Below are 288,358 nucleotides of genomic sequence, written 5' to 3'. Positions count from 1 at the left end.
GTCCACACCTACAGTGAAGAGTTCTGAATTATCTGATAACATGGGATTTTCTTCCTTGTGTTTTCCTGACATGTTCTTGTAAGTGAGTGCCATGCTGCCCCACAAATATCAACGGCATTGTCAGGAGAGTGACCCAGATTTATTTATAGACTGTGATATATCTTATTATTCATTGACTTGCTTTGATATATGATTATCAGGGATGATATTATTTCTTTTGCCTTATTGTTAAGCAAATGGTTATGTTTAAGATCTAAAAAATCTTATTATTGTGAATGTCTGGTTATATAAATTGAAATAATAGTAATGATAGCTAGCTTTGATGTAGTACTTATAAATATAATCTCATTTTATCCTCAGAAGAATCCTTGGAGACAGGTGATATTTGTATCCACCTTTCGCAGATGAGGAAACTGAAGCAGTCATACATTAATGACTTAGGTTTACAAAGTTGGCCAGAATTTGAATCCAAGCGTTTCCAGATTCAGTGTTGCTTCCTCTGTGCCACCGAACTGCCTCTTGCATTGGGGTGGGGGGCTAAAAATAGAGTGGTGAATAAAGGCAGTGTATTTCTCCTATACAGGATTACCCCTAGCACCCTGAGATATTTTAAGTGTAACTACGTGGTAGTAGTCTATCTCTAGGCATCTAGCTATATCAGCATGAGGGGAGGTTAGAGTGAGCAAGTCACCCAGAGAGTGGCTAGGAGTTCACACAATAAAATAAGTGGTATGAGGTACTGTGGGTGGCTACACTCCACTTGTGCTACACATGTGATCTTTTTTCCTGTCTAAGAGGCTGATGCTGCTCATTTTGTACCCCAAAATTTGTTTGCCCGAGTTCTTGAACTTGGGATTGCTAGAAAGACAATTTCGAGGTGGTACTCCCCATGAAATCCCTAGATTCTGGGACCATTTAACTCATGGAAATTCTTTCTCTTTTAGCCATCAGTCTGGGGTTCAAGTGCTCTTTCCTCTTGGACTGCATGGTTCCCTTCAGGCTGAGGAGGTTATGTCACTGACCCTCAGAGGGTAGGACTGGGAAATTGAGACCTGGATCTGTCCTCTTAGGTTGCATCTTGGGCAAGAATATAAGTATCATCTCTTTCTCTTTCCTGAGTTAGTCATTGATGGCTACTCCCTTTTATACTCCACCCCCACCAGAAACAAGTTTTTCTTTCCTGTGTGCTGATAATGTTCACTGAAAAAGTGAAAAGAGAGGGGGTAACCCCCAAAGGGAAGAAGTCTCCAATCTTTAATGAAGACTCTTTCATAGGACAGCGGAAAAAAGTGCCTCCCATCCACAATAACCAAGCCAAACAAAACATGCATTATCATTGAGACCCAACCTTCAATGGGAGCCATATCCATAATCTCCCCAGGCGAATATCAAGCAGAACAGATAAAGGCTCACCAAGTTTAATTGTCAACAACATACAAACTCATCAAGTTGCTCAAGGAATTTTCCTGATCAACTTCCATTCCTCTGCCTCCCACCAAAAGTTGTCTTTACTCTTCTCAGCAAGATATCAATGTACACGTCATATAGTGAAATGCTCTCAAAATCCCCAATATACCACTCTGTAGTACATTAAATTGATCAGGGAACTTTCTGAATCTGTTCCCTACACTGTTATTTATGAAACATCAAAGAAAGTAAGGAACTCCCTTCTTTCCCCTCTCCCCATATCTGAGTAACATGTTCTCTCAGGAGGAGAATTTATGGGAGGATATAGATGAGATTTATCCAGTACAAGAAGGAATGTATAGCTTTTGACCAGTATCAATGGAAGGGATACTATTCCATTTGTTTATCACCGGGACACCAAGATTTAGCCAGAATATTTTGCCATCAGACATTTTGCCATTGGACCTCCTGCCAAATAATACCACTGCCCATCACTGGCCCTCTGCATTCCACTCTTCTTTACCCCTCTTCCTCATGAAGTCATTAAATAAATATTACTTTTGAAAGAGAAGGTATGATTATATACTGATCAATGCCTGTAGTCACAATCCCTATGACTTTCTAGATTAAAATTTCATTTCCTGATTACCTCTTTCCAATATGTGTTGTATCACTCTACTTAAAAGTAAGCTTCTTGAGGACAAGGGCTGCCTTATTCTTTGTTATATCTCTAGGACCTAGTTTAGAGAATGGGATATGGTGGATGTTTGATAAATATTTATTGATTGATTAAGTATTAGAGGGAATAATTATCAACAGGATCCTTTATCTACTGCAGTTGAAGGCTAAACATTTTAAAACCTCTTAGAAATAGTGACATTAATATGTCATTATTTGGGCTATGTCATTATGTGGATAACTGCATAGTCCAAACCTAAAGCCTTCATCTTTCCATTCCTCTCCCACATACACTCAATCCCTGTTACTTCAGAAAACTAACAAAAGTCTTCATCACTTTATATCAAGGAATAAATTTTCTAGGATGAAAGGTTCTTACCATCTAATGGATGTTTGGTGCTCAATGATAAATCCCCAACCGAATTCCATTCTTAAAATCTGTATCAAAAATCTCATTGATAAACTCGACCCAGATGTTATGGGTAAATGGACAATGAGACTGAGCTGCTCATTTACCTTAACATTCCTTATGGATTGGGAGCTAAGCACATGGTATGGAATGAAAGGAATACATATTGTGTGAATTTACAAAAGATTTTAGTTTCTTTCCCAGGCCTGTCAATCTGGGACTTTGATCACGAGCACTAAAAATAGTTTAAAAGGGCACATTTCTGAAATCAGCAGGAACTCGTAGTTGAAGCATAGCTCTGGATTCAATACTCTGCATTTGACTAGAGGAAGGGAATCCGGCAATATTGAGGATTTCATGAACAAAGACAGCTTAGATCATGAATAAATCAATTTCATGTCACAACATCTTTACATCATGGCCAGTCCCTACCACCCCAAGCAGTGTAGCTTGTTTGCATTATGGGCCTTTGTGAGTTTGTAATTCTAATGCAAGATGGTTCAGGTATTGGAGATAATTAATTTTATGCACCAGAAAGTGGCTGGTGTTTCATAAGTGCAAACGAGAAGGTGGAAAAAAGTAGGAATGGAATTTGCTGTAATCAGAGGATAAGTTGCTAGCTGCAGTGGAATTATAATAGAAATGTCCTAATAATAACAGAAACAACATTTGTAAGATGAACCAGGTATGAGAATAAATAATGCTCCTCTCCAATCCTCTGTCAAATAGCTCTCTCTTCCCCATACTTAAATCTGGACCAGAAGATTCTTCTCATTCTTTTTATCCTTCATGCCAATATGAACCTTTTGTTCCTATCTAGTTCCCCAAGGCCCGTGAATCAGAGCAGCCACATAAAAGCACCATTATTCTAGGCTACAGTTCATTCCCTTCGCTGGTTACCTAAAGCAACTTCTCTTTCCCGTTTCCCTCTAACCTGCTGTCTAGACCATCTTGCATTAAAAAACCCAAAGTGACACTGTTGTTTCAATTTTTCTGCAATCTGTCTCTTAGGCAATTTCTTTAAGGAGAAATGCAAAGATAAAGCTTTGTTTTAACATTTTGTCTTTGAGAACAAAGTAAGAGTGCGTTTCATACTTGAAAACAGATCAGGAGAAGAGAGTCATAGAAAATCTGTGCGTTGAACACGCAGCTTAGAAAATAAACGTATGCTCCCAAAGGGGCACTTTCCAAAGATATTAGGTGGCTTATTACTTCCTCATATATAAAAACAGCTAGCATTTATATAGCACTTTAAGGTTTACAAAATAGCTTTACAAATATTATCTCATTTAATCCTCACAACCCTGGGAGGTGGAGACTTATTCTCTGTTATCTGCTTTTGTTGATAAGGAAACTGAGGAAAACAGAGGTTTAAGTGACTTGTCCAGGGTCACACACCTACTAAGTTTTTGAGGGTGGATTTAAACTCTGATTTTCCTGATTCTAGGTAGAACATTCTATCCATTGCGTAATACGCACACAGGCACACAAACACGAATATATATGTGTATGCATACATGTGGTGTGTATACATGCATGTGCATATACTAATTTGTGAATGAAACAAAACAGTTAAGGTCAAGCATCTTTGACGTTGATGATATTAAGATTTGAGGCACATATTGATGAGACCCTTTGAGCTCTGGATTTCCTCAACCTTCAGCCTAGCTCTCTGGTTTATGTTGGACAAAGCCTTGCCCATTAACACTCGCGATGTTTACCTTGGTTGTAAATAAATGCATATTTAAAATAGAAATCTAGACTCCATTTTCTAGAACCTTTAGAAAAATGTGGAGACAAAAACAGAGAGAACAAAATTGGAAAGGCTTTTGGTAGAATTGTTAGCTAACGTGAAATAAATGACCGCAACTACATTTCATCTTGTTCTTTAACATATGCTTATCTATCTAGCTATCTATTTATCTATCTAATGTGTGTGTTTAAACATAATACATAAATGTTATGCAAAAAGTATATAGTAGCAGATGCCTTGCACAGATTAAATGCTATTTTTTATATGTCTCTAAAGTCTGTGTCTCATATTAATACAATGGATTGTCAGATTTTTCCATTGTTCCACTTCAAAGCATGCAATTATATTGCCTTAATTGGAAGCACTGATGTGTTTTCACCAAGGATGTTTATTTGTATTCTGACTACTGAGATATAAATATGGGACTATTTGCTAATTTTAGTTTCCAACTTACATGGATCTTTGATGTGTATGTGTGTGTGTTTTTCCATTTCCATTTTCTAAATAGTCATACTGGGGTTTATTGCCACAGGAAACCTCAGAATTTATGGTTACATCATCTACAGTCTTATTTTTGTTGTAAGTTACAAGACAATGACCCTTTTCGTCTATTTGAGGGTCACAGTCTTACTCTGGGCCATGTAGCTCAGACCAATACTGGGACTCAGGGATATGTGCATTGTCATAGAACCTGTAATCCATGGTTTTCTCTAAAGAAAGTGATGCCATCCAGTTATCCAGCAAATATTCATCTGTCCAGCTGGGATTGGTTTGGTCAGCAGTGACATGTTATTAGTGAAAATGTAGTCTCATCCACAACTTTTTGAGGACTGAATCACCTTAAGAATTTTGACCTGAAAGACATTTTCATCCCATCTGGCATTATCGACATCAAAGAACATTAATTCTTACCTAAACTGGAAATAAATACTTTGCCTTAAACTTTGCCAGAGGAACTTTCACCTTTGTTGCATTTGATGTCCACTAAAAGACAGGAGATGTTATGGGCAGCCTCAGATTATAGACTCTTCCTCCAACTTTTCATGTCAAGACTGGGTGGCTGCTCATCTGTTCTGTTAGAGACAGAATTAGGGATAGAAACCAAACCTCTAATGCCATTGGTATAGGGAAGTTCCAGAGGAGGAAATTCCCTCTACCAATGCAGATAGGCACCTTTTATGCAACTGGCATGGTTTTAGAGAGTTGTCCAGAATACTGAGAAGTGGTTTGCCCATGGTCACCTATCTCATCTGGGTTCTGAGGTCAGTTCTCTGTCCTCTACTGAGGCCCATGGTGTTCTGGCCAAACTAGATTAAAATGCAATTAGAAAGTATTTAAGAAAATGAAAAAAATACAATAGAACATAGAGAATGTTAACATGTGGTTTTCTAAGCCAGTATGTGGTCTGCGGTGATCCTTCTGCCTGGGTTAGCGGCCCTGGTTTTTATCTGAGTTATATACCTCTGCTGTCCACCATGCTGCCCCTTCTTTAGCTATAAAAGAGCTTCTCACTCAGGTATCATTTACACTAATGGGCCACTGAGCTGTCCCAACTAAAAATTAGATGATTTTGAGCTTCAAGAAACATCAGGGCTTAGGCTTTCAGAGGTAATGGGAAAAAAGCAGGGAAGAATACTTAGTAAATGAATTAAAGAAAGTCGACAAATCTGTTAACATCCTATTGTAGTTCTGTTGTCAAGTTAAAAATCTGAGAGAGGGTTAGAGAGGGTGTTTACAGAGTCACTTTTCCCTTGTTATTAATGTGTGGCAGCCTATGAGAAGTGTGACACCAACACTTAGGCTCAGTTAACTATTTTCCTGCACTAACGTGTAGTTAAGGGTCAAAGTCTTTCTGAAGCTATAGAATGACAAAATCTCAAAGTGGAAGGGATATCAGTGGCCAAATAGTTCAATTCATACCTGACTAAGAATTGCTTCTTTATCAGTTGGGGATTGAGTGGATAGCGTGCTGGATTTGGAGTAAGAAAGAACTGAGATCCTGTCTCAAACCCCTATGACCTTGAACAGTCTCTTTGGTTTCCAAGGGAGATAGTAATTGCAGCCGCCCCACAGGGTTGTGGGAAAGATCGCATGAAATTACAGGGAAAGTAGCTTGCAAACCTAAGAGCAACTTATAAATGTTGGTTATTATTATAACCGACCAGTGGTCATTCAGTCTTTGCCTAAAGACCTTCAGCAAGGGTGGTTACTACCTGCTTAGGCAACTCATTCCACATTCGGATTGCTCTAATTCTTATAAAGTATTTTCTTACATCAAACCTATGGTTTTGTCTCTGTACGTCCTTGCCATTGGTCCTGTTTCTGACCTCTCTGACCCAGCAGGATTTATCTAACTCCTCTTTTGTGTGACAGTCCTTCAGATATTTAAAGATAGCTGTTGTGATCCCTGTCCCCATCCCAAACCAATTAATTAGGCTTGTCTTCTCCAGGCTATACTAAATTCCCAGAACCTTCAATAATTCTCAAAGAGCATGCCCTCAATGACCTTTAACCTGATGGCCGCCTTCCTCAGGCTGGGTTATGGGGTCCAGATTTGTTTCCAATCCTCCTGACTTGGCTTGGCCATCCCCTTCTTGTTCCTCAATGCTCTGCTTTGCCTAAATCACTTTAACATCAGAAGAGAAAATAGAGCTCTGACACATGAATTTGCTTTGTTTTTCTTTTTTCTCTCCTTCATTGGCATAACAGTTATTACTGTGTGCATTTAGGTACAGTGTTTAGTTAGACAGTTTGTCTTTTCCCACCACACTTGCAAGTGTGAAAGTGAATATTCAATAGAGACAGCATGAAACAATGGATGGGAGGTTGACGTAGGAGTCAGAAAGACCTAGGTTGGAGGCCAACCATTATAAAAAACTGGCTGTACAATTCCAAGTAAAAGATTTACTTTCTCATTGTCTCCAAACAATTCTCTATAGTTTACAGAGCATCTGCTGATTTGTGTTGGTAGAGAGAGTTTTCTTATTGGAAGTTCCCTGCACAAAGAAAATTCTAAATCTGATCTGTTCTCCCCAAATCATCCCCTCTATTGCCTATGCTCACTAAGGGGATACACAAAACAAAACAGAAAAAGGAATATGAGGACATTTTAGCAGATTATCAACTTGCTCCTCCTTAATTCTGCTTGGCTACTGGCTATTGTAAATTCCTTTAATAGATTGTAAAATGGGTAGCTAAATTCAAATCAGTGCATTTTGCTCTTTATTTGGTAACTCTGGTAATAAGAATAATAAGGACAATAATAAACTAATTCACTTTTTTGTAGTGCATTAAACTTTGCAAAGTGCTTTCTTTGCAAAAGCCTTATGTGGGAAGTAGTGCAAACACTATTATGTTTATTTGACAGATGGGAAAACTGAGGCATGAATAAGTCACATGATTTGCCCAAAGTCCATCATCTAAGTATTTAGATGATTTTTTTTATTTACAACAACATAAGAGTTTGAGAGAAATATATCGATAATATAGTTCAACCTCAGCTACCACCCAGAAATCTCCTGTTATAGCATTCTTGACAAGCAGATTTTGGCTCCATAGAAAATTTAGTCACCATTCCCTTTCCTGCAATGGAACTGGCTTCTTTAAGAGGTAGGGAGTGGGTTAAAAGACATAGTAGCGGAATAAAACTCATAGAGGTAAGTGACCATTTGCCTAGAGCTTCCACTCCAGGAAGCTGATTTGGTTCTGGCTCTCTCCTGCTGTTTGGTGCAGACCTTGTGCAGTTTCTCTGAAAGTTTCCCCAGGTAAGGTCAGAAGAAATTCTTAACATTTACAGCATTCCTTAAGGGTCAAGGCATCACATTATCTCAAATGTATAACACATTAAAGAAAAAAACTAACACATTATAAGGGGGAGGGGTGAGCTGATCTAATTAAATTCTCACTTAATATAATAGCGAAAAACCTTCTTAAAAGAATAGCAGGTAAATTTTGACTCCACAGTGGGGAAAAAGGACGATGAGAATATAAAGCCAGTCTAACCTCAGGGAGGGGCTCTGAGCAGCCAGGAGGCAGATTTAGGATGCTGAGACTGAATGGAACTTGAATCCCAGAATTATGGGCTCTGAGAGTTGGAAGGGACCTCTGTAGATATCTGAGCCAAGCCAAGACTGAAAAAAAGAATCCTCCCTACAACATACTTCATGAGCCTTTGCTTATTGTCCGACAGTAAAGGGAGCTCACCACCTGTCTACCTGTGGATAGCTTTAATTATTTCCATGGTTTTTCCTTGCCTCCAAGTCTGAATCTGCCTTTTTGCAATGTCCACGCTTCGCTTTTAATTTTACTTCCTCCTGCCCAAACAGACCAAGACCATTCCTTCTTGATCAAGATAGCCTTTCAGGTATTTAAAGATAGAGATTAGATAATCAATGTTTAAATCTTAGCTCTGACACAAACTACTTATATGACTTTTGATAATTCACCTTACGTCTCCCGGTCTCAGTTTTATCGTCTGTAAGATGGGGGAGTTGGATGAGATGATCACTTAGCACCCTCCCTTCCATCCTTATGGGTGTACAAGTTTGTGATTAGGGAAGCTTTAAATCACAGACCATTCAAATAATGACAAAGACTGTTCTGCACAGACTATAAGAAAGTCCTGGATGTGAAGTCAGAAAACATGGGTTCAACTAGACCTCTGATCTTTATTGACTATAAAATTTTGGACAAGTCTCTTTAACTCTTTGGACCTCGGTCAAAAACAAGTAACATGTGAGGACTGGACTCTCACTGAATTTATTTGCAGTTCTAAAGACTGTGCCCTAGATGAGCTGAATCCACTCTTTCCTACATTTTGAAAATTGGAGTTTTTTTCCTAGCCTACTAGCCTCTCTCTTGTCCTCCTCCATTCCTCAACAATTAACAGTGCTAGTAATCTCATTTACAAAGTCTGTGAGGATCTTGGGACGGGATTCATTTGGGCCTGGAGTCATAGCCTTATTTATTGCAGATAGTTCCTCTCTTCACATCTCCTCATCCAATGGATGCATCAATTTCCCGTTTGCTTTGCTTGTTTTGTCATTTGCAGATCAAAGATTATAATCCATGATAGAATAGATGGAAGCAAGGCAGTATGTGAGTAGCTCTGTTCTCTCTCCTTTGGAGTCTATCAACAGATAATGAATTATCTAATATAGGCAGATACTGAGTGACCATGAGGATCTCATGGAGCCATCAAACAACTGTATGTTTGGAAAGTGACTTAGAAGCCATCTAATCTAGTCCTTTTGCTTTATAGATCAGAAAATTAGGTCCTATAGAATCAGAGTGTATTGTCTGGGTTCACATGGATAGAAACTAATATATTAATTAGTTGAAATCAGGTCTTTTGATGCCAAATCTACTATACTTTCAAATTCACCACACAACCTCAAGCAGACTAGGATTTTTACTAAAGTACAAGTTGGATTCAAAGACTTCTGAGGTGTCGTGGAACCATGGGAGTCTATGATTCAAAGATCGTAACATTTGTCCCAAGCAGTGGATCTATCCATTCATCATCACTATTATCACCACCACCACCACCACCATCACCACTGCCACCACCACCGCCACCACTTTTATCATCATCATCATCAATCATCATAAGGGGTGGAAGTTCTAATATGACCTCGATTAATATAACCACAAAAAGCCCAGGCTTTTCAATGGAGGTAGTCATAGAAACAATCCATTGATTGAAGCATACTATTTTCTCTTTTGTTTTCTCATGATTTTTTTCCTTTTTGTTGGGATTCTTCCTCTTGATGACATGACTAATGTAGAAATATGTCTAATAGGATTGTACATGTGTAGCTTATATCAGGTTGCTTGCCATCTTGGGGAGGGGAATGGGAAGGGAGGGAGGAAAGAAGTTGGAACTCAAAATCTTGTAAAGTGAATGCTAAAAACTATTTTTACATGTAATAGGAAAAAAAATAAAATACTATTAAGTGGAAAAACAAACAAAAAGCCCAACAAACAACAAACAAAAAAGAAACAATTAATCAGTGGTCAAAATGAGAATAGAGGATACAGAATTGGAGCCAAGCACCTGATATACAATTGCAATTTTAGAGAAGAGATTGATCATGTCATCTCGGAGACTGGACCAGCGGTCGACAAGACAATAACTGAAGGAAGGAGACATTTTCTAGGATCATGACATCTTGTATCAGAGAAGAATGTGAGATTTGAATTCAAGAAAGGACCTCTAGGCTGGGAGTTGTGATTTACTTTTTTGACACACATGTTTTTTTTTCCCTTTTCTTCTCACTACCATTGCGCTAAAAGTGTGACATTGTGTGCATTTTTGGGAGAGTGGGCCCCAGGATTTTGAGGATGTTTGTACTAACTATTTTTACTATGTCAACTTGGTAAATGCCTTTACCAAAACTTAGGTGCTGCTCCTGGCAGTTTATTTATGGGGGACATGAGTGGGAGCTTATCAATGACAGGGTCAGAAGCGTAACTCCTCAAGGTTACCCGTAGAACTCAGAGTAGGAGTCAGCTCCTCTCTGGGGACCCAACCCTTGAGTGTGAGTAGGATGTGGGGAGCAAACAAGAGGGGAAACTACTTCATTGTGGACCAGACCTAAAATTTCATTGGCTTAAGGAACTACGGAGGGAGGAAACTCCCTCTATCAATGCACCTCGGAGCATATTCTTCAACTGACTGTCTATGAGAGTTTTTTGGGGGCACTGAAAGGTTAAGTGATTTCTGTAGGTTCCCACGACCAGGGAGCACCACAGACATAACTTGAATCCAGGGCCTTATAACTTTGAAGCCAGTTTTCTATCTACTACTCCACAGTTTTCCTTTGTTGTTGCCTTAAAAACACATATTTCAAAAAGCCTTCTTCGTTGTCCTGAGTATTTTTCCGTAACCTTATTCAGCTCATTCTGAGATTCAGCTTTTCTGATAGTTTTTTTTGCAATGGATCTGGCCACTACTGTTTGTTTTTCCTTGAATATAAACAAAACGACTCATTTTACTGCCTACAAGTGTTTTCCTTAAGCACACACACGCACATACACACACACACACACATGCACACGTGCACACACACATACACACACATATAACCCCACAAAGATGGTAATAAAATAATAATAACTCACATGTACCTCTCCATTGCCCTTTAGGTGACCTGAAATTTCCAATCTTTGGAGACTGTGATATTTCACGATTTGCAGCCAAGAGACATCACTGAAAGAATTTTGTTGGTAAAAATATTTCCTTTTTAAGCAAGGAGCTTGGGAGTCATTAAAAGCACCAAGAAATCTCCCAAAGATCCGTCGGCTCGTTCTCTTGTTGAGTTTTGAGCCTGGATGAGTATATGGTGCTATCTGATACACACACTAGCATATATACGTACATATGTACACACACGTAGCAACATAGATAGATGCACACAAGTGTGATTAGTATGTGGCATATGTGTGTGCATTATGCATATATGAAGCAAACTTAGACATAGAAACATGTATTTGCACAGGTACATGCATATAACCATGTGTGTACATACATACAACACAGCGAATTTTACACACATACATACATGTGTACATATATGTGTTTGTGTGTATGCATGTGTATCTATCTACCCCACTCTCTTTCTCTCCTCTCTTTCTCTCTCTCTGCTCTCACTCTTCTCTCTCTCTCCCCTCACCCTCTCTCTCTGTCTCTTCTCCCCCTTCTTTCTCTCTCTCTGCTTTCTCTCTTTCTCTCTGTCTCTCTCTCTCTGTTTCTCTCTCTGTCTCTCTCTGTGTCTCTGTCTCTGTTTCTCTCTGTGTGTCTCTCTGTCTCTCTCTGTGTCTCTCTTTGTGTTTCTGTTTCTCTCTGTCTATCTCTGTCTCTGTCGCTGTCTCTCTGTCTCTCTCATTCTCACTCTGTTCTCTCTCTGTCTCTATGTCTCTCTCTCTTTCTCTGTCTCTCTCTGTCTCTCTTTTATGAGCCAGCCCTAAAAGCAACAGAGAAACTCCTGATAAGTGTGAATGGCTGGAATACATTACCAATTAAGGGCTGTGTTAGAAAGGAGGAATATGTCATATTATAAAAACATGTCATCATGTTATATGTAGCTTTCTAAGCTTTTGGTGTCATGTAGTTCCCTCCTTTCCCCCATTTTACCAATGAAGAAATCATTCAATCAATTATCATGCATTTATTAAGTTACTACTAATTGCCAAACAATGTTTTGGGCATTGGGGATACACAAACAAAAGTGAAAGCAGTGCCTGTCTTCAAGGAGGTTACCATCTATACAGGGGAGACAACATATATAGATACTGAGGGAGTTAGATAGTGCAGTGTATAAAATGTTAGATTTGGAATCACAAAAACCTAATTCAGATCCTACCTTAGATCCTTACTAGCTGTGTGACCCTAGCCAAGTCACTTCCTCAGCCTCAGTTCACCCATCTATAAGACAGAGATAATCCTAGCACCTACCACATAGGGTTGTTGTGTGGGCCACATGAGAGTGCATATAGAAAATACTTTTCAAATCTTGAAGTGCCAAATAAATGCTGGTCATTCCAGGTATAAACAAAATAGGTTGATTTGGGGGATAACTAGTAACTATGGGATTCAGGAAAGTTTCATATATGGAAGTCGTATATGAGTCAAGCCTCGTAGGAAGTGAGGGATTTTGTAGGATGAAGTTGAGGAGTTAGTAATTTGGATTATGGGTAATGACTGGTTGAAAGGCCTAGTGGTGGGAAATGGGAGAGTGTTGTGAATGAGGAGTTTCCCATGACTGAAATTCCATCCCTCCTCACGTCAGGATCTGCAGTTTCCTACAAGACCCAGCTCATTTGCCAACTTTGACACATGAGATCTTTCCTAAACCAATCCAGATTTGGTTTGTTGCTAGAGCTAGACTCAGGGCCTATCAGGTCTCTCAGATTTGTGCCTTTTGAACGTGGCAAGTATTTCCATGACCATCATCTATACACAAGTTCCACTCCATTAGGGCCATTTCATGGTTCCTTTTGACAAAATTTTAAATTCATTTTTAAACCTTTATTCTATCTATCTATCTGTCTATCTATCATCTATATCTATCTGTCTATCTGTCTCTATCTATCTATCTATCTATCTATCTATCTATCTATCTATTTTTATTTATATTATTTTAACCTGCATCTTGGTTAGTAGGCACCTGCTAGCTTGAGTTTGCTTGCTGATTTGGTGGGTATTTCCCATCCTAACTATTGTTCTTAATTCTGTCGCACTTGGCATTTTCTAACTCTAAAGTTTTATCCCCATATTCTTATCTTTCCCCTTGTGTTGTTTTTCTTTGAAAACAGAAGGGTAAATTCTTAAATTTTTGAACCAAACTACACATTGATCTTCTAGGTCAATTTTAGCTTGAAAACAAATACGTAAATCATCCTTCAACAATGGTTAATTAGCTCATACAGATGACTATTTTCTATGAGGAAATTATTGTTAACACCTTTTGAATATAGCTCACATAGTGTAGTCAGAGGGAGGAGACATATGGACATATAGGCCAGAGAGAAGACAAACAAGGAGAAGGAGGGGAAGAGAATAAGCATTGATTAAGTACCTACTCTATGCCAGGCCCTGTGCTAAGGGCATCACAAATATAGTCTCATTTGATCTTTGCAACAACCCTGGGAAGTAGGTAATGTTATTATCCCATTTTATAGTTGAGGGAACTGAGGCTGAGGAAGGTTGAATGATATCATTACTAGGTATCTGAGGCTGGATTTGCACTCAAGTATTCCCCACTCAAGGCCTAGAACTCAATTCACCTAGCAGCCCATGTAGCTAGGGCAAAATTTTGTGAAGGAATAGATGAAAAAGCAAACACAGAAGTGGGAGGGGGTGTCAACTTGTGGATAAAATTATCTTAGGAAGAGAAGAGAGTAAGTCATCAGTCAATAAGCATTTATTAAGCACTTACTGTATGCTAGTCACTGTACTAAATACTGGCATACATAAAAAGGCAGAAATACAGTCCCTGCCCTCAGAGCATACATTCAAATGAGGATATGACATTCGAAAACCTAGGCACACAGAAGAGATACACCGATCAGATGAAAGGTAATTTGAAAAGGGAAGGCATTAGCAGTTGGGGCCTGGGAAAGGGCTCTGCAAGAGGTCAGATTTCAGGTGATCTTTGAAGGAAGAGAAAGACATTAAGATAGGGAGGTGAGGAATGGAGTATCAGAGGAGTGCAGGGGCTGCCAAGGCTGAGGGACAGGGAGGGGACATAGAGAGTAGTCAGGATTGATTTCCTGAGTCACTTTTCCTGCTCTGGCTCGTATGGGTTGAAACTTCTAGTTAAGCAGAAAAATGGAAGGAAGGAGGGGAAGAGAAAGAGAGAGAAAGAGAGACAGAGAGAGAGAGAGAGAGAGAGACACAGAGAGAGAGAGAGAGAGAGAGAGAGAGAGAGAGAGAGAGAGAGAGAGACAGAGACAGAGAGACAGAGAGAGGGAGACAGAGAGACAGAGAGAGACAAACAGACAGAAAGAGACACAGAGACAGACAGAGAGACAGACAGGGACAGAGAGACAGAAACAGATACAGAAGGAGACAGAGACAAACAGAGACAGAAAGATACAGAGAGACACAGAGATGGAGACAGAGACAGAGAGAGGAAAGACAGAGACAGAGAAACAGAGAGAGGAGAAAGTATGGAGAAAGAAAGAAAGGCAGAGAAGTGAAAAGAAAGGGAGATGGAAATCTTTCCCCTTCATTTTTCATTTGAAGTCCTATTTACTGGATTGATAAATTTCTGACTAAACACATTCTTCCCCATCCATGTGAAATATACTTTCTCACCAGGCAAGAGCCCATCATTGCAATATCTGAAATGAGGGTTCAAAAAGTCCTGTCATTCGATTAATCATCTAGATGTTTTTTTTTCATTCTTATATTGGAAGAAGCAATGATAACCATCCTTCTGTATCCATGCCCTTAATTTTCTGGCTAGAATTTCAAAGTCGCTTAAGGAACTTTGCAGATTTTTTCTGGTGCTATCATTGATCCCTCTGTGAATTGGGATTGTTCAGTCATTTTTCAGTTGTGTCCAACTGTTGATGACATCATTTGGGATTTTCTTGGAAAAGACACTGGAGTGGTTTGCCATTTCCTTCTCCAGGCCATTTGACAGATGAGGAAACTTGAGGCAAACAGGGTTAAGAGACTTGCCCAGGGTCACACAGTCAGTAAGTATCCGAGGCCCCATTTGAACTCAGATCCTCCTGACTCCAGGACCTGTGCTCCATCTATTTACTGCACCACCTCTCTGTAGCAGCAGGTAAAACTTGATGGATTTGATCAATCACACTGGTTCTCCATCACAATGGACACATGCTCCAAAAAGCCAACACAGCTATCCTTTGGTCTTGTCAGAACACAACCAGTGGTAGATACGATACAGGATGCAATCCTCTGAAGAGCTCTTTTTTTGTATTTCTAATTTGATGCTTTTCATTTACTGTCTTATACTCTGATTTTTTCCCTTCATTTTACTTACCTTCTGGTATTTTACATTCTGGCTGCGCACACACCACCTTTCTAGTTCTATCTATATCTAAGCACCTTTCAGAAATTTCCTGAAGTAAAGATTTTGGGGAAACTACTAATTGCAGAAAAAAAATAATTTATTCCTTGGATCCCTTTAATATGTCTTGTACTCTCCTGCTACTCAGACAATTCCACATAGCTGGAACATTCTCCTTTCTCTCCTCCTACACCACTGGTATTCTACTCAGACTTTGAAATTCAGCTCAGATCTCACCTCCTCTCTAAAACCTTGGCATCTACTCTAAGTGAGCTCACCCATTCTCTGACTCTTATGGTAATTTTCACCTGCATAATAATTAATCATGTATTGTATGTATCATAAATGTATGGTATGTATTGTAAATAATGGTATACTTCTGTATACCATAATGTTACTTCTGTTATATTTTGGGCTGTTATTTAAATTCTTTATAGTCGTTTAACTTTTCATGTTTATGATGTCTCCCTGGGTATCTTCCTTATAACCAAAGACTTCTTCTTCTTTGTATCACCCTTAGCATCTAGAACTATGCTTTGAACAATATACTTATTGATTAAATGATTGCATTATGGTAGGTAATGAAAAGGAATTAAATCCTTATTTCTTCAATTTTAAGGAGACTTATTTGACCTTATGCTTCTTGCCTTAGATGTTTCTAGCTATATTCAAAAATTTATGACTGCTTTTCTGATTCTGACATAAACAGGTTAATTTTCAACTAGTTTATCATCAAAACAGAATTATACCAAATGGGAATTAAAGCAGAATCCAATTATTAAACACTTCTCTAGTTTAAATTGCAGGATTATTCCAAGAGATGTGACAAAGTCCTATCTTATCACTTAGATGTGCATCACACATTTCATAGAGATAGCCTTTCACAATGTTCCATAGTTAAATAATCTGAAAAAATTATAGAAATCAGTGATGTCAAGATAATGTTTGGAGAATAAATGAGAATCTTTGGTCATACGTTTAATGGCAGAAAGGCAGTAAATGCTTTAAATGGGAACTATATTAATACATTCTTAATGGTATTCAACATTGTACATATGTGGCATTATGAAACTGATCAGACTGAGTTCCTACGATAATACGTTTTACATACTTTTATTAAATTACATTCAAATTCAGTGCTTTGTAAGCATTTGGAATGGAATTGTCATTTTTAATTTTACAATCTGTTAAATAGCTAAATAATTTAATGCAAAAAAATTAATGCAGTATTTTTAAAATGTGTCAGGATTTATATAAAATTAAATTCCTTTGTCTTTTATCCCTGAATTGCAAAGATAATATGGTCTACTATGGCACTCAAATTTTATTTTCTCATGTAAAGATCTGTCTTCATTGGGCTTAGGATATAATAATATTAGAGGTTTAATCAAACTGATATGGTAATAATCATAGATATAGAGTCAAAAGTGACCTTGAGGGCCATCAGGCCCAATCTTCTCATTTTACAGGTGAGGAAACTGAGGCACAGAGAAGTTACGTGATACACTCAAGTTCACATAGCTATTAATATTCTGTAGCCGGACAGACTCATACATTTGGGATGCCACATCCAACACTCTATTCTTAGGCATCTAAGTGTCTAAGAGTGGAATCAGGAAGATCTGAGTTCAAATTCATTCTTAAAAACTTACTAGCTATGTGACACTGGGCATGTAACTCACTCTCCGTTTGCTCCGGTTTCCTCGTTTGTAAAATGGAGACAGTCATAGTACTTACCTCTCCCAGGGTTGCTGTGAGGATTGAATGAGGGAATATTTGTAAAACACAGCACAGTGCCTGGCACGTAGTAGGTGCTATATACATGATTATTATTATGGTGCCAAGATGATGCTGAAAATTTAAATTGACAAATGGAATCATGTGCTGCTAATCCATGTTGGCGCTTATAGTTCCATCTGTTCCCATTTGGGAGAGTTCTTTCATCCTCCCTTCAGGCCAGTCAGCATGAAAGAACTACACACTGGTGTTAGCCATGAGGCCAGATGTTGTTGTTTCTTCTGGATTTCAATTAAGAACTCTCCCTCTCTGTGCTTATATACATACATACATACATACATACATACATACATACATACATACATACATATATATGCACACACATACATACATATACATATATATGTATATATATGTGTGTGTATGTACGTATATATTTGTTCCTGCCTCTGTATATGGCTACATAGTAAGATGCATTTATTTTGATATCTATATCTATACATAAGGAGATAAACATATAGATATAATTGATACAGACATATAGATAGGCAGCACTGTGTAGTGAAGAGAACATCTTGGAGACAAGAAGATGGGTTCAAGCTCAGACTCTTAACCATGTGACCTACATCAAATTATTTAACCTCTCAATGCACAAGACAACTCTCTAAATCCATAGGTTATCGTACAGAGTGTGCTGACTAGCATTGGTTAGGGGAAGCTCTTTACTAGGGAGCTCTTGACACTGAAGAAATCATAGATTCAGTAAAAAAAAATTATAGCATATGTATGCTTGCATTTGTGTGTGTTGTACGGGTATATGTTTGTGTATGTGTGTGTTGTATGAGTGTGTGAGTCCATGGTTTGGTTTCTTCAGTGTAGAGAGTGCCAAGAGAATTTCCTTCCACTGATGCAACTACTGTGGTCTTTGAGATCATAGGGGCAATGAGAGAATGAGTGACTTATGACCAGGATCATAATGCCAAGAAGTTCCAGAGACAAAATTTGGAACCCAAGTTCTGGCCATCTCTCAACAACTATACCACACTGTTTACCTGCTTCTCTCTCCACATGTAGATGTACATAGCTTGAGACTGGCTATTAACTCCCTCTTCATTAGAATTTCCTTTCTCCCAGTCCTTGGGCACATAAACCCATTCTAATACTTTTTCAGACTTTTTCTCTCCTTTCCATGCCCCTACTCTGCCACATTTTCAGTTTTCTTCTGTCCTGTCTGCCTAATAATTAAGTAGCTTCTTCTCTGCACACCTGCACACCATAGGGCATATAGACACTCAAGTTATTTGTTGGTGATTGTGGGCTCTCTAAGGGTTTTACAGGGTTAATTGTTAGATGACTTTCTGAGCCTTGCACGATCAGCTTCTTCAAAAACTTTCATATGCTAGGCATTCTATCTCTCCTGGGCCACTGCATAACAATTTTCTTTCTCTAGCTGTATTTATCATTCAGGCATATTCGACATGATCACCAGCCATTTGGCTTCTTGGCTTTTACCAAAATCTTTTAAATCACTCTTGAATGAAATAAGATGGACAGGGTGACTTCCAAGATCTCCTCAAATGCTAAATTTCCATGATTCTCTCTTTACCACCATGTTCTGTCTTCAGTTCAATTAAAGAAATATTTAATAAATTTCTACTCTGTACAAGACACTGCACTGTGCACTGGGGAAGCAAAGACAGAAGCAATATAATTCCTGCCCCCAAGGAGTTTACTTTCCACTGGGAGACAACGAGTAAGTTAACAGAAAATATATACAAAATAGATACAGGGTAATTAGAAGACAAGGCAAGATGTGGATCACTATCAACCAGGGGAATGTTCAAAGCCTCCTATAGAAGGCAGCACTTTGGTTTTTCAGTCGTGTCCAACACTTCATGACCCCATTTGGGATTTTCTTGGCAGAGACACTGAAGTGGTTTGCCATTTCCTTCTGCAGCTTATCTGCGAGCTCTAGCTTACAGGTGAGGAAACTGAGGCAAACAAGGATTGGTAACTTCCTTAGGACCACGCAGATGCTAAGTGGCTGAGGCTATATTTGACTTCAGGAAGATGTCTTCCTGACTCCAGGCCCAGCTCACATTCCACTGAACTACCTCACTGCCCCAGGACCTTGGCTGAATTTTGGAAAAAAAAAATAGGGGTTCTAAGAGGTGAGGAGTCATGTGAGATGGTCTGTGCAAAGTCATGAAGACGAGAGATGGAAAATCGTGTACGGGGAAGAGCAAGTAGCCCAGTTTGGCTGGAATGGAGAGCGTGTGACAGAGAGTAATGTATAATCAACCTGGAAAGAGAGATTGGAGCCAGACTGGGAAGGTTTGAAATGCCAAACAAAGGACTTTATATTTTATGCTAGAGGCAATAGAGAACCAGGGAAGCGTCTTTATGGGCTTTTGACAGCTGCTTCTTTATCTCTGAGAGTTTACAAATCAAATGGTTCTTGTTCATCATTGCTGCGTAATGCTTTATCCAAACACTGTTTTATATCATGGGACAGGCAGCTTGGCACAGTGGAGAGAGCAGAGCTTCTTCCTCTTTTTTTATATCGGGCACTTGGCAAACCTACAGACTCCTCTCAGAATCATGTTTTAAAAACACAAAATATGTAGGATTACAGAGATTGATTTTACTGAAAAATACTTAATATAAAAAAAAAGTCTACCGACCCCATTGTTAAAAACCACTGAGAGAGAGTGTTGTATCGGGAATCAGGGAGCTTTGAGTTTGAATTCTGCTTCTGGTACATACTAGGTGCATCCCGAAGAAAGTCACTTAACCTCCCTCAGTCTGAGTTTCATCACCTGTAAAACGGGAATAAGATTAGCACGTGCGGAACAGGATGGTTGGGAGTGCTTTGCAAACCTTTAAGCACTATGCAAATGTTGGTGGATAAGGATAGGAACTAGGCTTGCGATTTCCTTGGTCCAGGGAACCCTCAGGTGAGGAAACTCCTATTCCCAGTTTAAGCCTGCAGTAGAGTTTTAGGGAGACAGCTAGGTAGAGCCCTGGGCCATGTAGCTACTATATGTCAGAAGCAGCATTTGGACCCAGGTCTTCCTGGCTTCGAGGCCTACTCTGTATCCACTACACCACATTGTCTCTGCAGAAATGTTAGCGCTTGTTATTGTCATTATTATCTTTAAAACTGCTCACTCTCCTTCCTGGAAGATTTTAAACCACTAGGCCTGAAGAATATTCTGAACATTTGCAGCTAAAATAATTGTTTATGTCACTCGGCTAATTACAACCTCCCATGGCTTTCCCTTCTTGATAATTGCTATTTAAGTTTCCTTTATATTTATCTCACTCTCCCTTGCACCCTAGTTATTTGAGTGGGCATTGTCCCCTTTTGCTGCTGTGTTATGAACTCCATAAAGGCAGAGTCTCTGATGTCTTTTTGAAATCTCAGTGCCTAGTAGACGCTTAAGTGCTTCTCTTTCCTTTTCCTTTTCCCTTTTCCTTTCTCTTCCCCTTTCCCTTTCCCCTTCCCCTTCCCCTTCCCTTTCTCCTTTCCTTTTCCTTTTCCCTTTCCCTTTCCCTTCTCCTCGCCTTCCCTTCCCTTCCCTTCCCCTTTATTTTGTTTCTTTTTAAAAAGAGAAACGGTCCTATAAGTACAGTGGGGAAAATGGTATATGTCTGAAAAGACTGTTGGGGATGCGCAGGAAATTCACCAACCAACCAACTGAAAAAAGAAATGTGGGGAAGATGAATGTTAGGCCAGGTAACAGAGAATGAATGTGAGAGCATAGCAATGCCCTGCCAAAATGGAGTCTGGAGGGCTAAAGCTCAGAATGAGTCAAGACTGGTGAGAGAAGCAAAGGAGATTAGCAATTTTAGCTAAATCGGGAGAAAAAGGAAGATCAGTGAACGGATAGGGCTTTTCTTTGGGGGTGAACAGGATAATAACTGGTAACAGTAAAGACAATGCTGCTCTCATCATATTTTCTAACCCTTCTATTTTTTCAGGATAGGAGAATGACTTTTGCATTGGAAAAGACAATATAAAATGGCAAACTGGGAAGCTCCTGGGATTATCTGTACTATATGCTAAAACTGTATGCTGTACTATAGGCTCAAAGAACTGCCCAACATGATTCCTGAGCTGGTAGTAGTGATATTTGAAAAACCACACAAAAGGTGGTAGATTCAGAGGGCAGATGGAGGAAATTTGTTTTGCTTGACAATACATTTGTTGTGATTGGGGTTTTGTTTCTCTTTCTTTCTCAATGAGGGTTTAAAAAAATAAGAGAGTAGCTTAAGATTAGAGAAGGGAAAGTGCCATCCTGACTTTCAAAACAGGGAAGAGAAAAGAATCTACCAAATAAAGGCCAGTAAGCTTGACTGTGGTTCCCGAGAAAATCCTAGAATGGATCATTAATGAATTGATTGGGGAAGATCAAGAAAGGTCAGTGGTGATTGCAAAACTAGCATAGCTTCATCAAGAACAGGAAATGCCAGATTAACCTCATATCCTTTTTTGAAAGCATTAAACTAGTAAATGAGATAAATATTGTGGATCTAATTTGTCCAGATTTTAGCAAAGCTTTTGACAAAGAATCTTGTGCTATTCTTGGAAAGATGGAAATACAGATGCAGACTAGACTGTGAATTTGGAATTGATTGGATGGCCCCGCTCTGATTCATTGAATATTTTATTGTTGTTCAGTTGTTTCAGTTGTGTTTGACTCTTTGTGACACCATTTGGGGTTTTCTTGACAAAGATACTGGAGTGGTTTGCCATTTCCATCTCCAGATCATTTTATAGATGAGGAAACTGAGGCCAACAGGGTTAAGTGACTTTCCCAGGGTCACACAGCTAGTAAGTGTCTGAGGCTGGATTTAACCTCAGGAAGATGAGTCTTCTTGATGCCAGGCCTGGCACTTTATCCACTGAGCCACTTAGCTGCCCATAAAATAGCTATATGTGTTAGAAAAATTCTATTTGTGCACGAGTTGTACTAGATGGTCACTGAAATTCCTTCCAGTTCTCTTTAGAACCAGAAGGGACCTTAGACATTATGTAGTCCAACCCTGTCAATTTGCAGGTGATGAAACTGAGCCCCAGAAAAATGAAATGACTTTCTCAAGGTGACTCAACTAGTAATGATTTGAACTTGGGTCATCTTTCAGGCTTTCTGACTGGTGCTCTTTATTCTCTCTAAACCAGAAGTCTTAGGCTATATAGTATTCTTGCTTCTTACCATTTAAAAAAATCCTTTGGGAATAATCAGTTTTCAAAATTTCACATAGTAAGAGACCATTGACATACCAATTTAAGTCTTACAAAGCACTTTTTATACATTATCGCAATGGATCCTCACAGTGGCCGTGAGAGAAAACAAATAAGATAGGCATTATTATCCCCATTTTAAAGATGAGGAAGATTAAATCACTTGTTCATAGCCACACAGCTAGTAAGCATTGGAGGAAGTGGATGAAAGTGAATCCTTCCTGATTCTGGGTCCAGTGTCATTTCCAGTGATACACGAGAGCTAACTCCATTAAATTCTGCCATAAGGGATTATACAAAATTAAGGTATAAAATATAAGAAATTGTTTTGCTATCACTAAAGTACACAATATAATATCTGTATACCTGTTTATAGGTGTGTAAGCTAAGACTTCCAATGGATCTGTGATCTTAATTTTTGGGGGGTACTCTATACAATGATGCAAGTTCATGTCTGATCTAGACTTTATCCACTTGAGTGACTACAATCCATTCTTTCCTGTAAATTCTCCATGGCTACACTACATGTAGATGGCCTTCATTTTGATATCTTGATGATGTATATGCATGGAATATTTAAAAGTATCTGTTTGATCCAACCCCCTCCATAAAGAAAACCCCTATGATTCCAGTGTCAGCTTAAGTTGTATTGAGTGAGTTGTAAAGGAATGCCTCTTTTGTCCTCTTGATTTAAATCAGAAAAACTTGGTCAATGTGTTGATTTTTAAAACTTGTACCTTTTTCTGAATGGAACAGACTGAATAGCTATTACTGGACTAGGTAGGGTCTGGATGGGGACCTGAGACAACTTGATTTCCCCTTATTCAATGGGTGTTTCCATCTAAAGCTCCCAGGAAACACATAAATTAAGGCAGAATGATTAGTTATTAGACGCAGTCAAGGGCAAAGGAGAAGGAGCAATTTAAGGATGTTTATTCCTTAGGCAGCCAAAGGTATCAGAGGGAAATTAAAGTAGGCTTAACCTATGAATGTTCTTAATGAGGACTCTCAAATAAGGACTATCATCTGGCTACATGACCACCAGAATCAATGCCTTACGTCTATTTCATAATATATTTTATGCCACTTTGTGCATGTAATTCTTAAAAAATATTCTAAAGAAACAATAAATATGGACACATAATCAACACAAAGCAAATATATTTATATAGAAAGCAAAATATTTTCCATAATAGCTTCTCTAAAGAATATTTTTGAGCCTAGAGACTATGAGAAGTTTTTGATATTAGCAACTAAAGAAAAAAAAGAAACACAAATATACTGTCTACATTATATAGTTTCAGAAGGAAATTTGTGAATCATAAGTTTATTAGCCAACATTGTCTTATTTCTTAAATTACCATCAAATTACATATGTTTGGTAACTCTCTTTGAAGTAAATGAGCAACATTTATTCTCAATAAAGATTCCCATCTTAACTAGACACATTAGATATCATTAGCACAAATTCATTATAAATTACACTCCAGATTTCATACAGGGCTTATTTACCCAGCATTTTTATATATGAAAAGTTAACTAAGATAATATTAATATTAGTTTTAGTAAATGCCCTAAAGTTAACTAGGATCTACTTAATATGAGAAGAATTTCTCACATTCCCATTTAATATTCACCATGGATAAATAGATAATCCAGGTTTGGTTTGTACCTATTAATCTAACTGTTCTACATTTATTTTCATTCTAATGATATATGTAAATTTATAAGCATAATTTAAAATGATGGATTGTAATTTTCCAACGACAGTATTATGTACCATTAATTATGCTAAAAGGTACATAAATTCTTAATAATTGCCCAATTTTAAATCAGCTTATCACTGTTTTAATGTGAAATCTTCTTTTGACAATGTAATTTTGGGTGTCCGGCACCAATTCCCACTTTATATTTTAATCTGGAGAACATTCTTGTGGATGTCCCTTACTGAGGATGAATCTATTTCAAAGAAGGAGTATATTTTTTAATGGGACTTGGCGATGGTTCTAATACCAAAGTGTCTTTTTAGGCTATAGTTTTTCCAGGCAGAAGAGTGCTCCCTGATCCTTTTTAAGCCCTTGTTTAAATGGAAATTAGAGACCAATTTACATTACTTATCTTGAGCATCCATATGTAACACCAGATTGGAAAAAAGAAATATTTGTAAAAAAGAATCTATCCCTGTATTTATCTTATTCCTCTCATTGCTCAGATGTATAGTCTAATCAGAATATTTAGAAGTATCTATTTGATCCTACCCCCTCCATAAAGGAAACCCCTATGGATTCCAGTATCATCTTAAGTTGTGTTGAGTGAGTCCTAAAGGAATGCCTCTTTTGTCCTCTTGATCTAATTCAGGAAAACTTGGTCATGTGTTGATTTTTGAAAATGTGTACCTTTTTCTGAATGGAACAGACTTAACAGCTATTACTGGACTGTGGAAGGTCTGGATGGGGACCTGATGCAACTTGATTTCCCCTCATCCAATGGGTGTTTCCATCTAAAGCTCCCCGGAGACACGTAAATTAAGGCAGAATGATTAGTTATTAGATGCAATCAAGGGCAAAGGAGAAGGAGCAATATAAGAATTATTATTTCTTAGGTAGCTAGAGGTATCAGAGGAAAGTTAAGTAGGCTTAACCTATGGATGTTCTTAATAAGGACTTTCCTAAATCCCTGGAATAGGAAATATTTTGCTTAAGAGATCTTTTTCTTCTTAATTTAAAATTTGATTGTGGGAAATATATTTTTGTTGGCATAAAGTCATAGTACACTAATATTCTTTGGAAATCAAAGTGATTGGAGAATTTAATTGCATGTTAATAATTAGGAAAAGGCTATCTTATTTGATTTCTATTTGGCAATGAGTCATACTATGTTCAAACTCAGAATTGTTCTCGTTCAGTTGTGTCTCACACTGGAGTGGTTTGCCATTTCCTTCTTCAGTGGATTAAGACAAACAGAGGTTAAGTGATTTGCCCAGGATCATACAGATACTAAATATTTGAGGCCAGATTTCAACTCAGATCTTCCTGATTCCAGGCCCAGTGCTTTATCCAATGAGCCATCTAGCTGCCATTCAAGCACACAGTACCTAGGTTTAAATCCTGGCTCTGAAACTTAGTACTGCTAGAAAGGGAAAGTCACTTACATTTTCTAGATCTCAGTTTCCTAACCAGTGAAGAAGTAACTTCTGATGTTTCTTCCAGTTCTAGAGCTATAGATACTGTGCCATCCATTCAAAACCAGGTATTGAGTTTCTACATATGACACCATGCTAAAACTGAAAGAGATTAAAAAAAATGAGAGAGAAGGTGAGTATGACAGGGTCCTTGCCCTCAAGGAGTGTACCATCTAGTCAAGAGAATAAAGGGTGGGGTCAACAATAGTTCAAGGTAGAATGTGACAGCTAAAGAATAGACCCTCTGAGATTTTAGAGGAAGAAATAAATATTTTAGGTGAGGGAGAAGGTGGAGGTCTTGGAAAACTTCATAGAAGAGGTGGCATTTCAGCTGGACCTGACGGGTGTGTAGGATTCTGACATGTGGCATTGAGAGAGAAGGGCATTTCAGCAGGGAGGAAACCACATGAGCAAATGTATAGATTCACTGAAGCTTAAAAGCACAGGCATTTTGTGTCAGTAGAATATAGATCAGTTTGCTGCATAGGGCATTTGTAGAGAGCAGGAGAAGCTGATGCTAGAAAGATAGTTTGAGGGCCTGTGGTGTAGGGTACTGAAGATGAAGATGAGGTATTTGAACTAGATTCAGTAGTTAATGTACCATTATAGAATCATGGTTCTGGAACTGGAAGTGATACTAGAGGCCCCTATCCTAATACTCTCATTTTGCCCGTGAGTAAACAGGCCTGGTGAGATTGGGTGGTCTGTCCAAGGTCATGCAGGTTGAAGTGTTAGAGGGTGATTTTTGAATGGAGGACGGAAAACGTTGTAGGTTTCCCTACTGAAACAAACAAACAAACAAAAAAAAAAACAAAAACCAAACCAAAAAAACCCCTAAAAAACTCTCAGAACTCTGCTTAAGGAAAATTCATCTGGTGGCAATGTGTAGGATGGATCTAAAGGAGACAAGCCTAGCCATAAAGAGACTGACTGTAAATAATTTGGCAATGGCGACATGTAACGAAGGCCTGCATTAAGGTCATACAATTAGTGTGCAATGAAATGGTATAAGATACAGTCTGAGTCCCTAGGCTGAAATCCTGACTCTGCCATTTAATTCCTGTATGGTCTTGGGAAAGTCATAAACTTTCTGAGGCTTCAGTTTCTGTATCTCCAAAATGAGGGAATTGGACTGGAGGGTCTCTAACATGGCTCCCAACTCTAAATTTTATTAAGTTCTGTTAATGGTAAATAGGACATATGCATCAACATCATTGTAGGACTAGAATCAACAACTTGGCACAGGCTGGGTGTGAGAAGCTTGAGAGAGTCACAGATGCAAATTCAACATTTATTGAATATGTAATATGGACATTATGTGATTTTGAGCCTGAATGGATGTGCAAATGAGGAATAATCAACCTCAAAATTACTCAACTCTCCTTTCTTACTCTTGATTTTAAATTCAACTTTCCCCAAACATAACATTATATTTCCTACCAAACTCTCCCCCTCTTCCTAACTTCCCTGTGCTGGTGAGGGCATGACTATCCTTTTTCAACCTTGTCATCATCTTCCATTCTTCACACTCCACCTTCTACCTTCATCCATTCAGTTGTCTCATTGATTTCCTCTCCAAAACATCTTTCCATCCCATTGTCTCTCCTCATGTGGACTCTTCCCTAGTTCAGGCTTCATCACCTCTCCCCTAGCCTAGTGCAATAGCCTGCTGATTGGTCTTTCTGCTTCAAGTCTCTCTGAACTCCACCCACTCCATTCCACTCTACTCAGTTACCAAAAGGATATTTTGAAAGTATAGGTCAAATCTTATCACACCGTTACTCAAAAAGGTATAGTAGTTTCCAAATACTTATAGGATAAAATGAATATTCCTCCATTTTTCACTTAAAACCTTTCATAATTTTCTTATCTGTTCTCATATTGTCTCCCCTTAATTAGAACGTAAGCTATGGTAAGTATTACTGGGATTTTTTTGGTAACCCTAATCCTTGACACACAGTAGGTGATTTATAAATGCTTGTTGAATGAATAGAGACATTATCAAAAATAAGGAAATTATGAGAAAGAACAGATCTGGGAAAGCATGATTATTTCAGTTTTGAAGATCTAAGTTAAAGGCATCCAGATACAGATATCCACAGACAGTTGGAAAGACAGGATTGTAATCCAGGAGAATAGTTGGGATTTTGGGTGAAGATTTGTTTAGAGACAAGAGTCAAAACCATGAGCCAGGCAGCGGAGTGCAGATTCTTCAGTTAGAATCTTTGCACTGACATATCCAAGATATGTAAGACTCTCAACTTCTCTTTGCCTCAGTTTCTTCATCTGCAATATGAGGATAATGGAATTCACAGTTATTATGATTAAAGTACTTTGTAGATTTTAGGTATGTTTGTTAACATGCTATCATTAAAACTAGCCTTATATATAGAAATATTAACATAAATATAATTAATTTGATATTTTTTCTGCCCCTCTCAATATATTGGCCAGTACTAGGTCTTTGGGTTTAAGAAGACCACCAGAAAAGGTGACTGAAATTAGAGTATTCATGAAGTATCTTAAAACCAGAGGGTGGCTCATATCTGGCTTTAATCCCTTCTAGAAGGTCAAAAGGTAGGGATGTATAGTTCCAGCAAAAGCATTGGACTTTATACTACTTAGTCAATGGATTATTTAGTATTTATTAAGTGCATTTCACATGGCAGGCACTACACTAGACAAAGGGAATAAAAGTAAGGAGTGAAAAAATAATCCCCCTTTGCAATGAGTTTATATTATAATTCTAATTAGGGAAAATGAGGAAGTGCTTAGAACATAGGGGCTTAACAAATGTTTGATGATTGATTGATTGAAGAGTGAGGAAAATATCATTGACTATGAATCAAGATTGCCATGAATTCCTATGCTTTTTTCAGTGTCGGTTCTATGCTTTACATGTATTTCTGCACTGACCTCTCTTTCCCTCTCTTCACTATTCCCCTTCCATTCCTAAATCTTTTTTTTCTGTTTTTGAAAAAGCAGGTTTCCAAAGCTCTTGACATTGAGCTCTGGGTTTGTACATTCCTACTTAGGGGCCTGGTTTGAATCAGTTGGGCAGGGAGACAACTATGCTCATGTAAATGTCTTTGTTCACCCCATTCCATTTCAATGTGCAGCTGGGAAAATATGTTATGAGGAAAATAGCATGACACAGAGCCTGAAGCTGTTTCTGGATGTTGATAGAAACCCAAACTGGTAGTGAAAAATTTAGTCAGCTTTGCTTTCTGAGGCTTTTCTCTGTGTTCTAGGTCTGGAAGTATACATTTGTCCATGTGGAAGTGGCTCAGCAAGGCTGGGGTTCATTTTGTAAGTTTATGTACACTACGGTAGAGATAATAAGATCTCACTTTTATCTTGGGAAAAGAATATATTTCTTTTGAATGCCTCCCCCAAATTATAGAGAGTAATCCTCCCTCTGAAAGGAAAAATATGTAGAAGTATAGGATGCTCTGAGGAACGACATTCTTATGATAAAGTTCCGATGGACGAGACAAGGGAGGAGGCTTCTAAAGAGACCGATGTGGCTACACAGGTACCTCTCTGATAAATTTAAATTTTAGAACAAGTAAAAATGACTGAAGCAGCATTAAATAACTGAGAAAGGGAGAAAAAGAAGTGAAGAGAATCCAAAAGTGATGCCAGGAAAGACAAAACCCATAAATGAATAAAATTGAATTATTTTCAATTCAGTTCAGTTCTTTTCAATAAAGATTTATTATAAACTAAGGATTATATATACATTATATGCATGTTCACAGATATGCATAAATGCACATGTCTATATATGTGTATGTGTGTATATGTACATATACATATATGTATATACACGTGCATACACACATACTATATACTATATATACATTATATATATATATATTTGTATATACTAGAGGACTCTAGTAAGTAAATTCTTTTTTATAGCTGACTACCTCTTATTTAGAGGGAAGGAGGGAAATCATCTTGGAAGAAAGTAGGGATGAGCTTACATGGATGAGTTGCAAGTGGCTATCACTGAGCTAACAGAGCTATTTCGAGTCTTTGAGTGTAGCTGTAATTCTCATTAAATTTGTAGGTGATACTAATAACATTGCAAAGATGTTGACCCAACTGGTTTGTGGCAGCAGGGAGAAGAGAAGTACATGGGTCACACCAGTATGGAACATAGTAGGCATTTAATATTCTTGCTGATGACTATGATGCTGATAGCTAGAATTTGAACAATACTTAGAGGTTTGCAAAGCACTTTACATGTGTTATCTCATTTATTCGGATGGCGGATCTGTAAGTTAAGTGGTATTATTATCATTCCCATTTTTACGGATGAGGAAACTGAGACTAGCAAAAGATAAGTGACTGGCCCAGGGTCACACAGTTAGGAAGAATCTGAGGCAGAAATAGAACTCAGGTCTTCCTGACTTCAAATCCTACTGTTCCACCTAGTCCACCTAGTTTTTAAATTGAATTAATGGCATCTATGCTTATGTTAGGCTATAGTGCATTGTAGGGGATCAGCCAACATTACTGATGTTCCTTGTTTTACAAGCCCTTCTGATACTACAGATGCAGAACTGTAGGGAGCAAGGAGAGTGAGGAAAAAGGCCAAATGGAGCTTTGCAGCAGGCAAATGGTGCAGTGGTTAACAAGGAGTCTCTTGGGGTTTTTGTACTTGTGTATATTCTTGTGTTTTGCTTGGGATCCCATTCTCCAGGATGGAAAGCCCCTAGGGTATGTCCCATCTGTGCACCTTAGAAGTCTGTTGTTTCTACAGCTGCATTTGCAGTTTCTTGACCATTCTAGAAGGGCAAAAATAATAGCAAAGAAGCAGAAGATGAAGTAAGAGCTCTTGTTGTTTTGTGTGTGAACTGATATTTCTGAAGCCCTTCTCTCTCCCTGAAGGTATGTCCCAAGGATTGGAGAACTCCGACAAATGTGAAAATGAAAATGATGGCTGTTATGTTGGATGACAGAATTAAGATCCTAAAAGATCTTGACAAGCTGGAATGATGGGCCGATTTTAACAAGATGAAATTTAATACGAATAAATGTAAACTCTGACAAATTGAAAATATCAACTATTCAAGTGGAAAACATCATGATAGAGACAAAACAATGAATTGTGAGTCAGGAGACTTGAGTTCAAGTACTGGCTTTCCCCTTAACTGGCTGCATGTCTTTAGATAGCTTCTCTGGGACTCTATATCTTCATTTAGAAAATGAGGCAATTGGACTACACAATCTCTAAGGTCCTTCCAAATTCTATGATTCCATGAAAAGAAGACATCATTATTTAGCCATTCAGGTGAGAAATACCTGGGGGTTTGAGTGGAGTGGCAAGCTCGGTAATATTTAGCAGTGTGAGATGACTTCCCAAAGCCCTCATGAATTAACAGAAGTATAAAGCTGAGAACTGGCCGGGTGGTACGGGGTGGGGGAATAGCACTGCTCTAATCTATCTTAGTCTGTCCACATTTTAGAAATGTTTCTGATTCTATGTAAAGCTATATTTCAGAAGGGGTGTTGATGAACTGGCTATGTCCATAGTAAGATTACTATAGTGATGAGATGTTGAGGGGCTTAGAAACTGGCATACAAATAGTGAATAAGGGAATGATCATAATCAATTCCAGAGAGAAGAAAAGGGAGATTGAAAGAGAGAGACAGACAGAGAGAGAGAGAGAGAGAGAGAGAGAGAGAGAGAGAGAGAGAGAGAGAGGGAGACATAGAGAGCAAGAGAGAGAGAGCATGTATGTGTATGTGTTCACGGACATTTCTCTGTGTGTGTATTTTGTAGCTATCATATATCTTAATTGTCATTAGGTGAAAGAGATATTAGTCCTATTTTGCCAGCATTCAGTGGAAAAACCTGGACCAATTAATGAAAGCCTTAAGGGAAGTTGAATTCAGTGTCATATAAGTAAGGGCTTTCTAAATATTGGAAGTGTTCAAAGATAGAATGTAATGCCATTGGAGGTAATGAGTTCTTCATTATTGTTGTTGCTGAGGTAGAGCTTGTATGACCAGTTAGAGATGTAATTATAATGATTCATGTATTAATCAGAGGACTGAACCTAGATGGACAGTTTGGTGTCATGGGGCCCAAGATCTGCCATTTTCTACCTTGTTGACCTTAAACAAATCACCTTATGTCCCAGGGCTTTGGTTTCCTCACCTATCAAATGAAGGGGTTGGGTTAGATGACCTCTAAAATCTCCTCTCCTTCTGAATCTATCATCCTATGATCTTTTGACTTGCAAAGTCTCTGATGAATCTGAGATTCTGTAATTCCATGATTCCATGGTCCCCAAGGGGATCTTATTTTTGATGAGCTGGGAGACAACTAAGTTACCAGGCTACTCCTCATCTTGTAAAATGGAGTAAATAAAAAACACTTACATCACAGGGTGGTGAGGTGAAGTGATGGATATAAAACAATTTGCAAACCTTAAGGCACCATGTAAATGCAAACTACTACTGTTATCATGAATCTACTCTGCGTATCTGTAACAGTCTAGAAACTGCAAAATATGAAACTGATTGATGAAAACCCTTTCTGTGGGTCTTTCAGAGTGACTTCTAGGAAAGCTTTTGTTTTTTTCCCTTTGAAAAACTAAACCTTACATAAATATTCACACCCATATATTTTCAAATAAATGTCAGAGAAATCCAGGATTTCTGAAAAAAATTTCACTGCAAATAAACCCAGCAAATCTTTTGGGATGAAATAACATGCAAATGTCTTGACTTGACTAACACGACACCAGGATGGACTAAACTGCTTTTTCTGACTTGTGTGATGTATGGGCTTCAAGTCATACAGTTCTTTCAGTTGGACCTACCCAACATGCCTTCTTTATGGTGAATTTCACCTCACAGTTGTGGCACATTTATGGGGCACTGCGGTGCCCTAGGGCCTCTTTGTTCAGTGGATAACCAGAGAACTTCAGTCTCTGGGCCTGTGAATCCACCTCCTTTCATCACTCTGAAATGCATTTAGAATCAATGTAAGGCTTGCTGCTCCATCGACAAGCGAGCTTTTTCATAACTCAAGATGTGCCATAGACCAATATCTCCTTCAACTTACGGGAATCAATGAACTATAGCTATAAATGAATAGAGAAAATTATTTTAATGTCATTAAGTTTGAAAAAGTAAATGAAAGAAAGAGAAACCAAAATAGCAAACATAAAAATCTTAGCTAGGTCTTTAAAGCAGATGCTTATTGATTATATTATTACTCATTTTAGTCTGAATTTTTGATTTCACTGGGGCACGGGGAACTTGCAATGTTGATACTACCCCCTATGAATTTAAATTAGCAAATTGTCAATAATTTGGGTCTTTTAGAATTTCTTATGGAGCTAACTACTTAAGTGATTTGTCCATGGTCAAACTAAGATGTGCTAGAGACTTTTGATCAATCAGTCATTAATTAAGTGCTTGGTATGTTTCAGGCACTGTGCTAAGGATACAAATAAAGGCAAAAATATTTTCCTTGTCCTAAAGGAATTCACATTCTAATGGGGAGACACCATGGAAACAACTATGTACCATCATATGTGTAGATGTTAGTGCACACACATATATACACATACACACATACATATATGTGTGTGTATACACACATACATATATAAAGTGAATGGGAGGTAATCTCAGAGAAGGCACTTGTAGTATGTGTGTGAGGAAGGAGGGGAGGAAGCAACAAGAAACAGTTTCTTGCAGAAGGTGGAATTTGGGTTGAGTCTTGAAAAAAATCAGAGACTCAAATCACTTTTTTTCCTGGCTCTGAGAACAGTCTTCTACAATGGGTACAATATTTTGATTCTGAAAATTTGTAATATTTTGATTTGGAAAAAAAGCCAGGAATTAGAAATGGACGGGACTTTATAGATGATTGAGTCCAACATCCTCATTTTACATGGGAAGAAATTGACATCTATACAAATTAAGTGAGTTTCCTAAGGTCAGACAGACAGCAAGTGGCAGGACATGGACCCATTTTCTCTAATCCTAAATCCAGTCAATCAGTCAATCAGTTCACGCTGACTCAAGAGGCATTTTTTAAAGTGCTTACTATGTGCCAGGCACTGTGCTAAACACTGGAGATACAAAGAAAGGGCAAAAAGTACCTAAATCAAAGAACTCACAGTCTACTACTGGGGGCAATAACACACAAATAATTGTGTGCAAACAAGCTGTATACAGGACTAATTGGAGATAAACAATAGTGGAAAGCACTAGCATTAAGGGAAATCAGGAAAGACTTCTTGTAGAAGGTGGGATTTTATCTGAGACTGTGTTTTCACTACTGCCAAGCTATATCAAAACAACTTAATGAGCTTTGGGATCATCTCTTGGGAGGTAGTGTGCTGTAGAACACAATGAATAACCATAAAATGTGGCTTCTAGTACTAGTTCAAACATCTACTAGAAGGGTGACTGGGGAAATTCACTTACCTTTCCTTGTCTATAAAATGGAAGGAGTGGATTAACAATATTTCTGAATTCCCTCTCATCTCTAAAATTCTCTAATATTGAAAATTTCTATTGTTTTCCTTTATTTCTTTTTCAGGACTTCCCCCACTAAATATTAATAATATTGCAAATCTCATATGGGGGTAATATGGTATAATGATAATGAACTTGAAATTAGAAAGCACTGGTTTCAAATCCCGCACTTATTGTTTGACCATAGGCAAGCCACTTGACTTCTCTGAGACTTGAACCATTCTGTAGGATGTATCTCCTGAGCTATGATGGAGTCTTGGATTACTTTCATGCACCATGATGAAATTACAAATAAAAGTAACATTTGATAATAGTGTAGTATAATAGCAAAATTTACGTAGCACATTTATTTTCTTCTGATGAAATTTTAGCATCTTTTGCCATTTGGAAACACAGCCTGAGAAAAGCACCATGTAGGGCAAAGTGTGATAGCTTTGGACCTTGGATAATCTCTTAGGGCTTCAGTTTTCCTGTGTGTAAAATGAGGGGATTGGGAAATCACCTCATAGCGGTTTTGTTAAGTGACATAGTGTATGGAAAGCTCTTTGCTTTTGAAGCTCAAGTGTAAATTCTATTTGTTATTATTATAATTATTTCACTTTCATCTTTTTATTCAATACAGTTTATTAATATTATGATAATTATCATTACCATTACTATTATTATTGTAGTGGATACAATGCTAGTCCTGGAGTCAGATGGAAAACCTGAATTCAAATTTAGCCTCAAACACTTACTAGTTATGTGAGTTACTTCTGTTTGCCTCAGTTTCCCCAATTGTAAAATGGTAGAATGGGCCATAAAATACCACCTACTACTCAGAATTGTTGAGAGGATTAAATGCAATAAAATGTGTGAAGAACTCAGCATATGAACCTGGCACATAGTAGAAGCTTCGTACATTCTTCTTTCCTTCCCTCCTTTTCCTCCCTCCTTTCTTTCATAAATTATCCAAATTCTCAAATGGCACCGTGATCTCAATCTATTGAGGAATTCCTTCCAATGAAGCAGATCACAAACCATCCATGCTTTCCCATTTGGAAGACGCTCACCTCTCTCTCCCAAAAGGGACTGACACATTCCTTGCTTTCTCCCAACATAAAGGCATTTGGATATATCCTGAGTAAGAGTAGTTCTTGTTATGTTGTCCTCTAACGCATTCTCCAAGGACTGCCCCGCATCCTCCATTGGTCCGTCTACTCTCATGACAATAAATTTCTTTAAATTCCTTGTTACTTCTCTGATTGTATCCCTTTTTCTCATCCTGTGTGCTTGCCTACATAATTGATTTGATGACACAACTAAGTAACATGATGGAGTTTTGAATCATAAACTATACATCGTTGAAAAACACTACAATCCTAATTCGTGCTACTCAGTTAGCTTTGCATAACTCATCCTTTGCAGCCCCTCTCCATCTTCACTGCTCTTTAGCCTGAAGAATAGTCTATATGATCATGATCCTTCAGGCTAGTACTCTCTATTTTCAGCAACTGTTTCTAAGTCAAACTTTTATTTCTAGCCTCTGCACTTTGGTTCCTGGTGCAAACATGGGATGGTGGTGTGGCACAACTAAAATATTAGAAATCCCCTTGTTCACTGCCATCACAGAACAGTTGAGGTTCAGATGGAGAAAGTAGCTTGCTTGATATCATTCAGAAATGGGACTAGAAACGATGTCTTCTGTGTTCTTTCCATTAGTCTATGGTTCTTTAGGTTCTTTCTGATTTAGGTCCTTAGTTTCACCTCTATGTAGCTTCCTCCCCATTGAAATCATGCTGAATCTTCTAGTCTTGTTGTTTCTTCTAAAAACCCTTTCTTTTCCATATGTCTTCACTCCAACTCTTCTGGGATAATACTGGAATAACAATGGAAGAGAAAACTACTGCAGCATTTAAAATCATAACCTCACTAACTAGTTTGATGTGGTTTACTATATTCTTATAAGCTAAAACAATACGTGTTTCTTTTCTTATAAAAGACAATGAAATGTCTTTTAAAACCTGTCCTTTTTTTAAAAAAAAGTTCCTTCCTATACTTCTTTTTGCTTTCTTCATTAATATTGATTTTTGGTACAATTCTAGAGTACATGACTATCCCATTTGGTTTTCAAAACTTAACGAGTCTGAATCTTGATCCACTCCATTGAATTAATCAAACCTTTGTTATGCTTCTAATGTATTGAGTAACTTAACAATCTAGTAAGAGAATAAGATGGCAAAATAGACAACTACGATACATAAAAATAATATTAAGAAATGGTGAGATCGAATATGTGCCCAGGTTACCGTCTGGTTAAAGCAGAGTAGAGAACAATGTTCTTAGAATTAAGAAGGTTGAGGAATTATGTAGTTTAGTTATTAAAGGAACATCAACATGAATATTAGTGTCATCAACAGTGACAAAGTATAAAGAGAAGGAGGTAGACAAGGCACTAAAGTCATTCAGAAATTTTGTAGAGTGACTTGAGTGGCTGAAAACAAGGACAAAAAACAGAGAGAGACAAGTATAGTCAGATTAGATGGACTTCCAGTGAAGAAAAACGTTATTGAAGGATGGTGGTAAAGGAATGATTTGGATGGGACAGTGAGAAACAAAGAATATGTCAATATCTGCTCCTTAACCCATGAATCCAGAAGACTGAGATGGTGAATGGGAAAAATCTGGTTATAATAGCTTTGACAATGGATCAGAATTTGATTTTTAAAAAGGGATGTCCTCTCCATCTCCTTACATGGTAATAGCTACTGAAATAGGAAAAGAACTTATTACAAGATTTATAGCTAGAAAGTACTGCAGAAGTGAAGGAGTCCAGCTACATCATTTTACAGAAAGATTGTGGTAAAGAGCACTAAAAAAGGACTAATTCCTTATGAGTTAAATAATCTTAGTCAAGTCACCTTATGTCTCTGCGCCTCAGTTCCCTGAGGGGAATTTGATGGGTTTGAACTAGATGACTACTACAATCCTTTAAGCCCTAAATCTATGTTTTCTTTTTTAAAAAAATGTTTATTTTTAACATAGTTTTCTATTCCAAATTTGAGTTCCAGATTCCCTTTCTCCCTTCCATCCCTCCTCCATCCACTGAGAAAGCAAGAAAAATATCAATTACACATGTGAAGTTGTGCAAATATATTTCCATATTAGCCATGTTGCAAAATACAAAGCAAAATAATAAAAATAAAGAAAGTAAAAGAAAAAAATATGCTTAAATTATCATTCAGTGTTTATCAGTTCTTTCTCTAGAGGCAGATAGGAATTTTCATCATGGATCCTTTGGAATTGTCATGGATCTTTGTCTTGGTCATAGTAACAAAGTCGTTCACACTTGATCATCCTTGCAATATGGTTGTTACTGTGTGCAGTGTTCTTCTGGTTTTTCTCACTTCATTCTGGATGAGTTCATGTAAGTCTTCCCAGGTTTTTCTGAAATCATCCTTATCATCTTTTCTTATAGCACAGTAGTATTCCATCACAATCATACACTACAATTTTTTTTAGCCATTCCCCAATTGATGGCTATTCTCTCCGTTTTCAATTTGTTGTCACCACAAAAAGAGCTGCTTTAAATATTTTTGTACAAATAGGTTCTTTCCCCTTTTCCTTGATATTTTTGAGATATAGACCTAGCAGTGGCATTTCTGGGTCAAATGGGTATGCACAGGTTTTCAGTATTTTGGGCATAGTTCCAAATTGTTCTCCAGAATGGTTGGACTAGTTTACAACTCCAGGAGCAGTTCATTAATGTCCCAATTTTTCCATGCCCCCTCTAGCATTTGTCATTTTCCTTTTCTTTCATGTTAGCCAATATAATAGATGTGAAGTGGTATCTCTGAGTTGTTTTAATTTACATTTCTCTAATCTGTAATGATTTAGAGCACTTTTTCATTAATTTAGAGCTTTGATTTCTTGTTCTGAAAACTGTTCATATCCTTTGACCATTTATCAATTGGGAAATGACCCTTATTTGTGTGAATTTTGCTCAGCTCCCTATTTATATGAGAAATGAGGCCTTTATCAGAGAAACTTGCTTTAACACCCCCCCCCCAATTTCCTGTCTTCCTTCTAATTTTGGTTGTATTCGTTCTGTTTGTGCAAAAGCTTTATAATTTCATGTAATTGAAGTTATTTATTTTACTTCCATGACCCTTACTATAACTTATTTGGTCATAAACTCTTCCCTTATCCATAGATCTTAAAAGTACATTTTTCCATGCTTTCCTAATTAGGGGATATTTTTTATGATATCACCCTTTATGTCTAAATCATTATCTATTTTGTCCTTATCTTGGTATATAGTAGGAGATTTTGGTCTATAACTAATTTCTGCTAAACTGCTTTCCAATTTTCACAGCAATTTTGCAAAATAGACATTTCTTGTCTCAAAAACTTGGGTGGTGGGAGAGCTCAGCTAAATGCTACCCCATCATATTGCCTCTACCCCCAAAAGTTCTGGGTTTTTTTGATGTCTCATTGAGTTATTAACTTTCACAATTCAATTTTTAAGGCATTATTTTTTTCATTGATCTTTTGTATCTCTTTTTTTTCCATCCAGCAAATTCTCTTTTTAAGGAGTTTTTTTCTTCAGTGAATTTTTCTGCCTTTTTGTAATATCAATTAAGTTGGGGCTTTCTTACTGTTTTAAAATGATTAATTCAGTGTCTTTGAGTCCTACTAGGTGCTAAGCCCCAGGCCCAAACCCCATTAAGTGCTAAACCTATATGGGTGTGGATTGGTAACTAAGGTGAGGCCCAAGATGGGGCTAACTAAAGGAGGCCTGATTAGATCTTTGCTCCTAAGTTTGCCCCAAACCCCTAAGTACTAGGTGCTAAGCCTATGTGGGTGTGAAGCTTCCAGGGTCCTAAGGGGAGGTGCTAACTCCAGAGCCAATCATAGGAGCCTAAGTTCTGGTCATTCAGATGATGGTTGATGATGTCTGAAACGGGATAAAAAGAGAAGACAGAGCTATTTGCTCGGGGCTCTCACTCTCGGTGATGCTGATGCGGACACTCTGGGCAGCTGTAGCTAAGAGCCCTCCAGCTGGTCACCCGGATATTGGGACTTTGTTAAATTCTGGTAGCTATGTATTGGGATTTGAATCAGACAAGGTCTGTGTCAATGTTTGTAATTTGTTTCTATTTTGCTCTGAAGTTCAGGGTGCTGGTTTTTTCCCCTGAACTAAGTGAGTGATATTTGTATGCCGGATTAAAATAAGCTTGTTAACCCCTTAACATTGCTTTCCTTAGTAAAGCAGATCAAAAGAACCTGGGCTTTTGCAGTGTTTTGGCAGCATGCTTGTTGTTGGGCTTGTGTTGGTCTTTTACCCCCACAACAGCTGCTAGCAGGATTGTTAAAACACTCTTCCACATTAGTTCAATTCTGTTTTTTAGGTGCTATTTTCTTCAGCATTTTTATACCTCTTTTATTAAGCTGTTAATTCTCTTTTCATAATTTTATTGCATCACTCTCATTTCATTTCCCAACTTTCTGTATGCCACTCTTATCACTCATTTTATTTTTGTTTTGTTATTTGCTCATTTTTCAGCCTATTTCTTGACTTTGAACTTCATGTTAAAGTTGGGGTCTGTTCACTTGGGAGTGGGGACACACTGTTCCAAGATTTAGCTGTTGTTTTCAGAGCTACTTCTTGGGGTTTAGACGTTTTCCATGCTTCCAAGACTGTGTGATCTGGACCCAGAAAGGACACCTGCTATCTTGCAGCAACAAGCAAGTACTCCTTTTGGCTCTGAAATTGTGAGCAGGGCCATGTTCTCCTACAGCCACAAGTGGTAATGTTCCTCTCTGTCTTGCAACTGAGACTATGTGACAGACCAAAAGCACTCTTCTCTGCCCTGGAATCACCACCCAGAACTGCTTATGGATAGTTGAGATGCCAATCAACATCAGCCTCACCCAGTGCTAGCAAAGGGTTCCCTGTAATGTCTTTCTGATCAGTTGTCTGACTCTCTTACTGTCTCTGGGCTGAGAGCTCCTGATGCTGCTGCCACTGCTGCAACCACCTCCAAAGTCCACAGCTAGTGCTACCACTGCATGCACTCTGGCCTGGCTCCCACCCTGGTGTCACAGATCTCTCTTGCCAACCTCCTAATCTTTGTCTTAGGCTGAAACATCTCACTGGCCTTTTGTTGATTTGAGGAATTATTTTAAAGTTGTCTGGAGGGGAATGTTTGGACAATTCAGCCAGGTTACTGCCTATACTCTGCCATCATGGCTCCTAAGCCACTTCCTAAATCTATGTTTCTTAACCAATATTCTAAATCTGAGATATTCCACTCATAAAATCTCACTCCATTATCAACAATCAATAATCAGGTTTGACCTAAGCCTTAATGTTCCTGATATAATGGTGTCATTGATGGGGATCAAGGTACAAAGTAACAAAGGCAAAATTCAAACCCAGTTCTTATCCCTCCAGATCCAAAACTCTCTCCATTGCATTACTCACAGAACTTCCATGGCCTTCATCATAAACTAAAATGTTTCTAGGCATGAAAAACAAGGAGAAAATGAAACTGAGATTTCTACAGGCTGTATATATTTCAGAGGTATATGTTTTGTGAAAAGTTCTGGCCATCCTAAGTAACCAAACCTGATATTGAAATTGTTTATAAATATTTAATTCACTTTGCTGTAGTATAGTGGATAGAGAATTGTCTTAGAGTCAGGAAGAACTGGTTTAAATTCTGTGACATATTTGCTGTGTGATTTTTGGGCAAGTAATTTAGTCCCTCAGTGGTCTAGGCAACTCTCTAAGCCTGGAAGTTCAAGAAAACATACTGATCTGTGTTGGTAGAGGGAGTTTTTTCATCTAGAAGATTCCTATGCTAATGAATTTACAAGCTTATCCATCTCCCTATTCCTATATTTTAAATATAATAGGTTTAAAAGGAACAATTGGGAGAAAACACATATCTGAGTTCATCACATATGCAAAAAAATATTTACTTGAAATTAAATGCCCCTTTTAATGAGGTATGGTGAGTTAGCTTTCATTTCTGCAGAAAAGAAAATGGCCTTTGGCAAATATTTTTAAAGGGTGTTTTATATATATATATATACATATATATATGTATATATATATATAATACGCAAGGTTAGATGACATAATGATCAATTATACTGGTGACATGCTATTTTCTTCCCTCTTCCTTTCTGTGTTAGCATCCACAAGTTATGTGCTCACTCACAGTATGTCAATTTAGTGGGCCCATTAGGTGTTTATTTTATTTGCTAATTAGTGACAGTGCTCAATTTGTGGCAGATAGGGCACCAGGCAGCGGGTCATAAAATAGCCGTCATGAACTAGCTAGTGATGAGAAATTTATGATGCTTCTATTTTTATAGACAGTTTGAACTATGATTATTTTAATTCCTATGTATTCTATGGAGATGAGTATTACACATCTATGTCATTTCAGAACATATTGCTGATAATTCAATATTAAAATAACATCTGCAAATTTTGTAATTTTGTGAAATTGCATAATGGAAGTCAAATTTGCATTAATGTTCTCCCCAAATATGGCATGTTTGAAAAAAAGACTGCCTGCCATAATGGATGGAAGTTTGAGCTTGAAGTCGGAAAGACCTGGGTTCAGATCCTGCCCCTGACACCTATTTGAAGTATTGTGAACTCTGGGCAAGTTTGCAAACTTCTCATTGCCCCACCAATTCACCAAGATTGTGTATTACATCATCTGTTTTTGTTCAGTTGTTTCAATGGTATCTGACTCTTCATGACCACATTTAGGCTTTTCTTGGCAAAGATACTCAAGTGGTTTATCATTTTCTTCTCCATCTCATTTGACAGATGAGGGAATTGAGGCAAACAAGGTTAAGTGACTTGCCCAGGGTCACACAGCTAGGAAGTATCTGAGGCCACATTTGAACTCAGGAAGATGACTCAGGAAGGTGATATTCATCCCATTGTGCCACCTAGCTGCCCCTTGTTGTCATAGGTGGATTGTAATTGAGTTAGTAGAGGGAGTTGCCACATTGAGGGGTTTCCCACATGGAAAAACCACAGATCCATTATGTATTTGCAGGTTGGTTGCATACCACCTTAATATACTTGTAAGAGTCTAATCCTGAAGGGACTTAGACATTTTATAGTTCCATTCCTTCATTTTATAGGTTAGGAAAATGAAGCCCAGAGAGCAGAAGTAACAAAATAAGTTTGTGGCAGAGCCAGTATGAGCACCCATCTCTTGACCCTTAGTCTTATGTTGATATATTTATAATTTATATAATATATGCACACATATGCACCTATGCATATAATTATGATAATTTAAAATTAAAACATACATTTTATTGATATATTTTGTTTTTATATCACCTATGTTTCCCAATTTATCACTCTTTAACACCATCGTAGAAAGCCATCCCTTATTTAAAAAGGAAAGAAGAAAAAAAAGGAAGAAAAACAGTTCAGTGATACTAGTCAACATAATGAAATATAACTTTGTATGCAATGTTCCACACCCATGGCTCCCCATACCTACAAAGCAAGTGGAAAAGGAGATTTCTCATATCTCTTCTTGGGGGACAAGGTTTTTTATTATTTTACAGATATTAATTTCAAATCTTTTATTGCTGTTATCTTCTCTCATATTATTGTAGTCATGTATATTGCTTTCCAAGTTCTGCTTCCTTCACTGTTAATCAATTTATATGTCTTTTCATGCTTTTCTGTAGTCTTTATTTTTTCCAGCATTGTAATTTTCGAATGCATTTATATACCCCAACTTGCTTAGCCTTCCTTCAACCAGTAGATATTTACTTTGGTTCCTATTATTTGCTACCAGGAAAAGCACTTTTTATAAATATTTCTATATATTTTTGTCATTGTTCTCTTTTGGGTATAGGCCTATCAATGGGATCTCAGGGTCAAGAGGCATGGACATTTTGATTGTTGCCTTTTCCTAATACCACGAGGCACCTAAAGAAAATACTTCTGTAAATCTAAGGAAGTTTCTCCAGAATATGAAATATTCAAGAAATTTGTGAATCTTTTTTTTAAATCAGTTTCTTAAGTAGTGACAGCTAAGTAGTGTCATACAGTTAGGTGGTGCTAGATAGACTGCTGAACCTCAGATACGTACTAGCTCTGTGACCCTGGGCAAGTCTCTGAACCTCTCTTCCTCAGTTTTCTCATCTGTAAAATGGGGTCAATAATACTACTTCCCTCCCAGGGTTGTTATGAACATCAAATGAGATAATAGCTGTAAAGCACTTTGCAAAACTTAAAATTAATATATAAATCTTCTTTTTCTTTGTCATTGTCATCATCTTTTTTGACTTCTTTTCACTAGGAAGCCAATCAAAATACTGATAGCAGTGATCTCATAAAAATGTTCTAGGTATGCTCGTATTTTTCATATTGATGTATGGCATCTGAGAGACAGCATGGTACAAGGGATGGAAGGCTGGCTTTGGAGTCAGAAAGGCCTGGGTTTAAGTCCTGCTTCTGATACATTAACTTCAAGGTCATGGGCAAGACACTTGACCCCTTACTAATGTACGCAAGTCTCTAGGAAAACATGCAGAGAAACTGTCAGTCTGCATCAGTGATGGGAGTTTCATATCAAAAATTTACCCCATGGGGGCAGCTAGGTGGTGCAGTGAGTAGAGCACTAGCCCTGAAGTTCAAATTCAGCCTCAGACACTTTACACACTTACTAGCTGTGTGACCTTGGGCAAGTCACTTAACCCTAATTGCTTTCCCTTCTCCCCTCCAAAAAGAAAATTCACCATATCAAAAGTTCACTATGCTAATGAAATCTAGTCTGGATTATTTTTTAATCTTAACTTGAATGAGTATGAACCAATTTCCTGAATAGCTTCTCGTCACCAATACCTCATTTACACAGTGACATTCACTGACAACTGTGGTGTTTTTCCCTCATGTAACTGTTTGCCTGCTCCATATGATCTTTGCTTATTTTTGGGTTAGGGAACTCTCAGATGAGGAAATTCTTTCTATCAATGCAAGTTGGGACTTCATATACAACTTAGGGTTTTAGAGTGTTTTCTAGAGAACTGAGAGTATATTTGACTGGCCCAGGGTCATATAGCCAGTGTGTGTCCAAGGTAGAACTTAAACCTAAGTCTTTCTGAAGTCAAAGCTGGCTTTCTAACCACTGTGCCATACTGTCTCTCATGCAGATGGGTTGGAAGGTAAAGATAGGAATGTATTTATCTTTATAGAATATTTAATTTACACAGCTATCTTTGTGACTAGCAACCTTCCATTTCAAAATAACAGCTTCATGTGTCCAAAAAACAAATCTTAATTTCCCACTTTCCTCCTCACATGTTTCCATTTATTATTCTTATATAGTCTATCCAAAAGTCTTACTGCAGCTTTAAGTACTAAAGTTTAAAGCTGCTCTAAGACTTTTGGGACACTGCAAGTTTTCTATGTATGTACATTTTTTTGTATATAATCTCTAAATTCATATATTATTTAAAATGTTTAAATTTTAAACTAATTAAATTAAAAATGTTTAAAAAATAACTTGATATAAGGATATAACCTTTTAAAAAATAATTAGCTTTCATGTCCATCTTTAGGTCTAGGAATACTCCATTTCAAAATGGCGAATTCCTGTGATCAGGATCTGAACTTTCATTTTTTCATTTATTCTGTTGTTCTTATAGAATATTTAGGTTCATAAATTATTTAGATCTCTATGTCTCTCTCTGTCTCTCTGTCTCTGTATCTCTCTGTCTCTCTCTTTCTCTCTCCCCCCTTTTCCTCTTCCCTCCCCTCCCTTCTCTCTCCCTCTCTCTCTCTCTCTCTCTCTTTCTCTCTCCCCCCCTTTTCCTCTTCCCTCCCTTCTCTCTCCCTCTCTCTCTCTCTCTCTCTCTCTCTGTCTCTCTCTCTCTCTCTCTCTCTCTCTCTCTCTCTCTCTCTCTCTCTCTCTCACCATGAGATAACATTTTGTGTGTGAATATAGAAAATGCCTGAATGGGAACTGTACACCAGCATTTATAATGACAAGTTGGCTAAAGTCAAACTCAGTGGCAACACTGGCCTCCTGAGACGGCGTTGAAAAATATTTATTAACTTTACAACCATTATAAAAAGCAAATAAGAAAACAATAATGGGAATATAACAATTAATATAATGTGATAATAAAAATAAGGATAATAAATAATTCATGCCACAATAAAATGAAAATACTGGGGAAACCCATAATAGAACTAAATACAGTGGAGCCCATAAACATACATAAGACAAAATGGCATTCCAGTTCTCCCGCTCTCAGCATGGTTACACAAGGAGAATTTCATGAAAAGGCTAATGGTTCACTTGATACTTCCTAAAGTTTGGAGAGCAGCAGGGGTAGAGAAATTCATTTGTCATTTGAGCTCTTAGAACTGAGTAAGAGAAACCCATTTGCATCCCTATCCACCAGGCAACTGCAGGAAGAGTAGGAGGCAAATGGCCGAGGACAGTGACATACATAACTGGTTATTGAAAGAAGTACAGCTGCCGGTGGGGTATGGGAAGGCTGCCATTCTGTGTGGGTGGAGAAACTGAATCTGTCTGAAGGAACAGAGTTCTGGTGATGGGGAGGAATTTCAGATCATTTAATACAAAATTCACTCACCCTGAACAACCCTCTTAAATTAGGGATGCATCTGTGGGTCTTATAAGTCTTCATGGTATATTGGGACACATGTAATGGTATTTTCCCCCTTTCCACTTCAATATATTTGCTCTATCACATTGATACAGAATACTAGCTGAATTACAATATATTCAGAAGAGTATAACTTAACCCAGATAAATCAGAAATGATTTCCATAAGGTTGAATTGTGAAGCACTAACCTGTTGATTGGCTTTGAAAAGTGTCAATTACAAAGAGGAGGAGGAGAAGGAGGAGGAGGAAGAGGATGAGGAGAAGAAGAAGAAGAAGAAGAAGAAGAAGAAGAAGAAGAAGAAGAAGAAGAAGAAGAAGAAGAAGAAGAAGAAGAAGAAGAAGAAGAAGAAGAAGAAAGAATACAAAGCAAATCTAATTTATTGAAACTTTCACAGATATTTGAGAACAGCCATTGGATGTTGGTACTGTCAGAGCTGAGAGTGAAAGTACAATAATGGATTAAAATACTAGTGAATGTAGAAGTAACAAATATGCACAAAGCATTTTCGTTGTGAAGAATGCACAATGGGTGCTGACTTGCTCAAAGTCATCAAGGTATTAAGGATTAGAGCCAAGATTTAAATGTGGATTTCATGACTTTAAATGAGCCTTCTTTTCCACTGCACCACATTTGTTGTAGTTCAACCCTTTGCCCAACGTAAAAATTTTGCCAATTATATCCCTAGCAACAGGCCATACATATTGTGCCTCCACAACACCAATGATGGACCACTTCCCATGGTGGCCTATTCCATCTTCAGACAATTCTAATTATTAGAAACATCTTTACGGCATACTGGAATTGACTTTGCTAGAAATTCCATTAATTGGTCTTTTTTTCTCCATCAGACATAGGCAAAATCAGACTAAAATTTCTTTCACTAACAACCCTTCAGATATTTGGAAACAGCTATTTTGTTCCATCTCCTTTCATATTTACACCTGTTTTTTATGTGACACTCACTAGATTGCTCACTACTATTGTCTTCCTCCTTGAGATATTATAGTCCTTGTAAAATATTGTGGTTTAATGTGATCAACGGTGATCCACAATCTATGTGATTTTAGACTAATTTCTCCCTCCCTCGTGGCTTTGTTTCCTGATCTGCAAAATGATTATGTCTATGAGATTCCTTCCACCTCCAGATCTGTGATCCTATGATTCTTGATGTCTTTTCCAAATCTGAGTTTTTAAATTATAAAGAATTCAGAAATAGGTAGCAAACTTAAAGAATCTGGAAATATTACTAAATCCTAAAATACATCAAGTTTTATTTTTTTGAGTTGGCTTGTATAGATAAAGGTTTTTTTAATTGTTTACATCATTAAACATTTAACTTCCATCTGTGATGGAAGTTTATGTCATTTATCAAATTTACATCATTATCCAAAAATAAAAATCCTATGAAATTTGTAAAGAATATTACAATGCTTAGCTCAACTTTATTGAGTGTTTTAAACATAAGATCTTAAAGCATTAGTAATGAGACATTATAAAAATATTAAATCTATAACCCTTTCTATTTCCAAATGAATTATATGTACCTTAAGTGCTGATAGTGTAAGTTAAAATTACTTAGGGACAACTTAAATATATGAGTGAGGCAGGCGATGAGAAACCCTCTTTTCTGTTTTATCTGGGCACTTTCAGCTATAATATAGATCAATTAACTTTCTAATCCATTAATAAGGATAATTTCTCACCTGACTATAGCCAAGAAGAAAGTCAGAGACAAGCCCCATTGAAGACCACTGTGGATAGTTTCTGAGCTACTCTCTTTCAACATATGTGGATTTATAGCTAAAATCTAGCCCCTCTGTGTCTGGAAACTACTTGCGTGTATTTTATTCGAGGTTGTAACATTTGGAGGCACTGCTGAGAAAAAAGCCATTTTCGTGATTATGTAGCTTGTAACATAAGTGCACTTATCCAGATAATCCATAAGAAACCCACATGAGGTACTGGGAGCACAAGGGAGAGCCTGTGAAACTGGATTGAGTGAGAATGTGATGGTCAGCAGAAAAGCCCATTGTTGGCTGCCCTCCGTTATCTCCCAAGCACCAGCGCTAATGTTGGAGGAAACACCTGCATTTATAGGAGTGAGGGGTGGGGGGTGGAGAATGGGCTATAATGAGTCCAAAGAATGGCAGTTTCAAGTCAAACTATGGTGACAGGAGCTAGCCATGGCTGGGGAGGCGGACAGTCTAATCTGTTACCACTTGGGCATTTCTGGCAGCAATTACAGTAAATTAGCACCCCCCCCAAAAGTCACCTGTTGCTCATTGAAAAGATGAATTCTCCTTTAAATTACCAGGGACCAGGACTAGTTGGAGGTTCAAGGTTTTTCAGGTGTTCTCTCTTTAAGGCATCAGCATCACGAACCTGATCTTTGTAATGGGACTGAGGAGCTAGTTGGCAAGTTCCTTCATTCACTCATCTATTTAAAATGCATTTATAAAGCACTTACTCTGTTTTGGGCATTGCACTGGGTGTTGGGATATGCATTTTTAAAAAATAGTCTCTGCTCTCAAGGAGTTTGCATTCTTTTGGGGGGAATAAAATGAACAAAGATAAATGTAAACTGTGTGCAAAGTAAACAAATTGACTCTGATTACGCAGAATACTAGCAAATGGTGTGTAGCGGGGAATCAGGATAGGTCTTTGATAACAGGTGTTACCTCTACTGAGTCTGCAAGGGATTCTAGGATGTGGAGGTCAGGCAGGTGAGACTTCCGGGCATTGGGGATGAGCCTGCACAAAGACATATGTGGGGAAAAGCAAATATTTCAGTTTGGCTAGAATAATGCCTGGAGACTAATGTAAAATAAAGCCTAGAGAGGTAAGAGGAGGGAATGACTAACAGAAGGGTATTTTATTCTAGAGGCAATCTTTTTTTTGGATGATGCATCCTTTTGGCAATCCTTTGAAATTTACAAACCCCTTCTGAGATAACAAAGAAAACTAAGTATATTGAAGAATAATCATCTCTCTCTCTCTCTCTCTCTCTCTCTCTCTCTCTCTCTCTCTCTCTCTCTATATATATATATATATATATATATACATATATATGTATATATATATATATATATATATACACACACACACATATGTGTGTGTGTGTGTGTGTGTGTGTAAAAGAAATTCATAGACCCCAAATAAAGAGCCCTTGTCCTTGAGGTGTTGGGGAAATACAGTTTCTTGGGTAGAACAGAAACATGATCAGATTTGTACTTCAGCAATAACAATACTGCTGTTGTATAGAGGATACATTAGAAGGAGCAGAGTCTAGTGGTAAAGCATCCTCAACCCCCACCCCCACCCCTTTTTACCTTTATATCCTCAGCACATCACAGTGCCTGAGACTTACGAGGTGGTTAATAACTGCTAGTTGACTGACTGACTTCTGAAATGAAGCTAGAAATCAATCAGTCATCCTCCCCCAAATTAAGGTAACTAACAAGATACTATGTATCCTGATGCCATCATTAGGTGAGAACACCTCCTTGACTCAATTACAGAATCCATCCATCAATCAAATTTGTAAACTTTGATATGAACCGTTCCGAGGCACTGCTATTGAATCAGTCAATCAAAAGCATAAACTAGGTAGGAATAGCCTGGTTAATCAAGTTGAGAAGAAGTGAAATGTTTCTAAGTACCGGATGAAATCAGTTGACAAAACGTATTGGAACTGGTTGACAGAATTAGACGTACCCCTGGGTTTAGATATCTAAGAGAAGGATATTCCTACAGAAGGATTCAAGCAGTTTTTTCTAAAGTAAAAACTTTGGAAGCTTGAGGAGGCAGAGCCATTGTGCCTGCGTCAGAAGGCAGTAACTATGGGGGAGAGTGAGGCCAAAGGCGATTGAACACTTTACTAGCTTCTACCGCTCACAATGTCATTAGAGCAACTGTACCAGCAGCAAACAATGCTTCCCATCAGGATCTAAAAGAGGACAAATGAGACTCTCAACGTGAAGTACAGACTCAGGACACACCTCAGGAGAACCTCTCAAGGACTCTACAAAAGAAATGGATATCCATCCACCCAGGAGTTATATTACCCGTTTGCCCATGCCTTGTCTAAATTTGGGTCTATCTCTCCCCAGACTCTGTATGTATTTGTGGGAGTTTGTGCCACAGAACTTTGGGGGATATTTTTGTCCTTTGCTCCTTGCTAAACCTTCTGGGGAGGGGGAGAAGGAAAAAAAGTTTACATGATAATTTTGTTGTATATTTGAAACAAATATCAAAGTTGTGCATGGTAGATTTACAGTTTCATGTGCAACCTTCTTTTCTTCTTGTACTGTATTATGGAAATACTTATTTTTTGTATAAATTAAAAATAAAATAAATTTTTAAAAAAGCTAGCTGGTGTTACTTGATATCGGGGAGCTGTTAACTGGTTAACATTGGGGTAGGCCAGATGGGGACTTGGGAATTATATTACTAGAAAACTACTTAAGCCCTCAGGGTCATTCCTAGAAACCTGAAGGGAGAAGAAGTCCGCCCTCCTCTGGGGACCCAACCTACTAGGAGAGTGGGGCTTGTGAAAATGAGTCCAGATCCTAAGCTATATCACATAGAAAAGAAAAAAGTAAACAGATGGATTCACAATATAGAATGAGACATAATTTTGGACATTTCCAGTGAGGGAGGTAGAAGGGAAAGAAAATAAATGCTTATTAATTGAATTTTTCTTAAAAAAGAAAAAAAAAGAGAAAAAAATAAAAGTTACAGAGATAATTTCTGGGAAATAGGTACTTACTCTCTGAGGGGAGAGGGAGGCAGAGAGGAGAGAAAAGATGGAGAGATCATTGCCTTGAGTCTGCAATTTGGAGTTGGGGAGGGGTGGGAATTTCAGGCATAGAGCATCCATCTTGACACTTCTCTTGAATATGACCCAACAACACAAGTCTTAGAGTCTGACACTGAGTATCTCATGACCTGCTTTGATTCTTCCATACTCTCCACTCTCCTATATCTAATTCCATTGCTTATCATAGAGATACACCTGACTAGCTATACTGTCCAGCTTTTTCATGCATACTATGCATAGAATCTCTTCTCTCCCTTGACTTACTGGCCCTAATTGAATGAGAGGGCTTTAGCAAAGTCTGCCCTTGTTAATCACAGTCAGGGCAAAAACTGGGGTGATTTCTGCCTAAACCAGTAGGCATCCACCTCTAGCATTCTGATCTCCAAAGGTGGCTTTTCAAAAAGCCTGAGGGGGAAAAACAGTCTTAGAGGTAGTGTAGTCTGATTGTCTTATTATGCAAATGAAGCAATCCAGTGGCTTTACATAGCTTGCCCAAAGTCACACAGGTAATAAATAGTAGAACTCTCTCTACCTGGTCTTCTGAATTCAAAACTAGTATTGTTTCTCTTTGGTATATGAGCCTAGTAGTGGTATCTGTAGTTCCAAAGGTATGTGTACAGTTCAATCACATTTTGGGAACAGTTCCAAATTGCTTTCCTGAATGACTTAACCAATTCACAGCTCCATCAACAGCCCATTATTAGTGTGTTTGTCATCCCATAGTCTCTGCAACAATTGTCATTTTCTATATTTGTTTTTGCCAAAGTGATGAGGAGTAGATAGAAAAAAAGTCATTTTAAATTAAAATTTTCTTATTATTTGTGATTGGGAACATTTTTTCATATAATTGTTTTTAGTTTAGGATTCATCCCTTGAGAACTGCCTGTTCCTATATGTTGAGCATTTATCTACTGGGGAATGGCAGAGCCAGTATGCTATCTCTAGTTATGCTGATTTGAACTCATTAGCAACAAGACCTTGTTTTAAATGTCCATGTACATGTACATCTGTTTACATGCCACATCTCCCAGGAGAACATAAGATTCTTGACCTTGAGGAATGTTTTCATTTTGTTGTGGTTGTTTGGTCTTTTCATCCTGACCGTCTAACACAGTGCCATGCTTTAATGAAAGCCTAATAAAGGCTTGTTGGATTGAATTGGATTGGATATTTTACCAATCCTAGTCATTTTCTTCTTGGTTGTGAAAATCATGAGCAAGTGAAGCTGGGCAAGATTGGACATTAGAATAATTTCTAATTATTGGACTTGATAAAATATAGACTTGATGAAATATGAATGTTTACACATATTGATGCTAGAGGCAAATGAGTATAGAAGGCATTTGATAACTTTGTTAAAGATTATCTTCTGTTAATCCCTCCCCAAAGCCTTATGGAAAGGGTCAGGGCCACTTGAGTATTTTTCCTAAATTAAACCTGTGATTGAATTTCATTGAGCCCCTAACTACCAACTAAACTTATCCCTCATATTCTACTTCTGTTTATAATAGAGACTAGTTGGGAGATTTGGCTGATGTCAGAAATTTGCATAGGTTTAAAGTCCTCCTGTAGGGAAATAAGAAAACAAAACAGTTGCTCACTAGAGATAGTGTATGTACGTGTGTGTGTGTATGTGTGTGTGTTTGTCTACGTGCACCTATGTATGTATGGGTGCTCCAAGGGGTTTTTTTAGCCTACCACTCTGCTGAGTTGTTAAAGGGTATAATTTTAGATTTGTTGCTGCTAGCCTCTCCAAAAGAGCAGTTATTTAGTTGTTCAGAATAACTGAATGCTCTGGGGTTGGCCATAGTCCTGTTTCAGGCACTAAAATGTCCTCTATAGAACTCAACGTGGGGAACAGGCATCTGAACACCTTTGTTTGGGTCATGAGATACCTAGATCACTTGCCTCTTAAATAAATGCTTCCTGCTTCATGTATGAAAGGAAGAAAGATTTAGGAAGTAAATGAAGTAAGGTAAACCATGCAAAGAAAAGTGGCTTCAAAAGAATATTGGCAAAGAAAAATGTACTGTAATAGCTAAAGTTGATTAAAACTGACCAACCTACATGTACCCTACCACGATTCCACCAGCAGCTCGTGTTCCTTTCCCCTTCCCCAAACTTACCTTGTACGTATTTTGTGGATGGTCATTTATGTACATGCTGTCTCTGCTTATCAAATGGAACCTTCTTGAGGTCAAAGACTACTTAATGTTTATTTTTGTACACAGGAAGCACTTAATAAGTGCTTGTTTACTGATTAGAAGCCGACATATACAGTATTGAACTTAGAATCACAGAATTTGATAGTAATTCAATTTAACTCAAGAAACAATTAGGATGTACCTACTGTGTACAGAGATCTATATTTGATTATGGAGCTACAAAGACAGAAATGAAACAGTTCCTACAAATAAATAACTTACATTCTTGTGAGGGTATATGCACAGATCAGCAAATATGCTGTTATGTATAAAGTTGATATAAAGCAATTTCCATGGGAGGAGAGCACTAAAAATTGAAGAGGCAAAACTGGGAAAAGACTCACTAGGAAGTGGCATTGGCATTGAGCCTTAAAGAGAGTTGAGAATACTAAAAGGCAAGAGGAAAAGGAAGAAGAAATATTGGAAAGTAATTAAAAGGCATCACAACATCCTGCAAAGATTTCTTTATAATAGAGGAGCCTGGAGTTTGGTTGATGGCAAAAAAAAAAATGCGAACTACTAGAGAGGGAGAGATGAAAAAATAATAGTAAATGATGGGGTGGGGGAGGGTGAAGGGAGTAGGATACTAGTAAAATTGGGATTGAGATTCCAGACGAGGTAAGAAGGGATTGGGGTCCAATGTAGAAGTAGAAATGTTAGTTTCAGAGAGGAAGAAGGAAACCTCTTACCCTGAAGCCAGAAGCTTCAATAATATGAATTAATCCTAACAAAACTAAGTTTCATGACATGCTTCAGGACAAGGAATTGGCAATGTTTGAAATGACACGAGATCTGATTGAACTTGGGAATAGATGAAAATATTCCATCATTCATTATGGATTTGAACTGAGATATGACAGGATCTGTGGAGGAATCAGGGTGATAGATGAAAGAAACAGACATACCTTGACATAAGCCTTGAAAGTTTCCAATTACAAAACAGAAATTCAAAAGAAAGGAAATAAGGAAAAATTTATAAATGCTGTAATACACTTTTGCTGGTGCCATTTTAAATGCATTCATTTCTCCCAATTCTAATTAGGGAACTAATTTGATTTGGGTAACTTCATGGGCAAGTAGAATGGTGGACAAAAAGAACAAAAGATATTTTTCTCTTTTGCTTTGTGAAATGTCCAATCAATGACAGTGATAAGAAAAGCAATTCTCTATGTTAACGCACCTCTTATTCAAACCAAAGGAGTAAATTAGAGAACAATAATTGACCGAGTTCATGGGTCATTGTTCTCCTTTTCTTCCTGGAAGATGTCTTTTATAGACTGCTAGTCAGATGAGGGAAAGGACCAGTTTGATAAGGAAACGTAGACTTAGTCACTTAACCACTTTGTTCCTCACTATGCTCTCATTTGGAAAGCAAAGGCGACAAAATATACATGATCACAGATATAGAGGGGGAAGGTACCTTTGAATCATGTAGTCCAAACTCCTAATTTTAAGAAGGAGAAAACTGAATCCTAGAGAGGTTGAATGACTAACCTAAAGTCACACAAGTTATATAAGTGCCAGAGTTAGGATTTCTACCCAGTTCTTCTGAGTGTAATATTAGGACCCTTCCCAGCATCACAATACTTCCCTCTGGTCTTTCCCCATTCCTGAGAATCTGTGATTTTAGGGGGTTGTCCCACAATGCCATATAGAAATACGCACAGGCATTTTGTTTCTCTGTGTCATCAAAGAACATGGGATGTAGTGATTTACCTTCTTATGACGTTGTCACAGTCTGATCCAGTTTCATACTCCCATCTTCCCCTGAGAAACTGAAAAAACAGACCTATTTACCTGCTTGATTCATCAGTTTATGGAAGATAATTCATGATCGGGGTCAAGGAAAGTCAGGGGACAGATTAAGCCATAACAGCAACTATGCTCCATAGGGAATCCACACCAGACATCAAGAAGCTAGTAGGAAAGTAACAAACCAGATGTGAAGCAGAGGATTGAAACAGAAAATTCCTCAACTTCCTAAATTCCCATGGCCTGCTCCTTCACTCCACCATAGCTACCCACAGAGATGCTCATACCTTGACATCCATGTTCGTCAACTCCGAAATTCTTTGATCTCATCACAGTTTGTTGTTGTTCTGCCTTTCCCTCTGCATTCCAATTCCAAACCTCACTTTTGTCCTCATCAGGACCTTCAATGCTTCCACCCCTCTGTTCTTCCCCAGGCCATAACTCCTGCACTGGCCACATTCTCTTCCCTTCCTCATTTTGACTTCTTGGGGAATCAGTTCATTTCTATACAATGTACTTTGCTCAAGTCCCTTTCCCTTTTATCCTATGGAAGATCTTACCTTGCCAAACCTCAACCTTAAATCACTCCTGCATCCACACCCTTTGCTCCTATGAATGAAATGCTGAACAAAGCTGGGGAAAATAATGAAACTGTGCTGACTGAGTCTTCTCCAAATTTATATTACATGATCTCACCTGGGTCCTCATTGTGACAAGGGACTTCTTTTACATCTTCCTAGTTAATTCACTATCCCACACACTACAACCACTTTTACAAACCTTTTCTTCCATCCCCATACTCTCCAAACCTCCCTGGTCCCTTCTACTCTCTCAACTGAGAACTTTGATTCCTATTTCACTCACAAAAACTGATGTTGTTTGCACAGAGGTTCTTCTTCTGACTTCCTCATTTCGCATTAGCCAAATACCATCTGCTTATATTTCTTCCTTCACCCCTACTTTGCAGGAAGAGGGCTCTTCTACTTGTCATGGCAAATCCCTCTGCCTGCATAAGTGATTCCATTCCATTCTGTCTTCTCCAGCAGATTGCCCTTCCTATCATCTATATTCAACCTGATTTGTAATTGATCCTCATCTATAGGTTGCTCCCCTGATGCCTACAAACATGCTCATGTCTCCCCTATCCCCAAAATTTCTCACTTTGATCCACTCCACTTATCCCAGCTAACTATGGTCCCATCTCTCCCCGGCCTTTTGTGGCTAAGTTTCTTAAGGAGGCAAACTACAAGCAGTGCCTATATTTCCTTTCCCTTAACTTTCTGCATTCTGGCTTCTGACTGAATTATTCAACTGACACTACTCTCTCCCAAGTTATCAAACATCTTTTTATTGCCAATTCTAACAGCCTTTTCTATATCCTCATCTTTCTTGACCTCCCTTCTTGCCCCCCTGAAGCCTTTAACACTATTGATCATCCTCTTCTGGACACTCTCCTCTCTCTCAGTTTTTGTCATGTTGCTCTCCTTTTATTCCCTTCTCTGGCCACTCCTCAGACTAATTTGCTGAATCTTCATCCAGTTAACACATGCTGACCATGGGTGTCCCCCAAGGCTCTGCCCTAGGCCCTCCTCTCTTCTTCTTCTCTAGTATTTTGCTTGATGATCTCATCTCATGTTTAAAATGATTGTCTCTGTGCAGATGATTCTGAGATCTATAAGTTCAACCCAGGCTACCAGTCTCGTATGACCAAATTCCAGTGGGACATCTCAAAATGGTCATACCCTAGACAGCTTAAGCTCAACATGAACAAAATGGGATTTTTTCATCCAAAATAATCCCATCTTCCTAACTAAACTATTACTGTCTAGGGTGCCGCCATCTTCCAAGTTACCTAGGATCACAATAAAGGTGTTCTTGCCCTCTCACTCTATCTCATCCCCTCCACAGCCAATCAGTAATTCTTATCATTTCTACCTCCATATGCTCCCTTCTCCTTCTACTTGCTGCCACCCTGGTATAGACCCTGACCACTTCATTCATGGACTACTGCAATAGTCTTCTGGTTGGTCTCCCTGCCTCAGCTCTCTCTCCCACTCTAGTTCATCTTCCACTCAGCTGCCAAATTAACTTTCCTTAAGCATAGGTCTGTGTCACCACTCTATTTAATAAACTCCAGTGTCTCACTGTTTCTCCAAGGATCAAATATAAAATCCTGTTTGGCTTTTAAAACCATTAATAACTTGACCCCTCTCTACCCTTCCACTTTTCTTAAACTTCACTCCCTTCTGCCTACTGTATGATTCAGTGGAACTAATCTCCTTGCTGTTCCTTGTACAGCCACTCCATCTCCCAGCTCCAGACTTTTTTATTGGCTATCCCTCATGCTGGGCAGTTGGGGAAAGTACCAGGCCTGGAATCAGGAAGACTCATCTTCTTGAGTTTAAATCTGGCCTAAGATACTTACTAGAACTGTGTAACCCTGGGCAAGTCTCTTAACCCTGTGTGCCTCAGTTTCCTCCTCTATAAAATGAACTAGAAAAGGAAATGGCAAGCCACTCCAGTACCTTTGCTAAGAAAACCGTAAATGGGGTCACAAAGAGTCAGACATGACTAAAACAACTGAACAACAGCAGCAAAAAATCCCTCATGCCTGGAATTATACCCCTTCTTATCTCTGCTTTCTGACATCTCTATGTCTCTTTGAGTCTCAGCTAAATGCTCCCTTCAGCAAGAAACCTTTCTTGGTCTTCCTTAATGCTAGTGCCTTCCTTCTGAGCTTACCCTTAAGAACTTATTCTGTACACCCCATTTGTGCGTAGTTGTTTGCATGTTGTCTTACTCCATTAAACTATAAGATCCTTGAGAGCAGTGACTGCATTATCCTCTCCCCCTTTATTTGTTTTCCTAGCATTTATTAGAGTGCTTGGCACATAGTAGGCACTTAATAAATGTTTGTTGACTGACTGCCAACACAAATCCAATCCTGTACAAAGAGAGAAGAACAGAGTCCAGGGCAGGCTACAATTAGTTTGTTATTTGCCTTAGGACTTTTCACTCAGTAATTTCCCCCATTGCAACACTGGCTTTTTAGACATATTTACTCATATTTCACCAAATAAATCTGTGCTGGTGATGGATGAAACAAGTCGGATCCCAGATCTTTTCCCACAGACTAAACACCTGAACCCTAAAGCAGCATCCTACTCCCCAGGGAACAAAGATTGAGAACTTGCAGTTGAGGCTCAGTTCTTGGGACTAAGACTGTGAAAAATTTTTGACCTTCGGAATGTCATTTCACCCTGATGAGCCTCAGTTTCTTCCTATGTAAAATGAAAGGGTTGGACTAGATGGTTTCCAAGCGCATTACAGATCTGCTTCTAGATCTCTCAATCTGTGACCCTATAAGCAGAGATGATGATAGACTCGTGGAGCTGAGAGGCCCCTTAGAGATGATCTAGTCCAGTGTGTTTCTGAATAAGATTTTTAAAATCCAACCAAAATGACCAACAATCTTTTATTGAAGACTTTTAGGGAGGGGAAACCATCACCTCCTAAGGACGTACCATTTAACTCTTGGATAGTTCAAATTGTTAGAAAGTCTCTCTTTAATTCAAACTTAAATTTGGAACTTTGACTTGATTTCCCCACTTCAGTCCTCTTTGCCTTAATAGGACAGGTCAAAATCTTCCATAGGCTCAAAGTCTTGACAGACTTTAAAGACTTAATGGTGGTAATCATGATCTTCTTCCAGTCTTGTTTTCTTTGTGTTAGACACCCCATTTTCTTCAACCTGTACTTTTATAGCATGAGTTGAAGGCTCTTTCTCATTCTGATCAACCTCTTCTAAATGGTGGTAATCTAGACAGAGCACTGGAGTTGAAATCAGGAGGGGAACATCATCCAAGCTACAGCTTAGCACCCACTAGCTCTATGACCATATGGTTAGCTTAAACACTCTCAACCTTGGTTTCCTCATCTGTAGTATGAGGATCATAATCATAACTCTAAGTCACTAACCTATAAGTCACTTAACTTCCTACTATCTCCAGAAATAGGTCCCTGCCCAAGCTCCACTTAATGGCTGTATTTTGGGCCCTCTTGGCTTAGAGTGAATGTTGATGGTAATTGTTTCTCTTTGGAAGTACAACCTTGAGGGTCTTCCACTCCCAGCTTGCTTTTTTTTTCCTAATTAAAGGGGCCAGCCCTTGACTCACTTTTTAAAGAGGCTGATTCACTGAATAAGCATCACCTCACTCTAAGTGAGTACCTGAAGAGGCCTTAGCTTAAAAGGGCCAGGGTCTCCCATTGCATCCTGGGTCATCTCCAGTCATCCTGATGAATCTGGTCATTGGATCCAGATAGCTCTGGAGGAGATGGTGAGGCTGGTGACTTTGTACAGCCCTCCCTCACTCAAATCAAAGTCAACTGCAAGTCATGTCATCATTTTCCTATTGCCATGGTCCTCTTTGAAAATGAAGGACAAACACAATTCCCAGGAAACTCTAAAGCTTCAAGTCTCTAAGTAGGTGCTGATTTGCATTGTAGGGTTTCCTCATTGAAATTTTCCTGAGCTAATCAATTCACCGGTCTACTCAATTAAAAAAAATCACTTACCTTATCATGAGTAATGTAGGTTAAATATTTTGTAAATCTTAACAATGCTATAGAAATGTGAGTTATTATTGTCAATGTTCTACCTAAAATATAGAACCCAGAACTGACTGCAACACTCCAGTTGTTCGCTAAATATGATGGGGATATTTCTTTTGTGTTCTGGATCCTAAGTCTTAATGAAATCTAAGTTCTCATGAGCCATTTTGAGTTCCTCATCACACAGCTGATTCATATTGACCACGTAGGACACTAAAACTTTTAGCTCTTTTCCACACGATCTGTTATATAGCCATGCCTTTCCCATTTTGTACATTAAAGTTAATTTTATGAACTCACATGTGAGACTTCATAATTAATCCCATAGAATTTCAACTAACCAGATTCACCTCATCATTTTAATCTGTCCAATTTTGATTGTCTCACTGTCATACAGCACATTGGCTATGTCCCTAAGCTTTGTGTCACCTATGTATTTGGCAAGTAAGGCACTATCCTTTTATCCCAATCAATGTTAAAAAATGCTAAATGACACAGGGCCAAGGGCAGATCCCTGGGATATTCACTAGAGATTTCTTTGCAAGTGAATATAAAATGTTTAATGATGTCTCTTTGGGTCTAGTAGTTCACCCAGCTCTGAATCAACCTAACTGTCCAAAGGTGTCAAATATGCATCCCACAAGACTCTTGAGTGAGGCCCAAAACAAATTAAAATGAAATTGAAAAATATATTAAACAAAATAAATAAAAATACATTAAGATATATATAATATTACTTTTTAAAAGTGAGTCAATATGTGCTCTGCAGGGATTCTTACAGATAGATTAGTGGCCCTGTTTTTATTTGATACCTAGTCCATATCTCTTCTCATCCACACAGAAAAAATGAGAAATTGACAAACACTCTACCAAAATAAAGGAAAACTGTATGTACTGTATTTTCCTGGCATACCAATTGATTATTGTCCAAGAAAGAAAAAAAGAAGGAAGGAAGGAAGAAGAGAGAAAGGAAGAAAGAAGGAAGGAAGGGAAGGGAAAAAAGGAAGGAAGGAAGGAAGAAGGAAGGAAGCAAGGGATGAAGGAAGGAGGGAGGGAAGGGAAGAGGAAGGGGGAAAGGAAGGAAGTAAGTGAAAGGGAATCAGATGAGTTTAGCATGACCTATCTGCTCTATATAAGGTTAAGTTTCATGGGCCATGCTTTATTTCTTAGAATTCACAATCCACTCCTTTGATGATAGGTTTTAGAATTTTTCCAAGTAATGGATGGATGGTTGGAACCAATCCTCTGCTTCTTATGCAGGTAGCCATTGGGTGAATAGGCAGGAACTGACCTCCTAGCCCAGATTTCTCAGACTTTTTTTGTGTCATTGCCTTTTTTGGCCGTTTGCTAAAACCTACGAATGTTTTCTGAAAATAATGCATTTAAATGAATAATCAAAAAACCCCACAATATTACAAAGGAAACCAATTATATTGAAATAAAGATGTAATTTTTTCCCCCAGACAAGTTCTTGAACCCCTTGAAATCTTTCAATGGACCTCTGGGATATTAAGACTAAAAATCCTTATCCTAGACTCTGCTCATAAATGAAGCTGCTCTTGCCACAGCTCTGCCTCTCAACGGTATGATTCCTTGGGTAACCTACTTCAATGGTGGTTAAGTGATCTTCCAACAGTGGTATTGTCCATGGAGTGCTAATGCTTATGGTAACAGAGAGGTAACAAAGAGAAGATATTAATGTGTAGACCTGGAAAATAATGAACAAATTGTGATATGCAGATAGAATGGAATACTATTATACTATAGGAAATGATGAAGAGGACAGCTACCGAGAAACCTGGGGCTAAAGAGTGTTTTAGCTAATGCTTTAGAAATGCATAACAGAAATCCAGACATAAACCCCTGATTCTGAGGATGGAATGCCACGATTCCTTGGGTGAGCTGTGAACAAAATGCCAAGCATCGAGTAGCTTTAAGAATGAATATACTGGTGGAAAGTCATCAGATCCTGAACTATAGATAAGGGCCAACTACACTAAATACTGGCATATTTATTTATAAAGGATCCCCTGTGGGGGCTTGAGTCATTATACAATTAAAATGCAAACATGAGAATTCATAAATAACATTAATTGGACTAGAAATACAGCATAGTGTCTCACTTGTACCCAGACAGGATTTCCCGTATATCACCACATGGCATGAGAAATGTTTCAGTTTCTGGTTTTTCTTCCCTGTGCGATGCTTGTTGCATTTATACCGAGGGCAGAGGAGCTGTGTCAACTGCAAGCCTCCTTCTGCGTGTTGATATAGGGCTAATAATAGCTAATACTTAGTGTAAACTGGAATCCTAATTGAAATCAGTTACAATAATTGTTGCGATGCATTTAAGGGGAAAAAACATTGTTTAACATAAAGAAAGGGGGTATTTTGTTGAGAAAATATGTAACAATTAACAGTAATAGTCTTGAGATTTATTCAATAGAGCCCTCATGAGATTTAGCATTTGCACAGAGAGTGTGTCATGGCAGGCAAGCCTGGAGAGATGGGGAGACTTCAGCCTTCATCCCCCTGTTTTATTCCTTTTGTGGTTTTCAGAAAATGAAATAAAGCCTAGTAGGAAGTAGATCAAAAGGTTGCGGGTGAGGAACAGCATTATGCTCTGGACTGATTAGTCCATAAGGGCAATTAAGTGAGAGCCATAAAGAGGAATTCTTTTTGGAAAAGAAAAAGTTATGGCATCTTACAGAATCACAAGCCTTTTGAATGTTACATTACATGTTGAGATGCCTAAGGTCCCTTATTAATTGCAATTTTTTTGCATGAACTCATGTTAAGATGACATGCCTTGCTGAGGGGACTGTGTGGGGTAGGAGACAAGAAATGAGACAGTTGCTTTTTTTTTTTTTACTTTTATAATTTCTCTGTGAATTTTAAGTGACTGCATAGGGTCAATTGACTCTCTCATCTGTTACTAAGGATTTGCTGGATCTTTATCTCTCTGTTGATTATGCTTGCTGTCTGCCATGAAGAATCTACAAAAATAAATGGTTACTTGCTCAGTGCGTGATTCTGCAGGCTGGCTTTTAGCTTGGGCATAGGGGTGAGGGTCCCAACTGAAGTAATGCTAAAGACCACAATATTCTTCAGAATTGTTCCATCATTCTGACCCTGGAAGGGATCAGAGGATTAAATTTTTATAATTAGGATTATAATTTTGGAATTAGAAGGGATCTTAGAAGCTATTAAGCATAATCCTACTCTTTTTTTTGCCAAATGAGGAATCTGAGTCCTAGAGAGATTAAGTAAGTGGGCCAAGGTCACACAGCTAGTAAGTGTCTGAGGAATTTGAACCCTGGTCTTCCGGACTCCGAATCCAGTGATCTATCAACTTTACCACACAGCCTCTCAGTCTTAGGGGATAGTCTTTGGAGTAGGGATTCCATGGACAAACTTTTGGCTTAGACTGAAGGATTCAGTCTTACTCTGAGGCAAGATTAACTTTCTCTGGGGAAAAGGCAATCTTTTGCTAAAGCAGACTTAAAACAATCAATCAATTAATAACTAAAATAATCAATTAATCAGCAAGTAGTGATGAAACACCTACCTGGTTTTGTAAGAATATGATGGTGGATTTTGAGATAGGGGATGCCTTTTGCCTTGGTTTCAAGTAGCTTTTGCTATATAGGCAGAGGATTGGTGTGTTTAGCCCTAGAAGATGTTGGCAACTATAGTAATTAATCAACCAAAAAACAAATAAACATTAACTAAATACCTATTATGGGACAGGCACCGTGTTAAGAGTGGGGAATAGAAGGACAAAAGTGAAATAATCCTTGTCCTCAAGGAACTTAGACTCTAACAAAAGAGATAAGAATGTGTATGTTTAGAAAGTATCCAAGATGGCGGCTGGAAAGCAGGGACTTGCTTAAGCTCTCCCCCAGATCCCTCCAAACAATTGTAAAAAATGGCTCTGAACAAATTCTAGAGCTGCAGAACCCACAAAATAGCAGAGGGAAACAGGTCTTCAGCCCAGGACAGCCCTGATGGTCGCTGGGAAGGGTCTACCACATAGTGCTGGGTGCTGAGCACAGTCCAGCCAGGGTCGAGCCAGGACAGACCAGACTGGGAGTCAGCCAGCTGGAACATATCTTAGGGCCATGAATCATTGAGCTGTGTCAAAAAGCAGGTTAGTGGGAAACTACAGGATCGAGGTGAGAACAGTCTGGCCCCATCCCTGGGGGTGGCAGAGGTGGTGAAGCAGTGGCAGTGGCAGAAGCAGGAAGCTCCTGAGGCTGCTTCCAGAGCTCCAGTATTAACTGCTTCCTAAGTACTTAGCTCACATGGTGGGAGGAATCTATCAGTGGATCAGAGCAGGGGTGCAAGGAGTGCTTTGTGGGTACAGAGGCAGGTTCTCTTGCTGTGCCCTGCTTGGATCTGGATTGCAGTCCTGGTTGGGGGTTCTTGGGGGCAGAGGAGTGCTGCAGTGATGATGGAGTAGAAGTGGTTCTGAGAATAGCAGTACTTGGATGCTAAAGCTTGGGACAAAGTACTCTCTACTCTACAAGCAGTCATACCCTGACATAAAGCTCAAGGGTCAAGTAGTTGGCTGGAAACATGAACAGGCAGCAAAAACAAACTCAGACTCAAACTCAGACTTAAACTCAAACTCTAGATTCCTTTTTTGGTGACTAAGAAGATCAAAACATATAGCAAGAAGAAGTCGACAAAGTCAAAGAGCCTACATCAAATGCCTCCAAGAAAAATATGAATTGGTCTCAGGCCATGGAAGAGCTCAAAATGGATTTGGAAAAGAAAGTAAGAGAAGTAGAGGAAAAATTGGGATGAGAAATGAGAATGATGCAAGAAAAAGATGAAAAACAAGTCAATGACTTGCTAAAGGAGACCCAAAAAGTACTGAAGAAAATAACACCTTAAAAAATAGACTAACTCAAATGTCAAAAGAGCTCAAAAAAGCCAATGAGGTGAATGCCCTGAAAGGCAGAATTAGTCAAATGGAAAAGGAAGTCCAAAAAACCACTGAAGAAAATACTGCCTTAAAAATTAGATTGGAGCAAATGGAAGCTAGTGACTTTATGAGAAATCAATATATTATAAAACAGAACCAACGGAATGAAAAAGTGGAAGACAATGTGAGATATCTCATTGGAAAAGCCACTGACCTGGAGAATAGATCCAGGAGAGATAATTTAAAAATTATTGGCCTCCCTGAAAGCCATGATCAAATAAAGAGCCTAGACATCATCTTTCAAGAAATTATCAAGGAAAACTGCCCTGATATTCTAGAACCAGAGGGTAAAATAGAAATTGAAAGAATGTACCAATGACCTCTTGAAAAAAATCCCCAAAAGAAAACTCCTAGGAATATTGTCACCAAATTCCAGAGTTTCCAGGTCAAGGAGAAAATATTGTAAGCAGCCAGAAAGAAACAATTTGAATATTGTGGAAACACAATCAGGATAACACAAGATCTAGCAGCTACACTAAGGGATCAAAGGGCTTGGAATATGATATTCTGGAGGTCAAAGGAGGTAGGATTAAAACCAAGAATCACCTACCCAGAAAAACTGAGTATCATGCTCCAAGGCAAAATATGGATTTTCAATAAAATAGAGTACTTTCAAGCCTTCTCAATGAACAGACCAGAGCTGAATAGAAAATTTGACTTTCAAATACAAGAATCAAGAGAAGCATGAAAAGGTAAACAAAAAGAGAATTCATAATGGACGTATTAAAGTTGAACTGTGAACTGTTTTGTTTACATTCCTACATGGAACAATGATATGTGTAATTCATGAGACCTTTCTCAGTTTTAGGGTAGTTGAAGGGAATATACATATATATATATATATATATATATATATATATATATATATATATATATATATACATATATATATATATAGACAGAGGGCACAGGGTGAGTTGAATATGAAGGGATGATATCTAAAAAAAATAAAATTAAGGGATGAGAGAGGAATATATTGAGAGAAGGAGAAAGGGAGAGATAGAATGGAGTAAATTATTTCACATAAAAGTGTCAAGAAAAAGCAGTTCTGTTGGAAGGGAAGAGGTGGAGCAGGTGAGGGGGAATGAGTGAATCTTGCTCTCATTGGATTTGACTTGAGGAGGGAATAACATAGACACTAAATTGGGTATTTTACTCCACAGGAAAGTAAGGGGAAGGGGATAAAAAGGGGGGATGACAGAAGGGAGGGCAGATAGGGGGAGAAGGGAATCAAAATCAAACACTTTTGAAAAGGGACAGGGTCAAGGGAGAAAATTGAATGAAGGGAGACAGGATAGGATGGAAGGAAATATAGTTAGCCTTTGACAACATGAGCATTGTGGAAGTGTTTTACATAATGAGTCATGTGTGACCTATGTTGAATTGCTTTCCTTCCTAGGGAGGGTCAGTGGGAAGGGAAGAGTGGAGAGAGTTTGGAGCTTAAAGTTTTGAAAGCAGATGCTCAAAAAAAAAGTTGTTTTTGCATGCAGCTGGGAAACAAGATATGTAGGGAATGAAGCATAGAAATCTATCCTGCCCTACAAGAAAGGGGAAAGGGGATGGGGAGGGGAGTGGGGTGAAAGAAGGGAGGGCTGACTGGGGAATAAGGCTATCAGAATATATGCCACCTTGGAATGGGGGGAGGGTAGAAATGGGGAGAAAATTTGTAACTCAAAATCTTGTGGAAATCAATGTTGAAAACTAAAATATTAAACAAAAATGATCAAATTCAAAAAAGAATGTGTATGCTTATGAGTGTACTCACACACACACAGACACACACACTGAATAAAAGGTAGTTTTGGAAGGGAGGATACTAAGAACTGGTAGGGGAGGAGGGTTATCAGTAGCTCAGCTAAGAGGTAATATCAGTTAACTTGGGGTTCTGTATTGTGGCTAAGACTTAATAACAGCGTGTACCTGCCAGGGTCCCTCTGGTTTAGGGTGGAGCTCCTCTTTCCAGAGTGTTCTCTGGTTTGGACTTGCATATTATATGGGGATTGGCATGCAGTGTTGGGTTTGAGCAGGATGAGGCCATTTTTTAGGAGATGAAGAAAATAGCATGGGGCAAATGGTCATTTACCTAGTTACAGTGACTCAGAGGGCTTGGCCCTAGAAGATAGAACTGAAAGCAATGGGCAGAGGTGAAGAGAGCCAGATTTTTGGCACCACATAGCACATTTTCAAATAATTATGACCCCTTGTGGACATAATAAAAAGAATTCTTAACTAGGTATGGGTTGAACTAAATTCTGTTGGTGGTCCCTTTCAACTCTGATTTTCAGTGATATTTTACCTAGGTATAGAAAAGTCTGATTTAGGAATTCTTTCACCATGAACAAAATCAATTGGGATGGAGGAAGGTAGAATGAACCAGCAGCCCAGAACACAGTGTGATTGTGGGTATGTAAGGTACAGTCTGTACTTTTGTGTTCCTTGGAGGTTGATGGGGTGGAAAACAAGTCTGAGGACACTACTCTGGGAATTAATTATTCCTCATGGTCCAACAGAGGTTCAAGAAATGGGGTCCAAAGATAGTGGTTGCTATGGGGAGACATTCCCTTCCCCCTCCCCAAGGAAACATGCACCCTTAATATTTCCTGGTGCAATGTCCTGGTTTTACTCTGCTAGTTATAATTCTGGGGTTAAGGAATATAAACATTCTGAAAGAAAATTCATAAGCAGAATTGGGTAGTTCCTCCTTTGACCAGCATTTACTTTATAGCACAGTGCTAAGGCTAGTGTGGTGCCTTATACTTAGTACATGCTTAATAAATGTCAATTTGTTTTATTTCTCAAATTAATAGAAATTGATTCAAAATTAAGTCATTCCCCAAATGTTAGTTTTCTAATAAAGAAATCCATATTATCAATAGCTTTGTGAAGACAAATAAACAAACTCCAAATCACTAATAACTCAAGGAATGCAAATTAAAGCAATTCTGAAGTTCAACCTTATATATATCAGGTTGTCGAAGTTGACAAAAAATGCATGACAAATGTTGAAGGGGCTGTGGAAAAACAGACATATTAACACACCATTGGTGGAACTGTGACTTGGCCTAGCTATTTTCTGGAAAACAATTTGAAACTGTGCCCCCAAAGTTATTAAGCTGTTCCTGACCTTTGACATAGCTATACCACTACTAAGCCTATACCATAAAGAAATCAAAGAAAGAAAAAAAAAGGCCACTATGTTAAAAAATATTTATCACAACTCCTTTTTGCATTTGAAAAGAACTGGAAACTATGGGGATATTTATTATTGGGGGAATGGCTGAACAAATTTTGGTATATGAATGTAATGAATATGATTGTGCTATAAAAATGCTGGAGGGTACAGACTTGAAGAAGCCTGGAAAGACTTATAGGAACTGATGGAGAGTTAAGTAAGAAGAAACAAGAGAACAGTTGATGTTACAGCAACATCTTAAGGACAAACAACTTTGAAAGACTTAAGGAATCTAATCATTGAATGTAATGACCAACCACAATTCCAAAGGACTGATAATGAAACAAGTTACCCACTTCTTGACAAAGAAATGATGGAATCATGGAGAATAAGACATATGTTTTGGATATAGCCAATGCAAAGATTAATTTTGCTTGAGAAAGGATGTTTGTCACAAGGTGTTTTTTTCCATTTTTTTTCTAGTGAGGGGAGGGTAAGAGAATGAATTTTTGTTAGTTGAAAAATATGAAATTAAATTTAAAAAGTCAATAATTGCTCATCGACTGATTCAGAGAAGCCCAACTTCATTCAATATGAAAAATATTTCCATTTACCCTCTGATAGTTATATACTGCACACATATCTAACATTATATATGTGATATATGTGTTACATATATATATATATATATAAAACATACATTAATTGAATATACCACATATATACACATATGTGTGTGTATATAATATATATGTATACATATATAGTATGTGTAATTGACACAGACACAATTGACATATGAAGAACTGAGTTATGCTTACATGTAACTAATTCTATGTATTCATATTTTGCTATACTATAGTATTATATAACAAATAAAATCATTGCCTAGTGATAATGATAACTACACAGACAACTTTTCATTTTTCTTTCTTCCTTCGTAACTTACTTAAATATTGCTATCACTATGTGCCAGCTAAGTTTCCCACTGGGCAAAGAGTAATCCTTGTGGATAACAGGACATATCATATAATCTGTTGGCTTATCACCCAGTGACAGCCACATACATCCCCTTCCCCTTCCTGTGGTGAACCAGCGATTGACTTATTCCAAGTTGATTAGCTGTCAAAAAGTGATTGCCAAGGACAACTGTCCCGAGCATGGGAGTAACTTCTGGCAAACCAACAACTGAAAGGAGTCTTTGCAATGTCTATGAAGGTCGGAGCCAGCATGAATGGTGGTCTAAGGAGCCTGGTCAACCTAAGAGCACAATTTTATGCTGGGACAAGTCAAAGAAAGCCAAGGGATTTCTGAGGGTGTAGGTTAATAATCATAATAGGAAAAATAATAAAAGGAGTTATTATAAATAGGTAATAATAATATGATAATATATAATACATTTCATATAATACATTATGTATTATATATAATGTACATAATATATTATATGTAACATAATAATAGCTACAATTTATATAGTACTTTAAGGTTTGCAAAGTATTTTAGCCTTGTTATCTCATTTTATCCTCAGCCCTTTGAGACAGGTGCTATTATTAACCCCATTTTATAGAGGAGAAAAGTGAGATTAAGAGGTTTGTCAACTTCCCCCATCACAAAGAAAGTTAGAGTTTAGAGTAGAATTTGAATTCAGGTCTTCTTGCCTCCAAGGCCTATTCTCAATTCACTCTGCCACCTAGACTCTGAGATCTCCTTCACTTAGTTTCAAGATCAGGATTTGAAGTGGGCGATTATAAGACAGCATGGAGGAGATAGGCACATACACAAATAAACATAATACAAATTTGAGTAGTTAAGGCATAAAGAGAACAGAGGACTAGGAAACCACATTGTAACCAGTGACACCACAGGCAAAGATGGCAGCTGGTGGCATTGTTTCACTCAATTCAACAGTGGTTCTTAAGCACCCACCAGGGCTAAATTATTTCATCAGGGCTTTCACCCAAGTCCTTCAAAAATTCTCCCCAACCCACCTTTCCAGGTTTATCAGCCATTCTGCCCACCAAGCATTTTATGTTCTGGTTAAACTGGACTGTTTGCTGTGGCTTATTTAGAGCATTCCATCTCTTGTCCACCCCTTTGCTTAGACGGGTCCTCTTAACTAGAATGCTGTTTCTTTCTTCTCCCCTTGGACCCTTAGAATCCTTACCATCCTTCAGACCTCAAGGCAGATCATCCCCTACATGAAACCCACCCTGATACCCTAGTTGCTAACATCTACTCCCTCAAGTAATTTGTATTTTCTTCTTTGTATTTTATTTTCTTATCTCTATAACCACTACTCCCCCCACCCCCACCCCACCCCCACCAAATACAATGTAAATGCATTTAGTGCAATGATCATTCAATTTATCTTTGTATTCCTAGCACATGGCACAATGCCTGGCATGTGGTAGGTACTTAAGTGCTGGTTAAATAACTGATGATTATGGGCTTGGTGAGTCATTGTGTTTTTGATATTTGAGGATCAGTCTAGCTGAGAGGTTCATCATTAGATAAATGGATTTTTTAGACTAAAGTTGTTATTTTAAAGAAATAGATGTATGTATGTATATACACATACACACGTACATATGTATACATATAATTATTTTGTAAAATATTTCCCAACTGTATTTTAAAATACGTTGGAAATTCATTTCTTAAAATTTTGAGTTCCAAATACTTCCCCTCTTTCATCTGCTCTCCCATTTATCAGGAATGCTTGAAAGTCCTCTATTTCTTTTTTTTTTCCACACTTGATGATTTATTTCTGGCCCTTTTCTTGGTTGCGCTCATAATACGTCAGGTCAAGGTGTCAGGGAACAAAAATCAAACTCTGTCTTCATTAGAATAAAAAAGATAACAATGGCGGCATAGACCCTAACACCCACGCATACTCTTTACACACTCGCATATCTTTCTCCTTTCTTTGGAATCAAACTGCTAAAAAATTACCTTGTCTTCAAGGGATCATTTAGTTTCTTTTTGTGCAAGATGAATTAAATAGATTATCTGTCTTTGCACTGAGTCACAGGAGACAGGACGTTCACAGTACAGTTCAGGGAGGAAGGGGGTAAGGGGTAGCCCCCAGGTCCTCTCTCTGGGGAAAAGCAACATAGGAGAAACATGGCTCAAGGGGGCTGGTCCTTTGGTGTAGCAGGGGGTTGGTGATGGGAATTCAGGGATGTGGAGGGTGGTTCTCAATACCCCATGTGGCACAGAGGTGGGATGACATAAAGTACGTCCCTGGAATTAAAGGTGCAGAGAATACACTTAGACTAGGGAAATGGGGTGGGGAAGAGGAGGATAGTGCATTCCTGGCACAAGGTCTATCTACCCCTTCTGAAAAAAGTGTTCCAAATTTAGGTTTCTCTGGGGGGAAAATAATTGGCCTCAGTGGTGTAATGGCAAGTGAAGTGGGACTTTTGTTGTCTTTTGTTTTGGAGTGCTTCTCAACAGTAAGGCAATCAAGTGCCTTTGATTGAGTCTTGCTTGGTGTGAAGTCCCAGGCCCACACCCTTTGCTGATTAGATGTGAAGCCCTCAGCAGAATATACTCAGAGGTTAGCATTTTGCTTTGGGGCTCACTCACTGTAATATCTTAGACAGACAGCTAGCAGCCTGTCTGCTGATTTGTGTTATATTGTTCTGTTTATAATTTCTGCTTATAATTTTTGTTTCTATTTGCTCTGAAGTGTGCTGACTTTTTCCTCTGAACTAAGTGAATGATATATGTATGTTAGATTAAGATGAGATTATAAACCCCTTAAAGTTGCTTTCCTTAGAAAAGCAGATCAAAGAACCTGTGCTAGCAGCCCTCCTGTGTACTGGTGGTGTTGGTCTTACACAGCCACAGTAGTGGCTTGTGGTTAGAAGTGACAGGAAGGTGTTGGAAGGAAGAGGCAGAACTCCTTCATAGAGACTAGGTCAGGGAAGGTTCTCTATTTCTTTAAATATCTATTCACCCTCGGTTTTGCTGAACAGATTATTTTTGGTTGTAATCCTGACTCCTTTGCCTTCTGGAATATTATATTCAAAGTCTTCAACTGCTTTACTGTGGAAGCTGCTAAGTCTCATGTGATTCTGAGCTTGACTCCACGATATCTGAATTGTTTCTTTCTGACTTCTTGATCTGGAAGCTCTGGAATTTAATTATAATATTACTAGAAGTTTTCATTTTGAAATCTCTTTCAGGAGATGGTTGGTAAATTCTTTCAATTTCTATTTTGTCTTCTGGACCTAAGATATTGAGGGCAGCTAGGTGGTACAGTGGATAGAGTAGCAGACTCAGAATCAGGAAGGCTCATCTTCCTAAGTTTAAATCTGGACTCAGATATTTACTAGCTGTGTTACCCTTGGTAGTTCCCTTAATCCTGTTTGTTCCAGTTTCTTCATCTGTAAAATGAACTGGAGAAGGAAATGGCAAAGCACTCCAGTATCTTTGCCCAGAAAACCCTAAATGGAGTCATGAAGAATTGGAGAAGACTGAAAAACCATTGAACAACAACAACCACCTGAAACATCAGTTCAGTTTTCCTTAATAATTTTTGAAATATGATTTCTAGCCTCTTTCTTTGATCATAGCTTTCAGGTATATTTTCTTCAATTATCTCTATTCTTTTCTCTACTATTATCTCTACTATATTCTAGGCCAATTGTTTTTCCAAGGAGATATTTCACATTTTCTTCTATTTTCTATACTTCTGAATTTGTTTTATTTTTCCTTGATGTTTTATGTAGCTATTAGCTTCCTCTTGCCCAATTTTAATTTTTAAGGAATTATTTTCTTTAGTCAATATTTGTACTTTTTTCCATTTGACAAATTATGGTTTTTAAGGAGTTATAATAATCAGCAAATGATTTTTCCCACAATTCTTTTTCCATTTGCCCAATTATGTCTTCTTAATATTATTTTCTTCAATAATTTTTGATACTTCTTTTACCCAGCTGTTGTCTCTTTGTAATTTTCTTCCTTTGCTGTCATCAATTTAACCAATCTTTCCCCTTTACCAGTCTGACTTTGAAAATCATTTTTAGCTCTTCCAGGAATTCTTGCTGGGCTAGTATCCAATTCACATTTTTTTCTTTGAGGCTTTGCTTATAGCTGTTTTGACATCATTTACATCATTTTCTTCTGAGCTTGTATCTTGATTTTCACTATCACCATAGAAACTTTTTATGGTAAGGTTTTTTTTCTCTATTGTTTGCTCATTTTTCTACCTATTTCTTGCTTTTGGAATTTATTTTAAAGTTGGGGTCTGCTCTTGGCTTGGAGGTTTGAGAGGGACACTTTCTCAAGCTTCAGGCTTTTTTGTGAGTAGAGGACCATCTTGGAAGTCAGGAAGACCTTAGTTCAAGTCTTTCCTCTGGTTATATGATCCTGAGGAAGTCACTTATCTCCTCAGTGCTTTGGGCCAGGAGTGTCAATCTCAAATATAAATGGATCAGAAAATCACAAATGAACATTATCAACCTTGTATTTGTATTAAAACTTTTCCTAATTACATTTTAATCTGTTTTGTGGCTTGTATGCTGACCAGTTTGACACCTCTGCTTTAGACAACTCTCTAAGACTAAAGCTTTCAGAGAAGGTGCTGAACAGCATTGCTAGGAGAAGTTTGATTAGCTAGAAATGGACCCTTCTTGAAACCACAGGTCTAGTCTCTAGCTAATTCTACCTCCAGTGTCTGACAAGACTCAGTTCTAGGCTCAACCAGGAAAGGCATCACCCTCTACAGCTGTTTCAGCCACAGAACAGCCCTGTCCACCACCTTACATACCAGCAAAATGTCAAGCATCATAATTTCCAATCACATAACAAAACAGTCTCCTACAAAACAAAACACAATAAATGCTTTATACAAAAGGTAGTTGGTGCTGAGGGCTGTACTGTATTCCAGATCAGAGCCACTAGGAATGATGCTGATGATCCTAATTTTTAGGATCACATTCCAAGAAGCTCAGCATGCCTGTTCCACAATTGAAGGGGGACAAAGAAGTGCTCTTACACTCTGTGTTCTAGCACCAATACCCTCAGGCTCCAATCAGTCAGGAGAAGAAAACAAGATTTTGCCTGCTGTGATGTTAAAAACTGACTCTGCAGGGTCAACTGCTGCAGTATCTAAACAGGACTGTTTGAGGCAATCAAGTAACCTTTCAGACAAACCCTGAGGAAAGGCAAACTTACTGCTAGTCACACAGTCTTTCAGCTAAAGAAAATAATAGTTATAATAAGCAGCATTAATATAGTGTTTTAGGTTTAGAAAGCACTTTAAAATATATCGTTTGATCTTCACAACAATCCTGGGAGGTAGGTGCTGTTACTATCCTTATTTTACAGATGAAGCAAAGGAGGCAGGCAGAGGTTAAGTGACTTGCCCAGGGTCATACAGTAAGGAAGTATCTGAGGTTGGTTTTGAACTCAGATCTTCCTGACTCCAGGCCAGGTACTTTGTATACTAAGCCACCTAGATAACAAGATATATCCATTCCCAGGGTGTTGTAGTATCTAGAATCCCTTAAATGTGTTAATATTTTGAATCAAGATAGTTTTTCTGCTTGAAAGAACCAAACCACCACCTAACAACAGATGTTGAGACTAGGAGAGGCAATGTGGAATCCTGGATGGCAGGCTTGACTTTGTATTAAGAAGACATGGGTTTAAACCTGGCCTCTGGCACTTATCCGCTGTGTAACCACGGGGAAGTTTCTTGACCTCTCTGAGCCTGGATGGAGGAAGATGGAGGAAGTTCCTAAACTGATAGAATGAAAGGTCTTTGATGAATTGATTGAGAAACTATGTGAAGTGAGTTCTTGATAAAGTTAAAGGAAATAATAACCATTTTAGATGATCTTCATCCTCATCAAAGACATTCATGTAGCATTTTAAAACTGGAAAAGTACTTTCCATTTATTTTATCATTAAGGCCATGCAATAATCCTGTGAAGTGGGGACTGCAAATATGATTATCCTGGTTTCAAAGGTGGGGAAACTGAGGTTCAGAGAGGCTAAAAAAAATCTTCCCATGACCAGAAATCAACCTGAATGCATCAATGAAGACAAGATACTGAGTATCTCTTCATTTATTCTGGGTGTCCACCTTCTTGGAAGTCATTTTTGATCTATCATGTCCAGTGTTCAAAGCTCTCTCTCCTTGGCTTACAAAATAGGAGCAGATAAAAAATTCAAAAGCTGTTACTCCTCTCTGTTGTTAGTTAGCGTTGCCCCACTCAGTCAACTAAGTAGCTATGTCCCTCCTTTGGTACTCCTCATTCATCAGGCTTTTTTGAGGGTAAAGATTGGGTGACGGACCTGTGATTTCCTTTATGTTTACATGTGCCTTGTGATGAAACTGTCAATCAATGAGCATCAACAACTTAGTCTTAAAAAGTTACTTGGGGCTCCAAGAGGTCAGATGACTTGACCAGGGTCACTCAATCATTATGTGTCAGAGGTGAGGCATGAACCAGTCAGTCAGTCAGTAAGCATTTCCTAAGCCCTTATTATGTGCCAGGCATTGTGCTAAATGCTTGGGATGCAAAGAAAGACAAAAGACAGCCCATGCCCTCAAGGAGCTCCCCTTCTAATGAGGGAGAACAAGGTCATCCTGGCTCTGAATGGTCAATCCACTACACAGAGTTGCTTCTCTTTCCCCAATATAGTTAAGAGCAAAAACACCACCGACAAAGCAGCAAAACCCATGTTTGTTGCTTTTAGATTCCCACAGCAACCTCAGATCAGTGTGAACCTCAGCACTCATTGCACTATTTTTACAGTGGTGATCTATGATAATATAGTCATCCTCTTTATTGTCCTTGCTTTCATCCTCTGGAACAATCTCTCAGTTGTTTGCGCATCCTCACCAATCGCTTTGAACAAGTCCCATTTTGGAATTGTTTCTCTTCCTGTCTTCAGAATTTCATTCTTGAGAGCTTTCCATACCTGGGCCTGACTTCTCCAGTGGAATTTTAGTGTATGCGATCTTACCTGTTTTCCCTCTGTACCCTTTTAAATTTACTTTCTCAAAATTTCTAGCCCATGCCAGACTATCTTTGGCTTTCCTCTCCTATTCTCTTACAGACAGTAGGAGGGAAAGATTGCTTCCCTGCAATGTTGCCATCACTTCTGCTGTAGCAAAAAAAACAAAAAAAAAAAAAAAAAACGCCTACCTGTTAGTGAGAATCAGATCTGCTATAGAAATCTCCTTGTTGGCTTTTCTGCCTTTTGAAAGATGAAGTTATTATTAAAGAAACTCAAGAAGTCATTATTTTCTTTCTTTTGCGGGGGGGTTGAGAGAAAGAGAGCGCTTCAACAGATGATTGGATAATTGAAGTCTCTCATTACTACCCTATCATGGCTTTTTTATGTCCATTTGGTGTGTGGGATCTTGATGGCAAAATTGCTTCTGTTCCTGAGTCATAAAGTCATGAGGCCCTGATGAACCACATCCTGAGTACCGAAAAAACTGGCAGATGTCACTGCCCAGCCACTGCTAGGGGCATTTGAATGGTTTTGAAGAACGGCAGAAGCATTGCAGGACTGGAGAAGGATGGATGTTGTGTCAATGTTTAGAAAAAGAACAGGGACTGAAAACTATGATCAAGGGAACTTACCTTCAATCCCTGGGGAAATTCTGTGACAAACTATTAGCAAGATGGTTAGTGAATACATAAAAAAGGAAGCAGTAATCACAAAGAACCAGCATGAGTTCATGAAGGACAGGTTAGCACAGTGCCTGGCACATAGTAGGCATTTAATATATATTCATTAATTGATTGACTGTCAATCTAAATACAGTGACTTTTTTGTACTAAATTAATCAGGACTAAACTAGTTTAAATATTATTTCCCTAGAGTAGACCTTAATGAAGTATTTGATAAAATGGCAAACCACTTTGGTATCTTTGAAAAGAAAACCCTGAATGGGGTTATGAAGAGGTGGACATGACTGAAAAGACCGAACAAAAACAACAAATCATATATTTATAGTTGTAAAGATTCAGAGATGAGGTTTAGGTGGTAATGGTCTAGTTGCAAGAGGTCTCCAGTGCAATGCCCCAGGGATCTGTGCTTGACCCTGTGCTGTTTAACGTTTTTATTAATGATCGTATAAAGTAAAAAAATTGGGCCTGCTTGTGAATTTTGCAGAATGCAGAAAGCTGAGAATGATAGCTGTTAGATGAAAAAGTTAGGATCAAATAGAATCTTGAATGGGTAGAACATTGGACTGAATTGAGGGATACTCTGGTAAATGTTTAAGACCTGGCTTTACTGGAAAAAATGTATGCATGAATCATTTAAGTTTATTCTGCATTATTAACATTTTCTCCATTCCTTTCTAAGTCCAGATCAGGGCTGTCCAACCTTAGGTTTTTATTGAAAAAATAGACAATATATTTTTATTTGCCATTTTAGTGAGAGCTCTGCAGTAGCTCTGCTTCATTTACTAAAGCATTTATGTAAATTTCTATGCTTGTAGGTGGCTGCATAAATCACACTAGGGGGCTGCATTCGGCCCATGGGCTGCATTTTGGACAGCCCTGATCTAGATAATCAATAAAACATTGTCATGCCAGGATTTGTCACATATGTTTATCTCTGAGGTGCAAATACTTATACTGAAAATTTAACAATTGGCTTTCAGGTGCTTCTTTGAGCTGTCTCCAGAATGCCCCAATGTAATCTAAACACATATTTCAATTGGGATGAATGCAAAATCTTACACTTGGGTTTAGAAAACCACCTTCAGACCTACAGCACTAGGGAGTGGTGATTAGAAAACAGTTTGTCAAGAAAAAAATAAGATTCAGGGACTTTATTGTCCTGCAAACTTAGTATGAGGCAGCAGTGGGAGTGTGGCTGTCAAACAAAAGCTGACATGTACTTGGGTTGCGTTGAGAGAGGAATACCTTCCATATGGAGGGAAGTGATATCTCCTTTGTAGCTTTTCTCAGTTAGACTACTGCTGGGATATTGCACTCAGTTCTTGGAGTCATAGTAAGAATGACATTGGGAAGTCAGAGAATGCACAGAAGAGGACAGGCAAGATGACGAAGGGCCTCCAGTCCATGCTACTACATAGGACAAGGGCAAAGGCAACAGAAGTGCATGTTTAGCTTGAGCAAGAGAAGACTGGCTAGGGAGGTGGGGGAAGACAGATATGCTAATTCTTTTGGGGGGCAAAGAGAGGGGGAGACGAGGCAACCAGAGTTAAGTGACTTGACCAAGCTCACATAGCTAATATGTGTCAAGTGTCTGAGGTCAGATTTGAACTCAGTTCCTCCTGACTCCAGGACTGGTGTTCTATCCACTGCCCCATATAGCTGCCCCTCATAATTCTTTCCAAGTATTTAAAAGGATTTTATGTCAAGGAGGGATTAGATTTGTTCCATTTGCTGCTAGTGAGCAGAATCAAGAGTAATTTATGTGGTTTCAAAAGTAATATTCAGGCTTGATTTCAGGAAATTTTTCTGAACAATTAAAGTCATACAAAACTGCAACAGGTAGAACAAGAGGTGGTGGCTTCTTACTCACTGGAGGTCTTCACACAAAGGCTGGACCATCACTAGTCAAATAGTGGAATCTGTCAGAGTAGCAATTCCTTTCTGAATATGGGTTGGACCAAATGGTTACCAGATTTTTAATAAATTACGTATCAGTTGCCAGGCTGAGAAATCATCTCATTTACAGACAAGAAGCCAGCCTGCATAGGTAGAAGGAATTGTCTCTCCTTGGAGTTCACATCTAGTCACTATCCTCCTGCTTTTTTATTTCAAGGATGAGGAAACTGAGAAGTAAAGTGATTAGGAGACTTGACTATGCTCTCAAAACTACAGAAATGTCAGGGATACAATTTGAATCTAATATTCTCCTACCTGTAAATCTAGGATGCTTTCCACCATGGAACAGCTTTTCTTTGACGTGAATCTATTTGATTTCAAAATACTAATGAAAGAGGTTTTGTCCAAACAACTTAAGCCTCTTTCTGAATTTGCAGATATAACAGGGGGTGAAATGTGGTTAAGCAGATCTTTTCAAACCTGGAAAAAATGTTTTGTTTGGGAACTGTTTTCATTTGCACATATTTATGTAAATTTTGTGGCATAGGCTCTGTAGGAGAGCCTCAACATATGAATTCTTGGAATATTATTTACGCAAAAAGTACGTAGTCAACAGAGGACACTCAAGTGTGTATGTGTGCGCTGTCTGCAGCTGTTTGAGAACAAGGCCCTGCCCTGATCCACTAGCTGAAAATGGCCTGAACAGTATGGAACATGGAGTAGACGCTAAATAAATACATGTGGATTCATTGAGCGATTGGAAAACACAGCTGGAATCAAGACAGTTCTAAAAGGTGTTTGACAAAGTAGTAAATAAAAACAAGGAGTGATGAACAAGATGGGATGATGAAGTGGAATCGCAGTGGAGATTTGAAGCAATGTCCCCTGGAAATGTTCAGGGATGGTGTAGGTTGTTGGGAGGCACAATGGCACAGTAGTCAAGAGACCTGGTTCTTTTTCATATCCATTGAATGACCCTAGGCAAGTCATCTAGCTTCTACACCCCTTAATTGATTTATTTTTAAAATGGAAGTCAGAGTGCCTGTTTTATTGTGGGGAAGTGAGGGGCACTGTGTGCTCAAAAGCTTTATAAAGTTCTATCCAATCTCTTTGTTTTGGTCAAATTTAAACCTGTGATTACAATGGTAACGGGATGTCCTGGTGTAGAAAACTCTTCCACTGATGCTGATCAGCAATTTCAATATATTTTCCTGCTTCAGAGAATTCCCTGAAGGAACAGAGAAGTTAAATGACTTATCCATAGAGATACAACCAGAACTCATCAGAAGCAAGACTTGAACCCAGGCCTTTCTGAATCCAAGGCCAGCCCTCCATCCATGATGCCATAGTGTCTTTCTCTCTTTGTGTATACATGTTTTTGGATGTATGAAAGCAGGGGGGCAGTGAACTTTAGGAGTTAATAGAAAACTCACTGCAGAGAGCCATAACGCATTTTTTCCAACAATTAAACATGTACATGTGGTATGTTTATGAAAGTGAATTTTTTTCCTGTTTCACGGTGCATGACATCAAATAGCATATTAAAACTCAGGATATCCCTGTTAGGTAGTTTACAGGTGATATTATATTCACTGTGTAGTTGGAGAAATGAAGTCACCCAATGATCCTTGGATGGCTAGGATCCCACAATGAATCAGTGGTGAAGAGGAGAGTACATTCACATCTCTTACTTTCTGGCTAGTTTTCCATGCAAATGACTCAGTTGACTACATTGAAATTAAGATTTTATTCTGTCATTTCCCCCAATTAAGTGGTCAATAGCTGGTTGGCTAGCTTTAACTAGTTCATTCATTCATTCCTGAAGGAAGTCTTGAGCTGCCTTTGAGAGGCACAGCTTTGAAGAGCAAGGAGGTGTACTCTCCATACTATACTGCACTATATTGTATTGTACTGTGCCCTGGTCCCTATATCTAGGGTACTGTACTCATTTTTGGGCACTACAGTTCAGGAAGTATATTGATCATCTAACAAGCATAGAGAGGTGGGCAACCAGAAGTGTGAAGGGTCTTCAGTCCATATCACATGAGGTTCAATTGAAGGAACTGAAGATATTTTGCCTTAAGAAGAAAAAACTTGGAGGAGGGGTATGAAACCTGAATTCATATATTTGAAGGACTCTTATGTGGAAGAGAGATTAGAAACATTCATCTATTCCCAGAGCTGGATTTGATGCAAGGAAGATCTTCAAAATTATGAACTACCCATAAAAATATGGTCTGTCTCCAGGAGATAGTGGCCTTACCATCATGGGAAATTTGCCAACAGAAGGTGGATAACCACTTATTTCTCAGATGTATTCTGGCAGAGATCCCTTATCTGGTATTAGTTTTTCTAGATGGCCACTGAGCTCCTTTCCCACTTTAAAATTCTGTGATTCTGTGAAATACTCTAAATGATGGAAATATCTGTGCATGTTTATGTATCTAGCTTTAGTTAAAAAATATGTGTATTGGGTGGAATATGATAGTTGCTATGTAATAAAAGCCACGTCCCCTAAATTTGGAGTTCCATTTTTAATCAGGATAGAAATGATGACTTTCTGCTCATTTGTACACCTGAACTTCCATTCTCACACCCAAATTTCACGGCTTATACTGATGTGAATAGCCAGACTGTTCTAACTCCAAGTAACAGATATTTGGATCATACGTTGAGAGTTTGAGGAACATTAGAAGTCACGTGGTTTGGCCAACTCATTTTACATTTCGCAAAACTGAGGCCCAGAGAGGAATGATTTGCCTGAGCTCATATACGAGCCCGAGTCAGGTTTTCAGCAGAGGATCTCTGACTTCAAACTTAAATCTGTTCCCACAACACCATGCAGTCTCCGATATTTGGTCAACAGCTTAAAATATAGAAATGACAGTCTCTTGGCTGGGATTGGAATGCACCTAACAAGGGCTAATGAGAGTATATTTGCCTAGAGATTTACAAATGAAATCAAAAGGGCTTTAAATGAAAATGGAAGGCAAAGCGAGGAAACCGCCTATGTACCTGCATAAAGCTAGATCCCATAGAGATTCCCATGAATGTGGGAAGAAGTAGAACAGCCGATACTTTCAGAAGTTCACAAGAGACAAAATTCATGAAAGGCACCTGTAATAAAACCCACTATGCCAGTTGCCTATAGTGAAATACTTAGAGTATGAATAATAAGCAAGATGGAGAAGAGATCATAAGGCCAGGAGGCATATTTTACATAAAAAGAATCACTGAAGTTTGGTGAGATGAGCCCCATGACTGAAATACGGGAGCTCCCTCGGCCTCTGTAAGTTAGAATATGGAATTGTTAGTTCAATGCACTTGTTATCTCCATCACTAGAATGTATGTTCCTCATGAGTAGGGATTTTTTCATTCTTTGGATCCCTAAAGGCTAGCACAGTGAAGCTGATACCTGAAAAATAATGATTGAATTTTAGGCAGCCATATCGTGTACTTCTTTTGCATCATGCACCCTGTGTAAGATTATTTTCACTCTATTTTCTGTCATCTATGTCTATCTATCTATCTATCTATCTATCTATCTATCCATCTATCTATCTGTCTGTCTGTCTGTCCGTCCATCCATCTGTCTGTCTGTCTCTGTCTGTCTGTGTCTATGTCTATCTATATATCTGTCTGTCTGTCTATCTGTCTGTCTGTCTGTATCTATCTATATCTATCTGTCTATCTATCTATCTATCTGTCTGTCTCACTCTGTCTCTCATGTGTACTGATTGATGTATTTACATGTTCTAAAGCTTTTTGAGGGTAGGAAGTTTTTTTGCCTTTGTATTCTCAATGTTTACTACAGTACCTGACACACAATAGGCTCTTAATAAGTGCTTCTTGATTGATACATTAATAGCTAACACAATTTAGAGTATGCATTAAATACTTGGTGAACTTAATTGAATAGAATGAAAACATATTAACCACTGTTATTGTATCCCTGATGGGTAACTGCTACAAACTGAGAGGTGTTAAATGATTTAAGTATTGCATTACATGCAGTGTTTTATGGAGCACTGGGGCGGCTAAGTGGTCCAGTGGATACAGTGCCAGGTCTGGAGTCAGGAAGACTCATCTTTGTGAGTTCAAATCTGGACTCAGACACTTGTGTGACCATGGGCAAGTCACTTCACCCTGCTGGCCTCAGTTTCCTCCTCCGTAAAATGAGCTGGACAAGGAAATGGCAAACCACTCCAGTAGCTTTGTCAAGGAAACACCAAATGGAGTCATGAAGCATCAAACACAACTAAACAAAAACAACAATAATGATGTCATTTTATAATACATGGGTTTCAATGTCGATTGCTACATTAGCAGAGCCTTTGAGGAACTTAGAAGCAGCTTCTATTGTATCAATCTTTGAGTCCTTAAGTCTGGCACAACCTGATTGAGCATCAGTTCTATCTACGACATAATACATAGTTTGGACTCTTTATTTACTAGCATATTTGTTCAGCATCCTTTTAAAAAATGCTCAGACTAACTTGGGAGAAAGCCAGAAAAAATTAATGGAGAGGATTACTTACATACAATGTTTTAAAAGAAACAAAATTTATTATTTTAAGAAGGTTAAAAAACTGACTTGTTAGTAGGACCTAAAGACTATTAGTTGTTGGAATAATATAAAATGGTCTTAGTGGTAGAGGTTGTCTCTAGCTAAAGTCTCAATTTTATTAATGGTTTGGATAAAGACAAATGCCATGTGAATCAGATTTTGAAATTACATGAAGCTGGAAGGAAAACAAATCCTTGTATTACAGAATTGGGATCCAAAATATAATTTGATAGGCTGGATCCATGGGCTGAAGCAAAAGAGAAATTTATTAGGGATAAATGTAAAATCTTACATCTAGGTTCAAAAAAACAACTGAAGAAGTACAAGATATTAGGGAGGAAAACATATCTATAAAGGAGATCTTGAGAAAAAAGAGTCTCTGGGGTTTTAGCAAACTGCAAAATTTAACATGACTTTGCAGACCAAAGGCATGATTTGATGTACAGTAGAGGCCATGAGCCGCTATGCTTAATTGGAAAGCTAACAAAAGTTAGGAGAACACCCCAGGGTGAGATCAATCTTTTTACTGATTCATCTGGTGCTTATTCTCTTAAGGGCTGGGCCTCAGCTTTCTCATCTATAACATGAGGGGATTGTACTAGATGACCTCTAAGATCTATTCCAGCTCTAAATAGCTAACCTCTGACTAGCATCTTAGGCTGTCTTAATTGAACAAGAATTTATTAATTGATCGTTGTATGCATGGAAGAATAGGGAGATACCAATCCTACTGGTTTGTTGACAAACTAATAGGGATAGGGGAAAATACGTACATAAATGATAATGATTAAAAGTTGAGTGACATCTGAAATGGAGAAAGCTAGGCAGTGCAATGAGAAATCTGAAGAGAGATTGGCTACGTTTGTCTTAGGAGCTCAGGGAAGGCTTCATGCATCAAGAGGAAGTGGGGTTTCATAGAATGGAGTGACTTCAAGAAAATAGAATTGGTAGAGAGGCCATTTCAGGAATGGCGACAGCGTGGAGATGGTAGCATGAACAAATGCATAGAGGACAAAATGAGAACAAGAGATGGAGAGTTTCGCAAGATTATTGCACAGTGCTCTAAATGCTTGGAATTTATACTTATTTTGGCTGGATGTTGAGAATCATCGAAGATTATTAAGTAGAGGAGAAACATGGTCCAGCGAATTAAAAATGCTATTCAGGCAACTGTATAGAGGATAGATTGAAGAAGGGGTATAAAATGATGACTTTGAAGAGTACTACAATACTCAAGGGAGGAGAAACAAGGGCTTGACTAGGGGAAGTTAAAGTGAATATAGAAAAGGGGACTCTGGAGGTAGAATCAAAAATATTTAGCAATCAGTAAAGATATCAGGTGAGGGAGAAGATAGAATCAAAGACTACATAAAGGTTATGAGCCTGGGTGACTGAGGGGATGGTGGTGGTATTGGTAGACATAGGGAAGAAATGAGAAGGCTCAATGGATGTGGGTCAGGGAGGTGGGAACAAAAGAAATTCAAAATTGAAAATAAAATTGATTTCAAAAAAAAATGAAAAACAGCTAGTGTTTGTATTTTACTTTTAAGGCTTACAAAGTGTTTTATGAATATTATCTCATTGAATCCTCAGTTTATTCTTGTAAGGAAGGTTCTGTAGTTTCCCCTAATTTATAGATGATGAAACTGACAGAGACAGATTAAGAGACTTGTTCAGGGTCACACAGCTAGTAAGAGTCTGGGGGCAGAATTTGAACTCAGGGCTTCCTGACTCCAAATCTTAGCTACCTTGAAAAAAATAATAGCTAGGATTTTCATATTGCTTCTTAAAAATTTGCAAAGAATTTTACTTGCATTCTTATTTGATGAAAGAAAACAAAATCATGTCTTTCTATTAATCTTATCTTCAATTTAAACAATACTTGCTGTGGACTTGAAAACAGACATACCCAAAGAAGGTGAAAAGGTTGACCAAGTAAACAAGTCATTGAGAATGTATCAAGTGCCTACTACGTGCTAGGCACTGTGCTGCTAACCACTCAAGGATTTAAAAGGCTAGTTAGTGCGATAGCTTGCACTGGGACCCAATTTTTTTTTGCCTCTTAGTACAGTAGGTTTAGATTCTTAAGTAGGAATGGAAAACATCTAGGAAATAATAGAGGCATAATACTAGAAGGCAGCCATAGAAATATCACAGTATAAAAACATGAGGAAGATGAAGTAAAATTCCTTTCTTTCTTCCTCAACTATCACTTCTGTTGCAATCTCACAAAAGGAAAAAAAAAGATTTGTAATTAACTTTTATCGGGATTGAAAGGATAGGACTTGTGATTTTACTGGTAAATCCAGCTTTTGGTGAGGTGACTTCCTCTATATTCTTTGATGCAAACTCTTAGAAATTGTGGGGATCTATGAGGTTGAATGACTTGTCCAGAATCACAAAGTCAGTATGTGTTAAAAGTTAGACTTGACCAGAGGTCTTTCTGATTCTGAGACCAGTTCTTTATCTACAATGCCAGGAAGCCTCTTATTTAGCCATGATAAAATGTAATCAAAAGCATTGCCTCAGTTTTCTCTTCTGTAAATGGGGGTGACTGGACTCAATCACCTTGATAATCTCGTTTAGCTCTAAATCTGTGTTCTTTTGAACTAATGGCAGGATATTATATGTATTTATCTCAAGCAGCATTGTGAGCTCCTAGGGATTGGGCAGTCAGAAACCATCTCTAAGATGCTTCTTTATAAATGCTTTTGATGGTGATCCTGGCTTTTCATAAAACATTTTGTAGTCCCATGTAATTTTCTTTGTCAACTTAAAGCCAGTAGACTGTGAGCTGGCTCAATTATTGTAAACGAAGTATCACCACATTGAAAATGGCAATGTATCGATCTCGTCGGAGAGGTGTTCAGTGGCGTGGAGCTGATGCTTGTCTTAATTCTGACAGTAAAGAAGAAAGAAAATATTCTTGTTAATGATCTACAGAAAGCAGTAAGTAGTCATTTAATGAAATTTGAATACAATGTTAATATTAACAATGTCCAGGGAATCATAAAAATGGACTATCGTAGACCTGGAACAAGATTGGGGTCTATGGCCAAATGAGATTTAAGTGCAAAATGAAGGAAATTGATCGGAAACATAGACATTACATTTCCTGAAGTAGCTGCCTAAGGTTGAGAAGAGAAGATCCACCAGCCTCTAGAAAGACCTCTCCAGACTTAGGGAAGATGTATGGCAAGGCAGCTAGATGGGAGGAGAGCCCCTGGAATGATCCTGAATGCCATGTTTTTAAGGATGTCATTTCTGATGATGCAGCAAATTTTAAACAGGTGGTCCTTGGAGGTTTTGCTTCTTGTGGATAGCAAAGGAATATCTTGCCCTCTCACATGAGAAGGGGACCAATGAATTTGCCTAGGTTGGACAGCACTATAGGGTAAAAAGAACTAAAACTAATCAACTTAACCCAGAGTCACTGAAACTGAACTCAAACACTAACTCTGCCACATACTACCTCGGTGACCTTGGATAAGTCCCCTTATCACTTTGGGCCTCCAAGTGCTTATAGAATTAAGAGTTGGAGTAGATGTCCCTGGAGGGCTTTTCCAGTTTTTTTTGAATAATAGTTCATTCTTTACCAATAATGTGTAAAAACAATTTTAACATTCATCTTTTTAAAAATTTTGAGTCCCAAATTCTCTCCCTTCCTCTCCACTCTCTTTCCTGAGAAAGCAAGGAATTTTATATAGGTCGTACATGTGTAATCATGACAAAAATATTTCCATATTAGACATGTTGTGAAGAAAAACACAGACCAAGAAAAAAAAAGTGAAAAATGGTATGCTTTTGTCTGCATTCAGACTCCATCAATTCTTTCTCTGGAGGTGGATCGCAATTTTCATCATAAGTCCTTTGGAATTGTCTTGGATCATTGTATTGCTGAGTAGAGTTAATTCACTCACGATTGATCATTATATAATATTGCTGTTACTGTGTATAGTGTTCTAGTTTTGCTCATTTAACTTCATATTGATTCATTTAAATCTTTCCAGGTTTTTAAAACAACCACCCTGCTCATCATTTGTTACAGCACAATAGTATTCCATGACAATCATATACTACAACTTGATATCCATAGATCTTATAACTATTCCACACTTTCCTGATTTTCTTATGATATCGCCCTTTATGTCTAAATCATGTACTTGTTTTGGCCTTATTTTGTTATACAGTGAAAGGTGTTGGTCTACACCTAGTTTCTGCCATGCTGTTTTCTAGTTTTCCTAGCAATTTTTGTCAAATACTGAGTTTTTGTCCCCAGAACTTGGGACTTCAGGTTTATCAAACATGAGATTACTATGGACATTTAGTACTGTGTCTTGTATACCTAATCTATCCCACCGATCCACCTCTCTGTTTATTAGCCTGTACCAGATTGTTTTGATGATTATTGCTTTATAGTATAGTTTGAGATCTGGTACAACTAGGCCACCTTCAAATTTTCTTTCGTTAATTCCTTTGATATTCTTGACCTTTTTGTTATTGTTTTTTCTAGCTATATAAAGTAAATCTTTGGTAGTTTGATTGGTATGGCACTGAATAAGTAAATTACTTTAGGTAGAATTGTCATTCTTATTATATTGGCCTTCTGTAGCTCTTAAATCTGTGATCTCTGATTCTGTCAGCAAAGCGAAATCCTAGAAAGTGGGGAATTTTCCTTCTTCTCCTTCCCTTTTCGCTCTCTTCCCACCCTTTGTCAAGATTTTGGACTTAGAAGATAAGTCCAAGGTGTGACTTGGGGCTCCCAAAAGTCAAGCGATATAGCCTTGGTCATCCAGCTAGTAGAGGTTGAAGATAAGTTTTGAACCCAGGTTTTCTTGGTCCCAAGCCCAACCTCTAGCCCCTCCTGAATTCTGCCCCTTTAGTTTCTATAGGAGATAGAAAATGAGATCTATAGTCCGACGGTGTGAAAATTTGAAAAGCATATACATTTAGCCAGCATTTGCATTAGTAGGCATGGTAAAGGAAGTTGAGGAGGAGAATGGGGAAAATAAAAACAAAACAACAGGAATAATCATTTACTTTGATAGAGAGCTTTTAATTTTGCAATGCACTTTACCTGACTACTAGTTCCTTTCCTGCTGCTTAAAAACTTTTCCTTATCTTCCTCCATCCTCAAGAAGCAATCAATTGATCCATAGATGTCCTTTCACTATCATCCCACTTGTCTCTTTCCTTTTGTGGTTATCTAGCTGGAGATGGCAAGCTAAAGAGGTGCCTCCATTTCCTTTCCCCCCATTCTCTTAATTTTCCACAGCCTGGCTTCTGACCTCATCCTTCAGCTGCTCTCTCCAGAGTTGCCAGTGATCTCATAATTGCCAAATCCAGTGGACCTTTGTTCAGTCCTTATCCTTCAGCACAACGGTTCGACCTCTTCTTTTTGATATTCTCTTTTCTCTAGGTTTTCATGACCTGGCTCTCCTGGTTCTCCTCTTATTTGTCTGACTGCTTGCCCTTTTACTGTCCCCTTTGCTGGATGTTAATTGCAGTCATATCCACTAACTGTGGGTCTACCCAAAGGCCCTGAACCCTCTTCTCTTCCCCCTATATACTATTGTGCTTGGTGATCTCATCAATTCTCATGGTTCCAATTATCATCACTATGAAGATGATTTTCCTTTCTTTTCTTTTTTTTTTTTACTTAACAGCATTTTCCCCCAATTACATGTAGAGATAGTTTTCAACATTCATTTTTGTAAGATATTGAGGCCCAAATGCTTCTCCCTTCCTACCTTCTCCATCCTCTCCCCGAGACAGCAAGCAATCTGATATAGGTTATACATGTACAATTATGTTAAACATATTTCCGAATTAGTCATATTGTGAAAGAAGAATCAGAACAAAAAAGAAAAACCATGAGAAAGAAACAAAAAACAAAAACAGTGAAAATATTATGCTTTGATCTACCTTCAGACTCCATAGTTCTTTCTCTGGATGGGGATAGCATTTTCCATCCCAAGTCTTGCAGAATTATCTTGGATCATTGTATTGCTGAGAAGAACTAAGTCTATCACAGTTAATCATTGCATAATGTTGCTTTTACTTGTACAATATTCTCCTGGTTCTGCTCACTTCGCTCAGCACCAGTTCATGTAAGTCTTTCCAGGTTTTCTGAAATTCACCTGTTCATCATTTCTTAGAGAATAATAGTATTCCCTTACATTCTTATACCACAACTTGTCCAGCCTTTCCCCAATTGATAGGCATCCCCTCAGTTTCCAATTCTTTGCCACTACAAAAAGAGCTGCTATAAATATATTTATACATGTGCATCCTTTTCCCTTTTTTATGATCTCTTTGGGATACAGATCTAATGGTGGCATCGCAGGATCAGAGTGTATGCATAGTTTTATAGCCCTTTGGGCACAGTTCCAAATGGCTCTCCAGAATGGTTGGAGCAGTTCACAACTCCACCAACAATGCAAAGTGTTCCAATTTTCCTATATGTTGTCCAACATTTATCATTTCCTTCTTCTGTCATATTAGTCAATCTGGTACCTCAGAGTTATTTTAATTTGCATTTCTCTAATCAACAGTGATTTAGAGCATTTTTCATGTGAATAATGATACCTTTAATTTTGAAGATGATTTTCTGATCTTTAACTGCATTTCTAAACCTGCTTCTGACCTCTAGGCTCATATCTCCAACTGACTATCGAACATCTCCCATGGATATACCATAGACATCTTAAACTCAACAAGTTAAAAATCAAATTCATTATCTCCTCCCCACCCCCAGCTTTTCTCCTCTCTTCCTCATTTTCCTATTACTCTGTCAAGTGCACCACAGTCTTCCCAGTCACCTTGGCTTATATCCTAGATTATCTTCCTCTACTCCTCACTGTCTTGTTACTCATTTCCAATCTGTGGACAAGTCCTGTCAATTCTATCTTTGTACCTCTTGTACATTCCCCATTTTCTCTTCTGATGCTATCTTTATCCTTATGCAAACCCTCATCACCTCATGACTGGACTACTGAAATAGCTTTCTGGTTGGTCACCCATTGTCAAGTCTCCACTACAATCCATCCTTAATTCAGATGCCAAAGTGATCTTCTAAAAGTATAGATCTATTTATATTAAACTTCTAGTCAATGAACTCCAGTAGCTCCCTATTGTATTTTAGGATAAAATTTAAAATTCTTTACTTGGTATTCAAAGTCCTACCTAACCTGCCTCCCCTCCCTCTCTTCCCACCTATGATGAAGCGACTCTTTGCTGCCCTCCTTATTAAGCCTCTCTCAATTTGAGTAATTTTCACTAGCTTTCTCCATAAGTGGAACTTTCTCCTTCCTCACCTCTGCCTCCTGATCTCCATGGCTTCCTACAAATCAAAGATAAAAATCACATTTTCTACAAGAAACCTTTGCTGATTTCCCTTGACTCTAGTGCTTTCCTACTGTTAATTATTCACAAATTTATACATTATGTACCTTGTTTGCACATAGCTATTTGCATTGTGTCCCCCATTAGACTTTGATCTCCTTCAGAACAGGGACTGTTTTCTTCTTTTGCTTTTATTTATATCCCCAGCACCTAACACAGTCCTTAGCAAATAGTGGGTGCTTAACAAATGCTTCTTGATTTACTTTACCTACAATATCTCCTGTGATCCTCATAGTAACCCTGTGAGGGAGGGATTGTTATTGTCTGCATTTTAATATTTAAAGAAACTGAGGTCCAAAGCAGTTAAACGACTCATCAGGGTCAAAAGTCAGTAAAGGTCAAAAGCAGGATATAAACTGAGGAATTCCTGCCCAGAACTCCAGTCCCCACATCACACTACCTTTCATTAAGATAAGTCAAATTTTAGTTGGACTACAAGGGGGAATGACCTGAGAGTGAGATGAATATGAAGACAAATAAATGAATTCTCTAGAGAAGTGGCTGGGAACCAGGACTCTGGGGATACATTCATTTCCAGGTGACAAAAAACTAGCTGTATTGTGTAGAACGAATCCATGTTAGAACAAGACTGATCGGATAACCTCTTCAGTCCTCTCTGTTTCTAGGCTTTTTTTTCAGTCCTGGTTCTATTATTCCATCAGTATACAAGAAAGGGAAATATCCCATTACCAGAGCTCAGGTATGATTTACGGATGCTCTGTATCTTTAAGATAACACATGTATATTGTGTTGTTATACTGGATAGTGTATTTTTCCATGAATAGAGTAAACAGACTCATAAAGCCTGCTTAGAGTGTCAGTACATAAGTTACTGCCAGTGGTGTCTTGGGGCTGTATTAACTTCAATGCCTAATTTTTCTTCCTGACTCCCTCCTCCCTCCCCCCACCTTTTTAATTAATAGATTTTCTCCCTCACAAACATTTAGCATTGCCTTGTTTGGCTGAGGCAGACCCCTTTTGGGGTTTCCCCTGTGGATATGGCATCGGGAACGGGGATGGAAGAGTGATGGATCACAATTTGATGAAGGCACTTACTGGAGCAGCGATAGAGAAATAGAATATTTGCAAAATACCAGAGGTGAAGGAATAGGACACACATGATTAAAGTTGCCATAAAATCAAAGCTGTCAAAGCAACACACGCAGTAAAAGAGAAATATTCCGGCAATGTCAGTCTCCCCAAACATCCAGAGGTGCCATGAAGCATATTACTGGAGAAAGTCCATTAGGAGTTGAGGGTTTTTTTTTCCTTTTTTTCCTTCTTCTTCTCTTCCCATTGACTATGAAAACATGTGCTGAACTATAAATGCTCCCTGCCCCAGGAACTGCAGCAGAGATACCTGGGGACTCCCAACCTTAAAACACCATTCAGAGAGGCAACATTCACAGCCCCGACTAAAAGGAGTGAGAGAAAGGAAGGTGGAAGGCCAAGAGAATGGGGGTGAGGGGGTGATGTGTAAAGGGGGAAATCGAAGGAGATTAAAAGACTCAGACTGACTTTGAGTAGCAGTCACGGAGAATTAGAAATCTTCCTGTCAGAAGTGACTATGTGCTAACTTTATTTTTTTTCCCCGGCTAATGTAGAGAACTCTTAGTGAGATATTCTTTCTACCAATGAAGGTAAGAAATTGACTTACAATCTATACCTGTTACCTGTGTTGTCATGGGCAAGTCATTTTCCTCATCTGTAAAATGAAGGGGTTTCACTAAATAATATTTGAATTCTCTGTGATTCATTTCATCTACTAGGTTCTTTATAACCTAACATCAGGTAACTAAACCTTTTTTTGTGTCATGGATCTCTTTGGCACTCTGATGAAACTTATGGGACTCTGCTCAGAATGTTTTTTTTAAATAATATATATGTATATATATATATACATGTATATACATATATATATACATAAAATACAATTCATAGGATTTCAAAGGAAACCAATTATATTGAATTCCAGTTACCAAAATTAAAAAAAAAGTTTATGAACTTCCAGGTTAAGAACCCCTCTCTTTGCTTGACTATACATGTTTTAACAAAGTTTTATTTTTTGGCTTTCTCAGTTGGGAGGGTGTGACAGAGGCAAGAAGGAGAAAATATGTATTTGAAAATAAAATTAAAATAAATTTTAAAAAATCTTATCTTAACACTGCTTGAACTTGTAGACATGACAAACAAGGCAAATTTCAAATGTTGGAGGGGCTTACAGGAACGCAGGTAGAGTAACATTGTTGGTCGAAGTATGAATTGGTTCAGTCATTCTAGGAAACAATTTGGAACTATACTAGGAATATCCTTTGATCCAGGTATATGACAACTAAGTCTGGACCCCAAATAAAAATGCACAGAAATATTTTAAAGTTTTTTAATTAAAATATTTATAAAGCTCAGGTGAGAGCTATGTAAGGCTGGGAGGGCTGTAGAGTAATAATCATGATTCCATCAAAGACTGTAGACCCCAATTCAGACACAATTCAGTTTAGTTCAATTAAATTTAGCTAGCTTTTTATTAAGCAGTCACCATGTTCAAGGCATTGTGCTAGGTGCTTGTGATGGAAAGACAAAAACTGAACAATCCCTACTCTCTAGGGCCTTTTATGCTACTAAGGGAAAATAGATATCTATACAGATGAGTAAATACAAGGCATTTATTTATGGTCCCGTGACATTCTTGAAGCAAACCAAGGCTATGGAGAAGTTACCAGGAAGGGGTTCATTGGTCATAGAAGAGCTTTCCTGGCATGACAAATCTAAGAGTTAGGAGGTAGATTTGTAGGATTAGAGAGATGTGAAGGGTCAGTGCAAGTTTAGAGAGAAGGGGATTGGAAAAGTCTGATACAAAGAAAAGGTAAGAATTAAATATTGAATCCAGTTAGAAATATCTCATGCTATACTACAGAATTCCAGTAGAAGACAAGTTTCTGCAGGGCAAAGGTTAAATTGATTTTGCCTGTTTCCCCAACAAATAATATAGTGTCTGGCTCACAGTAGGTGTTCAATAAATGCTGGATTGAAATAAACTCAATTAGTTAAATTTGCATTAAGAATGTTCTAGAAATAATGGGTTTTTTTGGGAGGTGGGGCGGGAAGCTTAGGCAGGTTGAACTTAAGAAAAGATACTCTAGTGACAATATTAGGAATTTACGCTTTTGCTTTTCCACCAAATCAATTCAGAAAGTCCTATTATTCCAGGGGTCATCAACAATTTTTCATTTCTGTACAATCTTGATACCTTCCTGATGGAAATGAGAGGGATATGATGGTGAATTTCCTAAGTGGCAATTTTGGTGATAGACTGTCTTCCCTGCTGGAAACATTAAACTATTCTATGGAGGAAACCATGGCAACTAATTCTGAGATCCTAGTAAGTAACCAAATATGGTATAAACATCGCAGAATCTGAGAGTTGGAAGAGACTTACGAAGCTATCTATGCCCACCCATAGGGGCAAAGATGATGGGGACTCAGGCTGTGATTTCATTGGCAATAGGGAACTCCATATTCATCTCAAAATGAAGGACCCCCCTCCCCACCCCCCACTCCCACCCCTACATACCTTTCCCTCCATTATTGCCACTGGTCTGATGCAGGACTACCTTTGGTGGTTTCTATAGCTGTAGCTAATAGATGGAAATTGTTAATGCACTTTCCATCAGGTTTCATGTTCCTCCCTGGGGAATATGGACATCAGAAGAACTTAGCTTACCAACATTTTTTTAAACCAAACCTATGATTTTTATCAATGTAATGGCTTCCCAGGGAGATGTTTCTTCTGCCAATGGATATCAGCAACCACTGAATAGCTGTAATTATAGTCTTAGAATGTGGTTTAGTTGAGAGCTTAAATGACTTGTTCAGAGTTATACCGCTTGTATGTATCAGAGTCAAGACTTGAACCCAGGTCTTCCTTACTCCAAGACCAGCTCTTTATTTGTTGTTATGGCACTTTTCATCATTGACATAATTTTCCTTATCACTACTTCTGTTACTAATTATTATCATTATTTTTTACACCAAATATTGTAAATATTAAAAACTCCCCTTGGGGAATACATTTGTTTTCCTTTCAGAACTTTTTTTTAATAAAAAAGTTTTCCTATGGCATTTGGTAAGAGTTTTCTCAAAAAAGACAACACATTCTGACTTTATCCTACAATAAAATCAAAATGCTGAATTTGGATGATTATAATCATTTCCATGGCAGCAGATTGGAAGGTCATAAACAGAGGTCTGGGATTTGACTGCAGGTTTGAGCAGTAGGAGAGACAGGGCTGGCACCAATAAGCTCTTATTCAAGGAAAACTGTCTAAAAAACACTGCCAAGGGAATACAGAAAATAACTGGGGAAGGAAATTGCTTTTGGAATAAACGTTCTGTTCTTTCAAGTTTCCTTTGGTAGAAAAATGCCCCTTTGAAGAGACTTAATAGAACCATTAGAGAGACCAAACATGAAATTTCTCATGAAATCTTAAAAGGTTTATTTTATAACCATTTTTTGTAAAGGTGTATGTGGAGGAAAAAGAAACCAAGGAGATGAGATTTTTTTTTCTAACTCTTGTACAGCAAACATACCAGGCCAACTAATGTAAAACAATTATTTATGTCTTCCTCTGCTGTAAATGGGCCATCAGCTCCAGGCTTCTTCTTACTTCTTGTCATTGTTTCTGTATCCAGGGCTATAGACTATGTCTGGGTACCAACCTGCAGTGTGAAGGACTTGAGAAGTCATTTTTTTTTAGCGTGGTGTGTCTTTGAGGAGTTCAGCAAATGGGCAACTGCTTTGATGCTGGGAAATTAAGGTATATCTTGAGTTCAAATACTGCTATATATTTTGATGTTGCCTGTTTTTTTTTTAATGGAATGCTACAAGTCTACTGAAATAAGGTTCTGATTTAATGACCAAAGGGAAAATCAGAAGTATAGTTATGCATAAATGTTTACATTCAATCCACCTTTATGCTATGGAACCTCAGACTATGAAACAAGTGCAATCCACATTTGTGCCATGGAACTTCACCATTTTCAGGCAGTCAATTCATCAATTAGGAAGCATTTATTAATGTACTTACTACCCAGGCATTCTCTAGATTCTTATTTGAAATACTTCAGGCCCTAAATAGACAGATCAGTTAAACATGTACATCTATATTTTGTCATTGGAGTTGAGGATTTTTCTATTCATGTCTTTTGTGTTTGTATTATACATAAATATAAAAATATATTAATGTATATGTGTATGTATCTAATCATACATATGTATACATTGGGGTAATTTATTCTAAATACTATCATAGAGATCAAAGTAAATGGAATGAAAGTAAAAGTAAAACAAAACAGAAAATGTCACCTGCCTACTGAAGTAGGCATTCGATTTAATATCTAAAGGAAAACCAGAAGCCTCAATATGCGTAAATATTTATATTCAATCTATTTTCATGCTATGGAACCTTAATTTTTGGACTGATTGTAATCCACATTCATGCAATGGAACCTTACCATTTTTAGGCAGTCGATCAATCCATCAGTAAGCATTAATTATGCACTTACTTTCTACGCATTCTCTAGATTATGATTTGAGGTACTTCAGGCCCTCATAGTCAGTGTTAATTACATGTACATCATTTTGTAGTTGGAGATTTTCTGTTTATATCTGTTGTATGCATATCTACATAGGTGTGTTTATAAATACAAATGTGTATTATGTTTATGAGTGTATACATACATACATACATACATATATATATATAATATAATACATGTATATATTGTGGTGATTTATTTTAAATACTTTTATATAAATCAAGATGAATAAGATGAAATTAAAAACAAAACAAAACATGAAATGTTCCTTGCCTACTGAAGCAGGCATTGATATGTATAAGTGTTAGCATTCAATCCATGCTCTTGGACTTTATGCTATGAACTTAACTAGGTTCAGTCCACATGCTTGCAATGGAGTCTCACCATTGGCAGATAGTTAATCAATCAATCAGTTACCAAGCATTTATTTTGCACCTACTGCATGCCAGGGGTTATACTGAGTGTTGGGGATCCTGAGTGTTTATTATTTATTCTGCCCTGAGCTAGACATAATTGAGCATATAAAAATAAGAAACAGATTTTCCTGTTCTCCAGGCTCTTACAGCTTGATGGGAATTTTTAAAGAATATGCAAAATGTTTATGATACAAGGCCAAGTGTGGTAAGTGTAAAGGAAAAATCCAGACAAAATGTTATGAGATATTTGAAGAGTGTGAGATAACTTTAAGCTGAAGAGATCAGAGAAACCTTCCTGGAGGAAGTATCTTCTGAATTAGGATTTGATACAAGGATATTTTGTTTTCCTTTGTCCTTGGCCAATCATGGCCAGATGACCCAAACAGGTCCCATCAAGTGGGTAATTTAACAAATGAACAAGCTGTATAGAGTTAGCAAAACAAGATTGGGCTAGTTGTCCATATTAAAAACCAGAAAGAAGGAGAGAGTCAATAGACTCAAGTTGTAACCAGCACCAAAGTCTAAGAAGACCCAAGTATAGTAAGGTATTATTACATCCAGGTACTAACTGCTTCTAAGGGTCAGGTAAACCAAAAAGTCCCCAGAGCAGCAATGACTCTCTCTCCTCTAACCTCCCTCCACACCTCCACCATATATCTTATTTCCAGCCCAGTCCCTGTAGTCATTATCACAGGAAGTAATCATTTTGGAGGTGGAGGCTGGTAGTTACTTCCTCAAAGTCTTCCTCATTAGGCAACTGCTACTGCACAATAGAAAAAAGAAAATTCTTGCCACTGAAGCCACCTTAGCATTGTCAAATTTCTCAAAATCAGAGAATAAAATGGAATTTTATTGACATAAAAGAAGATTCATTACAATCTCTTTTGGCTCCACACCCAAAGAATTGTGGGACCTTTCCATTTAACATACAGTTTGAATGTGAGCTCCTTGAGATCACGGGCTACCTTTTCTTCTTTGTATCTCTCAGTAATTTTCAAATAGTAAGCACCTAATAAATGATTTTTCATTCAAATTCACTCATTCAGAAAAATATGATCAAAATCATAAGCCTAGGACCAAAAATATTTTGCAAACATAGGATTAATTTTTTAATGATGATTTGAATTTTAAGCTTAGGTGAGTGGGTTAGAGATTTTTGAGTTATTTAAACAGAAGAAACACTGAGATAAGATTGCCAAGGTAGAAATTAAAGAAAGAGATGAGATCAGGAGGAAGAACATCCACTAAAGGGGACCAAAGAAATAATTTATGAGTGAATGAATGGGGAAAATGGAATTGGAAACAGGATAGGGTTTTTATTTTTAGTATATGCCTTGCTCAATATGATTTAATAATGTGATATGGTAGGCAAAAAAAAAGCTACTGCAAAATTAGGAAGCATTAAGAGATGAATAGTTGTTAGCATGAAGGATATGGTAATCCTATTACAGTCTGTCCAGAGGAGAGCACACTTCTAGTATTTTATTTTGTTCTATGCACCACAATTTGGGAAGGGCATAAATGAGTTGGAGACTAGAAGAGTATAACCAGAAAGACGAAGGGCCTCAAGGTCATGTTATATGAGGTTTGGTTGGAGGAAATGAGAATGTTTAGCTTGGATCGAAGATTCAGAAGGAATATGATAGCTCTTGTCAAGTATTGGAATGACTATACCATCGAAGAAAATTTACACTTGTTCCATATGTCTCTTGGGTAACCAAATTAAGCAAGATAGGCAAGTTACAAAGAGGTAAATAGAGATTTTGATATAAGGGGGAAAATCAAAATAAACAAAATGTTCAAAAATTATATTGCACTGCTTTGGGAAGTAATGAGAGCCTACTCATCAGAGATATTCGAGCAATGGCTAGACTTAACTGTCTGATGTAAGCCATGCATTGTGTATTTGTGTAGGGGGTTACAGTTATACACAGGACCTGGTCTCTGACCAGAAGGAGTTTACAAGCTAGAAGATGATCTGATTATAGACTCAGGACAGGTATGAACCTTGGAAGTCATCTAATCTAATCCTTTCACTTTATAGATAAGAAAACTGAGATCTAGAGAGATTAAAGTTTATTGTTTTTGTTTGTCCTTCATTCTTAAAAAGCACTAATGATATCAGGAAGGTGATGTCTTGACTTGCAAGTGAACTGGATTTAAATAAGGCAGGACTGTGCAAAGTCACCAGCCTCATTTTCTCCTCCAGGGCCATCTGGTTCCAGTGTCAAGACATAGATCAGGAGGATTGGAGATGGCCCTGGATGCAGTGAGAGACCTTGGCCTTTATAAGCTAAGGTCTTTCCCAGGTCTCAGTTTGTCTGAACCAGTGATTAAGGCTACAGAAGAAATGAGGGCAAAGATGGCTTCTTTTACCTAGTCAAAAAAAAAAAAAATAAACTGGGAGGGGAATACCCTCAGGGTTTCTGGTCATTACAGAAACAATTGCTATTTAACTCACTCTGAGCCATCAGAACCCAACAATGATCAACTGAGGTTTGGGCTGGGACTCATGGTTGGCTCTAGTGATTTGCATTTAAAGCACACTCAAGTAGCTCCATTTGAATCCCTGAGATAAGATTGCCCTTACTACAGTCTGTATTTTTTTTTCAGAGCTCCATTTCACAAAGTCCATTTTCCTTTGGGCAGATCACCCACACATAAGTGCATGATTTCCCATGTGGACAGAGGGAGGGAGAGAGGGATAAAGGAAGTTAGAAAGGAAGGAAGGAAGGATGGAAGGAGCATTGCCCAGTTAGAACTGGTTGGTTGCCCCCAGTGTGGCAGATACTACTACTCACATATTGTTGCTTCTCCTTCAGTCTTGAAGAGGACCAATGACATCACCAAACAACTTATCTCAAGTTACCAAGGTAGAAAATAGACTTCAAGACTTGAACCATGGTTCTCTGGTTCCAGTTCCAATGCCTTCCCACTGTACCACGTTGCTTCCATTTAGGGAGATAGTAGACATAAATATCCATAATCCAAAGTATTAGGTTATGAATGCCCTATGAATGATACAAACTGAGAATGGAGGAGTCTATCAAGCTACACAGATGACGATAGAGGAAAGTTGGTCCAAATTACCAACTAAAGCAGGATTCTCCACTAAAATGAACTTAATAGCTAGTCATCCAGGAAGCAGCAAGGTAGAATGAAAATTGTATTAAGTGAAAGAATGAATGGATAGATGGATGGATGAATAAATGAATGAATGAAAAAGCATTTTTGAAACACTTATGTGCAAAATATTATGCTGGGAATAAAAATATAAAAGAAAGATGGCCAATAGCCTCAAGTAGCTTACATTCTAATAGAGGGAGAAGACACAGATAGGGGATGGTTGTCGGGAGAGGGAAGTTTTGGTTGGGAAAATCACAGGGATGATAAGTGGAGCCATATTAGAATAGACTGACATTCCCTTTCAGTGGCAGTATAATTCCAGCTGTCAGAGCTGGAAGGTTGGAGACTGTTAAAGCGGAGGTGGCATGGCACATGATGAAGAAGATAACCTAGGCAAAGTATGTCTGGAGTCTGCCTAGATAGAGTGGGGTGCAAGCTTCAAGAAGGGGATTCTAGAATTGAGAAGGCTATGACCACTGGTTTGGAGAGATCATTAAGGGCAGGATGGATAGTGAGAAGATAGTATGTGATTAGAGTGAAATGTGGTCAGAGCTAATCTAGATATAGTCTAGGAATTCCTTACTTCATGACCATGGACCAGTCATTATCTTTCTCTCGTCCTCAGTCAATCACTATGTATTTCAACCATGGTAAAACACATAATGAATTGTTAAAAATTTACGAGGGTAATGCAGCTTCAGAATGGATCAATGGTGAATGAATCTAATAGATAATATCGAAGTTAGATGAGTCTGGGATCTATTCTCCAATGTAGTAGCTATCCATTCACGTACCAAATTATGGTCCCATTGATTCTGATTCAGAGGAATACATAGAAATCCAATGTTACCAAAGATTCTGCGTGTTCTTTAACAATGGGACTAACTGAAAGTAAACCACATTGTCATATATCACCTCTAATAGATAAATGCCTTTAAAAAAACTTAATAGGGCTGACAGATGAACTGAAAAGTTTTTTTTGTTTTTTTTGTTTTGTTTTCATTGTTTTCGTTGTGCTGTTCAAAAAAAGTTTTATAGGCCTTTCATTTAGTATATTTGAAGAGAAACTAGCTTATAAAATTTTTCAAATTAGCTTTCTTTTGTTAAAATACTGGAAGAAAGAACTGTTAAATAAACATATAGCAGCATTTGTCTTCAATATTTCAAAGTTTAAAAAGAATAGATGCTCTCACTGTCGGTTATTTTCAGTATGTGTCATGCAGCTGATTCAAAAAACAATTAGTGAGAGGGTTTGGAAAGGATGGAAATGCTTGGCAATGGAAATACATATTGTTATTATCCTGACCTGAAGATGTCATGATTTTTCCTCTGGGGCTCAGAATTACACTTTAGTAGTACCTTGATAGATCATAGATGTTAGGTTATTATAAAATGCTGACAGATAAGGCTGTGATTTGTGAAGGCTTCCTAGGAATTCTATCTTTAATTTCTGTTAACGTTTGACAGAGTTTCCTGACACTGGAACCATTGAGTTCATTGAAATTCAACATCGCCTGAGTTTCTTGCATACATTCCTCATTTATAGATAACACGTCTACATCTCTTGACATGGAGATTCAAAATGAACATCTCAGGGAAAAAAAAAAGAGAGAGACCAAGAAGAAGAAAAAAAAACATGACAGGAAAAGTACAATTGTTCGTTTCAAAACAGAACTGAGTGGGCTAGAAATACAGCAATAGTGGGAAACAACAGTTATTTCTGTGGGGGCAGAAGGAGAGGATTTTGTTGATGGGGATTTGATTTTGTTAATCAAATGAAAACTCCACCTTTATTATGACAAGACTGGGCTAAAGAAATTTTAAAAAGTAAATATTAATCATGTAAACTGCCCCTGGGGGTAGTTCGGTCACCAGTTAGGAATTTGGATAGTATCATTACTGTTTTTACTATTCCACAAATATCAGGATTAGTCTTATAGGATCATAGACAGAATTAAAAAGGACCCTATAGGCCAGCCAGTCCAGCCCCTTCTCTTTCCAGAAGAAGACTGAGACCCAGGGCGGTCAAGACTTAGCCATAGTCTGACAGTTTGTAAGGACCAGGGATGGGTTTGAACTGGAGACTCAGGGGGCCATTTCGACTGTACTGTACCACATTCCTTCTTTTGAACTTTTATTTTTTAAAGAATAAAATATGCAGACAAATTTACCTATTGATCAAAACTAATGCAAGATATCTTCTGACATTTCTATTTCCTGCTTGTTTACTTATTTGCCTTACATATGAAGATATTTTTTAAGAAGAATGGAACAAACTGGTTCAAATTGACATTACCAAATTTATCCTTATGTATGCTGGGAAGCATTGTGGAATACTGGTCATAGGAGGCAAGTCTTGTCAGGACCATGGGAAACACAGGAAAAAGTGACTGGCTAGGTAATTTCTTTGTAAAGTTTAATGACAAAGAATTCATGATTCCCTCAGCTAGCATCATAAGACCTCAGAATTACTGAACAGGGGCAGGTGAATCAATCAATAATAAACCTATGAGCATTTATTAAGGGTTTTTTTTTTACGAGTCATGAAGTAATTCTAGGCCCTGGGTGGAGATACAAAGACAAAAATGAAAGAAATTTCTGTCCTGAAGGAGCTTATGTTCTATTATGGGAAATAATAGCTCCATGTATAATTTATACAAAACATATGGTATTTTGGGTGGTGGTAGTGGTAATACTGGAAGGAAGGAGGTGGATAGCTAAAGGCCTCATACAAAACGTAGCATATGACCTGAAATTAAAAGGATGTTTAAAATTCTAAAAGGTAAAAGAGGTGCTGGTGAGTAAGAAATGCAATCTACAAATGAGTACAGGCTATTCAAAGACATGGAGAGTGGAGATGGAGTCTCTTGTGTGAGGAGCAAGAAAAGGCCTGCTTGACTAAACCAAAGAGGGTGTTAAGAGGAATAATGTTTAAGGCAGAAGAGGTGAGTGGGAGCCAGGTTGTGAAGAGCTTTAAAAAACCAAATAAATTAGTCTCATCTTAGAGATTTGCATTCTAAAGGATGTAAAAACAGAAATCAAAGATATTTGATTGGTTTTAAATTACAGAGTTGTCTGAAAGATGAGGAAAATACAAGGTCCCACCATGCTAATTGTTCGCTAACTATATTCAGTAGGATGAATGGTACTTTAAAAATTCCCTGGCAAGATATCTCCCATGTATATTTGTAGATAATACAGCATTCCTTTAAAAAATGCAGCAATGGGGATAATATTAGTAATTGACTGTTTGATGGTCACTCTCAGGATGACACGTGGTCACCAAAAGTGCATGTCTCTGATATGCAATCTTCTAACACTGGGAATTTTCACCAACCTTCCTCCAGTCCTGGAGTAGGGTAAGCATGCTTCTTAAAATAGTTCTTTTTCACATCTCTCATGCACAATTTTATGTTGTAGTTATTGCAAATAAGTGTCCTTTTATCCCAGTAGACTATAAGGTCCATAAGAAGAGGGCTGATTTTTTTTATCTAAACTCTTATCAGTTCCATTACCTAACATGGTGCTAGGCATACAGTCAGCACTTTAAAATATTGTACTGAATTGGCTTAAGTTAACAGATTTTGGTTTTCAAAGATTAATTTCTGCTTACCTGTCTAGTCTAATCTTTTTTATATATCATCTATGTTTTAGTTAAGTGGCGGCACTCACAATCTGGTGATTTTCTACTTTTTTTTACCTTTGCCCATTAATACGTACACCCACAATTCTTCCTTTGATAGCTCAACCTGTTCACAAAAGCCCCATATTTGAAGTGAGATAATATAGGTTGGAATTCAGATTTTGCCAGTTACTAACTGTGTGATCTTAGCTAAGTCACTTTGATTTTGTACTTTATTTACTTCCTCTGAGTGTGTGTGTGTGTGTGTGTGTGTGTGTGTGTGAGAGAGAGAGAGAGAGAGAGAGAGAGAGAGAGAGAGAGAGAGAGAGAGAGAAGGAAGAGAGAAGGGAGAGAGACAGAGAGAGACAGAGAGAGATTGGATTAAATGACCTTTCAGGCCTACTCTTCCTCTAAATCTATTATCCCAATTTCCTGTAGGATTATAGGACCTTCAGTAATACTTTTTTTATACTAAAAACATTTTTTTATGATTGAAAATATTGCAATATTGGCTGATTGTATAAGACTTTGCATTTTCCTTCTGTACAAGGTATAGTGGAAAGCACATGGAGTTTGGTGTCAGAGGACCTTGGTTTACCCCATAAAGCCCTGTCACTTACTACCTCTGTGGGCTTGGGAAAGTCAATTAACTTCTCTAGGGCCAGTTTCCTTATTTACAAATTTAGGAAGCTGGACCAAATGGTCCTTAAGATTCCAAATATAAAGCCCTATCTCTTAAGTAGCAGTATATTCATTTTTTTGTATTTGTCTGACCTTTGGGGAAAGAAAATATTTTATTTTTCTAGCCCTTAGTTTGGCACATTTAAATTGTATTTAATAAACATTGAATTAATAGTGCCTCAGATTATCCTCAAACACTTACAAGCTCTGGACCCCCAAGTGACTGATTTTATGTGCCTGAGCCTCAGTTTTCCCATCTACGAAATTAGAAGTATTAACATCCCATCCACCTCACGGATAAAATACATAGAGGTAATAATAGAACACTCTATAGACTTATCATAAGAAAGCTCAGGCCCAGAGGAGAGCTGTGACTTGTCCATACTAATGTATTACAGAAATGGAATTAGAACCTAAGCCTACCATTTGGCAACACTGCTTTCCATTGGATTAACTTGATCCTTTAAAAACAATACACAGACCTCTCTTTTAATTATAAAAATTATAATGTACAATAAAAGTTGCCTATAAATAGTGTTTGATGGTCCCCTCCATTGCCTTGACTTTCCTTGTCTTGCCTATCCTTCCCTTCCCTTCTCTTCCTTTCCTTCCCCTTTTCAGAATTTTCAAAGACATCTTCCAATGCATTTTGAAAGCAGTTTCCAGTAGTGGCAGGGTTATTTTTTCCAGCTTCATTTATAATTCCTTGTCACCTTGTTGGAGATGAAAGTACCTTTTGCACCTTGAAATCTGGTGTGAGCTTAATGAAAATATGTGATAGCAATGTAAGATTTTTTAGTTAAGCAAATAAAGGGCAATTTCTGTTAACCCTGGGCTTCTCAAAATTGTTCTTCTCAATTAAACTTAAAATTCTCTATTAATAAGTTTCTTTCTGCTTAATCACAGACTTTCAGATTTGGAAGTGACCTCAGAGGCCCCCTACTATGAATAAGAACTCTCCCTACAATTGAGCAATCAACAAGTCAACAAGCATTTATTTGTCCTTTGCACTGGGCACTGTGCTTGGCACTGGACATACAAATACAGAGAATGAAATAATACCTACTTGCAGTATGTTTTCATTTTAATGGGGAATCAATAAGTACATGTAAAATAAACAACATAAAAAGAAAGGGACTAAACACAATATATCCGGAGGATTTAAATGCAAGTAGTTTGGGAGAGGGCACTCTCCCGAGCCAGGCTATGAAGGGCATTAAACGTCAACCAGAGGATTTGAGAGTTTATCCTGGAGGCAAATATGGCGCCGCTTGATTTTACTGACTAGGAGGATGACATGATCAGAAGTATACTTTAGGGAAGATCAATTTAACAGCAGAATGAAACATGAAGATGGGGAGAGATTTGAGGAAAGGAGGCCAATCAGCAGGCTATTGTGATAGTGTGTGAGTGAAGTGATGAGAGTTTGCAACAGGGTGGTCCCAATATCAGAGGAGAGAAAGGGGCTGCAGACCACCATTGGAGGATAGCTAGGTTGTACAGTAGATAGAGCACTTGACTTGGAATCAGGAAGAAGGATCTTCAAGAGTCCAAATCTGGTCTCACTAGGTTTTCTAGTGAGTTATCTAGCTGTGTGACCCTGGGCAAGTCACTTAACTCTGCCTCAGTGTCCTCATCTATAAAATGGGCTAGAGAAGGAAATGGCAAGACAATTCAGTGTCTTCACCAAGAAAACCCCAAATTGAGTCATGAAGAGTCAGACATGACTGAATGATTGAACAACAACAAAACATAGCACAGATGGAAGTTGCTAGTGTGGAGGATAGTGCTGGACCTTGAGTCTGGAAGTCCAGGGACTCAGACACTTATTGGCTGTGTGACTCATGGCAAGTCACTTAACTTCTGTCTGCCTCAGTTTCAGCATCTATAAAAGGGGAATGATAATGAATCTAATTCCCAGGTTTACTATGAGAATAAAATGGGATAATATTTGTAAAATTCTTTGAAAATCTCAAGGTGTTATGTATTATATTGTGTTATATTATATACATATATATATTATATGTTATATTACATGTATATGTTATATAACTAGTATTATTATGAAGGGAGAAAGAAGAGGACTTAGATGCATGAAGGTAGGAAGAAGAGGATTTATTAACTGATTAGATATGGAGGATTGCAAAGGTTGAGGAGATAAAGAGGATACCTAGATTGTTAGCCTGGGGCAAATGGAAGGATTGTGGTATCCTCAACAGTAATAAGAATGTTAGGAAGAGGGAAGGGCTTCTGACAAGACGTAATGAGTTCAGGTTTGCACATAATGAATTTAAGATATGTATGAGACATCCAAGATATTAAATAGGCAATTGGAAATGTGAGTGTTAATGTTAGGAGAGAGGATGAAATTGAATAAGTAGATTTGAGAATAATCAGCATAGAGATGATAATTTAATCCCTGGGAACTGATGAGATTACCAAGCAAAATATAGGACAGAAGGAGAAGAGAAACTGATGTAGAACAAAACATTCAGGACACTCACTATTATTAGGCATGACATTGGTGAGGATATAGTAAAGGAGTCTGAGAAGGATTAGTCAGACTAGTAGGAAGAGAATGAAGAGAAAGGTGTCCTGAAAACCTGGAGAGAACAGAATATGGAAGAGAAGAGGGTGATTGATAGTGTCAAAGGATATATGGAGGTCAAGAAGGATGAAGATTAAAAAAATGCCCTTAGATTTGGTCACATTTAAGAGATCGTTAGTAGTTTTGGAAAGTCTTCCTATGGTCCATTTAATTTCATCCAGCTAAGTGTCCCATTTTTTCTTCCCCTTTTTCAGTTAAACTTTTTGAGAAAGTTGTCTACATTCAGCACTATACCTCCATGTTGTCATTATCCTCATGCTTCTTGGCCATTTGCAGTTGGATTTATTTGCCTGACACTTCAATGAAAATCCTTGCTCCACAGTGACCAATAATCTTCTAAATGCAAAATCTAAAGATTTCTTTTCAACTGCTCAATCTCCTTGATCTTTCTACAGCATTTTTACATTATTTACTTCCTTCTTTTGGATTCTCTTTCCTCTTATGACTTTTGAGATTACTATCTTCCGACTCATCCCTCTAAGCTCTTCATCTTTGTTGCCTACATTAACTCCTCATCTTGTCCTGATCCTTTAATGTATATCTTCTGTCCTTGCTCTTCATTTATTCTCTGTCTTGAATCTCTCCATTGGCAATCTCTTAACCTAAAGTTTCAACCAGCTGTATTCAGATGACTCCCAAGTTAGAATCTCTAGCCCTGACATCATTTGAGAGCTTCAAGATTAAACTGACTATAGGTTGTCTCTACCTAAACTAGATAATGATACCTCAAGCCAATATGAATCGGCCCCACAGGGCCTCAAAGTTTGAAGGGACGTCCGAGAACGTTCATTCCAACCATTGTCTGAACAACACAGTGCCCTAAATCTAACATGCATGCATTCCAACCTTTATTTAAAGATCTATAGTCAGAAAGACTCCACTAACTCCTAAGAGAACACATTTCACTTTTGTGTAGCTCCAACGTTTAGGAAGGTTTAAAGTCTACATCTAAAGCTTTGCTAATTCTCCGCCATTGTTCTGAGTCTTTTCCTCTACCACCCTTCGGGGGTGAAGGAGAATGCTCTTACAAATGACAAAGCTTCAGATACTTGAACAAAACTATTATGTGCCTTCTGAGTCTTCCCCTTTCTGACCTAAATATCCCAGGGTTGTTTTTAACAAATACAACTCAATTCAATCAATCATAATATATGATCTAGTCTTTTGCCATCCTAGTTACCTTTCATTGGATGCTTGGCAACTTGTCAATGTCCTTTTAAATGGTGACATACAGAATTGAACACAATACTGCAAATGAAGACTAATATGGTCAGAGTATAATGAAACTCTCACCTCTTTATCTGGATATTAAGGATTTTTTGGCTGCCAAAGCACACTGCTGACTCAAATTGAATTATTGACTCATTCAACCAATTTTGAACCCACCTTTGGCTAGCTAATCAGTCAGTCAACAAATATTTATTAAGTGCTTGCCATATGTTAGACACTGTACTAAGTGCTGGGAATATGAAGAAAGGCAAAATATTCACTGCCCCCATGAGCTCACATTCTAATCAAGTGAGACAACATGCAAATAACTACACATATATAACATATGTACAGGATAGGTGAAGGAAAGGGATTACAAGCTGTCAGGAGAGAGGGAGGAACAGGAAAGGCTTTCAGCAGAGAAGGGGATTTCAGCTGAGTCTTGAAAGAAGACTGGGAAAATAATGAGCCAGAGGTGAGGGGACAGAAGATTCAAAGCATTGGGGATAGCCAGTGCAAAAGAAATAAACAAGAGATGGAGTGACACATTGGAGGAATTGCAAATGAGTCAGCTTAGCTAGATTTTTGATTTTGTGAAGTGAAAGAAACTCAGAAATGTAGGAAAGGACAAGATTATGAAGAGATTTAACTATCAAACAGAGGATTTTATATTTGATCCTGGAGGTCATAGGGAGACACTGGAGCTCATTGAGCTCATGGACCTACACTTAATTCATCTTTAAAGCTGAATGGAAGATGTAGTAGAATAGAGAGAGACTTGAGGCAGGGAGACTGTTGCAGTCATAGCGAATGGAGGTGATGAGTGCCTGAACTAAGGTTATGACTATGCAAATGGTCAGAAAGTGACACATTAGAGAAATGTTAGGGAGACAGAAACAAGATTTAACAATAGATTGATTATGTGGGATGAGTGAGACTGAGGAGCTGATGACAGCAAGTTTGCAAGCCTAGGTGACTGGGACTATAACAGGTGCCTTGAGAGTGACAGGAAAAGTTTGGGAGGGCAGACAGTTTTGGTGAAGAGATAATAAAGTATGTTTTGGACATGTTGAGTTCTCTGTCTTACCAAGAAGAATATCATTAGAGTCTCAAATTCTTGGCTAAATTCAAATAAACTAACATTATAGCATTTTCCTGATCTACCTTTCCAGCAATGATTGACCTACGTTGCCATGAATTATTTATTTTAAAATGAATGAAAAAGCATTTTACTTACTGCTTGTTAAGCACCATAGATACCAATGGAAATTTGATAGTCCCTGTCCTCAAGGAGTTTATATTCTTTTGGGCCATGGTCAAAAGGTATATTCTCAGTCCGTACTTAAGAGTCCATCACCTTTCTGGGAATGAGCTATTCTTGGTGAAGCTATAGTACTGATACATCTTTATTAGAATTTTTTTAGAATTTTTAGAGGGGAGTGGAGCCAAGATGGCAGCTGGAAAAGAGGGATTCGCTTAAACTCTACCCCAAATCCCTCCAAAAACCTGTAATAAATATCTCTGAAAAAATTCTAGAGCTACAGAGCCCGTGAAAAACAGAGGGAAGCAGGTATCCAGCCCAGGACATCCTGGATGGTCACTGGGAAGGGTCTATCACACTATACTGGGAGCGGAGTGCAGCCTAATGTGGGCTCCACCAAGACAGGCCTGGCTGGGAGTAGATCAGATGGAGCAGGCCTCAGGGCCATGAATCACTGAGCTGCGGCAGTTACCAGACTTCTCAACCTGCAAATGCCAAAGACAATGGAGCAGGTCAGTGGGAAAACTGCTGGATCTGGGTGAGAGAAGTCCATAGTCCAGCCCCAGCTGTGGGGACGGGGAAGGGGTGGCAGCAGCAGGAAGCTCAGGTGGCTGCTTCCAGAGTCTTTGGGCCACACGGTGGGAGGAATCTAGTAGAAGATCAGAGTGGGAAGAATCTAGCAGAAGATTAGAGTGGGAGTGCAGGCAGAGCTTTGCTGGTGCAGCGGCAGGGATCTCTTGCTTTGCCCTGCTTGGATCTGGGTCGTGGTCCTGGTTGACGGTTCTTGGGGGAGGAGGAGCACTGGTGTGGCAGAGCTTGTGGTGACTGTGGAGAGGGAGTCCTCCCGGTAGTTATAGGGCAGAAAGGAGCGCTTGCACTCACAGACCAGTGCGCAGGAGAGGAGTATCATACCACCTCAGAATAGAAGTAGCTCTGAAACCAGCAATACAAGGCCCCTGAAGCTTGGGACAAAGCACTCTCCACTCTGGAAGCAGTCATACTCTGACAAAAAGCTCAAAAGTCAGGTAGTTGGCTGGGAACATGAGAAAGCAGCATAAAAGGACTCCAACTACAGAATCATTTTCTGGTGACAAAGAAGATCAAAATATACAGCCAGAAGTCAACAAAGTCAAAGAGCCTACATCAAAAGCCGCCAAGAAAAATATGAATTAGTCTCAGGCCATGGAAGAGCTCAAAATGGATTTGGGAAATCCAGTAAAGGAAGTAGAGGAAAAATTGGGAAGAGAAATGAGAGTGATGCAAGAAAACAAGGAAAAACAAGTCACTGACTTACTAAAGGAGACCCAAAAAAATACTGAAGAAAAGAACACCTTAAAAATAGGCTAACCCAAATGTCAAAAGAGCTCCAAAAATCCAATGAGGAGAAGAATGCCTTAAAAGGCAGAATTAGCCAAATGGAAAAGGAGATCCAAAAGACCATTGAAGAAAATACCACCTTAAAAATGAGATTGGAGCAAGTGGAAGCTAGTGACTTTATGAGAAATCAAGATATTATAAAACAGAACCAAAAGAATGAAAAAATGGAAGACAATGTTAAATATCTCATTGGAAAAGCCACTGACCTGGAGAATAAATCCAGAAGAGATAATTTAAAAATTATTGGACTCCCTGAAAGCCACGATCAAAAAAAGCCTAGACATCATCTTTCAAGAAATTATCAAGGAAAACTGCCCTGATGTTCTAGAACCAGAGGGTAAAATAGAAATTGAAAGGATCCACAGGTCACCTCCTGTAAAAGATCCCAAAAAGAAAACTCCTAGGAATATTGTCACCAAATTCCAGAGTTCCCAGGTCAAGGAGAAAATACTGCAAGCAGCCAGAAAGAAACAATTTGAGTATTGTGGAAACACAATCCAGATAACACAAGATCTAGCAGCTTCTACATTAAGGAACTGAAGGGCTTGGAGTATGATATTCCAGAGGTCAAAGGAGCTAGGATTAAAACCAAGAATCATATACCCAGCAAAACTGAGTATAATACTCCAGGGCAAAATATAGATTTTCAACAAAATAGAGAACTCTCAAACTTTCTCGATGAAAAGACTAGAGCTGAATAGAAAATTTGACTTTCAAATACAAGAATCAAGAGAAGCATGAAAAGGTAAACAGGAAAGAGAAATCATAAGAGACTTACTAAGTTGAACCATTTTGTTTATATTTCTCCATGGAAAGGTGATATTTGTAACTCAGAAGACCTTTCTCAGTATTAGGGTGGTTGAAGGGACTATACATATATATAGACATAGAGCACAGGGTGAATTGAATATGAAGGGTTGATATCTAAAAAAAAATAAAATTAAGGGGTGAGAGAGGAATATATTGGGAGAAGGAGAAAGGGAAAGATAGAAAGGGGTAAATTATCTCGCATAAAAGTGGCAAGAAAAAGCAGTTCTGTTGGAAGGGAAGAGGGGGCAGGTGAGGGGGAATGAGTGAATATTGCTCTCATTGGATTTGACTTAAGGAGGAATAACATACACATCAAATAATTAAAAATACATTAAAAAAACTCAAAAAATAATTTTTAAAGCATAAAAGTCAAGCTCAATGGCTTATAATTCAAAAGACTCTAATCTCACCCCCCCCACTTTGGGAAAATTAACACAATATTTGCCCTGTTCTAATTTGACGGATCCTCTTTCATTCTCCACAATATAGTCTTAATAATCCTAAAGGCAGAGGAAGAGATCAAATGGCTTTTGTCAACTCATCTTCTAGAGTTCTTGGCAATCATTTCTTCATTCCCCCTTCCAACCTTCTCCTCTGCCCAATTGAAAAGCATTCCTCTGAATTATTTTACCACTTGTAATATTGATTTAATAATGAGGATATTTGATTTTCCTTCCTGAAATATCACTTCATCTATTCTCCTGTCATTTTTCTGTTTTCTTTTCTTTTTTTTTAATTTTTTTTAATTTTTTTTTATTTTTAGTTTACAGCAGACGGTTCTACATAATTTTGAGTTCCAGATTTTCTCCCCTCCCTCCTCCCTCCCCAAGATGGCATGGAATCTCATATAACTACCATGTATAACTTCGTATTGAATTAATTTATACCCTAGTCAAGTTGCAGAGAAGAATTATGACCAATGGAATGAGTCGTGACAAATCAGAAACAGAACCAAAAAAAAAAAAAAAAACCAAAAACAAAAACAAAAGAGAAGAGAAAAAGGCGAGCATGAAGTATGCCTTAATCTGCATTCAAACTTCATAGTTCTTTCTCTGGATGTAGATAGCATTCTCCATTGTGAGTCCTTTGGAGTTGTCCTTGCACCTTGTGTTGCTGAGAAGAGCGAAGTCTGTCAGGGTTGGTCTTCATGGAATCCATATATCTGTGGTTGTGTACAATGTTCTCCTGGCTCTGCTCTGCTCACTCAGCATTATGTTGTGTAGGTTTTTCCAGGTTGTTATGAAGTCCGTATCTTCCCCATTTCTTACGGCACAATAGTATTCCATTACATTCATATCCCACAGCTTGTTCAGCCATTCCCCAATTGATGGGCATCCCTTTGATTTCCAATTCTTGGCTACCACAAAAAGAGCCGCTATAAACATTTTTGTACATATGGGTCCTTTTCCCGCTTGTGTGATTTCTTTGGGATACAACCCTAGAAGTGGTATTGCTGGATCAATTCCTGTGGCCCTTTGGGCGTAGTTCCAAATTACTTTCCAAAATGGCTGGATCATCTCACAACTCTACCAGCAATGTAACAATGTTCCAATTTTCCCACATCCTCTCCAGCATTTATCATTTTCCTGTTTTGTTATTTTAGCCAATCTGACAGGAGAGATGTGGTATCTAAGAGTTGTTTTGGTTTGCATTTCTCTAATCAGTAGTGATTTAGAGCATTTTTTCACATGCCTATAGATAGCTTTAATTTCTTCCTCTGAAAACTGCCTGTTCATATCCTTTGACCATTTCTCAATTGGGGAATGGCTTGTATTCTTATACATTTGGTTCAGTTCCCTGTATATTTTAGAAATGAGGCCTTTATCAGAGATACTAGTTGTAAAGATTTTCTCCCAATTTTCTGCTTCCCTCCTAATTTTTGTTGCATTGGCTTTTTTGTACAAAAACATTTCAATTTAACATAATCAAAATTATCCATTTTGCATTTTGTAATGCTCTCTATCTCTTATTGGGTGATGAATTCTTTTCTTTTCCATAAATCTGATAAGTAAACTATTCCTTGCTCTCCCAAATTACTTATAGTATCAGCCTTTACTCCTAAATCATGAACCCATTTTGACTTTGTTTTGGTATATGGTATAAGATATTGGTCTATGCCCAGTTTCTGCCCTACCATTTTCCAATTTTCCCAACAGTTTTTGTGAAATAGAGAATTATTAGCCCAGAAGCTGGCCTCTTTGGGTTTATCAAAGAGTAGATTGCTATAGTTGTTGCCTTCTCCATCTTGTATTCCTATCCTATTCCACTGATCCACACCTCTGTTTCTTAGCCAGTACCAGGTAGTTTTGATGACTGCTGCTCTGTAGTACAGTTTAATATCTGGTATGGCTAGGTCACTTTCTCTAGCATTTCTTTTCATTAATACCCTACATATTCTAGACCTCTTGTTTTTCCAGATGAATTTTGTTATAATTTTGTCCAACTCAGCAAAAGAATTTTTTGGTAGTTCAATTGGTATGGCACTGAATAGATAGATTAATTTAGGTAAAACTGTCATTTTTATTATATTAGCTCGGCCTAACCATGAGCAACTGATATTTTTCCATTTATTTAGATCTGACTTTATTCGCGTGAAAAGTGTTTCATAGTTATGTTCATATAGGCCCTGGGTTTGTCTTGGCAAATAGACTCCCAAATATTTTATAGTGTCTACAGTAACTTTGGATGGAATTTCTCTTTCTATCTCTTGCTGTTGGGCTTTGTCAGTAATGTATAGGAATGCTGAGGATTTATGTGGGTTTATTTTATATCCTGCAACTTTGCTAAAATTGTTTATTATTTCAAGTAGTTTTTTACTTGATTCACTAGGATTCTCTAGATAAATCATCATATCATCTGCAAAAAGTGATAATTTAGTTTCTTCTTTTCCTAATCTAATTCCTTCAATTTCTTTTTCTTCTCTTTTTGCTACAGCTAATGTTTCTAGTACCAAATTGAATAATAGGGGTCATAATGGACATCCTTGTTTCACCCCTGATCTTATTGGGAATGCATCTAGCTTATCCCCATTACAAATAATGCTTGTAGATGGTTTTAGGTAGATGCTATTTATAATTTTAAGGAAGGTTCCATCTATTCCTATGCCTTCTAGTGTTTTTAATAGGAATGGGTGTTGTACTTTGTCAAAGGCTTTTTCTGTGTCTATTGAGATGATCATATGGTTTCTGCTAGTTTTGTTGTTGATATGGTCAATTATGCTAATAGTTTTCCTAATATTGAACCAGCCTTGCATTCCTGGAATAAATGCTACCTGGTCATAGTGTATTATTCTCGTGATGAGTAGCTGCAATCTTTTTGCTTATATTTTATTTAAAATTTTTGCATCAATATTCATTAGAGAAACTGGTCTATAATTTTCTTTCTCTGTTTTGACTCTACCTGGTTTGGGTATTAGTACCATATTTGTGTCATAAAAAGAATTTGGTAGGACTCCTTCTTCACCTATTTTCCCAAATAGTCTACAAAGTATTGGAATTAGTTGTTCTTTAAATGTTTGATAGAATTCACATGTAAAACCATCTGGCCCTGGAGATTTTTTCCTAGGGAGTTCATTGATGGCATGCTCAATTTCTTTTTCTGAGATGGGGTTATTTAGAAATTTTACTTCCTTTTCTGTTAACCTGGGCAATTTATGTTTTTGTAGATATTCATCCATATCTCTAAGGTTGTCAAATTTTGGGGCATACAATTGGGCAAAATAATTCCTAATTATTGTTTTGATTTCCTCTTCATTAGAGGTGAACTCACCCTTTTCATTTTTGATACTGGTAATTTGATTTTCTTCTTTTTTTTAATCAAATTGACCACAGGTTTATCAATTTTATTGGTTTTTTCATAAAACCAGCTCTTTCTTTTATTTATTAATTCAATAGTTTTCTTGGTTTCAATATTATTGATCTCTCCTTTGATTTTCAGTATTTCTAATTTGGTATTAAATTGGGGGTTTTCAATTTGCTCTTTTTCTAGCTTTTTCAGCTGTATGCCCAGATCATTGATCTCCTTTTTCCCTATTTTATTCATGTAAGCATTTAGGGATATAAAACTTCCCCTAACAACTACTTTTGCTGCATCCCATAAATTTTGGTATGTTGTTTCATTATTGTCATTCTCTTGAATGAAGTTGTTAATTGTTTCTCTGATTTGTTCTTTGGCCCACTCATTCTTTAGAATTAGATTATTTAGTTTCCAATTAATTTTTAGCTTATTTTTCCATGGTTCTGTTACAAATAATTCTTATTGCATCATGATCTGAAAAGTGTGCTTTGACTACTTCTGCCTTTCTGCACTGGATTGTGAGGTTTTTATGCCCTAGTACACGGTCAATTTTTGAGTATGTGCCATGTACCGCTGAGAAGAAAGTATATTCCTTTTTATCCCCATTCAGTTTTCTCCAGAGGTCTATCATACCTGCCTTTTCTAAAATTATGTTTACCTCCTTAACTTCTTTCTTATTTATTTTGAGGTTAGATTTATTCAGTTCAGAGAGGGGGAGGTTGAGGTCTCCCAGTATTATAGTTTTGCTGTCTATTTCTTCCTGTAACTCCCTTAACCTCTCCTCTAAGAATTTGTATGCCTTACCACTTGGTGCATATATGTTAAACAATGATATTGCTTCATTGTTTATGGTGCCTTTTAGCAGGATATAATGTCCTTCCTTATCTCTTTTAATTAAATCTATCTTTACTTTTGCTTTGTGTGAGATTAGGATTTCTACACCTGCTTTTTTTACTTTAGCTGAGGCACAATATATTTTACTCCAGCCTTTTACCTTTACCCTGTATGTATCCCCCTGTTTCAAATGTGTTTCTTGTAAACAGCATATTGTAGGATTATGGTTTTTAATCCATTCTGCTATCAGCTTCTGTTTTATGAGAATGTTCATCCCATTCACATTCAGAGTTATAATTTCTATCTGTGTCTTTTTCTCCATCCTATTTCCCCCTGTTTATGCTTTTATTTCTGCCTTTCCCCTTCTCCTCCTCAACAAAGTTTTGCTTTTGACCGCTGCCTTCCTCAGTTTACCCTCCCTCTTTATTCCCCTCCCTTATCTTACCATTTCCCACTTGCTACTTCTCCCCTCCCTTCTGACCACCCCCCCTCCCTTTTTCCCCCTTCGCCTCCTACTTCCTGTAGGACAAGTTAGATTTCTAAACTTATCAGGGTATGTTATTCCCTTCTTGAACCAGATCAGATGACAGTAAAGCTCAAATACTGCTCTTCTCCCTCCCTTCTTTCCCTCTACTATAATATGTTTTTGTGCCACTTCATTTGGTGTAATTTACCCTTTTCTACTACCTCCTTACCTCTTCCCTCATTGCCCTCCATTTACATTTCTTATGTTTTTTATCTTTACATCAGTTAATTTATACAGGCATTCACAATCTATGTGTATCCCTTTCAATTGTCATAATAGCTGTACCATTCTCAAGACTGACATATATATGTATATATATAAAACGTACATAAGATGATATAATCCCACATGAAGATGCAAACAACCTGCCCTTATTGGTTAATAAGGTTTGTGGGGTTTTACCCCGGTTACCTTTTTATGTCTCTCTTGAGGTTTGTATTTGGAGATCAAATTTTCCATTGAGTTCTGGCATTTTCATCAGGAAGGTCTGGAATTCCCTTATTTCATTGAATGTCCATCTCCTTGCCTGAAAAATTATGCTTAGTTTTGCTGGATAGTTGATCCTTGGTTGTAGTCCCAGCTCCTTTGCCCTCTGGAATATCATATTCTAATTTCTCCTGTCTTTTAATGTGGAAGCTGAGAGATCCTGCGTGATCCTGACTGTAGTTCCACAATATGTGAATTTCTTCTTTTTGGCTGCTTGCAGTATTTTCTCCTTGAGTTTTTAGTTCTGAAATTTAGCTATAATATTTCTTGGTGCTTTCAGTTTGGGATCTCTTTCAGGGGGTGATCGGTGAATTCTTTCAATGACTATTTTGCCCTCTGGTTCTAGGACCTTTGGGCAGTTGTCTTCGATAATTTCTTCGAAGATACTGTCAAGGCTCCTTTTTTCTTCGTGGATTTCCGGTAGACCAATAACTCTTAAATTGTCTCTCCTGGATCTATTTTCCAGGTCAGTTGTTTTCCCAATCAGATATTTCACATTTTTTTTTCTATTTTTTCATTCTTAACATTTTGCTTTACTACTTCTTGGTGCCTCATAGATTCATTAGCTTCCACTTGCTCAGCTCTAATTTTTAATGAGTTAGTGTTTTCATTTTGCTTTTGAGTCTCCTTTTCCAATTGGTTGATTTTATCTCTCAGGGTATCATTTTCTCTATTTAGATTCTGAATCTCCGTGGCCATTTCACCAATCTTATTCTTTAGGGACTTTTCCATTTTTTCCATGTTTTCTTTTACCTCCCTAATTTGGTTTTTAAAATCCTCCTTTACCTCTTCTAGCAATGCTTTTTGGGCTGGAGACCAGTCCACATTATCTTTTGAGGTATCAGATGGATCTATAGTGTCACTAATGTCCTCTTCCAAATTGGTATTTTGATCATTCCTGTCTTCATAAAAAGAATCTATTGTCCTTGGTTTTTTTGTGTGTTCTTCTTCATGTTGGTTTGCCTTTTGCTGGCTTTACAATGAATTTCTACCTTTGGGGTTCAGGGCTCTCTGTCCCAGCTTTCTTATTCTGGGGATTGTGAGTCTAGAATTATAGCCTTCAGTTTCCTGAGGTGTGGGGGAGGGGTCTGGCTGCCTGACTTCTCACTCCCTATGGGTGCTCTCCAGCACTGTTGCTTTTCAGCAACGGTCTCAGCTGTTTGTTGTTTGAGCTGATCTCTGGCACTTCCCCTGGGGGAGCATGATTACGTCTGGGCTCCTGGTGTTGACCCCTGCTGGCTCTGCCCCTCTGGGACTAATGAACTTCTCCTATTTGACCACTGAAGCCCCACTTCTTTGTCCTCTGTTCTAGCGTTCTTTTTTTTTCCCCTGAGGAATTCTCTGGGTGAGGGGGTAGGGATTAGAGCCATTTACCTGGCCATTATGTCTCCCGGAAGTTTGAGAAGCAGCGTTTCATCCCTTCGGGCTGCAAGCCTGAGGAGTAGATGTTTTCATGGTGGCGTTGCACTGCCTCTTGTCTCCTCCACAGACTGCCGACCTGTGTTGGGAGGCTTGGGGATCTCCGCTGGATCGCCCAGCTTTCTCCCAGCCCGTCTCCCACGTGGATTTCCCGGCCAGCTGCTTCCGCCTTGGTCTGGAGCAGCTCCGCACCAAGCACTCTCCCGGCCTACAGGTTCGTGCCTTCAGCCTTTCAGACTCTCCTGGCTTGGAAATTTGCCCCATGCAGACTGCTCGTGGTTTCTGACTCTCTCAAATCTGCTCAAATTCACTTTTTTATAGGAATCTGACAGACCTTGTGAGAGAGCTCTGGTAAGACAATGTTTTCATGTGGCCATCTTTGTCAGCTGTTCTTTCCTTTCTCTTTTTTGCTCAGGTAGTGCATGAGGTTTTTATTTTTTTTATAATTTTATGACAAAAATAAAACAAATAGAAACACTCAACCACCCCACATTCATTTCCTTTGCTAGCCCTAGTCATATAAAAATGAACATTTAAAACTAGTCATATAAAAATGGATGTTTAACTGTAGGTCTTTCAATATAATCACAGACTAATTTTTCTGCTTATGTGTTGAATACTCTTTTCCCATCTGGGTTCTTTTGAAAATGTGGTTACAATTCTTTCCTTTTAGAGAAAACTCATTTAAAAAAAAATGTTCAAAGTATCAAATAATATAATCTCTTCTCTGTAGTCTGATATTCCATTTTTCATATGGACATATGACATCATGGTTTAAGCCTGTGATATTTTAATTTGTACTACTTGAAATTTGAAAGTCCCCCCACCCTTTCTGTTTCCTATAAAATTTGTTGTTTCATATTTTGCTTCTGATATTTGATTATAACATTTCTTAGTGATTTAAACTTTGTGTTTCTGTTTCTGTTTTATGGATTCTCTTGATTTAAATTTTGTTTCCACCTTCTAATATTTCTGATACACACACAATATGTCTGATACACACACACACACACACACACATACACACACATGCACACTTCTTAGATTACAGTATTTAGGTTTTTGTTATGATGATAGTTTTTCTCCAATTTAGAACACTTATAGTCATTGGATTACTTCTTCATCTTTCATCTGTTATCTTCGAATTCAATTTTCTTGTTTTGTGGAGCTCTGTTATGTTCATTTAGTCCTTGTCAAGGGGTTCTACTACTTTTCCTTCTGCTGTGCGTTTGTGTGTGTGTGTGTGTGTGTGTGTGTGTGTGTGTGTGTGTATGTGTGTTCCCAATCTGTCACTGTTATTTTCAGAAGAACTTCTGTTATGAAAATTGTCTTGGTCTTTTCTGTAAATTAAATAGTCTCTGTTTAGACTTGATGATCTATTCCTTAAGAACTCTAATTTTGGGGCAGCTAGGTGGCACAGTGATTAGAGCCCTGGCCCTGGAGTCAGAAGGACTTGAGTTCAAATCTAGCATTAGACACTTGACACTAGATCTAGCTGTGTGACCTTGAGCAAGTCACTTAACCCCAAATTGCCTGGCCTTCTCCCCTGCAAAAATAGAACTCTAATTTCACTCCTAATTTATTTGATAATTTTCTTAATCTGTCATTCTTCTGAACCATTTCAGATGTTCTAAAAGTTTCTACATAGTTGGATCATTGTATTGTTGAGAACAGCCAAGTCCTTCACAGCTGATCATCTCACAATGTTTCTGTTACTTTGCACACTGTACATTTCACTTTCATTAGCCCATCCAAGTCTTTCCAGGTTTTTCTGAGAGCATCCTGCTCATCATTTCTCATAGTATAATAGTATTCCATCATAATCACATAGCACAACTTGTTCAGCCATTCCCCAACTGATAGGCATCCTCTCAATTTTCAGTTCTTTACTCCCAGGAAAGGACTGCTATAAATATTTTTGTACATAAAGTTTCTTTTTTTTTTCTTTTTTATCTCTTTTTGGATACAGACCAAGTAGCCATATTGCTTTTTCAAAGGGTATGCATGGTTTTGTAGCCCTTTGGCCATAGCTACAAATTGCTCTACAGAATGGTTGAATCAGTTCACAACTCCGCCAACTGTACATTAGTCTCATTTTCCCCACATTCCCCTAACTGGCTACTCTTGTAAGGCCTATTATCAACCTTTCTCAATCCTACTCTTCAGGGCCCAACAATTCTAAATCAAATGTTCTTCAGTTCCCTGGCTATCCTTTAGGGGCTGGTGATAAAAGAATCAAGGCAAGGTCCCCAAGAATACTTAAAAAGGGTTGCTCCAACAAGACTTTGCCATTGGTTCTCCTTTCCTGCCCCTTCTCTCACTACAGCAAATGATTATCAGTTTCATGCTATGTTGTTCTAAATAATTGTAATCAGTGGTCCTATTCTGATCTCCTCTTTCCTCCACATCTGTCTGTCCCTTCCAATCTGTATGGCTCTATACCTTCCCCCTTTTCTTCTGCTCAATCTTCAAGCCTAGTCTGAGCCTTGGGTCTCTACCCCAACAATAGTATTCCCCTCCCAAGGTCAAAGGGTTAACTACAAAAGTTGGGTGTGTAAAATAGAACCCAATCATGGTGGTCTTAAGGCCACCACAGGCTAGATTGCGGGAGTGAAGGCTTGCTTAGCTCAGAAGACATAATCTCCTGATGGGAGATTAGTGTGCTGGCTTTTAATGGTTTTTGTTACTTTTACTGTAAGAACTACATTATGGCAAGTTCCTTCACTTGCTTTCTTGTCACTGCTGACTCTTTTGCCTTTGGGAGATCTTGTGTTATTTGGTGTAGTGAGGGAAAATAATACCCTCCGGAAATAGCTGGTTCAGCTACACTTTCAGTATTCCTCATAGCTGTCAAATTAAATTAGATTTCCAAGTTAATTTAGATTTTGACCTTAATGGGCATATTCTTGTAGTAATAATAATAATAATAACATTGTTATCTTAATAATATTAACTAATATTTATGTAGTGCTTAAACATTTACAAACTTTAAGCATGTTATTTTATTTGATCCTTATACCGTGTGAGATGTGGACAATTATTATCCTGATTTTACAGAGGAAGAAACTGAGGCTGATGGTGTTTGAGTGACCTTCCCAGGGTCAAATACTCAATAAGTGTCAGAGGAAGGATTCAAATTCAGCTCTTCATGACTCCAAGTCTAACACTCTATCCACTATGCCACCTAAGTGACTCGCAGAAATACAGTTCCATCTAGTTACAAAGGAAGAACAGTACTTCTGATGCCTTTAATAGATATGAAACAAATGAAATCAGCTTTTACCTTATTGTGGATCAAAGATATGAAAGTGATATATTTTAGATGTAAAAGTAGGAAAGACTTTAGAGGGCCAACCCCATGTTTGAATGCTTTGCTGAAGGTCACACAGTGAGCCAGGAGCAGTGCCACGATTAGAACACACATAAGTTCTCTGACTCCAGATTCAATATTCTTTCCACTATTTTATGCTGACTGTTAATATGATTTTTGACACTTTCAATATTTGGATTAAAATGAAAATAGGATTGTTAGACTGAAAGTTAGATATATTTTCAGAGATATGTTTCCAAATTTTATATGTTTCATATGATTGTTTTGTTTTCTTTTGTCCATCTCCTAACTCCTCAGGCTATATAGATCTGTCATTACTTGTTAATGTAGATTTATGGACCCTATATTTCTACACTGGTTTTTGAGGTTCAACATGCCTCTAATTTGTAATTAGGCGCCATTTATGCCAATATGCACATTTGGAAAGCTCGAGCCATACTCATTAGTAATTATTGGCAAGAGTTGTTCTCATAATTCCAATAACTAATATCAGGTTTGGAAATATAGCATAGTGAATAGAAGGCCATCCTTGAGGTCAGAAAGATTTGGGCTACTGTCCCATCTCTGACACACATTGGCACAGAGACAAAATAAAACCCCAAATAGCCCTGCCCTCAAGGAAATGAGCATTCTAATAGGCAGACATAATATGAGATCAAGAAAGTACATACATGACTATTTCAAGGTTAGAAAGGCAGTTTAGAATAGTGAGTAGAGAGCTCCCCTCAAAGCCAAAAATACCTGGGCTCAGTTCTCACCTCTGATGAATACCACTCATGTCATCTTGTTTGAGTAAGTCATTCAACCCCTGAATGCTGTTGTCAATGCTCTTGGAATATGTTTCAGAGAAGGTGTCCAAGTCTGTTAGCAGAGTAAGTTTTCTCTCTCATGAGCTCCCTAAACCAATGAAATCACGTGTCTAGTCTCTATCCCTTTCATGATATAGGTCCGGAGTAATGGATAACAAAGGGTATTTAATATGAACTAAGGCCCTGTAACTCCTTGACTCTGCTGGCCATCATGACTAAGAACTCAGAAGGCAGAAAAGCCACCACATCACAAGAATGATATTTGGCATTGTAAATATGGCAAGTAGAAACAAGCAATTTAAAAACAAGTCCTTATAATAAGATATTCAGATATACATAGATTAGCTTGGATTTTTTTCCTCCAGACTCTGGATTGTGTACTGAAAACTAATCACCAACCTGTACTGAGAACTACTTGTCACAAGGGAAAAGAATAGCATCTCCTCAACTGGCAAATAAGTCAACCTTAAGCAGGCCTCGTGGCATGATTAGTATTTTGCCTTCAGTTTTCTTCTCCTCTCGGTCATATGTCACACTTAACACGAGGCGAGTGCTGTAAATGCCAGCCATAAACAGAATAACATCTTCAGTGGCAGAAAGTGCAGCTCTCAGAAAAGCCTCCTGCAGCATTGGGCAGAAAGCTTCCCTTTTGATCACCTTTATTACGAAGTGCTCCAGAGAGACAAGCATGCTACTTCTGGATCCTCTCAGTGGAGTCACAGAGTACTAGGTGCTCCACCTCACCCGGGAGGAACTGGCCAACGCTCTGGTCCAAGGGTAAGAAGGGAAAAGAATGCTTCTTCATCAGTGTTTATCTACGTAACATTTTACATGTCATGTTAATCATAATTGCACCTAAGAACAAAGGTAAAAAATATGGGCCAACTGCTTCTCACAACAACCCTGGGAGATGCTAGCGGTACTTTAGAATTGAGGTAGTATCTTTTTTTTCCCAATTGTGGAAACTAAGACCCAACAAATTTATTTTGGTTTTTCAATGAAACACTGACAAAGATGGCAACTTACTGCTTCTGAGGGAACTTTTAGCCCATGGGGTGCAGTCATTACATTAGAATTCTAGTTCTTAGGTTATTTGTTTGTTAATTCAATAACCAGCATTTATCAAGCTCCTACTATGTGAAGGACACTGTGCTAGGGCTACAGAAAAGACTATGGAGCACCGAGGGTACAGAGAAAAAACAAAAAGATGAAACTGTCCCTGGCCTTATGGAGCTTATCATCCATTGAAGAGACAACATAAGCTTAAAAAAATGATATTACTACTACTACTACTAAAGAGCATTTCTTTAGCACTGTGTGTATCTCATTTGATCCTCAAAACAACTCCAGAAGATAGATGCCATTATGAGACCCATTTTACAGATGAGAACACTGAGGAAAATAGAAGGTAACTGACTCGCCTAGGGGTCATGGAGCTAGTTCACAGCATATGGCACAGAGTTAGTGCTTAATAAATATTTATTGAACAAATGAATGAGGTTGAATTTGAACTCAGGTCTAATATTGGGTCTAGGGCTCTATATGCAAAGCATATATTAGGTAATTGACAGGGCACTAGCACTAGCAGTTGGACCTTATATAAGAAGTACCCAGACCAGCAAACACAATGCATATCAAAAGAATATCAGGTTTTGAAGAGTAGGTAATGCCTGGAAGAATAGTTGTTAAAGAAGCAGCTAGGTGGCACAAAACTCCTGAGTTCAAATCCAGCCTCAGATACTTATTACTTGTGTGACCCCAGGCAAGTTGATGAACCTCTGTTTCCTTATCAGTGAAATGTGTATGATAATAACATTTGTCTCCCAGGGTTGGTGTGTGTGTGTGTGTGTGTATGTGTGAGACAGAGAGAGAGATATTAAAAGTGCTTTGTAAACATTAAAGAGCTATATAAATACTAGCTATTTAGAAGATGTAGTTTCATAGTGTTCCACGTCAAGCTAACACACGTCCATATGTACTTTCTTATTATATAGTAAGCAGTATTTAGTCCTATTTAGGACAAAAGAGGCAGACAAAGTCTACAAACCCTATATTCACCTTCCTTCCCACCATGGTTAGACCCAAGACTCTTACTAAATGCTTGTTTGTTGCCTGGATCAATTCAACACCTGCCCAGAAATATATCAGAAATTCTCTGGCATGACCAGAATCACTCTGACCTCTTATGAGGCTATTTTAAGTTGTGAGTGATAAGGGGCCTAGAGTGGATCCTCTAATGGGATTGGAATGGAACTGAATTTCCTGCCTTTGTGGGAGGCCAAAATTCTGGTCACATTTATTTGCCTGGCTTATCCCTTATTCTAGGGAGTCATTTATATCTCATGCATATCCAGTTCGTAGAAGGATAAGGAAAACAGGGTCCAGATCTGAAAAGAATCCTCTTCTATGATCTCTGATTTTAATTGGATTCATTTTAAATTAATTTTTAATTCTAATTTATTTTAATTAATAGAGTGCTGAGCCTGCAGTCAGAATAACTCATCTTTGTTAGTTCAAATCTAGCCTCAGACAAGTACTAGCTGGGTGAGCCTGGCCAAGTCACAACCTCATTTGCCTCAGTTTTCTCGTCTGTAAAATGAACTGGAGAAGGAAATGGCAAACCACTGCCAAGAAAACTGGAAACGAGTTTGTAGAGTCAGACACAACTGAAACAACTGAACAGCAAGGACCATTTTGATTTGAGCATTCATTAGTTTTCTTTGTTAAAGAGACAGCTTGTAGGTGATTAAGAGAAACAAAACAAGGACAAAATGATTAGTCCTTAGCTAAATTCCCACCCTTCTTTTATTTGTCTGATTTTATTTGGAAGCTCATCTCCTATTTTTCAGTCATTGCAAAATGCTGAATCAATGTAATTCCCAAAAATACCATTAAACTCATGGCCTGCTCTTCATATTTCTATTAAATTTATACAATTTTATCATTTTTTAAATTGTATATGTTATAGAAAAAAAGTTATTTAGACCAGCACTATGTAAAATAGCATAATTATTAAAGATGCTTCCGTGGTCTAAATGGCTTATTTCTCTTTGTTGGTGAGGACTAGGTCATTTTTGAAGTCTTCCTTAATTAAAATAAGGAAGGTTTCTTCCATTAATTTTTTAGCACTTTTTCCATTTTAATTGTTCTGAGACAAATATTGACCCTCAATTGAGTTACTTTCACATTTTCCTCTATGGTATGAGAACAACAAATGAGTGGTCCATGAGCAAGTAATTTCTTTTACTGAACTTTTGGGTAAATGCAGGTATACCTTACTTTATGCACTGGTTTCTTTTCCGAAAATCAGTAAATGAAATGCCAAATGTATATTTCTCTGAAGACAAGTCAAGTTTCTCATTTGTTAACATTTTAATTTAAGGAGTACTTCTTCTCTTATAAGAGGTTGTGACACCCCTTCTCTCATCTCCTAGCCTCTTTGTTAGAGTGGCTATCTTTAATTTGCCCTATCTTGTTCTACCTATCAGTCAAGCTATTGAAATGTAGGAAAACATTTAAAGAGGAAACATCTCATTGGGTATATGCCCTGTCTTATCGATAGCAACAACAAAAATAGAAAAAAAAGAAATAACTATCGGTTTAAAGATTTCCACTGAAGCTTTGTTGGTAACTGCAGTAAAATGAAAAGAGTTTAAATATCTAATGATCGGGGAATGGTTAAAGAAATTGTGGTGCTTTGGTGCAGCTAAAGACTATCATATGATTAGGACTTTCATGTATATACAGAATATACAGAAATCTGGAAATGTTTAGATGAGGCAAGGGAATAAACAAATAAAAAAGCAGAAGGAGAAGACCAAAGTAGTGGTGAAAAGCGAAGGGGAATGAATATACCAAAACTCCTCAAGGAAATGTAGAGGTAGGCACTACAATATTGTTAACATATTATGTGCCTTAAAATTAATTTATTTAAATGTAATTAAAAGCCTGTTTCAACAGTTGTGTTAATGTTGAATGTTGGGTTTATAAGAAATTATTTTTAAAAGAGGAAATATATTCCTTTTATGTTTCGTTTCTTTATATTTTTTATATTGTGTTTAGTTGAGGGCACCACTGTTTGGTGAGCTGGAGAACAGCCAGATGAGAACAACCAGGGCTAGGAAAGGTCTTCATTCCTTGGAATCATGGATCAGCTGAAGGAATTAGGGATGTAAATTCTGGAGAATGGAATATTGGTGGGCCCTAATAACCCCCTTCATGTATTTGAAGGGTTGTCATGTGGTGGAAGAATTAGACATGCTCTGTTTGGCCAAGAAGAACAAGGGATTAGGAGCAATGGGTGGAGACTCTTTGGGTGATAGGGGGTCCTTCCTCCTTGAATGCTTTGAAACTGGATTACCACTTGCTATGAATTCAGCAAAGAAGAGTCCTGCTCCTTAACAGGTAGCACTGGAAGGCTTCCGAGGTCTCTCCTGACTCTGAAATTCTGGGATTGCCCTTTTTGATGCAATTAATCACAGTATCTGTTTCAATAAACATGGATTTTCATGCTATTATATTACTGTATTTTATGCTACTTCCTCTGTGCTCCAATTTCTTGGGAACAAACGTTATTTTTTTATGGATATGTCTTATTTTTGCTAGAATAAAATGCTACTCGGCATTAAACTGTATTTTTCTCCAGTGATTTAAACTATGTTTTCCCCCATGTGTGCCTTTAACTGGGCAAAAATTGATTTATTTTCTTTGTTAATCCCTGGGGCCAGGGTGAATGGGATATATGGCAGTGCCTGATTCAGCAACAGAAAGACAAAACCAATAATTTAAACTGAAACTATATTTTTTGGCATTAGTTGGTTTGTCGAAGGGAAGCAAACCTGTTTTCACTGGGTACTTCATGGAGTATTTTTAGACATGCAAAATCTTTTTGAAATGCAAAGATAAATGTCTCTCTTTGTCTGTCTCTTTCTGCGTGTCTGTCTATGTCTTTGTTTCTCAGTCTCTGTCAATGTCTCTGTCTCTCTGTCTCTGTTTCCCTCGGGGTCTGTCTTTCTTCTGTCTGATTTTAATTTATATGGCTACCGGGCCAAGTGAGTGACATAACTATGTCATCAGCTGAATCTCAAATTGAGTCAAAGTCATGGATTCAATCAGATAAGTGAATAATCATGGCATATTAAGCATCCCATATATTAGGCCAAAACTGACAGAAGCTTAGGTTCCTTCAAGGCTCAGCTTAGGTGTAATGAGGCCTATCTAGTTCTTATTATCTTCTGTCCCCACAAATTATTGTATGCATACTTTTTCTAATTTTGTTTTGTTTTCAATTGTTTGCATACATGTAAGTAGGTGGTGTTCAGTTGTGTCAGTTGTGTCTGACTCTCTGTGACCCCGTTTTGGATTTTCTTGGCAGAGATACTGAATTGGTTTGCTGTTTTCTTCTCTAGTTCATTTTATAGAAGGAGAAACTGAGGCAAACAAGGCTAAGTGACTTGTCCAGGGCCACACAGTTAGTAAGTGTCTGAGACTGGATCTGAACTTAGGCTTTCCTTACTCCAGGCCTGGCACTCTATTCACTGTGCCACCTAGCTTCCCTATGTAAGTAGGTAGAGATGTATAATGGACAGAGAATGGATTTGTAGTCAGTGGACATTGGTTCAATCCTGCCTCTGCTGCTGATTACCTCTCTGATCTTGGGCAAATCACTTAAACTCCTGAGGCCCAATTTCATCATCTGTAAAATGAGGGTTGGACTTGCTATCCTCTTAGGTTTCTTCCAGCTCTAAACCTACGTTCCTATGTTATTCCCCACCCTGAAGAGAATGTATGCTTCCCGAGAGAAGGACTTTGTTGTTGTTGTTTTTGTATCATCACTAAATAACCCAGGGTCTGGCATATAATAAATGCTTAATAAATGTTTGTGGAATGAATGAGTGAACATGTTTGAACTTCAAAGATAAAATATCTAGAATAGCTTAAGAGAATTGACTGTCAACCGGTTTTTCACTCTCAGAAGGTGGGAACCATTTCTTAGAATCTAATTATGGAAAAACCCAGTAGATGCTTGACAACATTAAAAAGAAAATGTTACAAAGAAAAACATTTATCATGTAGATCTGAATCTTTAAGGAATCTAGTATAAAGTATAGAGTCTGGACGGTAATTAAAAAATAACAAGTCATACCATCACAAGCACTATAAATAAATATTAATGATGACTTCTTCCTCAATTTGCCAAATCATGATCCAAAGTCTCCTTTATAGAAAAAGTAGCCAAGCATAATAAAAGGGTTAACATAAATTAATAAATGACACTATTCTCTGAAATTGGTCCTCCATTGGAAGAATTGGTAAGGAATATCTCTTTTCTTCCCTATCAGCATTGATCATAATTACAGATGAAAAAGACTTGCTTAGCCCTTTATTCCACAAGATCCTTGCTCAGGGAGAAACCCTGCACCAAATAACACAGAGCAAGGTTCTTTTGTGACCACGACAACTCATGGAGGTTTTGCTTTGAGTGATTGCTACCTTCCTGCATAATTGTCTATGATGTGAAATATTTTCCTAATTAGAATTACATTTTTTGTTGACTTACCTTTTAGCATTGGCATTACTTTGCCTTCATTTCAACCAATCAATCAGCAAGTTGTTATTAAGCACTGTTTATATGCCAGACACGGGCGATACAAGTACAAAAACTGCAACAATCCCCACTCACAAAGAATTTCATTGAATGAGAGACACGATGAGCACATATACAAGTATATAGCAAATAAATACCAAAAATATGAAATCGTTAAATGTAATAGAGAGGAATGGCACTAACCATTTTTTGGCATCAGTAAAGATTTCATGTAGAAGATAGGTCCTGAGCTGTGTCATGAAGGAGAAGAAGGAATCTATGGAATCTAGGAAGGAGTACATTCCAGTTTTGAGGGAGAGCCAGGGCAGAGAAAAAGGAGGTGAATTATCATGGGTGAGGAATGGAGAGAAGGCCAGTTTGACCACATTACGTTGTGATTAATCTTTGGTTGATACGGCTCCATGCATCCTACCCTTTTTACCCTGCCTTTGTTAAAGAGAAGAACCATTCTTGTACAGCAATTAGCAACAAATTAATTCATTTGTTTTATAAATTTGGATTCTTTGATGATGAAAGGCATCCATATGTTCCTTTGTATTGCAATTTCCAGAGTTATGTTTTCCCCTTGCAGCTTCATCTTAGCTTAACTAAGAAATGTAACATTCTAAGTATGACAAACATTAGGCAGTCACAAGAATCTGCCAAGCATTTATGATTTTTATCTTCCATAGGCAAGCTGTGTAGCTTATATTTCTGGTTATCAGAAGTGTGATACAATTCGGATCTATTGTCTAAGGGCCAACCTGATGAAGTGTGCATGGGTTCATTAATAAGTTGGCCTCTGAATGATGGCTTCAGGGGCCCAGAAACCCTCAAATATTTTCTTCCAAAATATAGAGAAGTTATAATCTATGTTGATGGAAAGAGTCCAATCCTGATGAAAATATATTGAAATATGTGGATATAGTTTATGATATAACATATACACACATGCATTTTCTTAAATAAATAAATCAGAGTTATGGCATAATGAAAGCTAGCCTAGATTTAAGGACACCTGTCAAGTTCTGCCTCTGACACATATCGACTGGTTGATCCTGGACAAGTCACTTAAACTCTGAGTAACTGCATAGTTACAAATCTCTAAGTCGTAGGAAAGGTATAAAGAATTCCTTATTAGAGTTGAATTTACAGGTCCAGAGAAAATAAATAAGTATAATATAGTATACATAGATTCATGGGTGTATGTTATTCTTGTCCCCAGCCAAATTATACCTATAAATTATCAAATTTTGGTATTTTAATTTACAAAGTGAGTTTTTTAGGGGGAAAACTTCATAGTAAAGAAATAAAATGGAGGAAACCATTCTTTCTCCAAAATAGGTTGTGATAATTAAAGCTATCTGAAAAAGATTCATTCAAACCACTCCAGTTCTACAGTGATTAAATGAAAGAAGATCCCGACTTTTTTTATTCGAAAAATTGTGAAGGAATGTTTTCTTTGTTTGTTTATTTTTATTCCTGAATAGAAAAATCCTGGTCTGGAGAAGACTTTGGCAGGTGCAGGCTATTAGCTATCCACCTTTGGGATTCAAGATTGTTGATGGATATGGGGGTGGGAGGGAGCAATGATAAGAACACCACCAACAACAAAGAACTTAAAATAGAAAAAGACTGGAATTGGAAATAGAAAAAGAAATAGACAAAATAAACTACAATATGGGTGATCCTGTCAGAATTTTGAGGTTCTCTTCAGAGTAGGAGGCAGACATTAGCCAATCCATTCAATCATGTCTTAATCCGCAACTGCTGGGTTGGACCTAGAGCAACATAGATTTCCCTGGTACCCCCTACTAAGAGTCTAATAATCCACATCCTTCCTTTTGAAGGGTAGAAATCTCAAAGGGATTGGAAACAAGTCACGGAAAAGGTGCCAGCAGGGGTTCATTTCATTATAATAACAAACCAGCTCCTGTTCAAAGACAAATCTCACTGAATTCCTGACTGTCTTGTCCTTCTTGATTCTTTTCTTATCCACAATATTTACCCTAATTCCTTTAAACTGTGATCCCCAGAGGAATAGTTGCACATCCTCCAGTGTCTGGAGAATTCTCTCATTTATGGGATTCCTTTGGTTGCTTGCTGTTGGTTTATTCTCTTTCAGAGAGGTTTGATTTTATTTCTCCACACACACCCTGATTGGAGTTTTATTTTCTCTGAGCTGCAGAATGGAATTTACTTTACTTTCTCACTTGTGTCTTTTGTAAAAGACTATAAAAAGTCACTCTGTGATATTATTTAATGCCTATGAGAAGGGTAGATCCAGTCCCACTGGATATTACAGAGTCACAGAATTTGAGAATTTGAAGGGACCTTACTCAGTGGTCACATAGTCCAACCAATAAACCAAAGGAATCCTCATAAGACACGCAACAAGTGGTCATCCAGCCTCTACTTGAAGACCTCAAAGGATGGGGAACCCATAAAATTTTGAGGTAGGTCATTTCACTTTAGAACAGCTCTGAATGTAAGGAAGTTGTACCCCTTCTTGACACCACCACTGCCAAGTCTTTACATAAACAAACCAGGCATGAAAAAAGTATTCATCCTTTAGGGCATTCCAATATATGAAATCTACAATTAGCTATATAACCTGAGTCATATTATCTAGTTTTCATCAAAGTAATGATCATTTCCTCAATAAATTACTACAGATGTTGCATCCGATATTTTATGAGGATAAAGTTTGGCCACTTGTTACATATGCTTTAAGTAAAAGTAGCACTATATGGCCACCGATTTAGGTGGAAGACATGCTATGAAGGCCTCTAAGGCACAAACAGAGGAGTCAAATTTATAAGTGCTTACTATGTTCCTGGTAGGAATTTGTCACATGAAGTTTGGTTGAACACACTGGGAAGGTTTAGCCTGGAGAATAGAAAACTCAGAGTGGACATAATAAAATTATTTCAAGGCTTGTTATATAGAGTAGAGATTAAACTTGTTCTGTTTCACCACAGATGGAATAACCTTGAACAATGGGGTGGAGTCTGAAAAAAGGCAAACAGGTTTGAGGCCAAGTGGGAAAATAACAACAAAAACCACAACAACAACCTCAACAACTTCCTAACAAGTAGAGCCACTATAAAGTATAATGTGGTGCTCTGAGAGGTGGTTAGTCCTTCCTTGGAAGTCTTCAAAGAAGGGTGATATGTACCATTTGCATGTTGCAGTGGGAATTTCTTTCAAGCAGTGATTAGACAAGATGGCCACTTGGAAGTCCCTTTCAACTCTCACATTCTGTGATTGTGTGGTTTTGTATTTTATCTCAGAGGAAATATGGTGTCACTGAGATTAGTAGACAAGAGAGTGATATAGAAGACCTGTGCTTTGGAATATCAGTCTGGCAGGTAAGGGTATGGAAAACTGGAGAGGGGGAGACTCTGTAAAAACATTTTGAGGACCAGAAGCTTCAAAAATCTCAAGTAATATAGACTTGATCACTCAGTCTTGGCAAGTTGGAAAGGACACCGATTTGAGATTCAGAAGACTTTGACTTTGTCCTGACTCTCCTATTAGCTACATCTGTGACCTTTGACATATCTAAAGATTTCTAGACCTTTCTAACTTTCAAAAATAGGGGGGTAGAGCAAGATGCCCTCAAGGCTCCTTCTACTTCTAATATAAAAAAAGGATATTTCCCTCTCCCTACGATTTTTAGCATAGCTCTGGAGATGCTAGCATAGAAATAAGATATAAGACATTAAAGGTATAAGCATAGGCAGAGAAGAAATAACATTATTCCTTTTTGCAGGTGATATGATGGTATACTTTGAAAATGACAGAAAATCAGTGAGGAAACTAATTGAGATAATTAGATACTTCAACAAGGCAGCAGTATGCATAATGAATTCAGATAATCATCAGCATTTCTATATATTCCCCAAAAAAGGCAAGAAACAATGAGTGGAATTCCATTCAAAATAAGATCAAACTATATAAATAACCAGTAGTTATTTTACAAAGGCTTCATCAAGATGAAAATTTAAAATATAACAATAAAACATTCCTTACAGAAATGAGTGAAGACAAATAATTAAACATCTAATTACTACTTATGGTTAGACCATGCCACAATAATAAAAACTGACCTTGTTACATAAATTAATTAATAGAATTACTGTCATACGAAGCAAATCACCTGGGAGGGGAGATACACTTTATACAGCCAGACCAAAAACAAACAAACCAAAACCAGAAACAGAATCCTTTTGATTTGGACAAATAGTTTTAGAAACTGAAGAAAAATTTTGAGAAAACATGAATGAGAGGTATATACTAACACCAGACCATAAATTATATTAAAATCAATAGTCATAAAAATTATTTGGTACTATTAAAAATGAATAAAGTAGATCAGTGGAACAGACTAGGTAAGAAACAATGAAAAACAGTAGCTAGGTGTTTGATTAAAGGAAGAACTGTTCTTTCCCTCCCACTTCCAGTCAATATCCATGAATCCTCAAAATGGATGTGAGACCCAAATTAAAAAAGACCATGCAATTTTTTTAAATAGAAAAACAAAACAAAAAGAGACTCCTTTTCGAACCATAGTTAGGAGGAGTTTCCTTAAAAATAAAAAGAAGTAGAAGAGACTATAAAAGGCAAAATAATTTTGACTTCATAACATCAAAAAGATGTTACATTGATAAAACAAAGGCAATGAAGTAAGAAGAGACAGTGTAATATAAGAACATATCTGCATGAAATACCACATTAAATATCACAAACAAAATTCACATATGCAATGAAAAGCACATGAATGTCAATACCAGAAACTTGGCCCCCTCAGGGTAACTCCCTGGAACTCTGAGAGTAATAGTAGCCCCTTCTACTATTACTATCCACCCACCCTGACCCAACTTGCCTATGTGACACAAGTTGAGGGGGAATAATCCCAGAAAGAGTACAACAACAAAGAAAGTCCTAGAAAAATTGGTACAGATGTAAAACACCAAGGGTGTGATATTAACAAAGTTAATACGTGACTTCACGGGGCTGTGAATTGCTAAAAATCATTTGGGAAGTTAATTTGGAATTGTACAGGGTGAGTGACTAAGCTGTCTATGCCCTTTAATTCGGTGATTCCATAACTGTTGGGAATTCAAAGATTGAAACAAAGGTCTCCTGCATATTAAACTATTGATCATACCACTCTTGTGGAAGCAAAGAACTGGAAATAAACTGAATATCTTTGCCTTGCAAGTGGATGAAGGAAATGATAGTGTATAAATCAATCAGCAAGAATTTATTAAACATCTCTGGTGAGTCAGGCATAGTGTCAAGAACAAAGACAACAATCACAATAATACCTGTCATTTAGATAGCGCTTTAAGGTTCACGAAGCACACATTACATATACTATTTCATTTGCTCTTCACGACCTGTAAGATAAGTGCTACTATTATTCCCATTCTACAGATGGGGAAACTAAGGCAAAGAGATATTAGGGGACTTGCTTAGGGTCACCCAGCTAGGAAATGTCTGAGGTTAGATTTGAATTCAGGTCTTCCTTATTCCAAGTCTAGTGTTCTATCCACTGCACTGTTTCACAAAAATGAGAAAGCTCTTGTCCTGAAGGAACTTATATCCTGTTGGGAGGATATGATGATATGATATGTTTACCCCTAAGAGAATGTGGAATGTTTACAAATAAATGCAAAGTGATTAGGAAAGCAGCAGCAGTTTGGAAAAAGGGAGAGTCAAAGCTCTCAATAGGTGATGATCCTTGAAAACACACACACACACACAAACACACACACAGAGTTTATATAATGCATTTTGCAGGTATATTATATATCTGTATCAAAGGTTTTTGTCCCTTATTGCATCATGGAACCCTTTGACAGTCTGGTGAAACTTACAGACCCTTCTCAGAATTACATTTTTAAATGCATAAAATACAGTGGATTATAAAGGAAACCAATTATATTGAGATATGTCTATCAAAATAGTAAAATTTAAAAAATGTTGTGGAACTCCAAATTAACTTCTGTTCCCTAGGAATACAATGAAATATAACTGTGCAATAAGAAGTTATAAACATGCAGATTTAAGAGAAACATAGAGTATTAATGAATGCAGAGTGAAGAGAGCAAGAGCCAAAAAGAACTCTCTCTCCCTCTCTCTCTCTGTCTCTCTCTGTCTGTCTCTCTCTCTCTCTCTCTCTCTCTCTCTCTCTCTCTCTCTCTATATATATATATATATATATATATATATATATGTATATATATATATATATGATACATACAGATGTACAAATAAAAGGATCAATAAAAGGAAACAAGTCTGAATTACTGAAAAATCAGTGAAGTTCCTGGAGGACTTCTGGACTTCTGATGAAATGGTAGCAATACCAGAACTGTCAAAACAGAATGATGGATATGATGTCAAATGTAGTCATTGTTTTAGATGTTTTGGCTTGATTGTCTCTCTTTGCCAAAAGCTGGGGCTCATTCTGGGCAAGGGAGTGATTCCTTTTCCAAAACAACTGATGGAAAGACAAAAAAACATCAATAAAGCGTTTAACAAAAAAGATGGAAAGATCAAGCCACTTGTTCTAGGATAGGGCGATCCCAATGGAGACTATTCCAATTTTGAAAAGAAAATGATGGAATTTTGGATTGATTTCTAATTTAACCAGAAAAGCAAAAAAGCACATTAGTTCATAGAGGATGAAGCTTTTTGCATTTTAAGTGCAGGAAAAGTTAGAAGTTAATGCAACATTGGCTTTTTGATTGACACTTTGAAAGGGAATGTCACATTCAGGATAGAGTTAAACGTGGGAATGTGATAATAAAATCTATTATTGGAATGTTAGATTTTCAAAATTCTGAACTTCTAAAGGTGAGGGAATGCATTGAAAAGGCAGCTGCAACCCTCCGATGCTGCGGCATCATCACAGTTCAGGTCACTACTTTCCCACCTTGAGATCATTCTGTGCTCACAGTCCTTGTTTGTATGTCATCTGTAAGTGAACTCTGAGTTTGTTCATCTGGCATAGGCATCTGACATTTTGCCTTCCTTTGTGCTAAAGAGGAGTGATATGTGAAAGTAGGGTAAAAAGGTGTGTTCTATTTCGCCAATGTCTTGTCAGTCAGTCAATATGAATATATTAGTGTTTCTTTTGTGTCCACCACTGAAAGAAGTGCTCAGTGCTCAAACAAAGTGGGGGGGGGGGAGAAGCTCAAGGAACTCATTTTCTAATAGGGGAGAAAACATTTAAACAACTATGTATATACAAGATCTATATAGAGTAGATGGAAGGCAATTTCAGATGGAAGGCATTAGCAATTGGAGAGGAGGATTGGGAGTTGAGTGTTAGGGGTAGAAATATTTTTCTTTGCTGAGTCCCTTGAGGGCCTCAGCACACAATAGATAATTGAATATTTCCCATGATTGCATTATTTTGACCTTTGAAGCCTATCTCAATTTAATTTCATTTCGAACTTGATCCATTTTCCTCTAGCTCCAAAATATTCCCATTCTTTTTTAATAATAAATTTCAAATCCAAATTGATGGGGTCTAATTTGGACATAAATATGAAGTTTGGGTTGGAAAAATGGATATAAAGTTAGAGCTGGAAGAGATCTTAGAGATCATGGAGTCCAACCAGCTCATTTTACATATGAGGAAATTGAGGTCCAAAGGGGTAAGAGAACTGGTCAGTCACATAGGTAGCATAGCTGAGTTAAATTTCAAATCCAGATCCTCTAACCCTAATCCAGTATAATTTATGTTGTGCCATAAAGTTATTTCCATTATAAATTCCAAAATGGAATTTTGAGATATTTAGATTCATAAGGCACCATAATATAATGAATAGATAGCTGGACTGGTAGTTAGGAAGATCTGAGTTGAAATCCTGCCTCAGACATTCACTCACTCTGTGACCCTGGGAAAATCACTCGACCTCTTGTGTCTCAGTTTGTTCAACTATAAAATACATTCATAGTAGCACCTACCTTACTGGGATGTTGTGAAATAAAACAAATGAAGTGATTCACAAATAGAGAAAGAGAGGGAGAGAGAGAGACTAAGAGAAGAGAGGGAGACAGAGAGAGACAGAGATAGACAAAGAAAGACTGACAGAGTTAGAGAGATGTAGATACCAAATATATTTTAATTATTTTATTTTATTTTTTAATCTTGTTCAGGCCCACTCAGGAGTGTCACTACCCAATGTCTGATACCTTTGATCCTACTTTCCATGCCTTAGAACAATTGATTGAGAGTTAATTTTATTTAATTTCAGAGGTATGGATTAAATTGTGGCTACTGCTCCAGCTCACCTGCCAATTCACGGGTGCCCAGAGGGCAGTTGACTATTTCTCCCCTCAGGGTTCTAAGGGTAGTTTTGAAGGGTCTGAGTTGTCTAGTACTTTTTTTTCACAAGCCCCCTTTTCATTTACTAGCTGTTAATTATATTATGTTTTTTAAAAAAGGTGTGTTTTCTAAACTGATGTAACTTTAATTTGGCATATTAAGGAAATATTCCCCCCCCCCAAACCAGGGGCATATTTTTCCTTTGTCCGTGCTAGGTTCCTAGGGAGAGTGGACTCAAGCTTAGGATAGCTCCTGTAAACTAAGAGTCATTCCAGAACTCCTGATTGAAAGTCCCTTTCTCTCTTGTGGAGTTTTCCTTAGTGCTGGGCTAAGATGGTACTCTTGTAGAGATGATAACTGCCCTTCTCTCTTCCCTGAAGAGGTCAACTCAATTTCATCATTGAATCTAGTCAGTCCTTTTTCAGCTTTTGGCTGAATGTATTCCTTGGGGGTGGCTAAAGAATAGATCATAAGACCTTTGATGGAGCTGGGAGGGGAATTAGAGATCTTCTTGTCCAAACTTGTCATTTAAGGCATAGCGAGGTGGTGCAGTAATGGAGAGTTATAGACACAGAGTCTAGAAGACCTAAGGTCAAATCTCATCTGACATTTATTGCAGTGAGCCTGGGCAAATCACTTAACCTCTGCCTGCCTCAGTTTCCTCAACTGTAAAACGGAGCTAATAATAGCACTTACCTTCCAGGGTTGTTGTGAAGATAAAATGATGTAATATTTATCCAGTTCTTCGTAAATCTTAAAGTTACATACAAATGCTAGTGGCTATTAATATTATGGACAGCTAGGTGGTACAGTGTAGACTCTACACTGGGTGTAGAGTCAGGAAGACTCATCTTCCTGAGTTCACATCTGACCTCAGACACTGTAGCTATGTAACCTTGGGCCAGTCGCTTAACCCTGTTTGCCTCAATTTCCTCATCTTTAAAATGAACTTGAGAAGGAAATGGCAAACTGCTCCATCATATTTGCCAAGAAAATTCCAAATGGTGTTATGGAGAGTCAGACACAACTGAACAACAACAGCAAAATTATTATCATTATTATGCTACAGATGAATAATCTATGTTCCAGAGAAATTAAGTGACTTAGCCCTTGTGACATGTGTAATCAATTTTTGAGCTGGAGTTCAAACCCAGAACTTCTGATTCCAAATCCAAAGCTCTTTCCACTTTACAAGGGTACCTAAATAGCTCTTTCATTTTTTTTAAGTCTAGGTCTCCCAATTTATCCTAGGCTATATTGCAACCCCACACCAATACTGATTGGTAGAGAAGTTGTTCCAACCTGGGTATGCTTACTCCTCCCTAGGCAGCTTACTGGTCCTCTTTTCCCCAGTCATTTATCATATTGATGCCAGACTTTGTCAAGCCATGCAATCGGTTTCTCCATACTCTATCTGAGAACTCTTAGACTTGAGCAATCCACCAGCCTCAGTCTCTTTGGAAGGAAGGATCAAAGGCATTTACCACTACATTTGCCCATCTTCACTCTGGAAAAATGGCTGTTGCATATTTTTCGTGCGGTACTAAGAAGTCATAGAGAAGATTAGTGACTCTAACAAGGTAGGATTTTCCGATGTCTCCAACTGCAAGACTCTCCCTGTTCCCTTCCATGGTACCATGGATTTATTCTCTACATACTTTCTATTGTGTAGTCTCCTTCAATGGAATGTAAGTTCCTCAAGAGCAAGAATTATTTCATTTTTTGTCTTGTATCTCCACCACCTACTGTTGTGCCTTATTTGGAGTGGGCTCTTAATGACATTTTGTTGATTATTGGGACTCATTACAACATACTTTATCTCTTCAACTTTTACTCATTTTCTTTTTGTTTCTTGTAAATAGGTAATACTTTGCTAGATTGATTGCTACCTTAAGAATTGGGGGTGAGAAAGGATGGAATTCAATAAAAAAAAAACAAAGAAAACAGTTTGTAAAAAATTCTGTGGGAAGGAGTGGAGACTATCAGAGTTGGAAATGTAATCCGAAGGTGGTGAACATTTTGGAGGAAAACACAAAGGATATTAATGGTAGTAAGGAGATGTTTTTAAAGACTTGAAAAAATTTTTTAAAAGAAAAATCTATCTAGATATAATTTAAAAGTATAAACTACAATAATGATTACTAATATCTATGTAATATTTTAGGTTCTGAAAAACTTTTTAAAGATATTGTCTCATTTGAACCTTGCAATACCTTTGTAAGGTAGGCCCTCTGGTTATTATTATTGTCATTTTAAAGCCACGGAAACTGAGGTTCAGAAATATTAGACATTTTATAGGTGGTGAAAGAGCTCTTAAGTGTCAGAGGTCAGACCTGAATCCAGAGTTTCCTAACTGGAGGTCTATACTCAATGCCATGGTGTCTCTCAACCACAAGCAATTTTATAATGTGAAGAAAGCCAAGAAATAATAAGTAGCTTTGTAACCTACATGAGTTGAAAGTCACATGTACCAAAAAAAGAGAAAGAAACCCTAAATCTCTACCAGTATTATTTTAGGTGTTCAAAACATAAGCCCGTTCTAATGATAATGAATAAAACATGGTATACTGATAAATTAGGGCTAACAGAACCACTTTACCAGGTTAATGGATAATGAGAGTAAATCGTTCTGCTGGGAAAGTGGAAAATCAGAAATTAGGGGGTGGATCAAATCTCTTTGCCTGGAAACCCACATAAACACTTATAAGTGCCCATTGGACTTACTGAAACATGCTACAGAAACCCCTGCTAATGAGCCTAGACCCTTGCATTTATGTTCAGGGCCTGTGGTTAAAATCCTTATGGTAAAATAGCATTTGGCAATAATTGAGTGTGTCAAAACCAGATTGTCTCTTTTTTTTATAATCTAAAATCGTTCCCCCCCCCCCCCCAGGCCTCTGGTGGACAGGAAGAGTTGGCAGGACATTCACCGACTGATGTCAACTGCATCCAGTGGCAAGACGCCTTGATCTTTAGCAGGAAAAGCCTGGTCAGTGCCAGTGAACAGACAAAGCACAGACAAAACACTTACTAAATGATAAATAGTGATTCCAAAAAAAATTCTAGGAAATGATGCCAGTAAACACATTTTCTATCCTTAGAAGCCACCTGGGTAGACAAAAAGAGAAAAATATACCACTAACTTTACAAAGAGTACGGAGATATTTTGGCAAGAGACATGATAATAGTGCTTGGAAAAACTTCTTATACATATATACACACATATACATGTATAATGCATATATTATAAGTATGATTATATATACATATATGTACATATGTATGTTTGTTACTTGCAAAAATAGTGAACCAAGAGTTTCTTTTTATAAAAAAAGTCCTTCTTTCCCAGGTTCATATATCTACTACCCTAAAAATATTTTTCCCCATTTCTTTTTTACTGGGTTCAAGTTAGAAATGCTGGTGAATGCTGATATGATTGAAAGCAACTCATCTCTGGCTACTGAAAATGTTAGAAATCCAGTAACTGGATCCCTTGATCTTCAGAAAAGAATTACTGTCAGTTTGAATTCGTACACATGTGGGTTACAAACAGGCAGAATTAAGAAAGGAAATTTTCTTTATATTAGGCATTTCGAATAGAAAAAATGTTTTGTAGTAGCTATAGAGCTGGCCTGGAAACGAGTAGTTTTACCTTAGGACAAGTCATGTAACCTCTCAGTGCTCAAAAAAAAACCCTTAAAAATCTTCCTATGGATAATAGTCAATTACAGAGATGGGGCTTACCTGCACTGTTAGAAGGACTTTTCTCACCTGAGAGTTCCATATGCCAGTGGAGTCCCAGGTTCAATCCTTATCCCGAGGCCCCATGTGGAACAAAAATCTTTCAATGCTGATAATATTTAGGAAGTTCTTAGGGCTAGTCAGTATTCTAAATAACCTTGACTCTACTCCCAACTAACTTTAACCTCAACTTCCCAAATTTTATGATTAAATTGATAGTATCTGCGCCACTGCTTTTTGCATTTAATGATCAACAATGAATTCACTGCTTTGTCTGACCATGGAGGCTTTTATGCCAGTAAAGGGCCTTCAACTTTGACTCAGTTATAAGACAGTCCAACATTTTCAATGAACACTTACAATCAGCGTAATAGCAGAGTGGAGTGATGGATTGGCAAACTTGGGGGCAAGAAGATTTAGATTTTGACCTAGCCTTTGACCCTTCCTGTCTGAATGACTATGGGCAAATCACTTAAACCTGGTGAGCCTCAATTACCTTAGCTATAAAATAGGGAAAAATAATGCCTCTAGTAGCTACTTCAAAGGGTGATTATGTTGCTTAAATGAGAAAATGTTTAAAAATTATTTTTAGAATTTCAATAATTATAATAATAATTCATAAATGTTTTAAAGTTTGCAAAGTTCACATTGCTATCACATTAGCTACAAAACAGCCTTGAAAGGCAGATACCAAAGGTTCTATCATTTCCATTTTACAGATGACTAAAATGAGACCATGTGAGGTTTAGAAATATGTTCATATTAACACAACTATAGTAAGTGGCAGAAGGAGGATTTAAATATGTCTTGCTGTCTTTAAATCCAGTACTCTATGATACAAAGAACATATTCATTTTCTTGAGTTTTATTAACTTCATAATGGTTCAGGATCCTTAATATCTTATGAATTTTTGTTACTTCAAACATATCAGTTCACATCCACACCCTAAAGGCTCTAGTTACATCATTACCTAAAATAGATGTGATTTAAAGAAAATAATTTCATTCACAGTTTTAGGACTGGAAAGGACCTGGGAGGCAATTGAGTCAAACCACCTCATTTTATAGATGAGGAAACTGAGGCAAGGGATTACATGATTTGTTAAGGTCATACAGCGGTACAGCTGTGATTCAAGTCACAGTTAACTGAATCAAGATTCAGCATTTTTTTCCACTCTCATACATTGATTCTTTGACTTTCTTTTCTTTTTTTTTTTTTAAGAAAGCAAAATTTTCACTGATAACATTTTACAGCTAGGTCCCTATTAATTCAAATAATGAATCTCCTAAAATAGTGACATATATTTGAATTCATACTATGCAGAAATATATTTATATAAAATATAGTAACTGGTTCCATTCCAGTTGAATTATTCAGTGTGAATTTAAATAATTTGACCACTTCAGGGGATTTGTTATTCATACCAATTGGGACAGAACTGTAACTTTCCAATGCCTCTATTCAGTGTCCTCTCTTATAAGAAAAAAAAATAAATAAGCAAAACCATCTGATTTGGCAAACACAACCTAGAGTATATACAATTTTACAACAATAATCTATTGCTCCTCAACAGTGAAGGATATGTTCCTGTATCACTCACCTGGAACCAAGATCGATCATTGCATTTGCTCTGAATTCTACTGTGTTTTAGTGTTGTTTTCACATTGTATTGCCATCATTGTTTATGTTGTTTTCCTCTTCCTGCTCTTTATACTTCTGTCCACCCAGGTCTTTTTATGTTTCTCTAATTCTTATATTCATCATCCCTTATAGAATGATTCAATTCCACATCTTTCATGAGTTACAGATGATTCAGTCATACCACAATTGATGGGAACATGTGATTACAATAATGACATTTATTAAATGGTTGCTATGTGTTAGGCACTGTGCCAAATGCTAGTGATGCAAATAATAAAAAGAAAGACCGTCTTTGCCCTCAAGCAATTCACAATCTAATGAGGAGAAGACAATAGTTAAAAGAAAAATGAAAAAAACGGGAATGAAAGGGAGTGTCAGAGGGTACTAAGAGAGGAGGCATGTTGAAGATGATGATAAAGTTATAAGTGAGCTGCCTTGCTGTTAGCAAATAAAAAGATAGCTGACATTTTGAGCCCTTTATAAAAGGCGACTATGGGAAGAGATTTTTGCTCCAGCTTTTCAATCAGGCAGAAGCAACTGAAGGTACTGAGGAGGTGATAGTAGCAAAGCTGTAGCGACCTTTATGGTGATAGGTTTCCTGGTGCTGAGATTCTCTGGTGATAAGTTTATCCTGTGTGGGGGATGGTGATGATGGTGATGGCGATGATGATGATGGCAGTTGGTGGCAAATGAAGAATAATTTGTTCTTAATATTTGATTACTACACAAATTATCACTAAGGATAATTTAGCATACATGGCATTTTCCCCTGCCATTGAGGTCCTTGTGTTGTGAACCTTATAGTAAGATCTCTGAGTAAAAAAAAAAAAGAATAATTTAGAAACTTTTCTCTTGTTTTAAATTGTTTTCCAGAATATCCTAACCATGTCACAGTTGTACCAAGAGTCTATTAAGGAATCACAGACTTCAAATAATTCAAAGTAAACCAGAACTGAGTAAGACCTTTGAAATGTAAACTGAGCAAAGAAAAAAAAATAAATGTAAACACATCCATGCAATGGGAAAAGGGTTTGTTTTGACTCAATCTTAGGTTTACATTCTGAAAGTAATAGAAAAGACTGTCCCTTAAAAGTCCAACCTTGTCTGAGGGAAGAGAATTGTTATTGTTGAGGGAGCAGAAAGAGAACAGCTATGGACAAATCCCGTGAAAAACAATAAGACAGAAATATCCTAGAGCAGGGAAGGAGACCTTCAATGAAAAGAAAGGAATTAGGATACCACAGGTAAAGGCCATTTGAGGAAGTGGCTCTCCTGAAGGATAAGTGAAATCATAGTATTTCAAACAGCAACAACAAAACTCTAGGTACCTGCTGATAATTTAAAAAAAAATTGTAACAGCATTTGTTTGAATAAAAATTAAGTTTACCAGTTAAAATCTGGAATCATCTAAACTGTTCCATAAAATAAAATAAACAAAAAAATTCACAAAGGAATAGAAAATAGAACCCTCAATTTTTATATATACAAAAACACACTTAAAATTTTTAAAAAATATTCAAAATTTAAGTAGAGGATAGAATAACATTTATTATGCTTCTGAATCATAAAGCATGTCTTCAATCATTTTTTCAGATAATAGTAAAAATAGATATTGCCAAGGAAAACAAACTCCCAAACAGTAAAACTCCATAATGCTGCAAGTCATCATAGAAACTGTAATATTGCCAAACAAATAAATAGCCAAAGGATATGAATAAACATTTCTCAAAACAATTTCAAACTATTAATAACTATATCAAAGAATGATTCAAATCTCAGCAAATTGGCAAAGATGGAAATAGTCAACATTATAACGGTTTTGGAAAGACATGATCACCATTGTATTGTGAGGCAGAGCTATGATTTGGTATAATAGTTCTGCAATTGAACTAGAATTAGTCACATAAATAGAATAAAATGTCTATAACATTTTACCCAAAGATTCTACTTCTGAGTATCTACCCCAAATGACACAACAAAGACCTACATATACCAAAATATTTATAGTAGTACTTTTTGTAGTAGTAAAGTAGATACCTTTACTGGGGAATAGTTAAATAAATTGTGGTATATGAAGATAATGATATCTTAGTATTCTATAAGAAAGGATAAACATGATGCATATAGAGAAGCACAGGAAGACAAATTGATTTAGGTTTTTGAATGGGAATTTTAAAAACAATACTTATTTTTCAGCATCACATTACAACTTGACCAAAACAATGGATCAAGTGTTGGGGTAAAAAAGAATGAATAAAACAAATGAATGAGATAATGATGTTAAAGTACTATATATCTATATATATATGTATGTGTATATATATATATATATGTATATATATATGTTAGTTTTTAGTATTAAATGATTGTAGATAGGCATAAATATCAAACATCATTTAGAGATTATAAAATAATAAAAATTATCAAGATCTTATGAACAAATCATGCAGACCTAAATCATAACAAAATAAAAATCTCTTAAATATTGAAAATATTTTTTAAAATTGAATCAATAAATTTTTATGTTAAATCTTGCAGAGTGCTCTCCAAACTCATATTCACTGGTTGGTTCCCCCAAAGATCTTCCCAAATTTCAAGGTACTCTGGGTTTGCACTTTAAAATTATAACACACATGCCCCTACAGATATATTTACCTTTAGATTGTCAGACAAACATTCTCTCTGGGGAACCCATCTTGTGAACACAAGTTTTTTGGGTTGTACTCTGAGCTGTTCTCTGATAATTTATTTCAATGCATAGATGTTTCATAATGCACCATCTTAAGAATCTTTACAAAAGTCAATATCCTCCTCCTCTCTCTCCAGAATTTAGAGAGTATTCTCCCACAAAGCAACATACATAACCATCAACAAGGAAAGTGATCAAGTCCAGAGTTTCCATATTATGGGGGTCACATATGGGGGACATTTGTAGATGAGCACTTGTTCCTCTGATTTGTGGTTGTTAAGTCATGCTTCACTCATGTACAATTCTTCATGACCCCTTTGGGTTTTTCTTGGCAAAGATACTGGAGTGGTTTGTCATTTCCTTCTCCAGCTCATTTTACAGATGAAGAAACTGAGGCAAACAGGGTGAAGTGATTTGCCCAGGGTCACACAACTGTTGTCTGAGCCTGGATCTGAACTCAAGAAAATAAGTCTTCCTCACCTCAGGCCCAGCACTCTATCCACTGTGTCACCTAGCTGTGCAAATTCCTTTGATGCTGCAAGACCTCTAATGTCTTCTCATGATGTACCCAAGCTGCTACTTACTGGGTAAGCTGTCTTGTCTGGGTACATTGATCTGTTGAGTTCACTAGACCTCAGTGAAGTAGGCCTCAGTCCTGAGGCCTACTACCTCTCAAATAGCAGGCTTCCAACTCCAAACACCAAGTTCTCTCTACTCCTTCCTGGTTTTGAACTCTCAGTATTTCCCATTTGTCTAGGTAATTAAGAAAGGACACTGCTGCAATCTATGTACAAGTTGCTAATCAATTGTCTACTGCAGGCTTGGGCCAAGTTCATTTACTTTACTTATATAAACATGCATAAATGCACAAATATACAAAAATAGGTCCTCAATATCTAATACCCTTACAAACCATAAATAGCAATAGACTACTAGAGATAAGACAAAGCCAAAATCTATTAGAAAACTTACCTCCATATCCTATATTAAATGTAATAATGCCAGTAACATGACATTCCAAAACTGTGGGATACCTTAAAGCCTCAGTTCCCAATTTGGGTACTTTGGTGCCCCAGTGAAGCTCACAAGAGTTTTGTGAGTTATTTAAATTTTTCAGCCTAGCTATTTAATAAATGAATTTGTTAAGTATTTGGGTCAAAGAACAAATCATAGAAACTACCAATAATTTCATTAAAGAGAATGAAAACAATGAGATAATTTACTGAAATGTATAGGATATAGCCAAAGCAGTATGGGGGGGGTGCAATTTACCTCTCTAAATATTTACATCAATAAAATAGAGAAAGAACAGATCAATGAATTGGATATACAATTAAAAAAAACTAAAAAAAAGTTAAAAATCAACAAATACCAGGTTGGAAATCCTGAAAATCAAAGGAGGGATTAATAAAATTGAAAGTAAGAAAATCATTGTACCTCACAAATAAAACTAGGAGCTGGTTTTATGAAAAAGAAAACAATAAAAGAGATAAACCATTGGTCAATATGATTAAAAATAAGGAAGAAAACCAAATTGCCAGTATAAAAAATGAAAAGAATGAATTCACAAGCAATAAAATAAAATTAAAGCAATCATTGAGAGCTATTTTACCCAATTATATGCCAATAAGTCTAATAATCTCAGGGAAATAGATGAAGATTTACAAAAATACGAATTGTCCAGATTGACAGAAGGGGAAATATTGTATTTAATAACCCTATCTTAGAAAAAGAAATAGAACAAGGGTGGGGTGGAGCCAAGATGGTGGCTGGAAAGCAGGTACTTGCTTAAGTTCCCCCCCCAGGTCCCTCCAAACACCTATAAAAAATGACTCTGAACAAATTCTAGAGCTACAGAACCCACAAAATAGCAAAAGGAAGCAGGGCTCCAGGCCAGGACAGCCTGGACGATCACTGGGAAGGTCTATTGCATGGAGCTGCGAGCAGAGCCCAACAGAGCCCAGCATGGGCCACGCTAGGACCAACCAGACCAGGAACCAGGCAGAACAGGCATAGCACCCTGAATCAATGAGCTGTGGCAGTTACAAGACTTCTCAACCCACAAACACCAAAGACAACAGAGAAGGTTAGTGGGAAAAATTGCGGGGGACAGAGTGAAAGGAGTTCGCATTCAGCCACTGCTCTGGGGGTGGCAGAGGTGGTGCAGCTCTGAGGCTGCTTCCAGAGCTACAGCTGCAGTTGCTTCCAGCCCCAGGTCTACCTGGTGGGAAGAATTAAGGGGCGGATTAGAGCAGGATTGTAGAGCCTGCCTGGATCTGGGCTGCGATCCTGGTTGGAGGTTCTTGGGGGAGAAGGAGGGCTGGTGTGGCAGAGCTTGCTGTGTAGAAGTAGTTCTGAAGATAGCAGCTCAGCCCCTCGAGCCTGGGACAAAGTACTTTCTACTCTGCAAGCAGTCATACCCCCACAAAAAGCTCAAGGGTCAAGTAGTTGGCTGGGAACATGAACAGGCAGCAAAAATGGATGCAGATTCAGACTCAGACTTTGGAATCTTTTTTTGGTAACAAAGAAGACCACAATATACAGCCAGAAGAAGTCAACAAAGTCAAAGAGCCTACATCAAAAGCCTCTAAAAAAATATGAATTGGTCTCAGGCCATGGAAGAGCTCAAAAAGAATTTGGAAAAGCAAGTAAGAGAAGTAGAGGAAAAATTAGGAAGAGAAATGAGAGTGATGTGAGAAAACCATGAGAAACAAGTCAATGACTTGCTAAAGGAGACCCAAAAAATACTGAAGAAAATAACACTTTAAAAAATAGACTAACTCAAATGGCGAAAGAGCTCCAAAAAGACAATGAGGAGAAGAATGCCTTGAAAAGCAGAATTAGCCAAATGGAAAAGGAGGTCCAAAAGACCACTGAAGAAAATACTACCTTAAAAACTAGATAGGAGCAAGTGGAAGCTAGTGACTTTATGAGAAACCAAGATATTATAAAACAGAACAGATGCAAAGGAATGAAAAAATGGAAGACAATGTCAAATATCTCATTGGAAAAACCACGGACCTGAAAAATAGATCCAGGAGAGATAATTTAAAACTTATTGGACTACCTTAAAGCCATGATCAAAAAAAGAGCCTAGATATCATCTTTCAAGAAATTATCAAGGGGAACTGCCCTGATATTCTAGAACCAGAAGGTAAAATAGAAATTTGAAGAAGCCACAGATTGCCTCCTGAAAAAGATCCCCAAAAAGAAAAGTCCTAGGAATATTGTCACCAAATTCCAGAGCTCCCAGATCAAGGAGAAAATATTGCAAGCAGCCAGAAAGAAACAATTTGAGTATTGTGGAAACACAATCAGGATAACACCAGATCTAGCAGCTTCTACATTAAGGGATTGAATGGCTTGGAATATGACATTTTGGAAGTCAATGGAGCTAGGATTAAAACCAAGAATCACCTACCCAGCAAAACTGAGTATCATGCTCCAAGGCAAAATATGGATTTTCAATAAAATAGAGGACTTTTAAGTTTTCTCAGTGAAAAGACCAGAGCTGAATAGAAAATTTGACTTTCAAACACAAGAATCAAGAGAAGCATGAAAAGGTAAACAAGAAAGAGAAATCATAAGGGACTTACTGAAGATGAACTGTTTTGTTTACATTCCTACATGGAAAGATGATGTGCATAATTCATGAGACCTCAGTATTAGGGTAGTTGAAGGGAATACACACACACACACACACACACGTGTATATATATATATATATATATATATATATATATACATACACACATACACATACATACATATGCGCATATATATACATACATCCATATGTGCGTGTGTGTGTGTGTGTGTGTGTATACACACACATGCATATGTATAGACAGGACACAGGGTGAGGTGAAGATGAAGGGATGTTATCTAAAAACATAAAATCAAATTAAGGGATGAGTGAGGTATATATTGAGAGAGGAAGAAAGGGGGAGATAGAATGGGGTAAAGCATCTCACATAAAAGTGGCAAGAAAAAGCAGTGCATTGGAAGGGAAGTGGGGCAGGTGAGGGTGAATGAGTGAATCTTGCTCTCATTGAATTTGACTTGAGGAAGGAATAACATGCACACTCAGTTGGGTATCTTACCCCACAGGAAAGAAGGAGGAGGGGGATAAAAAAAGGGGGATGATAGAAGGGAGGGCAGATAGGGGGAGGAAGTAATCAAAATCAAACACTTTTGAAAAAGGACAAGGTCAAGGGAGAAAATTGAATAAGGGGAGACTGGATAGGAAGGAGCAAAGTATAGTTAGTTTTTCACAACATGAGTATTGTAGAAGGGTTTTACATAATGATACATGTGTGATCTATGTTGAATTGCTTGCCTTCTTAGGGAGGGTGGGTGGGGAGGGAAGACAGGAGAGAATTTGGAACTCAAAGCTTTAAAAGCAGATGTTCAGAAAAAAAAAAAAGGTGTTTTTGCATGCAACTGGGAAATAAGACATACAGGCAATGGGGCATAGAAATCTATCTTGCCCTACAAGAAAGTAAGGGAAAAGGGGATGGGGGCGGGGAGTGGGGTGACAGAAGGGAGGGCTGACTGGAGAATGGGGCAACCAGAATATATACCATCTTGGAGTGGGGGGGAGGGTAGAAATGGGGAGAAAATTTGTAATTCAAACTCTTAGGGAAATCAATGCTGAAAACTAAAAATACTAAATAAATAAAAAAATAAAAAAGAGGTAGAACAAGTCATAAACAAGTTGTTTAAGAAACAATTCCCAGGAGTAGTGAGATTCAAAAGTGAATTCTACAAAACATTAAAAAAGTTAATTCCAATACTATATTAATCATTTGGAAAACTAGGTATAGAAAGGGTCCTACCAAATTCCTTTTATGACATAAATATGGACTGATAACTAAATCAGGAAGAACAAAGTCAGAGACAGAAAACCATAGCCCAATTTCCTTAGTGAGTATTGATGCAAAAAAAAAAATTAAGTACTAACAAGGAAATTACAGCAATATATCACAAAGATCCTATACTATTAACAGGTGGGATTTATACCATGAATGCAAGACTTGTTCAATAGTAGGAAAACTATCATTATGATTGACCATATCAATAACAAAAACAACAGAGATCATACAATTATCTCAATAAATAGTTCATGTATGGATTTTGCTCAAACAATCAAAAAATAAAAAAATAAACAATCTCTGTCCCTACTTTCCCGAAGGGAAACCTATTTCCCTATTCTATTAGAGGAAACAGCACATTCCCGTATTGGTAGATACAAACATATATGCACAGAAGTTAACTTGTAGGTGGTCAGCATCTTCATTTGATGGGTGAAGAAACTGAGGCCCAGAGAGGGGAAATAAGTTATCTAAGGTCATATGACTAATTAATAACAGATCTACACATTCTAAACCCATTGCCCTTGCCATCACACTGTGTGGTTTGTTTCCATGTTGTCATGGAGTCTACTACAATTATTCTCAAATGGTTTGCCATGAGTTTTGCTCATTGATCCTATGAATGAACTGAATTTACATTTGCAATTTTATATACCTGTGAGTCTCCTGACTCAAAGTGTGTTTTGATTATCTCACGGGAAAGAATGAACATGAGCCACAAGCAGAAGAAGTTTGAGAGTCATTGGTGGAGTCATTTAGGATTCTTTGCTTTCTTGCCCAGACCATTCTAGAAAGATTCCATGCAACAAAAGAATGCTCCTGCCCCAGGTTGAAGGACATGGGGACAATTTGTGATAGTCCCCAGCAGCTGTGATTCTGCTTTATCAGCCCCAGTTCCTGTTAGAAGTGATGGTGAAGGCCTGGCCTTTGAGCTTGAGCTGTGTTTGTCTCCCCAGAGTCAGAGTTTGTATTTTATTTCCTCTAATTTGTCAGACGATGAGGCATCAGAGCCTTTCATGGTCAACCCCCGCGGCAGTCCCTCTCCTGCTTTATGTGTGCTAGTGACACAGAGTCTCACACTATAAAGATTAGTTTGCAATAAAAATTGCTCTCTGGAGACTAGGTCAAGAATGTCCAAAATGCTACCAGTCCACTGTCGCTGAAAATACAAGAGACTGTTGCTGCATTGGTTTGGTGCAATGAAAGTAAATGCTGCTATAAACATTTCTTTTTTTTTTCTTTTAAAGAATATCATAAACAAAAATGAAAAAGACTGATATGCATGGCCAGTAAATTCAAAAATCACAGTTATGACTTCTGTTCCTGTGAACCAAAAAATTGTGCAGGTGCCTCCCTCAATCCCCAAATCAATTTAAAGAAGCACAGTGCTTAGAAAAGCAAATGCCAAAATTTATAATGTCATGGTAGGAGATCATATCTATCCTCCCAATGAGAAGTTGTTCTTTTCTTGTGTGAATTCTCACAGTAATTTGTCTATACCTCTCAAACATGGTCCCATTTGGCTTTGTATCAGTGATATATGTGCCTTTGTTTTACTGACCACTCCTCGACAATTAGCTCCTTAAGAGCAGACATTGGCTCTTCTCCCTGTGTAGACCCTCACTAGCACAGTGTGCTTGGCCCAATTCCAGGCTCAATAGAAGTAAAAGAAATATACAAGTAGAAAAAGTACACACAAAACAAATAAACAAAAGAAACGTTTTTAGGGGATGGATGTTCTATAGTCTTTTAAATATTTTCTAATCTTATAAAAGTGCTTAGGCTTCTGATGATTGTTTTGGTATAGCCTTGAATGAAAAAAATAGTTTCATGTTTAAAAATTAATTTTTTCCAATTTTCCAATTTCCATTTTTCTAATTCCAATTTCCAATTTATTGTGTAACCTGTGACAAGGCGTTGTTGTTGTTCATAGCAATGTTTGTCAGCTGGGCTTTTCTTAAATGGTCTTTTTCTTTGTTTTTACAACTTTACCACTATACCAACTTATGGCCTTTGCCAACCACACTATAGCCAGAAAAAAAAATCATTAGCAACAATTCCAGCTTCCAGATTCTGCTGAAGGTCTTTGTTCATATCCTGATGGTTAATAATTTCAAAGCAACACTTTCTAAGTTTTGTTGATATATTTTTGACCCAACTTTTCTCTGAACTTTGGTCCAACCGACTTTGTTTCACTGTGGGCCTGAATGGTCATCTGAAGCACTTTACTTACCCACACCAACTGCTGCTACAAAATCTTTAATAATCATTGTAGGATACTCTTTAGGAGTTTCAACATTTAAACATTTCTTTGGAGTAAAATCCATTCTTAAAAAACCCCACAGAATTAAAACAAAATGAAAGAGAGAAATAAAACCTGTATATAGTATAAAATCTAGCACTCAAGCTAATGAAGGTAGGGAAACCAGATCAATCCAGTTTCATCAGATTAAAGTAAAATATTGAGTCAGCCTAGTTTCAATGTTGTTGTTCATTCTTCAGACTCAGGGAAATGAATCATAATATTGGAGTCAAGGTACATTGTGTTCAACTGGCTGATAAATTCAATTCAGTCACAAATAGTCCATATGAACATTTGAAATGGAGATGTCTCTAGATTTTTGTATCTCGAGTTTCTTTTGTGCTACTGGGATTCTGCTTTGCTTATGGAGTACGGTTCCTTCTTTGATGTGGGTACACCATGCTGGGTGGTCCTGTGTGAGTATCTTCCATGTCTCATATTGGTACTAAAGTTCTTCAGAGAGACCTTGAGAGTGTTTTTGTACCACTTCTTCTGACCTCTGTGTGAGTGTTTGCCTTGTATGAGTTCTCTGTAATTCTCTGCAGTTCAGCTTGAGAGAGGACCTCAGTATCTGATACCTTATCTTTCCAGGACCATACACACCCAGACACACTTCCACATCCACCCAACCACATACAACTCCCACAAAAACAAACAAACAAAAAAACCCAACCCCCCCAAAAACAACCAAACAATCAGACCAAAAAAACCCACCACCATTGACACCAAAATAGCATGTCAAAATGAAACCATATCAAAACTGTTGCTTTTCCTAAGTAATTTGGTTTTCATTGTTTATACAAGGATCCTTGCCATATACTGGAGAGGCAATCAAAAAGAAATATTCCCTATCCTCAAGAAGAAATCTTGATTGTCCTTGTCTGCTTTAAATCTGTGTACCTTTGGTACTATGAATGTTATCAGTTGGGAATGGACATATATCTGGATTTGAAGACTGATTTACATTCTGAGTTGGGAGGATAAGATCAACCTGGAAAAGAGAACCAGCTTTGAAGCAGAATGTTCATAGAGCATAGAGGACAAACAACAGTTGAATGGTTTGAGAGAAGTGGAAAACTGCTTTCCAGAGCACGTATTTGTTCCCCAGAAGTCAGTATCAAATCAGGAAACCAAAATGCTGAGAGTGTCGGGTAGTTGTCCACTTCTATGATATGACCCACATGCCTGAGGCCTTAATTCATTCATTGTATCTCCTTGCCTTTCCTGCTTAATGTAGTAACTAAAGATTTTGTATAGTCATTGGTCATGTCCACCAAACCTTCTCTTTTCTCAGCCATGCCTGTCAGGCCATAGACCATTGCAGTTTGGAAGGTGAATCATTTCAGAATAATAGCATTATCTCTAAACTGATGAGTAGCAATCAATTTCTCTATTAGACATATCCATTATGAACCCTAGATCTGGACATCCATTAGCATGTTTATCTCATATGGAATTCCTATACAACAGTCAAAGAGACATAGAATCCAGATGAGTCTAGATGGCCAATACAACTAATAAACTTATTCTTAATGGTTCTGGCACAAATGAAAGGCCACCGGACTATAGATGGGGGCACACAGGTTCTATTTTTGGCTCTGCCTCTGACACTAGTGTGTAACCTTGAACACGGGTGAATTCAGCCAGGACCCTAGGATACCAAGCTGGTACTTGGTGTGTTTATTTTTCCTCTTTCTTCCCCCATTTGTTCCTAGATATGGTTGCTATTGTCTTGCTTTTGTTTGAGTATGAGCTGGAAGAAGCAGGCTCTGGGCAAGATGGCATAATGGTGATGGGCTATGTGTCTAGAACATCTTCTCCCTCCCGTATTGCCCCCCACATCCCCATCAGTGAAGTCTTAACCTTGGGCAAGTCTCTATAAAATTCTGTCTTCTTGTCTCCAAGACTTATGAGCCCCACTTCTGGCACCATTATACTGTTAGATAATGTGAAATATCTCTCCATTCTACTCACTGCCATGAGCACAGAAGTTCAGGGTTCTTTCCACAGAACAGTTGATGGCAAGATTAGGAGAGAGAGCACCTGTAAGGATTTCAGGTCCCTGTCTTGTTTCAGGTATCAGACATTTCATCAGCTTCAGGTGAAATGCAAAACTGTGAATTCGATGGCAGAAAGGGGAGAGAAACACCCTTGACTTTTCACTTTTAAATATAGTTTTGTTTGGTGGCCCCCACTCCTTAATTATCCCTTAACAACATCTACAAGGCCAGCTTCCTCATGACAGAATAAATTTACCACATTCTGTTTCAATACCAAGTGAAAATTTTCAAGTCATTTTGATTATCTTTCTCCTTCTTTCTGCTGTGACCCTTCATTACCCCCCTGTGGCCTTCCCTTCTGTTATATTCTCAAGTGCCTTCAACCTATCTTTTCCTATGATTCTCAATTAGACGCCCACTCTCAGTTGCTGTCTCCTGATAGATCCCTGTGTTGTACACTGACTTCCATGGATGCTTGAAAGGACAAAAGCAGACTTTTAAGTTTACTGACATTGTATTTCAGAATTTAATATTTTACAAAATCGAAAGCGGGCCTTCAGCCATCGTTGATTTTGAAGAGATATAATATAAAGCACTCAATATTAGGAGAGAGCTATTGCTAGCTAGAAGATTGCAGAAGGAGAGAAATGATTCCATAGGAAATTACATGTTATAAATATTAAACAAACTAAGACCCACTAAAATAGGTTATGCTTTTAGAAATTTCCAGAAACTTTTTGTGGGTTTATTTTCCCTATCTCAACCCTATGTTCCTAATGCAGTTAAACAGTACACCACTTTTTTAAAGTAATACAAAATGGGTCTGAATTTAATAGGATTTAATTGCAGAAACTTCCCCAAAACATATGAGATGGGAAAAAAATCCAAATTTTATTCTAAATTTTAAAATACCAAATGTTAAAAAGCATTTTTAAAGGAAAAGGTAAATGATGGAATGGGTCTATAAAGCTTTAATAATGTTTCCCCTTTCCAAATGCAGCAAGTTGCATGCTAAGTGATTCTTGAATTGGTTTTTGTTTTATTCCACTTTTATGCAACAGCAGGCCCATAGTAAATTTCACATTATTTGATTTGCTTTCTCAGTAATTTATCACATTGGGGGAAAACTGCGTATAGCCTCGACAAATTAAATCCAAATTTGATTTAATCATTTTCACTTTAACAGAGCGTTAGCACTATGCAATGAAGGAAATTCTTTGTTTTGATTCTTTGTGTTGAGTAATTTTCTTGGCTTTCTTTCCAAATTACTCCTTAAATTCCCCTGCCTCTTTTGTCTTGACTTGTTTGCTAAGGATTGGGGTCAGTCCTGGACATGTCAAGCAAAGCTCTTGCCCTATGTTAAATCAATCTCTTCAAAATTACTGTGGTTTATTGTTTTGCCAGGAAGAAATTGATGACTGGTGATGAGTACATCTCTTAAGGTTTCTTGTTTTTCATTTAGACAATTACTTTTAAGTACTTACTTTGTAAAATGTTAACCCTGGAAAGGCAGGTGTGCCTATAAATGTTCCTCCCAGTGCCTATATTGCAGGGGGTTGTCTGGGCACCCTGGTAAAACCTTCTAAGCACACGGACTAAACCAGGTTGAGGGTAACTAATAGACCTTAAGCCTGTTGCTGAGTTGGGGGGGTTGTCAACCCCAAGCATGTGAAGACTTCCCCTAGTGGGATGGGCAGATAGGAAAAATTTGTTCCCACGGTCAGGAAGGCAGCTGGAGCAGAGGCTATGGAATGCTTAGAGCTTGGTCAGACAAAGAAGACACCAAGGTCATCCATTACATTCAGGGCCATCACCAGTTGTCCTGACTTTTGTTTTGCCACTTCAACAGCTCTGGAAGACAGAGTTGATGACTTTATGCAACTCTGTATCACTTAAATTCAATTCACGTGCAAGTCAAGACACTGCCCTGCGATGTTGTTTGTCCTCTATGAAAATAAAGGACCACCACCACCAATATATACATATATATATATATATATATATATATATATATATATATATATACACATATACACACATTTAAATATACTGTATGTATATAAAATAAGGTAAATATGAAATAAACACAAAGTGGAGAGGAAAGATAGTAGCAACAACCATATAGCAAAACTATATAGTTATCTATCTATGTAACTTTCTGTCTATCTATCTATCTATCTATTTTGGAAGCTTACTTGAATGCTCTTAGATTAATTCAAGAAACTGGTAAAGTTAGGGCCATCCTGGATCTTATCTAAAGGGAATTAGATATACATTATACAACTCAAAAATGATTTTAAGATAGTTTTACATTGAAGTTATGTAAAAATATGTAAGATAGTTTTATATAAGGTAGTTTTACATAGTAGTGGACCACCATTCTATTCAGTTCAGAACACATTTCCTGAGCTCTTACCTCTTACAAGAAGATAGTCTGTAAGGTACTATGAGGAATCCAAATGTGAATAACTCACATTAATATATTTTAAGGCTTGCAAAGTACTTTCCTTAATATAGTCCCATGAGGTAGTTAGTACAAGAATCATTTTCCCATCTTACAAATAAGAAAGGCAAGATTTAGGGAGTTTAAGTAATCTGTCCACCAAGTGCCCAAGGTAGGACTTGAGGGTGGCATTACAGGAACATAGATCTTGAATGAGAAAAGGACATTGGAACTACATATGTGAATTATACACACATTATACATATATATATATATATATATACATATATATTTATGTATACAGACCCACACATGTGTATACACTTGTGTGTGTGTGTGTGTGTGTGTGTGTGTGTGTGTGTATGAATGAAATAAGGGGACCATCCTTTATGGATAGTTACAGCTGAGGAAAGTGTGGCTCATGGAGTTTAAGTGGTTTGCACAAGATCACACAGCTAGTAAGTTTCGGAGGTAGGATTTGAACCCAGGACCTCTGACTTGAGCCTCTTCCTGTGTCTCATGTGGTTTTGCCTTACTTTAAGTCTAATATTTTATCCAAAACACCATCTATCCTTATCCACATGTGCTTAAAGCCTTGTAGGGTAGGTTAAAAATGATAATAAGTAGAATAAAAAAGTACCATGATAAGGGAAGACTAGAGAGGCAAAAGCAAGCACTGTGAGTGTCCAGAAAAAAGAGAGATCACTTCCAGCCAAGGGGATCAGTGCATTAGACCCCTCCAGGGTGATGGCTTCTCTACATTTCCCTCAATTGACTTTTGGTAGTGCATGAAATCAAGCCCCTGCAACAGCTGTTTGAGCTCTTCCTAGCACTCGGATTTGACTCATACCTCAAAAGTAATTGTCTAATTAACACAAGCTTCTCAGTGCCTAAAGAAAACCAATCATGAGATTTTTAGATAAATGCTATAACTCAGTCTTGGGTTCCCCATTTCTTAGCTAGAACATCTGAGTATTGCCAAGTCTTTCCTGACTTTTATAGGGCAGTTGAATTTTAAAAATGCATTGTGCATTTTTGTATGTGTGAAGAGTGTCAAATGACCAAAACATATAGGGATGTCAATTGTCAATTTCAGAATTCTCTCTCTCTCTCTCTCTCTCTCTCTCTCTCTCTCTGTCTTCCTGCCATCTCTGTTTCTCTTTCACGCTATATCTTTATCTCTCCCTTTCTCCTTACTTGCTACCTCCTCCTTCCTCCCCCTCCTCCTTTATAAAATCTTCCCTTACTTCTCTTATTACAAGCAAACTCACACACTTGGTGAATGAGAGTTGGAAAGGATCTCAGTGCTCATCTAGTCCAAGGTGTATCTGGAAAGATTCCCCATTCTCACATACACATGGTCCTCTAACTTCTGCTTGCAGATACCCATTATTTCCTCAGGCCTTCGTTCCATCTTAGAAGAGCTCAACTTGTTGTGCCCTTATTAATAACATGCTTTTCTTTTCCTTCTCTGTTTACCTTTTTGTACCTCTCTTGAGTCTTGTATTTGAAGATCAAATTTTCTGTTGAGTTCTTTTCATCATGAAGGCTTGGAAGTCCTATACTTCATTGAATGTCCATCTCCTCCCTAGAAAGATTGTGCTCAGTTTTGCTGTGTCATAGATCCTTGGTTGTAATCCAAGCTCTTTTGCCTTACATAATATTGTATTTCACACCCTCTGATCTTTTAATGTAGAAACTGCAAGTCCTGTATGGTCCTGACTGTGGTTCATGATATTTAAATTGTTTCTTTTTTGCTGCTTGCAGTATTTTCTCTTTGACCTGGTAGTTTTGGAATTTGGCTACGACATTCCTTGGTCTTTTCAATTTGGGATCTCTTTCAGGAGGTGATCGGTGTATTCTTTTGATGATTATTTTACCTTTGGCTTCTGGACCTTAGGGCAATTTTCTTTGATGATTTCCTGAAAGATGCTGTCCAGGCTTTTTTTTTTCATCATGATTTTCAGGCAGACCAATAAATTTTTGATTGCCTCTCCTGCATCTATTTTCCAGGTCAGTTGTTTTACCAATGAGGTATTTTATGTTTTCTTCTATTTTTTCTTTCTTTTGTTTCTGTTTCACTGATTCTTGATATCTCATAGAGTCATTAGCTTCTACTTGTCCAATTCTAATTTTTAAATCTATTAGATTTTGTATCTCCTTTTCCATTTGGCCCTCTTTGCTTTTTAAGGAGCTCTTCTTTTTGGTGAGTTTTTGTGCCTCCTTTTTCATTTGGCCAATTCTGCTTTGTAAGGACTTGTTTTCCTCAGTCAATTTTTGTCCTTCCTTTTCCAAACTATTGACTCTTTCTTGCGTATCTCTCATTTCTTTTTCCCAATTTTTCTTCTACCTCTCTTATTTGACTTTTAAAATCCTTCTTGAGCTCTTCCAAGAAGGCTTTTTGGGCTTGGGACCAGTTCATATTCTCCTTTGAGGTTTCAGATGTGGGTATATTGACAATGTTGTCCTTTTCTGAATTTGTGCCTTCTTCCCTGTTCCCACAATAAAAATCCATGTTAATTTTCCCTTTCTACCTTTTGCTCATGGTGTTTGCCTAATTCCTGGCTTTTATAGTTGAAGTCTCCTGCTGGAGCACAGGGGGCACTGACTCAAGCTTCTTGTGCTGGGTGTCTGGGACCCGGTCACTGGCTTTGTGTGCTAGGGCCTCAGGTACTAGCAGCTGGAGGTTCTAGGGTTGTGGCAGCTTACCTGGTGCTGAGCAATACTCTAGTCAACAACACTGGAGCTCTAGGGGTAGGAGTGGGGAGTCTGGCTCTTGGGAGATGCCTACTTATCCAGGACATTCACTGGCTCTTGCTCACCTGGATTTTTCAGTCAAATGTTTGGCTGCTGGAGGATGTCTGTCTGTGGCCTGGAGTTGTGCATCCTGGAGTTATGCTGAAGCACCAGACGTTTGGCTGCTTGAGAACACTGGCACATGTGGTAGTTTTCTGAGCTGGTATCTGCTGGTTCCCCTGCCTGTACTGAGGCACTTGGGGGCAAGGGGGTTCTGGTGTTGGTGCTTGCCTGCTCCATCCCCTTGGGCCTCAGGATCTCCCCCTGGTTTGCTGAAGTGGGACTTATTCTTGGTTTGCTGGGTCACCTCCCATCCTATGCTGCTCCCCCTCCTCCAGAGTGAAAGGGGCCTTTCCTTTTAGTTCTTCAAGCTTCCTGAGCTACAAGACTACTGTACCCCATCTTTATGCTGGCTCAGCTGTTCTAGGGTTTTTGCTGTGGTGATATTTTCTGGGCTATCAGAGGACAATAGGGAAGAGTGAGAATGACTTACTTCTTACTCCACTATCTTGGCTCCCAGAAGCAGAAGTCCCCATCTCAACTTGTTATGAAGGGTTTTCCTAACATCAGACCTGTTTACCTTTGTAGTTTCTGATTATTGTTCTCAGTTTTGACCACTTGAATTAAACATAATAATCCAAACCATCAACATGACATCCCTCCTAATATGTGAAGATAGAGATGATAGTCTCCCAGTGTCTTCCCTTTTCTAGGCTCAGTTCCTTTATTGGATGCTTATATAACAAATACACAAGACCCTTCCCAATCCTGACTTTACCCCTCTTAACACTCCCAAGTTTTCAAAGTCTTTCTTAAACTATGATGCCCAGAACTGAGAATAGTACCTCAAATGAGATATTATGATGACAGAGGGAAATGAGATTATTAACTCCTTATTCCTACAAACTACATATACCTCTCAGTGCAGCCTAAGAAACTAGTAGATTAGGATTTTTTCTTCTTTTTTGGCAGCCAGATTATAATAATCACTCATGGTGAGTTTAGAATCTACTAACCCACCACTCCCAGATCTGATTTCAAAAACACTGCTGCTTAACCATGCCTCCCCATTTTATCTTTTTGAAGTTGACTTTTTTTGTTACTGAAATGTAAGAATTTGTCCTAATTTAATATCATCTTACTGCATTCAGTCCAATGATCTAGCCTGTCCAGATCTTTCCATATCCTCCTTTTATAATCTAGTGTTTTAGCTTTCCCTTCTAGTTTTTTTTTAATTTGAAAATTAGATGGGCATATTATTTTTAGCTTTTTTTCAAGTTATGAATAAAAATGTTATATAGCACAGAACAAAAGATCCCTGGGGTACTCCATTAGAGACTCCCTGTGAAGTGGATGTTAAACTATTAACAGCTCTTCTTTGAGTCTGGTCATATAACTACATAAGAATCCATCTATTTTATTACTATTATTTTTTATCTAATCCACATTCCTCTGTCTCTTCCACAAGATTAACCTTTATCCCTTGGATCTACCAGGTAGATCTAACCTCTCATACACTTTTTACAATCTGACTTTTATCTATCTTATTATACTCTATTACATGAATTGCATAGTCTTGGATTTGGAAGGAGTGTAATGGAAAATTTAGACTAGGAGTTCTCAACCATTTTCGGCTTGTGGAATCTTTTGGTAATGTGATAATGACAGCACTATGTGAACCCCACCAAATTTAATCTTTGTAAGTGGACTTCATGTCTATGGATTTGCTGATTTCTCTACTTCTTTGTCCAATTCTCCAATCCATTCTTCACCCAGCTGACAAAATATTCTTCCTGATACACAAGTTAGATCATGTTACTCCCATGCTCGGAAACATCCAATGCCCAATGGACAAATTGCAAACTCATCTGAACAAAACTGAAAATTCCCAATAGTCAGATTTAATGAATGATAAAATTAACTAATTAATGAAAAATATTTATTAAGTGCATACTATGTGCCAGATACCATGCTAAGCACTGAGACTTTTATTTTTTTTAAAAAAATAATCCTCATGATGAAAAATGCTATTCACCTCCAGAGAAAGAACTGGAGTTTGAATGCCGATACTGTTGTTTACATTATTTTTTTATGGTGTTGCTTTTTTGGGGGGGGTGGGGAATCTGTTTTCTTTCACAACATGACTAATATGGAAATATGTTTTGCATGATTGCACATTTATAACTTACATCAAATTGCTTACCATCCCAGGGAGGAGAAAGGGAAGTAGGGAGAAAGAAAATTTGGAACTCAAAATAATTAAAAAATCTTAAAATTATTTTTACATATAATTAGGAAAATATTATCCAAAAAATTAGATAGTCACTTCCATTAAGGAACTTTGATTTTAATAGGGGTAGACAACAGGTATAGAGGAGTGGGTAGTCAGTGTAATTTCAGCCTAGAAAATTCTATGGATGACGAGGTGATCTATAAGACATATTTGACACAGCCTTCCTAGAAGCAGTGGTGATGTCAATTTGATTACTATTTAAGGCTTAAGGAAGGGTTGGGAAGGGAAATGAGTTTTGAGAGGTGGTGATTTTGAGGTCCTGGTTATGTGTTCTCAGTGCAAATGCTGCAGGCACATTTTGAGATGTGTGACCTGAAATTTTAGAAAAAGATTAGAATTTAGAGATATACATTGAGAAGTCATTTGTTGACAGAGAGAAATGAAATTGCCAAGGTCTAGCATTGAAAGAGAAGGGAAGAAAGCCAAGTATGGAATCTTGGAGAATATCAACTTTATTGGAATTTAAAGGAGGAAGGAGCCATAAATCAGGGATTTTGACTTAGGGTCCAAGTTTTTTTTTAATTAAATACATCCATAAACATTTTATTTTTAAAATATAATCATTTCCCCTTGTAGGTCTTTGGATTTCATTTTATGCACTTAAAACATAATTCTGAGTTGAGGCACATAGGTTTCACCAGATTGCCAAAGGTGTCTAGGACACAAAATTGCTGAAGAATCCCAATACAAGAGCCAAAGAAACATTAGGTGGAGAGGGATTTTTCCTATCCCTGAAGATTATCTTTCAACTACAGTGTAAGTGGCTGCTAAAAAGAGGACTTCAGGAACCTGATTTGTAGAAGCTTCTGTAAAAAGGACCTAAGATTCTGATTCTATGTCACATAGGAAAACTTGTAATCAGTAAGAAGATTTTACAGCACTTTACTTTCTCAATTTGTACAATTAATTTATTCCAATAAGGGAATACAATTTAAATTTTTCTACCTTGTGAATTTCTTGCCAAGAGTACCTCATAGTAGCATTTCTATACTGTTTGCAAACTGTTTTGGATTCAAGGTTTAGAGATAACTCAAGTATTGACTAAATGGATGCTGAAGATTCAAAATCTCATATAGAATTTAGCTGTTGTCCCTCCTATTTGAGGGATACAGTAGTAGCAACAACCATGTTTCTCTCTCATGCACATTAGCATGATGTTTTGAGAATTTGAATCTTTACTCTGACCTCTATTATTTTTTTAAACTATGGCACTTAAAGAATTAAGGTGTATATTTTTAGAGGTGGTTAATCTCAAAACAGTAAGAATATACACACCAAATATGTTAATTAATGCCTGTGGTAGAGAAAGTATTTCTAAGTTCCTTTAAAAATAATTATTTCATTGAGAAGTGCTTTTAAATTCTCACGTGAAATAGGAGGATATAGTGAATAGCTCTTTTGAGATGCTAATATCATTAAAGAGATAATATCCTCCTTTCTTGCAAACAAGATAATATGCAGAATTATATACATACTTGTCCTGATGAATGTGTTGGTTGAATCAGCTTTGAGTAATTATAAGAATCTCCTGGAATGTCTTTTTGCTTTGTCCATGGTATTCCTTGTCCTAAACCCTTAGAAGAGTAGATTAATCTTGTCTGAATGATGAAAAAAAACACCCCTCTGCCTCATTCACATGGTTTCTTTCATCTGAACATCTCTAAGTGCTTGATAAGTGATTTTAATTATGCCCATTTTACAGATGAGAAATCAAGGACTTGATAGTTTAAATGGCTCTGTCAAAGTTCACATAGTGAGTCAGTGATAGTCAATTGGAGAATCAAAGATGGCTGGCTGGAAATTGATGCAGCCACAAGATAATGCTTTCATTCTTGATAAGCTCATATTCATTCCCCATACTGGACTTCAAAGGACAAAATGACCCATTGTGCTTGATAAGCTTCTCTGAAAATAAAATCAGTATTCATTCACAAAGACTCTTTGGTTGCCAATTGAACTTCTGTTGTATTTACATCTGCCAAGCCACAGCTGTATCATATGTATGAAATGATTAAAGCTTGAATGGAACTCCATCAGAGACGATTTCAGGTGCAAGGCCAATTTTGGGTATCCAGGAAAACAAAAAAGAATGACCCTTTTGCAGGGTTGTATTGCCTTAGTCAAATATCTGCAGTATATTACCAGGATCCCAAGTCATTAAGCAAAGCTTTCAGAAAAGAAAAAAAATTAAAAGATTTCCTCTTTCCCCCATTTGGGAAAAATGCAAAGGCTGTTAGCTACCTCAAAGGCCTGATTGTCTTCTGGTGGTTATCTGACCTTGCCTCTATCCCTCTGGGAATATGCTTAGGAAAGCTGAATATTCCTTTTATTTGCTGGACAATCAGATAAGTACTGGCAGTATGCATGGAGTTAAACAGATTAAGAGATGCATATTGCTCAGGTTTGGGGAGGAAATAGTCCTTCAGCATTAAGCCTTGCTGAAATCAACAATAGCAACAGTAACAGAATGTTAGAATATCAAATTGGGTTGTTGATTCCAAATGATAGGAAAGACAGGGATAATCTGCAGAGGCACCAATGGAGACTAGAGACCAACCAACTTGGAGAAATTCCCAAGGTTATGCCCTTCCGTTTGTGGATCAGTTGAAGGAATAGGGGTTGGTTAGGCTGGAGAAGAGAAGACTTCAGGGAAATGTGACAGTTATCTACAAATGTTAAGGGGTGTCTTGTGGAAGAAGGATTAGATTACTCCCCTTCATAGGTTAATTCAAAAATAATTTGAAGAAATTGCATTCAACTTTAGGGATGATGCCAAGAAAAAAAAAGCTTAAAAATTAGAACTGTCCTAAATGAGAAAGGCTGCCAAGGGAAGGTAGCAGAATATTCTTCACTGGGGGTCTGTAAGGGATCACCATATGTCAAGTATGTTCTAGAAGAGATTCTTGTTCATATATATAATATGTACTACATGGATTGTAAAGTCCCTTAAAATGCTGAGATTCCACATTTACAAAATAAAAACCTGCTAAGCTCTTGCTTTTATTTTATCCTCACTAACAAGAATGAGAGCCTCAAAGGACCGGATGGAACTTCTGAAGTCACTCAGCCCACTCCATGCCGGAACCAGCCTTTTCCTCCATATCATTAGAGACAAATGGTTATACTTTTTCTACATAAATAACATAGCTTTACTAATGAAGAATTGGGATATCTCCACCAACTGGGAATGCAACACCTCACAAAGTAATGCTTTTGAATACTGTTAATTGTCAGGAAATGTTTTCTTTATATTAATCAAAAATCTTCCTTTCTGTCATTTTCATACAACATTACTAGTCTTTCCTTCCAACACCAAACAAAATGCAATCTCTCCTCATATTATTGTAGTTTAAGAGCTGGAAGGGACCTTAGAGATCCTCATGTCCAACTACTCTATTTTTCTAATGTTGAATCTGAATCTCAGAGAGGTTAAATGACTTGCCCAGGGTCACACAGCTAATAAGTATCTAAGGCAGAATTTGAATGCAGGTATTCCTGATACCAAGTCCAGAACTCTATCTACTGGAATGTCTAGCCATAGATTCAATGTGTCTGTTGTTCAAATGCTTAATGATAACTATCATTTCCCCTTAATCCTTTTAAGTCTTTTCTTCTCTAGGCTAAATACCTCTAGTTCCTTCAAACAATCCCTTTTATGATGTGATTTTGAAGACTCTTACCAATAGGACAATTAGCACACTAGAAGGAGTACTGGGCCTAAATTCAGAAAGACTCATCTTCCTGAATTTAATCTGGCCTCTTACTAGCTGTGTGACCATGGGTAAGTCATTTAACCCTGCTTACCTCAGTTTCTTCATCTGTAAAATGAGCTGGAGAAGGAAAGGACAAACCACACCAGAATCTTTGCTGAGAAAATCCCAAATGTGGCCATAGGGTGTCAGACTTGACAGAAATGACTGAACAGCAGTAATGGAAGTAGCGAGTTCCAATTTATTCAAGGCTGTTAAGCAAAAAAAAAAAAAATACTGGCTGCCTACTTATCAGGTACATTATGGGCAAGATCCTTTGTCAGATAGAAGAGGGACTAGATGGCAGATGGCATCCTTTCCAATGCAGGCATTCTGTGATTCTGGGAAACCACAGAGGGAACATGATACCTGCTCTCACATATTTAAAAGGCTGTCATGTTCATAAGAGAACACAGTTATTCTGTTTGCTCTAGAAAGCAGAAGAAAGACCAAGTGCTAGAACTGACATTGAAGCAGATTCTCTGAAATATGGTGTTGCATTCTGAACTTCCTTTCATTGCCAGTATTCAAACAGAAACTGACTAACCACCTATCAAGGGATTCCTTCATTGCATGAGGAGTTGGACTATAGCAAGGGTTCTAATCCCCGAGGGGTTTCTGGATAGATTGCAAGGGGTCTGTGAACTTGGATGGGAAAAAAAATCCACATTTATTTTAATATAATTAGTTTTCTTTTTAATCCTATGTGTTTTATTTCATGCTTTGAAAACTATTATTATTATTATTAGTCTTTAAGCTTCATCCGACAGCCAAAGGGGGCTGTAACACAAAGAAGGTTAAGAACTTGTAACCTAAAGTTCTTTCCATTTTCATGACTTTATGATTTCATGAGCCTGTGTCTGCTGATACACTTTCTCCTTTGCAAATATCATCTGCAGTAAACATCTTCATTATCACTTTCTTCTATCTGTGTCAGAGGATTTGCTATTGCCACCACTACAAAACGATTTAGGAAATTCCAGCAATTCAATTACCCAGTTATTTTTCCCCCATCAATAGTATAGCTAGACATGATTTGGGATGTACAGTAGGGTAGGAGATAGATCCCTATGAAGAAAGGCTCTCTACTGTGAAACATTTCCACGGCAAGGTGTAAAACCTTCCAGTGAGTCCACCAGTAATAATCTGGGCACTTTAGCATTCGGTCTTTGTCTTGCTACTATAATAAATTTGAGCTGGGTGCTTAACACATATGGGCAGCATTGCTAAGGAAACCATTCCCTTGGTATCCATGTATGTTTAGCAAGCCTGTCTTGCCTTTGTGTCTGGCTCAGAGAGACTATATTTCATAGAAGATTAGAGTGAAAATCCTAAAAAATAACTACCACGGCTTTTATTTTGCTTCTCTTTTAAATGGAAGTGTATCTCACCTTTTGTAAAGGGGCAGCTCAGTGAATTATGGTGGTTTTTCCTGAGGATCTTGTCCTTGGCCCTCCCCCCACAATACTCACAAATTGATTAGGCATGATCTGTTTCGTTTCACAGATGAGCTATTCACCTATTTTTATTCCTCTTTCTGTCTCTGGAGGCAAAGAGATGATGTCAAACAACAGGATGCCTTATTTCAGGGAAAAGGACCCACTGGAGACTTTTTCTTTTCCCTCCTTTCTTTCCATTTCTTTCCCTTTCTAGCTCTCACTCTCTCTCCTCAATTCTTCCTCCATTTCTCTCACTTTTTTTGACTCTTTCTCCCTTTCCTTCTCCTCCCTCTTTTATGTTCCTCCTCCCCTACTCTCCCTTTCTACCTCTGTCCTATATATCTCTGATTCTCTCTCTCTCTCTCTCTCTCTCTCTCTCTCTCTCAATCTCTGTCTCAATTCTCTCTCTCAATCTCTGTCTCATTCTCTCTCCTTAGTCCATCTATTTGTCTGACTTTCTGCCTTGTGTGCTCTTAAATCGCCTCCACTGCATAGCACTGTCTTGGAGTAACTGTGATACCCACACTTTATTATCTGTCATGGTTGGTAAATTTTTTTTAAAAGCTTCGGCCAGTAATTTCAGATTATAAGTAATTGCAAGTTACCATTTTACAATTCAATTTCATTTCTTTCTTTTCTCCTCTGGCTTTGGTTGTAGATCTAATGGGATATTTAAAGCTAAAAGGCATACATGTTTTGGAGTAAGATGCCAACTGGAGGAGGTGGGGTGGAGCCAAGATGGCAGAGAGAAGCCAGGAAGTTGCCTGAGCTCTCCCCAGTTTCCCCCAGAAACAACATTAAATCAAGCCTCTGAAAGAATTCTGGAGTGACAGAATCCACAAAAAGATGGAGTGAAACAATTTTCCAGCCCAATATATCTTAGAAAGACTTCAGGAAAGGTCTGTCTCACTTGGGTAAAAGGGGAAAACAGCCCAGGGCAGGTGGTGTCCAGGCAAGCCAGCAGGAGTCTCTTAGTCACAGCACAGATCACCAACCAAAGTCCTGTGGTCCAGGCTCAGCAGGCCAATGGAACAAGCTTTATTTCATTTCTAAAATATATAGAGAACTGAGTCAAATTTGTAAGAATACAAGCCATTGCCCAATTGAGAAATGGTCAAAGGATATGAACAGGTAGTTTTCAGAGGAAGAACTTAAAGCTATCCATAATCATAAGAAAAAATGCTCTAAGGCATTATTAATTAGAGAAATGCAAATTAAAACAACTTTGAGGTAACACTTCATACCTATCAGATTGGCTAATATTACAGAAAAGGGAATCAACAAATGTTGGAGAGGATGTGGAAAAATTGGGACACCAATTCCTTGTTGGTAGTGTTCTGAACTAGTCTGACCATTGTGAAGAATAATTTGGAACTATGTCCAAAGGGTAATCAAACTGTGCATGCCCTTTGATCCAGCAACACCACTACTAGGTAAGTATCTTGAAGAGATCTTTAAAAAGGGAAAAGGACTACAGGTATGAAACTATTTATGGCAGCCTTTTTTGTGGTGGCAAAAATGGAAATTGAGGGGATGCCCATCAACTGGGGAATGACTGAACTAGTCGTAGTTTATGAATGTAATGGAATGCTATCATGCTTTAAGAAATGATGAGCAGGTGGATTTCAGAAAAACCTGGAAAGATGTATGTGAATTGATGTTGAGTGAAATAAGCAGAAGCAAGAGAATATTGTACCCAGTAACATTAACACTGTGCAATGGTCAATTATGATTGACTTAGCTCTTCTTAGCAATACAATGAGCCAAGACAATTCCAAAAAAAAAAAAAAAAAACTCATGATGGAAAATGCTATCCAAATCCAGAGAAAGAACTATGGAATCTGAATGCAGATAGCAGCACATTATTTTCACTTTTTTTTTTTTGCTCCTTTGTGGCTTTTCTTTTTTGTTCTGTTTCTTCTTTTACAACATGACTAATGTAGAAATATGTTTCCATGATTGCATTTGTAGAACCTATATTATATTGGGTAGGGAGGAGAGAGGAAGAAAAATTTGGATCTCAAAATATTATAAAAAATGAATTTTGAAAACTATCTTTACACATAATTGGAAAAAAAAATAAAATACTATTTACAAAAAAAATGCCAATTGTGATTCTCATGTGTCTTTTTGGTAAATGAATACTATGTGTTTAGGATTTGTTTGTTTTTTTAAGTATAGAATATTATGAGAAGCCACAAAACACACACACACACACACACACACACACACACACACACACACACACACCAAACAAGCATAACACAACTTATAGAAAGGAAACAGATATAAAGCTGTCATCACCACTGTGGTCCTTAGTGATCCTTGTGCATTGTCAGATGGTGTCACCTACTCTGATCATCTCAGCAGAAGGAAGATGCTATTTAAAGAGGTAGCAACTGTCCAACTTAAGGCAAGATTTAAGGAGTGAAACATGATATCAGGAGCATCTAAATGGCCCCTTCGGAGTAAATTCTTTTCTTCATGTGGAAGGACAAGGGCACAAGGTTGCAGACACACCAGCAAAAAATAATGATATTAAAAATATCAGGGCTTTCAGAAACAAAATGCATGTTAGCATAAACAAATGCCTCATCTTGGCATGGATGGCAAGGTCAGAGAATATTAAAACTTGGCTGTGTTGCAGACTTCAATGGAAGGGACAGAATAGGAATGGGAAGTTGATCAGGCTAAACCCAAGGGAGGAGAAAAACTTGGCATGGCTGAAAGGGAATGATGAGCAAGGAGAAGTTTCTCTGAGGAATAATATTCAGGGAGATCAGAGATAAGCAATATTTAAAGAACAAAGAGCTCCCAAATTCAGCAGCAAGTATGCCTTTAACCCAGTGAGAGAAAGCTTTGTTTGGGACCCCTAGTAAGGAAGAATGGTCAAAGTCAGAGAGTACGTAAAAATCAAATGAGATGCTCACAGACCCTTAACTAGAGTGGTGCTAGGAATGCCTCTATAATACTTAACACATAAAACAAATTATAACAATATCCTTAAGATTACCATACAAGTAATAGGGCTATATAAAAACTCATAAAAACAAAATGTACAGCTACAATAACCATATTAAAACAACTACAGTTCTCCTTTAAATAACCATATAACCCATGCTTGGAACACTATTTAGTGATTAAGCTAGGGGAGAAGTCTATCAGAATTGTTGTGGCCTGGCCAACACAACAGATTCCAAATTCCCTCTTTTCCCCAGTTGTACAATCTCTATGTAGAGATAATGACCTCAGATGGTGGGACAGGCACTTCTAGAGAAAATTACTTAAAGGGTGGGAAGGAATCGTTCCTTTGATGGAGCAGAAAGGAAACATCACCAGTGAAGTCATTTCCTTCACTGTGCAGGGAGTCTGTTTTGTTTTTCATGTAGGTACCTCCAAGCACTTTATAATTGCAGAGCAAGCCACATGTCTGAGTCACCACTTAAATGCTTAATCTCACTTTTTTTGGGAAGTGGTCCCAAGTTTCTAGTGGCAGTGAAGCTGTGAATTCAAAGAGAAGGTTATCTTTCCACTCAGGGGAGAGGAAGGAGAGAACAGAGATCACATGCTAGCTTTGTAATTTACAAGCAAGGAGCTGCCCTTTTCAATAGGATTTGGACACAGACTCTAGTGACTTGCTTGAATGTGATGGGTTAAGCTCCCTGGGAACACACCATTTTTCAACTGAGCTTCTTAATGGTTATCATTCTCCTCCTTATTCAGCTTGATATAATTCAGGAAACTGGAAAGAAGTGGATGGAATGCTTGACTTGGTTCAAGGGAAATTCTAGGCAAGTTATAGTTTGATCTGTTTTGTTCTCTGTCTCTTACCCCTGTGAGTCAGCAAATAGTTACTGGAATTCTGGTTGGGGGGTTAGACATGGAGTTAGGAAGGCTTGAGTTCAAATCCTGCCCAAGACCCTTAAGGACTGTGTGACTTTGGACAAATCATTTAACCTCACCTTTCTTCAGTTTCTTTATGTGTGAAATAAGGATATTAATAGCACCTATCTAGCAGAGTTGTTGCAAAAAGCAGATGAAATAAAGGTATACAGATAAAATGCATCAGAAATTTTAAAGTACTACATAAATGCTAGCTGTCCTGATTTTTATTAATGAGTGTTTGTAGGTGCCTACTATGTGTCAGGAGCTGTGTTAAGCATTAGTGGATGGAATGCTTGACTTTGTACAAAGGCAAAAATGAAGAAAAAAAACAGCCTTCATTCAAGGTGCTTAAATATTAGTGTGCAAATACTACAAGTAAATATGCATTATGTGTGTATATACACATATACATATATGTACACACATATGTATATACACACACACACACACATATATATATATATATGAAATTGAGAGAGGAGATAGCACTAACAAATGAAGTAGAAGAGACTAAGGAAGGCTTCAGAAGAAGTGAGTGGCACAGGAATTGCACCTTAGAGGAAGACAGCTTGCTGGGATGTAGAGCTGAGTAGAGAAGGCATAGCAGGTATGAGGAATGATGTATGCAAATGCGTGGAGGATGAAGATGGAGTATTGACTTATGGAAACAGCCTAATATTCAACATGGGACAGGAAGGCCCAATTCACTAAGGGGAGTAATGTGAAATCAGATTGGAAAAAGGGGTGGAAGTCAGATGGAAGTCAGATTCTGGAAGGTCTTAAATACTATTTTAGCAATCTATCTATTTATTTATAGAGTGTATATATATATTTATTTAGAGTATAAATAATATATATATATATTTAGAGTATAAATTATATATATATATATATATGCCTATAGTATGTACGCACGCACGCGCGCACACACACACACACACACACATTCATGTTTGAGTCAATTATCATAAGGATCTACCATGATACTGCAGGATATAATAAGGCTCACCCTCATCCTTGCATGGGGAAGCAGTGATAGTGAAGGCAGTTCCCTGCCTCCCCACCCCCCCACCCCCCACCCCGCACCACAAGGAGTAAGAGTTCAAACCAAACAGGGTCCCTGAGGAGCTCTGGTGCTGTGAAGGATAAAGTTCTGTCTAGTGAGGATGGCTAGGTTTCTGCAAAGTTCCTAGTGGTGACAGCCCCTCAGATATTCTCATTTCAGATCAGCACTTGAAGGTAGTGCCATCCATGTGCTTTGGTTTTTTCTCTCAATGAGTCAGTGATCATATGAGAACAGAGGAGTGAGCGAAATCTCCCTTTATGGCACATGAATCTATGTACCTTAGTGAGCTTTTTTGGTCCCCCTCAGTTTAATGATCTTCCAGCACTTAGCACAGTGCCCAGAACATAGTAGGCACCTAACAAATGCTAATTGAATGGTGGAACAACAAGCCAGACCTTCTATGTAGGTGACATTTGTACTTCTATCACATTTGTGAAGTTATAATAAATGGTGTTTAAATGGAGATGACATCTTTGAACCTTGCTTGCATGCACTATCTTATTTGATCTTGAAAACAACCTTGAGAAATGCTATAGGCACTATCCCAACAGGAACAGTCTATTTGGTTTCCAGGCTTGCTCCTTAGGAATAAAGATGCCTTCACCATCATTGGGCCCCTACTCAAAGAGGCTCAGTATTATGTCCTGTGGTGCAGTGGTCCTTCCTCACAGGAGGAGATAAAGCAACTTAAGATGAATAAGATTGAATTTGCCCAAGGTCACACAACTAGTAAGTGACTGAGGTGGGATTGGAATTTAGGCCATTCTAGACTGTAAGACTGAAACTCTAAGGAAGAAAGAAGGAAGGAAGGAATTAAGGAAGGAAGGAAAGAATGAAGGAGGGAGGGAGGGAAGGAAGGAAAATAGGAAGGAAGGAAAGAAGGAAGGAAGGAATAAAGGAAGGACAGAAGGAATAAAGGAATAAAGGAAGGAATAAAGGAAGGAAGGAATAAAGGAAGGAAGGAAGGAAATAAGCATTTATTCAGTACCTATTGTGTGCCAAACACTATGCTAAGTGCTTTTCAAATCTTATCTCATGTGACTCTCACAGTCACCTTAGTAGGGTAGTACTATTAATATCTCAATTTTATGGCTGAGGAAACTGAGGCAGACAGATGTTAAGTGACTTGGCCAGGGTCACATAGCTAGTAAGTGTCTGAGGCCAGATTTGAACTCAGGTCTTCCTGACTTCAGACCCAGCACTCTATCCAGTACGTCATTCAGTTGCTTCTAGTCAATTATTTCATACTGTTTTTCACAAACAATTTGCAATTGGCCAAGAAACTGTAAAATTCCCTCCTGCTATCTTCTTATCCTCATCGATTCTTTTATCATCTTTCCTTCTCTGATTTCTTTAAAACTCAGCTCAAATGTCACCTTCCACAGTCCTCATCCTTCTCTATCTGTTGCAACTGACAATGTTTGCCAACTTTTTCTTTTGGATGCTCTCTGCTCTCCAGGTTTTGGTGATAAGACTGGATCCTGGTGTTCCTGCCGCCTGCTTACTGACTTTGTCTCCTTTGCTGGATCATCGTCCAACCCATGCCCTCTAACTGTGGTTCTTGCCCAAGATTCTATCCTGAGCCCTCTTCCTCCTTTACATTTTGTTTTGGTGACCTGATCAACTCCCATGTCTTTAATCATCTTTATGCAGGTAACTTGTATATGGTCCTATGTATAAGGTCCTTTGAGGTTCAGTAACTAATCACCAATTTCCTACTGGACTGGAGGTATTGTAGGTAACGAAACAGTATTTCCAACACATAGCATGTTATCTTCTCCTTCCTCCAACCCGCTCCTCTTCTACACTCTGCTCTTTCTGTAGAAGAAGCTGCCATTCTTCTACAGACTTCCAGGTTTGTTAATTCATTGTCTCCCAGGACTCTCCACTCTCCCTTACCCCGCTTATCCAACCAGTTGCCAAATCTTGGCATTTCTACCTCTCTATCTCCCTCATCTGTTTTTCTTTACCTGTACAACCCCCAGCTTAGTTTAGGCCTTATCACCTCTCACCAAATTATGGAAACAACCTTGTAATTAGGCTCCCTGCTTTAAATCTCCCCCCTCTCCGATCCATCCTACACATTACTGACAAAATGATTTTCCTTAAGTACAGATCTGACTGTGTCACTCGATTACTCAATGATTTCCACTGGCTTCCTATTGCCCCAAAGGACCAAATATGAATTTCTTTGTTTGGCTTTTAATGTCCTTTAGAGATTAGTTCCAACCTATCTTTCTGTTCTTTTTTTTGGGGGGCAGGGCAATTGGGGTTAAGTGACTTGCCCAAGGTCACACAGCTAGTACATGTGTCAAGTGTCTGAAGACAGATTTAAACTCAGATCCTCCTGACTGCAGGGCCAGTGCTCTACCCACTGTGCCACCTAGCTGCCCCAGCCAACCTACCTTTCTGGACTCATTCAACCTACCTTTCTGGACTCATTGTGTGTTCAACTCTCTGCTCCGCCCTACCCCGTCAAGCTTGGTGATTACTTGAATTACCTAAGACCTTTCCTAACCCCCCCCACTCCCTTTATCTATTTATTTACTTACTTACTCATGCATTTATTTATTCCTTTATTTCTTTGTTTATTATATATGTATATGTTATTTTCTCCCAATGGAATATAAGTTCTTTAAAGACAGGGAGGATCTTGCTGTTGTTTTTGACTTTTTATCCCCAACATTTAGCATAGTATCTGACACATAGGAGGCCCTTAAGAATGCATATTGCTTGGTTTATTGATTTTCTTCCATATTCTAACTCTTTTCTTCCATCCACCCTTCCCCCCTTTTTATTACTTTCTCCTCTTCCTTGTTTTTTTCCCCAAATCTGGAGTAATGGACTTAGAATCAAAGAAGTTTGGTATAAATTCTAAGGTTGCTACTTACACCCTGTATGATCTTGGTCATGAACACCACTTAGGACCTTGGCTTCCTTATCTGTGAAATTCAGAACTGTTATATGGAGAGCTTTGTGTTTGGCCCTGAATACCTAACCAGAAACAAAAAAATGGGTAAAAATTGCAAAAAGCAAATATAAACACCGTGTTGGGGGAAAAATTCCTCACTATTTGGAGTTGTCCTAAAATGGAACAAATAGCCCATTTGTCTCTCAGGCTCCTCCTTCTTGTAGGTCTTGAAGCAGACTAGGGGAGCTCTTTGGAGGAATGATTCCTCCAGGATATTTGTGTCCATTCACATGTCACTTAGACTAGATGGAAGTGGAGGTGCCTTTTAACGTTCAGACTCTGGGATCCCATGATTCAGTGAATGGCCAGCTCAGTATTTCTGCCCCTAGAAAGATGCTTAAGGATGCTCAAATCTCTTCCTGGATGGATCCTTTCATTCTCATTTGTGAAGCATTCATGGCACCTTAGAGAATAGATGGGATTAGAAGGTTTTTGTTTTTTATGTAAAGAGATTTAGACTTGTCACTACTAAAGGTAAACCTAGGACAGAGTAGCAGAAATTCTGGGTTTTACCTTTGTTTGCATTCTCCTAAGTTCACACTTGACATTAGGGTATGTATATGTGTGTACGTGGTTATATGTATGTATATATTTATGTATACATATATAAAAGAGATAAATACACATATATAAAATATCTATATAAATACATATATGTATTGGTCAGATTCTATTATATAAACTATATAGTCAATAAATAAACATTTATTAAGTGTCTAGTAGGTGCCAGACACTGTGCTAAGCACTAAGGATACAAAATGAAGCAAAAGATAGTCCCTGCCCTCAAGGAACTTAAAATCTAATTGGAGAGATAACATACAAGAATAGGTATCATACAAAACAAGCTATATAGAGGATATAATAAACATAATTAACAGAGGGAGGGCACTAGAATTAAAAAGGGTTAGGGAGGGCTTCCTGTAAAAGGTGGGATTTTAGTTGGAACTTAAAGGAAGCCAAGGAAGTGAGTAGTCAGAGAGGAGGAGGGAAAGGAAACCAAGCCTGGGAGAGAGTCAGAGAAAATGCCTAGATCTGAGAGATGGAGTGTTTTTGTTTATGGAACAGTTGGGAGGCAAATGTCACTAAATCGAAGAGTATGCATATAGGAATAAGCTATAAGAATACTGTAAATTTAAGAAGGGGCTGGATTATGAAGAACTTAGAATGCCATATTTGATCCTAGAGGCAACAGGGAGCCACTAGAGTTTATTGAGTGGGGTATGTGTGCGATATGATTGGATATACCTATTATACATTTTAAATACATATATATATGTATATACATACACATATACACATATATAAATATATTTACACAATATGCATGTCAATAATATAAAATATTACATTCTTATAACTGAAGTAAGTTGAGTTTATATGAATATCAATATTTCCTGCATGCTATTCTGCTATTCTCAGGCTTGGTCTTCAGACATCAGTGCAAGAAGTCATTTGGGTCATTTTGAATATCTTATCAGTTGATTTAAAAAAAATAAACTTCTTGTGTAGTATAATGAAATCACTCCTCATAAAAGAAAAATAAAACAAACAACCTGGTTGCTTGACTGATTTTTTTTTTAATTTGGTAACTAGGCTTGGGTTGAAGATCCAGCCTATGAGTAGATTCCAGCTAAGATGACTTTTATTCAGCTCCAGTGAACTTGGCCATGGCTGAGCTTTCTACAGTAACATTGATTGCATGTATGAATATTTGGCTGGGACTACTCACTTGGTCCAGCTGCTACCTTTGGATCCTAAGACAGCAAGTCTAACCCTCAGTGGCAGCACAAAACAGGCAATGTACCCAAACTTAACAGTAAAGGGCAATGAGTTTGGGGCAGAGGCTGGTGGGAGCAGAGGTGGCTCACTGTTTCAATATCTCCTTGTGCCTTGGTATTTTCTTGACAGAAATCATGCATCATTCTGAAGACACACATAATTTCTTTTTAAAGACCATTTAGAAAATTTATTTGTAATTAATAGAGGTGAAAAGTAGAAGAATTGTAGGATTTTGAAATGTCAATTTTATTTCTCCCTAATCCTGATTCTATTGCTTGCTGTCTTTTTGAATATGGTCAAGTCATTTAATCTCTTTGCTCCTCAGTTTTCTAATCTGTAAATTGAGGGGATTTGACTTGATGATTTATAAATCTTTTCAACTCAAAATACCATATATTTAAGAAAATAATCAACCAACTGTCTAATAAGCTTCCCCATGTGCCATGCACAGTGGTAAGTATTTGGGATAAAAAGACAAAAATGGAATGATCTGTGACCTCAATATACTTTATATTTTATCATGTACAGCAACAACAATGATAAATACTTTTAAAAAAAGGACTTTTTAAAGTCTTCAAGGCAGTGTAAACATGCTAATGTAATCATATACATATATTCAAATCAGAGACAAAATACAAATGACAAATAGCAGAAAATTTTGGAACTTTTGAAATATTTTAAATTATAGGTCAAAGAAGATGATGAGACAATGTTACTTTGGGATGATTCATAATGGCTAATGATACAATCCTAGGCAAATCCTCCAAACCAATTTAAGCTTTAAAAAGGCAAATTATTACATCACTGTACTCACACTGATTACTGATTGATGCTCACAGCAAAAGAAATTGGTGGTAGGAGAGAGTGTGAGACAGTCATTTAGTGACAATGTCAAGGAAAGAAGAATATTGGTATGACTAAATAGAGCTATGCTTTTCTCCTTCCTGTATACCCAGATTTAGCCAGTCAATATCCAGGAAAACAGAGTACTTCCAAATTTGCACCTTTTGAAAAATTTTATGTTATCCCACTTGAGTACACCTGCTAAAATAAATAATGATATCGAAGATATCCTACTTGTACTACCCCATACGCATGTTACCTATATTTGGTGAATAATTTGTCATTCACAGTATTTGGAGAAGTTTCACTTTGGCATCAGAAAAGTTGACTTTAAATTTCCAGCTCTGATACTTCCTGGTTGCACAACCTTGAGTTATTTCTCTGCTTTTGTGGGTTTCGGTCTCCTGAGGGAACAAAAGGGGTTGTACTATGTTCAATTCAATCAATTTAAGAAGCATGGATATTTGCTATTATATGTTAGGCAATGTATTAAACAAGTATGAATATGTAGAATGTAGATTACATTTTAATGGCAGGAGGAAACAGATACACAAGTAAATAACACAGATCTATATACCAGAAAATAAATACAAAACATATACCATATTTCTTTCCTTCTCTAAATCCATGATCCTATGAATTCAAATTGAAATTCTGAGGGATCTTGCACAGGACAGCGGGGAAGAGGTGTGAGAGATAGGCACCCACCAGATCAGTCAAAGCCTTGCTTTGGTTCTCTGCCCAGACCTGCAGCAAAAAAGTTACATCATCGCTTGTTATTTGTACATGTTCTATAAATCTGGTCTGCTTTTAACTCTCTCAGGTATCATGGTAATAGCATGTCTCTTAGGAATCTATTACTCCACTCAATCTCACAGGAAGGATATGTTTTATTTGTCTAATCACTTGTAATGAAAAAACCTTTGTAGTGAACCAAATACTTTTCCCCTTGAGTATTTAAACGAATGACTGGCCATATGTTACAGTGAAAAGAACCTTTAAGACAGAGTCTGAAGACTCAGGCTTCAATCCTAGGTCTGCCACTGGAAGATGGTGTGATCTTGGGTTAATTATTTAACTTATAGCATATATGGGCTTTGGTTCCTCATTTGCAAAAATGGGGGGTTTGGATTAATTTTGTGACCAAATCAAATGGTGGTGACAGAATCTCAGCCCCACCAAGGCCTTGTCTAAGCCTTGCCAGATTCAAGCAATAATTATATACCTTTCCTTACTAATTCACATTAGAAATAATTTAGCACAATTTCTTTCCCATAAGCTATGACTAAATTTTGGGAAATTTCTCTCTGAGAGAAGACACAAGGAAGGAAGTCAGGGTTAGGCCCCTACTTTGACGCTCATAGAATCATAGTCTTAGAGCTAGAAGGGCCTTATAGTTTAACTTCCTAATTTTACAAATGAGGAAACAGGCCACAGAAATGAAGTGACTTGCCCAGAGTCACACAACTAATAAATATTTGAGGCTAGATTTGAACCTCTCTTCCTGACTCCAAGTATAGAACTTTTGTCCACTGCACCAACTTTCTTACATTTAGAGGTTCTGTCAGTACTCTGGCATATCCTCCAAGATCTTAAGGTCTTCTCTGCATTGCGATGAGGCATTGAAATGGATAGGATTTTATGGAAGAGTGTAAGATTCTTGAGGGCAGAGACTCTATTTTTGTTTTTCCTTATATCCGTGGTGCTTAGTATGGGACCTAATACATAACAATCACTTGACAAATGCTTGCTGATTTGACTTGATTAAATGTAGCTATAGGAAAATATGTGAGGCACGATTATAATTATTAACAAATACCATCAGTTACAACACCATGACAAAGACGATTGCTGGCAGAGCCAATGACAGCAATATTCACTATGTTCCCAATCGCTGGTGAGTGGCACCATCTCACTGATGTTTTGATTATTGCCTCCAAAATTGCTAGGCACTTCTTGACCCACTCTCCTGTGTCAATCTCAGTGCACACTAAGATCTGCTTTATCACCTCATGCCCTCTGTTTGATCAGAATATCTAATACAAGTTCTTGGTACAGCTGCCAACTCCAGCTTGGGTCTGCTTACAAAGTCTTGTAGACTGATCTAAATCAAATACAGGCTAGGACCTGCCTCCATCTCTGTGAAGTTAGTCTTTTTGTAATGCCTAGTGAGTTCAAGGATATTAATGAAGTGCCACCCCAAACCCCCTCTGAACAAATAAAGTGTTGGGATCTCATTTATAGACCAACACATTTTTCCTTTGTCTATGGGATTCCAACTATGAGACAAATTGCATAGTTTCCCTAGAATCTTATATGGACTTTTCTCCAAATTCATAGAAAAAAATCTTCCAAAGGTACCTCTGGGAATGCAATTTGCCTCATCTAGGATGAGACTCTACTTCCACCGACAATGTCAAGGAATGATACTCTACTTCCACTGAGAGAAGTTCGATCACTACAATTGGGGTCCAGTGGAAAAGAAAGATTTGAAGTCACCAAACAGAGGTTTAAGGGTATAAATCTTTTAGTTTCTGCCTAGGTGACCTTAAGCAAATCACTTGATATCTATGGGACTTAGTGTTCTTCTCTATAAACAGATTACTCTGAGGTTCTTTCCAGCTCAGAATCTATCATCTTGTTCCAGTAAAAACTCCAAGAGAAGAGAATAGTGAATTTTGTAACCAGTGCAGGAAATATAAAATATTCACTTGATTTAGTTTGATACAGGGTGGGCATGCTGGATGCAGACACATAGTGGGAATAGAAGGGGAAGTAGGGTGAGGCAAGTCCAGAGATGAGGTCAGCTTGGGTGTGCACACTTCTAGTAGGTTGTGTTTCCAAATTCTCATTCTTGACAGTTATATGCTAACCTCAGTTACGTTTATGATGCTGAAGGACTAACAATGCCATTGGCCCCCACCTTCAAACTTTTGGCACCTTTAGGCAAAGCTCATAGAATCATTGAACTGTTCAAATTTGAAGGAACCTCATTGGAAATCTAGTCCAATTCATAGTCCAAAAGAATCCCCACATGCCTGGCAAGTCTCAGTATGAAGGCAGGACACCCCACATTGGGATATCTCTAATTGTTGGGAGGTTTTGTCTTCTTTGGTTTATTTTCTCACATAAAGTCTAAGTTTGTTCTTTATTCTGCCCTCTGGGAACAGGCAGAAGTCTAATCTTTCTTCCATAGAGGCAGCTGGTGGCATAATATATAGAGCTGGGGCTCTGGATTCAAAACACTTGAGTTCAAATCCAGCCATAGGTACTGTGACATAGGCTGTGTGAACCCAGGCAACTCACTTAACCCCATCTGCCTCAATTTCCCCAACTGTTAAAAAGGTTGAGGATAATAGCGTCAATCTGGGGCAACCAGGTGACACAGTGAATAGAGCACCAGCCCTAGAGTCAGGAGGACCCGATTTCAAATACATCCTTGAACACTTGACATACTTGCTAGCTGTGTGACCTTGGGCAAGTCACTTAGCCCCAATTGCCCTGCCTTCGCCCCCTCCAAAAAAAAATAATAGCATCAATCTCCCAGGATTGTTGTGAGGACCAAATGAAATATTTGTACATAATAAGTGTTTAATAAATGCGTGTTGCCTTCCCTTATTCTTCCCATAGGAAAGCCCTTCAAATGCTTGAAGGCAGATATCTCATCCCCTCAATCTTCTCTTCTCCAGACTTAACCTCCTCAGTTACTTCTACTTATCTCTTTATGATGCACACTCAAGGCCTTTCATCCTGACTGCCTCCTTTGGATGCTGTACAGTCCTCTCCAATGTGAATATCCCAGCTTCAGAAGCTCTGCCTGCTCCCTAAGTTCCTCTCCCAGCGACAGCTCCATCAAAGATTTATCCAGAGATGCCCTTGATCACCCCAGCAATTTTCCTTGTGGTATATACAATTTTTTTGGAGGATTTCTTCCCCAAATGGCAGCATATTTGTCTTTGCCTTGTTGAAAGCAATTTGATTTCAAGCTAAGCAAAACTGGCTCTCTTGAAATCCCCATGCCGGGCTACTTCAAAGTTCACTCTGTGACTGGGTACTCTAGCACAGGACTGTCTCATCAGCATAAAGATGAATGCTGCACTCAGTACACCGACCTGTCAGCTCATTTATAAAGATCATAAATAACAATGGTCCAAGGATTGATCCCCAAGGAACCCCATAATGACATCCATTAAGTCTGACATGACACCGTTTAATAACACAAGTTGTGTGTGCCCTCTTAAGTAGCTAGCACACCGATTAATTAAGGATGATGCCATACCTCGTCCATTCCACTTATCCAGCAAAGTACAAGCATGAGCCACCAATTAGAAAATAAAAACGTATTTAAAGGCACACTCTGCATTTCCTGTTGGAAGATTGCTGTCCTTGAGTTGCAATGGGGAATGAAATAAAGGGAACTGGGATGATACACAGTCACAGGCAAACATGCAACTTCAATCTCAGGGATCTGAGAGTATCGATTCAACATTAAAGTGACTTATTCTGCTGTGTAACAACAAAAAAAAAAAACCACAAACAACAACAGATGGAAAGAGAGGGAGGGAAGAGAGGCCAAAGCTTCCATACAGAAATGTCACTTAAACATCATTTCTGGAAACTTTGGTGATTCTCAAGATAAATGCACTTAGGGATGTGTTTGTTGGACTGAACTTTGAAGTTTTCCATTTTTTAATTGCCACTTAAGTAGAGTTAATAGGACAATCTAGTCCAGGGGGTACTTTGCAGGATTTCTCTACTTCATCACTCTACCTCTGTGTGAAATCTATGTATCTCTCCAGTACAGTCTATCATTATCGCTTTATCTCTGGACCGGGATCAATAGCCAGTTAGGAATGAAGAGAATAGGGTGAGGCAGAGAGAGAAAGAGACAGAGACAGAGAGAAAGGCAGATCTAGGGAGACAGAAAGAGACTGAGAAAAACAGAGAGATAGATGCAGAAGGACAGAGACAGAGGAGACATGGACTCAGAAATACCCTTTTCAGAAAGGAATGTAAAGAGATGTGAAAAGAGGCTGGCCAGAGAAATGGTGGTGAGGAACAACTTTCCTTCATCTTCAAAGCTGTGGGAATAGAGGAGAAAGAAGGGAGGAACCTCTCTTTGGCATTTCAGGCAGACTAAGATAATGATGATGATGCCACATTATTGTACTTAATTATGTTGAATCAATTTGTGATGATGTTGATGAGTTTTAACTTGAATCATCTAATGTTCTTTCATTAGTGTAAAGAGAAAGGAGTTGGGGGTGGGGGAGTAAAGGAAACAGAGAAGATCAGAGGATCATAGATTTAGAGCTTCAAAGGATTTTGAAGGTCAAATGTTCTAATGTTCTCATTTTATAGATTAAAAAACTGAGGCTCAAATAGGTTAATGGCCAAGGTCACCAATATAGTAAGTACAGTAGCTAGGATTTGAACTCAGGCCTCTATAAATCTAGTAGAGAGAGAAGAAAAGAGGGAAAGCTATTTGTGAATCCAACACCAGCCCTTTTGTCGCTATGGAGAAATTATTTAAGCCTGCCATACGCATACAAGAAGGGCTATGAGCAATGGATATAAGGCTGAACTCAGAGTCAAGAAGACTTAGGCTGAAGTCCTGATCCTGACATATATGCTGTGCAACTGGGAAAATTAAACTCTCAGTACTCAAAGATGTTTCACGAAGTCTTTGCAAATCTGTATTAGTAGAGGGAGTTTCCATATCAAGAATTCCTCATAGTCATGAAACCTTCTTTTCCTGTCTATACACCCACACCCCCAAAATACAAAGGTATGCACAAATACCTTCTACTCCAGTGGATGATTTTCAGCAAGAATGAACCGTAGCTGAACTGGATAGCTCAGGCCTGGAACAAAAGGAGTAACTGCTATTTTCCTTCCACCTGTTCCCTCCCTCCCATCCCCAGGTCAGTGGTCAGAGGCAAGGCCACAAATATAGCCAATGAAGTCCACCCTCCTACAGAAAAGGCCAACAGAACAAATCCCTTCTGGCCCCACAGGTCAGCCCTGCTGTGGTCTGAGTAAATCACTTTCTGATATCAGAAACTCCTATCTTAGCCACAGCTGCTGGAGCCTTTCCAGTCGAGAAGCTGGCCCTGCTGAGTGCCTGACATTTGGAAGGTGCATATTTCCTCAAAAACCCTTAGTGTTTTATAAACAGAAAAGTCATAAGTTTTCTGTAATGACTAGCTAGGGCAAGTGTGAATTGGCTGTCAATTGTGGAATGACTTTTGATGAATCAGGTGGCTGTTACAGGTTTGTTTTATTCTATTTTATCTTTCAAAAAATGATAGCACTCATGATTAGGTGAAACCTGTCTTCATGAGAAGATTTCAAAAGGTTTTATAAACTTAATTGCATAATTAGATCTCACCCTCAATTAAGGATGCAGGTCATTATATTATTAAAAACTTAAGGATAGCTATCTTCCCCATTTCATATCTGGGGAAACCAAGGATCAGACAGATTCCACCATGGACCTGAGGTCTTGGAACAAACCGATAAAATCAGGATTTGCGATTATTGTTTATCTGTTGCCTATCTTCCCTTTCATTAGATGAAGTTGAGATGTCCGGGATCCTTTTACACATCTATCCCTCAACACTCATTACTTGGCTTCGGAGGCACTATCTGTCTTGTTAGCATAGCATGCCATTAGTCAGACTGGTTAATGGAGAACAGCTGAGGGCTAACAAATCTCCGGAGTACCCAGTTAACATTTTGGATCTATAGAAGGTAAGCTTCTTGAGGGCAGGACTGTAGCCCACCCCCTTTTTAAAAATTTATAGCTCAGTCGAATGGCACCTAGTCATACGTTGAATGAATATTGAAATATTAGAGGCACACTCTCTGATTTCAAGGAGTTTGCCTCCGTGTTAGTGCATCACTTAATCAAAAACATTTGTTAAGCCCCTGCTATATGGCAGACATTGTCAATCAAGCAACAAACATTTATTAAATATCCAAGGATGTGGAAAGGTCATGGACTATGGATTCAGAGTACCTTGGTATAAATCCTTCCACTTGATCTCCATGGACCTCTGTTTCCTTACTTCTGAAATGAAGAAGTTATTGGACAGGATGGCATCTAGGGTCCCTTCTAGCTTGTGAACTATGATCCTAAAATCCTAAACAATCCTTAAACAAAGTTAAGAACCCACTATGTTTGCTTGGTACTAGACAAAAATGAAACAATTGCTGACCTCCACAAATTTGAAGTCCACTGGAGGAGGAGGAGAACGGGGACTAGCTGGCTTCTTCACTCCTTCCATTAGTGTAATCACTTCAAATCAATCAATATTTATTAAGTACCTACTACATGCCAGGCACTGTGCTAAGTACTGGGGATACAAAAAGAGGATGCCTTCAAGGAGCTTGCAATCTAAAAGAAGAGACAATGTGGGAGCAAATTATATACAAAACAAGCTTTGTAGAGGATAGATAAGAAGTAATTAACAGAGGGAAGGCACTAGGGTTAAGAGGAGTTGGGGAAGGCTTCCTGTAAAAGATAAGATTTCAGTTGGAAATTAAAGGAAACCAGGGAGGTCAGTAGTCAGAATGAAGGAGGGGTAGAGTGTTCCAGGCTGTCCAGGGCACAGCCAGAGATAATGCCAGAGGTGAGAGATAGATTGTCTTGTTTATAGGAAGACAGGAGGCCATTGTCCCTGGATCAAAGAGCATGAGTCACTTACATATTTCTATTTGGTTTTCCTCTTTTTTCCCTCCTGACCAAAAAGGGAGTCAAGCATGTAGCCAGTATCTTGTTACTTCCTTAGCAGCAGCTAGGTTGTGCTGTGGATGGAGTAATGGGCCTAGAGTTCTTTTTTTTTTTTTTTTTTTAATGCAATTTATTTATTTAACATATTTGGTTTTCAGCATTGATTTTCACAACAGTTTGAATTACAAATTTTCTCCCCATTTCTGCCCTCCCCCCCCACTCCAAGATGGCGTATATTCTGGTTGCCCTGTTCCCCAGTCAGCCCTCCCCTCTATCACCCCCCTCCCCTCTCATCCCCTTTTCCCTTCCTTTCTTGTAGGGCAAGATAAATTTCTACGCCCCATTGCCTGTGTATCTTATTTTTTAGTTGCATACAAAAAGTTTTTTTGTTTTTGAACATCTGATTTTAAAACTTTGAGTTCCAAATTCCCTTCCCTCTTCCCTTCCCACCCACCCTCCCTAAGAAGTTGAGCAATTCAACCTAGGCCACACATGTATTATTATGTATAACCCTTCCACAATATTCATGTTGTGAAAGGCTAACTACATTTTGCTCCTTCCCAACCCATCCCGCTTTATTGAATTTTCTTCCTTGACCCTGTCCCCTTTCCAAAGTGTTTGTTTTGATTACCTCCACCCCCATCTGCCCTCCACTCCATCATCCCCCTGCCTTTTATTTTTTTTTTTATCTTCCTCCCTCTTCTTTCCTGTGGGGTAAGATACCCAACTGAGTATGTATGGTATTCCCCCTCAGGCCAAATCTGATGAGAGCAAGGTTCACTCATTCCCCCCTCACCTGCCCACTCCCCTCCTCTCCTAGAACTGCTTCCTCTTGCCACCTTTATGGGAGATAATCCACCCCATTCTATCTCTCCCTATCTCCCTCTCTCAGTAAGTTACTCTCTCATCCCTTAATTTCATTTTATTTCTTTTAGCTATCTTCCCTTCATCCTCAACTCACCCTGTGTCTGCTCTCTTTCTTTTACATATATATATATATACACATACATACACATACATACATATACACATAGATACATGCATACATACACATTCACTTATATATATACATAAACATATATATATATATGCATATATATATATGCATATTCCCTTCAACTACCCTAATACTGAGGTCTCATGAATCATACTCATCATCTTTCCATGTAGGAATGTAAACAAAACAGTTCAACTTTAGTAAGTCCCTTGCAATTTCCGTTTCTTGATTACCTTTTCATGCTTCTCTTGATTCTTGTGTTTGAAAGTCAAATTTTCTATTCAGTTCTGGTCTTTTCACTGAGAAAGCTTGAAAGTCCTCCATTTTATTGAAAGTCCATATTTTGCCTTGGAACATGATACTCAGTTTTGCTGGGTAGGTGATTCTAGGTTTTAATCCTAGCTCCATTGACCTCCGGAATATCGCATTCCAAGCCCTTCGATCTCTTAATGTAGAAGCTGCCAGGTCTTGGGTTATTCTGATTGGGTTTCCACAATATTCAAATTGTTTCTTTCTGGCTGCTTGCAGTATTTTCTCCTTGATCTGGGAGCTCTGGAATTTGGCAACAATATTCCTAGGAGATTTCTTTTTGGGATCTATTTGCGGAGGCGATCGATGGATTCTTTCAATTTCTATTTTGCCCTGTGGCTCTAGAATATCAGGGCAGTTCTCCTTGATAATTTCCTGAAAGATGGTATCTAGGCTCTTTTTTTGATCATGGCTTTCAGGTAGTCCAATAATTTTTAAATTATCTCTCCTGGATCTATTTTCCAGGTCAGTGGTTTTTCCAAGGAGATATTTCACATTGTCTTCCATTTTTTCATTCCTCTGGTTCTGTTTTATAATATCCTGATTTCTCATAAAGTCACTAGCTTCCACTTGCTCCAATCTAATTTTTAAAGTAGTATTTTCTTTAGTGGTCTTTTGGACCTCCTTTTCCATTTGGCTAATTCTGCCTTTCAAGGAATTCTTCTCCTCATTGGCTTTTTGGAGCTCTTTTGCCATTTGAGTTAGTCTATTTTGTAAGGTGTTGTTTTCTTCAGTGTATTTTTCAGTATTTTTTTGGGTCTCCTTTAGCAAGTCATTGACTTGTTTTTCATGGTTTTCTCGCATCCTTCTTATTTCTCTTCCCAATTTTTCCTCTACTTCTCTAACTTGCTTGTCCAAATCCTTTTTGAGTTCTTCTATGGTCTGGGGCCAGTTCATGTTTTTCTTGGAGGCTTTGGTTGTAGGCTCTATGACTTTGCTGTCTTCTTTAGGCTGTATGTTTTGGTCTTCTTTGTCACCAAAGAAAGAATCCAAAGTCTGAGACTGAATCTGGGCGCGTTTTCGCGTCCTGGCCATATTCCCAACCAACTAACTTGACCCTTGAGTTTTTCAGTGGGGTATGACTGCTTGTAGATTACAGAGTTCTATGTTCTACGTTTGGGGGGGAGGTGCCAGCTCTGTCAGAGCCGCACTCCTCCTTCCCCAAGGACCCCCAGTCCAGACTGGGCTCAGATCTTCGGCAGGCTGTGCACCCCTGCTGTGATCTGCCACTTAATTCCCCCCACCAGGTGGGCCTGGAGCCAGAAGTAACAACAGCTGTAGCTGCCCCACCTCCGCTGCCCCCGGGGCTGGAAGCCGAACCGCGAACTCCTTCCACTCCCGCAGCTTTTCCCACTAACCACCTTCTCCGCAGTCTTTGGTGTTTGTGGGTCGAGGGGTCTGGTAACTGCTCACGTATTCAGGGCGCTAGGGCCCCCTCCGCCCGGCTTCTGGTCTGGATCGTCCACGCCGCTCAGGCTGGGCTCTGCTCCACTCCGTTCCCAGCTCCCAGCTCCCAGCTCCCAGCTCCGTGTGGAATAGAGCTCACCCAGAGACCATCCGGGCTGTCCTGGGCTGGAGCCCTGCTTCCCTCTGCTGTTCTGTGGGTTCTGCCATTCTAGAATTGGTTCAGAGCCATTTTTATAGGTTTTTGGAGGGACTCGGGTACGGAGCTCACTCTAGTCCGTGCTTACCAGCCGCCATCTTGGCTCCGCCCCTGGGCCTAGAGTTCTAATTTGGCCTCAGATAATTAGCGTTGGTCTGGCCCTGTTGACCATGAACATGCTGTGTTTTAAAAAGAGACAAACTGCAAACATCATTTACTGCCTTAGTTTCCTCAATTGTGAAACATGGATATAATAACACCTACCAGATTTCTTATGAAGATCAAATAGTATTTATAAAGCCCTTAGCAGGTGCTTAATCAATGCTTATTCCATTACATTTTGGAGCCAATATACCTTTTACAAACCTTACCAGTACATTTGCCAGCTTTTCCTTTGCCATTCTCAATGTGCTGGCACCTTCATAATTATTAATCTCTCTACCTACTGGCATAACAGAAGAACTCATATGTCTTTGGTGGCTGATGAAGCCATTGAAAAGAACACTGATGGTGGTCACTGGGATGCCAGTGACCTTTCTTTGCTATTGTTGTGGTAACTTTGAAGTAGTATGTCTTTGGGAGATTTTCTTTAGCAGTTTTTAAAAACTTGTTCACCAGAGTGAAATTGTCCCTGCTCAATAGAGATTGATTTTTGAGCAGTGATTCCTGGGGCTAGTGTAGGAGAGAGAGAGACCCCTTACTGAGGCCTTGTTGGGGGTGGTATGTATTGCCTTCTAGGATGGCTGATCTTATTGCTTTCCCTTTTTGATTTTGCAGAGGTAAAATTATGGAATTGAAAGGTGGTGAGTTTTCCTCCACCCCCTTTTCTCCAACCATCAGACCTTTATTGTGTGCTTTGGATTTGCCAGTGACAATTGTCTGATAGCGTGCCTTGCTGCACACCTGTCCTTAAGCTTTCCCATGTTTCTATCATTCTTCCTTCTTTGATGCATCTCTCAACATTTCAGAGGACAATAATTGCATTATAAAAAGAAAGCTATAGGCATACAAATATAAAAGAGCAGAGATCACATTTCCTCCCAGTTTATTTATACTTTAACCTTTCCTCCCTTTCCTTTTTAGGTCTTGCCCACGCAATCAGGTAGCAAAGGATAGAGATGAGATTTGGGTGAAGAAATCAGTTGCAAAAATCTTAATTGCATATTACTACCTACTCAAGAAGAATGACTGAGAGATCTATAGATCTTGTGCAATCTAGCTATGGTGCCAAAGCAAGAATTTTGACATTACTATTGTGCAAGACTGGCTAGATAGTGCCTCATTTAGGGCCATGGGCAAATGGGCGTCCCATGACTATCTCTTGATCATATGCATAGAGATTTGCATCCTTTTGATATGTTTGAATATTGCCATAAATAAAATGACATTGGAATGCAGCAGTACAATAAACATGCTGTGTTTTAGAAAAAAAGATAAACTGGAAGGACATACAGGAACATAAAGTACAGTTGAGATCTTTCCTATTCAGTTTCCTCCGTTGTCATATCCTGAAAAAGATGTTGTTATGCAGAAAATCTTAATTCTAGGGAGTACCTTTTGTAAATCAGTTACTATTTTTTAAAAAGGCAGCTTTTTAATATTTTATATGAGCATATCTATAGATTATGGATTCAATTAAACAATTTAGTTTGACAGATATACACAAGTTTCTTTTTTTTCTGTTTTGTTTTGTTCTGACATTACTCCTTAACTTGTCCTACCAGCTAAAACCTTCCTTGTACTGCCACACATAAATGAATTATAATGATGATTAAGATGATAATAATAATAATAAATCAACTGATAGAGAATATGTTTGATAATGTACCCCATTACTCATAGCTATGGCCCATATTTCTCTTCTGAGAGGAGGAAGGCATGTTTATTTCTCCAGGTATATTATTTTTCAAGGCATCTCATTTCTCTTGGACTAGGACTGGTCATGAAAATCCATCACATCTCAATTTCTTTATAGTGTTCTCAACCACCACCACCACCACCACCAACAACAACAGTATTAGCTATCTACAATGGCCAAGGCACTGTACTAGGCACTTGGGATATAAGTAAGAATTCCAGATGGTATAACATCTGAATTTTCAAAGGAAAAGTTAAATGAATCACAAGAGGAAATAGTAAACCTATACTAGTGGGGGAATCTCAACCTTCCTCTATCAGAACTCGATATCTAACCATAAAATAAATAAGAAATAAGTGAAGGAGATGAATAGAATCTTAGAAAAGTTAGGTATGATAGACTTCTGAAGAAAATTGAATGGGAATGAAAAGGATTGTACCTTTTCCTCAGGTACACATGGCACCTTCACAAAAATTGACCATGTATTGGATCATGAAAAACCTCACAAACAAATGTAGAAAAGCAGAAATATTAACTGTGCCCTTTTCAAACTATAGTACAATAAAAATTACATTTAATAAGAGGCAATGGAAGAATAGATTAAAAGTTAATTGGGAACTAAACAATCTAATCCTAAAGAATGAGTGGGCCAAACATCAAATCATAGAAACAATCAATAATTTCATCAAAGAGAATGACAATGAGACAACATTCCAAAAATTGTAGAATTCAGTCAAAGCAGGACTAAGGAAAGAATTCATATCTCTAAACTCATACATCAATAAAAGAGAGAAAGAACAAATCAGTGAACAGGGAAGGAAACAAAAAAAATTACAAAAAGAATAAATTTTAAATTTGCAATTAAACAACAAAATGAGAATCCTAAAAAAGTAAAAACAAGCATTGAATTAATGAATAAAACAAGGAGCTAATTGTTTTCTAAAAAAAAAAAACAAAAAAAACAAACAAATGATAAAATAGATGAAATATTGCTTAATTTGTTTTAAAAAAGAAAAAAAAAAGAAAACCAAATTACTAGTATCAAAAATGAGAAAGGAAAAATAACCAAATAATGAAGATCAATTTAGAGTAATTATTAGGAGTTATTTTGCTCAATCATATGTCAGGTTTGACAATCTAAAATGGATGAATATTTACAAAAATATAAACTACCCAGATAAACAGAACATAGAAAACTTAACCCTTTCTCAGAAAAAAAGAAATTGAACAAGTCATCAATGAGCTTCCTCAGAAAAAATCCCTAGGACCAGAGATTTACAAGTGAATTCTACTGTAACAACAATGTTGCTAGCAGCTGCTGTGGTGGATGTAAGACCAACAACACCAACATACAGGAAAGCTGCTTTAGCACAGGTTCTTTGATCTGCTTTTCTAAGAAAAGCAACTTTAAGGGGTTTACAATCTCACTTTAATCAACCATATGTATATCATTCACTTAGTTCAGGGGGAAAAGTCAGCACCCTGAACTTCAGAGCAAATACAAAAAGAAATTACAGAGACAATATAAACAGATCAATATTTCTATCTAATCAAATCTCAATACGTAGTTACCAGAAAAGCACCAACATCTGGATTTTCAAAGGCAGGGGAGGGGGAGCTCCTTTGGTTACCCAGAGTCTCATCACCAACGCTCTCCCAATGAGTGTGCCCCCAAAGGCAAAACGCTAACCTCTGAGTTTATATACACTTCTTCAGGGTCACAGGGTGTCATAAGCATGCAATTCAAAACCATGCGATGCTTCTTCAGGTGTCATAACCATGAGACTCAAACCTATGTGGCTTTCTTGTTTCTTAAGCAGGTCAAAAACTTTTGATTCAATCAAAGAAACAAAAGACAACAAAAAGTCCACTTTGCTTGCCATTACATTTGAAAGGCAAGACTCATCAAAGGTACTTGATTACCCTACCACTCTAAAAGAGAAAACAAAAAAGTCCCTCCCTGATTACCATTACATCTACCAAACATTTAAGAAATAGCTAATTCTAATACTATATAAACTATTTGAAAAAAAGAGGTAAAGGAGTCCTACGAAAGTTTTTATGACACCATTATGGTGCTGATACCTAAACCAGGAAGAAGACAGAGAAATAAAACTATAGACCAATTTCCTTAATTAATAATGATGCCAAAATTTTCAATAAAATATTATCAAAGAGATTATAACAATATGTCATGAAGATCATTCCCTGTGACTAGGTGAGATTTATACTGGGAAAGCAGGACTGGTTCAATATTAGGAAAACTATCAAAATAATTGCCCATATCAATATCAAAAACAACAAAAATCATAGGATTATATCAATAAATGCAGACAAACCTTTTTCAAAATACAACACTCACTTCTATGAAAAATAGCAGAAAATATAGGAATCAATGGAGCCTTCCTTAAAATGATAAGTACTATCTATTTAAAACCAAATGCAAGCATTATTTCTAATGGGGATAAACTTGAAGCCTTCCCAATGCCATCAGGGATGAAGCAAGTATGTCCATTATTATCATTATTATTCAATATTATGCTAAAATGCTATCTATAGCAATAAGACAAGCTAAAGTAATTGAAGGAATGAAAATAGGCAATAAGGAAACAAAATTATAACTCTGGAGATAGGATGCTAAACTTAGAGAAGTCTAGAGAATCAAATAAAAAGAAAGCTAGTTGAAAGAATTAACAACTTTAACAAAGTTACAAGGTACAAAATAAATTCACATAAATCATTAATATTTCTATATACTACCAACAAAATCCAGCAGTAAGAGATAATATCATCTACTAAGGAGTCTATCTGTCAAGGCAAACCCAGATACTATATAATCCCAAATATAAGACCCTTTTCACAGAAATAGAGATCTAAACAAATGGAGAAATATTAATTGCTCACAATAACCCAAATAATAAAAATGAAAATTTGACTTAATTTACTTTTTCAATGCTATACTAAGTAAACTACTAAATAATTATTTTTATAGAGCTAGAAAAAAATAGCAACAAAATTCGTCTGGAAGAACAAAAGTTCAAGATTATCAAGGACTCAATGACTGAAAAATGTTAAGGAAGGCAGCCTAGCATTTCTAGATTTTAAACTATGTTACAAAGCAATAATCATCAAAAGAATTTGGTACTATCTAAGAAATAGAGTAGTGGATCAGTGGAAATGATTAGGGACACAATCCACAGTAGTAAATGGCCATAATAATCGAGTATTTGATCAACTCAAAGATCCAAGCTTTTGGGGTAAGAACTCAAGATTTGGCAAAAATTTCTACGAAAATTGGAAAACAGTTTGGCAGAAACTAGGTATAGGGCAACATCTCACAATGTATAACAAGATAAGGTCAAAATGAGTTCATGGTTTAGACATAAAGTGTGACATCGTAAGCAAACTAGAGGAGCATGGAAAATCTTACCTTTCAGAGCTATGAATAAGGAAAGTATAACTAAATAAGATAGAGAGGATGTAGCCTTTTGACTGAGTCCAAATATTACAGAACAAATCCTTTTATTAAGGGGATTTGTTCTGGGAAGTTTGGATTCAAAGGACTGCATTTTAGGACCTAGAGGGCTACAGGTGTCCTCAAGGCCTCAGGTTTTCCACCCCTGTTTTAGACCCTATGTTGTAATATTAGTGGTCACTATAAGTAACCCTGTGTTACTTCAGAGGGTTTCAGTTTGGGGCTCAAAAATACCCTTTATTGAAAGGAAGACAACACCATGTTATGAATTGCTGGGATGTTTTAAAGTGGGTCTTTTGATGCCTCTAAAGTGTTATCATCTGCACTAAAAAAAATCCGTATCTTTCTCCCAGGTCAAAACCTCACTGACATTCTGGTTCTGCCACGAGTTCACTAAAAGACCCTGTTGAAGTTATTTAACCTCTCAGTGTTTGTTTCTTCATCTGTAAAATGAGGATCATTATCTTTACCTACCTCATAGGGCTGTTGTGCAGATTAACTAATTAATGATTAGCAAGTGCTACATAAATGCTAAGTATTATTAAGGAAAAGCTAAGTATTTTCAGTGCCTTTGGGTAAGAATGTTACTTAGCTGGGAAATGACTCCAAGCAGGCTCCGAGTCAGTGATCATCTGATAGCCTGGATGGAGGCTGCTAGCTTCATCCCTGGGGAAAACTGGTAGGCTTTGGGTCCAACACTGTCCTTCCCTGCCACTGCTTTTTGCTGGGAAAAATCCAGGCTTCCTCTGAAGAGGTGAAACTCAGAGCATGGCTGTGTGTTCATTTTCAGACATATTTGAAAAAAAAACCTGATAGGAGATGGTAAGATATGGTCATTCCAACCAAAGGAAATAAATTTATCTAGCTACTTATAAAGGACTCCCTTCCCCCATGTATTTAGGCCTATCATGATAACTGAGACAGATAGCCATACAAGTTTTCTGTTATTCACATCATAGCTGAACTCAACTAAGACTTGCATTAGTGGTTAATATCTAGCTTCTCCCTTCTGTGAGCTGGTCTTTTATTTTTTAAACTTCATATTAAATGTATTTGTTATTTTTAAAACAGCCCCATCCCCCAATTAGTTACATAATCAAAGGATATGGATAGTTTTTAGAAGAATTACAAACTACATACAACCAAATAAGGAAAATGTTCCAAATCATTAATGTAAGAAATGCAAATTAAAACAACTGTGAGATTTTATATTTGTACCATGCTGTTTGGCAAAGGTATCAAAAACTGAAAATGCTCTGTGTTGGAGAGGCTGAGGAAAGACAGGCACAATGATGTCCTATTGATGGAGCTGCGGTATGGCCTAACAGTTCTGGATTTCAGTTTGGAATTATGGAAGCACGTGAATAATTGCTCACCCTCTTTGATCCAGCCATTTCCCCAATGGGCAAAAACAATAGTAAAGGCCCAAGGTATATACATATTTACATTAGCATTCTTTGTGATAGCAAAGAACTGGAAACAAAATAGATAACCATTGATCATGCAATAACTGAGAGAACTATGGTATATGAATATATTAGAGCATTATTATTTAGCAATTTTGAGGAATTCAGAGAAACATGGGAAGATTTGTATGGATTGATGCAGAGCAAAATAAGCAGAATCAGGAGAATAATATGTACTATCCCTACATGGCATAAATGAATGAAGAACTAAAAGGAAATTCAACAGAAATATAAAAAAAAAACAATGAAGGTCCTGGAGAAGAGATAACATGATATACCTCCTCTCCCAAAGAAATGAAGTAAAAAATGTCTAGGACGGAATATGATATACATTGTCAGTCACAGTCACCAATTAGATATTTTTCCTTAAATATTTTTCTATGTCACAAAGAAGGGTTCAATGTGGAGGAGGATAGGACTTTGATGTAAAGACAAAAGGCATAAAAATATTAAGAAAAACAAAAGCAAAAATAAAATGTTTTACTTATGTATCTAAGGTCAAGGATGGAAAGAAAGCATATTCATGAGGGTTATATTACATGCATATGTCTATTTACATGCACACACATAGATAAATGTGTATCTATATAAGCCTATGCATATATATTCATACATTGACCTTCATCATAGCACTTTATGGTCACAAAAGAATAGAAACAAACCATGAGTTTGATGACTGAGATATCACTGAACAAATTGTATTGTAGTAAGAGGACATAAACATATATTATCTGTAAGAAACAGCAAATATGAAGTATTCAGACAGAAAAGAATAGAAAGTCATACAAACTTATAAAGTGAAATAAATAGAACCAAGAAAAATGTACATATAACATAATTATGTAAGTTATGAGATCACTAAAACAAAGCAGAACATCTGTAATTATAATGACCAATATGTACAACAAAGAAGACATAAAAAAATTATCCTATGGAGACTATGAGTATATAATGTCACTGTGTTAGTTGTTTTTGCTTAAAAGCTTTATTTCTTTCCTTATATAAGAAGACTTAGAAGTTGTTGGTAGTGAGATAGATCTTAAAAGTCTATGAAACAAAAGCAATAAATCAATACAACTTTTAAAAAAGATTCTGTCTGTTTCCTCTGCTAGCTTTGGTATAGTCAACACAGTGGGGAAAGATTTGAGCCTGAATCCCCTTTCTCATTCTTGTTTAGGAATTCAAGATCTTCTGGACAATAAAAAAAAATAGTGCACTTGACAATATGAAGATTCCCCTCCTAACCCTCTTCCTCCTCTACTTTATGTAGTGGCCTAGGTTGAGTTCATTCCTTTCCCAGCCCTCTTCCTAGCTTCTGTATTTCTACAGGGGCAAGGTACCTGTGGCCTTGAGGCCACATGTGGTCCTCTAGGTCCTCAAGTGGGACCCTTTGGCTGAATCCCTTAAAAGGATTTGTTCTGTAAAACTTGGACTCAGTCAAAAGGCTGCACCCAAGGACCTAGAAGGCCACATCTGGCTTCAAAGGCTCAGGTTCCCCACCCCTGTACCATTCTGCCTCATTCTGGAGCTGCCCTTAAAGCCTGAGGCTTCCTAACCTTGGAACATCCAACTATCCCTGTGACCTTCTCAACATGGAGTATCTCACTGGAAAGTCTTTCCCCTTCTGCCATTGTTGACTTTGTATAGGTGCCTCCATTTTATGGAGCAGTGTGAGCAGGCCTTCCTTCATTCCCCTCCTGGACTTCAAAATCATGCCTTCAATTTTCAGGTCCCTTTTGTGTGTTGTCATCCCCAATTAGATTTTAAGGTATTTGAGGCCAGGGACTGACTTTCTTTTATGCTTGTATTTGTATCTTCAGCACTTACTATAATGTGTGACACATAGGAAGCACTTAATAAATACTTGTTTCCTCCTTTCTTCCTTCCTTCCTTCCTTCCTCCTTCCCTTCCTCCCTTCCTTCCTTCCTTCCCTTCCTCCCTTCCTCCCTTCCTTCCTTCCTTCCTTCCTTCCTTCCTTCTTTCTTTTGTAAGCAGAACCCCACTGAATAAATAAAGACATTTTTACATAAGAGGAGACAGAAACAGGAAGACAGGGAGAGGGAAAGAGACACAGAGAAAACAGCAACAGTTTAATGATGAATGTCAAGGAAATGGCCTTTTGGGGAAGCCTCAAATTCATTAAAAAAAAAGAAAGAAAGAAAATCCATAAAAAATGGGCTTTGCAAATTGAGGGCGAAATTCTCACCCATAACCCTAAAGGGGAAAAAATGAAAGCAATCCTGAAAAGATGATGGAGCTGAATTATAAATAAACCTGTTCTTCATGCACCTAAGCCTTATCAAGAAGGCTGCCAGAGACACACCTAGGGAAAAATGTAAGGACACAGCTTTCTCTCCTTGCACCTATTGGAAAGAAGAAATAGAATGCAAAGTTACCCTCAGAGACCTAAGTGTCTTCTAAAATTCCTTCACATTATTACTGATGGAGTTAATCCACTTGCCCTTACCTTCCTTCTTGCTAGAGTATCTATATTTTCTCTTCAACTCCATTCATAGTCAGAAACAACACTATACCTTCTGAATTCAGACTTCTGTACCAGATTTACAGGCCCCTGCAGCCTCTACAAGAGTTGTGAATCAAGGAGATCTGGACCATCAGCAAGAGAAAGCTGCTGCCTCAACCCAGCCCCATGACTCACTGCCTCCCACTTTCCCAAGAACTAATATTCTATCTGGATCCAAGTAGGGGAGAAGTGAATTGTTACCACTACCACATCACTACCTGCCCCATTCCTAGTAACTAGAAGGTAATTAATTTCTAGTGAATAGCTATCATATTACCAAGGGATAACTATGCAGACAGGCTTCTAACATGGAGATTATGGCTATTTGACAGCTTAATGGAGGGCTATAATATAATACTTTCTTTTAAATTAGATTTTTAAAAATATTTTGATAACTATTTCAATATACTTGTTTCCCTTTATAATTGTATATATTTTATTTTATTCATTTAAGAAACTTGTTCTGAGAAGGGATCCATAAGATTCACCAGACTGTCTATATATATATATATATATATATATATATATATATATATATATATACATATACATATATAGGTGAATAACCTTTTATTAGTGAACTAATTTTATAGATACTTTGACGAAATAAGCTAAATTTTGCCTAAAAACATTCCAAAAATAGAATGGTGAAATTCTTGAAAGGCTGCCTCAGTACCTTAAATTCTGGGGTTAGATGACAGAAGCTTGAACCCTAACTATGCCACTTGATACTTGTGTGATCTCTGCCAAACTACTTAGCTTCTCCATGCCTTTATTTCCTCATTTTTAAAATAAGAAGGTTGGATTAGATGAACTTCAACATCCCTTCTTAGGTCTAAATCTGTGATTTTATGACCCTATCTCTATAACCTTGGGCAAGTCACTTAAACATCCCCAAACCTTCATTTCCTTATTTGTAAAGTATGGAGACTGGGATAGATTACCTCTATGATCCCTTCTGCCTCAAAATTTGTGATCCTCTTTATATAAATATATTCTCAAGTGAGAAGAAAGGGTTTCTCTCCACCTTACAGCAACGTACAAAGCTTTCAGAAAAAGGGCCTTGTAACTCGTCCAAGTGAGAGATCATAAATGGCCACTTATCCAATTTGAGGAATGTCTAATCTTGACCAGAAGCACAGAATGTTGACTTTTAAATTGAATGTCTCCAGGGCATGGGGGTGATTAGCCATTTCTACAGCTGTTTTATTTTGGGGATATAACTTATCTGTAAGGAAACAGTTGATCAGGAAGCTTCCAATATATGTAGAGAGCCAAAAAACAGCAAAAAACAAAAAAAAATTGTTCATTAGAAATAATGATCTCTACAAGTCTTAACACCGTGGATAATACAAAAAATATTTTATCCTCATGAGAATTGTTGATCTAAGACCAATTTCTAGTGGGCATATAAACAAACACTCACACACACAAACACAAACACACGTATACATACAAACACACCTAACTAACATCCTCTTGACCACCCGTGGCTCAATTAACCAAAGGGACTAGAGGAAAAGAGGATGTGGAAAATGAACTTTTTTCTAATGGGCAAATACACAAGCCTCTAGTCCAACACAGGGCAGATCAGCAGTCTGGGGAAGCAGATATACAAAGCAGTAGAACAGGTTAAGGCAGTAGTTGCTTCACAGCCTTTCAAGTTCCAGGTTTCTTTTACCTGGATGAAAGCAATGAGCCAAGTAGCATTATCACTTTGTTCAACGTCAACAAAAGCAATTTCTAATACATATTTCAAAGCTCAGACATGTCCTTAGAAACGGGGCTCTTCACTTATCCCAGTGTTGGTTTGTAGTTAAAGAGAAATTAGGGGGTAAAAGGAATTCGGGTCTTTGGATAGACATGAGATGGAACGAAAGCCATGTGTTCGTTCTATTTTGCTTAAATCAACCTGCAACTTAGTTCATCGTTTGTAGGGCTACTGACATAGCATTTTTTAAATGAAAGAGTAAGTTAAAATTTTCATTAAAATCCTTTTGAGCCTCAGTTGAATAAAGACAGCTGTTCTTTTCACTTCCTCTGCTTCAACAGAGACGTCCCATCAATACTGAGACCAAAGGGCTCCGGAGGACATCAGAACTACTTATGCACGACTGTGTTCTTCCCAGAAGTTTGACACTGCAGAGTTGGCTGGCAAGGGGAAGAAGAAAAGCTATCTTCATCAGAAACTTGCCGACCTCTTGATCTCAAAGAGCTAACTACCTGCAAATAAAAAAGCAATGATTTGTTTAACAATGTATACGGAGGTATGGGTAACTCCTGCTATAGAAGGATCTTTAGGGAAATTTGTCCTTTTCTTTATAGATTCTGTGAGTACTCTAAGACAAAAGTCAAATATCCCCAAGAAAAGGACATGCTTTCCATTGGTCCTGAAGATTTATTTTATTTCATTAAAATAACTTTATTGAAAATAATCTTTATTGGAATGGCTGAACAAGTTTTGGTATATGAATGTAATAGAATACTCTTCTATAATAAATGATGAGGGGGCAGAGCCAAGATAGTGGCTGGAAAGCAGGGATGTGCCTAAAGCTCTTCCCATGGAAAATCCAAACACCTATAAAAATGGCTCTGAACAAATTCTAGACCTTCAGAACCCACGAAATAGCAGAGGGAAGCAGGGCTCCAGCCTAGGACAGCCTGGATGGTCACTGAGTAAGGTCTATTGCATGGAGCTGGAAGTGAGGAGGAGCAGAGCCCAACATTGCCCACTCCCACACCAACCAGACCAGGAGGCCAGGGGAACAGGCCCTAGCACCCTGAATCAGTGAGCTGTAACAGTTACCAGACTTCTCAACCCACAAACACCAAAGACAACAGAGAAGGTTAGTGGAAAAAAACTGCAGGGACAGAGTGAAAGGAGTTCACAGTTTGGCCACCACTTCAGGGGCAGTGGAGGTGGTTTAGCTACAGAACTACAGCTACAGTTGCTTCTGGCCCCAGGGCTACCTGGTGGGAGGAATTAAGTGGCAGATCCTAGCAGGAGTGCAGAGCCTGCTCAAATCTGAGTCATCGTCCGGGTTGGCGGTTCTTGGGGGAGAAGAAGGGCTGGTGTGGCAGAGCTTGCTGTGTAGAAGTAGTTCTGAAAATAGCAGCTCAGTCCCTCAAGCCTGGGACAAAGTACTCTCTACTCTACAAGCAGTCATAAACCGACGGAAAACTCAAGGGTCAACTAGTTGGCTGGGAACATGAACAGGCAGCAAAAATGGACCCAGATTCAGACTCAGACTTTGGAATCTTTCTTTGGCGACAAAGAAGACAAAAACATACAACCAGTAGAAGTCAACAAAGTCAAAGAGCTTAAATCAAAAGCCTCCAAGAAAAACATGAACTGGTCTCAGGCCATGGAAGAGCTCAAAAAGGATTTGGAAAAGCAAGTTAGAGAAGTAGAGGAAAAATTGGGAAGAGAAATGAGAATGATGCAAGAAAACCATGAAAAGCAAGTCAATGACTTGCTAAAGGAGACCAAAAAATATTGAAGAAAACAACACCTTAAAAAATATAAACTAACTCAAATGACAAAAGAGCTTCAAAAAGCCATTGAGGAGAAGAATGCCTTGAAAGGCAGAATTAGCCAAATGGAAAAGGAGGTCAAAAGATCACTGAAGAAAATACTACCTTCAAAATTAGATTGGAGCAAGTGGAAGCTAGTGACTTTATGAGAAATCAAGATATTACAAAACAGAACCAAAAGAATGAAAAAGTGGAAGACAATGTAAAATATCTCATTGGAAAAAACCACTGACCTAGAAAATAGATCCAGGACAGATAATTTAAAAATTGTTGGATTACCTGAAAGCCATGATCAAAAAAAAGAGTCTAGATATCATCTTTCAAGAAATTATCAAGGAGAATTGCCCTGATATTCTAGAGCCAGAGGGCAAAATAGAAATTGAAAGAATCCACTGAAAAAGATCCCAAAAAGAAGACTCCTAGGAGCATTGTTGCCAAATTTCAGAGCTCCCAGATCAAGGAGAAAATACTGCAAGCAGCTAGAAAGAAACAATTTCAGTATTGTGGAAACACAATCAGAATAATACAAGATCTAGTAGCTTCTACATTAAAGGATCAAAGGGCTTGGAACATAATATTCCAGAGGTCAATGGAGCTAAGATTAAAACCAAGAATCACCCAACCAGCAAAACTGAGTATCATGCTTCAAGGCAAAATTTAGACTTTCAATAAAATAGAGGACTTTCAAGCTTTCTCAGTGAAAAGATCAGAACTGAATAGAAAATGTGACTTTCAAACACAAGAATCAAGAGAAGCATGAAAAGGTAAACAAGAAAGAGAAATCATAAGGGACTTCCTAAAGTTGAACTGTTTTGTTTACATTCCTACATGGAAACATGATGCGTATAATTCATGAGACCTCATTATTAGGGTACCTGAAGGGAATACACACACACATACACACACACACACACACACACACACACACACACACACACATATGAAGACAGAGGGCACAGGGTGAGGTGAAGATGAAGGGATGATATCTAAAACAATAAAATCAAATTAAGGGATGAGAGAGGAATATATTGAGAGAGGGAGAAAGGGAGAGATAGAATGGGGTAAGTTATCTTGTAATAAAGTAGCAAGAAAAAGCAGTTCTCTAGGAAGGGAAGAGGGGGCAGGTGAGGGGGAATGAGTGAATCTTGCTCTCATCAGATTTGACCTGAGGAGGGAATACCACACACACTCAATTGGGTATCTTACCCCACAGGAAAGAAGGAGAAAGGAGATTAAAAGGGGGAATGATAGAAGGGAGGGCAGGTAGGGGGAGGAGGTAATCAAAAGCAAATACTTTTGAAAATGGACAGGGTCAAGGGAGAAAATTGAACAAAGCGGGATAGGATAGGAAGGAGCAAAATATAGTTAGCCTTTCACAACATGAGTATTGTGGAAGGGTTTTACATAATGATACACAAGTGGCCTATGTTGAATTGCTTGCCTTCTTAGGGAGGGTGGGTGGGGAGGGAAGAGGGGAGAGAATTTGGAACTGAAAGTTTTAAAAGCAGTTGTTCAAAAAAAGTTTTTGCATGCAACTAGGAAATAAGATATGCAGGCAATGGGGCATAGAAATCTGTCTTGCCCTACAAAAAAAGTAAGGGAAAAGGGGATGGGGGGAGTGGGGTGACAGAAGAGAGGACTGACTGAGGAATGGGTCGATCAGCATATGTGTCATTTTGGATTGGGAGGGAGGGTAGGAATGAGGAGAAAATTTGTAATTTAAACTCCTGTGAAAATGAATGCTGAAAAGTAAAAATATTAAATAAATAAAATAAAAACAAAAAACAAACAAAAAACCAAAAAAACCCAAATATTATCTCATTTGATCCTTGCAATAATTCTTCATGTAGATGTGTTATTATCCTCATAGTGTACCACAGAAAGAGCTGATATATATATGTGCATATATATATATATATATATATATATATATATATATATATACTTTTCTATTTCTTTGATCTCTATTATGTATAGTTCTACCAGTAGATCAAAGACTGGATTAAAAGCTATACAATATTTATTGACAAAAAAAGAAATGATGAGCAGGCAGACTTCAGAAAAAAACTGAAAAGACTTACATGAACTGAGTAAAGTGAATGGAACGAGGAGAATATTGTACACAGCAACAGTAACATTGTGTGATGATCAACTTTGATAGACTCAGCTCTTCTCAGCAATGCAAGGATCTAAGACACTAAGGTGTTGGCAGTGCCAGAGAAGAGTAGGAGGGATATTCCAAATATGTTATGAAGATTTAATAGACAGAATTCCAAAAGAAATAGAGGATGTGAGAGAGTAAACAGGATATAATGATACCTAGGTTTAGAGCATGGGTGATTAGGGGATGGCAGTACTCCCATCTGTAATAGGAAAGTTAGGAAAAGGGGAGGACTAATTAGGAGGCAAATATAATGAATTCAATTTTGGACATAATGAGTTTAAGATGTCATCAAGATATACAGTTTGAGATGTTCGATAGGAAGTTGGAAATGCAAATCTAGAGGTTTGGAGAGAGGTTAGAGGTGCATAAGTAGATTTGAGCATCATATGCATAGAGATAATAATTGGATCGTTGGCATCGGATGAGATGACCACACAAAATAGTAAATAGAGAGAAGAGAAGAGGGCCCAGGACAGAGCTTTGGAGGTTACCCATGGTTATTGTGTATAACTTGAATGAAAATTTGGCAAATGGAATAAAGACGGGTCTTTTTTTGAATCTGATCATCCAAAAAACTTTTATCCTATCTAACTGTATTATCATCTACTCAATATCTCTTGATTTTCTCTACTAGAATAATATGAGATAATCGATTCAAAGCTTTGCTTAAATATAGGTAAAACATATTGATAACATTTCATTATCTACTAGTTTAATGATCTTATCAAAAAAAGGAAATGAGATTAGTTTGGCATTCCATCCTACTTTTCAGCACCTTTAAATTATTTTTCTTGGTAATTTTTTCCAATTATATGTAAAAACAATTTTAACATTAGTTTTTAAAATTTTGAGTCCCAAATTCTCTTCCTCCCTGCCTCCCCTCCACCCTCATTAAGAAAGCAAGCATTTGATATAGGTTATACATGTGCAGTCATGCAAAACACAATTCCTTATTAGTTGTGTTGTGAAAGGAAACAGAACAAAAACAAACAAGAACAATAAGGTAAAAAGAAAGTTTGTTTCATTCTACATTTAGACTCCTTAAGTTATTTCTCTGGATGTGGATAGCACTTTTTATCCTTCAGAATTGTCTTGGGTCATTGAATTACTGAGCATAGTTAAGTCATTCACAGTTGATCATCACACAATATTGCTGTAACTGTTTGGACTGTTCTCTTGGTTCTGTTCATTTCACTTTGCATCAGTATGTTTAAGTTTTTTCCAGATTTTTTCTAAAAATAAACTGCTCATCATCTCTTATGACACAACAGTATTCCATCGCAACCATATACCACAACTTGTTTAGCCATTCCCCAAGTTATTAGCTTCTACTTGTCCAATTCTAATTTTAAAAGTTTTTTTTTCTTTTTTGAGCTTTTGTTACTCCTTTTCCATTTGCCAATTCTATTTTTAAGGAGTTCTCTTCAGTGGACGTTTGTGCCTCTTTTGCCATTTGTTCTATTCTGTTTTTTAAGATATTATTTTCTGATTCAGTATTTTTTGTGCTCCCTTTACCAAGCTGTTGACTCTCTTTTCATGATTTTCTTGTATCACTGATATCTCTCTTTTCAATTTTTTCTCTTCCTCCCTAAGTCAATTTTTAAAATCCTTTTTGGGCTCTTCCAGGGATTCATTTTTTCTTTTGGCCTGAGACCAATTCACATTTTATTTGCTGTTTTGATTTTGTTTTCTTTGCTTTCATCTTCCCTGTAATCACAGTAACTTTCTATAGTTATGTTCTTTGTTGTTGTTCTTGTTTTCTCATTTTTGGGGACTATTTCTTGAGTTTTTGACTTTATGGTAACATTGGACTGTGCTCCTCTAGTGGAGGGAGCACTTTCTCAAGCTTCAGTTTTCATGCTGATGTTTTCAGAAATAATTCTGGGGATCTATAAATTTTCAGTTTTTTAAACTGGCAGGATCTAAAAAAAGTGTGGTTACACTCTCCTGGCCTGTGTTCTGGTCTGTGAGTGACCAGAAAAGTATTCTTTTCCACCCTGGAACTGTGACCAAGGTCCCACCTACTATATGGATGAGTGCTCTCATGTGCTAGTGCTCCTCCTTGCCCTGGAACTGTAACCTGGATCCAAGGAGGGGAAATGAAACCAAGCCCTATGCCCAATGCCAGCAAAGGGTCCTCTGTTATTTCCTTCTGACCAGTTATCTGACCCCCTTACCATCTGTGGGCTGAGAGCTCCGGAAGCCATGGCTACTGATTCGGTCACCCCCAAAGCCTACTGTTGGCCTGCCAGAGCACGGACTGCACTATCCTTCACTTTCACTCCATGGAAACACACCTTTCCTGCCAATCTTCTAAGTTGTTTTGGTCTGGAAAATTGTTTTACTCCATCCTTTATTTAGTTCTGTCACTCCAGAATTTGTTTTGAGGCATTATTTTAACCTATTTTGGAAAGAAATTTAGGAGAGTTCAGGTGAATTGCTGCCATTACTCCACAATCTTGACTCCACTGGGCAAGGCATTTTTAAAGAATCAGCTCCTTTTTGTGTGCTATTTTCTCCCATTATAATTTAAGTGTCTTGAGGGTATGCCATTATATCTGCTTGTATTTGTATGCACAGTATTTAGCATAGCACGCACATTATAGTAAGAACACAATGAATGCTTGTTGACTTGATCAATGGCAACATGGAGGGAATCAGGATGTTTCAATTCTGCTTCAGACACTGTCAGTATTGACAAGTCACTTAACCTGTGTCAGCCTCAGTTTCCTCATCTATAAAATGAAGGTTGTAGTAATACTTATCTCCTAGGATTATCGTGGGACTGCCAATGGGATAACATGCTGTAAAGCATTTTAGAAATCTTAAAAAAACACTATAATAAGTCGTAGTTGGTGTTCTACATTGGACTAATCTCCTTGAGAGCAGGGACTAGTTTTTGCCTTTCATTGTCTCCCTCATATTTCACAGAGAGCATGGCACATAGTAGGCACTTAGATGCTAGTTGACTGACTAGAAAGAATTATCTAAAATATCCCAGGGCTCTGCACTTGGAATTGTCCTTTTCAATAGTGCTATTGATGACTCAGATGAAGGCAACAAAAGCATGGTGATTAAATCTGCGGTTTACACAAAACTGACAGATGGAGCTAATCTATTGAAGGACGTTAGATTTATGGTTCAAAAATATCTTAATAGGTCAGAAAAATGGGCCAACTCTGAGAGGAGGAAATTAAACAAGGATAAATATAAAGTCCTATAGTTAGATTGAACTAAAAGACATAATTATGAACTCACAGAATTGAAGTATACCTATTTATTGTGGAATAAAAAGATGTGTACCATGTTTCATCATTTTACCTCTAGTGTCATGGTTGGCTATTTCATCCATATGATTTCTTAAGCTTTATTTAATAATGATAATGACAACCACAAACACAATATGGTTAATATCATTTATTAACCATCTACTATGTACCATGCACTGTGCTAAGAACTTTATAAATAAAGAACTCTTGGTGATTTTAATTGACTGCAGCACCAATTTTAACTAAGAAAGGGATGCATTTGTACCCCAAATGAATGCAATGTTAAATTTCATTAATAATTTGTTCATTTGATAAAGAATCATTAAATATCTATTATGTATGACAGAGAGATGCAACTTGCAATAAGACATGGTACTTACCCTCAAGGAGTCGGCAGTAGAGTTGAAGATGTGTAGACATTAATACCATAAAAACTAGAGTAAGATAGTTCCATTTGCAAAGTCCACATACAAATGAATTCACCAAATGTTTATTCAAATCCTGTGAGGTATAGGGTTAGGTACTGAGACTACCAAAATGAAAATATTTTATGGTATTCACCCTTAAAGAGCATAAAGACTATAATCTATTGGAAGGATAAGATAAATATGTAGAGATATACACACAAATACATGTATGTGCACACACAGAGATGATTATAAGTCAATCAATCAAAAATATTTTTAAATACCTAAAAAAATTCTAAGAACAGTGCTAGGTACTGGGAATATAAATACATGGAATAAAACCACCTCTACCCACAAGGAGTTTTTATTCAAATGAGGAGGGCAGTAGTATATACTGGTTTGTACTCAATGTAATTCTGTTGATTTCTATATACTTTAAGTGGAATATGTGTCTTATTCAGAAATTCACTTGACCCATTAACACATTTCTCTATGTATAATATATACAGAACAAGAGAAAACAAATATAGATTAGTTAAATATAAGATAATTCAGAAGAGAGGGTACTATCAATTGACAGGGAGAAGGGGAGAGTCAGGAATAGGCAGATGTGATCAAGAAAGGTTTCATTTAAAAATGGAGATTTTCTTTTTTTTCTTTTTAGTTTACAACACATGGTCCTACATAATTTTGAGTTCCAGATTTTCTCCCCTCCTTCCACCCTCCTTCCCCACGACAGCATGGAATCTCATATAACTACCATGCATAACTTTGCATTGAATTAATTTATACACTAGTCAAGTTGTGGAGAAGAATTATGACCAATGGAATGAATCATGAGAAAGAAGAAACAGAACCCCCCCCCCAAAAAAAAAAACAACAACCCAAAAACAAAAACAAAAGAGAAGAAAAAAAGGGGGGAAAAAGGTGAGCATGAAGTGTGCCTCATTCGTTCTTCATAGTTCTTTCTCTGTATGTAGATAGCATTCTCCATCGTGAGTCCTTTGGAGTTGTCTTTGTACCTTGTGTTGCTGAGAAGAGCGAAGTCTGTCAGGGTTGGTCCTCACAGAATCCATATATCTGTGGTTGTGTATAATGTTCTCCTGACTCTGCTCCGCTCACTCAGCAGTATGTTGTGTAGGTTTTTCCAGGTTGTTATGAAGTCCATATCATCCCCATTTCTTATGGCAGATGGAAATTTTCATTATGTCTTGAAGAAAGATAGGGAGTTTTTTTATGCAGTGGTGAAGATGGATTTCATTTTAACTATGGAGATAGGCAAGTGAAAAAAAAACATGGAGACAGAAATTGGAGTATCATTTTTGAGGAGCAGAGAAAACATGACTTTGGTCATAGAGTGTGGGGAATGAAGGTGAGCAATGTTCATTGAGGCTGAAAAGATAGGTTGGGGCGAAATTGTAAAGAGCTTTAAAAACTTAGCTAAAAGAGTTTTATTTTATTTTTTCTTAAAAAAATGGAATTTCACAAGTAAAAAAATAAAATGGGCATTTACATACAAAAAACGGAAAAGAAAAAAGGACCATACACAGAGCCAAACATCTCCATTATGAATCGTTCACTTTACTCTTTGAGCATATAATAAATTCACCATCTTATTTCTAATGCTGGCTGGCTGGCACATGTTTCTTACTGATCTTCATTTTGTTCTCTTCTCTGCATTTTGAAATGTTTCAATGACCTTATTTTCTTACTTTTCTCTTTTCTTTTTGGTAAATCCATCAATAACCTCCTCCTTTGCTCCCTAGTTCTACACCAAAATGGAAAGAAATACAAATAAAACATTTTTTATCAGATATGCATGGTGGAGTATAATATACTTCTATTATTGGCCATGCCTGAAATGTATGACTCATTCTGCGTACCGAGTTCATCACCCCATTCTCAAGAGTTCAGTACCATGTTTATCAACTGTTCCTTTAGAAACATGGTTGGTTGTCACATCAATAAGAATTCGGTTTTCTTTAATAATGACAACAATAATGATAGTAATACTTATGAATCAGGCACTGTGATAAGTCCTTTGTAAATATTATCTCATTTTATCCTCACAACAATCCTTGGAAGTAGATTCTATTACACCCATTCTCTAGCTGAAGCTTATATTTTATAGTTGAGGCTATTTGTTTTCTCCTACTCCTCCATGTTTCTTTTGAAACTGTCCATTTCATAATTTCTTATGGCACAATAATATTTCATTACATTCATATACCATAATTTGTTTAGCTATTTCTCAATAAGAAGGCAGTCTTTTGGTTTCCAGTTTTTGGTTATTGTGGAATAGCTGCTATAAATATTTTTGTCACAGGTTGTTTTCCCTCTATGATATCTTTGGACTATAGGCCTATTAATGATTATCTAGGCCAAAAGTTATGGACAGTTTAATGACTACTGGTGTAAGTTCCAATTTGCTTTCCAACATAGCTGGACCAGACCTTCTAAGATTTGTTATTTTCATTTGTTTTCATCTTTTCCAGTTTGATGGATGTGAGAGGAAATATCCAAGTTGCTTTAATTTTCATTTCTATTATTGAGAATTTTTTCATGTAGCCATTGATAGTATGAAATTCTTCTCTTTTAAAATTGCCTAGGGAAAAAAATTATAAAATGTCATCATTCTAGAGAAAACCAACCTTAGAATTCTGATAAGTACAGGGACGAACCACAAGCCTAGAGGAATGAAGATAAAATTCCCCACTCACCTCTTACTGGAGAAGTGATAAACTTAAAACACAGAGAGATATTTAAATATTTGGGCATGGCCAATAGGGAATTTTCTTTGCTGAACTATGAATGTTTAGGATTGTAGTTTTCTTTTTTGTTTTTGTTGTTGATGATGTCATAGAGAGGGGGAGGGTATGGGAAATGTTATAAATGCATGTAAAATAAATTTAATAAATGAAATAAAACAGACTGAGGAGTTTATATTTTGTTTAAATGATAGTTAGAGATCAGATTGAACTAGTCATGCCTATACACTGAGAAGATTTCTGGAATTAGCTAAAAGTACTGATTGGAGGAAATTGATAATGAAGATGAGTAGATATTTAGATGGTCATTATCATTGTACAAGTAATGATGAATTGAGCTGATATCAATTCAGTGGGAATTGTAAAGAAGGAACAGTCTTAAAAGATATTGCAGTTAGAATCAACTGGACTTGGTGACAATCTTCTCCACGTTTAAATAAAGTAAAATTGTATTGACATAAAGTGATTTACCCAAAGCGCAGGTCTGATCATATCATCTCCTCCCCCGAAGCCTCTGTCAATAAACTTGAGTGACTATCACTGCCAAAAATCATGTATAAAATCTTCTATTTGACAAAACCTATCACAACCCACCCCCCACCCCTCAAATCTTTCTGGTATTGTATTTGCTCCACGTACTCTGTGATTCTAGGAAACTGGTCTCCTTGCTGTTCCTTGAACAAGACACTCTCCCAACTCTGGGCATTTTCAGTGGCTCTCCCCCATTACCAGAAAGTTTTCTTTTCTCATGTTTGCCTCTCGGCTTCCTTCAGATCTCATTTAGAATCCCAAGTTCTCCAACCTGCCTAACATTAAAGGGTTATCATGAAGATAAAATGAAATAACACTGATGATGTGCTTAGCACAGTGCCTTGCACACAGTAGGCACTTAATAAATGCTTGTCCTTCTTTCCCTTAATTCCAGAGCCTGACTTCCATGGATTATTTTCAGTTTATCCCATATGCACCTTGTCTGCACGTAGCTGTTCGCCTGTTGTTTTCCCCAATTAGATGGTGAGCTCTTGAGGGCAGAGACTGTTTCTTGAGTTTTTTGGTTTCCCCAAAGCTTAGTGCCTTACACATACTAGGCACTAACAAATGGCAACTGACTGATTGACATCATAGTCATATCCTTATAAGCTTTGCCTATATTCATAATTCTGAAACATTAAATTTTTCTTTATAATTCTTCCTTCTCCTTTTTAGATTCACATAGTTTTCCTGTTCATTATCCTACAAAGCCTTCTCTTACTCCCTTAATTGTAGAGGTGGAACAACTATTCCTGTGAAATACTGAATTATTAGACACATTCCATGGATCAATTAGTTTTCTTGAATGCTTTTCTTTTTCTTTATAAAAATCATTTATAAGGAATGACTTTCTAGGAATGGTATCAAATGAATGTGATATAAAGAGAAAATAAATCAATAAAATAAGATAATATTTTAAGTATGGTTTGGGTATGGGCATCCCATATTTCTCTTCATCTGAGGAACTGGCTACATAGAAGAGTCAGTCCTCTGGGATTGGTGGGTACAGGTATAAGAAAAAGTCTCTTCTTATGCCCTGATCTGACTTGCCTTTATTTTCTTATGCTTTTATTATATTTAATAAAATAAAAAAAACAAAATCTAAAAAATAACATCTTTATTCAACAATATTTCCAACATGTGGCCATCTGGCCTTCACTGAATAATTACTATGAGGAGAAAATCAACTTAAGTCAATTAGTCAATCTAAGTCAGCCCATTCCATAATTGAATATTTTTTTTTCTCTCTATTAAAGCAAACTCAGTTGTAGACATGCTTGTCTTGTGTGGCCAGTGGTATTTTTGAGGTGAAAAATGTCCGGTAGGCAATAGAAAATGGGAGTTTGGGGCTCAGAAAAAAAGGTCCGGGTTAGAGCAAAAGGTTTGAAAACCATTTGCCTAGAGATAATAATGGAAATCATGGAAGGAAAAGATGGGAAAGATATAGCATCCAGGGAAAGAGATTGTCTCCTCCTATATTCCACATTGGTTAGGGCAATTCTTTTAACCACGTAGAAGACGGACAAACAAATTTAACCCACTTAGCAAACTGGTGATAATCCAAAGATGTTGACCAGGATGGGGGAAAGCTTTGGCAACCCCTGCTGAAGGAAGCATCATGTTTAGTTTGAAGAGGGGAGATAGGAATGGTGCATGGAAGCTACAGTCTATATATGAAAGTTACAAGGCAGTATCTTTGAGTTCAACGCAAGGAATATTTTTATGCCAATTAGAGCTTTCAAGCAGTGTGACAGGTAAACAGAAGGTAGATGACCATCTATCAGGGATATTGTCCAAGGGCTACTAGGTTGGAAGGAATGATCTTAGGTCTCCAAGACCCCAGAAGTCCCTTCCAAATCTAAAATTATTTCAGTCAATAAAAATGGTTCAAAATGGAAATCTGGTCAGTGTATGAAGATGTCCATAGCTGCATGTAATATTTTCCTATGGAACTTTTGAGTAGACTTCTAAATGTGCCATTAGAGAAATTAATTAATGACTGAATAGAGGTATCCAAGTTCAGATCTGATTTCTAGTCCCATTCCTCTCTGAAATATGAAGTACCTCCTCTAATAATGACAATACTATACCTTGATTTCTATTATATCCATGAAATTCTAGAAACATCTCCCTCACCCCCCTACCATATATTTAGCCTAAATGATAGCAGTAAAAAGCCAGTATCACAAACTCCAGATCCCTGGGGCAGTCCTCATTTTTTTTGGATCACCTGTAAATGATGAGAGTCTCTTCCATAATGGAACAATTATTTGATTGCCACATTTCAAGGATGACTTATAAGAATGGGTGAATATGACAACAAATAAAAATAAGGCTTAAGATGGAATAATATGCCGAAGGATATGAAAAAGGTCTAAAGATATTACAGGAGGACTATCCACCAGTGAATGGATGGCTTTTCCTTTTATTTTATTTTTTTAATTTCACAGAGACAGGAAAGCAGATGGACACACGAGATACAAAGCTCATACTAGAAGAGTTATTGTTTGTTACAGTAGGGTGAGGTTGTTCCTATAGCCACTTCAGCCATCAGTTTCCTCTCAACATTCATGTTGAATAGCTGTGTTTGATGTCCCAGATGCTGAACTCTTTTCTCTTGCCTTTTACCCTTTTTCTTGAAAGAAAGATGCACTTTCAACTCTGAAATGATAGCGCAGCCTCAGGGGTCATTGAAGGGATTGATTTTAGCCATCTTTTTTATAAACTAACAAAATAAAAGCTTTCAGATTTTTTTTGCTTTATTTCAGAGAAAGAATGACAGAAACAACAACATAGCTCATGCTTCTCAGTTGGAAATATTAGTATCCTGTATGTGTAAGGTATGGGGGGCAGAGGTCAGAAATTGGGGGAATGTATGTCTATATAATATCAATATTTAGTCTGTGTTTGAGGGCTGTGGCCACTTTGAATAAAAGAAAGATTGAAGTAGAAAGTTATTTCTTTGTGTGACATAGTCTGTTCCACTGTTAATTTTGGTACAGTTTGTCAAGCAGTTACAGGAAGAAATCTCTAAGGGAAAAGAAGAAATCTTTAAGTATAACAGGGAGTTTCTATAAGCTGACACATGCCTAGCTATAGGATGGGTAACCAAAAGCTTAGACATTGCTTCATATTGTTTTGCCTAATGAAAATTGTTGCATTCTAATAGAATCTCTCTTTTTCATTTTTTGCCTTTTTTTCCCCCAAGTTCTTAAGATGGCCACCGAAAATTTGCTTTGGAAAAAGCAAGCCATTCATATAAAATGTGAAAATTCCTCAACATTTTTCAGGAAAGTGGAAGAATATAATTATATTGCATGGGCTTGGGAAAAAGTCCACTCATTCTATTTTTCCTATTCTTTTAGTCTTATCTGCAATGTTGAATAGTTATTTCAGTATAAATGCAAGTTTATGATATTGTTGATATAATCTACATACATATAATTTGAATAATTAAAGCTTTACAGTTGCATATAATTATGATATGAATTCATAATTATATTAATTATAATAAAGACTGAATTTGCTTTGAAAGAGGGAAAGGTTAAATTCTCTTAGGTCCCAGTGTATCCACAGAAGACCATTTGATGCCATCTATGATCTGGTAACTTCCCCTTAGTTAAGTGTGGCCCATTTCTAAAGTACTATATTTCATCTTTTTGAAATAGACTTCTTTTGAAAATTATAATTTGCCTTTAGTGAAGAATCATATTGGGAAATCAATGAGAAATTCCAAGGCAATCAATATATCACAATGGAAAGAGACATGGCTATTTGTTTACCATCAAGTATAGGTCTTAAATGGAGCTGGCTCTAGGTGGATGTAAACTTTTATTGAATCTGAGAATGGGAATGAATGTTTCATAGAGCCCTTTGAGATTACTGGTCCAGTCGTCAAGACTGTGTTCCACTGGGACTATCAGCATCGCGACCTCTTGCTTTATGTTTCTTGGTGTCTTCAACCCCCATGCACATAGGATCAACTACAGTGTTTTGTCTAGTAATTAGGAGTGTACTTTTCCATTTACTTGTTTGTTGTGCTTCCCCAGTAGTATGTAAGATCTTTGAGGGCTGGGTCTGGTTTTCATTTTGTCTTTTATCTCCTGCTGTTTAGCCCAATACTTTGGTGGTTAATGAAGCCTTATTTTCAGATGTGGCCAATGTGAGGCTCTGCTTTGGTTTACTATGCTCACAGGTTACAAGGAATTTTTTTGGAAAGAATGTATTGGAGGAGAAAGGGACTTTTTTTTTTTGAAAGAAATCAAGAAAGCATTAAAAATGCACTAAGAAGATCAGAAGAGAATTTGAAACGAAATATAGACAGCTTTGGAATTATGTGCTGAGTTTTAGTACATACTTTAAAAAATAAGCTTTACATAATGGACATTTGTGGTTCAATATATGAATTTTCTTTGTACATATTTTTCAAGCTCAAATAAGAAAAAAATTAAATAAATGTTGTTAGATTCAGATTCAACTAGATCACTCTATAGTTATCTAGTATTTGTGGGTCAATAAATATTTAAGATGGTGATGAGTAGGAGGTCTACCCTACTGATTGCTAGAGAAGGGGAAAGGGACTATGGGGTTTGATCTCAGAGGCTCATACTTTATCTCTCCTCTCTTCTTAGAACTGAAGAAGTGAATTATTGCATATAATGTTCTCTTGGTTCTGCTCATTTCACTCTTCATTATTTCATGCAAGTTTTTCAGTGTTTTTCTAAGATCGTTGAGCTCATCATTTCTTATAGCATTATATACAGTAACACTAATATTGTTTTATGAATGACTGAGTTAATAAGTCATTTTGACTATTGTAAGTACCTGCATTAGCCATAAAGGATATATGAAGAAAGATGCTATCTGCATCCAAAGAAAGAAGTGATCAATAGATGTAGATAATAATTATATATGTGCATATGTGTGTATATGCATATATGTATATATACACACATATACATACATATGTATTTGTGTCTTATGGTAGCCATCTCTTGGGCAGGGGGAGGGAAGAAAAAAAGAAAAAAAAAGTTTACATGATAACTACATTATATATTTAAAAGGAATAGCAAGTTATACATAATAGATTTGCAGTTTCACATGAAATCATCTTTTGTTATTAAACTATATTATAGAAATGTTTGTTGAGTATGCTGGATGAGTATGACTTTTCTTTGAAAGCAAAATTCCTTTTCATTTAGGTCACTCTTCTACTCAAGTAACTCCCTTTGCTCCCTATTACCTCTAGAATATCATATGGTTTACTCTATTTGTCAATTGAAGACCTTCAGAGTCAAGTAAAGGCTGCCTTTTCTAGTTTAATGCTTACTTCACAAAACGTTCATTTTGACCAAATTGGCCTTCTTGTTGTTCCCTGAACATGGCATGCTATCTCTGAACTCCATCTTTTCACTAGGCTGTCACACACACCTGAAGTATACTTATACACTCATTTTCTTTGCATCTGATAAATTGAAGTGTTCTTTATGTCTCAGTTTTATTGCTACTATCTAGCTGGAGCTTTTATTTACCATCCCTAATTACTAGTGCCTTTCTTTCCCTCATTTTAGTTGCTTTTTATGTTTTTACTTCTCTGTATATATTCTTTTTTATCCCTGAATAAAATTTAAGGATCTTGAGGGCAAGACCATTTTTTATTTTTTTAATCTCTGACTCAGAGAACTGCTCCTGGTACAGAGTATCTACTTAGTAAGTGCTTCTTGAATGAATGAAGCAGAATAAAACCAATAAAAATATTTCCTTTGTCCCATACTTGGTGACCCAAAGATGGATTAAATCTGGACAACTCCCGAGAATTACTCTCTTGAGTTTTTAGCACAGTGTCTAGCACATAGTAGGCACTTAATAAAGATCAAAGAAAACCAATAAAATTATTTTTGTACATTATAATATGTGAGTTGAAATTGAGGTTCTGCATATGGGGGTAGAAAGCTTCTGTGGGGCATTGAAGTGTTTTAAATTACGATGGTGAAATAATTAAAATCAGCAAGTGTTTATTAAACATCTACTATGTGCATAGTTCTTGTGGTATAATTGCATTCTCTTCAAGCTCCATCTCCCTCCACCCTCCAAACTTACACAACAAGCTGGGTTTGGGCATATTCAAACATTTATCGAGTACTTACTATATTCTAAGCATTTGTGCTAAGTACTGGCAGAATGAATACAAGGAAAAAGAAGGACAGTCACTGCCTTCACCAGGCTTGTATTCCAATAATGAGTTGCAAAGTAAAGGATGGGGAGAGAGAAGAGAAGTTATCTATTTGTGGGGCCTGCTAAAGAAGTTTAGAGAGAGACAGGAAGAGATACAGGAGAAGAGGGAAGGAGAGATCATGGATCCGGCCTGGGAACTTGCTTAAAATGGAGGTTCTAGGAGGGACTTAATAATCCTAGGATAGAACTGCAGAGGTGGTAGTATCTTTCAAGGCAAGACGTCTGCTGGATCATGGAGGAGAAGTCCAGAGAGTCAGGAGCAGATCCAGAAAAGGAAGAAAGGAATGGTGTATAGCATTTGGTATAGGATACAGATGTAGCCTGACTTGATCTGTAAGGGGATAAACAAGTTTCTAGGGATAAGAAACTACAAAAAGAAAAATTCTGGTTTTCCAGGAGCCATTCCAAGTTAAAGGGTTTTGAGATCCTTATATTTTAGATCTACTACTATTGCTATTACTACTACTAATAAAGACGTAGACTGAAGAAGTAGCAGGAGCAACAGCAGCAGCAGCAGGAGCAGCAGCAGCAGCAGCAGAAGAAGAAGATAATGATGATGATGATGACGATGAAGTGGAAGAAGAAGGAGGAGGAGGAGGGGAGAGGGAGAGGGAGGAGAAGTAGAGAAAGAAGAGGAAAAAGAGGAGGAGAGGCAATAGAGGATTGATAGGCTACTATGATAATTGTGGTTAAGAATTAAAAAAAGAAAAATTTTTAAAATAAATATTCAGGATTGGAGATAAACCATCATCCTGCCTCCTGCCTAAACCCTGCTGGTCTTTTCTCTATACTCTCCTGATTATCTCATTTTCCATATTGTCTCCTGCAGCATGTAACTGCTTTCATTTAAACCATGGATGAAGCTTTAAAAAAACAACAGATTTGCTTCCAGGTTTTTAAAAATCCTTCTTACCTATTTTCTTTTTTTTCTTTCTTTCTTTTTTTTCTACCCCATGGCCAAACATTTCAAAGCTCTTGTTGGTAGGTAAATAATGATGAAAGGTAGCAGGCAAACGACCTCTTGTATGTTTCTGGAGAAGTAATTAGTTAGTTGGATTCCCAAAAGACATGGGTGATATATTATAGCTTGTAGGTGGAGGTTTCAAATGGCAGATAGTCCACCACCCACACAGTTCTAATCAACTTACCTATTTTTATGCACAAGTGAGGAACTAGAATGAGTTGAGATGAAATGTGTTTATAAACAATCCATGTGTGCTTTCTTGGGCAAACAGGGAGAAGCAAAGAATGTTCATTACTTACTGGATGTCACACTGATAACTGATAGGAGAGATAGACAGGTACCCAGAAAGTTCTCTGATGTCCTCTTATGTCAATGAAGAATTGCTGATGGATGTCATTTTATGATTTGCGATTAGCAAACAAAGCAGAACGATGGCAGTATAAATGAGGGACACTCATTTTTCACCTTCCCTTTGGGGTAGCCAAGCTCATTATTATCACTCAAGAAATTTACTACCCTTGAATAACTGAGGCAGGGAACCAACATCTCTTCAAAGCAGAATTTGAAGCCCAATATTGGCTTCAGTCATTTTCATGTGGCGATTCTTTTCCTAGTCGTCATATCTAACAACTTTTAACTATCCTCCCCAAAGCACATTGGCTATTTTGACAATATGCTTAGTTGGTGATCTAGCAATTAATATGAGGAAGTGAAATCTGAATACTTATTGCTAATTCTGTCCCTGTTTTGCTTTGGGATGAATGAGTGAAATTACTTTGATTTATTAAAAGTCTCCGTAACCTGGAAAAAATAATAATAAAAAAAAAAACACTTCAAGAAAGTGCTTTGGAAATGCCTGACCAAGGGATTTGAGAATAGTACCTGTAAGCATAAAGGCCAGAAGGCCTAGTGGATGGAAGCCTTGGAATCAGAAAGAGCTGAGTTCCACTTCTACCTTGGACACATACATGCTATGTGACAACTTAATCTAAAACAATAAGCGATAGACAAGTTATTGATGTGTATTTGTGGAAGGAGTTTAAAGATTGATAAAACCACAGGTTTAGATTAAAATGAATCTATATTAAGCTTATTCTATGTCAGCTTTTGTAATGTGCTAATAATTTTGTACTATCAACTTTCAATTACATTTCTAGAATCAAGCAAATCTTTTATTTTTGCCTTTTTTTTATTTAATATATTCAGTTTTCAGCACTGATTTTCACAAGAGTTTGAATTACAAATTTTCTCTCCATTTCTACCCCCCACTCCAAGATGGCATATATTCTGGTTGCCCCATTCCCCAGTCAGCCCTCCCTTCTGTCACCCCACTCCCCTCCCATCCCCTTTTCCCTTTCCCTCTTGTAGGGCAAGATAAATTTCTACGCCCCGTTGCCTGTGTATCTTATTTTCTAGTTGCATGCAAAAACTTTTTTTTGTTTTGTTTTTGAACATATGTTTTTAATATTTTGAGTTCCAAATTCTCTCCCGTCTTCCCTTCCCACCCACCCTCCCCAAGAAGTCAAGCAACCCAACACAGGCCACATGTGTATCACTATGTATAACCCTTCCACAATACTCATGCCATGAAAGACTCACCACACTTTGCTCCTTCCTAACCCATTCCCCTCTATTGAATTTTCTCCCTTGACCCTGTCCCCCTTCGAAAGTGTTTGTTTTTGACTACCTCCACCCCCATCTGCCCTCCATTCTATCATCCCCCTCCTTTTTTTATCTTCTTCTTCCTCCTTTTTTCCTGTGGGGCAAGTTACCCAATTGAGTATGCATGGTATTCCCTCCTCAGGCCAAATCTGATGAGAGCAAGATTCACTCATTCCCCCTCAGCTGACCTCTCTTCCCCTCCTACAGAACTGCCCCCTCTTGCCACCCCCATGCGAGATAAGCTACCCCATTCCATCTCTCCCTATCTCCCTCTGCCAATACACTCCTCTCTCATCCTTCAACCTGATTCTATTTCCCCTAGATTATCTTCCCTTCATCCTCAACTCACCCTGTGCCCGCTCTCTCTCTCTCTCTCTCTCTCTCTCTCTCTCTCTCTCTCTCTCACTCTCTCTCTCTCTATACACATACATATATACATACATACACACTCACATATCTATATCTATATCTATATCTATATCTATATATATGCATATTCCCTTCAGCTACCCTAATACTGAGGTCTCACGAATCATACATATCATCTTTCCATGTAGGAATGTAAACAAAACAGTTCAACTGTAGTAAGTCCCTTGCAATTTCTTTTTCTTGTTCTTTCTCTTGATTACCTTTTCATGCTTCTCTTGATTCTTGTGTTTGAAAGTCAAATTTTCTATTCAGCTCTGGTCTTTTCACTGAGAAAGCTCGAAAGTCTTCTATTTTATTGAAAATCCATATTTTGCCTTGGAGCATGATAGTCAGTTTTGCTGGGTAGGTGATTCTTGGTTTTAATCCTAGCTCCATTGACCTCTGGAATATCGTATTCTAAGCCCTTCTGTCTCTTAATGTAGAAGCTGCTAGATCTTGGGTTATTCTGATTATGTTTCCACAGTACTCAAATTGTTTCTTTCTGGCTGCTTGCAGTATTTTCTCCTTGATCTGGGAGCTCTGGAATTCAGTGACAATATTCCTAGGAGATTTCTTTTTGGGATCTATTTGAGGAGGCGATCGGTGGATTCTTTCAATTTCTATTTTTCCCTGTGGCTCTAGAATATCAGGGCAGTTCTCCTTGATAATTTCTTGAAAGATGATATCTAGGCTCTTTTTTTGATCATGGCTTTCAGGTAGTCCAATAATTTTTAAATTCTCTCTCCTGGATCTATTTTCCAGGTCAGTGATTTTTCCAAGGAGATATTTCACATTGTCTTCCATTTTTTCATTCCTTTGCTTCTGTTTTATAATATCTTGATTTCTGACAAAGTCACTAGCTTCCACTTGCTCCAATGTAATTTTGAAGGTAGTATTTTCTTCAGTGATCTTTTGGACCTCCTTTTCCATTTGGCTAATTCTGCCTTTCAAGGCATTCTTCTCCTCATTGGCTTTTTGGACCTCTTTTGCCATTTGAGTTAGTCTATTTTTTAAGGTGTTGTTTTCTTCAGTGTATTTTTCAGCATTTTTTGGGTCTCCTTTAGCAAGTCATTGACTTGTTTTTCATGGTTTTCTTGCATCCTTCTCATTTCTCTTCCCAATTTTTCCTCTACTTCTCTAACTTGCTTTTCCAAGTCCTTCTTGCGCTCTTCCATGGCCTGAGACCAGTTCATGTTTTTCTTGGAGGCTTTTGTTGTGGGATCTTTGACCTTGTTGACTTCTTCTGACTGTATGTTTTGGTCTTCTTTGTCACCAAAGCAAGATTCCAAGTCTGGGACTGAATCTGGGTGCGTTTTCGCTGCCTGGCCATATTCCCAACCAATAACTTGACCCTTGAGTTTTTCAGTGGGGTATGACTGCTTGTAGACTAAAGAGCTCTATGTTCCAAGCTTGGGGGGATGTGCCAGCTCTGTCACACCAGCACTCCTCCTTCCCCAAGATCCCCCAACCCAGACTGGACTTAGATCTTCAGCAGGCTGTGCACTCCTGCTCTGATCCGCCACTTAATTCCTCCCACCAGGTGCGCCTGGGGCCAGAGGACACTGCAGCTGTATTTCTGTGGCCGCCCCACTTCTGCTGCACCCCAGGGTGGTAGCTGAACCGCGAACTCCTTCCACTCCCACAGCTTTTCCCACTAACTTTTTCTGTTGTCTTTGGTGTTTGTGGGTTGAGAAGTCTGGTAACTGCTACAGCTCACTGATTCAGGGCACTAGGGCATGCTATGCATGGCTGCTGGTCTGGTTGGTCTGCGCTGCCCGCACTGGACTCTGCTCTGCTCTGCTCCACTCCCAGCTCCGTAGGGGATAGACCTTACCCAGAGACCATCCAGGCTGTCCTGGGCTGGAGCCCTGCTTCCCTCTGCTATTTTGTGGTTTCTGCAGGTCTAGAATTGGTTCAGAGCTGTTTTTTATAGGTTTTTGGAGGGACTTGGCAGGGCGCTCACGCTAGTCCCTGCTTTTCAGCCGCCATCTTGGCTCCACCCCCAAATCAAGCAAATCTTAAAATATTGTAAATTTGAAGTCAACAGAATGACTTTTATTTTTATATATGTCATTTTATATTTTTTATCATCTGTATTTCCCTATATTCATGCTTTGAGAGCCTCTAACCTGTAATTTATTAGAAGGATAAGATATAGATAGATAGATAGATAGATAGATAGATAGATAGATGAAAGACAGATGGTAGTTCTAAGTTAATCAATCAATTAAAAAGCATTTTAGAGGGTGGAGCCAAGATGGCCACGTGAAAATAACATCTTACTGGAGCTCTCTCACAATTTCTGTCAGATACCTCTAAAACAGAGAATCAGAGCAGATTTGAGAGAGTTAGAAGCCACTAGTAGACTGAATGGGACAAATTTCCAAGCCAAGAGAGTCCAAAAGGTCGACAAGAGGGATCTGTAGGGTGGGGTATACAGAGTTGCACCAGACAGCACCAAAGTGGAAACCAACCAGCCTTCCAGGCTGGGAGAAAGCTGGCCCCCCAAAACTGGCGGAGATCCTTAGGCCTCCCAACACAGGATGAGAGTCTGTTGAAGTGATGGGAGGCAGCAGCACAGCACCTGTGACCAGGAGACCTCCACTCCTGAGGCTTGCAGCCCAAGGGTTTGAAACATTGAACTTCCAGGAGACATAATGACCAGGTAACTGGCTCCACCACTCCCTCCCTCACTGACCCAGAGAATTCCTCAGGGAAAAATGCTGGAAAAGAGGAGACCCAAGTGGGACTTCAGTAGCCAAACAGTGGGAATTCCTGAGTCCCAGAAAGGTGGAACCAGAAAGGGTCAACACCAGGAACCCAGTGATGCCTTTACACAGCCAGGGGAAGTGGCAGACACCAGCACAGATGCCAGTTGAGACCACTGGTGCTTGAGAGCACCCCTAGGGAAGAGCAGCCAGAAGACCCCTCCCCCACACCTCAGGAAAATGAAGGCCATAATACACAAAGCCAGTAACTAGGCTCACAATTCCCAGAACAAGAAACCTGGGACAGAGATCCCTGAGCTCCAAAAGCAGATATCCACTGTAAATCCAGGAAAAAAAAGCTAACCAACCCAAGGAAGAACATGAAAAAACCAAGGACCATTGATTCTTTTTACGGGGTCAGGGAAGATCAAAATACTAATTCGGAAGAAGACAGCATTGACACTATACCCACATCTGATGCATCAAAGGGGAATGCGAACTGGTCTCAAACCCCAAAAGCATTCCTGGAAGAGCTAAAGGAGAACTTTAAAAACCAAATTAGAGAGGTAAAAGAAAAAAATGGAAAAAAAAAACCACAGATGAGATCAAATGTTTAAAAAGTAAAATTGGCAAAATGGCTAAGGAGTTTCAGAATCTAAATAGAGAAAATGACACCCTGACAGGTAAAATCAACCAACTGGAAAAGGAGACTCAAAAGCAAAATGAAGACAGCAACTCATTAAAAATTAGAATTGAGCAAGTAGAAGCTAGTGACTCTATGAGGCATCAAGAAGTGGTCAAACAAAAATGTAAAGAATGAAAAAATAGAAGAAAATGTGAAATATCTGATTGGAAAAACAACCGACCTGGAAAATAGATCCAGGAGAGACAATTTAAGAATTATTGGTCTACTGGAAAGCCACAATGAAAAAAGTGCCTGGACAGTATCTTCGAAGAAATTATCAAAGATAACTGCCCAGAGGTCCTAGAACCAGAGGGGAAATTAGTCATTGAAAGAATCCACCGATCACCCCCTGAAAGAGATACCAAATTGAAAAATCCAAGAAATATTATAGACAAATTTCAGAATTACAAAGTCAAGGAGAAAATACTGCAAGCAACCAAGAAGAAACGATTTAAATATTGTGTAACTACAGTCAGGATCATGCGTGATCTCTCAGCTTCTACATTAAATGACAGGAGAAATTGGAATACAATATTCTGAAGGGCAAAGGATCTGGGACTACAACCAAGGATCAACTACCCAGCAAAATTGAGCATAATTTTTCAGGCAAGGAGATGAACATTCAATGAAATAAGGGAATTCCAGACCTTCCTGATGAAAAGGCCAGAACTCAATGGAAAATTTGATCTTCAAATACAAAACCAAAAAGAGACATAAAAAGGTAAACAGGGGGAAAAAACCCACAAACCTTGTTAATCAATAAGGGCAAATTGTTTACATCTTTATATGGGATTATATTATTTTATATATGTCAATCTTGAGAATAGTACAGTTATTATGACAATTGAAATGGATACACATAGACTGTGGGTGTCAGTATAAAGTAACTGATGTAATGATAAAAACATAATTACGACATGTAAAGGGAGGTTCTGAGAGAAGAGGTAAGGAGGCAGTAGAAAAGAATAAATTACATCAAATGAAGAGGAACAAAACACAATATAGTAGAGGGAAAGATGGGAGGGAGAAAAGTAGTATGTGAGCTTTAATCTCATTGGATTTGGTTCAAGAACAGAATAAAATACTCTGAAAAGTATAGAAATCAAGCCTGTCCTACAGGCAGTAGAAATGGAAAGGGGAAAGAAAAGGGGGAGGGGTCAGAAAGGAGGGAAGAAGTAGAAAGGGGAAAAGGATAAGATAAGGGAGGGAAATCAAGAGGGAGGGTAAGTTGGGGAAGGTGGTGGTCAAAAGCAAAACTCTTTTGAGGAGCAGAAGTGGGGAGGGAGAAATAAAAGCATAAACAAGGGGGCAGGAACAGAACGGAGAAAAAGACACAGCTTGTAATCATAACTGTGAATGTGAAGGGGATGAACTCTCCCATAAAACAGAGGCGGATAGCAGAATGGATTAAAAACCATAATCCTACAATATGTTGTTTACAAGAAACACATTTGAAAAAAGGGGGTACACACAGCATAAAAGTAAAAGGATGGAGTAGAATATATTATGCTTTAGCCAAAGTCATAAAAACAAGAGTAGCAATCCTAATCTCAGACAAAGCAAAAGCAAAAACAGATCTAACTAAAAGAGATAAGGAAGGACACTATATCCTGCTAAAAAGTACCATAGACAGTGAAGCAATATCATTATTTACTATGTATGCACCAAGTGGTATAGCAGGCAAATTCTTAGAGGAGAAGTTAAGGGAGTTTCAGGAAGAAACAGACAGCAAAACCATACTAGTGGGGGACCTCAACCTCCCCCTCTCTGAACTCAATAAATTTAACCTCAAAATAAACAGGAAAGAAGTTAAGGAGGTGAATAGAATTCTGGAAAAGGTAGATATGACAGACCTCTGGAGAAAACTGAATAGAGATAAAAGGGAATATACTTTTTTCTCAGTGGTACATGGCACATACTCAAAAATTTACCATGTACTAGGGCATAAAAACCTCACAATCCAGTGCAGAAAGGCTGAAATAGTCAATGTATCCTTCTCAGATCATGATGCAATAAAAATTATTTGTAATAAAGGATCATGAAAAGATAATCTAAAAATTAATTGGAAACTAAATAATCTAATCCTAAAGAATGAGTGGGCTTAAGAACAAATCATAGAAACAATTAATAACTTCATTCAAGAGAATGACAGTAATGAGTCAACATACCAAAAATTATGGGATGCAGCAAAAGTAGTTCTTAGTTTATATTTCTAAATGCTTACATGAATAAGATAGATAAAAAGGAAAGCAATGAAATGGGCATGCAACTGAAAAAAAAAACTAGAAAAAAGAACAAATTGAAAATCCCCAATTGGATACCAAATTAGAAATACTGCAAATCAGAGGAGAGATTAATAAAATTGAAGTCAAGAAAAGTATTGAACTAATAAATAAAACTAAGAGCTGGTTTTATGAAAAAAACAATAAAATTGATAAACCCTTGGTCAATTTGATTAAAAAAAAGAAGAAAACCAATTTACCAGTATCAAAAATGAAAGGGGTGAATTTACCTCCAAATGAAGAGGAAACTAAAATAATAATTAGGAATTATTTTGCCCAATTGTATACCCATAAATTTGGTAACCTCAGGGAAATGGATGAATATTTACAAAAATACAAATTGCCCAGGTTAACAGAAGAGGAAATAAATTACATAAAGAACCCCATCTTAGAAAAAGAAATTGAGCAAGCCATCAATGAACTCCCTAGGAAAGAAATCTCCAGGGCCAGCTGGTTTTACATGTGAATTCTATCAAACATTTAAAGAACAATTAATTTCCATGCTTTATAGACTATTTGGGAAAATAGGTGAAGAAAGAGTCTTACCAAATTCTTTTTATGACACAAATATGGTACTAATACCTCAACCAGGAAGAGTCAAAACAGAGAAAGAAAATTATAGTCCAATTTCCCTAATGAATATTGATGCAAAAATTTTAAATAAAATATTATCAAAAAGATTGCATCAGCTTATCATGCGAATACTACACTACGACAAGGTAGGATTTATTCCAGGAATGCAAGGCTGGTTCAATATTGGGAAAACTATCTGCATAATTGACCATATCAACAACAAAACTAGCAGAAACCATATGATCATCTCAATAGATGCAGAAAAAGCTTTTGACAAAATACAACACCTATTCCTATTAAAAACACTAGAAAGCATAGGAATAAATGGAGTCTTCCTTAAAATTATAAATAGCATCTACCTAAAACCATCAGCAAGCATTACATGGGGATAAGCTAGTTGCATTCCCAGTAAGATCAGGGGTGAAACAAGGATATCCATTATCACCCCTATTCAAGTTGGTATTAGAAATGTTAGCTTTAGCAATAAGAGATGAAAAAGAAATTGAAGGAATTAGAATAGGCAAAGAAGAAACTAAATTATCACTTTTTGCAGATGATATGATGATTTACTTAGAGAATCCTAGAGATTCAAATAAAAAACTACTTGAATTAATAAACAACTTTAGCAAAGTTGCAAGATATAAAATAAACCCATATAAATCCTCAGCATTCCTGTGTATTACTAAAAAAGCCCAAAGGCAAGAGATAGAAAGAGAAATTCCATTTAAAGTTACTGTAGACACTATAAAATATTTGGGAGTCTACTTGCCAAGACAAACTCAGGGCCTATATGAACAAAATTATGAACCACTTCTCACACAAATAAAGTCAGATCTAATTAAATGGAATAACATCAGTTGCTCATGGTTAGGCCAAGCTATTATAATAAAAATGACAATTTTACCTAAATTAATTTACTTATTCAGTACCATACCAATCAAACTGCCAAAAAATTATTTTACAGACCTGGATAAAATAATAATGAAATTCATCTGGAAGAACAAAAGTCCAGAATATCAAGGGAATAGAAGAAAAGAAATGTTAGGGAAGGTGACCTAGTCATACCAGATATCAAAATGTCCTATAAAGCAGCGGTCCTCAAAACCACGTGGTACTGGCTAAGAAACAAGAGTGGTAGATCAGTGGGATAGGTTAGGTACACAAAACACAGAAGTCACTGACTATAGCAATCTACTCTTCGATAAACCCAAAGAATCCAGCTTCTGGGTTAAGAATTCACTGTTTCACAAAAGCTGCTGGGAAAATTGGAAAATAGTATGGCAGAAACTGGGCATAGACTCATATCTTGCACCATATAGCAAAATAAAGTCAAAATGGGTACATGATTTAGTAATAAAGGCTGATACTATAAGCAATTTGGGAGAGAAAGGATTAATTTACTTGTCAGATTTATGGGAAAGGGAAGAATTCATGACCCAACAAGAGACAGAGAGCATTATCAAATGCAAAATAGATAATTTTGATTATGCTAAACTGAAAAGTTTTTGTATAAACAAAGCCAATGCAACAAAGATTAGGAGGGAAGCAGAAAATTGGGAGAAAATCTTTATAACCAATGTCTCTGATAAAGGCCTCATTTCTAAAATATTCAGGGGACTGAGCCAAATTTACAGGAATAAATGTCATTTCCCAATAGAGAAATGGTCAAAGGATATGAACAGGCAGTTTTCAGAGGAATAAAGTAAAGACATCTATAGGCATATGAAAAAATGCTCTGAATCTCTATTGATTAGAGAAATGCAAATCAAAACAAATCTTAGGTATCACATCTCTCCTGTCAGATTGGCTAACATGACAAAACAGGAAAATGATAAATTCTGGAGAGGATGTGGGAAAATTGGAACATTAATACATTGTTGGTGGAGTTGTGAACAGATCAAGCCATTTTGGAGAGCAATTTGGAACTATGCCCAAAGGACTATAAAAATGTGCATTCCCTTTGACCCAGCAATACCACTCCTAGGGCTGTATCCCAAAGAGATCACACAAGTGGGAAATATTTATAGCTGCTCTTTTTGTGGTGGCAAAGAACTGGAAATCAAGGGGATGCCCATCAATTGGGGAATGGCTGAACAAGTGGTAGTATATGAATGTAATGGAATATTATTGTGCTATAAGAAATGGGGAAGATATGGACTTCATAATAACCTGGAAAGACCTACATAATCTGATGTTGAGTGAGAGGAGCAGAACCAGGAGAACATTGTACACAACCACAGACATATTAATTCTGTGAGGACTAACTTTGATAGACTTGTCTCTTCTCAGCAATACAAGGCTCAAAGACAGCTCTGAAGGACTCATGATGGAAAAAGCTAGCTACATCCAGAGAAAGAACTGAGGAGTCTGATTGCAGATTGAGGCAAAGTATTTGCTCTCTTTTATTTCCTCTTTTTTTTTGGTTTTGTTTCTTCTTTCTCATGATTATTCCATTAGTCATAATTCTTCTTTGCAACTTGACTATTGTGTAGATAAGTTTAATGTGAAGGTTTATGTAGAATCTATATTGGACTGCATGCCATCTTGGGGATGAGAAGGGAGGGGAGGGAAGGGAAGAAAATTTGAAACTCAAGAACGTGTAAAACTAAGTGTTGTAAACTAAAAATAAAAAAAAAATCTAATTTAGAAAAAAAAGCATTTTTAAATATGCCAAAAAACTCCAAGCACTGTGTTAGATTCTGGTAATACAAATACAAGTAATAAAACAACCTCCACCAGCACCAAGTTTACATTTAAATGGGAGGATAGCAATATAAACTGTTTTAGACCCAATATGACTCTGTGGTTTCTGTATACTTCAAGTGGAATATGACTCATATTCAGAAGCTCGTTTGACTCATAGAGACACATTTCTCTATGTATAATATATACAGAATAAGTGAAAAAAATGCAAATTAGTTAAATGCAAGGTATTTCAGAATGGAGGATGGGGAAAAGGAGGAAGGGTGAATAGGAAGACATAATTAGGAAAGCCTTTATTAAAAAATGGAAATTTTAACTATGTCTCAAAGAAAGAGAGGGATTTTGTAAGGCAGAGGTGAAGAAGGATTTCATTTCAAGTACACAGATAGGCCAATGTGAAAAATTTGGAGATGGGAGCTGGAGGAATGGAACAGAGAAACCATGATATTTTTCTGGTCACAGAGTGTAGGGAATACAGGGTGAGCTATTTTCAGTGAGGCTGCAAAGACAGGTTGGGGCAAGATTGTGAAGATTAAAAACTTAAATAGAAGAGTTTTTTTTTTTTTACTTTTTTTCTTTTTATAAAACATGCCACAATTAGTCCAACGATTTCCCTACTGATGGCCATCTATCAAGTAAGATGTTTTGTGTCCAGATCTTTGGCACCACAAAAAAAGTTCCTATTAGTTTTCATTTTTGTATGTACAGGACAGTTTCTTCTTTCTCTGATACCTTTGAAGGTCAGTGGGCCTGTAGAGTTGAGGCTGGGTCAAAGAGTATGCAATTTAATATCTTTTGGGCCATAGTCTGTATTTTTTCTAGACTAGTTGCTTCCTTCACTTTTAATGGTTAAATGTTTGAGTTATTTGAATGTATATGAGAGACAGTATGGCACTGTTGTTTAAGTACTACACTTGGAATTGGGAAAATTTGTGTAAGTCCCATTTCTGATTCTTATTGTGTGAGTAGGCATATTTCACCTAACCTCACTTTGCCACATAGGATTTTTTAAGATTTATTTTCTAAGGTATATCTGGCTTACAAACTGCTTCAATGTTTCATCAACAAATCACATATCCTTGATGCACTTGACATAAAAATAACTATTTAGTAAATATGTTCTGGGAAACTAGTTTGACCTGAATTTCCATGGGATCAAATTTAGAAAACCATTTAGGAGGAAATGGAGTAGTATTGAATGTGTTTATTATGCCAGATCTTAATGCAACATGTGAAAGCCCTGTGATATTTCTGAGTGAATTTCATTATATGATTTTTTTTTCCTTCATAGACCCCATACCATCTGCAGATCAGGATATATTTAGAAGTTCTGCACCAAAGTCTATTTCGATTTAACCTTGTAGGTCAACAGAATCCCACCTACCTCCAATTCCCTCTCCCCAACTTTCTTGCTGTTGAAATCAGAGATGGTTTGAAACAAACAACTGAACCAAACCCTGAAATGATTCACATTTTCCACTTACTTTGTGAAAGTTGGACCCTAATAGCTCATAAAATAGTGCCTTTGTTAGGAGCTTGGTTTCTGGGGTTTGAATGCTATTGGCTTCCAGCTGGCAACCAAGAGAAAATAGCTTTCTTTTTATTTATGCCTTGTCACCTGGCTACAGCTTATGTCTATCCCTGAAGTAGAAAGGAGATGCTAGGTAAGGAGGCCAAGGCTGTGAATTTAACTCATAAATACAGCTCTTATGGATGGACCTATGTGGGGATGTAGATGTATAAGTACAGTCTTAGCGTTGATGGAAGTCAAGGATTTTCAGACTATTCATTCCCAGGCTGAGGTTGAAGAAAGTTTTAGGTGTATTTGCTTTCTTTGTAGCCAAACAAATAACTGAGCTAAAATAGAAGTTACTCCTGCCTTCAAATACATGAACATACACATACACACATTCTTAGCAATAGTCAGTAACAGAGACAGGATTCAAAGCCCAGTCCTTTGACTCCCAACCCACCAACCAATTGTTTTTTTTTTGCCATGAAAAAATCTCTCTCTCTCTCTCTCTACCTCCCTCCCTCTCTCTCTTTCTCTCTCTCTCTCTCTCACACACACACACACACACACTTAATTTATGTCACACTTCACTCTAAATGTGCTTATACTCATCATGTTATATGACAAGCATTCAATATGGTTTTCAAATGATTGAAAACCATAAGAAAATTATTGTATGTGTGTGCAAGTGAGTGTGTGTGTAAAGATGGGAGTAATACGTCATAGGATAATAATGGACAATTCACTTAACCTCTTTGGTTAACTTAACCTCTTCAGTTTCTTCATCCATAAAATGCTGGCTCATATGACATCCATCTAAGGTTTTTTCCAGCTCTGTGTAGATCTATTATTACCTTAAAAGCCTTTCTTCCTCTATTCACTTAGTCAATATACTGAGGTATCATTGAACAGTAAAATGAATGCTGGCCTTGGAGTCAGGAAGACTTGGTTTCAAATCCCATCTCAGACACATATGTGCTGTGTGACCTTAAGCAAGTCACTTCCCTCCCATAGTCCTCAGTTTCCTCACTTGTAAAAATGTAATAGGTCAGACTATATTGGATTTCCAAATTCCTTTCCTATTACAAATTTATGATACTACCATCATGTTCACAGATTTGGCTCAAGGCTTGCTGTTTCTATGGGTACTTTGTGGCTGTGCAGAACTTCCTAGCAGTTGAACCCAGGACAGGATGTCTCTGAGTGAAAGGGAGAGAGAAAAGAAAAAAAAAATAGGAAATGACACTTTGAACACCAAAGTGGAAAGCAAATTAAGCAACTACCCAGGGATCCTCAAAGCAGGACTGACTTGCAGAGATAGCTTGTAGCTCCATCTACTGCAAGCAGGAGTTTTAGTTCCTTCTACTTATCAAGAGCTCATTGACTTCTCCTTGCTCATTTCCTTGGAGAGGAGGCATTTATGTGCCTTAGGCAAAGTTTGGAAATCACCCTCTCCAGACCCCCCCCCCCCACCCTACCCCCACACCACACCCTTCTCCACCCCACCCTCACGAAAGCATGAAGACATTTTTATCTCTTAAAAGTGTAGCTTATTTGTATTAAAGAACAATCACCTTCGTTCTGAATTTCCTCCAAGACATGCTCTCCTTCTAGCTAATTTAGGCAGTCTTTCACAGCTGCGCCCCTAAACCCTGGAGATTATACTTGATACAGTGGAAGGTGCATTATTTCTGGCATCAGAGCAAACTAAGTTCAAACCTCACTTATGTAGCTTACTACCTCTGTGACCCTGAGCCAGGCTTTCAACCTATGTTGGCCTCAGTTAATTCAAGTATTAAGAAAAGGGGGCGGGGAGGGATTTGGATAAGATGGTCTCTATGGACCCTCTGCTCTAGATTTACACGGTGCTGTGATCTCCTTATGTAGCACCCCCTCTGGACAAGCCACCCAATTCAGCACTTCCAGGGATGAAGTTACTTCTGGGTCTAATGGGCAAATCTGTGGGCAGCCATTTCAATTGCCGTAGTTCATGAACATGTGTGCTTTCCATTGAGTCATGCCTGTTCTTACGAGTAGCAATTAGAAAGGTATTTACTAGATTTACTAATGTGGCATCAGAGCTACTAGAACATTGATTCCCCCTCCCCCCTCAAAAGAAAAAACAAAACAAAAAAATGAAAACAAACCAAAACCAAAACCACTTTGGGCTCAATATCCCATTACAATGCATAGTTTCCTTTGGAAGAGTGGGCATATGATGATAGTGAGGCATTCATGTAGAGAGTGCATGTGTCCAAGACTATTCAGTACTTTGGAACTGAAAGGCCTAGAAATGGTTTTTCTCTTCATAAAGTTCCCACACTGGTCCCTTTGGTGCAGTGTCTCTGCTGGGCAAGCTGCTCAGCTAGATCTCAACAGTCTTCTTCATAGTCTGATTCTTTTTTTCTCTTGCCAAGAGTCACGGTTCTTAAAGTTGTTTTATTCACTGGGAGCTGATTGACTATATTTCTGTCTGTTTGGAATGTGTGACCCTGTTTCACTCTGAATTCAGGTTCTCCTACTGTTCAATACGGGCTCTTCAAATCCATAAGGCTGAGGTGGGGGTTAGAGAGAGCAATCTCCTCCATTTACTCTTCAGAAGTCTCCTCCATAGGCAACTCCAGGCTTGCAATCTTCCAAACTCTGGAATTGCTGAAATAGATGCAGGGCTTAGCTAATTAAAATTCAGGGGTGTAGGAATATTTTTTTTTACTCAGCCAATCATATTGCCTTTTCATTCAATCAGAGGGGTGTTCACTCCAATAACGGAGTCACAGAATATCATACCTTGTTAATATATTAAAACCTTATATTTTGTGAATACTACAAGAGCCGTGTGTGTACAAATGCACATGTGAAGGAGTTTCGCACTCTCCTTGTGCTTCTACAATACTTATAGAATTTAGAAGTAGAAGAGACCATGATGGTCATCTTTTCCATTCTATGCAACAGATAATCCCCTTACAATTTACCCTGCAAGTAACAATCCAGCTTCTTTTTGAAGACCTCAAAGGAAGAAGAACCCATAATATCATTTGGCAATTGGTTGTACTTTGCTCAGTTCAAATTTTTCTAATCTTTTCCTGATATCAAATATAAATTTGTTTGCTATTTCTAGCCAGTGATCTTGACTCTGATTCCCCAGAACAAACCACACCAAGTCTAATGCCTCCTCCATATGGTGACCCTTCAAATACTTGAATCCCTCCCTTCCCCTGAGTCTGTTCTGGGATAACTATGTTCATCATGCTCATTTTCTTACATATGTATACGTATGTATGTGTGTGTATATATACAAATGTGTGTACATATGTGTGTACATACATATGTATATATACGAACATGTATATGTGTATGTATATGTATATATGAATGCACACACACACACACACACATATATATATATATATACATATATATATATAAATATATATATTCACAAGTGTATATATATATATATATGGCTCAAGACAACTCTACACCATCCTGGTTGCCCTCGATACTCGCAAGCTTATTCATATCCTCATGTCCTTCTGGAACAGTGATGTTCTAGTTGAGTTCTATAAGGGGTAGACTGAAACTCATATCCCTCTACGTAGAAGAATGTGTCGCCCTTATGTATTGCAGCAGTGTATTAGTCGTTTTGAATGCTTCATTACCCTGTTGACTTGTTTGGAGTCCTCGGATCTTTTTCAGAATAACTGCTCTATAACTTGCTTTCCTCACTTTGTGGTGAGGTTGTTTTCTACCCAAGCTTAAAATCTCTATTGAATTTCTATCTCCTTAGAGTCAGCCCAGTGTCCTAGCTTGTTTTGGACCCCGATTCTGTGTTCCACTGCGTTAGTCATCGCTCCCAACTTTTAATCATCTGCTAATTTTATGAGTGTTCATTCCAGCTATGTCTTTGTCCAAGTAGTTGTTAGAAATATTACGCAGCAATGGTCCAAACGCAGATCCCTGGGGATCCCAGAGAAAACCCTGAACCATCATGCCTTACTTTTTGAGTCCGATATCCAGCCAGTTTGAAACTCACTTAATTTATCATTTAATCCACATCTTTCTATCTTCTCCATAAGAAATGTATGCTATATTTTAACAAAATCTTTGTCAAAAGTCTGGGTAAATTTTATCCACAATATTCTTTTCATCTAGTAGTTTAGTAATCTTGTCAGATGAGGAAATGAGGGTAGTTTGACATGAATTGTTCTTGATGAAACCATGCTGTCTATTTGTAATTACTGCTTCACTTTTTTACAGTCTTCACTAATCATTTCTTAATAATCCATTCTAGAATTTTCCCACAGATTGAAGTCAGACTAAATGCTCTATAGTTGCAGACTTGGTTCTTTTCACTTCTGTTTAAAATTGGGTCAACATTTGCCCTTCTGCAATCTTGCGGTACCTCTCTCATTTTCTAGGATCTGTCTAATAGCAATGAAAGCAGCTCACCAATCACATCTGCTAGTTCTTTGAGAGCCTTGTAGCCTTTTAAACCATGAGATCCTACCTGTCTTTCCTCTATACCCTCAGAAATGTGATTTGCCAAAGTTGAAGTTGCATGGGACTGTGTCTCTATTCCCTCCCTGTTCTTCAAGATAAACTCTAGGAGGGAGAGGCTGCTTCCCTTCCATCTCCTCTACCCCCAGGGTTTTGATCATTTCCATTACAGAAACCAGTTCCTCCCTGTTCATGGGAATCAAATCCAGAATAAAATTTCCTCTTGTTGGTTTCTCTACCCTTTGAACAAATTCAATTTATGTTTAAAATAAAACATTTACTAATTGTGTTCTATACACAGGATATTGTTGTGGGTACCAAGAGCAGTCCACAATTCAGATGAGACCCAAACCCTGCTGTCTCGCAACTAGCTTAAGTGTATTTATTAAGACTGTTTTCTCAACAAGCATGACTTTATTATGCTTTATTCATTTATTATTACTCTTTGTGTGTCTGTGTGTTACAGCTAAGTGACTATCTACCTTTCTTAGCTTAGTCAAGCTCCTATACAACATAGTCAAATATCCTATGAAACCAAGAGTTGTTCATGCAAATTTTCATTTCAGGAAGGCAAATTCTACAGAAAAATGCTGCTTGTAATTTTACCTGTCAGCCTCCAATTGGTAATTTACCACCATCTTCAACTCAGGTTTACAGAACACCTGGAATGTGACATCATTGTAATAAGAGTACATAATGAAGTAATTGATGGGGTCAGTTGTTTCAGTGGTGTCCAAATCTCGGCGATCCCATTTAGGGTTTTCTTGGCAAAGACACTGGAGAGGTTTGACATTTACTTCTTGAGCCCATTTTACAGATGAGGAGACTGAGGCAAACAGGGTTAAGGGACTTGCCCAGGGTGGAACAGCTATTAAGTGTCTGAGGCCAAATCTGAACTCATGAAGATGAATCGTCCTGACTTCATAGCGCCACCTAGCTTCCCCCAACTTTCATGCCTCTACAAATTAAGATGATAAATTAAATGAAGATATAGTAGAGTAGAAAGTTTGCTGGCTATGGAGTCAGAGGACCTGAGATTGAAATCCATCTCTGAGGCGTTATTGCCTTTGAACCTCTGAGGGTTTTCTCCTCCAAGATTGGTTCTTTTGTGAAGGCAAACTAGGCCATCTTTTGCCTCAATCCTTATCTAACCTTTAACTACTAAATGGGTGTCACCTCAGACAAACTGAAACCTGAAAAAGGTCTTAGCTTAGAAAGGCCAAGGTCTCCCACTGGATCCAGTCCTCAGCGGCCATCCTGACCTGTGTCTTGCCTCTGGACCCCAATGACTCCAGAGGAGGGTGCAGGGCTGATGACTTCACGCAGCTCTGCCTCACTTAAACCCAGTGCACTTGCAAGTCAAGACATCACCCTACTGATGTCATTGGTTCTCTTGGAAGGATGAACAACAAACAAACAACAAACACCTTTGAGACCTTAGACAAACCACTTAAATTGCCCTGCCTTCACTCTCCCCATTTGTAAAATGGAGGGTTCGAATAGATGACCTCTACGTTCCCTTCTGATATCATATACTCTGTGGAGTCAAGGAGACCTAGGTTCATTCCTGACTCTGACACCTACTCCCTATGTGACCCTGAGCAAATAACTTAATCTCTCCATTCCTCTGTTTCCTCATTTAAAATAAAGGAGTCAGACCAGATGTCTTCTAAGGTCCATTCCATCAACAGAGTCATGGTCCTGGAATGACATCAGCTTCTTTTCTATTTCATGAATAGTATTGTCCCTTCTTGATGTTTTCAAAGCTGATACAAAACATTTGTCCCTCTGAACTCTCATAGCACACAGTTTCAAAGCTAAAATCTCACTGGGGCATTGGAGGCTATTGCCCCTTTGGGGGAGCTAAGGGCCCCAGGTGGAAGTCTACCCCTCTTCTCAATTACTCACTAGATAATGAGGGAAACTAAGTAGCAGTCAGGAGATTCTGTGCTATACATATTTTGGGGCCTGGATTTTCAGATCATCAGGGGCAGATATTTTCCATTATCAGACTGTTGCTTATGAGAGGCAGTGTAGTAGGGTGGATGGAGCCCAGGATGCCAAATATAGCTGTGCTGATGATTACCTATGTGATTGTGGGCACATCATAGTCTTCTTTGTGAAGTCTTTGTATTTTCCTTTGGTTGATTCAGCAGATAGGAAAGAATAGAGAGGCGTTGATGCAATATCCTCCAATTTCATTGGCTGGTTGAGCTGTCAGCCAGCAGCAGACTAACTACCACAGCTGACTTTCCTTTGCTATTCTGAAAGATCTGTGACCTTATCCATATTGTTTGTCCCTCCATACTTTCTCAGCCTGTGGCAATCTTGTTCCAGTCTTCATTAAGTCCTCTAAGAAAGCCTGGTACGGTTGAAAGGGCTCTGGTTTCAGAGTCAGAGGATGTGAGTTTACATGTTGCCTATGTCACTTTCTTTCTGTGATATGAACAAGTTACTTAACTCCTCTGGGCCTCAGTTTCCTCAGCTGTAAAATGAGAGTGTTGACTAGATGACTTCTAATGTTTCTTCCAGCTCCAAATCCTGCAGTCATCTGAGAGTCTCTAACCAACAATTTGGAGACCCACACATTTCTTTTAGGGACCTGATAGAAGACCCTGTGCCCAGTTCTTGTCTCCTTTTTCACATATTCATGGCCTAGATCCTCTTCTAGTCATTCTAAGTCTTGGCTATGAATTTCCTCCTTTTGTTCCTCCTTGCACTGATAATATGCTGTGTCCCGCTTATACCCACCAGGCAGCCCAAGATTTTATTTGGTAGTCATACTGTGCTGTTTCAACTCATGAAACAGTGGGATAATACTATAGCAGAACTCCATCTGGGGCCACATTAGTGGACTATTCTTGCAATCATTCAATCAATTAACAAAGATTTATTCAACATCTACAATGTGTGAGGTTTGGCGGGGGAGCAAAGACAAGCACTGTAACCTGTTTGTTTATGCCTCTTTTGCATTTATTCTATTTGGGTGTTGTAATTGTATATAGCTATATATCTATAGATATATCTATACACACAGATTATCTATCTATCTATCTATTTATCTATCTCTCTGTCTCTGTTATCTATCACCAAGTCCCTTTCCTAGATCATAAACACCTGGAGAACTAAGGTTATGTATGATTTATTTTTGCTTCTCCCTATGTAACAAATACAATGTGTAGAATTCTTTGCACTTCATATTTGTTAAATTAAATCAAGTTGGGTAAAGTGAGGTTTGGACATAGCATTGCTCCGTACCATTTTTGTTGCTATTTGCCAAGGACAATTAAGAATCGTTTGTATGTATAATTCAGGCTTTTAAAGTAAGTTTAAGCTTTAATAGCTTTTAAACCTTTAGCTTAAGACTGCATTAAGATTTTTGGGACATATTATCCAAACATTTGAAGGTATCTTTTTCTGATAGTGTCTGGGGATTATTGCAAACACAATGAATAAAAGTAATGAAAGGCCAAGTTGTGCAGGATGATACGTTGTTGGTTTGTTTCTCAGTTGTGTCTGACTCTTTGTGACCCCTTTGGGGTTTTCTTGGCAAAGATACTGGAGTGGTTTGCCATTTCCTTCTCCAGCTCACTTTGTAGGTGAAGAAACTGATGCAAACAAGGTTAAGTGACCTGCCCAGGGTTACACAGGTAATAAGTATCCGAGGCCAGATTTGAACTCATGAAAACGAGTCTTCCTGACTCTAGGCCTGGCATTCTAGCCACCTTGCCACCCAGCTGTGTTCTCAGAACTTGATGATATGTAGGAAGCTTTTCTTTCTAGGTTTTTCCAATGTGATTCTGCGTGTATTGACTGGGCCCGAAGTTCAGTCAGTAAATGTTCCATGGCAACTTAGAAGGAGGTTTTTAAAGGCATGCCTTTGGGATCTGTGCTTGGCTCTGTGCTGTCTAATATAGGATGAATGGACCATAGATGAATATGATATCCTCATTTTACAGATGAGAAAACTGTCGCCCAGTGATTTGTGACTTGCTCAGGGTCTTGACTCCAAATTCAGTGGCCAATCCACCACACCATCTGATCTTGCGTTGTTTACCAGTGATGGATAAAGACAAATGAGGCATGCTTATCAAATTTGCTAAAGACTGAAATTTGTGAGGGATGGTATCCAAGAAGATTTGACCACCTAGCTGAGATTAATAAAATGAGTTTTTATAGGGGAAAGTATAAATTCTTATACTTTGGTTCAAAAAGTCAGCAGTGACATGAATATTGGATTTAGAATCGGGGGTTGAGTTCAAATTTCAGGTCTGCCACCTAACTACCTGTGAATTTAGGCAAATCGCTTAACATTTATGGGCTTCGTTTTTTTTTTTTTTATGTGCAAAAATAAAGGATTTGAACTAGATTTCCTCTAAGGTTGATTTCAGCACTATCAAAATTTCTACTTGGTATGTGTATTACTTTTTCCTGGAATAGGATACAGCTTTTAAATAATGAGACCCTTCTTCCCATTTCATTATTTTCCTTTATTTTTTTTCTCTCTGAGACAATTTTCTTCTCTTAGCTCAAATGCATGATAACAATAAAAATTCACAAACATGGAAATACATGATTATTAGGATTTTTTGGCTAGCACATCTAAATTATTCTAACATTTTGAGTCAGCACAAATAAAAAGAAATTCTCATTAAAACAGGATCCTTCATGAGATTTCTGGCCATGGTTATGACATACCATAATTGGACCTTGCTCTCTGGGTATTTCACTCATTTGCTAGAGACTCCAAGCAGAAATGGGGAATTAAAAAAAAATCACATTCATTCCCTCACTCACTCCACACTTGAACATCTCAGAATCTTACTTGGTTTGATGTAAAATATAATGAAAGATTCTTCATTTTCTCAACTAGTCTTCCCATCCCTGAGAGACACAACCTTTCTCTTCTGTTATTTTAAAATGATCATGAGAGTTTTCTTGCATTTTGACACAAGCTTGGTTTAGTTCCGATTTTCATGAATATTTAGCATTTATATAGCATTTTATGATATTCCAATTATTTGTAGTAAATTCTTACCTTACCCTTGTGCAGTGGAATGTTATGAACCATTTTTAGGCATCAGAAGTTTAGAGGTTAAAAGAAGTTATAGGCACTCTTCTTCACTGTTTCCAGGGAAGAATGTCTTTCTCCCAAGCCCCACCCTCTTTCCTTAACTTATGCCTAGAACTTAGAAAGGATGAAATCATCCAAAAGAAAATAAAATCAAACCGTGATCTAAGAACGACCTTTAAACTCCAGGACTAAATATTTTTATTAGACAATTAAATGATTAATAAGTATTTATAAAGTACGCACTATGTGTCTGAGTGCTGAGGATACAAAGAAAAAGCCAACATGTAACGCTGCCTGACCTCAAAGGCCTTATGTTCTATCAGATGGTGAAAACATGTAAAGCAGGGGATTTTGAAAGTCTGAGTGTAGTTTTAAACTTTATTAGCCTAAAAGTGCAATAAAATTTTTGGAACAAAACACACACATATATTATTTATATATTTCTATATAAATTTATATTTTTATATATACATATATAAGAGAGAAAGACAGAGAGGAGAGAGAGAGAGAGAGAGAGAGAGAGAGAGAGAGAGAGAGAGAGAGCGCGAGAGAGAAATTAAGTGATCTGGTGGAGGAAAGTACCAGTAGTTGGGAGATAAGGAAATATTGGACAGCTAGGTGGCACAATGGATAGAGCACCAGGCCTGGGCCAGGAAGACCTGAGTTCAATTCTGGCCTCAGACACTTACTAGCAGTGTGACCTTGAGCAAGTCACTTAACCCTGTTTGCCTCAGTTTCCTCATCTGTAAAATAATCTAAAGGAGGAATGGTAAACCATTGTAGTATCTTTGCCAAGAAAATTCCACATGGGGTCATGAAGAGTTGCACATGACTGAAAACAACTCAACAACAATAATACAACAACAAGTAAAGACTTCAATTATTTCAAAGTACTTGAGTTAAATTTTCATAAGGAATAAGGAATTTTAAAGGCCAGTCAGTACCACTGAGATCCCCAGTCAACACTTAGTTCACTGAATTATGCATTCTTTTTTAGAAGTACTTTTAAAGAGCCATTATTTCATCAAAGCATGTATTCCCTTCATTGATTGAAACCCCTCTGGGCAGTGGTCTTCAATCTAGAGCCATCAGTATAGTCTGGTAGTGTGTGTGTGTGTGTGTGTGTGTGTGTGTGTGTGTGTGTGTACGCATGCATGGGTGTAGGGGTTCAGGGGGAAAAGAAGAGATTTGTGACCTGACTTCAATAGTCACATAATCAACCAATATGAGGATGGGGCAGGACAAGTTGCACCCATTTGCACTGAAATATCCATTAGTGAGGAGGAGTGATGTTCAATCCAATGCGTCAGCTCCCCAGACCACTTACCCTCTATATGCTGTTCCAAGTTCCCCAAATCCCTCCTTTTGATTTGGGTGACAGCCCCTCAGGGCAGGTAACCACAGCATCTGCAAAGGTGTCATGGGGAATACTGTACAGTCCTCCCTCAGCACTATGGCTGGGCTAGACTCTAACCTTGGGGCCAGTGACAGGTTAATAAGATTCTCACCTAACCCCTTAATTGTGCGATAGAATGAGTTACACAGAATAACCATGCAGGGATGGATTGTGAACTGTATTACAGATCTCATTACACTCTCTTCCTCACTCCTAAGCCCACCCACCCACATTCCGAAATTCTTTAGTAGCACCAAAGGCACCACTGGCCTTCTAGTCACTCATGTTCTCACAACCTATGTAGCCATTTTTACTTCTCACTTTGCCTCACTTCTCACCCACAAATCCAATAACCCTCCAGATCTTATTCATTCTTCCTCAATAACTCTACTCACACAGCCACCATTTTCTCTCAGACACTCATCCCCCATTTTCTGGACTATCTATACTTTCTTATTTGGTCTCCTCCATTATGTTTCTCACCACACCAAGTTGTCTTACACTCAGATGCCAAAATGATTTTCCTAAAGCACAAGTCTGACCACATCATGCCTCTACTCAATGAACTCCATTGGCTCTCCATTAATCTGGGGTACAATATTATTTCATTTTTATCTCAACCATTTTAAATTTGTTATTCTGTATAAGATTTATAAGATACATAATGATTGGCTCAGTATATAATGAAAAAAAAGACACATATATTGCTGATGTGTACTGTTTTAACTAATAGGAATATTCAATCAAAAATGTTTTGATATTACTGCTTTCCTGGAGATGTTGCTAAATGTAATTATAAAAACTACAATTTACATAGTACTTTAAGATATACTAAGCCTTTTACATTTGTAAATTCATTTGAGACTCGAAAGAACCCTGGAATGACATATTATTATTGTCCCCATTTTACAGATGTGGAAACTGAGACAGACACTTAAGTGACTTGCCCAGGGTAAATTTCTGAGGTAAGATTTGAATTCAGGTTTTCCTGACTCCCAGTCTATAGGCCCTAAACCACTTAGCCATCTAAAAATGTTCTTCCTACTGTTAATTAGATGATGAGATTCTCTAAATTTATCTAGGCTGGTCTGCATACAGTAGATGCATCTTCCATCATTGTTTTTCTTGTTGAAGTCTTTCCAGCAAGGCAGTATCTAACAGAGCTTGGCCTCTACTGGTCTAGACTTCTGGAAACCCAGGCCAGCTACATGGTACCTAAACACACATGTTTTTAAAAACAACAATAATGAATGCACCTTACACTTAGGTACGAAAGACATATGTGCCAATTTGTTGGCTGAAATGATGAAAATGAGAGATTGTATAGCCAGTGGACAGAGAGCTAAGGTTGGAGTTACTAACTTGGTTAGCAACTTGGTTCAAATGCTAGCTCTGCCACAGGAAGACATGCTAGTTATCTGACCAACAGAAAGTCATTAAATCTCTCAGTGCCCCAGCATTGCTGATTTGCATCTGTGGAGAGAGTTTCTATACTTAAGATTCTCCAGATTAGCAAAATCACAGATCTGCCCCCCTTCCCCACTCCCTAACAAATGAGAGAAATAGAATGATTCTTAAGATGAATAAAGACACTGTTAATTACGTAGGGAAATGAAAGCAGGTTTTCTGACCACTGTCATTCCTGAAGAATTCCTTTGTACTGCATATACAGTTAGCACTTAATATTTCTGTGGGTATATATTAGTCCTTCAAGCAGAGTATAAGCTCCTTGAGGGCAAAGAATAGCTTGGTTTTGTCCTTGTATGCCAATTGATTATCTAGCACAGTGTCTGACACATAATAGGTATTTGATAAATGCTTGTTAAATGAATATTGAACAAGGAAAAGAATGAAATGGAAATGAATGCTCTAAAAGTAATTAAAAGGCAAAAGAGTTCAGGAATAGTGATATCACAGGAATATGAATGCTAATCAGGGATAAAAATATTCTGTATATCTGGGAAGAAAGAAGACAGGCAAAGAGAGACAGCAGAGAAACAAGTCTTTGAGGAAGGGGATGAGGTTCATTTAGCTGAGAGCAAAATGAATTCTTTGCTGGAGTATTCCCCAAAGAAGAAAAAAAGGTAACATTCTAGAGACTGCAATGCATTCTCCTTGGGGGAAAGTGAGATGTTAAAAGGTTTTACCATCACACTAGAGCAGATAATTAGGCAATTACAACTATTAAATTTGACAGAGCATTAGGTTTAAATGCATTACATACCAGAATTCTGAAGGAAGTAACAAATAGTAAAAAAAAAAAAATCTTCCATGAATACTTTTGATAACTCAGCGAGGACAACATACCACCAGAGGGATGTAGGGTGCTAATGTAGTCCTGCATTTGAGGAAAAGAGAAGACAAGTTCCTGGAAATAGCTACCCTGAAAAAACAGATTGATCTGATCTCCTCTCACTGTTTTATAGGCAATGACTGTGGCATGCTTATGGACAAGGACCCATTGATTTCTAAAGCCTTCTTCCAAAGGAGCTAATATTGCTAATTTCAGAACCTCCCACTTTGCTTTTTATAGGTAAAATCAGAAATCCCCAGGTGCACATAAGCTGAATGGCCTGCACAGAGACAACTAGAAAATGAATGGAAAAACCAGGGTGGCTGAATTATTCCCTGCGTCACAGTGCTGTCCTTTTGGCAGGAAGATGGCATTAGGATTATCGATGAGATAATCACCAATCATTAGGTAAGTACATAGTTCAGGAAGGCCATAGTCAGTACAGACAGAGCCTCCCCATCAACTTCCTCTGTGTTCTTTAAAAGGATTATTGCTGAAATTTTAAGAAGGCATTTAATATTGTCACACTTAATAACGATTTAATATAATAATTGTGTAATGCCTACCACTTACAGAGTACTTTTTGACTTACTCATGTTTTACAAATTTCAGTGGATCCCAATGGTTCTCACATTAACATGAGTGCAGAAGCATGGTAGGGTGGGAAAGAAAAGGAGGGGGAATGAAAAAAAACTGTACCTCATGGGCAAGGCCAAACAGTGATGCCAAGGGCATAGGATAGAAGTTACAATGAGGTAGGTTTGGTTTTAGCACTTAATAAAAAATAGAGATGTTCGTGAAATGGAAGTGGGTTTCTTTGGCTGGGAATGGAAATATTCTCAATGGAAATACTCTAGTTGAATGACCACTTGCCAGCAGTGTTAGAGAAGGAGTTAGTACTTGGGTGAGCAATGTATTACATGACCTCTTGGTCACTTTCATCTCTAGGATTATATGATTTCATGACTATCTGAAACCAAACACAGTGCAGGATCCATAAGGAGAATTAGAGGATCTGGGTTCAAATCCTTACTCTGTTAATTCTTATCGTTTGACTTGGGAAAAAGTCATTTTGCCACTCTAGGCTCCAATTTCTTCTATAAAATCAGAAGAGATCTCTTCCAGCTCCAAATAGATGATCCTTTAATTGAATTGAAGATGCTATCATCATCGCTCTACCTAGAATGATTGCCATTCTCTTTCTAACGCTGTGTAGATTGATTATTTAGAGAACAGAGTAAAACCTAGAGCTGAGGACGATCACAAAGCAATTCCGCTAGTAGTCATGCTGGCAAAGCAGACATTTGTTCTGTAACTCAACATGGCAAAGTGAGTCTTCGCTCACCTAGGACCTTTGTGATTCCAAACAACCACAATAACAACAACAACATAACTTCAAACTATTAGCAAATGACAATGCATTTATGCCTTAGTAGGGTGACAGGATCAGAGATCTAGATCTGCTTGCGACCACCTAGTGCAACACCATCCTTTGACAGATGAAGAAACTGAGGTTTGGAGGAATTGTCCAAGGTCACAGAGGAAGTAAAGAGGCAGAGCTGGGATTCAAACTCTCCTTCTATCTCTCTGAACCTTACCACTATGTCCCATTTATCTTCTCACTCTGAAAGGTCTTTTAACCCTTTGCCACTCTCTCCTCCCCTTGGTGAGTGCCTCTTAAAACCTCCATTTTGAGGAAGGGTTCCAGCTAGCCATCTTTTATTCCTCTCTTGGCTCAACTTATGTGGAATTCTCCACCATTCCCCTACAATTTCCTCCAACTAGAATGCAAGAACCCTGGGAGCAAAGATTATTTCTTTTTGTTTATATTTAAATTCTCAGAACTTAGCACATTACCTGGCACATAATATGCATATTATAATAAATGCTTGTTGACTTACTGACTGAACTCAGGTTGCGTGACAGATCCCCAGGTTTAGTGATCTTCAACCTGATATTCTTTGAAAATTGCTGAGGCTTAAAAATTTTGTCATCCTGCAGTCAACCTCTGAACCCAGATTTGTTCTCATACAATAAACATTTAGTCTATTTCCAGAATAATTATGAAAACCTTTCCAACTTTTTGAGACCCTCCCAATCAGGGTCACTACTGTACCATGAAGAGGCACTAAAGGAGGACTTCAGATCATTCATGTTATCTTATTGTGGGTCAATGGGAGCACTGGGGAGGCTATGTTGCATATAGAGAACTCAGGATTTTCATCACTACTCTGCTAACAGAAAGAAAAGTCACTTAAAGTTTCTGAGATTCCACTGTAAAATGCAGAGTTTGCAATAAAGTATTTTACAGGGCTACAATACTCTGATGCAATGATTCTATGGCAAGAAAAAGAAAGAAAAGAATCCTAACACACATTCCCACATTATCATTGCAAACCTCATATCACATAGAGTATGTGTGGATTATTCTACCAAAGCATACTTAGTACATCTTTTGATGCAATGACAAAATGCTCCTTGTAGAAATAAAGAATTTATTAAGTAGTTGGAGAAATATTCGGTGTGCATGGCTAGGCTGTGCCAATTTAATAAAATGATAATACTCCCAAAAGGTAATTTATAATTTTAATGCCTTACCAATTAAACTATTTTTTGTTTTCACTAAAAATATCCTAATTATATGGGATGACTTTCTGGAAGGGAAGAAGAAAGGACACAGGAGGATATTTAGGCAATATGAAAAAAAAGGTATCAATAAAAATCCAGTTAAGAAACCCTATATCAGAAGTAAAAATATCTTGTGGAAAATAAAGCCAAAGGACTGAAAGGGCACCAGTCATATTCTAACCTAACAATTCAGGACACAAGCATTTGGGCAAAGACCACATCTATTTGGCTGGCTAGAAACGTCCTTCAGCAAGGTCTCATTACTATGTGGCTAAATCTGCTGATCATGCATATTTGAGTCCAGGAGCAGTAAACATGCAGGAGCCAAGCAAACAAAGTTATAATGTTTGAGATAGATTAGGTTTACAGGACGCTAAGTAGCTTATGAGGCCTTACCAAAAGAATAGTGAAGTAAAAAATGAGGCTATGTACAGAAAACATTCATTGAGGTCAGACACTAAAGGTGAGTCCAATAAAAGAGAACAATTGGGAAAATAACCAGGGAATGTGATGTGACAAAATGCTTTCATGTATTAAAATGATTAATCTAAGATGATTCACAATGGAAAACTAAGCAAAGTATTACATTTGCTGTGGTATGAAGCGATAGAAACAGAAATTGAGGCAGACTAGTTAAGACAAGGAGACAAAGAGACAGAGACTTAGAGGTGAGCACAGAGAAATTATGAATTATAAAAATTTAATTAAATTCAATAAACCTTTCTATTCAATTGATTCAATAACTTCATAAAGTATTATTACATATAAGCAGGACTCCAGTGATATAGATACAAAAATGAGATAGTCCCTGCCTGTAAGAAGCTAACATTCTAATAAGAGTATCACTCAACAAGCATTTGTTCAACACCTGCTATCTACTGGGGACAGAGAGACAAAAATGAAATAGTCCTTATCCTGAAGGAGTGTACATTCTACTGGGGTGGTACAGTTCTACATTAGGAATAAATAAATCAATTTAAATACAAAATAATTTCCAGAGAGGTTGGAAACCAGGGCAGGATCAGCATAGGCTTCCTAAGAGAAGTGAAATTTGGATAAAAGATGGAAAGACATTAAGAATTCTGCAGAGGCAGATATCATAAGTCAGGAATTCTATGAATAAGAGACAACCTGTGCAGAGCCATGGATAGAGTAGATGAAATGTCATGTATGTTAGTAGATTTTTAGTCATGTTTGACTCTTCATAACCCCATTTGGGGTTTTCTTGGCAAAGATACTAGAGGGTTTTGTCATTTCCTTCTCCAGCTGCCTTTTACAGATGAGGAAACTGAGGCCAGCAGAGTTAAGTGACTTATCCAAAGTCACATAGCTAATAAGTGGCTGAGGCTAGTTTTTAACTCAAAAAGTGTGGTCTTCCTGACTCTAGGCCTGGCACTCTGTGCACTATAGCACCACCTAGCTTCCCTAAGGTTATATACAGGGAGCAGGAAATAGACCAATTTTACTGGAATATACGAGTGTATGGAAGAGAAAAATATATAATAAGCCTGGAAAGGGAGAGCTGAACTAAGTCAAACAGTGGAGTTCTATTATCCTAGAGGCAATATTGAAGCATTACAGTTTCTTTAAAGGGAGAGGAGCAATGCACATGTTTAGATCTGTCCTATAGGAATCTCAATCTGGGAGATGGGGGGAGATGGATTGAAGTACAGAGACATTGGAGGATGGCACACCAATTAAAAGACTCAGGATAGTCCAGGTGAACAGTAATGAAGATCTTAACTGAGAAGATAGTCATTTGAGTAGAGGGAAGGGGAGGAACATGAGAAATATTATGGAGGTAGAATCTTTAAGATCTGATGATTGAAAGTAAGGAGTGATGGATGAAGGCAGTTGGGTGGCACAGTGGATAGAGTACCTGATCTAGAGTCAAGAAGAATCACATGTACTTATGTATTATACATAGAAAATATTTATAGCAGCTCTTTTGTGGTGGCAGATAATTGGAAATTGTGGGGCTGCCCATCATTTGGGGAATAAATGAACAATCCATGGTATATGATTGTGATGGAACACTATTGTGCTATAAGAAATCATAGACAGGACACTTTCACAAGAACCTGGAAAGGCTTACACGAGCTGATGGAAAGTGAAATGAGCAGAACCAGAACAAGTATGTACAGTAACAGCAATATTCTATAATGATCAATTGCGAATGATGTAGCTATTCTCAGCAACGCAATGATCTGAGACAATTTTTAAGGACTTATGATGAAAATGCTATCCATTTCCAGAGAAAGAACTGATGGAATCTGAATGCATATTGAAGCACACTTAAAACAAACAGCTTTACTTTTGGTCAATGTTTTCTTTCACAATAAAACTAATATGGAAATCTGTTTTTCATGACTGCACATGTATAGTTTACATCACATTGCTTGCCTTCTTAATGAGGGTGGAGGGCAAGGAGAGAGAGATTTTGGAACACAACATTGAAAAAAAGAATGTTAAAATTGTTTTTGCATATAATTGGAAAAAAAATAATTTCAAAAGTAGCATGCAAGGTTGTAGAATCATTCAAGATGAATGTTTACCCATCTTAATTACTTGAGGCCTAGAAAAAAAAAGATTGAATGGAGACTTTCAAGAGTATCACTTTAAAGATGCAGAGGAAAAGCATGTATTGGTGATGGCGTGCAGTTGAAAAGGAGAACCTTAAATTAAACATTATGAAACATTCTCTAATTGTTAGGGACAATTAGACAATGAAAAAGCTCGTCAGGGGAGGTTGTTGAAGTGGCATTACTAAAGGTATTAAAAATGAATTAGATTAAACACTTGACCCATGCTTTGACTTCCCAGAGAACCCAGAGACATATTGCCTTGTGCAGCCCAGTAGATACTAAAATCACAAGCAATTTTCTTGAAAGTTAAGGGGACAATCACACAAGTGGGAAAGGGACCAGAATGGACAAAAAATATTTATAGCAGCTCTTTTTGTTGTGGCAAAGAATTGGAAATCAAGGGGATGCCAATTAATTGGAGAATGTAATGGAATACTATTGTGCTATAAGAAATGAGGAGCAGACAGACTTCGTAATAACCTGGAAAGACATATATGATCTGGTGTTGAGTGAAGCGAGCAGAACCAGGAGAACATTATACACAATTACAGACACACAGTATCTGTGATGACTAACTTTGATAGACTTGGCTCTTCTCAGCAACACAAGGTTCAAAAACAGCTCCAAAAGAATCATGATGGAAAAATGCCATCCACACCCAGAGAAAGACTTACAGAGTCTGAATGCGGATTGAGGCAAACTATTTGCTCTCTTTTTTTCCTTCTTTTTTGGTTTTGTTTCTTCTTTCTCATGATTCATTCCATTGGTTATAATTCTTCTTTACAACTTGACTGTTATGTAAATAAGTTTAATGCGAAGGTATATGTAGAACCTATATTAGATTACATGTCGTCTTGGGTGGGGGAAGGGGGAGGAGAGGAAAGGGGAGAAAGTTTGGAAGGCAAAACTTGTGGAACTGAATGTTGTAAACTAAAAATTAAAAAAAGAAATTAAAAAAAAGAAAGTTAAGGGGACAAAGAAGGACTTCTTTCAAGCTTTGCCCTGGACTTCTGAAGTACAACAATGTGATACATTTTGCAGTATTTTCCTTTCACCCAGAGAAATCTGAAATGCTCACATGTAGCATTGAAAAAAAAGTGAAGTGAAAGGTAGTAAAAGGTTCCTGGGTTCAAATCCTGTCTCCTACAGTTTCTTGCAGCCTTGGAGGGTTACTTGACCCCTCTCAGATTCAACTTCCTTCTCTATGAAAGTGAGAATGTAGATAATTACAGCACTGGCCTCACAGAGGTGTTTTAGGGATAGAATGAGCTCATGTATATCTTTGCAATAAAAGCAAGGAACTCCAGTAATGACTTCCTGTTGCCTCTAGGATTAAAGATAAGTTCCTCTGGATGGTTTTTAAAGCCCTTCATAACTGAGCCCTGACCAACTTTTCCATCCTTATGATATTCTCCTGCACTGAGGGCTCCAGCTGGACTGGTCTTCTTACTGTTTATCACACATAAGCGTCTCATGGTCTCTCTTTGTACCTTTGTATTGACTCTCCTCAAATGCCTTAGAATGCCTAGTTTGCCTCAAAACACTGGTCAAACACTGTCTTTCTAATGAACCTTTCCCTGGTTCTCCCATTTACTTAGGGACCTACCCACAAAGAATTTATACACACACATGCATACAGATGGATATGTACATACATGTACACATATAGTTATGTATGCATAATATACATCAAAGGCATTCAATTTACATATTAATAAATGCATATACTTATATACAATATATATATTTATATTATGTAGTGCATATATTATATATTATATACTACATATAGGTAAATTGTATTACCAGGAAATTATTATGTTATCTGTTTTGTGCAAATATGCATATATAAATTTATATATATATTCTATATATATTCTATATACTTAGTTTTATACATATTGTTTTCCTCTTACAATGTAAGGTCCTTGAGGGCAGGTACTGTTTCTTTTTTTTTTCTTTGTATTCCTAGCACCTAACAGAGAGACTGGCATAGAGAAGGGGCTTGATAAGTAATTAATCATTGACAGATTGAATACAAAGTTTGAGAACTTTGAAGTGCTGTATAGCAGTCAGACGTGATTTTCATTTGAAAGTGCTGTAAAGTCCTCTTATAATGCTGCTGCTGATGTTTAAAATACTACTCAGGTTCTAGATGTCTCATGTTGTGATGAAAGGTACACTATCTTTCACTCCAGCTTTGTCCCTAAGGGACTCTAGAACAAGAGACAATGCAAAATATGGAAGTAGTAACAATAGTACTGAAGATGATGATACTAGCACTTAACATTTCTCTTGTATCTTAATTGCCCAGTGGTTTAATATGTTATCTCATTTGATATATGATAATGTGTGATATAAGAATAGCTGGCACTAATATAGTGCTTGAAGATTTGCAAAGTGCCTTTGTGCATATTATCTCATTTGATCATCTCTATCTTACAGCTAAGAAAATGGGGAAATAAGAAATTGAGGAATGGGATCTTGGAAGGGAACAGTGTGGCCTAATGCTAGATTGAGTGCTGGACTTCGAGTCAGGGTTTGAAGACCTGGATTTAAATATTACCTCAGTCATTTACTATGAGACTCTGGTGAAGTCAGCTAATCACTTGGGGCCTCAGTTTCCTCATCTGTCAAATGGACAGCTGGACTTGATACCTTCTAAGGTACATCCTGGCACCAAATCTATGTTCCTAAAATTATATCTATGTTGATCAACCTTATGTCTTATTGAAACACCAGCTAGTGCTGCCTCATCTTCCTGTGGAGCAATTAACTCTCTAGATCCTTAGTGTCATTAATTCAATATTAGGCTATTATATTATATTATATTAGGCTTTATATATGCTATTTCTTTTGCTTTTATATATAATATGTATTTTTTAAAATCTCTTTTAAAATCCCATTTGATTGCATTAGGAAAGACACAGCGTCCCAAAGAAGAGAAAACACATTTTTTTTGGTACTCTGGTCAAACTTGATGGTGGCATGGGGGTAGACTGGGCTGCAGATATAAAGCTTGATACCAGGCTTCAAAGTTTGTGAAAGACTGTCAAACTGAAGGAGGCTTAGATGACCCTTGCTTTGTCCAGGAAGTTTGATCAGGAAGTGATGGATGGAACCTGGAAAGTGACAAATTTCTGTTCTATGTAAGAAGAAAAAAACTCATAACCATTAATGTTAGCAGTGAAAAAATGAAATTGGCTTCCTCAAGATGTCTCTGGTTCCCCATCTTTGAAAGTCTTCAAGCAAAGGCTTGGGTGATTACTTTTCCGGATATTGTAGAGAGGCTTCTGTCAGTGATTGGTTGGAATAATTGTTTACTTATGGTCCTTCCAACTTCCAAATTCTATGAGTAATTGATGACAATGATTGTAGACTTTTTTGGACATAATCTACGATTTCATTTGTGTAAGAATTGCCTTCCAATGGGACAGATCAGTGCCTTCTCTGCATTTAGGCATTTAGGATTATACAACTAGCCCAGGGTTACATAGACAATATGTCTCAGAGGTCGGACTGGAAACCACATTCCTAGTTATGAGGACAGGTCTCTCTCAAGTATACCATTGGCTGCTTCTGAAATGTTGACCGCTTGAATTAATCCTAAATCTTGAATATTTCTCCAAGATCAAATGGAGAGAAATATCATATATAATAACATCACATAACTCTATATAACTCTACAATATGCTATAGATTTGTTTGCATCACAAGAGAAATTACATCAATCAGTTAGTAATTCTGAATGCACCATAGGGTGCCATTTTACTTTCCCTTCCTAAAACTTTACCTTCTTAAGAATCTCTTTTAAAACATGTCTGACCAAATGGTGATTTTATTTGAATATTTCTATGAGGGGAAGAATTACCTTTTCAGTAGCACAGCTACTCTGCTAATATATTCTTAGCTCCAGCTAAATTGACTTCCTTGTTGTTCCTTAAACATGCCCCATCCTTTAGCACATCAATACCTTTGTTCGTGTTCTTTCTTCTACCTGGAATCCCCACTTGATGGTGTTTCAAAGTCCTATCCATCCTGAAAGGTCTATTACAAATGTTAACTTCTTTTATGAAGATTTTTTCTGTTCCTGTCAACTAGATGTCATTACTCCCTTCTCTGAATTCCCATAGAACTTTATTTCTCTTTCATGTCCTTACTACGGGTCTATCTTGTATTATAGTTTCCTTGTGTACATGACTTGGCCCCTCAACTTGGTATTCATCTCCTTGAAGATAGAGATTCGTTTTTACTCTTGTATATACCTCTTTAATGTACCCATCATGTGAAACTATATGTTTTACTTGACTGTGTTGGGGTCTTATCCCACTTCTATGCTATATGCTACAATGCAGCTGGGAATGTGTCTTATCTCAACTTAAATCACCTCCAGCTCCTAGCATAAAGCTCTGTATACAGTAGGAATTTAATGTTTGGTGACTGCATCAGAGGAATCTATTCCAACATCCTCTCTTTATACATGAATAGTTAGGTGTTCAAAAACCACGACATAGGAACTAACTCTGCCTCTGACTTTTACTAGCTATGTGGCCTTGGAGAAGTCAATTAATCTAACTCTACCTCAGTTTTCTCATCTGAAAAATGGGTAAAATAGCATCTGTGAAATAGCATATTGTGAAACTCAAGTGAGATAAGTTTACAAAATACTTCAGAAAATTTAAAGTATTATATAAATATTAGATCCTTCTCCTCATCATTATGTCAAATCATGCAGGTCATAAGGACTGATTTTTATTATACCCTATTGATATAACTTTTTTCTCACTGTAACATTCAACAAATATTTGCTAATTGAATTAAATTAGGAGATTCTACTGAGATATCTCCTTTGTATATACTATTAACATAAGCAAATAATTTGTGCTCTTGTTTATGCGTAATACTTGAGAAAGTCATACAATTGTACGCACTTTCTTTCAGTTTTTATTTCTTTGGCTGATAGTGTTTTTTCCCAGCATTTGGGGCTTTGGGGTTTCATTTCTGTCAGAATTCCAGCTGGCCTCTTTAAGAAACTGCTTTTTATGAGGAATTCAGAGTCGAGTTACTGCAAAAGCAACTGACTACCGAATTTATGTCTTTTTCCCTTTCTCTATTTCCTCTGTCAAAGGGTTATACTGGAGTTTGACTTGAGCGCAGAAATCATTTCAACAAAAGGGTCAGGGAAACATGTCCTCATTTGGAAGGTGGTTTGTCATTTGCTATTTGAATGTCCTTTTCTTTCTGTCCAAAGAGTTGTTAAAAACCTTGGGCAGCAGCAGTAATTATAAAAGTTATCTAGTACTTTGGGGGCCATACCGGGATTTAACCAGTATTCTGTGATGATACCAGAATTTAACAACTGTGTAGATGTCAGTTAAATGACCTGTGGACCACAACGATAATGTAATCTTATGATATACAGGTATTTAAGAACTTTTTGCAAAGAGATTGGTTAGAGTCCAGTCATGTAACAGGTAATGACTATTTTTATTCTGAACGAACATCCAAAGAGTTAAAGGAGACTAGAGAGTTGCCATAATAAAGCTAACATAAAAGTACATCTTGAATATGACTGTATCTATTTCATTAATTCACCAAAACTTATCAAGCACTTTTTATAGCATGAAGAAAGGCAGGATGGTGTAGTGGATATTTGGATTGTATTGAAGTCAGGAAGACCTGAATTCAAGTCAAACCAAGAAGATCTGAATTCTAGCCCTGCCTATGACCCATACTGTCAGAGTGACTATGAATACATTATTTAACATCACAGTGCCCCAGGCACCTCTTTTTTTTTTAAATGCAATTTATTTATTTAACATATTTGGTTTTCAGCATTGATTTTCACAACATTTTGAATTACAAATTTTCTCCCCATTTCTACCCTCCCCCCCCACTCCAAGATGGCTTATATTCTGGTTGCCCTGTTCCCCAGTCAGCCCTCCCCTCTATCACCCCCCTCCCCTCTCATCCCCTTTTCCCTTCCTTTCTTGTAGGGCAAGATAAATTTCTACGCCTCATTGCCTGTGTATCTTATTTTTTAGTTGCATACAAAAACTTTTTTTGTTTTTGAACATCTGATTTTAAAACTTTGAGTTCCAAATTCTCTTCCCTCTTCCCTTCCCACCCACCCTCCCTAAGAAGTTGAGCAATTCAACCCAGGCCACACATGTATTATTATGTATAACCCTTCCACAATACTCATGTTGTGAAAGGCTAACTACATTTTGCTCCTTCCCAACCCATCCCGCTTTATTGAATTTTCTCCCTAGACCCTGTCCCCTTTCCAAAGTGTTTGTTTTGATTACCTCCACCCCCATCTGCCCTCCCCTCCATCATCCCCCCGCCTTTAATTTTTTTTTTTTATCTTCCTCCCTCTTCTTTCCTGTGGGGTAAGATACCCAACTGAGTATGTATGGTATTCCCCCTCAGGCCAAATCTGATGAGAGCAAGGTTCACTCATTCCCCCCTCACTTGCCTTCTCCCCTCCTCCCATAGAACTGCTTCCTCTTGCCACCTTTATGCGAGATAATCCACCCCATTCTATCTCTCCCTATCTCCCTCTCTCAGTATGTTACTCTCTCATCCCTTAATTTCATTTTATTTCTTTTAGATATCTTCCCTTCATCTTCAACTCACCCTGTATCTGCTCTCTCTCTTTTACATATATATATATATATACACACATATGTATATACATATATATAAACACATATACATATATATACACATACATACACACATATACACATAGATATATACATACATACACATTCACTTATATATATACATAAACATATATATATACATATATATGTATGTCTATATATATATATATATATATATATATATATGGATATTCCCTTCAACTACCCTAATACTGAGGTCTCATGAATCATACTCATCATCTTTCCATGTAGGAATGTAAACAAAACAGTTCAACTTTAGTAAGTCCCTTGCAATTTCCGTTTCTTGATTACCTTATCATGCTTGTCTTGATTCTTGTGTTTGAAAGTCAAATTTTCTATTCAGTTCTGGTCTTTTCACTGAGAAAGCTTGAAAGGCCTCTATTTTATTGAAAGTCCATATTTTGCCTTGGAACATGATACTCAGTTTTGCTGGGTAGGTGATTCTAGGTTTTAATCCTAGCTCCATTGACCTCCGGAATATCGCATTCCAAGCCCTTCGATCTCTTAATGTAGAAGCTGCCAGATCTTGGGTTATTCTGATTGGGTTTCCACAATACTCAAATTGTTTCTTTCTGGCTGCTTGCAGTATTTTCTCCTTGATCTGGGAGCTCTGGAATTTGGCAACAATATTCCTAGGAGATTTCTTTTTGGGATCTATTTGAGGAGGCGATTGATGGATTCTTTCAATTTCTATTTTGCCCTGTGGCTCTAGAATATCAGGGCAGTTCTCCTTGACAATTTCCTGAAAGATGGCATCTAGGCTCTTTTTTTGATCATGGCTTTCAGGTAGTCCAATAATTTTTAAATTATCTCTCCTGGATCTATTTTCCAGGTCAGTGGTTTTTCCAAGGAGATATTTCACATTGTCTTCCATTTTTTCATTCCTCTGGTTCTGTTTTATAATATCCTGATTTCTCATAAAGTCACTAGCTTCCACTTGCTCCAATCTAATTTTTAAAGTAGTATTTTCTTCAGTGGTCTTTTGGACCTCCTTTTCCATTTGGTTAATTCTGCCTTTCAAGGCATTCTTCTCCTCATTGGCTTTTTGGAGCTCTTTTGCCATTTGAGTTAGTCTGTTTTTTAAGGTGTTGTTTTCTTCAGTGTATTTTTCAGTATTTTTTTGGGTCTCCTTTAGCAAGTCACTGACCTGTTTTTCATGGTTTTCTCGCATCCTTCTCATTTCTCTTCCCAATTTCTCCTCTACTTCTCTAACTTGCTTTTCCAAATCCTTTTTGAGTTCTTCTATGGCCTGGGGCCAGTTCATGTTTTTCTTGGAGGCTTTGGTTGTAGGCTCTATGACTTTGTAGTCTTCTTTAGGCTGTATGTTTTGGTCTTCTTTGTCACCAAAGAAAGAATCCAAAGTCTGAGACTGAATCTGGGCGCGTTTTCGCTGCCTGGCCATATTCCCAACCAACTAACTTGACCCTTGAGTTTTTCAGTGGGGTATGACTGCTTGTAGATTACAGAGTTCTATGTTCTACGTTTGGGGGGGAGGTGCCAGCTCCGTCAGAGCCGCACTCCTCCTTCCCCAAGGACCCCCAGTCCAGACTGGGCTTAGATCTTCAGCAGGCTGTTGCACTCCTGCTCTGATCCGCCACTTAATTCCTCCCACCAGGTGGGCCTGGAGCCGGAAGTAACAACAGCTGTAGCTGCCCCACCTCCGCTGCCCCCGGGGCTGGAAGCGGAACCGGGAACTCTTTCTACTCCCGCAGCTTTTCCCACTAACCTTCTCCGCAGTCTTTGGTGTTTGTGGGTCGAGGGGTCTGGTAACTGCCGCAGCTCACATATTCAGGGCGCTAGGGCCCCCTCCGCCCGGCTTCTGGTCTGGATCGTCCACGCCGCTCAGGCTGGGCTCTGCTCCACTCCGTTCCCAGCTCCCAGCTCCCAGCTCCGTGTGGAATAGACCTCACCCAGAGACCATCCAGGCTGTCCTGGGCTGGAGCCCTGCTTCCCTTTGCTGTTCTGTGGGTTCTGCCATTCTAGAATTGGTTCAGAGCCATTTTTATAGGTTTTTGGAGGGACTCGGGTACGGAGCTCACTCTAGTCTGTGCTTACCAGCCGCCATCTTGGCTCCGCCCCCCCCCAGGCACCTCTTTAAGACTGGTAGTGGATCTCCACCATTGCACAGCAGCAACTCATCTTTCATTTAATTTTGAAGAATTGTTAAGGGCATTGAGCCATTGCTGAGGTGTCTGTCAATCTACAGAGGACGTTCCTCACTGAGTTGTCCCCACAGCAATGAAATCACAAATGGCATCCAGAGGAAAAAAAAAATCCTAGTAAGTATAATAGGCTCTAGGGACCACTAGGTGGAGCTGCAGATAGAGCTCTGGGCCTGGAGTCAGGAACCTGAGTTCAAATACAGCCTCAGACACTTATTAGCTATGTGACCTCTGGAGAGTCACTAGATCTCTGACTGGGATGTATGAAGTATTCAGGGAATCTGGCTTCATATTAAGAGGCTTTCTTGTCTTCCTTCCCCCCCTCCCCCCTTCCCCTGAGTCTGGATCTCCCTATCTTGCCTTGGATGGAAATACAATAATTATTCATGGGCATGGTTCCAATACTGATCATCATGGGATGTGTTTGAGGTGTTCAGGGAGGACTAGCACCTTTGGTGTGACGGTTTGCCAATCCATTTTCAGGGCTGCTCATCCACCTTTGGTGTCCATCTGAATCACCCAACTCTCTCATCTGTGACTCCAAGAAGTTGTAGTATGTACAGTGGCCATAACCTGGTAAAACCATCTCAGCAGATAGGCTGAGGGTAAACACAGGCCTCAAACTTGTTGCTGAGTAATGGCAATATCTACCTCCACACATGCAAGGAATTCCCTTGGTAGTATTTTCAGATGAGAACAATTTGTTCCAAAGGCCATGAAGATGGCCGAAGCTGGTGCTGTGGAGTGTTTAGAACTTGGTCAGCCATTGAAGATGAGAAGGTCATCCACTGCATCATGGGCAATTGCCAGGAATCTTAATTTTTGCCCTGCCACTGGATTTCAATGTCTTGGGAAGAAGGAGATCGAAGACTTCTTGCAATTCTGCCTGACTTAAATCCAATTCACTCCAAAGTCAAGTGATCACCTGTGATGTCATTGGTCCTCTTTGAAACAAAGGAAGAAGAACAACAAATCTCTGATTTTCAGCTTCCTCAGCTGTAAAATGGGGGTCATAATAACAACCGCCCCCTCCAGGTATTGTGAGGATCACATAGGATGACAGTTGTGATACACTTAGCATAGTACATGACAAGTATTAGGTGCTTAATAAATTTAGTTTCTTTCCTTTCTAGAGAAGGTAAAAGAAAAATCAAAATAGTCCCTCTCTTGCCCTGTCCTGTGCTCAAGGTTCTTCCATTATACTGGATGTCCATTAAGAACTATGCATTATCTTTGTGAAAATTTACTTATTTATCTACTTAATTTCTTCTAAATCCCCATTAGATTATAAGCTCCTTGAAGGCAGAAACTATCTTTTTCCTCTTTTTGCATCTTTCACACTTAGCACAGTGCCTGATATGCACTTAATAAATGTTTATTGATTTATTGATTGATATTCCTGGTTTTCCATTTTTGGGGAATCCTTGATGAGCTAACAATTTTCCCAAGATGTAATCTATTTATAGTTAAACACTTGTGAATGCCTCAGTTGATCTTTGAAGCTTTTTGATGATAAATACAAAAGGAAAGTAGGATCATGTTCATTTTAAAGACTATAAAAGACTTTAGGGTAAAACAGAAAGACAATAGAGAAGACAGGATAACAATTCAGCCCTCTGAGAAACCTCCTTTGTCTCTCTGATTTTTAATGGAAATAATTTTGAAATATGGCCATTTATTTGCTAGTCCCAAGTGACTTAACCATGACTATACTATTAATAATGTAACACAACTTTAGAAAATCTTGAGAGAGGGAATCAAATTTCGCGTCAACTCCCTTTGGCTTCTCTATGTCAGGATTTTGTTTTGTTTTGTGGCCTGGGCCACTAATTACATCTAATTACATTGAAGATAGGGAACTCAGCTAGTATTCATTTGTTTGTTTTTAGAGTTGTTTGGGGGCAACCCAGAGGTTAAGTGACTTGCTGATATTTATGATGGCCTATAGGGCAGAGATAGTACTTGCATCAAGGTTTTCCATTATGCCATACTTCCTCTCCCTTGTTTGGTGTCTTAACCTCAAATATTCACTGAGAAGGTAAAAGAAGACTTAATCTATGTGTCCTTCATTTTGTGTCATTGGTTCAACATTTATGATGGGAAAAATAAACCCTTGGCAGTAATAACTTTGGAGGCAATACGCAACTATTGGGGTTAATCATAATTCTGAGTTTTGAGGATGGCTATTGTAATTGGGGATAGTTAAGTGATGTCTTTAGAGGTGGGCCTCCAATAATAAGAGTAAAGCAATAATGAAGGGTCTTCAGTCACAAGTCATTAAGTGTGGTTTTGAAGTTGGATCATTCCTAATGCCCGGGATTTGGGAAGTGGGGTTCTCATCATCAGCTTTTTCAACTGGCCTGCTTTGTCACTCTGGGTTAGTCTCATAATTTCTATTGTGTGAATTTCTCTAAATCTGTCAAAATGGGAATGAAGTACCTTAGCAGATTAACAAATGAAATAAGTAATAATAAAAACCCTAAAACTTTTGAAAATATGGAATGAATTACTACCTATAAATACCACCAAAAATGGATAAGGCAAGAATAAAGATTTTGGTTTTGTAACTTCACCAGCTAGAAAATGAAAAGATTATGCAACTGTTTGTTTAGGGGGTTTTTCTTTTTTTTGTCTAACAACAATAACAACAAATAAGTAAAATGGCTAACTTTTCCCATCGTTAGCCTTTTATGGGCAAAGCCAAAATATGAATATCCTTTGAATTCTCAGAGGACCATGACATCAGGGAGGAGATGTCATGACTTGCAAGTGAATTGGATTTAAGCGAGAGAGGGCTGTGCAAAGTCACCAGCCTTACTTTCTCCTCCAGAGCCATCTGGGTCCAGTGACAAGATATAGATCAGGATGACTGGAGACGACCTACTCTGATTCATATTCTTTTCAGGGCATTATACCAGGGAGTATCCTGGTTTCTTGAAGTCCATGCTAACAGAATATAAGTCCTAGGAGGTTCTGCCAATCTAGAAAGGCTTGCAGCAGTGACCAGGCAACAGGCTGCTTCCATTTTCTGAGGACCAGCCTAGCACAGTATAGAAGGGCCCATCACTAGAATATTGGGGCCTATTAGTTGAGGAATATTTTGGCAATCCATAAAAGAGGTAAATAAAAGCCTTTAATCTGTGCAGACAATAGAATAAGACTAATGCTCAGAAGCTCAAAGTCCTTTGGTCAAGCACTAGCATTAATTGAAAAAATATACCTAGAGATAAAGATACAATGATAATTCAGAGGGAAAGGGGAGGGGAAAAACCCCAAAGTTCGTAGAATATGTTTGCCCTTCTTCCCCCAAAGTGATGGAGGAGATCTTAGTAGCCACAATTTCCTGTGCTTATGATCTTATTTCTGTAAAATCTGTATGAGAAAGGTCCATGGTTGCTTTAGTATTTTATTTGAGAAAAACACAAGATGGGGAAAGACTGGTTTTGTCAGATAATTTTCTATAGCCAGTCAGTTATCTCTTTATATTCACACAACTTAATGAGAAGTGTGGAGAATACAAGATCCTAGTGTTCGTTGATTTTTTTAAATAAAATGACTCCATGGAACAAAATGCAGCTTTAAAACATACAGCCAGTCAAGGTATCTCTCCCAGGTAAGGTAAAATAGAAATGTTTCAATGGCAGATACAGTAATGTAGGTATCTGTGACCAACCAATTGAATGTCACCATCAAAGATACAAAGACCCAACCAAAATGTGCACCGAAGTAATAATAATTTATATAGTGGTTACTATGTGTAGAAGTATTATAATCTTTGATGGTTAAGAAGCACCCACACTGATGGATACTTAGTACATAGCTGTCTTTGTATAGTGAAATTATATTATTGACCAGCCATCAGTGAGGCATGAGCTGCATGTGTTTTGTTTTGTTTTGTTTCCCCCACCCCAACAAGTGGTAATGAGTTTGTGATAAACACTTGGCTACAGTGGTGATTGATTTAAGACAGGTGGCTGGGAGAATGGGGGGTGGACTTACAGTGGGGGATAGAGCATGTGTTTTGGAACAAAAAGGCATTTTTTCTGCATCTGAAACTAAGTGACCTATATGGGGACCAAACCCAAAATCTTGATCTCCTGAACCCTGACAGCTAAGTAGCTGAACTGATTGGCCCAGACTTTTTTTTTTTCATGAAATGATGAAAGAGTACATTCAAAAGAGGAACGGGACTTGACAGCTGTTAGGATCTTCCCCTGGACTCAGCTATTCCCAAGGTCATTTATTTTTCCCAGGGTCCCATTTTTCTATTTAGTGTAGAACTTCCCAGACTCTAACTTGGAAGACAAGTAAAAGGTTATCTACTCAACCTTTACCTGAACAGACAGCCCTTCTCTGACATCTGTGAAACATAATTTTCCCAGGCCCACCTTGTAGGTCTTCAGTGATGTTAGTCATGTAAAGCAAACTGAACTATTTTAGCAATAGGACCTCAGTTTCCACTCCTGAAAGACTGACTAAATAATTTTTTGTTTAATCATTTACTGTGATGAGAAGCATCATGGCATAGCAGACAAAAAAGTAGCTTTGGAATAAAGAAGAGCTGGATTCAAATGTCACCTCTGACACATAAAAAGTATGTGAGTCTGGTCAAGTTACTTAAATCTCAGTGCCCCAGGTAAAGCTCTGAGACTGTAAGTTAAAAAAGAGGTAGCTATCTGCATCAGTGGAGGTAAAAAGAAATACTACGAAGTGATGAAATCTGTCATTATAACTTGCCACCTGCAGTTTCAAACCTCACTGGTATTTTTCCTCATCTGAACATATGTTGTTTCCTCGATGACAACATCAGCTCCCTGAAGGCAGGGAATGGTTTTGTTTTTATCCTGGCAGTCCATGTGCCCAGTATAATTCCTATACACTGTATGACTTTATACTTGGAAAAATATTTCAATCCTAAAACTAGTAATTTCTCAGCAAGGTGAATAAAAAGGCATCCCCTCGTACTGCTCCTTTGGGGTTCTAGAGTTCTAATATTGCTTTGAGGCCAGTGATGAAGAGGCACTTCTCCCCATCCACCCTGACTGCGTATGGTGGGGAATGATTAGGTAATGTCTCCATCATTACCACAGGGAGTTCTATCATAAGCCAGTAAGTAGACGTCAGCAAGAAACACTAAAACTGTCCTTCCTTTCATCTTTAGTACATATGTGAAACTCTTACCTTAGGTTGAACTGGATTTTAATTAGTTTGTGAGGTTCCACTAGAGATAAATAGTGGTAAGAATGAAGGCATTTTAAATAGAAATTTGTTTTTCCCATGCTTTATATTGTCAAGTGTACTTGGTAAGCCCTGTAGGAAGATAACAGCCTTAAAACTTTCTTTTTTACAGTTGGATAATATTTTTTTTATGAGCAAACCCCTAATCTGAAATTTTACAATTCATGGGCTCCATGTCTATTCTCCCATTAAAAATCTATGCTTGGGTCAATTGGCTTTCTCAATTTTCTTGTAACCTTTTCAGAGACAGAATGCAATATCATTACATGAAAGTGTCTACCTGCCTAGTTTTAATGAAAAATTATAGTATCAAATATTCAGAGCTGGAAGAGACTTTAGAGGTTATCTAGTCCAATCTTATTTTACAGAGATTAACTCAGATACAGAGAAATCAAGTGACTTGTACATCACACAGACAGTAAGGGAAGAACGGGGATTTGACTTCACATTCTCTGATTGCAGATCCAGTACTCTTTCTAAGACGTCGTGGTGCCTCCCAATTTATTGTCATCATCATTGAACGGCAAGATGAAGAAACATTGTTTTTATCTCAAGTCTCATTTTTGTCCTAAACAAAAAATTAGTATGGGAATTTATAGATGCTTTTGGATTCAATGCATCTCCAAAATATTCATACTATTTTAAAATAATATCTGGCCCTGACCATGTCTAAGTGAAGATACCGGAATTAAAAATCAAATGCATCTTAATCCTAATCACTTGCCATGAATATAACTGAACTCTGTCTGCAGGCTCAGACTCTTTGCTGTCATTTTCCCTCTTCTCAGTCACACCTACTTAAATAATAATTAATTGTTCTGCACAACTCCAGCTTTAAAAGTTCAGCTGAATGACCTTTCTGGCTGGTGTGCTTGGAAAACTACTTATTTACTCTTCATGTATATCTTTTAAAAATTATTTTCAATTTCCTAAGAAGGCACAGTAATTCAAGTATAATGCTATGAACCAAATCTGTATTACAATCTTCAGTGGTAAAGGTGAACTTGTTTTGTTTTACACACACACACATACGCACACAAAGCTTGGTTTTAAAATGTCATAGAATTTTTCATAGACAGATATAAGCTTTTTCCCTCAGTTTTTGGTATTTCTTATTGTATTCAATAAACCAGCATTTCTCAAACTTTTTGGTCTCAGGACCCCTTTACACTCTTAAAAATTATTGAAGATTCTTCAAAAGCATTTGCCTGTATGTATTATCTATAGATATAGGCTATATTAGAAGTCAAAACATTTAATATGATTATGAAAATAGTTTTAATTAACTAAGCAATTGAAAGGAAGTTGGTCAGAAGTCAATGGACCATCCTTTGATAACTTCCATATACTGTTTTTATTGAGAAATTTTGTTTTGTTTCATGATTTTAAATTGAAAATACTTTTGTGACTCAACATGATGTAGGCAAAAGGGTGGGACAATGTGAATAACAGAACTTTGAAGTTTTCAAAACCCTTTCAACCAATTAATTCCTTTGACCCTCACAGGGCAAACACAGGGTTCCAGGCCAGATCTGCAGTGACAAAGCACAGCTGTGGCATTGTAACTAGCCATGGGACCTAAGAGTTGAGCCCGAGGGGTGGGGGTGGGCTTTGGACTATGCTATATAGGAACCAAGTTAAGCTTTGCACTTTGTATCCCCATGCCTATAAAGATGCTGTTAAGTAAATGCTTAATAAATGCTTGTTGAATTAAATGAATGAATGAAGTGAGTGAGTGAGTGAATGAATGAATTAAAAAAAAAAAAACATGAGTTAGGTGTTCCCTTTGTGTCAAGTATTTTGCTAAGTGCTAGGCATCTGGTTCCTGCCCTCAAGGAGCTCACCTTCTAGGAGGGAGAGATAAGGTATAACAGGATTCAGCTCCAGGGAGGGTAGCATGTTCCTAAGGGTTCAGTTGAATGATAGATGGGTTGCACTGGAAGGCTGGGTGGTAATGCTTGAATCTCTGAGCTACATAGTGATAAGGAATATGGTAGGACCCTTTCACTCACCTGGCTGGATAATAAACTCATAGCATGAACTCTTCCTTGTGGAAGAGATGAAATTCTTGAATTATTTTCAATTCCTTTGGGATAAGGATAGAGGATTACCTTTGGAGTCAGAAAGACATAGATTTGAATCCTAACTCTGACACACAACAGGTATACAATCACGGGAAATGATTTAGCCTATGAGTTCCCTAGGTAACTCTCTTTTTAAAAATTAATTAATTAATTAATTAATTTAATATTTTTAGTTTTCAGCATTAATTTTCACAAGAGTTTGAATTTCAAATTTCCTCCCCATTTCTGCCCTCCCCCTCCACTCCAAGATGGCATATATTCTGATTGCCCCATTCCCCAGTCAGCCCTCCCTTCTGTCATCCCACTCTCCCCATCCCCTTTTACCTTACTTTCTTGTAGGCAAGATAGATGTTTATGTCCCATTGCCTGTATATCTTATTTCCTAGTTGCATGCAAAAACTTTTTTTTGAACATCTTCTTTTAAAACTTTGAGTTCCAAATTCTTTCCCCTCTTCCCTCCCCCCCTACCCTCCCTAAGAAGGCAAGAAATTCAACATAGGCCACATGTGTATTGTTATGCAAAACCCTTCCACAACACTCATGTTGTGAAAGAGTAACTATTTTGCTCCTTCCTATCCTATACCCCTTTATCCAATTTTCTCCCTTGACCCTGTTCCTTTTCAAAAGTGTTTGCTTTTGATTATCTCCTCCCTCTATCTGCCCTCCCTTCTATTGCCCCCCCCTTTTATTTCCTTCCTCCTTCTTTCCTGTGGGATAAGATACCCAATAGAGTGTGTATGTTATTCCCTCCTCAGGTCAAATCCGATGAGAGCAAGATTTACTCATTCCCCCTCAGCGGCCCCCTCTTCCCTCCCAACAGAACTGATTTTTCTTGCCACTTTTATCTGAGATAATTTACCTCATTCTATCTCTCCCTTTCTCCCTTTCTCAATATTTTCCTCTCTCATCCCTTAATTTGCTTTTATTTTTTTAGATATCATCCCTTCATATTCAACTCACTGTGTGCCCTCTCTCTCTCTCTCTCTCTCTCTCTCTCTCTCTCTCTCTATATATATATATATATGTATATATATGTACACACACATATACACATATACATATATACACACACATATACACATATACACACACACACACATATATATATGTGTGTGTGTGTATATATATATATATATATATATATATATATATATATATTCCCTTCAGCTACCCTAATATGGAGGGTCTCATGAATTATACACATCATCTTTCCATGTAGGAATGTAAACAAAACAGTTCAAGTGTAGTAAGTCCCTTGTGATATCTCTTGTTTACCTTTTCATGCTTCTCTTGATTCTTGTGTTTGAAAGTCAAATTTTCTATTCAGCTCTGGTCTTTTCCCTGAGAAAGCTTGAAAGTCCTCTATTTTATTGAAAATCCATATTTTGCCTTGGAGCATGATACTCAGTTTTGCTGGATAGGTGATTCTTGGTTTAAATCCTAGCTCCATTGACCTCCAGAATATCACATCCAAGCCCTTTGATCACTTAATGTTGAAGCTGCTAGATATTGTGTTATCCTGATTGTGTTTCCACAATGCTCAAATTGTTTCTTTCTGGCTGCTTGCAGTATTTTCTTCTTCATCTGGGAGCTCTGGAATTTGGTGACAATATTCCTAGGAGTTTTCTTTGTGGGATCTTTTATAGGATCGGTGGATTTTTTCAATTTCTATTTTACCCTCTGGCTCTAGAATATCAGGGCAGTTCTCCTTGATAATTTCTTGAAAGATGATATCTGGACTCTTTTTTTGATCATAGCTTTCAGGTAGTCCAATAATTTTTAAATTATATCTATTGGATCTATTCTCCAGGTCAGTGGTTTTTCCAATGGGATATTTCACATTGTCTTCCACTTTTTCATTCCTTTGGTTCTGTTTTATAATATCTTGGTTTTTCATAAAGTTACTAGCTTCCACTTGCTCCAATCTAGTTTTTAAAGTGGTATTTTCTTCAGTGGTCTTTTGGACCTCCTTTTCCATTTGGCTCATTCTGCCTTTCAAGGCATTCTTCTCCTCATTGGCTTGGTGGAGCTCTTTTTTCCATTTGAGTTAGTCTATTTTTTAAGGTGTTGTTTTCTTCAGTATTTTTTAACAAGTCATTGACTTGTTTTTCATGATTTTCTTGCATCACTCTTATTTCCCAATTTTTCCTCTACTTCTCTAACTTGCTTGTCTAAATCTTTTTTGAGCCCTTCCATGGCCTCAGACCGATTCATATTTTCCTTGGAGGCTTTTGATGTGGGCTCTTTGACTTTGTTGACTTCTTCTGGCTATATGTTTTGATCTCCTTTGTCACCAAAGAAAGATTCCAAAGTCTGAGTCTGTATCTGAGTCCATTTTCACTTCCTGGCCATGTTCCCAGCCAACTAGTTGACCCTTGAGTTTTTCATCTGGTATGACTGCTTGTAGAGTAGAGAGTACTTTGTTTCAAGCTTGAGGGGAGGTGCTGTTGTTTTCTGAGCTATTTCTATACAGCCAGCTCTGCCACACCAGCACTCCTCCTCCACCAAGAACTGCCAGCCCAGATTGGACTCAGATCTTAAGCAAGCTTTGCACTCCTGCTCTGATCCACCACTTAATTCCTCCCACCACATGGGCCTGGGGCCAGAAGACACTGCAGCTGTAGTTCTGTAGCTGCACCTCCCCCACTGCTCCTGGGGTGGTGGCTGAACCCAAACTCCTTACACTCTGTTCCCGCAGCTTTTCCCACTAACCTCTCTGTTGTCTTTGGTGTTTGTGGGTTGAGAAGTCTGGTAACTGCCACAGCTCAATGATTCAGGGTGCTAGGGCCTGTTCCGCCTGGCTCCTGGTCTGGTTTGTCTGGGCGTAGGCCACGCTGGGCTCTGCCTAGGTAACTCTCTTTTAACAGATGAGTCACTGTCCAACATCTGTTGAGCGAGTTTCTACACTAGCAGTTTCCTACATTAATTAAATCACAAATCCTTACCATTCTCCTCTTCTTAGCTCCTTCTTCTAAAAATGAAATAATGCAAAGGATGAAGAGGACCAGAGTCTTAGGGGGTGTCATTTAAGCTTTGTCTTTGATTTATAGAGACAGACGTTGAAAAGACTCTCTTACTAGGTACAGCTTTTTTCTGTGAGAGAGTGATTACCCTGGTGCCCACTGCACAGCAGTCAGCTAAGTAACATTGCCCTCCTCCCATAGGGTTCTTTGGTATCCTTAAGGAGATTTTCAGTGTCTATGTTCTCTACTACTGGACCTGGCCCCATCAATGAGGTTCCTCCAATTTTAGAGTGGTTTGCTGACCCTCAGTTCCATTTATCCACTTAAGTCAGGTTAACTTTTACAAAGGAATATTTGCCAAAAATAAACATCAAAATATCCTGACCCAACATCAAAGGCATAATTCCCTCCACACTATCTGTACCACCTCATACTCTTAGTTCATAGCTTGACTCAGTTTCTATATAGCATAAACTCAATTTCCCAGACCTTCCCTTTGGGCTCCAGTGCCAGAGATCATGGCCAAGGATCTTGGCAATTAGTCATGTCCTAGAAATGTAGAACTGTGAAAATCTCTAGCTGTCTCTCTGTTTTTCTCTCTGTGTTGCCATCTTTGTCTCTTGTGTCTCTGGCCTTCTCTGGAGGGAATAAAGAAAGGAGAGAGGAGTGGTCTTAAAGGAGAGGAAAAAAAATCCTTACCTTTGCTCAACCCATTTTTCCCCTCCCAGGAGACAACTGAGAGAAAAAGGCAGCAAAAAGCAAGCTTAGATAAAATTCAAAGGACCAGTGTATTACTAATTGGGTAAGTAAACAGTCTGCAGTAAAACCTTGTTAATTTGATATCAGGATCATTCAGAATACCATGAAATTTGAAGTAACTGCTATTCCCCCGCCAGTTAGATAAGATGTCCCTATTAAAATCATTCACTTAATCCAAAGTACAGAAAAAAACATAATTTGAGGTAGAAACGAGCTCCCAGGGGGGCTTTGGGTGACTAAATTGTCCAGATAACTTGAAGTAAGTGTCATAGAGCTTCGGGCAAGCTAACCTTAAGGAAAATAATGATCTGAGAACTCTCCTGATTACTCATCAACGGTTGAAGAGGGAGAGAGGGCAGACTAGAAAGAAGTCACTCTTCAAACAACTTCCCTCTGCTGATGAACAATTAAGATACTTGACCATTTCCTTCACAGGGCTTTAGGACCATAAACTTAGTACTGGAAGAAACCACAGAGGTCTCTTTCATCTTACAAAGGAGAAAATTGAGGGCAAGAGACATAAAGTAGCCTGCCTAATATCCCACAGGTATCAAATAGCATAGTAGAGGCAAGATTGGAATCCTAGTCCCCTAACTCCAAATGTAGTATTTTTTCCTCTGTACTATTTTTTTCATTCTTTCAGCAAATTATCTTTGGAGTGTCTACTGTACATGGGAGGCTGGCCTTGAAATCGAGAAGACCTGTGTGAAGCTCTGCTATTAACACAAACATAGCTGTGTCACCAAGGGAATGCAAATTCAACTCTTGGGGTTCCCAGGCAAGTCTCAGAGTTGTTGCATCGCAGAGGAAATTCTGGTCTATATCAGGAAAAGGTGCTTCTACCCAGCTTGGTGAATGAAATCAAGAGTCTGCCCCTGCTCTGTGTGTGGCTCTGGACTTTTGCCTGTTTTTATTTCCAGATTTCACTCCTTTCCACCTTCACCTAAGGGTGAGGCATTCTCTCCTCTTCCTCCTCTAATTTTTCAGCTTCCTTTTAAATGCTGTTTTCCCCAATTTGAGTCTAAACTTTCCAAATATATTTAATATTTGGATTCTCAACAGTGCCTGGCAGGAGGTAAGTATGAAATACATTCTTATTGACTCGATTTGATTTCACTTGATGGAAGTATAGGAATGGGATGAGCCAAAGTCCTTTTATTCAAAGCTATATTCCTCTACCTTAATTGCCAGACTTTCACAGTCTTTTGTAATTGTTTTAATAGTCATCTTTGGGGCCTTAATTAAAGGAGACAAGATGGATGATAAAATGGGTATTGCCCCTGTGCTCATGCAGTCACCGATGTTTGCATGTTGAGCAATAACTCCCGGTGAAGCATCATGGTGCCCTGGATGGGAACACGTACGAGGCCCCCAGTATCAAAGTTAGCTTTAGTTTGACTTTGTAAAAGCAGCTGGGCTTTGTTGCGCTTGCTTAGATCCCAACAGTGATTTAGTTCTGAGGATTATATATTTGTCTCTTATGTGTCAAAAGTCTTCTCCCTGGTGACTTTACAACTCTGTTTTTGTATTTAATGTAAAAGCATGATAGCTTCACATTGATGATTGTCAGCCGTTGCTATTTATCATCTGTCAAAAGTTTGCCTCGTGGGAAGGCAGAAAATCAAATGGATTATGGCTGTTTTTTTAGTTGCTTCAAGGAATCTTACATGACACAAGGCAAAAAAATGGCAAAATGACTTCTTGACAAGTAACTTAGCATTCAGAGAAATGTGGGATTTTATGCACAGAACAGCCCTGCCAATCATTCTGACAAAGTAGCATATTTTAAGATGTTCTGCCAGTTCACTCATCTGACCTCTAGGATGCTAGACCACCTGGCATCATCATTCCATACTTCTGCTGTTACTCACTCTCTTCTGGAGAAACAATAAACACAGCCTGGTTGTTAGTAGAACTGAAGGGTGTGAGGGGATGGAGTATTGGATTTTGACTCTGTCTTTCATCTGATTGTCAAGATTCGTAGGTCAAATACCGATAACTCCTTCCAAGCCAGGAAGATAAACCCCATTGAAAAACAAATTGTAAAGTGTCTGTAATGAATGTTTGGATGTATGTATATCTGTGAGTGACTCAGTAGGAGTTAGTTATGATTTGGGTCAAAACAATGAACCAACAAACTTTATTAAATGCCTTACTATGTGCCAGACTGCCCTTAGACACTAACTAGTTGTGTGACTCTGGGCAAGTCATTGAACCCCTGTTTGAAGGAAATGGCAAACCACTCCAGCATCATCGTCAAGAAAACTCCATGGACAGTATCTGCATCCTTTGGTCCATGGGGTCACAAAAAGTCAGACATGACTGAACAATTCAACCACATCATGTGCCAGGCATTGTGCTAAGTGCTTGGGATGCAAAGCCAAAATCACCATAGTGAAGGAATTTGCAATCCAGGAAGGAGAAATACTATACACATTTAAAGGGGTACAGAATATAGCTACAAACTAGACAGGAGGTAATTTGGAGGGGAAAGGTACTAGCAGATGTGTGTGTGGGGGGTATAAGGAAAAGCCTTATATATCTTATACTATCTTCTAAGATAGTATTTAACTTGACCTTTGAAGGAAAGTGGCAAGACAATGTTGTATATAGCAAAAATATTATTTTAAGAATAACTCTGAGTAAATAAGTAATATATGCTATTATATAAACCTAAATTAACTACAAAAACATATAACTGCAGGACACTGTCTGCATCTAGAGAAAGAACTGATGAATAGAAATATGTATAGAATGCTTTTACATACATACAAATATATGTATGTATGTATATGTATGCATAAACACATATATACAAATATATATATATATATGTATATACACATACACATGCATATATATTTGTGCCTAATGGTAGTCATCTCTAGGGTGGGGAGAGAAAAAAAAGAAAAAAAAAGAAAATTACATGATAATTTTATTATATATTTAAGAGGAAACTCAAGTTGTACATAATAGATTTTCAGTTTCATGTGCAATCATCTACCATGTTACAGAAATGCTTGTTTTATTTCTTAAGTTTAGAATAAAATAAATAATTTTTTAAAAAGGAAAGTGGGGATTTTAAGAGACAAAGGTAAAGAGGAAGTGAACTCCAGGGAGAGGAGTGTTAGTGCAGTTTTACAGAGATGTGATATAGAGTATCAAGGATGAGTAATAAAAATAAAAAAGACTTGGCTAAACTGTAGCAAATATGGAAGGGAGAAAGGTATAATAAGGTTATGAAATGACAGGGGTAAATTTGAGGGCCTCTAAGTTTCCTTCTAGCTCTAAATCTCTGTTTCTATGATCCTAGAACATGTGACTCCATCAGACTTCCCTGATCCCCTCCATTTGAATGTCATCAATCACTCCTATGTCAGTTAGGGTCACTTGCAAAGAGCTCAAAATAAATGCCAATCACAGGAGTTTATTTTTGATCCTTGAAGTAATAGGGAGAAACTAGAGTTTATTGAGTAAGGGCCAATATGCTCAAACTACACTTCAGGAAAACCACTTTGGCATCTTTGTTTAGGATGGATTGGAGAGTGGAGAGATACGAGGCAGGAAGATTACTTAGACAGCTGGTGCAGTAGTCTTGGCTGAGGGCCTGACCTAGGGCGGTACCCTTATGCAGGAGGGTTACAGTAAATGTTTAACCACCAAATCTGCAAAAATGGCATGGAACACTTTTAAGTTTAATTTGCATTATTAACATTTTTTCCATCACTTTCTTAAGTCTAGACAATCAACAACACAATAAATCAAGCTTTGATTTGTAGTGTTCAAAGATATTCAATGTAGTTCAATATTCACAGTGAAAGTTTAAAAATAGGCTCCCACTAGCTAGCTCCAGCCACACCTAAGAGTAAGGGACAGCTGAAAATATTGAAATAAAATTCAAATAAAATTAAACCATATCATCTGATTTAAGACAGACATACTCTACTATCCTATACACTTAATCTAAAACATCACTCCCTGTGTGTGTACGTATGTGGTTATTTATGTGTACGTAACTCTTTCTCCTGACACAGTTCAGAAACTATGACTTGTGCAAAGAACCATGTTGTCTAGAATGCAAAAATAAAATGAAAATTGGGGTTAGATTATTTGATTTCTGTGGTTCCTTCTAGCTCTAAATCTATGACCTTATGAGCAAATAGCTGATAAAACATTTAAGCCAAATTTGAGTTCACACCATATATGCACTGATTGAAGTAATTAAGAATGCTTATGCTAGTGCAGAGAGTGCTGGGTTTGTAGTAAGGAGGACGACCTGCATTCAAATCCAGCCTCAGACAGTTACTAGTTGGGTGAGCCTAGGCAAATTACTTAATGTCTTTCTGCCTTAGATTCCTCAAATATAAGATAGGGCTGTTTTTTGTCCTCCACTTTTGAAGAGGACTAATGGCATTGTAGTGTGATGTCTTGACTTCTGTGTGAATTGGATTTAAGTGAGGTAGTTACACAAAACTGTCAGCTCCACTGTCTCTTCCAGAGTCATTGAAGTCTAGTGGCAAGCCAAAAGTCCAGATGCCTGGCAATGGCACAGGATGCAGTGGATGACCTCAGTGTCTTTGATGACTGACCAAACTTTAAGCATTCCACAGTGCCTGCTTGAACTACCTTCTTGGCCATTGGAACAAATTGTTCTCATCTGCCCATTCCACAGGGGGAAGTCTTCACATGCTTTCAGAGTGTCTGCTCTGAAATGGGGATAATACTACCTATCTCTAAAGGTTATTATGAAAACCAAATGACATAACATTTGTAGTGCTTAGCCCAATACCTGGCACATAGTAGGTATTCAGTTAATTGTTTTCTTCCATCCTTCAAATGCCATCTAGTCTTACCCCTTCATTTTACAAATGAGGAAATTGAGGTCCAGAGAGGTTAAATGACTTACCTAACATCCTACATTTAAGAGTCACAGGATGGATTTGAACCTAGATCTCCTGACTCCACAACCAGTGTCCTTTATTTTGAAATGAAATTGATTAAATTGGATTGTTGAGGTAGAAGGAATATTCATGCAACCAAAATACACAAATAATTATCCCCTATGCCCAGCATGGACACTTGAACACAGTTGCATTTAATACATGCTTATTAAATTAGAATTTATTGACACTCCCATCCTTATCTAAAATGAAGCTCCCACTCTAGTCATATTTGCCTATTTCCTCTACCATAAACATGCCTAGTACATTTAACTACGGGGTTTATGGAATCATTTAAAGAGTTGAAAGGGACCCCAATGGTCATCTAGTCCACTCCATAACTGAAGGGAACCCCCACTACAGCATACCCAATACCAAGACTCTGGCTATAAACCTTTAAGGAGAAGGAACCCACTACCCCTTTTCAATTCAATGAACCAAATATTTTAAAATAATTACACTAAAGTTACTAGGCCCAGATAGGGGGGCAAAAAGACAGAAACAAAAATGTTCCCTCCTTGAGGAGCTTACAGTCTCTTCTCATGTTTTATTATGACTATATTATTCCTCTGGGAATGCTTTTCTTTCTACTCCACTCCACCTGTCTAAATCCTAGCTTGTATTTCAGGGTAGTTAAGTTTCTCAGTGCTTTTCTAACCATTCTCTGACCACTCCAACATGCAGTGCGATCTTCTGAATTCCTGTATCACTCTATACACACATTTGGTATTTATGTGTACCTCTATATTACCAGTTAGCTTTTCATGGTTCTCTGTTCCATCTCTCTAAAGAGCTAATGAGGACAGAGACCACGTCTAGAAAATCGTTTATGACTGGGTGATCTTTAAGGTCCATAGGGCCCCAGACCCTGTGAGCTTCAAGATATATACTTAGTGCCTATTTCTTTTAATACCTCCTACAGCGCTTTGATGAGATAATGATTTGAAAATGAGAGGATGAGCATAAAAGGTATTGGAGAGGTAGAATCAAAGTCATTTGTAAATGACTGGGTACAGATTTAGGGAGAAAGAAGAGTTAAATATGACTGTGGTTACTAAGCTGGCTGACCAGTAGAAATATGGAAGTTTGGAGGAGGATTAGCTTGTGAGGGGAATCAAACAATCAAGAATAATTTGTTAAGTGCTTAACGAGTTTCATTTTGTACATGTTGAGTTTGAGATGCTAACAGTAGACCAGGTGAAAACCTGCTTTGGAATGCAGTGCTAGAACTCAGGAGAGAGACTAATACTAGATATGTAGCTGTGAATCATCTGCTTAGAGTTGTTAATTGAATGCATGGCAGCTAATGAGGAAACTAAGAAAAAGTATAAAGAAGTTGAGGAGGGATGGGGTGAAGACAATAAAGTGAGGGATTAGTCTGGGCAAGGACAAAAATATTATTATTATTGCATTTATGAGCCCTAGAGTTAGGAAAAAAAGTGAGCTCATATTGCAGAAGCAATTTTTTTTTCAGTAATGTTGGAGGCAAAGTCCTCCATGAGGAGAAGCATAGAATGGCATGTGGTAGTGGGGTTGAGGAAAGAAGATGTTTCAAATAGCTTTTATGGATACTATGATAGGCAATCAGTATGGAAGAATGCAAGAATTATTACACAACAGCTATGGTCCAGCTGAGATTGTATAAAACAAGTTTGTAGTTGACCCAGTTAGAAGGCTTATGTGACACATTTTATTGATATTTGTCAGCACCTAAATGGAAGCAGAGAAAGTAGATATTAAGGGTAACAGAGTTGAAATTTGGCAAAACATGAGCAGGGCTATTATGTGGGAGTGAATAATTTAAGGATAGAGAGATACAGGTGAATTGGTTAACTATAGGGTCAAGAGTGCAAAGACAAGAAAATAGGGGCAGAGCTGGGGTGATGAGATGGAATGACAGAGAGGGATGAGATGATGGGGGGTTACAATGAGAACAAATAAGAGGTTTACCAGGAGTGAGAGAGAGGGAGATTTAAAAGCAAAGAAGCTTATGAGAGAAACAAAAATAAATCAATCTGGAGCTACCACAGTTGTGCAAATCATGCCCTCCTTCTCTTGGTTTCAGTTCCAGACCAGAGGGGAGAACTGATAGAGGATCTGAGGCCAGAGGACCATTCCTAATACCCCAGGAGTAGAGGTGATTACGATAATAAGCTGTTACAAATTTAAAAAAAATGAACAGGCAAAGGGGACCCAAGCATAGGAAGTTACTATGGGAATAGACAAGACTGGGTTTCACCTTCAGAGGAGGATACTGAAATAAACAAGCAAAAAAAAAGCTTTTAATACCCTAAAGAGTAATGTCAAATATCACCTGCCCAAAAAGAATTCATAGAAGAACTTTAAAAAGACTTAAAAAATCAAATGAGAGAGATTGAGGAAAAACTAAAAAAAATAGGAACAATCCAAGAAAAACAAGAAGATTATGAAAAGAAGGTCAATGAGATCCAGATCCAAAGAAGGAAATGAGATCCAGAATTTTAAGAAAGAAAAGGACTCCTTGAAAATTAGAATTGGGCAAGGGGAAACCAGTGAAGTTATAAGAGACCAAGAAATAATAAAACAAGATATAAAGAATGAAAAAAAAATCAAAAGAACTAGGGTTGTGGTCAAAAACATCATACCCCACAAAGTTAAATATAATGCTGAATGAAAAAAGAACATTCAATGAATTGCTAGGCTTTCAGAATTTTGTTCCAAAAAAGTGAAGTTAATTGAAAAATTTACATACAAATCCCAGAGAAATATAAGGTACATATCAAAGACATTACAGGGGACTCAATAAAGATAGACTCTTTACTTTTTACATGAGGAAATGTAAACTGTATGTCTAAGATTGTTATTTGCAATTGGATAGTGGGAAAGAAACATTGGGGTAAGTATGATGTGATTCTAAAAAGTAAAACCATTTAGAAAAGGCAAAAAGAGCAATTATCTTATACAAATGAGGTGTAGGAGGAAGCACTGACACAAAATAATTAGAAGGTGGAGGACAGTTGGTAGTTCTGGAGCCCTACTCTTGAGGGGAATGGGTTAAAAAGGGAAAAAGACATATATGTCTTTATATATATATATATATATATATATATATATATATATATATATATATATATATATGTGTGTGTGTGTGTGTGTGTGTGTGTGTGTGTGTGTGTGTGTGTGCATGTATATTTATTTATAATACATCGTATTAAATATACATCGTATTTATAATATATATTAAAAATAAATACATATACATATAACCTATACATATAAAGGTATAAAAGTCTTCTAAATTCAGAAAGAAATAAAAGACTAAGGTAGTAGGAGGGAGGGGTGAGAAGATAAGGGAGGGATTTTTAGAGGGAACCATACTCACATCAGATCTGGGTTAAAGAGAGAACAATATACACATTTATAGGGAATAAAAGTCTTCTAAATTTATAAAGAAATAAGAGGGTGAGGGAATAGGATAATGGGGGTATAGAAGAGTGTCTAGATTAATGGGAATGGGATAAAGAGGGAATAAGGCTATAATATTTGGAAAGCTATAAAAGGCTTTGAAATTCAGAGAGAAACAAGAGTGTAATGGGATAAGGTCAGGGGAGAGAATAAGGGAGGGATCTTTTGGGGGGGGTAGATTAAGTAATAGGAGGACAGGGCAGGGGGTAGGAGTAAAGTAGAGCAGTCAGGATGAATAGAAAGTAAGAGATACACATAAGCATAAAATAAAGATTAGGATCAGAATTTATTAGGAATAAAAAGCCGGGGTAGTAATCATGATCTGAGAGAAAGTTAAAGCTAAAATAGATTTAATCAAAACAGAAAAGTAGGGAAAACACTATATGTCAGCAATATTAATCAATCTTGTTTTAGACTATCTAAAATAACTAGACAGTATAAGGTTGGAATATTTCTGTGGTGCAGGAAATGATGAGTTGATGGATTTAGAAAAATATGGGAAGGCAGACTATGAGAGGAAGAAATGTAGGGTGAAGGGAAGTCATGATAGAAAGAAATGGAGGTTCCAGAGGGCATGATGGAAGTGGAAGTTGGGGTAGGATAGTGACTTTGTAAAGTGTAAGCTATCAACAGGCATTAAGGTACATAAGAGATCAAAGGAGGTGGGGGACTAGCACAGGAAAAAGAGATTTTCATCCTGGCAGGTGTAACTCAGGATTCTAAGATTTGGGGCGGGGAAGAGAAATTTGCTAATCAGATAAGTTGAGGAAGTCTTCATTGTTTTAAAATGAAACTTGAGCAGAGACTTGAAAGATGGGTTAGGACTCAAATAGTCATAGAGGATATTGAGACAGTGCATTCAAGTAGGAGGTGAAGTTTAGGGGGCAGTGAGACTAGCCTGACTCAAAAATGAGCTCCATTTATGTGACTAGGGGGAGATAAGAGTTAGATAGGTAATGTGTTCAGAGGATTATGATGGACCTTAACCACTACAATACTGAATTTGAACTTGGTTATATAGGCAATAAAGGCAACGAACTTTTCCTGAGCAGTGGTATAAACTGATGAGCGGAAATGCAAGTTTCTTGAGAAGAAGGGTTGTTTTATTGTTTTGGAGTAGATGTTTAATAATATTTATTTAAGTGAATTGAGAATTAACCTGATGAATGGGAGAATAGATTAGAAAAAAATAAAAGAGTAGAGGTAAGGAAAACTTATCAGGAAGTTATTTCAGTTGTCTCAGACCCTGGACTTTGACTTAGCAAATCATAGATTCAAATCTTGCCTCAGACTAGCTGTCCCACACTGTACAATTTACTTAAGTTCTCTGCATCTCAGTTTACTTATCTGTAAAATGGAGGAGTTGGACCTGATTATCTCTATGGTCTATTCCAGCCTGGAATATGTGATCTTGTAATTCTATGATGAAAGCTTTAACAGACTTTCTGCTTACTAATTTTTTTTTGATTCATGTATTGTATTAACTAACATTGGACATAATATTTTCATCACATTCTCGGTGGATATGGAGACCCATAACAAGGGTATGCCAAAGCACGTGGCCAAGTGATAAATATTTCTGTGATGCTGGAACAAAATTATTTTTAAAAATGTTTAATACCAAAAGTATATCTGTTTCTAATAGCTTGTCAAAACATATTACTTAATTAAATAAGGGGAAAAAATTCAGTTCCGTGGGAAAAGGTGGTCTCTTGTAATTCCTGAAAAGTGCTGGTGAGTTCATTTTCTAAGGAACTACAGGCATTCTGTATTCTAAAGCATGGGCTGCTGCAAAACCTTTTACACAAAGCATGGCCAGATTTATGGAGCAGCTGAAGAGAAGTTTAATGTGGAATAAAACGAAGAAATGAAGAGAGACATCTTATTCAGAAAGCTAAAGAGAGCTGACTGAGACTTCAGAAGAAGAAAAAAAAATCAGGGGATAGATTGGAGGATGAGAGTGAAGGACACAGATTTGTTCCACCTCACTCACTCTCCATCCCTTTCTAAAACTCAGAATGAGCCAGGAGAAGGCCAGGGAAAAGAGCAAAAGTCAGAATGAACTCAGGAAACAAGACAGAGGAGAGATTTCAATACATTTCATGCAGCTATTTTGTAAGACACCAAACTCTTCTTTTAATTCTCTCTTTATATATTATAGACATGGTGTCTTAGGAAACTGCATTTGGGACACCTTGAACTCAATATTGAATAGACATTTTAAAGCCAACATGCCCCAAACTGAATACATTATCTTTTCCCCCAAACCCCTCCCATCTTCAGTATATCCCTATTACTCTTGAGAGTACCACTATTCTCCCAGTCACCCAGGCTTGCAGCCTAGTTATCATGCTCTACTGCTTTCTGTGTTTTCCATTCCCCAAACCCATCTGTACCAAGTCCTTTAGAATTTTACCTTCATAATGTCTCTTATTTAGACCCTCATCACCTCATTCCTGGAGCATTACAGTACTCTGAATATTGGTCTCTCTGCCTCAAGTCTCTCCCCACTTCAGTCCATCTTTCACCCTGCTATCAAAGTGATCTTTCTAAAGTTAAAGGTCTAACCACTCATTATTACCCCAGGATCAAATATAAAATCCTTTATTTGACATTCAAGGCCCTTTGTAACCTGGACCCACTCTCACCTTTCCAATCTTCTTCCATTTTGCTCCTCCAGTGCAGTCTGTGATTCAGTGATACTGGCTTCCTTGCTGTTCCTTAAACACATTGCTCCACCTCCTGACTCCACACTTTTTCATTGGCTGCCCTCCAGTCAGTGAGTCTCTCACTCCTCATCTCAGCATCCTGACTTCTTTCAGGTTGCAAGTAATGATCTCCATTTTATCCTGTATAAGTCTTGCTTGTGAATAGTTGCTTGTATGTTGCCCCACCCCAGTAGACTGAATAATAGTAGGGACTGTATTTTGCTTTTCTTTGTATCCTCACTGCTTAATACAACGTCTGGCTCATATTAGGAACTTTAGAAACGCTTATTGACTGATTCACTGACCAGTCCCTTGTAATGCTTCATATTCCCACTACTCTACCTAGGTTAAGGCATTGCATAATCAGAGATAAAATATAAAGTAGTTACCATGTCATAAGAGGAGGTTGTATTTTGTTTAAGCACTCCTTTGACTAATGAAAGGGAAGAGGTTCCCAAAGCTAAAGTCGATAATTTTGAAGCCAGAAGCAAGAATCACCAAAAAAAAAGCAAGAATTGTACTAAAATCAGTCTTGGGGAGGGAAAGACCATGTGACAGCACTTTCTATGTGTGTATATGCGTGTGTGTGTGTGTGTGTGTGTGTGTGTGTATGTGTGAGAGAGAGAGAGACAGACAGAGAGAGAGACAGAGAGAGAGAGAGAGAGAGAGAGAGAGAGAGAGAGACAGAGAGAGAGAGAGAGACAGAGAGAGAGACAAAGAGAGAGAGACAGAGAGAGACAGAGACAGAGAGATAGAGACCCTGCACCGTCTGACTGCTTCTAGGCAGTCCACTAAAGAAGTAGGAACAATGAGGAGTGGACACAGTAGGAACTCTCTTGTATTGAATTACAAAATGAAGTATACCAGTTAATAGCTCCCTAGTTTATCTGAGTTTTCTTGACAGTTTCTAACCCACAGAAGGAATAAAAATGCTGAACAATTTAAATATTATGATTTTCAAAGTTTGTTCATTTTTAATAACATCAATTTAAATTTAATTCTCTGTAAATGTTGATGACCTACAATAATTCCCCAGCCCACCTGTCATAGTTATAGGTCTGTCAAGCCCTGGAGTAATGAGACAGAGCAAAAGTCAAGTTTCAATGGAAAGATGAGAACTATTCTGAGCACAGGGCATTATATAACCAGATTGGACATTTCATCAGATAACACTAGGCAATCCTAAAGTAATATCAGACCATTGAACGTCTTTCTTCAGAGAAGAGAGACTTCCAAATGAGGCTAAAAGAAGAGGATAAAGGGCACTGAAGTCCGGTTTTATCTATTTCACAGCATTCTTTAGCATTGGTCTTGGTATTGAATTTTGATAGTACTTGAAAATTCTTGAACTTCCAAGGCATCTAATACTTGGTTGATTTACCCTCTTAATATTTCAATGGGCTTCTATTATTGCATGTTAGAAGTTCACAATACAAAATAATATGAAATACCTGGCACCTTCTAATGAGATTTAACACAATTTCAATGTAATAAAACCTTATTAATTTGAAGTTCATCTGAAATAGCAAGTAATATAAAGTAACCACAAGATTCTCAACTGGCTAGAGAGGTTTTTCTCTTCTTCAACTTGTTCATTTATTGAAATTAAAAGATAAAAAGATGAAGGGGAAATGATGCCCTGAACATAATTCACGTAATCAGCTAACCAGGATTAAGGCACATTGCTGAATACTCCCCACATACTGGATCCTCACTCCCTACTTCCCTGCATCTCAACTACATCTACTCAACCTTAGAGATAACCCAGCTCAACCATTCATTTTACAAATGAGGAAATTGATTCCTAGAGAGGTGAAGGGACTTGTCTCAGGTGACATGCATAGTTAGGGGAATTGTCTTCTTTGAACGTTTGTACTACTCACATCTTTTGAACCTCTTTTTATAATTCCAATTATAAAATAGTCCCCTGCCCTGCTTTCATCTGCTGCCATAGTTGGAACACACCCTTCCTCAGTTTTGCATCTTAGATTTCCTGGCTTGTTTCAAAGCTCACTAATGGGCCACATTCCATACGATGCTTTCTCTGATCCCCCAGATGCTAATGACATCCCCTGGAAAATTATATTGTATTTATCAGAAAATCAATCCACAAGCATTTATTAAGAGGTTTTTGTGTTATGGGCAGGGATAGGAAGACTTGAGTCCAGATCAAGCCTCAAACACTTACTATTTGTGTGTAAAACCACTATCTGCCTCAGTTTCCTTAACTGTAAAATGGGATTAATATTAGTCCATAACCCAAAACTTCTTGTGAGGATCAAACATCATAATATTTCTAAAGCACTTAGCACAGTGCCTGGCACATAGTGCCTGGCATATAATACTTAAATGTTTGTTTCTTTCTTTCTGTCCAGGAACTGTATTATACTCTGTGGACACAAAGAAAAAGTGAAAACATCCCAATCCTAAAGAAGCATACATTCTAATGGATATTTACTTATATATTTTCATATCATCTTTTCCCCTACCTACTGCCATGTCTGGAACACATTAGGTGCTTAATAAAAGCTTATTGAAAGAAAATGAAATCACAATTATCAAATGAGTTTTAAACATTATAGCACTACACAAATGCTATCATTTTTATAGTAGTTTTTAAAGTCATGTTATATGTTGGCAGTGCATCCACATTCAAATCATTCATTCAATCAGCATTTATTTGTTGAGACCCATTATATTCCAAGTGCTCCCTAACTCCCTAATCATCTAATGGTTGTCTTGTAAGCAATTGTGAAACTCTTCCCACTCTATGATAATCTTCCTGAATTGGATGGGAAATGAACACTTCCTATTGTTCTGTCCAGTATAGATATGCAACTCTCAAAATTGCTTCCCATTATCTCCATCATATATGTATATATATATATGATATGTACATATCATTTTTCCCTTCATATCTCCATTATTCACTTCACTCACTTTGTGTCATTGTACTTAATGAATGTCTATGCCTATCTATTTGCAACTTATTCTAATGTCATCTGCCCAGAGGAAAGGAGTAATCACTCTAATAAAACTAGTCCAATTTTTGAAGTATTTCTTTTGGATCTCTCCATGGCAACCTGAAGTACATACCATGGGCAGTTAGAGTGCTGGACTCAGAGTCAGTGAGACCTAGTGTTTAATCCTGAGCCTCAGTTTCTTCATCTGTAAAATGTAAAAATAATATCAATTTCCTTAAAGAGTTGGTGTGAGGATCAAATAATATACAAAAATGATTTGTAAACTTTAAAGCGGTATACAACTGCAACAAATTGTCTTACCTTGTGCAATCCCAGAGGCCTAGGATTATGTCTGTTGTCTATGTACCTATCATGCAGAATTAGGCATCTGATACATTCCATTGGTATTGATGATGGTGATGATGATGGCTTTATTGATTGTAGTTGTTCTCTTCTCTTCTGGAGGCCTGTGACCAATGGGTGGTAGCTTTCACTTAAGGTGGATATTGCTTTTCTGTGATCACCTGCCAAATTACTGCCCTTATGCTGTGGGCATATAGTGGACTTGGGTCCCTTTCAAAGATGTCCAGCCTAGAGAATATGTGAAAGTCATTGAAGCGACTCTGTAGTGATATCCCTTAGCAGGGTAGAGGGCAATCTCACCAAATTAGTGAGTATGAGGTTGCTTATGGTATGCTGATGTGTGATAGAAAATACTACTGACCTCCTACCCTTGTCACACATATACACATGCACACACACATGCACACACATGCATATACATGCACACATACACACAGGGAGCAGGCTGTTGGTGGGCCTGCAAAAAGAATCAATAACTCCATTTATTCTGGCGCCATCCTCTCTGGTAAGTGACATTGTCTGTATTTTATAAGAGAGGAAACTGAGAATGAATGAGGTTAAATGGCTTAGTCAGGATCACAAATCAAGTCACTGACAGGCAGATGGTGCCATTTTGCTGCCTCTGGCCCACTTTGATCATGACTACAAATTTTACTGGAAACATTATTTGTAGACGTGTTCATATCTCTATGACCATCCCCTGGTACAGCTGCAAGGAGGTTCATGTGACCACACTAGTAGCATTAGATATGAACATGGGGAGCTGGGAATTCCTCTAAACCCAATATTATGGAAACCTGTGGAGCATAGCTGATTGTATAAAAACCTTCTCTGATTTTCAACTAGTGGAATAATCCCTCCATCCTTCATTGAAGCTGGTATATACTGAACGATTAACAAGATAATGGAAACAATATTAATACAAAGGTTATGAGTTCGTTCTCTCCCAGTGTCCCTCTCCCTTCCGGTGTAGAATAATCTTCAAGGGGTCAGAATTGTCCTTAATAGTCCATTCTTAGGATTCCCCTCACAGGTCCTTTTACCTTGGTGTAATGAGTCCACCCTTTCTCAACAGTTCGTATAGCAGTCTCTGTAGTGAGAAGTACCTGGAACGGTCCCTCCCAGCTGGGCTGAAGCTTATTTTCTTTCCAGGATTTAATCAGCACCCAGTCTCCATAGGTTTGAACTGCAACCAATTAGCTTACAGGTAGAAATTCAGCAGGCCTTCTAAAAATTGTAAGAATAATTATTTGGACAGCTCCAAAATGAGATGTGTCTCCTTCTTAAAGCCAAATAACCTTTAAACATTGGGATTAATTCAAATTCCCAAAGTGCCATCACCAATTAGTCCATAAACCTTCAGATTAACATACATAAATATATCTTTAGATGATACAGCCTTGAAAATCACACCCCTGTATTTTTCAAAGTATTATAACAACTCAATTCTTTGTTATTACACAATTTCCATATATCACAAAATTCTTTAGTCAAAAAGGTGTTGTAATGGGGAGAACACTTAGTTTCTATACATTACATGCCCTTTGTCCATAGGAATCCCTCTACCCTGAAAACTTTGCACAAGATTGAATATCTAGAAATCCTTGGTCCACTTAACATCAATTTCTTAACTAAGTACAATTCTTAATCTAACCTCTAGATTACAAGAGAAATTATTTTAATCGCTAGTGGTAACATTTTCATTTCTAAGGCCCAATGCTCTTAGCATTGTAAGAAAATTTATAAAGCCACATTTCTAACTGTTCACAATGTATCCTGAATTGACAAGAGGACCCAACAAGGCCTTTGTAGTTAGGTTATAGCAATTGTCCAACTTCTTAACCTAATGTGGCCCTAATATACTGTAATAATGCCCTAAACATTATTATGTATGTAAAATTTGAAGTACCCATCTCAGTCTAGGTAAATACATTTCTAAACCAAATATGACAGTTTAGAATTATCAAATTTTCATCACATCCTTTAAAAGCACCCAATTCACATATATCAAATTCAGATTAAAATCACAATGCTCTTCTCAAACTTCACAATCTAAGAGAATTTTTAGAAATACAGAAACAATAAATTTCAGATGACATCAATTGCACTTCCAGATTACCACATATAGGAATTGTTGATCCTATTACTTCTGGTACATATAAAAATTGAGCGAAAACCTGTTGACCCTTCCAATAGATAGGGGTCCAGTCTAAGATCAGTATCTGGAAATCCTCACCCGTAACTCCCATAACCTTTAGGATTTTTCTCCCAATTTTTACCCCAACGGGTGGTATACAAAGGGAAGTTCTCTCTGTCCCTGTCTACCAAGAATATTATGTCTTCTTTATGATCCCCAAACTTTAGGTTTACTAGGGGTTCTCAGCTGGGTGTAGAGAGAAAGAACCCCAGACCCCAATAGTCTTCTTCCTCAAAAGTGAGAAGGGGAGCTACCTGTTCTTCCTTTCTTAACTCAGGACACTCTCTCTTAAAATGTCCTTTATTACAATAGTAACAGACTGTCCTACCTGCCCATTTACCCACATCTCTTTTATATCCTGAAGCCCTGTGCCCTTTGAGATTCTCCCTTAAGGATTGTTTATGATCCCCTCTTCCTTCTTGCTTCCTCATAATTTCCCTCATAGTATTGGCCATGACCTGAGCTTTCTGTTTCTGTCTTTCATCCTCCCACCTTACATACACTTTCTGAGCCTCTCAATAATTCGCCTATTGGTCTCTCACTCCATCTCTCGCAATTTCTTATTTATATCTGGCCATACCCTAGTGACAAACTTTACTTTTAGCATCCCTTGGGCCACAGTGATGAGGGCACAGTCTCTGGGAACCCCCTTCAATCTGGAATACAGTCTTTGGGAGCCCCCTCGAACTGTCCTTGAATCTTCCAACTGGATCTGGCCTTCCCCTAAGGCCATAAGCCTTACATTATCATTAGGCCCAAATCTCTACCTAGCCTTGCTCTTTATTGTCCAGCTACTTCCCACCCTTGATACTATCAATATCCAGTCCTTCAGCTACTTCCAACCCCCAATTCCATTCTCCTGGTTGCTGGAGTCTGACCTCATCTCGTCCTCCTTAGACTCCTCCCCAAGACCCTTCCTAAAGCCCTCCTCTAGTCACCCCAGACCACCCCTCAATGCCTCCTACAATTTTTGTGTATATAATCTCCATCTTGCCTCCTTGAAGGTGCTCAGATTCAATCTAGCTCAGCCCAGACTATGTCTGGCCCACCTGACAGGCATCACAAAGGGGTGGGACCACCCAAGACAACCCGTCATGGTGAACCTCCAACAAACCCCATCCCCTCCCTTGGCCGAGAAGGCCCAAGTCAAATTCCTTCAGCAGGACCCAGCGTGTGGGCACCTTGGGGTCTTGAGCACCCCCAGAAACCAATGGTTCACTAACAACCTTCATTTTGATTTAACCTCTTTAACAGGATCCTGAATATCTCCTAATTCTTTCTAGGAACTGAGAAGGAGATTCATTTTTTTTTCAAAAGCCTTATATTCTGTGATTTTGGCACAGCTTCCCTTATCCCTTCTATTACCAATTGTCTAAGATCCTGCATATTCCTATGATGTTCTTTAATATTGTTATCCCAGCTTGGATCTTCATTTGGGAATTTTCTATCTGCAGCTACCACTCCTGGTCCTGGAGGGTGTCTCCTTTCTCATCCCTCCATGGCTGCCTTTCTAATCATACCCTTTTCTTCTCCCATAAACAGGAGGTTGAGTATGGACATTAATTCTGCCTAGCATTAGGAATATTTGCCTGGCCAAACTTTTTAAAAAAGAAAATTATTTCATATCATTACTTGCTTTAAGAACCATCCAGTTTTGAATTTGGCACCCTGCTTTCTCCAAGCTTCGTCTTATGTACACTGGCAATTAACAAAATGCCTAAGGATTCTAAGGATTTTTGAGGGGGAAGAGGTGGGGCACTTCTCTTAAAAAAGAAAAAAAAAACTTTTTGGACTCAAGGACCACATGGGCTTGCATATTCCCCCACTTATTCTTTATACCAAGCTAAAATATTTCTCAGTTTCCCCTTCAGCCTGCTGCCTCTGATAAAGGGAAAAATCCCTTTCAGTTTTCTAAGGGCTCCTCCCTAGGTGGGGCCAGGCAGCCCCTTGAGGGCAAGGGAGCCTACCTTTCTAAGCACTAACTAATCCTAATTGACACACCCAGTCTTCTAAGATGGAGTGGGGGGAGGGGGTGGCCAAGAGGAGCATGTGGACTGAATACCGGGTGGTCTCAAGCTGCCATTCTACAACGCCCCCTTTTATCTCTACCTTCTATCTCTCTTATTTTCCCAATCTTTACTGAAACTTTACTCTCCATATTTCCAATTTCAATCTTTCTTTCCTTAATCTTGACCCAAATTTCAAATAAATAAATTACATACTCACCCAGCTTTCCTTTTTCCCAGCTGCTTTCTTTTTACCTTAAAACCCAAAAATGACCAACAATTTTTAATCACATTCTAAGCAGACCACTGAGCCTCTTTAAAGTGGTCATCCAATTTTTCATACAGACCCCTTTACTTCTCCTCTACAGTTTAAACACTTGCCTGATATTAGATAGGCTAACTCAATACAAAATACACAGATTTTTCCTCTAGAATCTAACCAACCCTTAATTCAGAGCCCCCAGCCCTGCCCACTGGCAGTTTCAGCTCTGATTCCTTATCTAACTATTTTAATACCAAAGGTCTCCTAGAGTTAAACATTTTTACCTGAACATAGAACAAAAAGGCACAGACAAAACATTAGACAGACATTTCACTTGAACAGTTTAGAATTTGAATTCAGACTCACTTCCAATATTAAACCAAATCACTTTCCTTGGGTCGACCCACGAGTGCTTTTCTTCCAAGCACTAGGAGAAATCCATTCTCCCCACTTAGGTGTACTTTCCCTGGGTCGACTTACTGTCTTCCCAGCTAGCCAACATTCTTCCTAACGGGAGGAGGAATGTTAGGAGGATCCTTTCCATCCTCCCCAGGTACCTTTTCTTAGAGCTCTTATTTCCCGTTCTAGGCAAACCTTACTTCTCAACCTAGAACCCCCAGACTTGACAAGGCATTACTACTACCCGTTTGTTCCTACCTTGCTCAGGTGACCTGACTTGCGCAGTCTCCGGCAGTTCCCTTTGCGTTCATCTGCACACTCTTCTTATTCAAACAAGATCTGGGGTCCTTCAGAGCCTCCAGGGGATTTTCAGCTTAAGACAGTGGGACCGCTCTAACAGTGAGCGGGAGCGCTCTTCCCTCTGCCCTATCTTACTCACCCTTCCTGGGGTCTTCAGAATCCCGCAACGAGCCCCCAAATTGTGAGAAACGTGGTTTTGGCGATCACTGGACTTCCTAGGCAGGGCCAAAGTCCTGAAGAAGAACCCTGTGATAATCCCTAGGGAAGGCTGTACAGGCCACAGGACTCCCAGAGGAAGACCAAGTGGTAGCCATCCCTTAATCCGTGGGGATCACAGGGCCTCCTAGGGGTCAGACCCTAAGGAAGATCCAAGTGATGGCCCCTTAGGATGGCAGTAAGATCACAAGGCTCCCGAGACAGGGCCGGAAGTCCCATGTGACGTCCCCTTAAGAAGGCCATGCAGAC

This window comes from Trichosurus vulpecula, chromosome 4 (genome assembly GCF_011100635.1).
Source record: "Trichosurus vulpecula isolate mTriVul1 chromosome 4, mTriVul1.pri, whole genome shotgun sequence".
Classification (NCBI taxonomy): Eukaryota; Metazoa; Chordata; class Mammalia; order Diprotodontia; family Phalangeridae; genus Trichosurus; species Trichosurus vulpecula.
Note: the sequence above shows the minus strand (reverse complement) of the source record.